The sequence below is a fragment of the Ctenopharyngodon idella genome, chromosome 9 (genome assembly GCF_019924925.1).
Source record: "Ctenopharyngodon idella isolate HZGC_01 chromosome 9, HZGC01, whole genome shotgun sequence".
Classification (NCBI taxonomy): domain Eukaryota; kingdom Metazoa; phylum Chordata; class Actinopteri; order Cypriniformes; family Xenocyprididae; genus Ctenopharyngodon; species Ctenopharyngodon idella.
Genome location: NC_067228.1, coordinates 13493716 through 13737508, shown reverse-complemented (window position 1 = coordinate 13737508; position 243793 = coordinate 13493716). Strand labels below are relative to the sequence as shown.

The 243793-nt window shown below is 37.4% G+C and overlaps 5 protein-coding genes and 2 long non-coding RNA genes across 18 annotated transcripts; 2 read left to right on the top strand and 5 right to left on the bottom strand.

Annotated features, from left to right (window-relative positions):
- Positions 1-1964: 1964 nt before the first annotated feature.
- Positions 1965-20847, bottom strand: efnb2a (ephrin-B2a). The gene is made up of 5 exons (XM_051906023.1): positions 20000-20847; positions 13569-13852; positions 7719-7811; positions 7182-7289; positions 1965-5990 (listed from the first exon to the last, which is right to left on the bottom strand). The coding sequence occupies exons 1-5, from the start codon at positions 20110-20112 to the stop codon at positions 5587-5589; spliced, it is 1002 nt and encodes a 333-aa protein (XP_051761983.1). The 5' UTR covers positions 20113-20847; the 3' UTR covers positions 1965-5586.
- Positions 20848-24375: 3528 nt separating this feature from the next.
- On the bottom strand, positions 24376-31738 carry arglu1a (arginine and glutamate rich 1a). The gene is made up of 4 exons (XM_051906504.1): positions 31262-31738; positions 29314-29539; positions 27111-27194; positions 24376-25532 (listed from the first exon to the last, which is right to left on the bottom strand). The coding sequence occupies exons 1-4, from the start codon at positions 31543-31545 to the stop codon at positions 25368-25370; spliced, it is 759 nt and encodes a 252-aa protein (XP_051762464.1). The 5' UTR covers positions 31546-31738; the 3' UTR covers positions 24376-25367.
- A 105-nt stretch (positions 31739-31843) lies between these two features.
- Positions 31844-121933, top strand: arhgap15 (Rho GTPase activating protein 15). 4 transcript variants are annotated; one of them, XM_051906494.1, is made up of 17 exons: positions 31844-31996; positions 32516-32592; positions 35703-35815; positions 62372-62492; positions 87046-87188; positions 87852-87911; positions 88243-88304; positions 88651-88738; positions 89612-89701; positions 98151-98249; positions 98489-98627; positions 99994-100116; positions 101953-102051; positions 102172-102249; positions 102584-102718; positions 114512-114617; positions 121195-121933. In XM_051906494.1, exons 5-17 carry the CDS (start codon positions 87054-87056, stop codon positions 121376-121378), a joined length of 1398 nt encoding a protein of 465 aa, XP_051762454.1. In that variant the 5' UTR covers positions 31844-31996; positions 32516-32592; positions 35703-35815; positions 62372-62492; positions 87046-87053; the 3' UTR covers positions 121379-121933. The 4 variants fall into 4 exon arrangements, with proteins under 4 accessions (XP_051762454.1, XP_051762456.1, XP_051762453.1 ...); XM_051906496.1 differs by lacking the exon at positions 87852-87911 and having other exon boundaries at positions 31858-31996; XM_051906493.1 differs by lacking the exons at positions 31844-31996; positions 32516-32592; positions 35703-35815; positions 62372-62492 and adding an exon at positions 81048-81210.
- A 3460-nt stretch (positions 121934-125393) lies between these two features.
- Positions 125394-173715, bottom strand: gtdc1 (glycosyltransferase-like domain containing 1). Of its 6 annotated transcripts, none has more exons than XM_051906500.1 (11): positions 173596-173715; positions 164987-165214; positions 160003-160170; positions 158219-158392; positions 142564-142659; positions 142273-142452; positions 134696-134805; positions 133753-133897; positions 129458-129528; positions 129040-129131; positions 125394-127482 (listed from the first exon to the last, which is right to left on the bottom strand). In XM_051906500.1, exons 2-11 carry the CDS (start codon positions 165163-165165, stop codon positions 127378-127380), a joined length of 1320 nt encoding a protein of 439 aa, XP_051762460.1. In that variant the 5' UTR covers positions 165166-165214; positions 173596-173715; the 3' UTR covers positions 125394-127377. The 6 variants fall into 6 exon arrangements, with proteins under 6 accessions (XP_051762460.1, XP_051762457.1, XP_051762459.1 ...); XM_051906497.1 differs by having other exon boundaries at positions 142273-142455; positions 173596-173714; XM_051906499.1 differs by having other exon boundaries at positions 142273-142455; positions 173464-173602.
- A 2142-nt stretch (positions 173716-175857) lies between these two features.
- Positions 175858-225360, bottom strand: zeb2a (zinc finger E-box binding homeobox 2a). Of its 4 annotated transcripts, none has more exons than XM_051906491.1 (10): positions 225144-225360; positions 223722-223852; positions 189169-189387; positions 186070-186138; positions 184872-185060; positions 183894-184108; positions 182323-182431; positions 180001-181952; positions 179400-179502; positions 175858-177808 (listed from the first exon to the last, which is right to left on the bottom strand). In XM_051906491.1, the coding sequence occupies exons 2-10, from the start codon at positions 223843-223845 to the stop codon at positions 177204-177206; spliced, it is 3585 nt and encodes a 1194-aa protein (XP_051762451.1). In that variant the 5' UTR covers positions 223846-223852; positions 225144-225360; the 3' UTR covers positions 175858-177203. The 4 variants fall into 4 exon arrangements, with proteins under 4 accessions (XP_051762451.1, XP_051762449.1, XP_051762450.1 ...); XM_051906489.1 differs by having other exon boundaries at positions 179322-179502; positions 225144-225359; XM_051906490.1 differs by lacking the exon at positions 225144-225360 and having other exon boundaries at positions 179322-179502; positions 223722-225103.
- A 62-nt stretch (positions 225361-225422) lies between these two features.
- Positions 225423-228827, top strand: LOC127519074 (uncharacterized). The gene is made up of 2 exons (XR_007931717.1): positions 225423-225643; positions 228605-228827. It is a non-coding gene; the product is annotated as an uncharacterized LOC127519074 (long non-coding RNA).
- A 1818-nt stretch (positions 228828-230645) lies between these two features.
- LOC127518966 (uncharacterized) lies at positions 230646-237793 on the bottom strand. Its single transcript, XR_007931696.1, has 3 exons — positions 237746-237793; positions 231425-231498; positions 230646-230975 (listed from the first exon to the last, which is right to left on the bottom strand). It is a non-coding gene; the product is annotated as an uncharacterized LOC127518966 (long non-coding RNA).
- Between the last annotated feature and the right edge of the window lie 6000 nt (positions 237794-243793).

Genomic DNA, 243793 nt, shown 5'->3' with positions numbered 1-243793 from the left:
ACAACATTCCAGTCTGAAAATTTAGTCTTAACCCTATTCCTACTCCTAAACCTAATCCTACCCATAACTTATCCCTAAAATTAGAGGGGAAAGATAGGTGAATAACATTGATGTAGAAGCACCTAACCCTGGTTGCAAGCCTAAACTTGACATAAACTTGACATAAACAGTAAACTTGTCCCTCAAATCTGGTTGATTGGAATGTTGTTCCAGAATCAACAAAGATGTTGATCCAGGAACATGTCTTACTTGGCAAAATCACAGTGACCGTGCAGTGCCGCTAAAACACCAAGGCAAAAGAAGATATATTTTACCCGAGTTGGAACTCCAAATTGAATGTGATTACATAAAAATGGCATGTACTGTGCACAATAACTGACTGTATGACTAGTGTAGTCTGATTTACGAACAAATGAACCGGTTCACATCACGCTTCGTCTGATTCATGAACATGACTCATGAACCTATCCTTTGTAGTGAATTAAAATTATAAAGCTTAACCAGTGTGTTCCGATTCCTGGACAAATGACTGTTTTGAACAAGTTTTGTTTTTGTTTTTTTGTGAGTGCCAATGTAGTCAGATTCATAAACACATAATTCATGATCCGATCATTTTTAGTGAATTAGAAATATATAACTTAACCAATGTGGTTTGATTCATGAACTTTTTTTTAACATTTTTTTTTTGTGTGTCTGTGTGATTCAAAAACATACTGTGCAGCCAGTGTAGCTCGATTCATAAACACGACTCATGAGCTGATTGTTTTTTTTTTGTTTTGTTTTTGTGAATTAAAAGTGTATGGCTTAATTGGTGGTCTGAATCAAAAACTTTTTTGATCCGTGTTTTTTAGTGAATCAAAAACATAGTCAGCCAGTGTCATCCGATTCATGAACACCAACTCACGAGTCAACCCTTTTTAGCAAATAAAAATATACAGCTTAAAGGGTTAGTTCACCCAAAAATGAAAATTGTTCCACACCCGTAAGACCTTCGTTCATCTTCAGAACATAAATTAAGATATTTTTGATGAAATCTGAGAGGTATATGACTCGTCCATAGACAGCAATTTAACCACCACTTTCAAGGTCCAGAAAGCTACTAAAGACATTGTTAAAAAAGTCGACGTGACTAGTGGTTCAACCTTAATTTTATGAAGTTACGAGAATACTTTTTGTGTGCAAAAACAAAAAAATAATGACTTTATTCAGCAATATCTTTTCTTCGGTGTCATTCTCATACGCTGTTTACGTCCAGTGCTTCCAGGTTCTACATCAGAACGGCGACTCATATTGATTCATTATAGACTTTTTTAACAATGTCTTTAGTACCTTTCTGGACCTTGAAAGTGGTGGTTAAATTAAAGAGCCAAAGAGCTCTCGGATTTCATCAAAAATATCTTAATTTATGTTCTGAAGATGAATGAAGGTCTTGCGGGTGTGGAATGACATGAGGGTGAGTGATTAATGACAGAATTTTCATTTTTGGGTGAACTAACCCTTTAACCAGTGTCTTGATTCAAGCCAATTGTTTTAATGAATAATTCAAAAAGACTCAAAATCTTTTTATATGCTTTCATTGAAGTTTATAACTGAAATGTTCTTGGGTTCATCCTTTTATAATTTTACACATTTACACAACTGAAATATGCCCAAATGAATTGGAATCAAGTCGATACCCAGCACTAACCTGATATTATTTCTTGAGAAGACTATGAAGCCCTCTGATCTTGTCTATTTAATATGTTCGTGGTTGAGAAGAACGATTAAACGTTGCACCACAATATTGTTAACAGCTTGTGAACCAACCTCAAATGTGTCTGGGCAGGTTTTCATTCATGAATGTCAGACAGAGTTCATTCATTTGAGGAGAGATGGTGAAAAATTAAGTCTAATTGAAAACAAATGAACTCTGCCTGACACAATGTATCAAACCCCATTGAATAAACATAAAAGAGAACTGAAAATTCCATAGGAAAAACATTTTATTGAAAAACATTTTCAGTTTGTAACAGACTGGTGGAATGTGTGCCATTTCATTTCTATGACTTTTATAAGGTTGCACGTCCTGACCAGATCTTACTGCGAGAGAAGGATGGGCGCATGGGCCATCGGGAAACGATAGCAACAGAAAGATAACAGGAAACTGAGAAGTTGGGGGAAAAACTCAAATGATAATACTGAGCTTGTTTACAAACTGGGTAGAAGAATCCAACAGAAAAAAAAAAAGCAAAAACAAAAAACTAATTAAATAAATATCTATGGTACACACGTATGGCACAAATATGCAGCAAGCAGTCAGTTTGGCAATTCTCTATCTCATTTTCATTTTTAAACCAGATCACCATGGGAACAGTGCAAAAGGGTTGAGTGGGAGGGGTCTGACGAGTGCTAGCTAAAATACATAGCAAAAAATTCCAATTCTATACAAAACATCTTACTTAAGAGTTTATAAAAAACGATTTATTGGGTTTGTCGTCAATATTTACACAAGTTATTTACCAAAAAAATTAGTATGCTCTCTTTTAACTGAAGTGATTCATGTTTTTTTTTCTTAACTTTTTTTATTTGCTAGAAATGTGAGAATAAGGCTATTGTAACAACCGGGGATCCATATACAATACAAACAATAACGTATTTACAGCCTCTTACCTACAGATGTACGGTGCAAAAACTAGAGTCCAGTGAACTCAGGGTGACCATACAAGCAAGGCATTTTACAGTGGGCCGAAGACACTTCTCCCAGCATTTCACAAACCTTCCATCAACATCGGTGCAACATCTTACGCTACTAGTTAAGTTCTACTGCTCCTAAAATGTTACAGGAACGTTTGCAACCTGCTTGCTGGGACAGTGTCTTCGGATTCAAAGAAACTAAGGAGATTGTCATATTTAGCCCATATGGGACAGCAACCGAACAGCAACATGTTTGTAGTATGTTTGTGTCTTCTATAGTTTAAAACGACTGCTCAGTCTTCAATATGTACGTGTGTGTGTGTAAGTGTTCATGTTTCACAGTTTACCTCGAACCTACAGCACAAAGTAAAAAAAAAAAAATGAAATAAAAATTATAATAATAATAATAACACACCGGGGTTGTAGTGTTTTCTTATGCTGTATTGTTTCATTTAATTTTCAGTGGTTAAGAACACTTTTCCATAGGTGAACGTATATCATCTTTTTTTCTCAATTGTTATAAAAATAAATAAAAATTGCATATTTGCAGATTTTGTGGCCTCTTACAGAGGCACAAAGCTCCGATCACACAAGGCTTGGCTTCTCGGTGAGATTCAAGAACCTCCATGAACAAGTGAAAACAAAATGGATGAACAGTTAATGTGCGACTATGGCAATCCACAGTCAGTCTGTGGACATTTTCAACTCTCCAAGTCCACCTTTGGTGAACGATTTCAATTTCGATGTAAGAAACAAATGAAGATAACTGTCTGCAGGCTGGCACTGCTCACGAAGGGGTTCGCACAAACGACAACACACACGCAAGGAGTTTCGAAACCCGCTGGGAGCTGCGGGTTATGGGATACGCTGGCCTCTGCTTGGTGACTTCCTCTCTAAAACGCATGCTAAATCCACTTGTGACCTCCATCGATCATAATGTGTTTTTTCCCCTCCAGAAACCTCCCACAATTTGAGCCTGAAAGATCCCATTTCATGCAATTTACTACATTTAGCCTGTGCTCGTTCTCATCTGGTATGCTTGCTAACCCACGTCTACTGCTTTCCTTCCAGATTAAGGGGCCTAATTTCAACCCAGAGCACATCTGAGCTTCATCAACTGAGACAGGCAGGCCGGAGAAGTTGGTTTAGTCAGGACTCTGTTAGACATGCCCTTCCTTTGGTCCGTTTCTGGCCCTTCCCTCTCATTCCTTTCGGCTATTTTAAAACCCAACATGCTGTTTTCCCTGAGGGCTCCTTCCAAAGCCGCCCCTACCCTGGCCATGAGCGCATGTGCTTTTTGTGCGGATATGTGTGTTTGTGGTGAAAAGGCAGCTATTCGTGTAGGGATCGATGGAAAAAAGCTAATAGCGAGATGGAGAAATATCTGTTAACGAAAAGTAAAACTCGAAGCTTGCATAATGTGCAGATTCGCCATAAATTATTCATATTCTTGCTGTTTCACGCCGACCTGTCTGTATGCTATCATAAATAAGTTCTACGTGCGCTCTTTCCAACCGTTTTCATCTACAGCTAAACAAATCCATAAAGAAAGGCTAATTAAATCTTTTGTTTCATTTAAAACTAAATAATTATGATGCAATTTGATGTCCCTGTGCTTTTGAGCAAAAAAGTAGAGCAGCAGTTCCACTTTTCCACGACCTGCACTGGCCACTGGTGAGCGAGAGTGTGTGTTTGTGATGGCAGAAATACTAGAAAAACAGGAAATTTTGCAGCCACATGCCTGGGGAAGGTGGCCATTTTGTGTCAAAAATGACAGATTTTGCTAATAAGCCTTGAGTGATTCGCTCCCTGCGATCTCTCTCTGTTTTAATGTGTTGTTCTTAGGTTTGTACTCCATGTGGGCAAGGTGTTGAGGCTTTCAAAGTGCTGCTAAAGTGTTCATGTGGGTCCTCCACCTTCCCAGCAGGCAACAGGACAGCAACTGTACCAAATATTGACGTTCGCTCATTCATTCCCTTTCTATCTCTCTCATTCATCCCAGGCAGCGGACGTATACAAAATGAAATGTGTATGTGTCTTCCACGCTACTAAACGGCACATAAACCAGCACAAAAGGATCTCTATGACGATACCTATTAGTCTTCTACCAAATGAATCTGCAAGTGGACTTCACTGGGAATGACAGAAAGTAATGCAAGTAAGACGTATGACCATACAAAAGACTTCAAGTAAACATTGTGAGTCATTTTGTAGAGGTGAGCAAATGAGGAGAGCTAACATAAATGAAAACAGTACGAGTGAACGTGCAAAAACAGATGATGTCCATTCAAATGTCCAACAGTACGCTCCGGAGAGCTTCCTGCTTTCTCGTTAAATCCACTTCCTGTAGCTGTGACCAATGGGCTGCATTCACTTCCTGTTTTGCGAAGGATCAGCCAATCAGCCAAGCTAACTAAACAGCTCAAGTTCTTATTTCTTGCTGTGTGATACTGTCATGTCTCTTTTCCATCTCCACGTGTTGTGTCTTTAAGGGAGATGATGTAGTGGAAAAAAGAGGAAGAATCATTTTCTTGACCTCTCTTTTCAAGTCCACCCCCTCAACCCCCCTCTCCCCGCTCGTCTGATTCACACACGCTCCCTCGTACACACACTATAGTATCCAATATAGTGCACGTCAATCCCCTGAAAGGGTTTCCGTTTTCCATTTTGTCATTTTCGATTTGTTTGTTTCGTTTTTGCAGGTGCAAGAGCAGCGAATCAGGAGCGTCACTCCACCATCAGCAACATCTATATTGAGAGTAATAATCAGGAATATTGTAAAATAAACAAGAACAACAAAAAATAAGAGGGGGCAGGACGAGGGTGAGCTTGGGCGTCGATGCCACCTACGGGGGTTTCATCGAGGGGCATGTGAGGGGTTAGAGTTAAAAGGTCCGAAAGAAGCGTGTCTTTTCACACTTTATAATAGATGTTCGCTGGGCTCTGCGGCGGCATTTCCTGTACGATGTAAACGGGGTGTCCGTAATCGCCGCTCACTTTCTCGTAATGTGGGCAGAAGACGCTGTCAGCAGTCCGCAGTGGGATGATGATGTCACTCGGCTCCGAGCCGTTGTTGTTGCCGCCGCCACCGCCCCTCTTGGGCGTGGCTAGCGTGCTGAGCGACAGCGTGGTGGCATGCTGAGGTGAGTGTTTGCGATGGCGTCGTCGATACTTCAGCAGGAGGAAAACCAGCATGATAATTATGATGATGACGATGACGCTGGCTGAAGCAATGCAGGCGAATAGGGCCACCTCTGAGCCGATGACTGATGATGATTTATTTCCATCTCCCTTCTCTTCTCCATGATGAGACGCATCTAAATGGGAACAAAACAAAGTGAACTTAGTAAAAAAGCAATGAGCAACTAGTATTAATGGTTGTTCACACCAAAGACGATAACTATTACTTAATAATCGTTCTAATTCTATGAGAAAAGGTAAGTCCACAGCTATGACAATAACATCTCAGAGGAACGATTTTCCAGAACATTTTTTTTCCAGCTGATGAATGATAAAAACATTGACAGCCAATCAGAATCCACCTGACTTTAACAAGCTCTAGCATTTAAAGTGGCAGGCAACATAACTGCAGCACACGCTTATAATAAACAGAATGCTATGTCATGTCCGTTGGTGTGGACGCAAATATAGTTATCGTTATAGTTATTTTAATAATTATCTTTCTTGGTGTGAATGGGCCTTTAGACAAGCACACTCATAAGCAATTAAAAAGATGCCTTGACACAAAATGAAATGTCTTTTATGTATGGTGAAATAAATTTACATGTATTTATTTAGTAGATGCTTTTATCCAAAGCAACTTCCAAAGGAGCAAAAACACAAGCGATTGATCATAAAAGAGCCAACGGTATTAACAGTGCTGTGAAAACAAATTTCAAGAAGAAACCAGAGTACAAAGCTTGAGTAGAAGCATAAGTGCAGTAGAGAAAAGAAAGATAATTTTTAATAAGAAGTGCCTTTATCTAAATGGCTCAAATGAATTAGTTATGTGCTTGTGGAAGTCGTCAGTTTTCTGAAAGACATTTTGAACTCACTAAAATGCATATTAACGATAGATAACATCTCAGAAACACTCTGTTCATGGAAAGCCGTGGACAGAGTGACCTCGCACGGCTTTGGACTCCAGTGAGTTTGTCTGGGGCGGCCTGAGGCTGGCGGAACAGATGAGCTGCTAACACTCACACTGTTTTACAAGTGGATTATTGTACCTAAGACACTCCACTCAAATGACTTTGATGTCCATATGCTTCTACGTGGAGGGAAAGAAGCTGAATTCTACAAATGAATGTGTTCCAGCACGTCCATCTTGCTCTGTCACATTAACGATTTGCTTGTCAGAAGGATTTTATGAGAACGAATCAGTGTGCATGTCATTGTGACAGAGGACTGGCACTTGCTCAGCAAAAAAAGGATGAAAACGCAGAGAGAATGATGAATCAGTGAGCGTCCCCTTACAGGTGTGTGAGGTGATAAAGTGTGTGACGTACCTTGCTTGTCAAGTACTTCATTCGATTTGGTGCCCTTGCCCCCTGCGTCGGGGTGTTTGGGAGGGTAACTGGTGGGGTACTCTTTGGGGGAAATGGGATCGGAGGGGTCTGCAAAACATAGATAAGAAACACATTCATCACTCTGATATATATATGCATTTTCATGTGGAGAGCTATTACTTTCACGCTGCTCAGCGAAATAAAAGTGTGCATGTGTGGCTGATAGCGGCCATGAGAGTGTGTGTGTGTTTGTGTTCATCATTAAAACACTAGCAGCCATGATTAATCTAGTGACCTTCAGCATGTGTCTGTATGTTTGTGAGAGAGTGAGAAATTCAGTCGCTTGTGTTGTTGGGTGTGGCCTATGGTAATTACCATGGATGTCATTGGTGAGGTGATTTATGAATAATCGTCATTAATTACAGTACAGGGTCTGCAGCAGGTTCGAAGGGCTTTGCTATTGTTCTACACCCTCGTGCCCACAGTAAAACAGTTATTAGACACCCACATACACACAACAATGGAAAGATTACTCACTTTGTCCAACCTTCATGATGATTTTCATCGACTTGGTTTTACACACCCCTCCTTCCTGATTATCCAGCCCTTCCATCGTTCCATTAGATGTAGCTGAAAGATGACGACAAAAACAAAAGCTTTAGCAACATACTATTAACATATGTTGCTATTATATATGCAAATACATCGAGATTGATCAAAGATGGTACAAGATATCTTACATGATGTAACTGCAACATTAACATGACTAATGAATACTCATGAACCTTCATAAATCATGAAACTAAACTTTCAGTAGCCCTAACTGTGCCATTTTGAATTAGATGTTTTTGTACAGGGCTAAATTGTGTTTGTTTTGGTGTTGAAAGATGAAATGGTCAGGACCCCTGCTGAAAGTGTGCCGTTGCTCTTTAACAATTCAATAGGAAATAAGAAGGATTAAAGGAATAATAAAAAGCTGATTTTGTTCACCAGTGAGGCAAAGGCCTCTAGCACCAAGAGCGGTTGTTAATAATTTAACGAATAAGGCACGGAGGGAGAGAGAGTGCTATTAATGAATGTGAGGTTTGGAGCGTGTTTAAGAGTGCGTAACGCTTTAGCCACAGCAGATGTTTGTCAAGAAACTGTGTGAGTGAGAACAAAATATACTAAATAATTAAAAAAAAAAAAAAAAAAAAAAACAGTCCTGGCCTCAAAAACGGGGATGAAAACTAGTTTTCTACATGCAATTCGATGTACATGCAACAAATTTAATTTTACAATTACAATAAGCAGAATTTAAATAAATTTGAACTAAATTAAGCTGTGTTTGACGTCATTCTCTGCCACTAAACAAACTAACAGCAGTATTCTGGCCACTGGTCCCACGTGTCCCATGTGGGCTTTTAACCGAACAATGCAGCTATGCCATGTGCGTGTGTGTGTTGTGTGTGTCCGCGCCCGGCAGGCTTGCGGTCTATTGGGTCAGTAACACAGAGCTAACGAGCTGCCAAGGGCTTAACGTCTGGTCAGCGTCCAGAACAATGTGGCCTGCATTCAGAGAGAGAGAGAGAGAGGGTGAGACAGGGGAGGGCCGTGATGTTGGAGTCTATGAGGCGCCTGTCCCCCCATCATCACTTTTTTTTTTTCCAATGCTGCCACTTTGATGAAGCGTATGGAGTGTAAGTGAGTTTATGTGTGCACCATGTGACGGATCTTTCTGTTCTCTGATTCTACTTTTCTTCTTTATCTGTTTGAAAGGACTGAAGCATGACACCATCTGACTCTCTCTGTCAGTTCTTTGACCTGTGGCTTTTTAGTGTTGAGAAGAACACAAGCTCATTACATGTAAAGCTCCTTAAAAGCTTGCATTCCTTTCAGTGTGTTCATTTCATAAATCTGGCAAATGAGCCTACACACACACACACACACACACACACACACACACACACACACATAATAAAGCAAACACATCACTAAACAATAATCACATGATCAGCTCACATTCCAGGTCAACAGTATATCCATCATCACATGTCATTTAGTTTTAGTTTTAGCGACCATTTGAAAGTTGATTAGGATACAGAGATACTTCTGGAGTACTTCTTCATAGATGAGTTGTAACAAAAAGAGGCCATGCACACAAGACACATATTGTCATATGAAGCTCTTGTAAAAACTTGTCTAATTTCAGTTTAAGTAATCCTAGGAAAAACAGGTTTAATAAATAAGCTTAACAATTTAATGGGGGGGGGGGGGGGGGGGGGGGAAGATAATTAGAGCAGTATAAAAAACTCAAAGTGTTCAATGACAAAAACCTCCATTTGGAGGCATCCTCATTTGGAAAAAAAAAAAAAAAAAACATTAATAAAATATAAAATAAATCGATATTTATTCTAAAACAGAAATGGTTTTCTTTTAGCAGTAGGATTAAGGTTTGAGTTAGTCTGCAAGATGTATATAAGTCTTATATAAAAACAACTTAGTGGAGACTACGTTACATCTCCAGCTAGATAAATGTGCCTGTGTGCTGAAGATAAACCCAATACTGACACCCAAACCTGCTCGGTGAAACCCTATCAAGCTCAAACAGGCTGTGCGGTATGTAAAGTCCTGCCATGACAAAAGGGCAACCAGTGGGACAGGACCAGAGAGTGACACCATGCAATAGGCATTAAATGTGTATTTGTGTAGTATTAAACACAGAGTTATATAAGATATTAACATATTATGTTATATTATAACATAATAATAACAACTATGCAATTAGCTTTAGCAATACAGCTACTCAAATGTGATTGTGAGTTGTGATGAGCTGTAGCTATTGTTGTGGAGTTTGACCTGATCAACATGGCGTCAGGGTCACAGAGTGGTGAACAGCACTCAGGCCAATAATGAGAGCTGACACACAACAATACACACACACAAACATTGCACATCTACTCTAATAAGATATGGCACGGCACCTCGAAAAGCCCTCACTGCCTTTGAACAAAGCCAAACAACATGTCTCTCTCTCTCTCAAAGTCAACAATGCTTTATTGGCATGATTGTTAACATTTATAATATTGCCAAAGCGTATAAAGAGCATAAATTAAAACACTGAAGCACATAAGAATAAAACATGAAACGAAAGGGGAAAAATGCAGGTTAAAAATAGAATTCAATGGAAAATTATTTAAACTCAATAGATGATTTAATGTTATAAATCACTTAACACTTATCAGTAATAAATGCTCATCATCGATAGTGTCTGCTGACATGCTCTCCCTCAGGCAATGTTCCATAACTAGCTGCTAAATTTTTGATTATCTTTCAGTATGGGGAAGTCTGAAAACAAATTCAGAGAATGTGAAATTCTTTCTCTCTGTTTTCTGGCCCATAACCTGCAACTCAAATACCTGCTGAGTGTTTCTGCCAATCGTAGGACACACACAACTTTTCTACTGTTGCATTAGATTAACACACTAGATTGACTTCAAGAATAACCAGTCACAGTGTCTGTCCTAATTGAAACTGATGAAACAGTAATTAAAACTGCAGATGGAAACCTCCATCACAATCAGATTTTTATTCACTAGCTTTTCTGTTACTAATGAACTCTTATTCTTTTTTCAGGGACAAAATTACTGAGTGCACCTTTATGATTTTGATGTCGTTTGTCTCTGCTCCATTCAATTATCACATCTTTCTGCAGATTGTGTTGTTTCTTTTTCATGAAACATTCCTGCTCTCTCTCTCTCTCACTCTCTCTCTCGCCATATTTAGATCATGTATCTCTCTTCTTGCTCCCAGCTCGAGGGAAATCTGTCAGACCAGATCACATCAAGCTCATATTCACACACTCGCACACAATCATATCAGAGTCATCAGCATCAGGCTGCATATGAACAATAGAAGAGCCATTTTAAAGTTTGGTCAGTACACACAAACACACACCAAGGCTCAACAATAAAGCAATAAAAATGTACGATGACCTGGGGTCAGTGCGAGTGAGTTTTATGCCAGCTGACCGACTGCACATTTTTACCATGTATATATTTTGTCATGATGTAGAAGAATGTTTGGAGTCTGAACATTTTTTAAATGTTTTTTAAAGAAGTCTCATGCTCACTAAGGCTTCATTTATTTGATCAAAAATACAGCAAAAATAGTTAAAATGTGGAATATTATAAATAAAATGGAATAATATTATAATTTAAAATAATTTATTGTATGCTGATTTGCTGCTCAAGAAACATTTCTTATTATTATCAATGTTGATAATTTGTTTTGAAACCACAGTAGATTTTTAGGATTTGATGAATATAAAGTAAAAAAAAAAAAAAAAAAAATGTTTTTTATAAAATAATAATAATAATATTAATTATTAAAATTTGTATAACAATGTGAAAGTATTGTTATAAAAATATCTAATGTGTCCTTGCTGAATAAATGTATTAATTTCTTTAATAATAAAAAAAATACTGACCTCAAACTGTTTTACTGTAATATACTGTATTTGTAAAGAAAATCTTTAAAGTTAACAGTAACACTTTACAATAAGGTTCATTGGTTAAACATTAGTTAATGTATTAACTAACATGAACTAACCATTAGAAATACATTTGTTACTGTATTTACTAATCTTCGTTAATGTTAGTTAATGAAAATACAGTTGTTCGTTGTTTGTTCATGTTAGTTCACAGTGCATTAACTAATGTTAACAAGATTTTAATAATGTATTAGTAAATGTTGAAATTAACATTAACAAAGATTAATAAATAATGTATAAGTGCAGTTCATCATTAGTTCGTTAACCAATGCAGTTAACTAACGTTAACTAATGAACCTTATTGTAAAGTGTTACCAAGTTAACACAATAAAATGTGACCTGGGCCACAAAATCAGTAAGGGTTTTTTTTTTTTTTTAAACTGACATTTATACGTCATCTGAAAGCTTAATAAATAAGCTTTCCATTGATGTATGGTTTGTTAGGATATGACAATATTTGGCCGAAAATCTGGAATCTGAGGGTGCAAAAAAATCTAAATATTGAGAAAATTGCCTTAAAAGTTGTCCAAATGAAGTCCACAGCAACACATATCCACTCACAAAAATACATTTTTGATATATTTAAGGCAGGAAATTTACGAAATATCTTCATGTAACATGATCTTTACTTAATATCCTAATGATTTTTGGCATAAAAGAAAAATCAATTAATTTGGCCCATAATTTTGACCAATACAATTGTTGGCTATTGCTACAAATATACCCATGCGACTTATGACTGGTTTTGTGGTCCAGGGTCACAAATATGTTGCTCAAAGATAGCTGTTAATCATATTTATGTGCTCATGACATGTTGTCAGGTCAAGTAAAAATCTAAACTACTGGCCTAAAGTACAATCTTCATTGTTGAGTCCTGCACACACACACACAACACAGACGTTTAGCTTGCTGAACACATTTATAAGGGACTGAAATCATCTGATTGGTTTCTGAGCAGATCCAATTGATAAAGACAGAGTGATTAAACTGAGCTATTAGGATTAAACTTTTTAATTAATGACTTATCGAATAAACCCCCCAACCGCACACAGCAGTCATACGTCTCTGCTCTTCACAACTCCACACACACACACACACACACACACACACCAGCTGTACACCAGGGCAATTATAATCTACAATGCAGCAAAATGAACTCATTTCTCTTTCTCCACCTCTTTTTTCTCCTTTTCACTTTTCTCTCCACAAATTAGAGTCGCTTAAGAGAAACTGAGAGAAAGCAAAATAAAGGAGGAGCAAATTTTCCCAGAACTGCAAAATTGGATTTTCTCCTTATGCTGGAAGTGAACTCTCATTGTGTGAGAGAGTGAGAGAACGGCTCAGGTCTGGGCAATGTGATTGACGCTGTGTATCAAAGCGGCCTCTGTTTATGTGTGTGTGTGCCTTATTCCATTTGCTAGATCCCTGTGCTCCTCTTCCATCTCACCCGCTGTTTATACAGCTTGCTTTGAGCCTGAAGCGTGTTGAGGCCAGGTGAGCAGTTATTGTTCTCGCAAATGTGAAAATTCAACCCACATGCAAAACGATACAAGGCAAATACGAGAAGTCTGTTGTGTTTGTGTACATACGCATTCATGGTCAAATGGCACTCACAAACAGAAACTTGGCGTCTCTGTATCTAACAACCATTCCAACCGACGTAAACAAACACTAGAAAATGTGATATAAACTGTCATTATTTGCACCACTACTCACTAAAACATAACTAATGTACTTTACACCGCAATGTCAACATTTCCCGATACTCAAAACCACATAAACAAACCTAAGCAAATGTAATTGGCCAGAACAGTGCGGCAACGGTGGTGTACAGATATATCTGCTGTCATACTCACAGATAATGTAGTAATCTTTCCCCCTGAAGAACTCCAGGCCCCAAAGGTTTGGGCTGAACTCTTGGAATTTGAGGGTGAATTTGACGTCCTGGTCCGGTTTGACGCAGTTGAGTAAAGGCGTGTCCGCCTTTGTGACTTGACAGGACTTTAGCTGTTCCAGAGGAACCATATAGAGTTTATAATACTCCACTCCTTCCATTGAACCACCCTCCACGCGTGGGCAAACTATGTCCATCTTATCCCCGATCTGTGGATACAGCACCAGACCCTGTCCTGGCACGAACCTTTGAGAAAAACAGACACAAGAGAGAGAGTTAGACACACCACAGATGATAAATCATATTCGCACTGCTCTCAGGATCAAAAATACGCTGGATCATGAAGCATAGTGTTGATCAATAATTAAAAGAGGGCGATCAATTATTTAACAGTGACTATAAAGGATAAAACAGGTTCTGAAAAACTTGCTGGATCATAAATCGTAGGAGACTGAGACGATCTTAAACTGCATGCGCGAGTGTTTTTAAGTTCCTTTATGAGAAACCAGAAAAGAAAATGGAGCAGCTATAAAGACACAAAGGTGTTGACTCATGGCTCATAGTTAAGAATAAAGGTAAATAGTCTCTCTGATGCCAAGCGCTCAAACAGCAGCGCTGTGAAAAGAAAATGATGTCATGAGAAATAAGGAGAAAAAGTGCAGCAGCTCGCATCAGGCGACGCTCCCAGCCATCCGCCTCGAGGGACTAAAGCAGGAGTAGCTGGGAAAACTGCTCCGCTGCGTGTGCGTGTGTTTGACGTGAAACCGGGTAGCTGTCAGGACTATCTGTACGACAGATCTAGCCACGCAAATCCTCTTGAGCCGAACACTGGATTGCTATCGCGCTCATGTCTTATCTCTACGCTAGCTTATTTAAAAAGCCAAGAACAGTTTGCTCGCAGATGTTTGTGGTGTTTGAATATTTGCCTTGGGATCATTCAAAAGAATAGGGCGAGACTCATAAATTCCCCAAGTAAAACATGTTCACACCTTAAAAGTTTACACACACACCTACAAAACCACAAATCTGCACCATTTTCCCAAAAGGAAATTGCTAAACATTTTCGACAGAATCTTTTTCCACTGTTTTTCACAGCGATGGCAACAGGAGAACCATTTTTCTAAGTATGAAGAACATTTTAATAATCTTTTTCCTTTATAAAGAATATTTTGTCCATTACAAACAGTCCATGGATGTTAAAGGTTCTTCATGGAACAAATCGATGCCAATAAAGAACCTTTAAAGAGTGTACATACATATATACCACATGCTAATTCTATTAACTTCTGTTTTATTGCATTTAATGGGCAAACACAATTGAGCAGTGAAACGGAGAGATATAGGCCAAATGCAGCATGCTAGTTGTGATACACATCTTGCAGCCCACAGTCATTATCCTAAACCACAGGGTATACAAGGTCACCCCGCAGCCCATACACACACACATTCCGCTATTAAAAGGGTGTTTTACTTGTCTGTGTTTTACAGGAGCTGCTGTTAAAACACTGTAGTTTTAGTTTTGAGGGAGCAAGTTGTAAAAGTGGGGGGTAGTTGGACAAATAAAGCCAGAGGTCACACTCATGTTTGTAAATGGCTTTAATACTTGTCTAAAAGACACACTTTAACCCCCCAACCTTAGCCTTGGTGATTCTCCCAGCGGTCATAAATATTCTGGGACATGTGAATGTGAAAAAGAAAAGGATGACAGAATAAGGGTTTGCACACGTTTAACACAGACCGCTCATTCTGTTAACAAGACTGCAGCTGCACACAGAGAAGCCATTAAGTCGGAAAAGGCGCGCGTGTGTGTAAGAGCGAACGGTCAGGACATGTGCAGTACATCTAAGAAGACACGGCCGTGCCACTCGAGGATGTTTCTCCGTAATTTAATTTGTGATCCACATTTTTCCCTCATATATCTCTGTTCTTTTTTTTTTTTGTGCACAAGGCATCTGTTTTATCTTTTCTCTTTGTCTTCTTCCCACTGACTCATTCACTCGAACTCCGATTGAAATATTCATTTTTGGCAGCATTTCTAAAAGCACTACAAAATGAAGCCATTTAAATAAAGTTGGCCATAGACATTAAAGGAAAAGAAAAAAACTCACTAACAGCGGCTAATGAGTATAAGACTTTCAGGACTCTCCCTGGCAACTTACACACGATACAAACTATAAAAGTGAAGCTGAGAAACAGGTGGGCTGGATGGACGGCTGAAAGGCGTTAAAGAGTAAAGGATAAGACATCTGCTTTTTTTATTTTCAATTGCCCCTCCCATTTTCCTTTTTTGAAGGACTTCCTAGGGGTCAAAATTCAGATTAATTTGCTAAAACCAACACATATGTTCCTGATAAACTTGGTTCAATACTTTTTTAAACTAATGTTTTCATATATCTCGCTTTCTTTAAATGCTGCTTTTACATATGCATCTTTGTCCATTAGCTTTCCTCTTTCTTTCTTTTCCCATGTTAATCTCTAGCTGTGTGGGCCTAGCTGTGACACAGTGACAGCAGTAGCCTAATCCTGCCCCAATAGGAACACAGCGCTTTAACCCGAAGATCTGAAACAACACAGGGCGACGGTCGCGTATGGGCGGAGGGAACATAAGCTGTTTGACTTCCAATCATCAGACCAATATGGAGGTTCACTGGGCATAGAAAGACGTGGATAGAAAGCGGGGGACAAAAGAAATCAACAGACATCTCACGGCTTTATCGCTCCATCATGCTTTGTAACAGAGTCCTGCGTCGGGTGAGAAGGCAAAGCGACCAGACAGGCGCCTTACTCCTTTGTCACCCTATCCCTTCATTCTTTCCAGTTTTCCTCATCCATTCATCCCGTAATCCCGAAAGACCCCGTCCGCTCTCCTCTCACATTTCAGAGCAACATGAATGCCATTTTAATAATCAACTTTTATTCTCTTTGTTGCAGTGACTAGACGTCGCACTTTTCCCTCATTCCCTTTCCTTTTTCTCTTCTCTCTCTCCCAGCAGCGAAACAATCCCACCCACCCATCAGCTAATATGATGACGACAAATTTGGAAAATGATTAACTCAGCATCTAAATCATAACAGCCTTTTGCTAGCAGTCTATCATGAAGTTCCCCTAAACGCAGAAGGGGGGGAAGGGGGTAGTTATTATTCATGGCCCACTCGCCCCTCGTTCATTCATGCTGTATCTGCATGTGTATGAAGCCATGGATGTGCCCCCGTCAGAACCCTGCTAAGCGATGTAATCTCCTAATGAAGAGAAGGGGGAACCTCCTTTGACTGAAAACGTGTAGAGCAGACTGCTTTTGTTTCTCCACCTCCGACAAAATGGATTACCAGAAGGAACAAGAAAGAGAGGGGGAGAGAGAGAGAGGGGGGAAAGGAGTCTTTACATGCCTGATACATCCAAGGTAAAGTAGTGGAGGGGTAAACAGCAGTGCTCACTAGATTGACACATATTTTTGCAAAGGGAGGAAAGAAAAAACAGCTCAGTGATTCAGTATTGTGGGAGGTGGTGACGGTTGTCTCATGTACATAAGGCCATAGGGAGTAGAGTACAGATTTTAAGCACACTTCTCCCATTATGCAGCACTGATACTTTAGATGAAGGCATGTCCCATAGCGCTGTTTGGTACTCACAAACTTAGTACCTATGGGATTTCTCTATAATCTTCAGCCGGTATGTTGTACTTTGTGTTTATTATGTATTCGTGTTTCTAAAATGAAATCTGAGTCGATACAAGACGAGTGTCAGGTTCTTAGTTCATCTATTATTGAAAAATGAATTCATATCATGAAATACTTTAATGCCAAAAGCAAGGCAGAAAGAAAGAAAGAAAGAAAGAAAGAAAGAAAATGTAACAAGATTCCTGCCATACCCGACCGTTATGCTCTGTTTATCTTGTCTGGTGGTAAAAATACAGCCGCCAATGCTAATAATGCTATCAGTGCCATCACCCTTTAGTCCTGCACTACAAAGAACTTTACATTGAACTACTCCAGCAGAACGGCAGGAATGTGCGCAGTGAGTAATTCCATCGTACTCCAGCTTACCTGGGAGAATGAGGCCTGCATGTTTACAGTGACATACAATAGAGAGACATGCCGTTAGAGGTCACTTCATGGTCACTCAGGGTCTACATCATTAAGATGTCACAATAGATATCAACACAGTGGTGACACTTCAAATTCAGTGTCAGGTTAATATTAAAATATAATGAATTAAACTTATTTGTAATTACAATTACAAACTTTTCCATAAAATGGAATGATTACTCAGTACTTAGATATGTAATCACCCATAAACATAAACACTAACGTGAAATGTAAAGAACAAGGCTAGCTCTATAACAAACTAAAATATCTAAAATCTAAAATGCTGATACTCCCAAACTTTTTGACCACATAATTGCCATGACTGTTCATAATTAGATTTTTTTTTTCATATAAATTGTTGGATGGATTTCCATTTGTATGTTAGGTACTAATCTTTGAATTAATAAAATTTTACTCTACAAGAGGACAGTGAAATATAAATATTTTAAAACACTGTAAGCTATAAAACTGTATATTCACTATAGAGATGTTTACAACATTTACATAACTTTCCATCACTTATTCACTTATATAAATATGGTTAAAACATCAGTCATTTTAACTGTTAAAGTTCCCTATAGAGTATTTTTAAAAAGTCTAAAAGAAGGTCTTGTATAAGAGCAATGTAAAAGTAAGTGGAGTGGGCCAATTGTCACGAGCACATTCAGCAAAATTGAATCTCTCGATGCAACACGTCATCCTCTTCATCCCCTCACGGCAGAGTTTCCTACAAATACAGCAACAAACAGTCGCCTATTCCTTCATCGTGCATCCATACTAACGTATTTTCTCTCTCAAGATCATTTAGACAAAACAATAATTGGAACTGGCTATTTGTATTTATTGTTGGCTAATAAGTTATTTTCGATAGATAGATAGATAGATAGATAGATAGACAGATAGACAGATAGATAGACAGATAGATAGATATGCTCTGTAAAACAGACCTAAGATCCTCTCAACGATGCAATCGCTGCGCATCCTGTGCAGAGCAAAGCCTTTTGGATCAATTACACTCTTATTAATTAACGTACTTAAGGACACTTGCGACACCGCCAGAGGACTAAAGACAGCCGCTCTATTACCTGTTTGTAATAAAGACCTTGATTATCAACACAGGACACCTGTTATGCGGTCTGTCCTTACTGCCCCTTACCCCATACATGCAGGGGTAAAAGAGAGAAGTCTTTCTCTGTTAAAAAACGGGCCGAGAGCGAAAGTTGAATTATTAAACGAGCGTAGAGTTTTCTCCAAGAAGCGCTCGAGACTCCCGCGCGGGGCTCGAGACCCCTTCGGATTTCAGCGTTACTTGATGTTTCCATGTTTTAATGCATGATTCAACGCCGACGTGCTACGCGTGTGTTTTTATCTTGACATTTTCAAATTCACGACTGACTTCGCAGACAATGAGGAAAAAATATACCTCTTTTGAATGCGACTACTTTTACATTTCAGGGAAAAAAAAATAGGCTATTCAAGAGATGAATCAGAACATTTTAGAAAATTGTACACGCAATTACTTTGATAGGCTTATTCATCACGCCTAAGAACTAGAATAAACCATATGGTATATTAAAGTAGCCTAACCCACGATAGCAGAAATCATGAAAGCAATGAAAAAGGGACATTTGCTAAAAACAAGTAATGATAAAAAAAAATAAAATAAAAAAAAACTGTTTGGATGCCTGATTTTCTGTCAGGATTGTGATGGTGGGAATTACACAAACATTTTCTGAGGTAAAGGACTTTGGGCCTACGCCGTTCAATAAAAAATATGCCTCAGTTGGAAATGTAACCAATTTTGTACAATGAACGTTTCATATTTGTCTTTATAAACTTGAAATGCCAGTCCTACGATTTCCTTTAATAGTTTTTGTAGAAATAATTTCGTGCCATAAAATAATTCAGATCACTGTGGGTAAAAATCCTCTCAGAATTATGACCTGAGGTCCTGTGGGGCCATTCAAGAAAAAAAAAAAATCTTCCATTCTCCCTCTAATTTACAAGTTAGCACGAAGAATTATTAATTACTGCGAAACAAGACTCATTTTTTAATATTAATGTACTAAACCCTTGAGTGGAAACAACGCGTCACTCCCCTCAGCTCGATGATCCACATCACCTGCTATTAATTTTCATTTTACAGTAATACCGAATGAAACTGTTAACACCGTACGATGCCATTTATCCTGCTTTAGTGTATATTATTTTACCGACATCACCCACTTTCAGGGTTCGAATGTTGCTCTAAGAGAGTGGGAGAGGGTTAGATGTGACTGAAGGACCTCTACAGCCTCGCGCACTTACTTGGTATTCGTGGTGTTCCAGTATATGGAGTCCAGGATGAGCGCGCGGGACAGGTTCACCTTGCACGCGATGAATAAAACTCCAAAGTAATATCTCCACATAGAGTCGCCCATGGTCCGTTACGACCGTTACGGTCAAATTCCGTTTCGCGGGAATTTCTAATTCGAAAAAAAAGAAAGCGTCTTGTGGAGTGCTGCTTGTGACAATCCAAACTCAATATCCCCGTTCCAGGAGAAAAGTAAAAAAAAAATGCTGAACTGGAGCCCGGTTAGAAGTGAACCATCCCGATGGGAAGAGCTACTCCTCTATTAGTCCTGCTCGAGATAAGAGAGAGCAGCACCGCGGACAGTGGACAGTTTCTCATTCGGTGAAAAATACGACTGAGTGGAGCACTCTCCGATCAACCGGCAGTGGAGAGCACGTACATTCCTCACAGGAAGGCGACCCGTGTCGTCGCCGCCGTAGTGCTGGATGTCCGTAGAGACATGGAAGTTAATCCCCCCGGTGTGGATAACAAGCCAAGCAGGTACCAATTCCAAATACGAGGTATTCCTTTCAGGCAAACGAGGGGAAAAACCACCGGAGTTCCCAAAATGAACGAGGCAGTTTAGAAAAGATGAGCAAGAATGAAATAATTGTAGCCTGTTTGATGAAGCAAAAAATAAGAATGGCTAATGATTTAAAATAAAAATAAAACAAAATGAAACGATGAAGTCAAATGAAAGTTCTCATGGGTCGCCGTGGAACCCGCACAGTAGCAGAGAACAGCTGCGGCTCGAACCCTGCAGGTCCGAATTGAAATGCTGTGCGCGTGAATTGCGGGACTGCTCCGTTCTCTGCGCGAACCTGTACTGCAAGTAGCTGCTAGCGTCTACAACACGGAATATTTGTCAGAGCGAGTTTTTCGCTGACTCCTCCCACCTAGTCTCTCATTGGCCATGGAGAGAAACCTGTCAATCAAGCGGTCGCCCGGCGACTGGTCCAGCAATGAGAGAATATATCGGACTTCAGGTCGCCAACCCAGATTTCATTTCAGGGATTAATGACATTTGAAAGAGAAGTCGTTGTTGAATGTGTGTAATCGCAACTGTTACAATAACTATATAAAAAAACAACAAACCGTACTAATTAACTATTTGGTACTAATAAGTCTACATAATATACTACCTAAATGCATACTAATAATTAGTAGGTACTTGGGCTAATGTTTAATCACTGATTTTATAATGTCATTATGTTTCATTTAAATATTTGATTTTGTTATATGTGTTCCACAGGAATTCAAGTCCCGCATGGCCAATAATCTTAAAATAAAGGCATTTATTTAGGTTGAGGTCGACAGAAACCCGCCTGCTGACTGCGTGAGGGATTGATTCAACAGTCAACAGCGCCCACTAGCGGTCATGAAGAACCAACTGAATTCGTTCAAGTAAGCTGCATTTGACTATTCTTCTTGCATTTATCAATTAAATGACAGGTTCATTACATAAATTTCGCACTATGTTTGTATTTTAAACTGAAGAACAAACAAACAATTAATTCAACTTAATTCAGACTAGTGATATAGCCTACATTACTCATATAGCTTTGTAAAATTAGCTATAGCCTATATGGTTTAGTTTGAATTGTCAGATGCAGTTGTCAAATGCAGTGTGTAATCGCAAAACGCACCAATTTGAAGAAAAATCATTTAAATAAAAACAATAAACTATTATAAGATAAACAGTAGTTAGGCCTATACACAGTATGTAATATACAACTATTTTCAAACGTTTTATATTATAAACTAGCCTATATATTATATTATATTATATTATATTATATTATATTATATTATATTATAAGCCTATATTACGACTGTTTTAAGTAGCCTATAACTATTAAGTTAATAAACAACTTCACGAAATGCATTTTCGCCATGTCCGGTCTTAAGGAAGCACGTCTAAAACTAAATTAGGAAGCAAGTGTGAAGAAGGCCGGTGTGAAAAGCATTCACACTTTCCAAAGGCTGTAATTGAATCAGCGTATATTTACTGTTATCAGTGTGTATTGCTTCCCTGGTTTAAGAGACCATCAAACGAGCAGATTCCACATCGAAGCGATAATTAACACACTGAATACACAGATTGAATGATTGCTGTGCATTGATAAAGCGGCTTATTAACGTGTTTACATCAAAGAAACGCCAATTGCTTGTTTATAACGTCTATTTGTCTAGGCATCTAATGTAGGCCACTTGTGTTATTGTGCTACATAAAGACATATTTTGTCAATATAAGCACAAAATTAAATAGGCACTCTTAAAACTGTGTTTTAAGCACCACTTACAAAGAGCTCCGAAGGTAATAAATTATTTACTTTGTGCAATGGTAGTCTGTTTCTGAGAATGCTCCCACAATACCAAACAAAAGCAAACAATAAGACGAGCTAACACAATTCCAAAAGAAGTCTTCCCAACGGGAAAACACGGAAACGACGATTTCCTGAGCTATCTTAAAAATAACCAACGCAGATGAGCTGTTAAGTGTCTTGGTAAATAAGCAGGCTAATCATGCAATTTCTCGCATATGTTCTTTTCTTGAATTCAGAACACACACGTTAACTAATTTTAACAACATTTACAATTAAATTAATAATAATCTTACTCCACGTGCACTGGAATAACAATTACAAATAAATAACAACTCGAGGGAAACATATTAAACAGTTTCCAATAAAGACTATTTGTTTACAACTATGTATAACTTGTTTTATGTAGGTTTTTTTTTTCCTGACATTTAATTTATTTAAACTCATTTTCACTATCAGTTTAAACATCTCAACCTAAACGTTCCCAAAATGTAATGACACTCCGTAAATGAAAAACAAACAACGCTTCACACCTTAAAGATAAACTCTGAGCAACTTGTCAGCTCTTTGAAATCACAGGGTCAGATCGATGTTTATTCAGTTGCACGCGAATAATCTCACGGTCCGTGGGTCTCTCGGAGTCTATCGTGATCAAACAAAGTACACTTAGGAGAAAACACACCTGCTGCCCTCCCTACACACACAAGCAACAGTCAAGTATGCGCATTCTTGGTCAAACTTTACGCATCGCTTCTGAACACATCATTGCTGTTATAACTTATACTTTGCGGTTACCTATATTCAATAAAGGAACTGTGGAGTTCAGCGCGCAGGGGTCGAGCACAGTTTCGGCGTTACATCAGTAGTTCATCAGCGCTGCATTGTTAAAGCTGACAGTGACTAATACACACGAGACTGATCATGCGGGCTCGTCAAAAAAATCACACGTCTGTGACAGAAGAGTTTGCCAACATTTCCATTAACGTCTCACACAGGCTACCCGAGAACCGTAGGCAGCGAACAGAAGTAACCTCGAGGTGAATTTATGATCAGAGGAATCAGAAATAAACTCAAATGCAGATTAACGTTGGTAGTCACTTCAGTCTAACTCGTAAGAAGGAAAGTTCACAACATGGAATTAAATTAATCACTTGGTCATTCCACGAAAAAGGGTTAGAAAGGGTGATTTTAAAAGTATATTCCTTAAGATTTAAAATTCTGCTAGATCAAAGTGTTATTAAATAACATTGTGCTAAAACTATCAAACTAAATTTAAACATTTAAAAAAAAATATTGGGATATGACTGTGACTTTTAAAAGATCATGACACTACAAAGTGTTCATTAGAAAGATATATTAATGCAGATATTTCTATAAACACGTTTTCAGTAATCATTTGCTTACTGTACAAAATCATGGTAACATACAATTAAATACTGTTCATTACTAACAACTTCAAAATTTAAGATAAAAACAATTTACACTCACTTGTCCTTGAGTTCACAACCTGAATTATTATAATAGTTTTTCATCTTAATTAAAGGGAGTTATAATTGTAACCGGTTTATGCATCTGTTCATGAGAAAGACAAAAGACACCCCTTTTTTCCCGAATGACCCCACTATACCTTTTAATGAGGACTGTTTCTTGGGATTATGGTTTTTTTTTTTTTTTTTTTTTGCTCTACAAATCCTGTGCTGCAGATGTTTTGTAGGACAATTTTAGTATCAATTCATTTGACATTTAATTGGAATCTGCAAAATTGCAATCTGCATGACCTAAAGTAACTATAAATCTACAAACTGGCAGTAGTTTACTTAGTTGCTTTTTTTTTTTTTCTCTCTTCGGAGTTTACATTTTACTGTAATTGTCCATTCAATAAAATAACAAATGGCTGGTGTTGCATAATATATGCAGAATTAAAAAAACGGGTACAATTAAACAAGAGCGCAGTTACAATTTCCCAGAAGAGAACAGAGGGTCTAAACAAACTACTTTGTGGTTTGCAGAGAGCACAAGAGACATGATTTAGGCAATGTTGTATTTATGGGATTTATTGGTCAACACACTAAATGTCCCAGTTCACAAGGGTAATTTACCACAAGACAAGAACACCCTCTAGCATACACTCATACACGCACACAAACTCGCTCACATACACACCCTAACTAGTCTTACCTGTGATTCCCGATTTCCTTAAGGTACCAACAGAGCGCTAGACATTACAAGACTTTGTAACATTGTAACCTTTTTTTTACTGAAATATTTGTATTGTAATTTCTAAACAAGTTCTGGTCACACATATTATGTTCTACGTTTCAAAAAGGAGCAATTTGAATAAAGCGTATCAAAAAGGACAAAAATGATCTAGGTTACAATGCTAAAAACACAGCTCATATCAGGTGATTATGGGATTATGTATTAAGCAGCATTTTAGGAACTCTATGCTTTGAGGTGTTCAGTCTGCAGTCTAAAAAATACAAAAATACTCACACTCCCACACATACGTTCACTAATAAGCATAAAACAAAAAGTCTGCCAATTTACATTTTTTAAAAACATTTGTGCACTTCCCCTCAGACGCTTTGAATGCAAGTACAGTAGTTAAACTGAGGTTGTACTATTCAAGCTCCCAAACCACTGACATATATTGACCAAACAACCAACCAACCACGCACACTCATATACACAAATATTTACACTTCATTCTTATTTGCTTGCAATTGAAAAGGAAAAAATGTTTCTGAAGGTGCATCCAGCATAATGGTGTCAAATATCGATAAAACACACTGAAAAAAAAACAACAACAACAGTCTGTGGTGGTGCCTGCAAGTCCGGTTTTGAAGAGTGAGGATTCCAATTTTTTTTCCTTTCCTGGGTCTATGAAGAGCAATTTATGTGGGCAGAGCACACCTCTCTTTGAGACTCCGATTCACTTCAACATGAAGCACGCATCCAAAGAGATGAGAAGAGAAGAGAAGAGAAGAGAAGAGAAGAGAAGAGAAGAGAAGAGAAGAGGTCACTCTGTAGCTTTGAGAGTGAAGGAGAGGCGAGGTCGGGACTTGCCCTTCCCCAATATCATCCTCTGTTCCTCTTTCTGTTGTCTCTGCCTCTCCTGCTCTAGCTTCATGCGTTCCTCATGGATCTTCCTTTGTTCTTCTACTATACGTAGCTGATCCTCAGCCTGAAACAAACATGAGCAAAAGTGACTTTTTTTTTCTAATCAGCCAAGGCATAAATAGGTTCATTTTAGGTCTTTTGATACACTAATACACGAAAATGTACATTAATTAACATGCATTAATGAAAAACAATGTTTACTGGATTTGATCATACCATTTATACATTATCTGAAAGCTGAATAAATAAGCTTTCCATTGATGTATGGTTTGTTAGGATAGGATATTGGCCGAGATACAACTATTTGAAAATCTGGAATCTGAGGGTGCAAAAAAATCTAAATATTGAGAAAATCGCCTTTAAAGTTGCCCAAATGAAGTTCTTAGCAATGCATATCCACTCACAAAAATACATTTTTGATATATTTACGTTAGGAAATTTACAAAATATCTTCATGGAACATGATCTTTACTTAATATCCTAATGATTTTTGGCATAAAAGGAAAAAAAAAATAATTTTGACCCATACAATGTATTGTTGGCTATTGCTACAAATATACCCGTGTGACTTATGACTGGTTTTGTGGTACATGGTCACATATTAAAAAAAAAAAAAAAAAAGGCATGGTTGGCACTGCCAAGCATCCATTTTTAAAACTGAGACTAAACATTTCAGAAAGGGCAGGTACCACTATGCAAAAACAAAGTGAAACAGTGAAAACCATCTAAACACTTCAAGCTAAAACCATGAGGAAAAACATATTCTGGCCATCTTGAGGGAGAGCTAATTTATGGCCTATAATTGTAATGGCCTTGAAATGTATGTACCCAAAAACTAAAGTATCACAACAAAAGGTATCAAAAATGAGAAATAAAAGCTTCTTCTGAGCTTTTAATTATCAGTGGACATAATATTCAATATTAATCCACTGTTCTCTGCATTAAAGAGCTCATATAAGGGTTCCCACCAAGTTTGACCAATGAATTTCCATGACTATTCCAGATTAGAGCTATCACTGAATAAGGATTTTTAACAATTTAATTTCAAGATTGCGCTCACAAAGAGCTGTTTATAGCTGACTGAATATTTAAGAGATTATTATATTATTCTTCCATATAGAAATTTGCAAGAATTTTCTTTATTTTCAGGCCTGCACATCAACATATCCTGATATTTTCAGGTAGGGGTGTATATCTACAGCAGTATTGATGGTAATCGTGATATTTAAAAAATTAAATATTGATATCATGTTAATCCTACACTAAACATTGTAAATAATTCAACACCTGTCAAACTATCTGTTTGGCGCTCCAAGATAGTAGGTGGCGGCATCGCACCTTAACGTTATTCAATAAACTAAACAAAAAAACATTCAAATTTTTTTTTTCAAAATTTCTACAGAAATTGCAGTAATATTTTATACTTTCATACATAATGAAATTACTTTTGTGTGGACAACCAATTCTAAGAGATAGTGTAAATAAAATACTAATTAACTATTAAATTTAATTATTTTTGTTTCATACACATTTTTCTTTTACGTTTAGTACATTCATATTTGTTTTGTTGTGTTTGGCTTTTGGTTGTCACCTTCTAAAAAAAGTCATATGTTTTGTAAAAATAAAACAAAGAAACAAGTACCAGCTTAGCTTGAGCATCAGCAATCTTTCGGTTGTTTTCTTCCAAAATTCTCTCCAGCTCCTCTCGTTTGGATTTTTCTTCCTCCTAAAGGGGTGACACGGTGACATGTTAGGGCGGGCAGACAAATCCACTGAAACAAGCCCCCATAAACCCAGTTGCACACTCAAACACGTCTACACTCGCACAAACAGGTACCAGTCAGCGACACTCGCACAATCTCTTTCACCTGCTTTCACACACTTTCCACATTTCACATTCTGAACTGCAGCATCAAATGTCTGAAGCTAACCTCTATGTATGCAACAATAAGCAAAAAAAAAAAAAAAAAACCCACCCACGAATGTATTCAGTCACACCTTTAATCCCCACCACGTTTAAATATATATACACATCCAAACATTCATTTATGCATTCATTAAGATCCATACAGAACAGGTATGTAAAAGATAACACATCGACAACTAACGAAGAATCTCATTCGTTTGCAGATGAAAAAAAAAAAAAAAAAAATCAGCTCGTTCTCTCTCTTATTTTTTTTATTTATCAGCATCCATAAGCAAGAAGTTTCAAAAGAAAATGAGAGAGACAAAGAAAGATTAACTTAAATAAAGGAGAGAGTGAATAGTAGTGGCTCACCAATGCTCGTATACCTACGCCTTTCTCCTTTGACTGTGTACTGTACCTACACAACTGATGATTAAAGGGGTGAGTATTTACTGCCTGGTCCCGTGTGTCCCGTCCTGGACAGCGCAGCACCTCCCCTTTAAAAATTTCTGAGCTACCAGCACGAGCTAGTGCTCTTACACAGCAACACCACATGCAGTATATAGCACAGTCCAGGAAAATGAATTATGTTAATCATACAACATTACCGTGTGGGGACGTCAGGCTATTAACGTTAAAGGATGTTAAAGACTGCAAAAACACAAAGGTGGGATCATTCGTTAGATGTGTTTGTTTGAAAACAAAAACAGTGATGTGTTTGCGTCTAAGCTCAATGGCACAGTAACGTTGAGTGTGGATGTAGAAGTGTGTGTGTGTGTGTCTGTGTGTGTGTACCCGCACGCCAGCACTCCTGAGGAAAAGCAAATTGTGAGGACACAGAAGTACATTTAAAACACTGCACTTTTAATGACGTCAAAACGGAAGAGTCAAAGGAATAATGAAGCTAGAAATCTAAAAAAAAAAAAAAAAAAAAAAAAAAAAAAAAATCAGCAATTAATAAATATAACACAGATGACAGAAATGGATCAGCATTGAAGGGAGGGGTGGAGCGTTTTCTGATTGATGGTGCAAATGAAGACCAAATCATGTGCAAACGCTAAATGTACAACAATACAGATTCATTTAATGGTTCAGTACCAAGGCTACAGATGACGGGGACAAATCTAAAATGTACAGAAGGAGGGCACATATCTAACCCTATTAGTGCTAAGCCGCTGAATTTTGTGTGTGCTTGTGGAATGGAATTAGTTTCTCGTTCATAACTCATTGCATCTTTACAATTAGAGCACAGTAACCCTCCTTTTTATGGTATGGGTGGAATTACAAGCTATGGATTTAGCAAATTAACTAGTTTAAGTGTGGTCTAGTGGCCACAAAAGGTCTTATGTGTTTGTAACATCCAAAACCACATTATGTCTTGACCTATCAAAGTGCATTATGGTGGATGTTCACACTGAAAGCTCATGAACAAAAAAAGGCCAGGTTTGAATGCTGAGTGACCTTTATAAGAAAAGCGTTTTATTGAAGACAAACAGTTTCATACATTGGTGACAGTAAAACGATAAAAGATATGAGTAAAGAGAGCAGGGTAGGGGTGAAAAATAAAAGGGGAGAGAAAAGATGGGAAATATAATATTGGTCCCTCACAGCCGTGGCAAAACATTCACTTGAAACCCCTGAGAGTGCACTAGAGGTGTGTGAGATTCAATAAAACGAGGACTCCATCATCCAACATCCTTAAATACTAGCGTTCCCTAGACAGCAGCTCAACTGAACTTCTCTAAGCATCACATCACACCTTGTAAAAGTTGCTTTCTGTAATTAATTTAACTCCCCACCCAATCAATTGAGCTTACTTCCATTGCTAGCCTGCATCTCCTGCTCTGTCTCGGGGGGAAACGAGTGTCAGGTTGTGCAACGGCTGCGAGTTTGCGGTTTGCGGCTGTTCTCCGCTGCGTTCCGAACGACCGAGCGTTACCTCTCTGGCTTTCTGGGCGTTCAGTTCAGCCTGCCTCTGCCTCTCTAGCTCCTGCAAAAGCTGCGCCTCCATGATGCGTTTGGCCTCCTCCACCCTCCGCAAGACCTCATGCTCGATCTCGTCACGCCGCTTCTCAAGCTCTTCCTCCACCCGCCGCGCCACAAGCTCCTCCACGCGCCTTGCAGTCTCCTCCTCGATCAGACGCTCCTCAATTTCTTGCTGACGGCTGTGAAGGATAAAAGAAAGAAAGGATGAAACATGGCAGTTTCATCGTAAACCCTTAACTTATAAACAATGATAAATGTAGACTGAAGAACAACTCATCAAGAACAGAGCTAAGAGTAGTGAATTTATTTGTTTGCACAGTCTGGCCAGTAGTCCCTTGCCCTGAAAACATTTTCACTGGCCCCCCATTTTAGAATTTTTGAATTTTAAATTTATAAGTTCAAAAGAAATTGAGTTTACTTGTATTAATTTAAATTCTCATTTTAAAATATTTTTAAATATTTATATTTAAAATAATAAATAATAATAAAAAAAAATTATTTATTTTTTTACTTAAATTATATATTTTTTATGTATTTGTTAATTATTTTTGCAGAAAAAAAAAGGTTAACAAAAATATATATTTTTGTATTTAGCTTTTTGGGACTTTTAATTTCTTTTTATAATATTATTTTTTAATTTTTTTTCACACACATAAAACATGCATTTTTAACTATTGTTTTCTTTACAAAGACAATTATAGTCATAAATTATACAGTTATTATAATCATAAAAACACCTTTTACTAGAAAAATGATATACAGCAAAACATACTGATTAATTTTCAACCAATTCTTACTGACGCTAAACTATGAATCATTAATGTAATTTCATCAAAGCATAATTTGTGTTAGCCAGTTTGATAACCTTTACCTTGCTGACAAGTTTAAAAAGATAAGCAAATTTCACAACTAAATGAAAAAAACGAAAGAAAGAAAAAAAAATGCATTGCTGAGCCCAGAAGAGGCAGATGATACTGGTAGGCTTGACCTGTCATCTGTATAATTCTGAAATTAAACACATTGTGCACGCTGACATCATAAACCCATAAAGAAAGGTACACCATTCAAAGGGAGGCCATGATTACAAAAGCATGTTTTAAATTTATTTACACTTTAAGCATGACTAAACCATTAGAGGAGAGCAAGCTGTCACACCTGGCCTTAAGAAGGAACACAAAAACACAGACACAATACTGAACCAAGTGACCATAACATTGCCCAAAGCCAAAACATAAATCTAACAACAGCAGCCATCTTTTTATTTGATTTCAGTGTCATGAAACTCGATCCAAGGCCTCTCTTTGAGTTTTAAAACACCCTGAATGTGGTTACAATGTACTCTGGGTGAAGATCAAGCCTGGGGCTGCAGCACTTCTCTTCCTGTTCTTTCACTACATTCCCCCTTCCTTCTCTTCCCCAAACCTCTTAACATTATACTGGTGGTCTCCAATCACAAAAGAGAAATGTCAACAATCTGTGATAGCTACAAAAGCGTATCAGCTAACACGGGCAGCAGATTTCAGTGATGAGATGACCTGATGTGTGACAGCTGCCTATGAGAGTCCATGGAGTGATGAAAGTTCACTGAATACAGATAGGTAACATGAAACGTCACTTTTTTTGCACACTAGCTCAATATATTAAGTTCTTATCAATATTAAACAAAGAGTTGCTACTTGAAACATGAAACAACTGAACTGAAGTGATAGCTCTGTCTTAACAAGTGACACTTCATACATACATGAGTAAAGCCATGTGTGGCATATAGACACACACATACGCGCCGTGCGTGCGCGCGCGCGCGCGTGTGTGTGTGTATATGTATGTATGTGTGTCTACTTATATATATATATATATATATATATATATATATATGAATGAATGAAAGATTGACAACTTACATCTTCCTCTGTCTCTCTATCTCTGTTCTTCTCTCCTCCTCTTCTCTCTTCTGTTTCTCGTCGTTGTTTCTCTTGCTCAGTGTCCGGCCGAACATGTCGGTTCGGTCGGGTGGTGAGCCACCCCTGTCCCTCCTGCTGTCGGATCTCGAGCGGGACCGTCTGCTCCTTTTCAGCTCCTTCGATCTGCTCCTTTTCTTGCTGGATTTGGATCTTGAACGGCTCCGTCTGCGGCTGTGTTTAGAGTGTTTGGACCGGGACGAGCTGCGGCTCCGAGAGCGACCCATATTCTGCACGAATAAATCCGACTGACACCACTAAATGAATGCAGTAATGTCTACAACGACCTCATGTAATATTATATAACGGTTACCTGTATAACTGTTTAATATAAACTCGTTTAATAAGGTTATTTGTTGCTTTCTGCTCCAGTGAATCTGCGGAATCAAACAATATGGCGTCCGCCTCCAGTCTTCCTTTTCCCAGAATGCAACAGCTTCGGCTCTTTTCGGATATCTCCGGGCTCACACCGAGTGAGGAGCACGAGGAGGAGTCTCACTCTCTGGCGTATCTTCACTCAAGAACGCTGCCAGTGACTGCAAAAAGAGCAGCTTTGTGTTTCAAACAACTGCATACTGCAGCAGTGTATTAGTACTGCACAATACATCCCACACGGTACAGGCGGTAGATTGTGGTGGTGGCGGCGGCTACTACATAGTAAATCCAAAGGTCATCCAGGTATACTATGAATACAAAAATGGTAACTGTCCACATTCTGTAACAGAAATAGAGTGCTGCATGGTTGACTATTTTTGTAGGCCAGAACCCTGAAATGAGTTAGCATTTGAGCACTTCCGGTTCCACCGTACTAAATATACTTTTACACTATGATGAACTATGTTCTCAACCGTGTAGTGTATGAATTTAAATGTTCTTTTCGTCATTGAGCATTGGAGTCTGATAGCCCATCTCCCTCTGCTACATAAGGAAAGCTGTGACAGTTCATTTTTAAAGTTCACTTTTCATTTTGGAATTTTCCGTGTGAACACTAGTCACACTATTTACAATAAAACCACATACAATAGCATAAGTATGCAAATTGGGACACATCTAATGAGTTTTTTTAGTGGGTTTTTGGTTAAATGCCGGAAATATGGTTTGTGGTTACACAAGCTCAAAGTATTTTCACATTTTATTCTGTGACATAAAATACATAAGTAAACCCCATGTGATTTATTTAAAGCTTTTACTTTTTAGAAAAATGCTGTTGCCAACAATTGTCTAATGAGACTACTGAGGTTGTCGGGGACATTAAACGTCATGAAGCCAAACAGGTAAACTTATCTATACTATTCTGTGTTTACATCCTCATTTTGTCGATAATTGTGCTCTTGCAAACGATTCTGACTAGTACTGTTCTAACTAATTAGTCTACGTTTATCTGGTGATTGTATTTAGACTTCAAAATTCATAAACGTTGGATTGTGTTTTTGCCGATGAAACCAAGGAAATGCTAACTTCACGGTTGGCCCACAAAAATACGTAATCACTGCAGTTCTCTATAGCAGAGATCTTCAACCCTCCTCCTGGAATCCCATCATCCTGCAAATTCACAAATCCTTTTCCGTGGCCTCATGGGATAGTAAAGTGTCCATTGAATGCACACTTCAGAATCTCACTGGAAGTCGTAGGTCATCCAGTTACTTTTCACCTACTTTTTATGAATCCTGGTGGGTTTCCAGGAGCAGGGTTAAAGACCTCTGCTCTATAGTATTTCTATAAGCCATTGAGTGTAACAATGGCACTGGGCAGTATATTTTGTCCACCTTATTTTAATGTAAGAGTGGGCACAGACATTTGTAAATTGCCTTCCGGTGTCATCCGCTTCCAGTTGTTTTTAGGTGATATTACTAGCAGTTCATCCATAACAGTGGAGATGATAGGTTAAGTCATGCAAATTACTATAGTATACTGCACATTTTGTAAAATGTAGTAAAAGTAATATGGTAGTATGCTATTCTGAACATAGCCACTTTCCAGATGTTAAGGGTTTGAAATTGCAGCAAGCTATTCTCCAATGGGCAGGCCAGAACGAAATCTACAGACCTTTTTGCATTATCTACAATGATTTTTGGGGAGGCTGAGTTAGGGTTGCCAACTTCAGGAAAGGAGAATAAGCGACAATCGTAGTTCTTTATAGGGAAATAAGGGACACACTCAAAATATTTGTACTGTACCACACAGTGCATGTTATTTCAGTATCTGCAGTTAAGTATGTGTATAAAAATTGTAAAGGTTCTCAGACATCAGCACATTTGGATCATTCCGTGTCAAATTTCAGAAACTCTCCCAGCTCAAATTTTTTTTGTTAATATTTTTTTCTGAAGAAAGAAAGACAAACATAAATGAAGAAGAAAGCCATAATATATACCTTTTCACACATAAGTTTGAAATATTCTAGCCGACCCCCCAGCGTGAGTTTAAGGTGACCGTTATTTTAGAACATTTTACCCAGAGCTGTTGAAAAACATTTAATGGCTCTGGTTTAGACTGTTCACCTTATTATTTCTCATGCTTGTCATGTGACACACCGCAGCCACAATAGCGCTGTATGACAGATGTATTGCTTTTATTCCATTTTTCCTTTTTTATTCAAAAAATTCACAAACTTGTTAGCTGTCATCAACTACCTGATATTCCGATTCTCAAATACGTGTAAGTGAATGTGTTTTGTCATTTAAAAAACTTTTTAATGATCACGTTAGCTGATCTATAACACGCAATGGGCGCCGCCATGTTAGTTCGCACGGCAATTCAGGGAATCGTATATGTCAGATTTACAACACGTCAATTCCTCCACTTCTCCCGAAATACATGAAAGTAAGTGGCCGTTAGATCAGTGAGCAGTCAATAAACGGGACAAGGGAGGTCACGTATGGGAAAAATCAATTAGGCCCAATATAAGGGACATCCCAGCTAATACGGGACAGTTGGCATACTTGGCAACCCTAGGCTGAGTGGCTATAAACATTGTAAAATGTGTCAAACGGAGCTGAGAGTTCCACGCTTTTATTGCTAGCTGAAATCATAATAAAATTAGCCATAATATAATAGACAAGCATGCAAGTGGTGTGCAATGTGTGGAACTTTCTGAATGACAGGAAGTTTTTTGGGTGCAGATTCTGTTTGGGCCTGCTAATGGGTGATTTGATTGCTGATCTGTGCACATGAGAACAACAGCTTAGTTGCAACAAACTGGTTAGGTAACAGAGTCTACCATTTGTTCCAGGAAATAAATAATCATTCTCTTGGCCAGTTGTTTTTGACAAAATCTTTCTTGTCCCATTCTGCTGGCCCTTCTTTGTTGGCCTCCTCAAGAGATAAGCTTATCCCAGCTCTATATGAAGACCAATTCATAACTTTATTTTTGTCAGGCCCATTTGCTGACAGAACGGTTATTCTAAGATTAGTTTCAATCCCATTCGAACTCCAGAGGAGCATTGTGACAGGCAGTTGCTTATTCTGAAAAACTACAGGCTAAAAATATTTAGCCAGGGCTATTTTAAAACACATGTGAGCATATAGCCATAGTGACTCTGTTTTAAGATCTGGGAAATTAAGTCCAGATAAGAGCGAGAGAGAGGACTTTCTCTCATATTTTGGCATGCCAAGAATTGAAATTGGGGTTGGAATTTTGAATCGTTCAAACTGTTGTAGCTGAACTTTCACACAAATAAAATAATTCTGTGTATATTTCAGTATTTTATGTCTGTGTTATGTCATCTGACTTACTTCTGTATTCAAAATTAAAGAAGATATTCAAAATTAAAGAAGGTATTTTGAAAGTCAGTAGGGTCGCAAACAACATTGGACCCCACTGACTTTCATTGTGTGGATAAAAAAAAAACAAAAAAAACATGCAGACATTTTTCACGATATGAGTATTTTATTTCACAATAACAATATCATAAACTAAATAGATCACAAAATAATATATAAAAATATGTTATTTTATTTTTGTTATTACAAAATACAGTGCTTTAAGATTTTCAGGTACAGCAGGTCTATTTAGCAGTAGCATTCATGTAAGAAATAATACAGAAATTATTTAATCAAGTCTGTTTTCTCTATATTGTGTTTATTTTTAGAGCTCTAATATATCAGTTTAATGTTTTGACTAATCTTGATTTTTTTTTTTTTTTTAAATGTTGCGCTTGTGTGCTTTTCTTGTGCAAGCCAGAGCAAACTGCTGTGCTTATGAACGTGCCGTCGTGCACAGCAGACCAAAAGTCAGGATTTGTGCTAAATAATAATTAAAATTTTACTTTGTTTTTCATCATACCCTATTGTATGCCCTCAGAACACTTGGGAAATATGGTACAAGTCACATGAGATCATTCTGTGATACTTCTGCATTTTTTTTTTTTTTTTTTTTTTTTTAAAGGCTTGAAGCTGGTCACTATTCACTGCCATTATATGGAGACACGACACAGGACAATTTCTCCTTTTGTAGTCTGACAAAGAAAGAAAGTCATACGCTATTAGAAAAACACCAGGGTGAGTAAATAATTACTGAATTTTCATTTTTAGACTATCCCCTAGTAGTACTGCACAACACAGCTATATTTATGTACAGCAATAGAAAAATATAGCAAAATCTCTATAAATTGAAACTTCACCATCATCACTACGATCTATACAGTGGTGGAACTATGACATCTCTTTGTAGGCCAATCGGCAGTTAGCATCACATTGGTTCCCTCGACAAAAACCCAATAGGGTTTTTCCATAGGCTTTTGGATTATCACAAAAAATAAGCTCTGTGATCAAAAGTTTATGAAACTTACGTTTTGTCCATCAAGATAATTTTCACAGATGAACACAACTTGTATCATGGGTAGGTAAATACTAATGTATTTTATGTTGTAGCGTAAAACGTGAAAGTATCTTGAGCTTGTGTTAACCACGGACCTTATTTCAGCCATTTAACTAAAAATCCATTAAAAACCCATTGACTTTGGGACGATGGAACCGGAAGTGCTAAAATACTAACTCGTTTCTGGGTTTTGGCCTACAAAAATGCATCATAGTTCCACCACTCTATACCACTCAGCCCTTCTTCTTTTGTGTTCCAAAACATGAAGAAAGACAGACAGGTTTGTGTGAACCGACCTTTTAAGATTTAGGCACTTAAGGCCACAGTGATTTTATGGTTGAAGCACATAGCTTTGTGCCTGTAACATATTGGCAATTACCATCAGTAAGATGAGGCAATAGTATTGGCTATATTGGAAAAACCTTGACACTCAGTGTTACCAACATAACCTCAACATACTCATCTTGTATTGAGTGAGTCGCTTGGTCTGTTCAGCATTCAGTGAGGTGTGTTGTTGTAGTCAAAGAGAATTTGTTCAGTGAGAACGAGAGAAAGTTTTCCTGAGTTAGTTCGGTGTTCATGGTCATCGTGTGACAGACTAATGCACAAAGTTGTTTTGATGAATAATCCAGGAAGAGTGGGAGAACGCTGTCAATTTAAGCTGAATTTGAGATGGAGCTGCAGATTTTGGGAAGTTGTTGTTGAAGTGACAGTTTTAGGCATGTAGTTCAGAAAAGCTACCAGAAAGAGAGCATTTTCACTTCCTGAAAAGCAAAATAGTAATAGTGGTAGATGTAAGGGATTTGTTTTTACTTAAGGAAGGAGCCAATTGTTTTTGTGTTAAATTCCTGAACACAAACAAACTGATCTCCGTTGTTTGCCAGAGGAAGTCAACAGTAGTCTATGAGTCTGACATGATCAATGAGTATCAAACTAAATTACTTACTTCCCAGCTGCTACACTAAGGGTACGTTTACATGACAAAGATTTACTAAAAACAGAAAAGTTTTTTGTTTGTACAGATGACAACATTATCAAAACTATTCCTGTTCACACGGATCCACGGAAATGACAAAAAACGCTGTATTATGCATGCCAGACAAGTAGTTGGCGATGTCACTTTGTAAACAAAGACTACGTGCCTGCGCATACACATTCTTTTACAGAGGACTCGCGCCAAACGTGCATGCCTATCCACCTTATTTTTACAGTTTACTGCATTTTGATATTCTTCTTGTTATTTCCCTATAATGGCTAATAAATCGGAAGTCTCGCACATTTACAGAAAACACCTTACTTGCGCGTTGAAAAATAAGGTGGATAGACTAAACACTTAATACGCATGTGCATGCCGTCACTGTTTTCACAGATTCGCATTTTTGCAGTTTACACAGAGAAGATAATGGTATCGTTTTCAAAAACTTGCACTTTGAAAACTGTTTTCAAAAGTTTGCATTTTCAGGCCCACAAAATGCTGTTGTCATGTAAAAAGTTTTCCGTTTTTAGTTAAACTGTGTTTTATATACAGCCCCTAAGAATGACTGCATTTCCTTCCAGTGGAGTCAGATGAGGCAATAATATCGGTTATATTGGAAAAACGTGTACACTCTGTTACAAAAATACCCTTCATGTATTGCGTCACTTGGTCAGTGAGAACAAGAGAAAGGTTTCCTGACTTAGTTTGGTGTCATGGTCACTGTGTCAAAGAATAATGCACAAATTTGCTTAGATCAATAATCCAGAAAGAGTGGGAAAGCGCTGTCAGTTTAGGCTCAATTTGAAAAGGAACTGCAGAGTTTGGGAGAAGTTACTGTTGAAGTGAAAGTTTCAGGTATGTATTTTAGAAAAGCCACTAGAAAGGGAACATTTTCACTTATTGAAAAAGCAACATAGTAATAGTTGTAGATGGTAGGGATTAGTTTTTTTTTTTTACTTGAAGAACGATGTTTTAGCCATTTTTCATGTTAAATTCCTGAACACAAACAAACTGATCTCTGTTGTTTGTCAGAGGAAGTCAACAGTAGTATATATGTCTGACATGATAAATAAGCATCCAACTAAATGACTTACTTCCCAGCTGCTACAATAAGAACCACTGCATTTCCTTCCAGTGGAGTAACGTCACACAAAAGACAGATGTCACTGCTACCTTAGGCCAGATCACTCTCTTTCAATCAAGCTATTTTACAATCCTCAAACATATTAACCTCATCTTTAAATGATTAGTTGAGCAGTATAATACCGCTGCTTTTTCCCGCTCTCCCAACATGAATGGCCTTCATGCTACTCGAGTTAATGAAAAGTCGCTGCGCTCTTTCTTCCCCCTTTTTTATTCGTTTGATCAAAGATGGCCTCTCCTCTCTGGCTAACCTCTCCTCTCAGTTGGCTGTAGCCTCTGTCTCTTGAGGGTGAGGGCACTTAACAAACACAGGATCCCACCGCTGGGGCACATTGTCATGTTGATGTCCCAAGGGCCTCTACACAAAGGGCCATTGAGGAGAGGAAAGGAGAGAAAGACCTGAGACAGAGTGAAAGGGAGAACAAGGCTCTCAGGAGGAGTTTCTTTAACCCATCATGCAGCGTGTGTGTGTGTTGAGCGGGGGAGGGTCATATACCGGCTATAGCTCCAGTGTTGTTGGTCACTGGACTGATCTTGGTCACCGACTTCTTAAAGTCTCCTGGGGTTGGTTCTGCAAAGAGTCACCTTACTGTGTGTCTGTGTGTGTGGTTTCATGGAAATTCAAGAAGCTTTTCAGGCCGACATGCTTCAGTTGTCTCTATATATCTTTCCTTTAGGTGCCATCAAAACTGTATACCTGACATACATTGGATTAACTTTACTATTCCTCATAATTAGGGATTAATGTAAAACACAATTAAAACTTTTGAATGGAATCGTACACATTATTTTTAAATGTATTTTATTAACATTTTTCAGTGCAGAGACAGAGATTTGTAGGTGCGTGATCTTTGGCCAGTATAAGCAGCAACCATCCAACACTCTTAGAACCACATAGGGCCTGTTTACACCTGGTCTCTTCATGCGTTTTTGCTGACCTATCTGATTTATCAAAGCAATTCCATTTACACTTGGCTACATAAATGTGTCTCCACAAAACGGATATAATTGTATCATTGTAATTGTATCATTACAATAATAAATGCACAAAATTTATTGACAAAGACCTCATGTTTAATATGATAGTTTCGTCCTTACATCTACTATAATACAATATGTCATTAGTCTTCAGAGTATTTACATTAGTCAATAAATACTTTGATCCGCTTTTAATATTAGATTGTCCTGATGGACGAGGGGTAGAATTTTTGTTCAGCTTGCCAAAGGTTCTGGGTTCTAATCCGCGCTCATGTAATTTATTTTATTTTTTTCTCATTAAAACCAAAGATGTCAAGAGCAGGGACACATTTATGTGCATTTTGTTTTGTGATTTCACCGGAATGAATGGTCTCCAGCCGCAACAGCGTTAAGCGATAGATTGAAGCGCTCGTTTGTGTGAAGACTGTGCAGTGTGCACGAGGGCCAAGAGAATACTGTTGCGCCATTGATAACAGCAAAGAGCACTCAACATGATTTCAAAAACAACACATCCCAGTGCCAGATCGCCTATTATTTAACACAAACGAACAAATTGCTAATCAACTAGAGATGTTTCTTTTGTATTAGTATTTTTGTATTAGTATTAGTGCCATGAGATGTTTCAAAAAGTGGTGGGGACAATATCGATCCTGGTAAAAAGTGGTGGGGACATGTCCCACCCGCAAATTACGCCTATGGCTATTGATCATAATCATTATTTCAAAATCATGGGGAGAGCGTGGCAACAGCACTGGCAAGATCATTTAGTCTCATTACTTTTAATGAAGATAATTGTATGTTGAACATCTGCGACTTACTTTCAGTTTCATTTGCGGCAGTTTGCTCGTTGGCTTGCTGAAGAGATACTCAGCTGCTCATCTGAGGCCATGCGTGATGCACTAGTGCCGTCATATCTGGCTATAACATGTTATTTAGCCTATACCATGCTCTCTCATGTTTATTTTTCAGCATTTTTGGGAGGAGTAAAATGTACATATGTGGGTTTCAAAAACCAGATGCATTTAGAGTTGTTCAGTTTTGACTGGAATGTCTCTCAGACCATCTTCTGAAGTGGTTTAAGTGATTGGTTTTAAATCCGTCTCGAATGCGTTTCGGAGGGCATTTACACCTGGTCTTTTCATGATCGGATAGCTGTCCGATCAGAGAAAACGCATGAAGTGACCAGACTAAAGCCACTCAGAACATCTTAGCAACCACATAATAACCACACACAACATAATAGCATTGTGGCAGTGAGTTTTGCAAGTACAAGAGCTACAAGTTTCATTAAAAAATTTAATAATCTAGTTAAAGTGTTTCCCAATTACTACCAGCAGCAAACAAGAATGCAGTAAGTCATTTCTTACAATCCCCACATCATCTATTGTTCAGCCAAACAGGGCGTCCTGCCCCTGTCGGTGGTTTAGCGAATGTTATGTTTCAAACAAACAGATTGCAATTCTGTTTGGTGCAGCTAGTGACACACTTCATGTCATAAGTGTTAAAAGTTTAAATGTGGATCCAATCCATTAAATCCATTAGATGTGGACCCAAACCCTCTGTCATTGTAGAAAGAAGAGAGTTAGAGAGCTCTCTGTCAAAGAGCATTGAGCTTTGAGACCCTCTTTCATAATAAATGGCTATATGGATGGAAGGCTGTGACAGGCCAAGCAAAGAGGTGAAAGGTCATTTCTGCAGTATTGGATTGACCTGAAAGGTGATCAGACATAAATGAAATGTACAGGTCTGTTTCAGTCATTCTGTTCCTTTTCTTGTTTCTCTTGGTGAGAAGGAGGAATAGATTTCTCTCTCTCTTTAAAAAAAACAAAAAAACAAAAAACAAGTTATTTAACTTTAGTTTCTTTGCTTTTCCCTTCTTTTTAATCGTTTCATCTCAACGAAGAGATCCTTGAGAAAAGAAAATGGGAGGCAGTGAGACTTTAGCAACACAGGAAAAAGAGCCTGAGAAAGTCCCTGCAGGAAAAGAGCCACATCCATCACGGCTCCAGACCTCCTCTCCTCATCTCACTCTCTGTCCCATTCTCTCTTTACCTGATCTAGAAACAATGGCCATTTCCTGCTACTGAGTCTTGAGACTGGAAGCTGGAATGACAGAATGAATAATCATGAGAGAGAGAGAGCGTGAGAGACTGTTCTGCAAGGAAAGAAACGAGAGGCTCTAAAGCTGACGTCACCTTTGTGTATGTGTGAGCGTGCCCACGTGTGCTTCCATGCATTACATACATCTGTTTTGATGGTCAGAATAATTTATGAACAGAACTGTACAAACATCCTCACGACAGACCACACAATGAAAAGCATGGATAATTTGTAGAATGTTCTGGATAGCTCCTGAACTTTCCACGAACATTAAAGGCTATTGAAATTGTATTTTACACTAAAAGTAATAAAAAAGTAATTGAAGTTTCATTAGTACACTTTTTTAGTTATTCTCTTCTCTAACATATTCTCTTCTCTAACGGCTAGATTTTAGAGTAAATTTGTGATTTGCCTGATTTGTGAGTAAATTGTTCTTTTGAGTCAAGTTGTTTGAATGAATCAATTTAACTGATTCACAAATCTGTTGATTCTGTTGTATGCCAGTTTGAATTAAAATGATTTCTAAAAGTCTTTATCCGGTTATCACAAATGTACAGAGCCCCTAAAGTGAAGTTTGCAGAAAAAAAAGAAAAGAAAAAAATCCTGAAATCTTTAGGAATCAAGTAGTGCGAGAAGTATGTGTAATTGTGTGGAAGTGTGCACAAAAACTTTTACATGTGCATGAAAAACTTTTGCGTTGCCATGGGGAAAAATAGACATACATAAACCAGATAACGGTAACACATGAACACAGAAGTTTATTTTGCATTTGTGAACATTTTCATCTGAGCATATGGAAGTGTCAGTGTTTTTTTTCTGCACAATAGGAGCCCCTCACTTTAGGGGCTCCTTTACAAATGACTGGAAAAATCATATATGTTAATTAATCTTAGCCTTTCAAACAAAAATAGTCTTACTTTTCGTTAGTCGTGTTCCACAAGGAAACCCTGTTTCACAGTAATTATTAGAATGTATTAGAATGTACTTCTACAAATATTAGCTAATAGATACATGCAATAAAGTAGATAGCCATCGCTGAAAGAGTTTGTAAAGGTCTCTGAACACTAGAAAACTGGGTGTGGACAATGAATACTGTGACACAATATCAAGGTCTTTTTAAATGCCTCATTCCCTGCATCCTTAAAGACCCCCTTAGGACCCTGCCACACTCTTTGTACAACAAACACACACGCACAATGAAAGTCCCTCGTGTTTGACTGATGTCCTGCATCACAGTGAGATGTGATTGATACGTTATATCCATCACCTCGGCTGTCCAGTGCACAGTTTGCCATTACCCTCTCAGTCTCCACTCCCTTTTTCATGCGGCGTGTGCGTGTCACTGTCACTAAACCACCCTTTTGTTTCTCACCTCGTCCATCTCACTGACGCTCAATGAATCAGGGTTTTAAAGTGGGCTGGGGTTTGCATTTGCACATGCATGTCTGCTCATGTTAAACACTCATATGAATATTGTTATTATCTGAGATGCAGTTTGAGACTGTGTATCTGTAGGTGTATGTGTGCTGTTGTCTTAAGGTTATAGTGTCATCACAAGCTTTTTATTGTAAAATTTTTATTTTTCTTCTCCAGAGCTTGCAGGTTTTGCTCAGGGAGGAGCGTACTGTAATACTGATAAGAAAATGGTGAAAGATTTGGATCTTATCGTATCGCTTGAAACATGTAAACTAAGTTCTGTTCCCAAACTGTGTTTTATCACATCATATTATCATTTTCCTTTGAGCATTTGAGAAAACCAGGTATCTATATGTACATATTTTATGTTCTCGGGGAAAATAATATGCTCTAGAAATTTATGGCAACGTTTTTTGGCTGTATTAGTTTAGCTTTAAAACTCATGCAAAATTTACACAGAGGATGCATATGATTTTATTTAATTTCTTTAATGTAATATAATTAAATTCACATTTGAAATGGGGTTATCACTGCTTTTAACCTTGGGATATGATGCAGGTTAGCAACAAATTGCAGTGCCAAAGGTTACAGTTTGCAACAATGTGCTGTAATGCTACAATGTGATGGCAAGTTGTTAAGCAACAGATAACAAATCATTATGTATGTGCATAACTTTTTTGTGTTTTGTTTTGTTTTAAGCGTCTTGCGTGTGTGTGTGTGTGTGTGTGTGTGTGTGTGTGTGTGTGTGTTTGTTTACATGCCTATTCCATATTTTTGGGAAGCTAAATCTGACAAACCCTCCCAAAACTTCCTTTTGGGGATGTCCTCATTTATAAAAATGGTACAAAAACAAACAACTAATAACTTAATTGTAAAACTGCAGAAAGTTTTTTGTTAGGGTTAGGTTGTACAGTATATAACTAGCTGTATATAAAATCCAAGTCTATGGAATGTCCCCCATTTAGCTAAGTAAATAACTTAATGTGTGTGTGTGTGTGTGTGTGTGTGTGTGTGTGTGTGTGTGTGTGTTTGTGGGGGTGGGTGGGGGAGCATGTTTCTTATAGATTATAATTTAATTGCGTGATCCTATCATTATTTTGAACACAATTTAATCTTTCTAATGTTTTACATGATTTAAAAAAAAAAAAAAAAAAAACTAATTGTCAAAACTAAACTCGACTGTATTTGTCTGCGTGCAAGCGCAACTGGTCCCCGAGTGAGCTGCTCATGCTGTGGTCTAGTTATTGACCGCTGGGGTCAGGTGTGATTGACAGCTCTATTAAGGCTAAGAGTCCATGTGACACTTACATTCTAAATGGAGGAGTGAGAAGTTTCACCTTCGATCACCTCACAGTGACACAGAGCTGCTTAGCGCTGACACTCACTGTGACACTCTTTTGATCACTTTAAAGGATGCCCTTTAACCCACCGCTCTGACGCCAACTCTGTATTATACACGCTCACAAACAGCAGAGCAGCCATAAGAAATAAATCTATAAAAAGAATCATTAAAAATATAATAAAGCAATCATTCTGAAGAGTGCAATAGTGGACACATTTTTGTCCCACACTATAAAACTCAATAAGTTCAGAATACTCAAAACATTTGAGGAAACTTATTATCTCAAAATATTTAAGTAAACCAACTTATTTTTTAAAGTTAGTAGAACTTAACATTTTTGTGACAAGTGGGGTGGGGCCGAGAGCCGTGGAAGCGGAGCAAGGCCAATGTGGTGCACAGGTGTCTCTCATTAACAATCACGTCACCGGCATCCCTTCGCTTCCACAGTTCTCAGCCTCGCCCAACTCATAATGTTAATTACATAAACATCACATTCAGATCTTGGCTAAATGTTAGATAGCAAATAACACACGCTATTATAACTATCAAAGAGACTGTCATTATATACTTGTATGTATATAATCAAACAACATACAGTATATATGGACTTTTTATGGACTTTTTGCAGCCCATCCTCAACCTAACCACAGGCTCTACTCTTCACCACAATGGTAACCCTGAACCCCTTGTAAATCCCAACATAACACAACATTAAACACTAACTTAATGAAAATAACACTTAATTTCAACATTTATTTATACATTTTGACGCAAAGCATGCTGTGAATTAGAAACCTGCTGCAACTCAATCATATTAAGTTCAGCTTACTACAATAAAATTGAGTTCACACAACTTTTTTCTATTAAGTACAGTGAACTTTCATTATTTGAGTGAAACAAACTCATTTCATTTAATTAATTTCACTGTTCGATTTTACAGTGCATAAGACCACATAAACTGAAGAGCTGACAGATTTGAAAAGCTGAAAAGCAAAAAAAAAAAATGGCATAAAAGTGTGAGCTGAGTGGCTCTTTCAAGTGTACTCATTTAACAGTGATCATGTGAATTATTTTCACAGATTTGTATCATACATCATGGCTTAAAGACATACAGGTCAAAGGACAGTGCCAACATGATGGATGTAGAATGTCTGGGAATTTATTTGTACTACTATACTGCATTACAGAGCTCCGCACATGTCATGAAGGGGGAAAAAAAAATATTGGCCTCAAATTAAGAATTTGTACCTACAACTTATATTGTTTCTTCATTTTAGTTAAATCAACCACAATTGAACTAAATTCAAACAAGGGAATGAATTAGTACTACATAACCAATATATACTTAAATAAAATGAAGCAACAAATTGCGGCGCTCTGTACTGCATACCTTAAGAACATACTTCATCAGCGAGAAGTACTTTTTTCTTTGTGCATACTCTGAAATTACACAATTTCATATGCAAAAACAGTGTTTACAGTCTCACTCTTCAAGAAGTCAACCAAAGAAACTTTCTTGCTTTTGATATGCTTATTAGCTGGATGAAATAGAAAGCAACAGAGGCATTTGGTGAAGACAGCTTGTGTTTGGGGGTTCAAGTTTGGTGTATAAGGAGACGTGAGATACTTTGGCTGATATTTTTAGGTAGTTTCAGTGTGAGCACCCCTGACCTTCCAGACCTTCAGTATGTAGGTGGCAATTCATGGGGTGAGACAGCTGCTGCCGGTGTGTGTGTGTTTGTGTGTTTATTTCTTTCTTGCAAACCTACATATACAACTCTAGCATTCCAGCCCTACCACAGATACACACACATACATGGACAAACACATCCATCTAAACTTGAAGTATGTGGGTGGTAATAATGACTTTATGTTGACCCAAATGTGACCCTCAGTCACTCTCTCCTCCCTAAACTGGGCTCATTTACGTAGAATGCTCACGTTCCCACGTATCTGTAGCAGATAACATTTTTATCTCTTCCAGCGCAACACACACACACTACATCTACACCTGTTCAATCTAATGCACCATGCTAAAATGATACCCCTCCGACAACGAGATTAGACAAATTCACACACAAATTATAGGTAAGAGTGAGAGTTTTTGTGTGTGTTGAATTTATCAGGACCCCCTGTTGCTCTCAGTAACTTAACACCCTCAAACCCTGCGTTTTGTAAATAATTATAATGATAATTATGATTATCATCAATAGATGACATTCCTGTGTTGTTTGTAGCTCAGTCAGTTGCTCACGTTCCCCATCTGCCTGTCACACACTCACACACTCACATCACAGGTGATCTCTGCCATCTGTTGCCACCAGTCAAAGTTGCTAAGATATGCAAAGTACAGAAATGGCAACATACTGACACTCATTTACACACACATATTCAGCAAGAGTGTCTTGAGGACAGACTGAAAGGGTAGTATGCAATTACGTTATACAATATTTGCAGTGTGGCGTGTTAGTTGATTAGAATAAGACCAAATAATAATATAGCCTGCTTGATTGCTATTTCATATGAGAATTTTTTTTTTTTTTTTCCCATTTAAAACCATCATTTAAAAAAAATCAAACACATAATTTTGCAGTACAAAGGCAGCTATAACAGGCTAAATAGACAGGGCTCCAGACTGCGCCTAAAACAGTCGCATTTGCGACTAAAAATATTAATTTGTGAGTGATATTTTTGCTGAAGTCGCCATTGGCAACCATACAAATTCACACGTTATGACTGTAAAATTTGCATGTTATTTGCATGTTCCGTGACCAGTAGCCTATCACATCATATGCTGTCTTGATGTAATTAAATGAGATGCTGCGTGTGAATGTTTCACTGAGTTAGAGCGCCGAAATATGAACAGGTAGGGAAAAATTTCACACGCCAAACAGATGCCAAAGAACTAGAGCTGATGAAAGCCGACTGTGTTGTTGCCTTGCGTCGCCTGCGTCGGTGCAAAACAGCTGCATTTGAACACACCGTTCTGCTCCTGCGTAAAGGAGACAACTGCCTATTTCTTCATATAAATTCGTCTATATTCGTCATTCAAAAGGGGAAGCCGGCTCTGCAGACTGCAGATACACACACAATGCAGCGCGTGCTTACCGTTTTGAATATCAGTCATGCTGATCACTTTCATTATTCCACTCCGCTCATGCTCATCAGATCAATTTAAGGTCATTAAAAGTCTTCAGTGCCTTAAACAGTATAACAAGAGTACAAACGATCATTTTAAGGCGTCTTATATTTTGTGGTTGGAAAACAAATCGCAATACTCCCTAATGTGATTATTTAATTTAATTAATTAAATGTGAGCGCTGCATGTTTTAAGGTCAACAGATGGCGCTGTTGCACGTTCTTCAGAGCAGCTCGCAATCAATGATTAGCGCACATTTGTCAACCGATTGCTTATGAACTAATGCTGATCAATTTTCACAAAGTTTACTTTATATTATTTATATTATATTGTGTTGTAAACAGTTGTAGCAATGTAATTTTTTAATCCTCGTCTGAACTTGAATGAGCAGCAAAAGTAAAGCACAGACATTTCAAAATAAGAGTCCCGCTGCATTTCGAAGTAATCAAAGTCAAGCCGTATGTATATCAATTGCACCTGTTTGTTATTTGGTTACACAAACCAAATTTAATATATTTATATATTTATTTCCATATATTTATATTTATTTTCATTTGATTCAAAGTAAACTGTTGTAGCTTCAGGAAGGAAGGACTAAGAATATTATTTGACACATATTATTCAGTATAAAGATTTTACTAGCATCAGGGTTATTATAGTTAACAAACCATTAAAAACATTTTTAATTGCTTGAAATAAATGTTAATATTAAAATAAAAATCTATACAAACTAAACAGACATGTTTAAAAACAACAAAAAATAAAACAAAAAAAATTAAAACTTAACAAAAAATGAAAGCAGAAAAAATCTAATCGGATTCAAAATATTAACAAAAACTATAATAGTATTAAGTGAAAATAGTGACATTCATTTCCCAGAAAAGTCACAAGATGAAAAAGCTGAAACTGTAAAGGGGACATATATATAAACAACAGGATGACTAAAAGTAAGTGATTCAAGTTCATTGTTGTGTGACTCTTAAAAAAAATTATTTGGTGCCTGTTTTTTCCCCCTATAGGAGCCCTGATAGATGTAAAAAATAAAAATGCAATAACAAATAATTCAAATAAAGAATTTATTTTTACAGTTCTATATGCAAATATCACACTAACATCATTGCCAGTTACATTGTGAACATTCTGAGTTGTTCAAATATAACGCATAACATTTCATAACATAACACCCCTAAGACTAGGACGACCTAAAATGTTACATTCAGGCAGTTCAAGTTGAATTAATTGCAGAAAATGTTGACAAACATTATTAAAAAATGGAATGTTTGAGGAACCTCACAAGCACTGTAGTAAATTGTTTGTTTGAGATCTGCCCAAATTTTAACCTCTGATTTGAGTTAGAAGTGCGATTTGAGACTGTAAAGCTGCAGCCTTGCTGAACTTTACTGACCTGAGGAAACTGTCCAGTCTAAAATGGATGTGTCAGTGCTTTTTAATGAGGTCTTGTAAGCAGTGAACCAGTTGTGCATGTTTACGTTGTGGCAGCAATTCCGGGCTTTCGGCTCGAACGTCACAAGGAAAACCCCTGCACAAAGGTGGCTAACACACACAGACAAATAAACACACATTTGTGAATAATACACACTCTGTAATGACCACGTGTATATTCACATGTGTTTAATTCAGCACAGGTACCAGCCTTCTTTTATAGTGTATGACGTTATGGATTATATCAGTAGTTTTCCATCAAGCCTTCCCATGAGTTATATTATATTATATTATATTACTAAAACGTTGTAATACAATTCAAATGTTTATTTAATTAGAATTTTTATTTTCATTATTAAACATTTTTAAATACTAAGACAATTGTTTTAACAGACTTTATTTTTATACTTTGCAGACAGATTTTTACCTTCCCTTATTTTATGCATCTTTCTAAGTAAGCACATATGCTAAGATGTCTGTTAAAGAGTGCATCATTTCAAAAAGTGTTATTATAAACATCTTATTTCTTTGCATACTCCTAGAGGTACTTTTGTTACTTTTTTCAGATGAAAACATACACATCGAATAGACGCCTAGGTGACTTATGAAGTAGAAACATCAAATATTGCATGCATAAGACAGATCGACCTAAAAGGTTCCTCCAACGATCAAACTGAAGAACCTTTATGAGTGCTAGACACACACACACACACGCACACACACACACACACGCACAAACACATCTCATCTATTGTTTTCTTTTTGCTATTGTTTACAACTGCTTTGTGTCTCATGGTGGGAATCTCTCGTACATAGAATAGAGAGTGGGGAAAAAATGACAGGAAGGGAAAGAGACTTATGTCATTTAGTGTGACCATCATACGGTCCATGTGCTTATTTAATTACTGGATGCAAGCCAGAAAGACAAATGGAGAAAGACAGTTTGATAGAAAGACAGAGGTGTGATGTGATGTGATGATAATAGCATGCACTCAATATTAGACTTACTAATAAAGTGCATGTATGCAAAAGATCTCAGTCAGAAACAAGAGAATACACAATTGCATCACCTGAGACAGCAACACTCTCTCACACACACATACACAAGCAGAACAATAGTCACAAATTTAGAAGGCTGTGGGAAAAAGAATACAAACGCATTGTCTGTCCTGCACACACACGGTACATATCCTCCCCACCCATTACAACACCAACCATCACCACTGTCCTGTCTTCAAAAGACACAGTTTATGCAAAGCTATGAGCTGCAAGTGCAGTCTCCAAAACTAGTTTGCATAATCACAACGACACAGCCGATGGGTATCACAGTCAGCTCTAAAAGAAGTTCATGTTTTGCATATATTTTATAGGGGCATTTGTTTGCTGCATGTCCTGTGTTTCACATCAGTTCATTTATGCAGATTACTGTAATTATCTATATTATAATTGATATTAGGAGTTGGTCTCAATTGATTCTAATGTGTATGTGTTGTACGTTGTGTTTTGAAAGTGTTACGATAGCGAAAACTGGACAGAATCCCCAAAAGTGTTTTTGTCAGACTGTGTTTAGAGGGTCAAGCAGTGTATATGTGATTCAGGAAGGTCGGTGTATGCTAAAATAGCCTGGCCTTTGTGGTTTAAAGGAAGTCATACAAAAGGAGGGACCTGAGAACTGACAGTGAAGTCAGAACAGACAATGACACACACGTAATATTGAACAAAACCTGCAAATCTGCATGGAAATGCTGCATGACAACACTTTTTGTGTAGTCGAGCTACAATCTTCATACGTGTGTCCAAGTATGCATAATTGAATATTGAATATATGATTTTAGTTTAATTAAGTTGCGATTAAATGAAATGTAAAACATGGAAAAAATTGTTTTAGTTTGAGAGAAGCGTACATGTACACTAACATTCAAAAGTTTGGGGCAGGTAAGATTTTTTTTTTTTTTTACATTTTTGGAAAAAGTGTCATGCTGACCAAGGCTGCATTTATTTGATCTAGAATATAGTAAAAACAGTGATATTGTGAAATTACACCAACAAAAAAATTAAATTGTAATTTATTCATGTAATGGCAAAGCTGAATTTTGTGTCACACACAAAAGTCACTATGAGAACGCCCATTTATCAATATATGATGGCAAGTGATTTGGGTAACTTTTTATGGGTAATTAATTTATAAATCAAACCCACATGAGACATTCAACAAAAGTAAAGTCATTTACATGCATTATACAGTGAAATAGAATTACAATTGAAGCTTGACAAGCAAAATCCATCCAAGAATTGTATAGAAAATTGCAGATTTTCATAATAACATCCAGCCTTGCTTGACACCTCGAAGTTAAATTAATTTTATTAACCAGTATTCAAATATAGAAAGATTCAAATACAAACATGGTTCTCAAAACGCTGCCCTCTTCCACTTTCCTTCATTGCGAGGCTTCTGTCATTCACACCCCCACTGTGATGTCACCATCTGTAGCCCTAGACCTGTCTGCCACCAGTGTGTGTGTGAGTGAATGCACCATCTGTCCTCTATGCTCCTCCTTTTGATGCTGTTATATACGCTGCTTGTGAGTATATCACTAGCACATCTCGCACACATGCATCTCACACCATTAACACTCTCCATTTCATTCATATACTCAAGCCATGGGACCCTTGAGGCAGTATTACATTTCTCTAATCATGTACATATGACCCATTAGTAGAGTGCTCATGTTCCTATTGATTCCTTTGAGCATATGTCCATGCAACGTTTCATTGAGTCTTTACAAAATGTCAGTTTGAGTTTACAGTGAGTATAACCATGATTTATTGTGCGTCTTGCTATATTGTAGCTCTATTCGAGCTGCCTACATAGACAGCAATTTTAGATATTGTAGTTTTATCATTATTTAATTTATTTTACTTGAATGCAATTCAGTAGTGCAAAGTAGATCCATCTAAGTAAAAACTATTTCATCCTATGTTTGTGTGTGCTATGTTTTTATGCTTTTAAAGGTGCAGTCACATTAATGAAATTTTGGCAAAATTTTACTGGGGAAAAAGTTTCATTGGCAATAGTGTAGAAATGCATGAAGCACGGCTCACACAGAAGCCTCTTTCAAACCAAGCATCTTTCTGTTGGTCAGCGCACAAATTCATGTGACCAACTTGAACGCGAGTGAAATAATTACTTTCATGTTATGACGGATAACCTAAAAAGCACACACTTCTTTACTATTTTGTCTAATTATAACGTACAGTATGAAAAATGAATATTCATTTTGAGATTTGATAAGGATTACATTTTACAGAGTTATTGACTTATTAATGTTTTAAAGATTAACTTTAAGTGAGTGTTAAATGATGAGAAACAGAATCTAAATAGAAAAGTAGTAGAAACAAGTATGCACAATTAAATATCTAGTATTGACTGACGCAATAAATCTCTAAAAAAAAAAAAAAACTAATATTTACAGATAACCGACATGGTGACGATGTCATGCATCCCTAATTTCATTGTTTGTATTTGTGTGTACTATGTATTTTTACCATATCATTAGTTTAGCAACATGCTACATCAAAGTCTATTGGAATCTACTGTGAAACACTTTTTATGAGGTTTCAGTTCAGTTAGGATGCTGCTTAAGGCAGTTGTCTATGTAGAGGCCACTCACTAGGGTTTTGAACAGATCTCACTTAAATTAAACTTTTTCATAAAGGAAGGAGGACTTAAAATACACAGACACATGGCTGTAACCTCTTAATTAGTTTTCCACACTCTAGTGTACATCAATCACCTCTGCAAGCATTAAGTGTGAAAACAGACACTGTAATAATTGAAAAGTGACATCTGAAGACAGATCAACAAATGGCTGACCAAAGAGCTGCCAGTTGATGGTTGATCAAGAAATGTGTATTTGAGGCGTTGATTTGTTAGTGCTTTCTGTCTGTACTCTTACAGGTTGCCTCGATGTGTTACAGTTAATCTCCTGAAAATACTTGCATTACGATAATAACCCTTAGCAGTGTGTTGGAGTAGGCTACATTGAACCAAGCAGTGAATGATATAATACTCCCACAGCAGGCAATCTTGGCATTAAGTATAAATTTTTTAAATTTTTTGTCCTGTGAACATAAGTGTCAGCCCTGCTTTGGGTTCAGGGACCTAAATTAGCAGTGACACCTGTTGTCGGTTTTATAAACTGCAGCAGGTCTAGACTGGTCTGGAGAGATACACTGGAGAAAAAAAAAATTGTCGAAGAAACAATTTTCACTTAGGAATTACTAGTAAATTCTACAATCAATTACAATAGACACAGCAAAGTATTGAATTAAACATGACATTTTGAAGTAGAAAGACTGAAATATTATCTTCTTGTAAAACATACACCAATAATCGGTTTTATTTACAACTTTGAAAAAATGTTTTTTTTTTTTTTTTTTTTTTTTGTATGCTGGAGCTGTGCCATAGCAAATCTCAAATATAACATTTTCATTACAGAGGATTATTGGGGTGGTTACGCCTTAGTCATCAGAGTTTCTATTGAGTGATTTTTTCTAAATCAAATGGTAATATCCCGTTCCTTTTCCAAAGGCTTAATGAACTCTAAGAACACTGAACAAAAACCATTCCCTTTGAGAACAACATGAGAGAGGATATTAGTGTGGGTGTGTTTCTAACTTTTCCTTTTATTATTCATTTAGCAGATGCTTTATTAAGAGATTTATTTTGATGTAATTTGAGGACACAAAATGTCGCCAGAGGTTAGCTATATCCGAAGGAAGAGTTTTGGGAACATCTCAAATCTTTAAGGGTACTAAATAATGTCTTTTATTTAGTATTCACTCATAAATATGCCAAAAAATCTATAGTAGTCACTGGTATGTCCCTATATAAAGAGGTATATAGTAAGCGTGTGTGGGAAGTGAGCCGTGAGTTTTTCCGTGGTGTTTTCTCAGCTCCAATCATTACCACTGCGGAAATGCTAATGGCTGTTTGAATAAGAGCAGGTTCGAGGGGGCACTGGGGGCTCAAGGCTTTGTTTGACTTGCTGATCCTGTCTGCCCGGCGGCTCTCAGACGCTGTTGTTTTTAAATTACGTAGGGGATATTGCTGGCCAGGCAAAGATATACAAGTGGAAGCCCAATGCTTTTAAAAACCACGGGAAAAATGCTGAACGTTACAAATTATAAACCCTTGTCTTCAGCTCGCCTCTCGCCACAAATGATTTATGTTTGAAATAATATTGCTACAAATCACTTCTGCGAGGCCTCCGATGGGCCAGCCTGTTTTTGGACTTAGGAGTAATGAGGGATTAGACAAAGTCTCGGGTCCTGTTACGCTATAGAAACCTTACATGTGGAGACAAACACTTCAGTGAGAAGTTATACTTTCTATAAGCCTGTACATATGATGTAAAGATATTCATAATGCCTTATCATATACATCGCAATCCCACAATTTAATTACTTTATAAACTTATAAAACCTGTAAACACATGATATCACTGTTGTTGATCATGTGTTTTAAAGGGTTAGTTCACCCAAAAATGAAAATAATGTCATTTATTTCTCACCCTTATGGCGTTCCACACCCGTAAGACCTTCGTTAATCTTCGGAACACAAATTAAGATATTTTTGTTGAAATCTGATGGCTCAGTGAGGCCTCTATAGCCAGCAATGACATTTCCTCTCTCAAGATCCATTAATGTACTAAAAACATATTTAAATCAGTTCATATATGCGTACAGTGGTTCAATATTAATATTATAAAGCGACGAGAATATTTTTGGTGTGCCAAAAAAAACAAAATAACGACTTATATAGTGATGGCTTATTTCAAAACACTGCGTCAGGAAGCTTCGGAGTGTTATGAATCAGCGTGTCGAATCAGCGGTTCGAAGCGCCACAGTCACGTGATTTCAGCAGTTTGGCGGTTTGACACACGCGATCCGAATCATGATTCGATACGCTGATTCATAACGCTCCAAAGCTTCCTGAATTAGCGTTTTGAAATCGGCCATCACTATATAAGTCGTTATTTTGTTTTTTTTTGGCGCACCAAAAATATTCTCGTCGCTTTATAATATTAATATTGAACCACTGTACTCACATGAACTGATTTAAATATGTTTTTAGTACATTAATGGATCTTGAGAGAGGAAATGTCATTGCTGGCTATGAAGGCCTCACTGAGCCATCGGATTTCATCCAAAATATCTTAATTTATGTTCCGAAGATGAACGAAGGTCTTACGGGTGTGGAACGGCATGAGGGTGAGTAATAAATGACATTATTTTCATTTTTGGGTGAACTAACCTTTAATGTTGTTTGAATTTGTTGTTGATCCGGTGTTTTAATACTTTAACATTGTTTTAAAAATTGTAAATATGCATATAACTATGACCATGATTAAAACTGATTATATGGTGTATTAAATGGCATTAATGTGTGGCAATGCTTTAAAGGGATAGTTTAAAGTAAAATAAAATAAAGTGACTTTTATTGTATAGACAAAAAAAAAAAAAAAAAAGTTGAAATATGCATCAAAATATCTTTGTTTGTTTTTTTTGTGTGTGTGTGTTTCGCAGAAGAAAGAAAGAATGAAATAGTTCCAAATTTGGAATGACGTGAGGGTGAACAAATTACAGATTTTTTTTTACTTTTGGGTGAACTAACCCTTTTAGTATAGCTTTGTAATGTATTATATACAGAAAGTGCTACCAAAAGGAATTTTGCCCTCCTGCTTTCTCACAGATTATTATGACCATAAACTTTAATATCTTCTGAAAGGGCGCACAGTATTTCATTAGAGTGGAATGTCCAGCTACTCAATGGAAGAGCGCTCTCACTAACATGATAAAGGATGTGTTTTGGACAAACCGACTCAGCCGAGCAGAACCACATACATCCCTAATTATCTCTCACCGCACCATTACATCCAGGAATCTAAACAATAGAGGTGAAATATGCATCATCCGATGACATGTATGAGCTCTATAGCCCATATAGCCATAGCCTATATGGGAACATAAATAGTTACTTACTCAGCTGTATTGAGTTTTCATACAAATAATGACACAGCTGAGTTGATTAAATCTAAAGCAGTAGCTACTGAAGACCATAGTTAAACTTACCATGTAATACAGATGAGTTTTAGCTAGTAATTATAATGTAATTTGTTAGATAACTATTAGGCTAACAATCTGAGAACTTAAGAAAGGTTGATAAGAACCAATATTCATGCCTCTCTGTATAACTCTCTGCTTTATTTTTGCCTGAACAGTGAAAAATATTCCATTACCATCTAAAAGTCACAAAAGTGCTGTAACACAGCACTGCAAAGAGCTTTAACAGGGATGTAAAATGTGTTTGTGTGTGTGTGTGTTCACAACCCAGTCCCCAAACTAGTGCAAATGGACACTCACACTTTTACTGCAGAGATTTATTGCCCTCTCCTTAATTCTCTTTCTCTGGGTGGGTTGGGAAACATCTGGAGGGTACAATGGCTTCAACAAACACCACCAATCTTTAACCCACAAACACACATGCACTAATTACAGTGAGTGACATCACCAGTGCTGTTGTCAGTTCTTGTTAATGGAGCAGTTGTGTATGTCATGCTTTATAACATCGTCAAAATGGAGCAAGCATGTCAGCAGCAGATGCCCAGCTCAAGACATCAGGGATTAACAGCGCGCTGGATTTGAAGTAGTATGATTTTATTTTTTCTACACACATTACTGTACTAGAGAATTGTGATCCTATTTTAATACAATGTTTTATTTGGTCAAATTCCTGAAACTTTGTGTTTATTTCCAGTTTTGGCATTTATTTGGCATACATTTATGGACCTATTTTAACGATCTAAGTGCATGGTCTAAAGCGCACGGCGCAAGTGCACTTAGGGCGTGTCCGAATACATTTTTGCGAGTTTAAGGACGGGAAAAATGGTCGGCGTGCCTGGCGCATGGTCTACAAGGGTTGTCCCTATTCTCTTAATGAGTAATGGGTGTGTTTTGGCCGTAACGTGCAATAAACCAATGAGAATCTCATCTCCCATTCCCTTTAAAAGTCGGTTGCGCTCGCGCCATGGGGGATTCGCTATTTACGTGGCGGAATTTGCAAGCATAAAAACTGAACGCTTTTCTTTTACATTGTAATCCTTTTATTTATAATATTTGGCATGTTTGTGTGCTGCTGTGCTTCCCTGCGTGTGTAACAAGCATAGTGTACCCGCATATAGGCACATATTACTAACACACTCTTTAAATAACAAAACAAATATTGCACCATTGACTTTAGACCAGGTTTCAGTCGGTCAATGACGCAGTCTATTTCAGTTGCCTCAAAATAGTAATGCGCCAACAATGCGCCTGAACACACCTCGTTTTCAGACCAGGCCATGGGCGCACAAATGGGCGCAAATGCATTTGCTATATAAACAACGTGGCGCAGGACGTGAAGATGATAACTGCGTCGGGCTGAAACTAGCAAAAACACTTGCGCCGCGCCTGGCGCCACATTGCGCTAAGTATATGATAGGACCCTTAAGGTTTCTCACCAAAGGTTACATAAGGGTTTCTCATTATCAAGAATACAATAGTAATTAGTGTTTTTAAATAATTGATGTCTTTATTTTTATCTGATACAATAGGGGAAGTTCACTAAAAATGATTTGCATTTATTTGCATGTACTGTCTGTATTGTTTTAGTGCCTGATTCACTAACTGAATTATACAAATTAGGTAATGCCTAACACACTCGCAAAATCTGTTTTGGTGCGTAGTTGATGCTTAGTGATAGGAACACATTTTTTTTTTTTTGCACTGAAACACTATATGCACAAAAGTGGCACAACTGTTAAATGGCTTTTTTTGTCAGTTTGTTACAGCATAACTTCAGATAATTGAAAGTTGTGATCTACACTCTCACAAATCTGTATTTCTGTTCCTCTCCCTCATTTCTTCTCCAGTCACGTTGACTCTATAAGTGAGATGGATGGTTATGATTATTCACAGACAGCACAGGAAGAACAGAGCTCTCCATTGGTGTGCCGACTGCCAGTGGCTATCCTAAACAGATCTAAATTTTAGAACTGTGGTTTCATTCTGTTCAGACATTGGCCTGGGAGAAAAAGTGAAAAAGACGAAGAGAGAGCAAGATCAGGGTTTGATTGCTGAGAGGTAACATCCACAGGTTAAGCTCCGGCCCTGTAACATAACAGACCAAACCTAATCATGGCGTGATCATCTGTTTTTAAAAGCACAACAGCACCGTTACAGATTTCAATCAGCACTTGGGGACACCAGCAACACAAAACAGCCTTTTTGATTAAGACTGATTCAACAGATTGAGGAAATATGAGGGTTTGGAGTCGTTCTGTTTAAATGAGATTCTCAGCAGAAAATCCTGTTTCATACTAATTTGGAGAACAGTTCCAAAAGTCGTATCGCCACTTCCATCTTTCTCTCTCTCTCTCTCTCTCTCTCTCTCTCTCTCTCTCTCTCTCTCTCTCTCTCCTCTCTCCCTCTCTCACTAGCTCTGAACTGAACTGAACTGTTTTTGCTGTCTTCTATATACTTGCATATACCAAGATTCTAAGCATTCTAACTGAAATAGAACCTCAAAAACAGGCCTATATTTAATCAGGGTTTTTATGTACCGATTCTAAGGTAAATTTGAGGAATTCTGCAAAATGTAGTTAATCATTGTTAAAATAAACTGTGAGTGCTCTTAATGTTAGATGAAAGCATAATCTGATTATCCAAAATATTGAATAATGAAGCACACAAGACTCGGGCTTTCTGTGTATTTCTGAAGGCGCAGATTCAGTGTGGTCCTACTCATAAATTATATATAATATATTATATAATATGCACACACACACAAACACACACACAAATGCACATATATACACTGTCAGAAAAAAAGGTATGGTGCTTGTCACTGGGGCAGTACCCTAAGGTACAAAAGTGAAAAGGTACATCTTTGTACCTTACTTACCCCTAAATGGTGCATATTAGTACCTTAAAGGTACATATTAGTACTTTAAAAGTGCATATTAGTACCTTAAAGGTACATATTAGTACATTTTTACCTTTGTACTGCCCCAGTGACAAGCACCGTACCTTTTTTTCTGACAGTGTATCTTATGAGTCTGCACCCCTCAGAAATTTGTATTTGTAGATATTTATATTTGTAATCAACACTTTTTTCAACTCTGCAATAAATTATTTTACTTGTTGCTGTGGGATTGCCTTTTCTTTGAGAGATGTGATGCTGCCTTGGTCAAAGTTATCTTGGAAGGCAGCATAATTTTATTGCCAACATTTTTGAACAGCCTTTGTGTTGGGAGAACATCTGCGATGTCTTAAACATCTTGTTTTATATCTTGCCAACTAGGTAGGCAGCTCACAAAATTTTAGAACCAAACTTATGTCTTCCTCCTCTTCTCTCTCTTTGTGCCTGTTCAAACACACGCACACACTACTGAACATCCACGTTAACCTTTGACCTCTGAGGTCATCTGATAGAGTTCAGCTTGATCCTCTAATTGTGACACTTGGCATACTCTCTCATGCCTGATCACACTCTTTCTGTCTCAGTCTCTTCCTTTCTCACAAACAAGCACAAACACACACGCTGAGCTCACTGACCTTTTCTGACATACGGTTCCCTATGGGTTCAGTTTATCCTCTAATCTTCGGTTTAGAAAAATCGGATGTGTAATATGGTATAACAGGTCATAGTTAATGGACTGTGTGGATAACATGAACGACCCCAGTGGGCTTCTCAGTTTGCAAAACTACCAGGGTCTTGCAAATTAATGCCAACGCGGTGATGTTGACGTGACATTAATCTTACCCAGTGACCTGAAATAACGTTCATGAAGATCGCTATTCAAACGTCCGGTCCTGCTGTCTACCACGTTTCACACACAAAAAGACACATGGTGTCCAGATTACCCTCAGACAAACACACAATGTTTGATAGGCACAAACAAGCGCTTTACGTTCACAGCATTCAATCATTTCTGTGCTTTATCTTTCTTGTTTTTCTTGCCAGATCATGTTTATTTGCCCGGCTGTGAGGTGAAAGCATGTCTGGTTCTCACTGTGCTGTTGTGTTTTCTTCAGGTCAGCCACATTTTACTGGCGAGAGCTTGAGCTGATGTCCACTCCGCCATGTCGCTTACTATTGTTCTAGTGGGAAAAAGTTAACAGATTTCATAATCTACCGGAATCATCCACTCTGAAACGGGTTACATGAGAACCGGCTGCTGTTTTGGTGCTCACAGTTTACGGTTTGGAGGTATTTGTTGGGTAAATGTTTTCTTTGGCCCAGCTATGAAACATGTTAAAAGACTGTCTGGATGTTTTACTTTGTAGCGATAGGCATCCTCAGCCTTGAGGTGTTAACAATGTCTCGTTGTGTGTGTAGGGAGATTGATTTCTATTAAAGCTTGTTGTGTTAACTGTTGTACGTGGCTGTTTAACACTAAGCCGTTAAGACATTAATGCATCTAAACAACAACAGATTTAGCCAACAGCGAATCCTGGAAGACATTATCCGCATGTTCTCCAAATCAGTGAACTTCCTTGCTGTCTGCTGCCTATATAGGGAGCGTTATAACAGTCATGGAGTTGTAACCTACTTGTTTCAGAGAACATTCAAAAGTATTGTTTGTTTTTTGTTTTTTTTTAAAGCTGCATGAATGCCTGAATGTTTTGTTAGTTTTTTTTTTTTTTTTTTTTAATGGACAGAAGAATAACCAGTCCTCATCAAACTGCAAGCACAATATGGTCAAAAATGCTTCTGACTGCCTCCAGATGTGGAGGAATCTCAGAATGTTGGACCTTTTTACATCTGCTTTTAGTGTTGTCTCGTTTTGAATGGATTGCCCAAATCAGTGGTGTAAACAGGACTTTAGAGTTCTGCTCTGAAGACCCTTTGTCCTAGAGGTTTGTTCTATAATGTGTGTGTGTGTGTGCTTGTGGTCCTGGTAAACCCTACGTTATTGGGACAAAATGTCCCCGCAAAGATGGCTTTATCCAAAATCCTTGTGGGGACATTTTTAGGTCCCCATGAGGAAAACCGCTTATAAATCATACCAAATGATGTTTTTTGAAAATGTAAAAATGCAGAAAGTTTTCTGTGATGGGTAGGTTTAGGGTTAGGGGACAGAATGTACAGTTTGTACAATATAAAAGCCATTGCACCTATGGAGAGTCCCCACAAAGATAGCGAAACTCTGTGTGTGTGTGTGTGTGTGTGTGGACACAGAAAAGCCAACTCACGCATTGCTGCCAGGTGACACACATCTATGTGTTTACGACATCTCCTCAGGAGGTCACAGAGATTAATGAACCTGAAATAACTCCTGTTAGCAGGTGAGAGAGAGGGAAAGGGTTTCCAGGTGTGAAATGGAGGAGGAAAAGAATAGAAGGACAGATGGAGAGATAGGAGAGCGCTTGTCATTGATTAAATGAATTAGTATAGAGCTGCGCTTTCACTCCATATTCTGTGTGTGGGAGTTTAATCTCTCTCATAAGTTAGCTAAGTATGACAAAAACATAATTTTAAATTAAATTTAAGACTATTTACACTACTGTTTAATAGTTTTTTGTTTTTTAATTAAAGAGTGCTCACTAAAGCTGAATTTTGTTTGATCAAAAATACAGTAAAAACAGTAATACTGTGAAATTTTATTACAACTTAAAATGTTTTCTATTTGAATATATTTTAAAATGCAGTTTATTCCTGTGATGGTAAAGCTGAATTTTCAGCATCATTACTCCAGTCTTCAGTGTCACATGACCCTTCAGAAATCAGTCTAATATGCTGATTTGGTGTTCACGAAAAACATTTCTTATTATCATCAATATTGAAAACAGTTGTGCTGCTTAATATTTTTTTGGATTTTTTTTTTTTTTTTTTTCCTTTTTAAAAATGTTTTTTATGACAGCTGTAAAGTAATAATATCAATGCTTTAATTCATATTAATATTACTGCTCATTTCTCCCCATGTTTTTTTTTTTTTTTTTTTTTTTTTTTTTTCAGTGCTGTTTTTAAAAAGTAAATTTCAATTCAGTCCAACAATTTTTAGCTTTACAATTTCTCTTGATTTCACAGCTATTCATGGGATACACATTAAGCTGGGATAGGAGAAAGTCTTTTAACATCCAAAAACTTGCTCACTTCAGCTTTAAATGTTCAATCATTCATCACAGACAGGTTATAGAAGAATTGGCCAAGCCAAATTGAGTTCCCACATGCATTTCTAACATTACAGTGCACAAGGAAATTACACTTTCAAATCCTCTCCTCTCGGTTCACTTTTCATTCTTTCTTCACCCTCTCTCCATCTCTAAAACCCATGACCTGGAGCAGAGCGCAGGGATGAAACAGACTCAAAACACTGGCTGGCTCTCTTGGTGTCAATTAAATACTTGTGTGCTGAAAGAAAGAGAGATAGAAAAACAGAATTGATTGACACTTTGGAGTTAATCCCCATATCAACGACTCCTGGAGAGACGGGATACACTTAGAGCACAGGGGATCACTGACGGGAAAGAGAGAGAGAGAGAGTGAAATGAGGGAAGGAAAGGAGAGTAGACGGGGGAAGGTATCAGAATACATTATGGACATATACAGGCTTAGACTCATCTATCCATCTTATTCCCTCCTTTTTTCTGTCCAGGCTCCAAGGGGGATGGACGCTGCTGTCCGTGCCTGAGGTGAAGGCCCCTCACTGGGCAGAGGATGCAGCAGCAGTGGGGTTGGAGGTCTGGTGCTGTTGCTGGTGTCCTGCTGAACAAAAGGTCTCTATGAGTGAAACACACAACAGCATTTTAATGAGCCACAGTCTGTTAATATTTTAACACTCAGTTAGGACTCTTCCAGACTCAGGGCAGCAGGGAGTGAAAAGGAAGGTGCTTGGAGAGATGGTTAAGTGCAATAAATTGAGCTCTGAACTGCATGAGATGAGTTTTTGAGGTTTAATCAAAGTAGATGTCCTAAAGGGTTCAATCTCTGAGACTAACTAATGTGTGTGTAGTGTCTCATTTGTATTTGTATATTGCTGGTTTCATTGTGGAATGCTCAGAAATAGAAAATACACACATCTACAAAATTAAATTCATCTAGAATTTGCGTGTGGAGGAAAGAAAATGAACTAGATTTAGGCTCAGAATAGGCTAGAATTACAAGTAAATAGAAAGCAAGAAGACAAGGAAGAATAAGAAGAAAGGTAAAATATTTGTTTATGTCTCTAAAGGGATTAGTTGAGGAAGCCATTTACCCATCAGCCCCTGCGTGGTAGAGCGAACGTCCACCGGTGTGGAACGCTGCTCTTGAGACACACCCACCAAAGAGGATCATGGGATACTTATTCAAAGCCATAACAATGATGAATGAAACAGTCAAATTTAAACAAAAGTTTTTTTTTGTTTTTTTTTTAGTGCTGTTTTGCATGGACTGGACAAAGGCTGTGTTTTTAAATTTGATATATTACCAGTTAAAAGTCTTTCTTTCTTTCTTTCCAATATAAATTAACAAAATAAATACCTAATATTCAATAAATAAAATTCTTATTATTATTGGCTTTTTTTATCTTGTTTAGGACAGTGGAGGCAGAAAATTGAGGGAAAGAAAGATGGGAAAGGTCGGGATATCAACCTTTTTCCACAGTGTTGCAAGTACCCAGTTTTCCCATGTAATTGGGCTACTTTTACTTTTACTGTTGCAGCTGGGGTTTTTTTTGTCTGCGGGTTGAAACGACCACCAACCCAGACCCCCCATGCGATTTTTACCTATAGGGACCCCACCCCGGTATGCGATTTGGCTAGTTTTTGCCGTGATTGGGCTAGTTTTGATTAGCAATTGGGCTTTTTTTATGCAGATCTGGCAACCCTGCTTTCCACAGCGCAGACTCATCCTTCAATTTAAATATATTTGAAAAAATTAGATTTAAAATTAAAATAAAGATCTTGAGCAACAATTTTTTGACTGGTACAGCACATCATAAAATGTAAACTTGTTGCATAAATGGCTCGTCGCTGCTCCAGACTTTCTCTTGATTGACAACACACCAGCATTAGCGGTGAAGCTCTTTCAGGAGTGAAATATTTTATCTTGGTCCTGTCTGTAATCCATCCCTCTGGTTTTTGTTGTCTTCAGGTTAAAGTTGAGACACCTCTTTTGTCCTCACATGTCACAACACTGTTAACCAACAGCTGCTGCAGAAAGGTCTTATGGGAATGCCTTCCTTATACCTGTGCTAAAAGCTTTTCCTTCAGGTGTGTGTGCGTTAACCTTTGACAGCACTGGGGTTCAGATGCGTTAACACTGCCTCTCTCACTGTGTTTGAAAATAGTTAAAGTGAAGGAGAAGAAAGGAAAGAAAGGAAGAAAGAAAAAACAGAGGAAATCAAGGGGACAGACCCTTGGGCAGATGCTTTTTTCCCTCGTTCAAAGGAGCCGCCGGATCAGCCGGAGACTTCAAGTGAAACCTGATAATGTTAGTGGTCAGAGAAACATTTACAGGTGGCATACACATTACTCTCTGTTGCCTGTCCTCTCTCCTTTTCCCCCCTTTCTCCTTCTCCGAGACAGAAAATCTCAAACACCTTTTCTTTCCCTTGGGAAGACTTTGTTCTGAAGTGCTCTGGGATCATTGTTGTGGCTCTCCTTCAAGCGTGTTTCATTTTTAAACAGTTTCCTCTCTGTGATGCTCTCAGATATGCTTGTCTCTCTGAGAAGGCCGATAAACAGACAAACTATTTAACCGGCGAAAGACAAGAGATTTTTAGTGTGATCGCAAGTCAAAGCCATATGTTCTCCTCTCTCTTTCTCTCCCCCTCGCTAATGAGTGTATTTCTCAGCTCCTCTGCGGATTAGGCGTGCAAAGAAAGAGTGAAGGAAAGAAAAGATCCAATTGAGAGACGGCGAGGTCCGCCGAGCTCAATGGGAGAGAAAAGCGGGTGAGAAAAAGGGGGCGAGAGGTAGAATGGCATGATCTGCAGGGGGCAGACCCTCACTCCAGGACCTTCCTCTCTTTCTGTCGTCTCTTTTTCCCCCTGTCTTCCTCCGCTATGCCTTTGGGATTCAAATGCCGTCTCATTAGTTTTTATTGGATTGAAATGTTTCGCGAGGTCCGCGTTCACGTAGGGTTTGGTGGTGGGATTCGAGAGGCTAAGAGTGCACCAAATAAGTTGTATCCTTTTGCCTTTCTTTCGCTCGGCTTTTCACAAGCTCATTCCCATCCCTCCTTCTGCGCCTGCTAATTGTGCTGTCGTCTTCACGCTTCAATTTGCGGTGAAACCGCTTAGAAGTTAAAATAAAGGAGCCGTTTTCTTTCTCTACACACTTCAGTCCTCTGTTTGTGCTTTTTTGAGTGCAAATTGATGTGTTTGACTCTCACAAGAGACGAAAGGAATGGGGACACGTTTTAAATATTTATTCATGTCCAGCTTATGAAGACAGTACAAAATACGGTGCTATATGGAATTACATATGCAAAGTCAATTATTTTACTCACCAAAAACAGAACAGCATTCTCCAAACATCAAGTGCCAATAAGTTTGAGATTAAAAATTAAGTTGGATATTTGCTAAAAAAAAAACTGTAGATTGAGCATCTTTACTAAATTTGAAATGGACAAAAATATTACATCCATGTAGTTTTTATTATTTTTAGCCAGTAGATATTCACAAACCTTTATTTTTTTTTTTTACGTAATAATGTCCTTCTCTTAAGGTTCTTTGCTTACAGGGTCTCAGTCTCCTGCTATTGTGTTGTTTCCTGTGCTGGCTCCTGTTATCAGTGGAGATCTGCCTCTGTAGCTTTCTACAGCCTGGGACAAAAACACAAAGAGCCGCTACACACACACACCTACACACTTTCCCAGGCTTACCCCGGTTCAAAGTAAATTATGCATATGAGCATTTGTCTGTGACATCTTATTGTTTCCAAATCTGATTTTCTTACATGGGTGTTTCAGCTATGGCCCCATGGGCCTTTAGGAAATAAACTCTCTTAAAACACTTTTCACACTCTCACTATTTAATTAATAACAGTGTCCAACTGTTAGAACTTTTTTCTGAAACATTTCCACATCGTCAATTCAACCACATCTTAAATGACGTATTGTGTTTACTAACATTATGGATATGAGGGAAATGACTATGATGGAAATTTGTTTCCTTTTCAATTATTCAAAGGTGGCAATTCATACTTTCATGATGGATTTTCATATTATAGGATAATGATAAACTAATAAAATGTGTATATATTGTATATATAATAGAATAATAGCAAATGTTGAAGGCATGATAAAAAAAAAAAAATGGTTTTACACACACACACACACACACACACACACGTCTGGTTCACTATCCTTGTAGGGACTCTCCATAGACGTAATTGTTTTTATACTGTACAAACTGTATGTTCTATCCCCCTACATTAACCCTACCCTTAAACCTACCCATCACAGAAAACTTTTGGCATTTTTACATTTTCAAAAAAAACATAATTTAGTATGTTTATTAATCCATTTCCCCCATGGGGACTGCTGACTGGTCCCCAATGTAGGTGATCTCAGGTTTTACTATGCTTGTGGGGACATTTTGTCCCAACAATATAATAAACCTGTACACACACACATTCTTGAATATGTGGTTTACCGGCACTATTCATAGGCGTAATGATTTTTATACTGTACAAACCATATATTCTATTCCCCTACATTAACCCTATCCTTAAACCTACCCATCACAGAAAACCTTTGGCATTTTTGGAATTAAAAAAAAAAAACAAAACAAAAAAAAAAAAAAACACACACAGTTTAGTATGTTTTTTTTTTTAAGCCATTTGGTTTACGAGGACACAGGATACATTGTAATAGCCACGTCATTACATTGTAATACCCATGTCATTATACACATTTGTGTCCTCATAAACCACATATATCTGTACACACACACACACACACACACACACACACACACATTAAAAAAAAAAAAAAACTGCTAAGATATAAGAAGAAACCCCCATTTGATGGAATACTAATACAGAATGTATTGTACATACTATATTGATCTCTGTAATGTCTTTCCATTATAAATGTCCATATGTGAGCTCCGTGTGGGCACGGGCAAGATATGGACAAAGGCCTTTTTCTTACAAAGATAACAAACACACACACGCATACACACAAAGATAACACCCCTCCCCTGCCAAACTGCCCCTTGACCTCCCCTCTCACTCCCAAATTTACCCTCATTGTCACTAATCCCATCCCAAGATGTTATCAGCTGTGTGTGTGCATGTGTGTGTGTGCACGTTATCTGCTGCATTGGTTATCTTAGAATAGGTCAAAACAGCAGAGTGCTGCTACCGGTAACTTTCACCTCAGGTTAAACTCAAGCGTGCTCGCAAGCGCACAGACACGCGCATTTAACACCCCAGGCAAAGTGTTCAGATTCTTTCCGAAAATTACGCCTGATCTCTGCGGCATTCATCAGACCACCATTATAACGTTACCTCGCACTCGTTCTCTGGGATTAAACCCTGAGAACTGATTACTCTTTTTTTGTTCTGTCGTCCACCCACCCTTGTTTTCTTTTCTTTCTTTCTCTGGCTAATAAGGATGACATGACCTAATCTAGGATCAGCGCTCTTACTGCACAGTTTTCTTGACCCCCTCTCTTCTTTTAGTCTTTCGCCTCATTTTTTTTTCCTTCCCCCAACATCCTCTTAATCAGCTCACTTTCCCTTGTTCTCTCTCTCTTTCTTCTACTCACCCATCCACTTTTCTATATAGTTTGTCTCTTTCAATTCCCTCACTATTCAAACAATATAATTGGTCATATGCTAGGCTAACATGTGAATTAGCTAATTGGCCTTTGCCGTTCTGTCTTGTATGTTCGTTCATCCGTTCTTTTCTCGTTCTTTGTTACATCTCAGTCACCCTGTGTGAGAAACGGAGTGCTTGCTGAAAGCACGTTAACTCTGTTTTGTTTCTGTGTAATAAATTAGCGTATGTCTAGGAGCGACGGTATATCCTGACTCTTGTTATTCAGCTCTCATTTTGTTATTTTTCTCTTGTGTAGCGTGTGATTGAAAGCGCTAGCTTTCCTCTCTCTCATGTGAACGAGGGATGACAGAAAGCTACATGAACCTTGCTGGTGGGAGGAAGGAAAATTAGAAAAATACGGTGGATAAATGCACAAAGCAGGTGTTGAACGAAAACGCTACGTGTTTGATTTGGCTTATGAATATGCGGTTATACTGCCTCAGCATCTTACATCTATATCAAATAGTAGCTGTATAGTTCAAATCATACACAAATATGAGTTAGTCAATGTGTGTGTGAGATTAAACAATAAAACAAATGTGGTGACATTGCATTGGATCATAATTATAAAAGAAAATGTTTCACTTTACTTTGATGATCCATTTAAGACATTCTGTTGACTATAACGTTGCACCTACACGTCTACTAACTCTCATTAGAGTGTTAGTAGAGTATTAGTAGACTGGTAGGGTTATGGTTAGAATAAGTTGACTTGCAAAGTTACTTATAGTCAGTGAAATGTCTGTTGGGGGAGCATTGAAATAAAGAGTTAGCAGATATTAAGCAGACAGTCTACTAATACTCAAATGAGAGTTAGTTGACATGCAGTTGCAAAGTTACTTATAGTCAACAAAATGTTCAAAAGGGACCATCAAAATAAAGTGTAACCAAAGAAAATATAGAAACAATTGCCGGCTCTTTTTTTCTTCTTCATCTTGATTTGTGTTTTTGGCGCTCTTCTTGACATTGAAACATATTTATGTGAATTCTGAATATGTCAAACTCATAAAACATTCATTGTTTATGTCTACATTTGTTTTAAAGTGTAAACTTTACACAAAGAAACAATTCCTGAGATCTTCTGACAAAAGAGAGATTTCTTAATCTTCAGCTCGCATGTTCTGATAGAGCGATATCAGATCAAATGCACATGCAACAGTTGGACTGTATTGTGCTTGTTGTAAATATTTGCAAGGTCGTGACACGAGTATGAGAGAATGTGCAGTTTAATAGTGAAATCAGATTAGGCATAGATCACAATTCACACACACACACAGTTTTCCTGAGGGCTGATGTAGGAGCAGGTAGACTGATATACTTCACTTTGTTGTCATGAAACACAACCCTTCCCCCAGGCCACACAGATAAAGAACCGCACACACAAGCGTTGTTTTAAGATCACCAGATATATTTGTGCTCTAAAACAATTATAGGAAATACAATCATTTAGTCATTACCAAACATTATTTAATGTAACTATTAGTTGATACGCTTTTAAATAGCCTTTTCTACTTAAATTAAAATTTAAACTGCTTTATATTTTACACTCACTATATATCTTGCAATTGCAATGTTTCTCATAATTGTGACCTAATACACTACAGTTCAAAAGTTTTGGGTTTTGGGTCAGTAATATATATATTTGTTTTTGAAAGAAGTCTCTTACCAAGGCTGTATTTATTTGATCAAAAATACAGTAAGAAAAGTAATATTGTGAAATATTGTTACATTTTAAACGATGGCAAAGCTGAATATAGCATTCAGTATAGTCAGATATCATTCTAATATACTGATTTGGTGCTCAAGATATATTTGGTGCTCACAACATTAATACTGCTTAATATTTTTCTGGAAACTGTGATACACTTTTTTCTTTCCTCAATATAAAGTTCAAAAGAACAGCATTTATTTAAAATAGAAACATTTTGTAATTATGTAAATGTCTTTACTGTCACTTGGGATCAATTTAATATAAATTTCTTAAGAAAAACCCTTAAGGAAAATTAAAAGAAAGAAAAACCTTGCTGACCCCAAATTATATTTCAGTGTGTGATTTCATGTCTTGCAATTTGAGACTTTATTTCTCATAGTCTTTATTTCCCAAGTATCTATAATTGCCTGTATTTTTCAGAATTGAAAATGGTGCAACATATGATGTATACATTTTAAATTAAAAACATTGCTGTTCACAGTTCACTGTATTAAAAAAAAAAAAAAAAAAAAAAAAATCCCAACTACTTCAACTTTAAAACTGTAGTTCAGTTGCTGCCTTACATTTTTAAGTATAGCCTAATCAAATTGGCTTGAATTAATTTAAACTCACTTTTAAAAAAAAAAAAATGAGTTGAATTTTGTATGTCTTAAATTATTAAAAACATGTTTTTCCTTTTTTTTTTTTTTTTTTTTTTAACCAAAATACGTTTTCTTCTTGATTTTGTGTCTTTGGCACTCTTCTTGATGCATACACATTCTTGTAACACATATTTATGTGAATTCTGAATGTCAAACTCATCAAACATTTATTGTTTATGTCTATATTTGTTATGTCTATATTTGTTTCAAAGTAAACGTTACACACAGAAAAACAATTCCTGAGATCTTTTGACAAAAGAGAGATTTCTTAATCTTCAGCTCGCATGTTCTGATAGAGCGATATCAGATCAAATGCACATGCAACAGTTGGACTGTATTGTGCTTGATGTAAATATTTGCAAGGTTGTGACACAAGTATGAGAGATATTTGTTTATTCATTTTATTGTGAAATCAGAATAGGCATAGATCACAATTGTGACTTATTGATTTTTTTTTTTTTATACAGTGAGCTGCTTGAAGATGTTCAATAGGCCTATATAATTTAATATTATGTTCAATAGGCCTATATGATTCAATATAATGTTTAATTGATTCATATCATTCTCTAACCAGATGATTATTTCAGGCACACACTCGGATTGCAGATGGAGAATGACACACTGAATTTCACACATACAGGCGGTGCTTGAAGTAGTTCTGGCATATGCATTTTTAGCAGAGTATTCATTGATTGAAGCAGCCCCAGGCTGTATTTGTTATTTGTATTAGTTTAATGTTGGTTTAGTAAAATGTCCATTGATGTTACTGAAATATGTGACTCCAGGTGGTGCTATACAGTCATTTCACATTTATAAAAAAAAAAAAAAAAAAAAAAAAAAAGAAGAAGAAAAAAAGATAATTGTCTTCAGTAATGTCTCTGGAAATGTTATAGGGCAGGTGAATGTGTCATATAGAGTTCATGCTTTAGTGTAGCAAACATTAAGTTAACTTTGACATGGGTTGTCAAATAATGTACAATATGGTTTCAATTGAGATATTTAGATATACTGATGTGTCTGCGGTTCCCTTAGGGTTGCTTGATGGGTCTAAATGAACTGTGGGCTGTGTGGATGTTCTTTTATGTTGAACGGTTCGTCTCATTCCGGTCATTCCTGTGATTAGCAATGCTAGCCAGGAGCCGTGTCGCTACAATGCGTTTCTCACGCGCAGACAAGCGGCCTATTGCTCTGTGCCTCTATTCCTTCTCTCCTTTTCTTTCACACCCTCCTTCGCTTGGCAGGAGGGTCAGAAAAAGGAGATTCACACTTTCATTCTCTCGTTCTTTTCCTTTCCTCCCCCTCGTTCCTGAGCATTTCTGCCGGTGGGACAACATTCCAGGGCTTTGTTTAGGGTCAAGACGGGCTCAGAGATGTTTAATGATGGGGTTAGCCGGACAACATTTCTCCTTTCTTTTATGAGAGACGGGAGAGGGAATCTGAAGTGTGCAATCATGTGTTGTAACTTAAGGACACAGTTTCTGAACGGGAATTGGATTATACACACACACACACACTACTAGCATATATCAGCAGACTTTAACTGAGGTATCGGTGAAAAAGGCAAATATAGTCACACACACTCTATTGCCGGAGGGATGCAGGTGTGAAAAGCAATAAAGCACTGTAAAAAACAGGAAGGTCTGGGTAGTTTGAGGAATGCCTCGGGTTCAGAACTTTGACAGAATTTTGTCATAGTTCTCACCTTATTTGTAATAAATATGCATCTTTTAGACCCAAACAAAATTCACCAGAAACACTTAAATGTATAAGACGTTTCCAAATAACACTGGTTAAGTCAACAAATCTGTTGACTTTCACATGATACATACGGATACCAGAAGCGCCACATTTCAGCATTTAAAGCCTCTAAAATGCTCTTTACTTGCATTGTAAGTGTGTGACAGTGTCACAAATGCTGTTGATAGAACTTAACTTGTATTGAAACTAGGAATATTCCTTTTAAAGGAATAGTTCACCTAAAAATGAGTCAGTGACATTTGGACAAGTTAACCATTCAAGTAGCCCCTAGTGGCTCCTCTGCGGCTAAAGCTGTACATCTTCCTGGGCACCTTGACTGATTGTTTTGCAGGTTTTTACTATAGTAACTGAACAAAATATTTATTATCATTATCATTATAATTTTTTAGTTACTTTATTATAATTATTTTAATATTATTTATTTCTTTACCTCTTTTTTTTTTTTTTTTTTTTTTTGCTTGTGTGGTCCAAGACAGTGTTGTTTGTCTGTTCTGTTTATTTTTGAAGAACCCTTTAAAGTATTAAAAAAAAAAAAAAAAAAAGTCATTGACAAGATTTTATTTAATAATAAAATGTATTTATTTATTTATTTATTTAATAAATAAATCAATACTTTTTTAAAGTTGATCAAAAGGGGCAGTAAATACATTTATAATGTTACAAAAGATTTATATTTAAGACAAAATGCTGTTCTTTTGATCTTTATATTCATCAAAGATGAAAATTTCCATAAAAATATTAAGCAGCACAACTATTTTCAACATTGATAATAGTAAGAAATGTTTCTTGAGCACCAAATCAGCATATTAGAATAATTTCTGAAGGATCATGTGACACTGAAGACTGAGTAATGGTTGATGAAAATTCAACTAATTCACAGGAATAAGTTACATAACAAATACAAATAACAAATAAAGTACAAAACAGTCATATTATATTGTAATAATATTTTTCAATATTACTGTTCTTACTGATCTGAGCATGGGAGACTTCTTTCAAAAACATTAAAAAATCTTACCGACCCCAAACTTTTGAATGGTGGTTAACATTCAGCTAAACATCATCTTAGGTATTCTATCAGTTGGAGAGAATATTCATTTTGGGCTGAACTGTAGCAATTACCAGTATACATCACACACACAGTTATTATACAAGAAAAGTGACATTAGCAACCAACAACATCATCACTTCATGCCTGCATCTGCTCAGTTCCTGTTTTGTGCATTACAGCATTAGTTGGTTCTCATGGCTGACCTTCTTGAGTAAGGCTCAAATGCACGCACACCAGACTTGGCTTGACCTTAAAGTGAAGAGAGTCATTCTCTCCAGGTATTTAGATGCACAATAATAGATTACACACTTAAATACACCTCTCATAGCTTTGCAATTTGTGATAAGGCAGAGAATGTCCTTTAATCTGCAAAAAGTCCATTGAGTGAGTGAGAAAATGCCTGTGTTTTTTTTCTCTCTGCAGTAACTCAAAAGCACGCAGAGTTGCACACAATATCTAACTTCCTGTTGCTGTGGCATTAATGCAGGAGCCCAACGGTGCACCAGCAGGGCCCACAATAACAATCAGGCATGCGAGAGACAGCTCTTCTCAGTTCACATACCACCTGTGTGTGTGTGTGTGACCCTAAAAGCTCTCCACAGAGTCATTATAGGCGCAAAAGATTTCTGTGTTTGCCCACTGTACTCGTAACACATGATAGTGTATCAGCAACCAGTGCTTGACATTCTCCCAGGTCGTTCATTGCAGATCTACAGCATTGTTTTCTTCTCTTGCTTCAAATGGTCAGATAATGATAACGAATGGAGATGTGCTGAGACGAGAATGTGAGTAAGTAGATCAATGGACGGTTGCGACCCTCAAATATGGATGAGACGAGACTCAAAGAGAAATATTTAACATAATCAATAAGCACAGAGTTAATGTTATCTGTATGAACGCTTCTTTGCTGACCTGATTTTGTCGACTGGACCGAACTGAGGAAAAAATATAGATTGTCTGTGCCTTTAAAGTATTGATTTTTAAGATCAAGGCTTTTACATTTAAAAGCGAGAGGTGTTTATCAGATATTTAGGAGCATTTTTTATTAATCTATTTGATGTGTAAAGTGCAATGTCTGATAAATTAGTCTGCAAGATATTGGCCATCACATATCTCACATGTGATCTCAGTAACATCTGCATTGTTTTAAAGTCCTAACACACTTTGTCCAGCTTGTACTTTACTCTATTTTTCACACACACATCCTTGCAGTAGGCTACAAAAAAACTGCCCATAAAATTTAATTCTTTACTATCACTTCTGAGACCTCTTGTACTGGCCCTAAATTATTGTTTAAGGCCGACTTAATAACTCAAATCTACAGGGAAGATTTTTAATGGTGTACTTTGCTGGTCAGCATGAACTTTTCTCCAGTTCACATTTGCTCATTGTGCAGATTTTAGTGAGACACAAATCTACTGGACGACTGACCACTGGTGGTTTATGGGATGCAGGTGGGATAATCAGGTTTAACACCTCCAAAAGCACACTCACACACACCTGGTCAGGTGCTGCCCTACCCTAACACACAGAAACCCTTTTGTAATAGCTGTCTATAGACCTAGTTGTAGTTGTTAAAGTTGTCTATAGACCCAGAGAGAGCAGTTGTCATGTATAGGTATAAAACAGCTGCACATTCTTTTCAACTACACAGTATCATTATTTCTGTGTTACAAATTCAAATGATCACAGAAGTACTGGGATAAAGTTTTATAGTTTGGATACGAACAATGATACAGTGATCAAAATAGAGTTAATCACCTTTTGAAAGTAACTTGAGGCTTCAAATAAAGATTGTATCAATTGCATTGTTACACCAGTAGCTGACAACAAGTAAAATGTATTTGTCATTGAATCGTTAATTCAAGAGATTCTGATCCATCTAGTAATTCAAGTGAAGTCACTGAATAATTCATTCAAACAGAATTTTAATAATAATAATAATAATAATAATTCAAATTAAATATTTTTAAATAGACTGTAACAATTAACATTTTGTCAGAACCTGTAGTAGTAAACTATGTTGTTGTCTATTCAGCATCATGGGAGAATCGGGATCTCTATTTTATTTATTTATTTTTTTAAAGGGGTGATATAAGCAGAATATACACACCTGTCGCTCCAAGAACCACATTCGGCATTCAAGGCAGCCCTGAGGTCAGAGATGTGGCCTGGCAGGTGTTGTTTAAGCTGTAATGCGTAGCATGCTGGTACTTATATGCAGGCACCTCAAGACCTGAGTGGAAGGGGGTCATTTCTCAATCCCACAACCCCATCTTCACTCTATTGTTTGCTGTCACCTCTTGGCTTGTCACTATCAATTCAAAATTGCATAGTAAAATATATATAAGTTGGGTCATTGGACAACTACAGTTTCCCAGCCTTTCTTTTCCATACAATGTTTCCTGAATGTGTCAGGAAAGTGGGGTTGTTTCCGGGCCACTCAGAGGGGTGTCTGCATGAAACTCTTCCATCGTTGCCTTTCCCATGTCCCTTTACTCACATACCAGTTCTCTTTTCTCATCTGTTACATAAAAAAAAACTTCAGCACGTTTTTTGACAGAACATAAAACTGATCTCTGTTTTAGGTTGATCCCCATTTTTTTAATCACTTATTTTTTGTTTATTTTTTTAAACTTATTTAATTTTATTTTAGTTAAAGCTAGGATAGGCAATGTTCAAAAAAGCATTTTGTTATACTGCTTGAAACACTCTTCACATCCTGAAGTGGTCTAAATATATTTACAGTGTGTGTGTATATATATATATATATATATATATATATATATATATATATATATATATATATATATTATATTATATTATATTAAATCAATTTACACAGAACTTCTCCTCATGTTTCATAGATGAGGCCCACTGAGTCTAAATGTGGCTCTAGGTTTGAAAAAAAAAAAAATGTTTCAGTTAGATTGTGTGAGGCCTAACTTTCACCAGCTTTGGCTTTTTGACAAATAATAGATGTGTATACAATTTAATAGAAACAAAAAACATAATAAAACTCCTACAAAAAGTACGGGGCACCATGGTATCAGATGGTGTTTTTTTTTTTGTTTTTTTTTGTCCAATCAGTGTTATTTTTAAAATTAATTTATTTTTGTCTGTAGTCTTTGTTTTAAAAGTGCACTATGAGATCTGGGAAATGCTAACGTTGAAAGCATAGGATCCCACCCTCTCTGCAAATTGCCGTCCAAAGCCACACCTCCTCCAAAACGCATGAGGCAGGCAGGTAGGACATTGTATTTTTTCATTTGGACTGAATATAATAATTGGATGAACATTTTATGGTCCTACGCTATCCACATACGATATATATATATATATATATATATATATATATATATTATATATTTATAAAAATACATTTAGACCGCTTAACATTGCTCTCAGGATATAAGGAGAATTTCAACCAGTATAACAAAAACATTTCTGTAGAGAATCACCTATTGCACCTTTAAGCTGAATAAATGTTTTTTGCATTTTATATGCATTATTTTTAGTCCATTTAACACTGATTAAAATGACAATTTTAGTCAAGTAAAAATTATTTTTTTTAAAACAATTTATAATTTGTTAGAAAATTGTTAGAAAAAAATTATGAATATTTCTTTACTTAAACAATTTAAAGATTGTAAAGATCTATCAACATACATATGTAATATGTGAAAACTGTCCTTTTGTAAAACTGAAGATTGACAAGATTAACTGTTTCAATGATTTCATTGCATAGTAATGCAGGCAACTATACAGTCCACACTTTAGCTCCATGTTTTTGGTCGTATGATAGCTGAATAAAGCCCTTTTAAGTAGATAATAATATCATTCTACCTCCTGTCCTGTCTGTCGGACAATGATTAGAGAACGGCTTTGTTTGCTCGCTTATAATGAAAGAAAAAAAAAGGGAGCTAAAGGGGAGAGAGAGAGTCCTAAGAACATGAGGTCAGAGGCCAAAGCTGTCGGGGGGTCAGAGGCAGCAGTTTGCTTCTGTGACAAGATGAACTGCATTGAGGAGATTTGACCTTTTGTGACCTTGCTGTCACACTGGACTTCTACTAGAGAGAGCGCTGACTTTAATGGACTCCAACCTGCGCACATATATTTGTGTGTGTGTGTGTGTGTATCACACTTTCTCCTTTCATGTTAAAGCGAAGAGAGAGACTCAACAGAGTGACCCCGAGAGAGTAAAAGTGAACCTGACAAGGCAGGATATTAACAAAAAACACATTTATGATCTCTGACATATACATATACAATCCACACATGTATACACATGAAAACACACACACACAAAATATGAATCCATTTCGCCCATCTGTCTGTTTGCGGAAATCGATAGAGAGTAGTAGGGTCATGTGTCAGCAGTGCTGTTCTGGACTTTGCTGCCCTCTAGTGGAAAAACATTATCACTCTGTCTGTCTAATGATGTTTTCACACCTTGAATATTTTTGTAATCTGGTCTATCCACCTTATTTTTCAACGTGGAAGCAAGGTGTTTAATGTGAATGTGCGAGACTTCCGATTTATTGGCCGCTATAGGGAAATACCGAAAAGAATATCAAAGTGCAGTAAACTGTAAAACTGTTTGCGCTACAAACTAGCATGTTTATAATTAAGATACTACATTAAAATAATATGGTAAGAAATACCAATTTGCAATATCAAGCAGCATAACAAGCTGTTTTTTACAGTTAAAAATAACTGGAAGCGAATGACATCGGAAGCCAGACACATTAAATTTACAAATGGCCACGCCCGCTCTTACCTAAATATAAGGTGGATGGTTTTACACATTTTTACACATAGATTTTTGATTACATTGCATGTCTGTGTTTTTTGGAGCAGAACATTATTCAAAATATATTTATGCATTTTAATATTAGCTTTATGCCAATGGGCATCATTAGATGTGTGTTTTGTGAACAGGAGTTTCTCACACCATACCTCATAGTTGTGTTTGTACTCACTGAGGGCTCCACTTCCTGCTATTGAAACAACAGCACTCTTCATTTCTGCGGCCTTATAAGCCCTAAAACACACACACCACTGATGATTCAACCAAACACTCACGCAAATCTCTCAATGTTCGTAGATTTAATGCTTTGACATGATTGATAAAGAAAATATTAAAGACCACTTCAGATGTCCTCACAACTCAGTTTGGACATTTTCAAACTCATTTAAATAACTTTTCTATGTGAATATATTTTAAAATGGAATTTATTCCTTTGATAGCAAAGCTCATTTTTTTCAGAAGACATTACTTCAGTCTTCAGTGTCACATGATCCTTCAGAAATCATTCTTATATGCTAATTTGGTGCTCAAGAAACATTTATTATTATTATTATCAACACTGAAAACAGTTGTGCAACATAATATTTTGATGAACAGACAGTTCAAAAGAACTTGTATGAGAAATAGAAGGGGTTTTTTTTGTACTTTTTTGCTTTGCTGTCACTTGATTAATGCATCCTGGCTGAATAAAAGTATTGATATTGTACAAAATAAGATATGACTGTACAAATAAGATACGACTTGGCTCATATTAAAAGGAACAGCTTCATTTTTTCAAACAAGGTTTCAGTTTAGGATTTGGGTAAGCAGTTGGGCTTTATGCTTAGGTTTGTACAATGACCCTATACACATTGACATTATATTAACATCTTGTACGAATTATTATTACTTGAGCCCTTTATTTTCCAACCCATCCCTCTTTTTCTCTACCCCTTCCTCCACTCAATCTCTTTCTCTTTGTCTGATCAAAGAGCCCCAGTTCTGTCAATGTGAGGTGCTGTTTGGGATTAACACACCTCTGGTTCAAGGTTTAATCTAGACTCAGACATGGGAACTGAGTTTGCTGGCCATATGTCCCGGCGGAGACGAGGAAAGAGGTCGGACCACACCACCGGGCCTCGGCCTTAGACCTAAACACCTCTGAAGATATTCATGATGAAAGGTGTTCTCTGAAGCCTCTCTCTTTTTATTTGCTCACAGCTTTGTCTCAGAAGTTTCTTGTTTATCGACAGGCTTAAAGATTCTGTTCACCTGTCCTCACCATTAAAGAGAAAGAAAAAAACATTTGTCCCTCTTCTCTTTCTCTATCTTATTTAGCCATCCGCTCTCTCTAAGATGAAGTGACAGAGCAAACATACATCACACAGCAGTGGAGTTTGAGTGTGACCGGGCCGGCTATTCACCCTGCGTGTTTCATAAACACTGGATTAACCCCACTCACACACAGCACCTCGTTCACAGGGTGACGCCCCTGCGGCCGTAATACAATCTGACATTGTTTGTGAACTCCAGCACATTCCTGCCACTAATTCTCTTTCTGTCTAACTGTCCCCACCTCCTGCACGCTGAAACATTAGCTCATGTCCACGCTTTCATTCTTTGAAGAGGGAAAGTTTGCCAAAATGATTAATACAGGTCTTGATAGTGATTTAAATTGATTTAGATAAATGGAACAAAAGGATGGAATGAAATCCAGATTAAAAATAAGTGAATATAGGGCAAGCATCACCATACTTCCATACACCATACAAAATAAAATAAATCATTGAGACCAGGCTGTGGGCTCAGTTAGCAACTTTTTCTCCCATCTAAAGCAGGGACTGTCAGCCTTTTTTTTTTTCAACGTATGCTCCATTTGTGTTGCTTATGTTCAGTAGGCCTACTACTTTACTGCACTACGTTTACTGTACATAGTATCATATAACCTCACCTGCTTAGGCTGTTTTAAACAATACAAAAGACCTACCTTACTGCAGTTCTGAATGAGCGAATTTCATGAAGCCTCTTAATATCACATTTCACCCCGAAATCATGTCATGAGTTATCGAATTTCCTTGATAATTTAAGATAATGGCTACTTTATAACTAGCAACATATCATGTAGACTAACTTCCAGAACTCTGAAATATATATTCTTCCCGGCGCACTGTTAAGTGATTACTGTAGATTGTTTTTTAATAATAATAAAATAATAAGATTAACAAACTAACAAAAACTTACATATTATATAGGCTTTGGTTTTTAGTGCTACGCATGAGATCCTCATTCTGTGAGAGTGTTTGTCCATCTAGTGGCTGAATTAAAGTACTGCTCGTGGATGTTGTGGACAGAAAGCTCTAGTAAACGGGTTATAACTTGCTTTAATACATTTATTGGTTGTATATGGGTGCAGAAATACAGATAAATTATGACTTATTGTTAAAAAGGTCGAAGTCGGTTATATTGTAATGTATTTTTTACATTATAAAATGTTTCGTTGTTTTCTCTCTAAAGTTAAGGGTCTCCATCTAGTGGCCTAAGCGGGCTCTGCATTCAGTATACATTTAAACTCCTCAGCTCGTTATTGTAGTTTGATTGTAACCCTTTAGAAATAATTACAGCTTCATAAAAGAACCAGATTATATGTTAAAATATACAAAATATTGCCATTAATAAATAAATAATTAAATAATGGATTATCACCTTTTAAGTTTGATTTAGGTGCTTATATTAATACTACACTGCATCTCTAGAGAAACCGAGAAGAAACTGTGCTGACTTTGACATTAATGCTACAAACATTTCTAGAAACATTTCTGGAAATATATAGAATTCTTCTTATTCTTAATAATAATAAGTAGAAGAAGAAGATTTTGTTTTTTTGTGAAATTTTGTTATCACTATTATTAAGTGACCCAAATCTCCAAGATATTCTTATTTTATTTTTTAGATTTTTTTAATTATTTTATTTTTTAATTATTATTATTTTATTTTACTGTAAAATCACAAAGACTGAGAATGGGTGAGGGGCTTCAAACCACATGCCATTATACTGTTTCCTGTTTGAACTGAGCCAAATAGGGTTATGGTGCACCAAAGATATATTTAAATGTACACCCTCAGACAGTTGAAATGGAAAATAATCTGGTTAGACTTCATAAAAGAGAAAAGAGTGAAAGAAAACAAAGAAAGAATAAAATAAAAATCAGCATTACGTATATATATATTTAGTTTTAAAGAGAACAAAAAATAATGTAGGCAGATGTCACAGTAATGCAAATACAAAAAAAAAAATCTTTAAAATATTATGTATTATGTGAATTAGATGGAAAATCACTACCTTCAACATTTATACAGACCCAAAAACCAAAGTGATTTGACCCCAAAACCAGTTCTAATTTATCCAATCTTCTCCAAAATAAGAGTCAGTCTGATCATCATATCTATCTCTATTGGAGACATTTCAGACTGAAATGGTGCTGATCTCCTTTTATCTGTTCTTGTGAGCTCTAACAGCAGCCATCTTGAATGAAACTGTTGTCACAGGCCTCAGGAAGTGAAGAGTGTGTGATAGCAGAAGCCCCATGTATGCACTAATGCTTGCACATCTTGAGAGACGTAGTGTTTGAGTGTCCCATGTGACTTGTACACTTCCTCCAAACGACACTTTCTCTCTCTGTCTTTGCTGAAACAGGTTTTGAGCAGTATTTTTTGGAACCCGACTGAGAACCAGGTACGAGTGTCCAATTTATACATTTTTAGGATGGCAGCACTGGGGAATGACAGAATATATGAGAAAATGTTTTGTGGTTACTGAAGATTTACTGATGGTTGCTTACATTCTAAGCTAGATGCAAACCTGTTTCTATAAGCTAGATCTTGATCCTAATTTAATATTTCTCTTCTGCATATCAAGTAAATTATGCTTAAAGAAAAGTAGGTCCATATAGGGACAGATATGTGTTATTTTACTTGCATATCTAGAGCTAATTATTATGTATATAAATTTAAATATGTATATATATATATATATATATATATATATATATATATATATATAAAGCATTATCTAATATTAATAGTATTATTGATCTTATTTATACAATATGGCAATTTGTCAGATCAGCTAAAGAAGTTTTGTTTCTTGAACTGAAATGTTTTGATGCCTTGATTATATGTGAACTAAATCTTTGCACGCAAAATTCCCAAAAATTATGCCAAAAATGTCAGAACTGATAAGTTGCTTGTTAAAAATGTATATTTTTCAAATTGTAGCTTCTATTGACAAGTCAGTACCCTTAAACAGGAGACTGCAGACTGTTGCCCACTCTTAAACCACTGTAAGAAAGGCGACTTTTCATGCACGACAGAAAGTGGCACTGTTTCCGCTATGCTATGCTTTTTTTTTTTTTAAAGATTTATTTATTTCCTGTCATGCTACAGTGTGTTATCATAGCAGCAGCGGATTTCATGGTTTACCAGCCAGAGAAACACTTTAAATAACTATACATATAGAAAGAATCTTTGACATGTTTACAAATTATAGTCCAATTGAATTCACAAAAATGAAAGTAGATTAGTGGCTGATAGAATTATCACTATCTAAAACCTGTTAAGAACCGACAAAAATGGCTGTTAGTGTGAAGTGCACTGTAGAGTTTTGCAAGAGCTGGTTGTTTATTTTGACGTAAACCATTTAAAGACAAATTAAGGGAAATTATTAAAACTTTTTATTCTTGTTTAAGTGTATATATAAATATATGTGCATCTAACGTAAAATGTAGTAGTTGAGAAGCTTAGATTCTGTTAAAAAAAAAAGGCATGACAGATCAGTTCCTCCACTCTCTGGCCGATGGTGCAATTACTCTGTTGAAACATTCACAAGAAACATATTATATAAAAAACTGCTAACAGACAGCAAAAGAAATAATGACACAATAGTGAAATATGCTGAAGAAAACATCCAAATGTAGTTTCGATATATGTAGGCCTTAAACATTTAACATTTTATAAACATTTTATAAAAGCTCAAACTTCAAATTGTTATTGTAGCTTAGAAGATTAAATCAATTCAAGAAGTGAATTCAGCCCATAACATTTTAAATATATTGATACATTTTATTTTGATTTTGTCAAAGTGACTGAACTACAATGGAATTGATTGCAATTCTAGTTTGATGCATTCCTTTTTGTAAGCAAAATACATTTAAAATATTAAAGCTGCAAGCAGCGATGAAAGGGCCCTCGCATCCGGGGCCACCGCCACCTGGTGGCCTCAGGAAAACAGTGAATAGTGGGTGACATGCATGAAAGCAAGTAAATACAAATACGGGAGAAATATAACAAAGTCATTTTGACGTGCCACACTTCCTGCTGCCAACAGGTGGCGCTTTGACTATAACTGAATATTGCCATGTAGATGTCCTCAGGTCAGGACTATTATCAAATGTGAAGTTTGGAGCAGATCGGACATTGTATGTCTGAGTTACAACAACTTCCTTTTTCGTGGCGTTAATCACATACATTAGCACCAAGTGTTGCATGATTTAACGTGTTTCTAGCATGTTTGGTACTTCATGGCATATACAAATGTGTTTCTGGGAGTGAATTACAGTGCAAAGCATGCCATTTCCTGTTGCCCTCAGGTGGCGCTATGACTAACTGAATATTGGCATATAGATGTTTTTAGGCCAGGACTCTTATCACACATGTGAAGTTTGGGGCAGATCGGACACTATATGCCTGAGTTACAAAAGCTTCCTGTTTCATGGCGAAACATCAGACTTTGTCAGGCCGCCACAGACACGCCCTTTAGCGAAAACTCAAGACCTTCGCAATTTAACATCACTAAGTCCTTAAGATTAGACTGACCAAATATGATGTTGATCTGGTTAAATCTCTATGAGGAGTTAATCACAGTGTAAAACATGTCATTTCCTGTTGCCCGCAGGTGGCGCTATGACTGTAACTGAATATTGCATTGTAGATGTCTTCAGGCCAGGACTCTAATGAATCATGTTAAGTTTGGGGCAGATCGTATATTGTATGCCCAAGTTACAACAGCTTCCTGTTTCAAGGCGAAACATCAAACTTTGTCAGGCCTCCATGGACACGCCCTTCAGCGAAAACTCAAGATCTTTGCAATTTAACGTCGCAAAGGCCTTTATATTAGACTGACCAAATATGATCTTGATCTGATTAAAGCTCTAGGAGGAGTTTGTTATAGTACAACGTCTGGAAATGGCAAAAACTGCAAAAAGTTTGCAAAGAAAATTCAAAATATCTCACTTCCTGTTGGTTTTCAGATTTTGCACCCAGGGACTTTTTTGTAGGTGTTGGGCTGTTACATGTGTTTGCCAAATTTCATACTTGTCTGTGAAACGTAGCGCGAAGGCCGCTTAATTGAAAGAGGTGGCGCTATCAAGCTATTTTGCCACACCTAATTCTGAAACCCATATCTGACGTAAATTTTCAACACTTCTGATGCGTGTGCAAAGTTTCATGAGTTTTTGAACATGTTTAGGCCCTCAAAAATGCGATTCATTTCGGAGAAGAAGAAGAATTGACCAAGCAATTACAATTTATTTTACTGTGGCATGTGCTACTACAAAGCCAACTAATGGTAGGTAAGACCGGTGCAAGTTGTCACATGGGGAAGTTGTCGCCAGGCCTACACTCTACACAAGGTTCTATATAAGGAAAATATTTACAGCTGAACTAAGTTGACTTCACTGTTTTCTCCAGAGCTACTGTATAGATAAATGAACTTAATTAATAACTAATGATTTTTACAACAAAATGAGTCAATACAAGTACTTATTGTACTTAAGCTGGACAATGACACTATTTTCTTCTAGAGCTGCTCTACAGCCAACACAAACTTTGTTACATTATTTTCCTGCTATTACTGTAAAGCTGCTTTGAAACAATCTGTGTTGTAAAAAGCGTTATATAAATGAAGGTGACTTGACTTGACGTAATTTTTTTTCTACGTTTTAAGTATGTTTACGAGTTGTTTAATTCATAAAACTTAAAGTTAAAAATGAATTCAAACCAAATCAATTAATTAAAACTAAATCCATAAAATGATCCCATGTTAGGAACCCCCCTAAAAGGTTCTATATGAAGCGCCTGATGATGAAATCACCCTTTAAGGTTCTATATAGAACCTATTCTTCTAAAGGCCCACTCACAGCATCCACACCAGTGGATGATATCATTCAGTTTATTCAAGGCTACGTCTACATTAATCCAGATACATTCAAAAATGGTGTTTTCAAATCAAAATGCTCCCTGTCCACACTAACATTTTCAATTGTTTTTCAAACGTTGCTCATCTACACTGAAACTTTTGAAAATACTTAAATCACCTTACTGCACATGCGTAAAACATAATAAAAGCTCATGAGATGATGCTGAGAGAGCAGACATAACGTTCTCACACTTCTGGCATGATCATTTAATTAGCAAAATTCCCATCACTCAGTGTTGCACCCAGGTCACACTCAAAATCGAATGGTCTAAAATGCAATTGTCATCATGTTTTGCTGCAGGACAGCAATTGCAAGGACATTTTCTGTTGCAGGAATACAACATGAAGATTTTACAAAGGAACTTTTGTCCTTAGCAACACTCTGAAAGTAAATAGCAGGCACAACAATGCCGGTATAACCATAGATATTATTGGTACAATATGCATCACATGACTAAACATGTGTCATCGTTTTCGAATACCTCTGTTTTCACAGTCAGCACTACATCACGAAAATGGCATTTTCAAATGTATACACTTGGAAGAGCATTTTCAAAAAGTTCCGTCTTTGATGACAAAAACACTGTCTCAGTGTGGACAGAAGGTCAAAATGGAGAGAAAAACATGCGTTTTCAAACCAAAACGTATTAGTTTGGACAAGGCTTAAGCGCACGCTGCAGTTTTGTCATTTAGGGGCTGTTTACACGACACAGTTTTTAACTAAAAACAGTGGCGTTTTGGGGGCCTGAAAACACAAACTTTTGAAAATGAGTTACAAAGTGCAAGTTTTGAAAATGATACTGTTATTGTCTCAGAGTAAAGCACAAAAATGCGGATTTGTGAAAATGGTGACGTCATGCACATGTGTATTATGTGTTCAGTCTATGGACGCATAGTTTTTCTTTACAAAGTGACATTGCCAACTACTGGCCTGGCATGCATAATACAGCATTTTAATCATTTTTGCAGATCAACGTTGTAGTCTGTATGCGAAAAACGGAAAGGAAAAAAAGTACCATTAAATGCTCGAGCTCCTTAAAGCAGGATGGATTCTGATTGGCTGTGACAGTTGGGTTATGGAAGTAAAAACTCCATTCATTTTCTCCATAAGGAAATAGATTTTGAACAATAACTTATAAACCTTCAAAGACCTATTGTGAGCTATGAGATTGTTAATCCATGGTATTTGCTTCTGCTGAAGCCATCAGCCTGCATTATTTCAACCTATTTCTAAAATAATCGTGTTTAACAATGGAATTCCTGGTAAAAAACTACATTACCCATGATGCTGGACAGAAAATTACACCAATCAGAGAGTCAAGCTCTTTAGCTCTGCCCACTCCCATGAAGCACTACGAATGGCATTATCAAGTTGATCTCCCTACACTCTTAAAATACTGAAATGTTTGTTATATATATGCATATTTTGCAATAAACGTAAAATATATTGTTTTTATACATATAATAAACATTTGTAAATGAGTAGTTTTATATTTCTCCATCATTTTTTAATTTGATGCTGTTCACAATGCTTCATGGGATTGTAGTTCTTTCCCTCACTAAAACGGTTAAGTGCACAGTCTTGTACCTTTTGTCTTTTTGTCCGATTTTCAGGGTTTTTTTGCTTCAAATCAAAGTTTGAAGTGTTGTGATTCACCTCGTATCTGTTTGGCTTGGTTCATTGCTTATAATTCTTTAACAAAGACTATTTTATAATCCCTATGGGAAAAATACATGAAAAAACAAACAACTTCCGGAACCAGCACCGCTGAAAAGGTGGCTTTAAATGCGGCCTCCAAATGTGTCCCAGGAATATTTTTCATAAAATATTGTCACTTTTTTTAATGCTATTTATAAATTGAAATTTTGGTAACACTTTACAATAAGGTTTCATTAGTTAACATTAGTTAACTACATTAGTTCATATGAACTAATAATGAACTGCACTTATACAGCATTTATTAATCTTTGTTAATGTTAATTTCAACATTTACTAATACATTATTAAAATCTTGTTAACATTAAATAATGCACTGTGAACTAACATGAACAAACAATGAACAACTGTATTTTCATTAACTAAAGTTAACAAAGATTAATAAATACAGTAACAAATGTATTGCTCATGGTTAGTTCATGTTAGTTAATACATTCACTGATGTTTAACTATTGAACCTTATTGTAAAGTGTTACCGAAATTTCTGTTGGCCAAAACAATTCTTTAATTATTTTTGTGTCTGACTGATGCATTGTTCATATTTTCAGCCAATCAAAAATGATAAATGACAGATTTTATGTTATTGCTATTTTTTTCAGTGTCAGCAATGCAGAAGCAGCCAGCAATGGTGCTTCCTGGAGCCGTTCAGATGAGGATCAAGAGCTCTCAAAGCAACACTGGCGAGAGACTCAGCCAGACAAAGTCTATGGTCTTACCAGAGCCTGACACACTACAGAAACCTGTGAGCATGAGCGCAATCACACGGTCCAAGACCAATTAAATTATTTTATGCCTCTCTGTCCATCTATGTTGCATGAGTATGTGTAACTACAGGCAACATGTTATTTGCAGCATTTCCTGTTGCATTGGCTGTTTTTTTAGAAACAGACACAGAACAGCAGAGGGCAGGCCAGCACTGCTGCACAGGGCCGGCTGCTTTTACTGCTGGGAAAATTGAGCCGTTTTCATCAACCTAAAACTAACACAAAACATAAAATAAGCTTTATTGTTACTGTAATAATAATTTTATGTGGTAGTTTGTACATTTTTATGATAAGCAAATCTTACACTAAATTGTAGTTTTATTCAGAATTATGATCGAAGATGAAATTAAGTTAAATGTAAGATGTTACATAGAAATATGTAACATGCATATAAAAAAAAAAATAGTGCAGTGACATTACAAAGCAAACCTTTCGCTGTAGGAGAAATCAAATGACCTGATAGGATATAATCTGTAGTTTGATAGAACATTTAAGAAAGATGCATGTATATGTCTCCAAAAAATAATTTTAAAATAAATTACAACATTTTTTGGTCGTATCATGATCCATAATCTCATTCAGGCAAAAGAATATTATTTGGGTGAGAGATATTCACTTAGCAACGCATGCTCTTTGTTTAGATCAACCGCCACCGGAGGAACCAGTCTCAGCATAACATTGATGGTTCTGTTGGGCCGCAGGTATGATCTATCGTACCTCATCCATTATCACCATCGCATAAAATTGGGTTTTTGGATGTGAGAGCCAGAAAAGCCAGCAGTGAATGATTTACGCTCACAAAAGTTAATCATATAATGATTATTTTGAAGAATGGAAATCTGAGCTGTATAAACAGAGTTTAGTGTTTCATTACACAAGAAATGGGATGGTTTCAAAATTAACCAATAAAATAAATTAAAATGCAGCAGCCAACCAGAGTGTTTTTAAGCTTCTGTAATTTTTTTATTTTTTTTATTTATTTATTTTTTATTTTGGAATACTAAATATTTTTGTGTTCCTGTTCTGTAACAGACTGTATTAAAAGGAGAATATTTGAACAAAGCCAAAATTGCTGAAGGAGGAAAGAAATTACGGTTTGTCTGTCTATCTATCTATCTATCTATCTATCTATCTAGAGTGAGTTTAGTCACACTTTAGTTTGGGGAATACATATTCACTATTAACTACGACTTTTGCCACAATAAACTCCTAATTTAATAGTTAGTTGTTGTAGTGGTTAAGTTTAGGTATTGGGTAGGATTAAGGGATGTAGAATATGGTCATGCAGAATAAGACATTAATATGTGCTTTATAAGTAATAAACAGCCAATATTCAAGTAATATGCACGCTAATAAGCAACTAGTTAATAGTGAGAATTGGTCCCCAAACTAAAGTGTTACCATGAGTTTAAAGTGTAATAACCTCAATTATTTTCACAGGAAAAACTGGACTTCAACCTGGGTTGTACTTTGCTCCAATCAACTATTATTCTATAAAGAGAGCAAACAAGAAGCTGTGGCAAATTTGGTAAGACCAGAACACATATTTGCACACATCCAATGAAAAAAAACAATGAACAAATATTTCTGTCAACTGATAAATGTTACCTTTATAATAAAACAAATATATGAATAATGTGTAAAATGAGGAAAATAAAACATAAAAGAATTTAATGAATAGATACAGTTGTGCGTAAAGCAGCATAACTGTTAGCAACTGGGTGGGGAAGCATAATGATTTCCATATTCGTCTCAGTTCTTAACTTTGCTTTGATCCTGACTATTTAAAACACTGCTGAAAAAAGAAATATTCATCATGCATGGGATATCATGCACAGGACTTTACTGCCATATTCTTACTCTGCTGATTTGAGCAGCATGTGGCAGTGATAGAGACATGAGGTAAAGAAGAATAGAGGTTTACTACCTTCACGTACTTGTCATGCTTGTAAATGGTATGTCGAGGCCATCGATGGGGTCAACTTATATTAGTTTCAACATCACTCATGGTCAAGTGGCCATAAAGCCCCCGAGCTCTCTGCCATTTCTTAGGGCAATACGCACAGAGGTTATCAGGATGAAGTTAAGTATTTTTGCCACCTCATTAAAACCGTAGGACTGTATGAAATGCCTCTTTACATAGCTTAAAAACCTGACATGGAACTTTTGTATTATTTCTGCTGAGCACAAACAAAGCAATTTAAATATAAATGTGAAAATCTCCTGACAAAATGTCATCAATTATTATAAAATGTTTGATTTAATAGGCGGCCTGTCCTGTATCAAAACATTGTGTTCGTCAATTGTTTATTATTTCACAGAGTCACGTAAGACATGAGAAACGTGGTGTTTCTATTAGTATCTTGGCAAACATTTTAATGTAATTGTACTTTTTCCACAGAAACCAGGTGGTAAAGCAGATGGCGTGGATCTGTGTGGGGCTGTAATCGAGTGGACAACAGAGAAATCCAGTCGAAAGAACGTGATTCAGGTAGGACAGTCGAACACACTGAGCCAAAGTTCATCCTTTCATCCATTTTATTGTCCGTTAAAACAGGAAAAACTATTCAGAAACTAATAAATGCACTGCAGTCTCAGTAGCTATATAATACAGATGCATATTATCTAGTAAATCTTGATAGTGAAGATTTGCCGGAAGTGCCATCGGTCTTGATCTTGTGTCACAAGGTCTCACTTCTAATAACATCTTGGCCTTCCTGCTTCATCTCTAATAATCTGTCCTTCCTTTTTCAACTCATACTTTTTAAGATCACAGCTTAACCAAACTGCTCAATACATTTATGAAGTCTCAAGGGATTGGAACATCTACAGAGAAACCCAATTGCTTAGTGAGCTTAGCGTCCACTTTCACCAGCCTTGATATTGTCTGTCGAAGATGGTGTCATACCTCTTAAAAACCCTTAAGAGAAAATATACACAGTCTTTCATCTGCATACTAGTGATTGGATGAATCTTTCAGGATGCAAAGTTCTTTAACATCCAAAAGCATCTCCTGACATTTCTGTCCAGTCATTGTTGTGATGAAGACTTTTTATTAGGACTTATCTAAAGAGAGATAATCTTTCGACTGGTGTGCAAAATGCTTATCAATAGATTGATAGCAGAGTTAGCTCTCATAATGAGGCAAAGCGAGGATAAAAAGCCGATTTCTGATCTCATTGCGCACTTATAATATCTTATCACCGCCACTGTACTTGCTGTCCAGTATTTTGCCCAGAAATCTTTTTTTTTTTTTTTCTGCAGGAGAGATTAAAAAGGCATTAAGCAGTAATCTTAAATAATCCCAAACTCTCACACAGAAAAAAGTGCATGTAATGATGGTACCAAGCCATTTCGTAGTCTGCCACCACTGTCAATCAACCTCAACCGGGATTAGAAATTAGTGTGCAGGCTCGTTAATTCAGCAGCGTGGAGAGTTAGATTTGCAATCTGTGAGGCATTCATCCGAGGTCTCGAAGATCTGCTCGGCTTAGGGCAAGACAAAACACTTGTGTCAGATTGAGGGATAGTTGTGATTAAGGAAGTTCACGTTCTTTCATTGGAGGTTTTGATCAGTGTCTTAAGCATCTGGAGTTGACTTTCATTCCTTTTTGTGCTTCTGTCACTGCTGATATTAACCTTAAATGCTGGTGCAGATCCTTATATCTCTGCTAATACCAGGATTACAGCATTTATCAGTTGAAACTTAGCAGCCTTGAACCTCAATCATAACGCTGGAGGTACTTTATTTAGCAATTTTGCAAATTAACTTATTTAAAATGGCCATAAATTTGGAAATTGTGCACCAAGGGCTGGAATATAAGTTTTGCTGAAGACATACACTACCGTTCAAAAGTTTGGGGGTCGGTAAAGAAAGATCTTATGTTCACCAAGGCTATATTTATTTGATCAAACATACAATAAAAACAGTAATATTGTGAAATATTATTACAATTTAATGTTTTCTATGTTAATACATTTTAAGATGTAATTTATTCCTGTGATGGCAAAGCTGAATTTTCAGCATCATTACTCTAGTCTTCAGTGTCACATGATCCTTCAGAAATCAGTCTACCAGTATATGCTGATTTAGTGCTGAAGACAAATTTCTTGTTATTATTATTATTAATGTTGAGAACAGTTGTGCTGTTTAATATTTTTTGTGGCAATCTTGAAACTTTTTTCAGGATTCTCTGATGAATATAAAGTTCAGCATCTGTTTGAAGCAAAAATACTGCCACTCCTTGCTGAATAAAATTAATTTATTTATAAAAAAAATCACCAAACTTTTGAATGGTAGTGTCAGAAATCTTTCATATTACTGTGATATGTGGCAAAGCACATAACATTTATAGCAACTAGTGAGTAAAAATCAAGATGCATTTATTCTGTTCTTGAACCAAGAATCAATAAAAATTCTCATCACAATGTTGTTTAGCAGTTTGACTCTCACAGACTTTCTGGTTCATTTAAAAGGGTTATGAACCCAGAGAGACATGCATTTATCACTTTCAAAGCTCCCAAACTAAATCTGTTTTCCTATGCACAGATGAAACTCTAGAGCTTCTGAGAACACCACGTTTCTTTTAGAGAAAGACCACTGAAACGACTGATTTTAGCATCACATTGAATTCAACACGAAACTAAAAGTATGACTGAATCTGCAAAATTTCTAATTTCACCATTTGTGTAGTCAGATTAACAAATTTCAACCCAAAACTTCATTGTATGGACAGTTAAAACATTGTTCAAAATATCTTCTTTTGTTTTCTGCAGCAGAAAGAAAGTCATACAGGTTTGGAACCAGCATTGTTATTGTTAACTAAAAAAATAGTGACTAAATATTAGCCCTTGCAGTTTTAAAGGGTAGATTAACCCTTTACATCTTACCTGTGTGAGAGAGAGGGAAAAAAAACAAGTACAGAGTATTTTCATTGTACTAAACAACCCACAAAAAAGTATTATCTTCCAAAACATTCATCCTGAACACCAAAGTCCTTTCTTGCACAGCCTATCAGTTTCAGTTCAGCAGGAAACAAAAAACATCAGACAATGGAAATCCAATTCTCATCGCATCCGTGTATGCGTCACCTGCATGTAAAAGACTATCAAATCTAGCAATCCTGTTACACAAAAGCGACTGCACTAAGACCTTACAACCGCCTCATATTATTGACAATAGTTGCCCGGCATGAGTGTTTGAGAATCAAGAGGAAACATCTGAAGTTGATTGAATATCATATGCTGGCATGTGGCGTCAAGCTGGAGAGACAGCAGAGCTAAAACTCAAACTATTGCACTCTCCTTTCACCTGACACATACTTTGAACATGAATTAAAGGGGGAATCCTTGGCTGAGGTCAAGTCAGACAGGGCGAACATAAATGAATAAATAAATCCTTCCTCAAAAAGTGGACAGAGAATAAGCAGCAATTATGAACCAATTTGTACTGTTTGGAACGAGGCCAGTGGAGGCTATTGCAATGTTTATAGGCACTATGATAAATAGCATGTGGTTGATGTCCATACGCCATCTCCTGAACTGTCCGTGGAAGTGAAGATCTTTGGGCAGGCACTGTCAGATCTCGTGTCTCATGCATCCGGCACCTTTCGGGCATGTTTACTGCAGATTATGACAGACTGACAGGCTTACAGTGAGTAGAGATCTGACTCTTCAAATGGCTTGCCTAGAAGGACTGCTAAGTATCGTGCTTTTGAAAGGACACTTTACAGAATTGAGCTAATGAAGTGATGTATTGTCTAATTACAGAATGTTGTTTAGATTGTCACTCACTGTGGTATATGTAAACAGGCTTAACCTGACTGTCACAGCAGTGGGACGCTCAACGCTGGACTTTCTATCCAAATACATTTGATCCAAATGACATAAAATTGCAGGCTAAAGGCGAAGTGTATTTAGCTATTTGTGAGCAATGTTAGCATCCATTTTAAGAAGTACTTTAAATGTTGACATTTTTTCTTTAAAAAAAAAAAAGTATCTCTTCATTTTTCTTCTTCTTCTTCTTCTTCTTCTTCTTATTTATTCCATCACAGTGTCATTTCCACCATATCTCAAATGATGTTTAGTGTTTATTAGACTTAAGTGATGGAAATTACATTTTTGACATTTTTAAATAAAATGGCTAACTCCTTACTAAGGGTAATTCCATTGCTAGGATTTAATGTATCCTAAATACATATAATTAAATAATATATTCACCCTTTTTGGCAATTTGTGGTAATTAAAAGTAAAATTTACGCTAAAAAAACGGCAGCTATGGTTGCCAGAACTTTACCGTAAAAAAAATACGGTAGCAACGTTTTAGGTTTTAGGGGACAGCACTTAGTTTACTGTCTATTTTACAGTTCAAACCGTATAATTTAAAGGTTTATATTGTGATAATTACGGTTCATAACTGTTTATTTTACACACTGTAAAAAAAATTAAGTTAAATTTACGGTAAAAAAAACAACGTATTTCATGAAAGACAGTACTAATATATAGAAGGTGCACACAGTGTCATTAACACAAACACTAAACACCATCATGGTAACACACATGAAATTTTAAAAATGCAATAAACATTAATTATTTCAACGAAAATACATCAAATGTGAAGTGTCACGCAGGGAATGTCAATTTACGTTTTTTCACTGTAAATTATACAATGACTTGTTATTTTTCACTTCCAAAAACTTTAAAACTTAAATTTAATGCTATTTTACTGTAAAATTACATTAAATGTACCGTTAGATCTATTACAGTTATTCGCCATATACTACGGAAACTTTCTGTAAACAACTTAACTGTTTTTCACCGTAGCATTTTTACCGTATTTTACCTTTAAAATCACGATCATTTTTTACAGTGCAGTACAAAAATTTTAATTGAAGTTATTAGAAATAGTTTAGTTTATCTTGGATTTTAAAATGTAATAAATGTATAATATTATCTGAGACAAGGGTAAAATAATAAACTCTACACATAAAAGACATTTGAAAAATAAATAATGAATATATGCCAAAAAGTTGCTAAGAAACTCTTAATGCCACCTTCAAGTTGAAATCTGTTTTAATAAAAAAACACTCCTTTGACATACAGTATAAGATTCTAATAGAAAATAGACATTGTGTAGTTTCAAGCACTAGATATTAAATATATTACTGCACCTCTAAGCTTGCGATCACGCAATCTTTTTCTTAAGACCACTTTGCAAGAGGGTTGAAGGAAAGGTATTTGCTTGCCCTCAAAGCTGCTTACATTGTATCAAGCATTAATTTCAGTATTCATAACAAAACAATATACTTTATATTCTGTAATAATCATGGGGTGAACAAAAGGATTTGAGATTCAGACAATAGATTACAAAGGAGATTAAAGCAGCAAAATGACTCTCTCGTAGCAAGTAACATACGATTTACAACGCCTCAGTACAGATAGTTATTGCCCAGGAAAAATAAAGAATTCACTTTTTGTTTTGTTTTGCTTTTTTTCAATTTAAGAGGGTTTTGAACCCTTAATTCAAACCAACATACAAAACCACTGCTAGAGAAAACACATTGTGTAACAATACTTTTGACATTAAAGCTCTTGTGACATCTTTCCAGTTTGACAGCTAGCCCTGCTCGCTTTTAAGTATCATTATTATGTTATTTCTCACTTTGACTTTCAATTCAACTGTTCAGTTGTGGAACTTTTTGTATTTGCAAATTACAACTCACAATTTTAATCAGATCGATCTGATGGTTCAGTCCTTTACGAGAATAGCTTGCTCATTTAAAACTGCAATCTGGTGAATGTCTGTTACAGAAACAGTATTGCCACTCGTGAAACACTTTACGAAGATTTTGTTTCTGTCATTGTTATTATTAATATTTTGAATGCGGCCTATGCAGTCTAAACCATTGAATTAAACATTGTGCATGAGAAAGCATCAGGGGAATGCAGTGCATCTTCCTCCATTCCCTCTGATTTTGCTTTTGTTTTCTCCGGGAAGCCAGCAGCTCTCTAACCCAGACCCATCTCAGGAGTTGTGGAAAATTGGAGATAATTAACCCTACTATCTAATGCGCTTCAAAGTTGAGTTGTGTCTTTATGTAGCTTTCAAATTAATGTTTAATTTAACAGCAAAACACAAATGTTAAGTCACAAATGGCATTCTGGTCTTTGTACCGCTCTTCATAATTAAAAATTAATGAAGAGTCAAAGTGAGAGCCCAGATATTCAAATTCCTCCTCATTAAACAGCGTGATTAAAAGCGTAGTGCTTTTATATGTTATACTCTTTCTTATTTCCACTCACACAACACAAAACTTTCCACTAGTCCCAGTTTTCCAATCAGCTACTTTTTCCTGACCAATAATATTCTTTCACAACATTTTTTAGCATATATATATTCATGATTTGTTATCACAACACATTTTTCTGTTGTCAAATCAACTTAGATAATTAATGTGGTTCAGGAAATACAATAGTTTAAGTTTCTGTTGATTAAATCAATCACCTTCATTGTATTAACTTTTTTAAGTTCAATGAACTCAGCATTTTAAGGCAACCAGGTAACTTATTTTTTTAAGTTAAAACAACTATTCTTTTTTACAGTGAAGCTATCTGGGGCTATTTTCAATGGCAGTAACAAACACTGAGGATTAAATATGAATTCACCAATGGTTAATACAGGATTGTAATGTTATGTTAGTGTATGTAATATTACACTGTAATGGTCCTATTAAGTCACTTTCACTAATATTTAATGCCCACAATAACAAGTTTAAGTTGAAAGCTTAATATGTCACATACACTGTGATGCAAAGACCGTGAAATGTCTGTGCATTTCTTGTAAAAAGTAAGAAAAAAAAATATGTATAGCTATGTATATACAAAATAAATGAAAGTTAACGGATAGGAGAAGAAAGATTGAGAAACTTTGAGAAGAAAATATATAGCGTTAAGCCCAGTGCAGCAGTAAAATCATAAATAGTGCAGCATAAATAGTACAAGATTTGTTGTGTAAGCTGCCCATAACAGCATTAACTGTCCATAGAAATATGTGCGCATACCGCATACTGCAAATATTGGCATTATATCTATGGGCCCTTCGTTTCCATGGGTAGCACCACATGCAGAGATGAAACATGGCATAAATTATGAGAGCTTGATTCTAGGGAGGTATTGGTGAATATAGCAATGGGTAGTTGTTGTTTTTTTTTTTTTCAGAAACAGAGGGGACAGAACTCATGACTCATCAGCTAACGCTCTCAGATAATCTTCATGAAATCAAAGACCAATGTGATGTTTGGTTTTGAAACAGCTTGATTTACAGGATGAGCTATTTTGAAAGACGTGTAAAATGTGTTTCAGTTTAACTTAATCGAGCTTTGGTGTTGAATTTATTAAGGCTGGTTTGGCTTTGAAATACTATTTGAATTATTTGATACATTGCGTGCTGGGTTGTGAAACATTATCACTGTGCTATCTTCCGAATCAAAGTCGACCGGCAATACGTCAGTGGTTCATTTAATTTTGAATGTCCGAAAAGAATGAGAAAAAAGAATGTTGTGTGTCACATGCATAAAATATCTGTCGAATCTGCATAAAAGGGGATCACTGATACTGCACGAGCTTCACGCATTGCAAATCCAGAAAGAGATGTGAAACTGCCATTGAAAGTTTCTGATGACCTGCAGCACAAATATCCGTCATTAAAGTGGATCTGTTTCACCCGTTCGAACCGCCAATGAGGATTCCAACAAGTCCACCCCACTCCAAACTATTACTGTCATGTCCGCAGGCACCCTCCAGGAAAGAAGGAGCTTCAGAACAAACATGCTCTCTCGGATGTTCCACTCTGAAGAATAGAGGGATCGCAAACACACTCTGACAAGAATTGTGCCCCTAACCATTCCCTCTATATTCACTCCATCCCCAAAGAGACTGCTTGATTCCCCCTGCCACCCTCTCTCAAAGTCAGAAAAGTCTGTTTTAAACGGGGCAAACTTTGGACGTCTATGTGTAGTGACTGTATGGGGGGAGAGGGGTTATGGGGTATTCTGTGATCTGGCCTGGTATTTTTAGAGACTGACCACTCTAAAATGATTTTAGGTTTTAGAAATATGCAGTGTCAGTCCTCTTTAAAATAACAAGTATCTCTTCTGTGCAACGGTATTTGACAATTCTGACCTTAGCGTTGGTGTTTGCTTGCATTATTCTGGGAATGTCACTTATTCTGTGCGACTGTGCCATGTGACGTTATGCCAGTCTCAAGAAATAAGTCCAATGTTTAGTCAGGTATCACACTAATAACTTGTCAAAAGGTTTAGTACATCTGAAATTTCTCATTTCTCATTTTATGGTCCTTTTTATGCGTGTAATTGTGTCACTGAGATTTGCCTTCTTCACACAATGTTTATTATTGATTTTCAATAAATAAATAATTTTATAAATAAATAAATAAGTATACTATTTATTAATATATTGCATATTTTTCTTATACATTACCGTTCAAACGATTGGGGTTGGTAAGTCTCTTATGCTCACCAAATCTGCATTTCTCTCAGAAGTTAAAAATAAAAAAAATAATAAATAAAAATACTGGCCCCAACTTTTGAAATACTCTTTTCTTCCAAAATAAAACCAATATTTCTTTGGTTACAGTTATATAAGAAAAAGCAAGCAATAAAAGATCACACCATTTTTAGATTTTAGCTTAAAATTAAATATGTAAAATCAGTAATAGTGTGCAGAAGGTAGATATCAAAGACACAAATACAAAAATAATTGTTCTATTCAATTCTAGGATTATGATGTAGTACAGTTTGATTACTCTATTTATACACGGGTCTTTAATTGGCAGGGGAGTGTTCACACATAGTTTGCCAGCTGTATTTGTTTGAATTAACTTTTTTTTTTAAACTTTAATTTCAACTCTCTTTTACCAACAGATAACCACCCCAACTGGTCATGAGTTTTTGCTGCAGGCAGATCACTTCCCAACCATCTGTAAATGGCATGATGCCATCAAGAAAGCAGTGGACAGTCTGGTATGTCATTTCTTAAAAGACAAAATAGCTTTTTGCACATTTTTACATTAACATGTACTCATCTCTCATCTATACTTTATATGAAGGACTATATCTTAAAAATTGGAATAGGCAAATAAATGGTTAAATACACTAATGCATTAATAGCTACGCATCTAACACTGGGATAAATAAGCAATATTTTTGGATGTTATTTCTGCATCTATCTGATGAATCTTTTATATGATGTTGTGGTGTAGTCGAGTGGAGCTGGAGGCCAGAGCTGTGGTAGAGCGGCCCTACACAGATCCAACAGTACAGAATGTGTCCCCAGACCAACCTGTGAACCCTCCAAACCTAAACCAAAAGAGACCAAGTCTGAACACAGACGCTCCATCAGTGAGTAACACGTGTGTGTGTGTGTGTGTGTGTGTGTGAGAGAGAGAGAGAGAAAGAGAGAGAGAGTGGGGGTGATAACTGGCAATCAGCACAGAGAGTTCAGAAACAGTGAGTGTGTCGGGGTTGCAGACTTGCTTCTCCACTGTTTAATATCCACATTAATGAGTTAACAGTACAGATGATGTTCTGTTCACAGTTTTATGTAAAATAAACCAAATTAAATGTAGGTCATATTTTACCTCAAAATCAAAAATAAATATATATATATATATATATATATTTTTTTTTTTTTTTAAATGGACACTATTTTAGGATTTTTTGCATTTATTTTCTTGACAATTAAGCAGTTCACAATACTGTAACATAAGAAAGAGTTTTTATCTTTTTTCACTTCTGTTAATTCATACTAAGATAGAGTAAAACATTATAATACAGAAACAAGAAAAATGAGAATAATGGAAATTTTCAACAACAACAAAAAAAAAAAAACAGCAACTCAAAAGCAAAATGAATAAAATGTGCTTAATTGTCAGTAATCAATACTTTGTCATGCTACTATATAAAAATCATAATGGTCCTGAAAATAGGCTTCATTATTTTTAAGCAAAATATATATAATTTCCTATTTTCCTTTGATTTGATTTTCATGTTTGTTTACGATTCATTCTTATGATATCATTTTTCATTGCTTCTTTCTTTGTGCGACTGTGGTCACATTCTGAACAGGAAGCACAGCAGCACCTTGACCACATGCAGTTTGGTTACTGTAATGAGAACATCCGCATCTGCAGTAACATGACAACTATAATAAAATGCAGACACGTTAGCACATCGCATCATTTACCATATGAGACAGAGACCAACAGAAGCTGAATTTCAGACAATATATACGACTGTTGTGAACTCCACTGAGATGTTGAGTAAGACGGAGTCAGTCTGCTCTCTGTCAATCATTATTATAAATTACAAGCTACTTGACACTCTCCAAGCACTTCTGTCATTGGTAATTGCAGCATTTTCTGCCCTGAATGAGTATCAAAGAGAATTCATTTACTACTATACCGAATACTGGGCAGAAGCTCCGAGCTCTCGCTAGTCACATACTAATCACTGGACTTGTCGAGATGGTGTAATATTGACACTAACATTGGCCGGAATCAATAAATAAATGCTGTGAAACAAGATATTCACATACACTGGAGAATATTTTGACAGAAGTAGTTTTTCTGGTGTGCTTTTGAACAATGTGGAGAAAGGAGACAGTCTTATTTGCATGAGGAGGACTTGCACAAAGACAGCCTCAAAAGAATGTGGCGAGTGTTCAGTGACAGCATTGTTCCTGTGTCTCCTCTGATCCCCCGCACAGTGTTCAAGCTGAATTACAGCGCCTCAGACAGCGCGGACAAGAATGGAGTTAAGAACAGACTGAAGAAGTTCATCTCCAGACGGCCCTCCATGAAAACGCTACAGGAAAAAGGCCTTATTAAAGGTGAAAGATTTGCCATGTGCACTCCGTACATTTACGTGATGCTCATTGCCAACTCTCAGTTTCATTTTTTTACCTATTCATTTAACAACTCTTGTAGCCCAGTTAATAGTCATAATTACATGCTACATAATTACAGGTTACATATTACGTGATGACATATGAATGTGCAATCTTAGGACATTAGTTTATTTTGGCTCTGTGTGTTTCCATATTAAACACAACTGTGACCCAGTTAAAAAAAAGGTAGCAAGACATTCTTTTTCATTTACACATTATACCAGTTCAAGAAGCAATCCCTGATGTGGATTCTTAAAGACTGTAACTAATTTATTCCATTCATGGCATACACCAAACCTAACATTAAAGGATATTTTAAGCATGCTTGGAACTCTCGGATGAAGGTAATGATATCTTTAATTTTCTCTGGTGTCAAAAAGACCCTTTAATGTAGTATCTGTAGGGGTAAATGGGAGATCAAAGAGGACAATATTGAGGGAATGAATAAAACTACTGTGGGATTAAGAGAGTAGCGCAGGTGGCCCCTAACACAGCTATCACTGGCAGAGCTCCAAGGCGAGCTAGCCTGCTAAACAACCATCTTGAAATTAGGAACGTTCTGTATTGTACCAATGCTTTTTAATAGTAATTTATTTAGAAATGCCCCTCCTGCCAGATATTTCTCTAGGAAAGTTCTGAATGCACATTTGTATGCAAAGGTGGCTTGCTTGCAGTCATTTATGCATTTAGCACATTGCCACTTCCTCCCCCGTTCCTCGCGGGTGCCGAAATGAGAGCAGGACATCTTTGATGTTCCAGAAGCCTCTGGGACAGCTCGCCCGGTCCTATATGAACTCAAAAAGCCAAATGATGAGGACACTTACACCTCTGCGTTGACGACTGTAGTTTTGCTCATTATGGAGCGTTCTGATCCTTTGTGGACCGTCTTTGAAATATGACTGCCCCAAAACATTTCACTATGCATTTCAGCTGTGAAATTCCTGGGTCACACTTTACATTATGGTGGATTATAGTGATGTATCCTTAAATAAGTAGATCTACTGAGCACCTCGTAATCTGTAATTAGTTGTGAAGCAGCTTGTCATTACTCATTGCTATTATCTGCAGCTGTCAATATATTTTTTTTTAAATTAAATGAATGAATTAATGTTATGCTGATTAATTAATCACAAATATTATTTTTTATATATTTGTTGAAAAAGCCCCGAAATAAAGATAATTACATTATGATAAAGACATTATAAAGATAAAGACATTATGGTAGCAGATGAGTAAATCATTGAATAGACAATACAAAAAGACAATATATTTGAATTTTATTTTCCATATCATTAACATAAGCATAAAAATGTCTTGCACTATGAGCCACACAAATTTAAGATGCTGAGATAAGTTAAATGCATTATTTTTTTCATAATTAATTTTGTACCAAATGAACACATTAAATTGACAGTTCTAATAAAATAATAATTATTGTTATTGTTAATAATAATAAAGATGCGTTGTTGTTATTTTTCACAATTAATAGTACTAAATTCATATGTAGATCTAATGTTATTATAATTAATAATAATAATATTAATTATTATTATTATTATTATAAATTCTGCTGTATTATTAATATGTTTTATTGTATTAGTCTTATTATTATGAATAATAATTACATAATGATATTATTAGTTGTTATGTTATTAATTGTTATTGATAATATTAATGATACTTTTTATATTAATAAATGAACACCTGTGGCAAGTGTTAGCAAATCCTACTTTAGCTTTATACATTTGTAAATATTCTCACTAACATGTTTTTCCATAGACCGAGTGTTTGGATGTCACATGTTGACCCTGTGCGAGAGAGAAAAGACCACTGTGCCCAGATTTGTCAAATTGTGTGTGGAGGAAGTAGAAAAACGAGGTATGGCTTAAAAAAGGATCCTTTTAAAAAAAAAAAAAAAAAAAAAAAAAAAAAATGGATGTAGGTTTTATTACATGCCTGGCTGACTAACAGACAGATGTCTTTACCCCGTCCTCACAGGCCTAGAGGCTGATGGGATATACAGGGTGAGTGGCAATTTGGCCATTATCCAGAAACTACGCTTCCTAGTTGACCAAGGTAAGTTTAATTCAGTAATTATCTATTATAAGTGGTTGGTTTAAGGCCAACAGTTGCATCAGTGTTCATCTGAATGACGTATTATCGTTTTAGTTCTAAAGACTTAACTGAAAGGTATGAAGTGGTTAGTTTGTAATAGGCACCACAAATTGTTTGATAAGGATTTTTATTGTTGTTTGATATGCAGTGAAATGCAGGCAGGACAATGTGCTCGGCTCTCTAGGGGCGTATTAACGTTGACATAATGATTAGCATTTTTTAATTTCCTCATCAAACGACTGTTGTTTTAATTCTCTCTGTTGGCTTCTCTGACTGTGTCTCTCTGTTTCCCCAGAGGAGGAGCTTGACTTGGGCGACAGCCAATGGGAGGACATCCATGTCATCACCGGAGCGCTAAAGATGTTTTTCCGTGAACTGCCAGAGCCCCTGTTTCCTTTTCGCTTTTTTGACTTGTTTGTGGAAGCCACTAGTAAGTACTGAAATCAATACAAGCAAATCAGTGTTATTGCTATGAATATTTGGGATTAGAACCTTAAAATGTATTACAAGTAATGATTAATTACCTTTCCCAGAGATGTTAGACTTCTGAATACTCAAAATGTGTTCAAGTATTCCACGGCAACATCAAGTTATTTCTATTCATGGTTTACAGCGTATGTCCTCCTAACTGTAATTTAAGCCACGGATGGCTAAACCGCTCGCCACTCTTGGGTTGAGTTGTGCTATTTGGGATTGACCCTCTTAGACGCATTCTTGCAGATCTGTCAGCCAAAAGGGGTCGCTCTTTGACAGGGAGGTGCTGAGATTATTCAAACTCCCTGTTTGGGGAATGGGGGAATTTCTCAGGCCAGAGGGCAAAGTCAGGGCCTGTGGTCCAGACAGAAACTGTCACCAGATCGGCCTTAGTGTCACGTGTAACCTCCCTCCAGCAACACAGAGCAAACTCTGGGCCTCATCTCGAGCGTCCAGCTGACGCCAGTGTGTTTCTCTTGGGCAATCTACCTTCTGAAAGGCATGTACCTTCTGAAATATATGTATGTACCTTTGTGCTTAAAACAACATTTTTCCTGCACTTTTGTTTTATGACTTGTTCGATTTCTGACGCCCTGTTAGTTTAAAAACAAACACTTGCAGATTAGTGGCCGTGTGAACTACATAGTGGCGATAAACTATGTACTAAGCTGTATATGGGCATGTAAATAGAGAGTAAGTATAGAGCAAATAGGGAGTGCAGAACATTGTAGGCACAATTGCAGCTTTATGGGCCTAAACACTGTGAACAGGAATGATGGAAGATCAGTGTAGAGAACACCCAAACCCCCATTCTAATATATAAAAACAGCTATATATTTTCAAGTATAAAGACCTACACTACCATTCAATTTGATTTCCACAAAAATATTAAGCAGCACAACCGTTTTCAGCATTGATAATAATAAATTGTAAAAATAATAATTGTTTCTTTAGCAGAGAATTATGTCCCACTGAAGATTGATGCTGAAAATTCAGCTTTGCCATTACAGAAATAAATTACATTTTAAAATATATTTAAATGGAAAGCCATTATTTTAAGTTGTAATAATATTTCACAATATTACTGCTCTTAATATATTCTGGATTAAATAAATGCAGCCTTGGTGAGTATAAAGCCACATATACACTGCAGCTAGTTCGGTTGTCAGTTCACCTTTTAGTGCTCAATCCTGTTCACACACAGTTCAGTAATTTATGGGAGTGAAAACCACATTCTACAATCAAATTAACTCCCGAAAAATACAACTGCATTTACAAAAATTCTACACAGGGTGTACGGAACCGAACTGTACAACTAGTTGTTAATGACGTTGTTTAACGCGCATCAGAAATGTTTCTCTCCTCTTTATGTGCGGTGCAAGAAATCACAGGGAAAGCGGTACAAGCCTTGACTCGTTTGTGTTGCCAGATCAGATCTAGCTAGAAAAACAACAAACAAGAACAAGCCCACAATGAACCAAAATACATCCAAATGATTTATGCTGAAAATAATACCAAAATATCATGAATCCACAACTGCTCACTTTATTAACTCAGTAAACTTGATAGCTTTATGAGCCAAACTTAAAAAACAAGCCTAAAAATGCTTATAATAAATGGACATGGCAACACTACAAGAGCGCGCTCTGTCAAGCAGCCTTTCCAAGCATAAGCAAAACATGATGCCTCCGTCAATTGTGCTTTAGTTAAAATTGCTGAACATGTCTTTTGTCGCTGTAATATTTCTTTGGTCAGAATAGCAGATATCAAACACACGAGACACCAGAATGTTGCTATGGTTACCACGGTGTCAATCATGCAGTTTTGGGAGTGAGTCGTGTTCTGTACGTGGCCAAAAAAATGAAAAAAGTGACAAAAACAAATAAAAATCTTAATGAATGAGAATATAAAGAGTGGGACGTGCTTGATGTTAAAAAAGAGCACAATATATACTGAAAAGGAACTCAGTGCGGTGCTCGTGCTGACTGGCCCACTGCCAAAGTGCGCGCATTGCGAATTCAGTTCTCTTTAATGTCTTATTGCGCTTAAAATGGTCAAATACACATTCAGTTATGTCAAAATGCCCATCGAGTGGAGTATTCGTGTAAACACAGCCAGTTATGTCTGAAGTGTAAGTAAACAGTTGGTGTAAACCGGATGTGTATCAGTATAATGGATCCGTGCTTTTGGTCTTAAAGTGACAGCAGCCTAATATTTTTTACCTGCTGCTCTGTCATTAATGAGAATCAAACAAAAGAGAAAATAACTTACTGCTCTTGACTGAATAACTTTTTTTTTTTAGCTTTAATAAGAATACATTTAAATTTAATTCATACAGTGAAGACTATGCAATATTTTATTTTTACATTTGATAATTACATTTCTGTAATAATTCTAACTATGTTAAATAAACGTATTGTACCTGAAAAACTTAATTTAATTAATATTTTTTTATATTGTATATGTCCTATTTGTAATTTGCTTCTTTTTTCTCATTTTAATGAATTAAAGTTTCTCATATTGTAAAATAAGAATTTGGTCATATCGCCCACCCCTACCTCAAGTTGTTCCAAACCTGTATGAATTTCTTTCTTCTGCTGAACACAAAAGAAGATATTTTGAATAATGTCAGTAACCAAACAGTTAATGGGCTCCACTGATTCCATAGTATTTTTTCCCCCTCCATTTTATGGAAGTCAATGGGGCCTGTCAACTGTTTGCTTACCCATATTCTTCAAAATATCTTCTTTTGTGTTCAGCATTTTTGGGTGAACTATACCTTTAAGTTCCATTGTGGCCCCATGAGGGGAATGGTTTAGGATACACAGTGAATGTAAAGCATTCTTTTTATGAGGTAACCCCTTAAGACCTCACCTCCAAAGTTTTTTTTTTTTTTTTTTTGCATTGTTAGCATGACCATTCGGAATCCCCAAAATCAGGATTGTTTTCTCACAGGTTTCCAGAATTTCCCCCTCAATGTTTTGTTAGTGCTACAGTGTCACTATGTCTACGCTATTTAAATCAACCTACAAATGGCATACTTGTTTTATTTTAGCATTGATAAAAGTACTCACTGCAGTTTTAAGTTGTTTGATTTTCACTAGTTTGTTTAAATTAATGAATGTTTTATAGTCTTTGAATCTTGAACTATGGACCAAAAGGCCAGTGTGCTCACTGTAATAAGTGCAGGGGTATCATTATTAGCACAGCATCTCAGAATATCCCCACTGGAAGGAGAAGTGCGTGAGACAGAATGGGAACAGGCCTGGGGTGATGTTGTAATTTGCTAATAAATATTTACTCGCGCTGCATGTAGGCCAGTGTACCGCAAACTGCTTGTATCCAATTAATCAGTAGATGAGGCTGATCACTTACAGATAGTGTTTAGACAACTAATTATTACGGCAAAAGGCTCCTAATAGCAGGAGGTATAATTAGTTCAACCTGCAACATGTCTCACCAAAACAGAGAGTATGTTGGTAATACCATATACTGTACTACCCGTGCTGTTTTATACAGTATGTTTACTGTGAATAGGACTTCATTGCTGTAACCCAGGTGTTTTCAAAGTCAAAGACAGTGGGCGTCCATACACAATAGCGTCTCCCTACCCCCCAATATTTACTAATTTTCAATAGCGAGCAGTGTGTTGAGAGAGTGCCGCACACAGTTTGTTTGCTCATCAATAATAACCGACTCTCATCTCGTGTGCCTAGTGTACGACTCCTGTATGCCGATGTAATCGTCTTTACCTCGATTACAATCGTCATCCATCAAAACTTTACTAGCGCAACACTGGTTTGCTTTATCCAAGAGAGATGTAGTTTGTGTATCATAGGCTCATGCAGCGTTTGGGTATTTTGAGCCGCCGTTCAGTTTGTATTTCACAGAACGATGAGAAACGGCTTGGACTGTGCTTTGAAGCCAAATACACTATTCTCTGATGAAATCGGTCAGGTTTTCTCTGCATTAGGGCTGTTTCGGACTGACTGTTTGAATACATTCGCATGCTGGATCTTTGGACTGAAAACTTTCCAGGAGTTTATGGTTTAAAATGATCTGATTGAAAACAGAGGGGCGAAAACATAGCAACGTCTCTTGTCCAAAAACCTGCTTCTTTTCATTTTTTTAAGTATTGATTGAAATTAATTAATAATTAATTAATTTAATTTTTTTTTTATTTTTTTTTATTAAAACCGTTCTGCACGCCTCCACTGACATGCTCTGGCGTCCCCCTGGGGAGGCGCAGCCCAAACTTTGAATACCCCTAGTGTAACCTAATTTAAATTATTTTTGACTTGAATACAATAAGTTAATTTATATATTACAATAACTTGACTAAACTTGACCTTCCATTGTTCGTGCTGTATGAGTAAACCAGAATTAACATCGACTTATTGTGATCTCTTTCTTGACTTATTTGATAAGGCTTTCATGATATTTTTACAAAAAATAAAAATAATATATAAATATAATAGAAAAAAAATAATATATTTTATTTGTTTTTATATTTATTTCTGCTATATAATATAATTGAAACTCACATTATGAAATAAATGTTTTATAAATGTCCAATGCATGTTGGCCACAATTATTGGCACCCCTAGAAATTCTTATGAGTAAAATATCTCTGAAGTATATTCCCAATAATATTTACATTTTTTAGCACACCAGGGTGATCATGAACATAAAATTGTCCAGCCATGATGACTTCTTGTTCCACAGGAGTACAAATATGTGTAAACAAAATGGCCAAATTCCCTTAATCATTCATCACAATGAGAAAAACCAAAGAAAATAGTTCTGATGTGCAGCAAAAGATTGTTGAGCTTCACAAAATAGAAAATGGCTATAAGAATAAAGCTAACGCATTGAAAATCCCCATTTCCACTATCAGGGCAATAATTAAGAAGTTCCAATCAACTAAAAATGTTACAAATCTGCCTGGAAGAGGACGTGTCTACATTGTTCTAATGCGCGGTGAGGAGGAAAGTTTGAGTGGCCAAAGACTCGCCAAGGATCACAGATGGAGAATTGCAAAAATTAGGTGAGTCTTGGGGTCAGAAAGCCTAAAAAAAAATTACCAAACAGCACCTACATCACCAAAAGTTGTTTGGGAGGGTTTCAAGAAAAGTCAAGTCAGTTATTTCAAACGTAGCCGCGCGGCAGGCGCGCTCATAATGGAATCGACGCCGTCATGTGACAAGAACCAACCGATCAGCTTCGGCCTTTCCGTAGCAAAACATCAAAAGCTCAGCCGAACAGCTGATCATAGATGTACAGGGTGGTTTTTATATATCATCTCCATAAATATATCTAGTAGTAAAGCTAATGCAAGGGCTAGAAACTTCCTACTCCTCGTGGAGAGCGCAGTTCATGTTTGCATAGCAATGACAGACGTCACGGGAGTGCAAGCGCTTTGGAAAGAAGGAGAACGCTTTCCACTCGTTTTTAGACGTGATATGTGAACGGCCCCTTAGCAACCACTCTTAGCTACATAAACAGCGCTAGTCAAAGCATTTGTTAGTTGCATCTTGTTCCATGTTCACAACAATTCAGTATTTTAAATGTAAAAGACTTTACTACTGACTGACACACTCATAAAGACAGTCTTTGCCGCCATCTAATGGCGTAATAATGTAACTTCTGTTGCTGTTCACTGTCAGGGACTATTTTTTCTGGCAGAAGGACGGCTTTTATTGAAAGTTTACTTCATGAAAGTTGCATTGATACATATTTTTGGCTTTAATTTGTATTGTGTGGTAACCGTTTTATAAAAGCAATAAGGTACTCGAGGCTAGTGCTGTATTGTGAATAAGTCACGGCTGAAGGGGTTGCAGGCACTTTGCTTCGTGTTGTGCCTAACAACGCCTTTCAGCCATGACTTATTCACGATACAGCACAGCCTCTCATACCTTATTGCTTACATATATAATTATTATTATTATTATTATTATTATTATTATTATTACAGGGCAGTAATTTAAGCTGTCTTTTATGCGAGACAAGTCTACTGTAGAACAGGACTATTTACACTGTAGACTTGGGAAATGTAACTTGTTGGCATAAAGTCTTGATTTCTAGTATGTAGGTTACTAAGCTCCTCCCTTGTCTGTAATACTGGAATGGTTTAATGAACCTTGCAGCTCGTCTTACATTTAATTTACTGAAACTGTCCAAGAGCCTGTTTCATTGATCTCACCAGATCACTGACAAGCAATTTCAGTGAATCCTGCTGATATTTGAGTGGCTCAGGTCTTCTAAATTGGTCCATCACTGTCAAAAGAGGACAGCTTCTCTAACCATGGCTGCCCTTTATATGGGTGGTATTAACTAAAGGTCTCTGGAATGGTACTTTGGACAAGGATCCATTCAATTAGGACAGCTGCCCAATCACTGACTGCTTCTGGAAGTCTTTGTGGAACTCAAACTCATTTAGGCTTATTGGACATTTTGGCAAATTATTCATATGTAATCTTCAGGCTTAAGACTTCACCCAACATTTAAACGGCCCCTTCTCTCACGATTTGTGAGAAGCTCTGAGCACATTTTATCTTCTCACTTGCAATGTGTGTTTATGTAAAATATGTGCTCGCTCCCGCAAATCAACATTTGGGCTTCCCAGGGTCCTCAGGTGAACAGTTGGCCTAATTTTCCATTTTTTCACTCAGTGCCTGTTGTGGATGTGGCAGGCACCAGCTCTTGGCTCACGATGGACTAAATCTATTATTCATATTGCCTGGTATCTTAGCGACATTGTCCTGCCACCTGTCCAATAGACAAGCTCGCCTTGTTATACAAAGTGAAGACATACTTGTTGACAAATGGAGGCTTTGTTCTCCGGGCCCACACACACAATCCAACGTTTGTGTAGTAATCTGGAAAGATGGACTGTATCGTTATATCACATTTGAAGATGACCAATTGCATATTTAAAAAAAAAAAAACTAGATGGTAACATTTTCCAGTTTGACTTTTAATGTTATTTCATATGAAACTTGTCACAATGGTAGTGTGAAATGTGCAGAAATAATGCCAATCAGAGCTGCGTCAGACAGTACATCTGTCATAACATAATTGTTTGCCTGTTCTGATGTTATGCTCTTTCAGCTGACAGTTCAAACTGCAGTGTGTGAATCACAAGTCTGTACATTCTATGCAGCTTTCCTCATTTGTGCAATGTGGCCTCATTGCCATGCAAAGCTAGCATGCAGAAATATTTTCAAATGCATAAATCTCTTCCCAGTCTCTATATTTCATCAAGAAGTTTTTCATGTTTAATAAATTACAGCGCCGATCCTCTAAGACTTTGTTATTCATAAAGCAAAGTATTCAATTGGGATACATTTAAAATCTTAATCATAACCTGCAGGACTATTTGCAGTGTGCTAATATTTGCCTTGACGGGGCTTAAAGAAGCCCGCAGACAAAGCTCGCAGATGGGCTTATCCTGAGAAGCAAAGCTGTACTGCAGTAAAGATGGTCTCATTGTTTGTAATTGGATTATATTCACAGATTTTTGTAACCAAAAGTACATCTATTCTTTACTGTACATCAGCTCTTTTCATAAAACAATGATGCTCTCAGTTTGATTTATAGAGTGTACACTGCAATGACACATTTGTGCCGCCATAGGTACATTAAAATGTTTCATCTGAAGTATTATGTCAAAAAGTAACATCATCTTTTGTCATTTAACCACAGAAAAACACATTTAACAGCAATTACTAATGACACCTTAAAAAAAAAAAAAAAAAAAAAAATATTTTGAAAAATAGTACACCAGATTTATCTCGTAATCACTTAGGATCAGGTTTTGTTCTACGGTGAAAACAGCATACAATTGTAAAATCATATAATTTTGAATTATTAAAATACATACTAAATTGTAACTGTATATTAATTTATTATATTACATTATATTATATTATATTATACTATATTATATTTTAAACATAAGTTTGCGTGCCTGTACTTTCACATTAGCTTTATAGAAAATGAAATAAAAAATGCATGCATTATGGATTTGATCTAAGAATGCCCACTGCATGCCTTCATCAAAACATTGCCTTCATTTTGAGAGCAATCCTCTTTGATCAGAGCACTGTAAGTATAATGCTTACCATGGTGAATTCATGCTGATTTAGGGTGTAGGCATTTTGAATGTGTTTTATATTAATGACACTGTCCCACCATCTGTCCAAAATACAGGACAAGGGACCATCTCCAATATGCTAGCCACCAAAGGCAAAGTAATTAATGACAGCAATAATGCCAGCAATAATGACTAGATTAAATATTTTACAGGCCGACTGCCATGCAGTGTCAAAGCCAAAAGAAAGCTAACGGCCTCCACTGAGATAATGCTTGAAGAGAAAGTCATAAAAAAGATATTGCTTGAATAAAGTAATGACTGAATGTTGATGAAAACTGTAGTGAGGATTTTTAGTTCATAACACACATTGTTTCACTAATTATGTGGCCTTGACATTAAAAATGGTGTTAAAACTTTATTTAGATTGGTTTAGGGCATCATTTGCATGATTTCAAGGCCTAACGTTGTAACTAACTCCATTAAAAAGCACAAAACCTTGTTACTCTGCTAGTGGTACCTAGAGGAGCGGGTCAGAGATTCACTCTGTGTCCTAGAACATGGTCTCTGTCTGTGCTCAATTGACAGACCTGGCATCTGACAGGGGCATCTGCTCGCCGAGCCTGTGCCAGCGCGGTGTATACACGGAGACATCTGCTCCATTAGTGCCCAGGGGGCATCCTGGGCAGTACAGTAGACTGGGGGCATAACTACTGCCAGCTCCCTTCCATGGTACATCCCATGAATAGCATGGTGTAGCTGTTAGCCATCCTCAGTAGGAATAACCAGTGATGTTTTCTTAGAGAGACGAAGACAGACAAGATTTTGCTCTGTTAAAAATGTGTAGAATTGATTTACAGCATTGCAAATTTCTTTTATCAATACAGATACACTAGGTATCTTTTGATGGTGCATTTTTTGAGTATCTATAATAAATTGCATGCTATAAAACTTTCTCTCCCATATGAAAATTAGGTAACACTTTACAATAAGGTTCATTTGTTAACATTAGTTAATGTATTAACTAACATTAACTAGCAATGAGCAATACATTTGTTACAGTATTTATTCATCTTTGTTAACATCAGTTAATAAAAATATAACTGTTCATTGTTTGTTCATGTTAGTTCACAGTGCATTAACTAATGTTAACAAATACGGTAACACTTTATTTTAGGGTCTTTTAACTAGTTGCTTATTAGCATGCATATTACTACAATATTGGCTGTTTATTAATACTTATTAAGCACATATTAATGCCTTATTCTGCATGACCTTCTTCTACTTTCTTAATCCTACCCAATACCTAAACTTAACAACTAACTTACTAACTATTAATAAGCAGTAAATTAGGAGCTTATTGAGGGAAAAGTTGTAGTTAATAGTTTATGTGTTCCCTTTACTAAAGTGTTACCACAAATACAACTTTTGATTTCAATAATATATTAGTAAATGCTGATATTAACATTAACTAAGATTATTTAATTCTGTAGAAGTATTGTTAATTCTTAGTCCATGTTATCTAATGTAGTTAACTAATGTTAATAAATGAAACCTTATTGTAAAGTGTTATCGAAAATTATAATGTGAATGTCGATAGCATATTGTAGACCCCTGTATTCATGTTTAAACTGATGGTGTGAGGCAATTTTTGTAAAAACGTAATTCGAAAGATAATTTGTAAGCATTCTATATAAAATGTCTTAAGTATGAAAAAAAATAATTAAAATGTATCACAGAATTGGTGTACTTGATGTACCGTGTACCGATGTAAAGGATTCAGTAGTGTACACAACTATTCAAAAGCTTGGGGTCAGAAAAATATTACTTTTTTAAATAATATGAATAATAATAAATAATAAAGGACACATTAAATTGATCAAACTTGACAGTAAAGACTTTTACATTGTTACAAAATAATTCTATTTCAAATAAATGCTGTTCTTTTGAACTTTCTATTAATCAAAGAATAATGAAAAAATGTTTCTGCAAAAATGTTAAGCAGCATAACTGTTTTGCAATGTTGGTAATAATAAGAAATGTTTTTTGAGCACCAAATCAGCATATTAGAATGATTTCTGAAGGATCGTGTGACACTGAAGACTGGAGTAATGATGCTGAAAATTCAGCTTTGCCATCACAGAAATAAATATATTAAAATAGAAAATATTTATTTTAAATTGTACATTTTTTTACTGCATTTTGTTTTATCAAATAATGATGCTCTCGGTTTTGGATTTATAGAATGTACACTGCAATGGCACCAACACATTTGTGCAGTCATAGGTAAATGTTAAAAATGTATAATGTCAAAAGGTACCATCCTTTTTTGTCATTTAGCCGCAAAAAAAATTATATTTTTTACTGTATTTTTATTAAATAAATGCAGCCTTGGTAATCATAAGAGATTTATTTCAAAAACATAAAAAATCTCAAACTTTTGAATGGTGGTGTATATACAGTATGTGAGGAACTGGTGACTTATAATCTTGGAGGTCCGCTAATACTCTTTTAAACAAATCCGTTACGGTGAAATTTGACCTGAGGGAGTTTGGAGTGCACACAGGTGGCCCCGTAAAAGCTCCATTTCAACATCTGCTCAGGGTACACAGTGATATTGATCAAAAGCATTGATTAAATTATTAAAATACCCTCTAATCTTCCAAATTAAAGTCTTATCAACAATAAATTACCCTTTTACTTATTTTACCATACAATCTTCTTTACACTAGCAGTGTTTGAAATAATACAATCAGCTACATTGCTATATCCATCATAATGGATTTAGAGAACTTCAAAGTGTCAAAGGTCAGGTACTGACACTGATGTAGAACAGTCAGCGCACAGGTTGGTGCCTCTCAGGAGTTTGCCATGAGGTCATCAGCCATCTGACATGTAAAGAGCAGAGGGGTCAGGAGGTCACCGGTTACAGCTTGTGTTACAGCATAACAGCTTTTAATGGACGCTGACGATTAGGGACCATTAGCACCATTCACATGTGCTTTCATGTAGGAAACTTGAAAACCTGACTGCAAAATTACAGCATTATAGGGGTGTATATGCTTTGATTTTACAGATGGACAGGGTTATTTTTCTAGAACATCTTTAATTTCTAGTGGTGAGATACTTTTAAAGTGATTGCATAGAATCAAAATAATATTGCTGAAGAGTGTAATAGTGTCAGATAACCATGCAATTGTACTAAATATATTTACATACTGTAGCTTCATAACTGCATAAAGGTTATAACTGCATGACACAGTAAATGCTGATTGCTCCTTTTTGGCAGCTTAAAAAGGGATTATGTTGTACACAAGTTAGAAAGAAAATTAAAACGATCATAATTAACAATTAAGCATACCGAAAGTAAGAAGAAATCATCTGATAAATGGAGTAATCTATTCGATTACATATTGGCTTTCTGGTAAGTCAGCATTTTGGAATGGGACACATTCTGCATGTGGCCTTCTCAAGCATGTCTATATAATTAATAGAGAGAGGGATAATGGTCCAGTATTAGGGAAAATTTTGATGTTAGATGAGCTATGTTAATGAAAAAGTGATGGAAAAGACATTAACTTCTCTCTGAACCTAGAGGTTCAAATGAAGGAGCAATACTCAAATCAAAACATTTCATCATCTCTTCCCTGCCAACAGAAATTAGGGAGCCCACACAGAAGGTTCAAGCCATGAAGAAACTGATCCATCAACTCCCCAAACCCAACCACAACACCATGAAACTGCTCTTCAACCACCTGAGGAGGTATGTCTTCATCCATACACACAACCAGGGGCGTAACACAAAATACTAGATCCCACAGGACTTTTTGGGAGCGCCTGAATCATTTAGGTGGGCGGATACCATCTACGTTGATAGTTTTCTTGTCAAAAGTCACAAGTAAGACATTTTACACAATAAATTGACCATTTTCAAATTCAGATGTTAGATCTTTGTATTCTCCTCTCAGTGTCTGTTTTAATTATCTGAGCTTCACTGATGTCTGTTGATAGCTTCAGAAAGTTTGTGCAAACTTTTCACAAACTTCTGTGGTGTGAAATCTTGCGCTCCATTCACTAATGATAGTCAAGCTCAATGTAAAAGACCTTTGCATGTCTCAGCATATGAGCTCTCATTAGGCATTTACTTTTCATTTTTGCATGTCTACGTTGTGAAATTGCACAGGACTGACATTTACACTATCTTGCGATCTAACGACCTAGCTAGGCTTTCTGGCTTTACATTTAGCTGTGTATGACTCAGCTTTCTTCATGAAGGAAGTAATGACATTTCTATATGAAGTAAATATTAATAGAATTTTAATTTTTGGGTGAACTATCCCTTTGAGGACTATCTACTAATTACCATTCACAGGTTGTGTATGTTGTGCACCACAAAACCAGACTAGACTGTAAAGGGAACTTCCAATTTATACAAATTTAAAGTTATGATGTATTACTAAGTTTATTTCAGTGAGACCAACAAATAATGCCCAATCTGAAAACCATCTATGAAAGGCCTCAGTAAACAGGATGCAGCATGAACAGAGGACTTAATATGAACCATAATGTGTGTGTGTGTGTGTGTGTGTGTGTGTGTGTGTGTGTGTGTGAGTGTGTGTGTGTCAACGCTCAAGTCCTTGTCCATGATAGCGCTACTGGCACAGCCAGAAGGCCATATGGCTAGTCTCCATCTCCCAGGAGGGGTGTTCTATCCCACTTTACCCTTCTGCACATTTACCACCCTGCACAGGAGGGCCACAGGACTCATCTCAGATTGATGAGCACCCCCTCCTCCCTTCCCCCAATGGAACATGCCCTTTGGCACTAGTGCTAAAGTCTGTTGGGTTGCCCATGCCAGGTCTCCCAATCAGAAAACACTAATGTGTGACTGAGAGAGACACACTCATTGAACGACAGTCGATTTCTAGATGATATTCTGAGAGTCTGAAAATGTGCTGAAGACAACTAGGTCTGCATTCCATGATAAAGCTTGATGATTTTTTTAAATGTATTTCTGGTAAACGCAATGCAACGCAAACCTGCTGCCTCCTCTCCTATAACATAGGTCATGAGTTTTATAAATGCATTTGCCACAGCTAAAGAAATTTAGTATTTTATTTTATTTTATTTTAAACATTATTCTGAATATTTTTTAACATTTAATATTGATTATTATTATTATTATTATTATTGAATGTCATTATTCTAGATTTGTACTGAGATTTTTTTGTTTTACCCCCACAAATCTATCAAGGTTGTTATATATACAGTTCCATATCACTTCGCCAAATGTTTTCAGTTATTTCAAAAGGTCCTTACAGCCTACAACTGCAAAAGAAACAAAACCCACAGCAACACTGACCGAGAAAATAAATATAGTAAACAATAGGATAAAAACGACAAATTATTGTCATGGTTTTTGCCACAAAATACGTTTTATTGTGTCTGAAAAGCACATACTCTTTCCCGCTCTCTCTCACTTTCTCTCTCTCAAACGCACACACATACAATACGGACACACACTCGCACAGAAATGTGTTGCTCTGACGAATTAATCAGTAAAATATTTTAGCAGCTTAAAAGCTACATCTTCGTGTGGTTCTTGAGACAGATAAACTTACAATTTCACAATTAGTAGAGACACTGCTGTCATAAGAAACGCACAGACTCAGGTAGGCTAATTCACATATGCTTATTCTCTCTCTCTCTCTCTCTCTCTCTCTCTCTCTCTCTCTCTCAACTGCGTTAATAACTGTATTTGTCTGCTATCAATGGCTCAAGCCTCCGTTACTAGTTCTGAAATGACGTTTTGGAATTAGCAACAGAGGCTTGGGGTGAAGAGTGTTTAGAGTGTTTTAAGGACAAAAACCTGACAAATGTCTTTAAATACAACATCGGAACAATGTCTTGAGGTGTGGTAACCATAGTATAAGTGGAATAATTGACTCCAGACCATTGAATTATTAGAAAATAATGCACACCTGAGGTGCATTACCACCTCGGGTGTACATTATTTTCTAATAATTCAACGGTCCATCGTCAATTATTCCTTACTTATATTATATTATATTATATTATATTATTATAGTAGTTGTATTATTATATATTTAATTACTGCAGGTTTGTATTGAACTTGCTTTTTTGTTTTTTTGCAATTTGCATTTTTTTTTTTTTTGCAATTTGCATCAACAAAGTGCCCCCATAGTTGGGAATTATTGTTGGTTTTGCACCGTTTCCAAATTTGTAGTCAAATCTACACACAGGCACGAGACTAAAGCATTACCACAAATTCACTGAATGGCGGCATTAGAAAATTCATTCAGCTTTTATTCTGCTTACTAAAAAGCTGTTACAGTGGAACTTGTGGTGACACTGAAAATCCCTGTAGTGCCACCAAGTCTGTTCCTTCTCCACAGCGACGTTCTCGCTGCTCCTTTCTCTCACTATTAGAGCAATAAAGTGCTTCGAATCCAAAGCACAGTGCTTTGCTTTGTGGGTACCACACCCTGGCCAAGTGATGTGGTTCTGTTTATTTTATATTCTCACTTAAGTCATACTTGTTTCTGTCTACTGCTTTCCCTCTCTAAATATCAGGATGACTTTCCCATAAATAAAGTCAAGGAATGTGCGGTCACAGTGAATTAGGTTAAAGTGTGTTGTATATGTTTTGTAAGACAAATGTAGTCATTTTGAAGTCCAGGGTGAGATGAAGAGAGAATAATGAGGTTAGGTGCCATGCAGCTTATGGTACAATGCAAAAAATGGTATTGATAATAATGCATACATAATTGGCTTGTTTTGTCAGGTATGTTGGCAGCTTTTAGCTCCATATCTGCTCAAACGTCACTTTTCGCCTGTACACTTCCTGTCTTTTATCCTCTAAAACAGGTATACTTAACTGAAGAGGCTCTCTGAACTCCTACTGTAATGCCTTTGTAGGTTATATTTTGCGCTGACTTGGCTCATCTAAAAAGTGGTGAAAGTCAAAAGCTCTTTGTTGTGGGCGCTTTCTTTGCCCGCATGGAACCAATGTTCATTTTTTTTTCTTTTGGTTCGTGGAGCCTGGATTCAATAACCAGTTGTGTGCTCGCATTGTGATGATGTGGTCAAGGCAACCAGATTTTCTCAACAGTACACTTGCTCAGTAGTGCTATTTATGTCATTTTTTGTGGGAGGTTTTGTCACCACCGCTCATATTTCCCGTTTACCACAAGTGATTTAAAAGGCCACAGGTTTTGTTTTTTGTTAGTAATTCAAGGTTCCGTTTGCCTTTGTGCTGGAAAAGAAACCTGGAGAAACCTCTGATCAGGAAAGCCAAGAAAAAAAAGAAATTTCTTCTCATCTATGTTTGGTATTTCTTAAATTAGATTGCAGAGAAGTGCTGCTGTGCAAATTTTGATATCCACAACAGTATATGCACAATTTATGACCTGTAGACAGGAAATAATAATAAACAATAAAAAAAAATGAATGCCCAAACTGCAAATATTGTGGAAAATCAAAATCAAGCTCAAGCCCCCCTTGATAATAGCGAGCCTTTCTTTTATTAGTTCAGTCAAGGCCGTCGTCTTATAACACGAAAATGACACAGTTTAAAGCTTGGAGCGATTCTGTAACCCCCACCCCACCTCAATTTATTATTCGTCCCATGATTCTTCAGGAGCCAGTTAGGCTGACCCAATTAGCACTGGCCTCCTAGGCGGGGAATGACGGCATTGTGTGCTATCCTCCATTTCCTGTCATGCCCCGCTTGCAAACGAGATGCTAATTAATAACCATTGGCATCTTGAGCCGTACACGTCGGCTTATGTACGGGATATCAATGATTTGTCAGATTCAACCAAGCATAACGCAGTCACCTCCGGTCAAGCTGCCCACAGCCTGGCCCTTACCCAGACACCAGAGCAACTTCACTGGGCTCAGTCAGCTGATGGTTTAATGAGCGCATTTTGCCATAAATACCCAGATACTGAGGACCAGATTGCATCCTTCCCTTTTCCAAATCAACACATTTCTTTACTGAAAGAGTTAATTTAGATGAGGTGTACAAAAATAAATTTTCTTACAAATCTGGGGATAAGTAGGTGATAGATATTATTTTAACACAAGATTTTGATCAAAAAATGATAATGGATATATTTGTGACCCTGGACCATAATATGGGTCAAAATTTATTTATTTATTTATTTTTTATTTTATGCCAAAAATCATTAGGATAAGTAAAGAACATGTTTCATGAACATATTTTGTAAATTTCCTACCATAAATATATAAAAAATTTATTTTTGTGAGTGGATATGTGTTGCTAAGGACTTCATCTGGACAACTTTAAAGGCGATTTTCTCAATATTTAGATTTTTTTGCACCCTCAGATTTCAGATTTTCAAATAGTTGTATCTCGGCCAAATATTGTCCTATCATAAACCCTACATCAATGGAAAGCTTATTTATTTATTTTCAAAAAATCTCAATTACAAAAAAATGACCCTTATGACTGGTTTTGTGGTCCAGGGTCACGTATTATAAACACACAAACACACAGAAAGAGAGAAACAGAAATACAGAAATATTAAAAAAAATAATCACATTGTATTTTTATATGCATTTTATATATATATATATATATTTATATAAATATTTTTAGGTGCTGCTCAGGACTGTCATTTTTGGTGACAGTCGTTATTTTTATATTTTAAAAATAATATTTTAATATCCAACATTATTTTAGACATTATTTTAATAATAATAATAATAATAATAATAATAATGTTATATAAAATTATAAATATATATATATATATATATATATGTTATATATTATTTTAGAACAAAATAAAAATGAAAAAATATATATGTACACTTACATTTATTTTTTATTTGTATTTTATATTTGAGGGGAAAAAAATAGAAAAAAAATAAAATGAAAAAATATGTATGCTTATTTTTTTTTATGTGCATTTTATATAATTTATATATAAAATATTTAAATATGCTCAAGACTGTCATTTCCTTGGTTTACATGGTTCTCTTTGATGACATAGCATGTGTTTACAGGGTTTTTTTTTTTTTTTTTTTTGCCTCCTAGAAAGCGTCTTCGTATTGCACTTCTTCCCAATATGTGATACTACTGTAATTGAAAATGATAATGACTGTAATTAAGCTTCTATCATGATTTTAATCGATCTCCCATTACTGATAGCAGAGATGAATGTGAAGGTGGGGGGGGGACGTGTGGGGGTCATGTATATAGTGGTGACACAGTGGCATAATTACCAAAAAACACTAAAAGGTTCAACAAAAAGCTTCATATTTAATGTTTTGAAAAATCACTTCGGGAAATGAAGTCTCTCTCCTTAAGATCATTAGCAGACCATTAGCAATGGCAGCCGAGATCCTTACATCATAGTGCGCTAATTAGGTTAAAATGCTCATGGCAGGACAAGCGTCTAGCTGTGATGTACAGGGGAAACGAAATGGCCGAGGTTAATTATACACATTAATGGGGAATTATTGAGAGCGCTTGGCCTGCCTCTTAAGTTGTGTTTCTCAGCTGAAATGGCTTCCCAAAGTCTCAATAACACACGCGAAGGGACGTCACATGTAGCACCATCATTACCTTGTTACAGCTGAATGTGTCTTGCTGAGGAAGCCTGTGCGTGAGTATTTTGACAACAACACAGGGATTATAGATTGTTGAATTGCATTGCATAATTGTAGACCATTATTTTGATAGATGTGACCATAAATGTAGATGGCACAGGACGTCAGTTACACTACGGTACAATATACGTGAATGCAGTAAACCCAACACACTCCTAATCAGTACCTTTCAGAATTGGGCCGCTGTAAAACCGTACAAAGTTTACTTCAAAATGTTAAGCCTGCTTCCCACCTCTTAGTCAGGATCCCGTTGACAACTTGGAAGGCAGCCCTCCACCACAATCCCTCCCTCCCACCCTTTCCAGGCCTCAACCCATAACAGAGCCAGAGGGCTCCAATCTGGCTCCTTCTAAGAGTCCTCCAATACACCAGTATTGATTGTCTCTCCACCACAGCCAAACCTCAGCTCAGAGGCATTCTGCTTAAAGTGCGCTTAGATGCCTCCAAAGACCAGGCACAAGTCCTCAAAAACACCCTGCCGATGGTCCGTCACCGACATTCTAAGTAGGATTTTATGACAGGAAACGTGCACACTTTAAGCTTGGAGGAAATTATTGTACTTGTATGCCGTAGTCAGTTCTTCCATTAAGGATCTTCACGAGATGTTTTCTGAAAAAAAAAAAAACTATATTCATTGCTATCGTATTACATAAATGATCCTGTGTTTTTCTGTTTTACAGAGTCTTGACGAAGTCACAGAAAAACTTAATGTCAACCCAGGGCATCAGCATTGTGTTTGGACCGACTCTCATGTGGCCCGAGTTTGAATTAGGAAACATGGAAGTCAATATGGTGTACCAGAACCAAATAGTGGAGTCCATTCTCATTGGATGTGTGGAGATCTTTGGACCAGACGGCAAGTAAAGTGACCCCAGAGTATTCTGGAAAGAGACTACAAAAAAAAAAAGAAAAAAAAAGTTGGCTGGCTAGATGTAAAATTGTTTCTTGCTCATGATGATATTTTTGCCATTTGAAAAAGATTTTTAACAGTCACATTTATACTTTTTATATATAAATTTATAATTTTATTTTTGTATAATGCAAATTTCACATTGTATCATACCTCAAAACATCATTGACAAAGTTGAAAAGCTGTATATTTGTAATGATAGAAATGGTAGCCTGTCACAAGAAATAAAACATTTTTGTAAATGGGTTTTGTATACTGATTTTAATTTTGGCTGTAAGCAATTTTATTTTATTTTTTATTTTTTTTTGTGAAACTTTTATTTGGCAGAAACCTGAGATGATAAACCACATCTTGTGGTTATTTTTTAGCAGCGAAGACTTGCTGTTGCAACAGGTATTTGCTTTATTGCAAATAATATGCGATGCTGTGTTTTTTTCAATGGTAGATATGTACATGTATTTGGTTGTTTTTAAGTAAAACTATTTTCCATTAAAAAAGTAAAAAATATATATATGCCTTTCAAGAATATTTCATGTTCTCTTACGTGGTTTGCATTATTCTGCATTTTCTGCAGCCTCCTTCTGTCACTCTCTTTGCGTTGTCAGATAACGTGCAGCGTGATCACATCGGTTTCTAATCAAACTGCCAAAGTCCTCTCCAATTCTCGAACAGCAGTCTCTTTTTATTTGCTTCCCGCAGGCCAGTACTGAGACTGTCTGCATGGAATGTGTTTTTAATTCCATCCCAAAGATAAGAGAGAGTCTGTAATTACGGGAAGAGCCATCCATCCTTGTAGCATTTTCCCTGCATCAGATCCTTCATAGTTTGGCATCTCAAGCAGTAATGATAAAGGGGTACTGGAGGAACAGGAGGGCGACATAAACCAGATTTGCGGGTTGTGCGTCTTTCTAAATCTCGACTGAAAATAACGCAGTGAAATGAGATGCAGCTTTTAGTGACCTCTCTGGCACAGCTGCGCCTCACTCAGGGACCTTAACGAGTTCGGCAGGCCACCAAGACCTTCATCTCAGAACCTTTGAAAAGAAACACAGTTCGTTTTTTTTTTCTCCACAAAAAGTTTACAGAAAGCTTGGATCTTGTATTGAACACATTGGCTTGGTTTGTCATTATGCCTCGACACCTAAAAAAGTTTCACATGCCAGGCGTGTTCACTTGCTTCAATGCTTGACGAGAAGGAAAAAGCAAAAGCAAAAAAGATGGCACAAACAGCCATGATTATGATAATGTTATGATAGATGTACACCTAAGTGCTTTATTTCACAGCGTGTGGGTCTTGGTCAAAAGTACAGGCACTGAACATCAGCTGCAGACGCAGCCCAAGCAGAGACGAGAGGGCACGCTGTAGAGTTCATTCTTGCATTAAATGCTTCAAATAACAAGAAATCAAAATGTGTGGGTGGATGGACTGAGGTGGTAAGTAACCCAGGGGAGAATATTGGCAGATATTTGCTGTGTACATGAAGCGAACGCCCAGATTTATTTTGTGCTAGAACCCATGGTCACATGACACTGGGCATTGTGCAATACAGCTCACACTTTGAGAGCCGTCGTACTGCAGGTGGTGCTTTTGCTCATTAATATGTGCAAAATTAACGTCTCTCATCAAATTGGCTTATGAAAGGTGTGGTGCATTTTGAGTGTTTGGAACGTGGTGTGAAGTGACTGAATCTAAAAAAAAAAAAAAAAAAAAAAAATATTTAATCAGTATTTCACACAGATTGTTTGCTGCCAGGATTTTGACCTTGCCAAGTATATATATATATATATATATATATATATATACACACACACACACACACACATATACATATATATATATATATATATATATATATGTATATGTGTGTGTGTGTGTGTATACTGTATAAAGTCGATAAAGTCAGCAAAGTCAATTTTGAGAAAAATCAAGTTAAAAAGTTTTCTGAAGGCTCCAAAACAAAATCATCTAGCAACCATACCTTAAAATCCCTGGTAATACCACCAAATTTGACACAAACCAAGTCAAAACCAAATATCTATAGAAAAAATATATATATATTCAACTTTTTTCCATGATTCCGCAATTGTTTGATTAACATTAATGAAACAGACAGCCTATATATTAAGACCTACTGTAGCCTACCACGTTACTCATCAGATGTTTTTCCCCAACGGTTAACCAAACATTCACTTATGACATAACAGATAATGTTTGTGTGAATACTCCTCAAGACAGATATTTATATTGAGGCGTCTTTGTGAGCGCGCTTCGGATCTGTCAGTCGGCGCGAGTAAGATCGTTTTGTTTATATCAGAATGAGTTTGAAAATAACATTTCATTGGTTCAGACTCATGCCATCGAGAATTCGCTATGAATATTCACAAAGTTGGAATGCTGCGCTTTACAATGATACCAAACTTGTGCTGAGGGAAGCACCAATAGTCCAGAAGCGAGCAGAGAAAAACGGCATGTTTCATTGTCAAAGGAAAGGTACTCTCCGAAAACGTACAAATAAAGATACTTTTAGATGTTTAATTGCCATTTGGAGCATTGGGATCGCTAGACGAGGGCTTAATGAACTATTTTTTCAAAAGTTTGATGTCAGTAAGATTTTAATGTTTTTGAAAGTCTCATGTTTACCAATGCTGCATTTATTTGATCAAAAATACAATAAAAACAGTAATATTGCAAAACATTGCAATTTAAAATAACTGTTTTTATTGTAATATATTATAAATGTAATTTATTCCTGTGATGCAAAACTGAATTTTCAGCATCATTACTCCAGTCTTCAGTGTCACATGATCCTTCAGAAATTAGTCTAATATGCTGATTTGTAGTTCAAGAAACATTTCTTATTTTTTTTTTTTTATCAATGTTTGGAAACAGTTGTGAAGCTGAATTCTGGATACTGCTGGCATTTATATAGACTTATGTCATAATGTTTGGGAACAAATAGCAACAAGTTGATCAAATTATCAGGTCTGCTAACCATTGTGACCAGTGTGAAAGGCTCTATTGACGCCATGCGGTCGGTGGGCGAGGGACGCACAAAGCCGAATGAAACTGCGGCCTTCATGTTTTCTCTACGTAAGCCAAGACGTTCCACGTCTAATGATTTCATGTAATAACTGGAGACCACTGCGCTTTTCCGAACCCCGACAAACTCCCACACACCCCACCCCCACATTTTGTTTTCCCATCCTTCTTGGCAGAGCTTCATGGAAACGAGCGTCTTTGTAAGTCCGCAAAAAACAGAAAAAGAAACTCAAGAAAGGGCCCAAAAGTAAATGAAAGCATAACAATACAGTGTCCCTGTGAGATGCCTGCCATGTTCTAACCACCAGGCCCCATTAAAAAGAGCCTGGGCTCCAAGAGAACATGGCAGCATATTGATAGCATATGACTGAGTCACATGAGGACAACTACATCTCTCTCTCTCTCTTATCCATTTCTCCGGTCTTCCTTTAAGATCATAGATCAGGGCAATGGTATAAAAACTCAAAGTGAAATGATGAGTATTCTACCTGTCACTTCAGCCAGGGCCGCCTCCTCATCTTGTGAGGAGAAACAAACAAATGATATAATCACACAACCGTACTGTACAACCACAAACAGTAGTACACACTTCCCCCTTGGTAATGGGATAATTGGACAGCGTGCCACAACATGAGCCGGTGTGAAAAAAAAAGACTAAAATAAATAAACTGGCATCGAGCAGCACGCAAAGCAAATAAAAGCTTCTTCATGTACAGTCCATCCCTAACAAATCATTTACAAACCTTTACTTACTGTCCTTCCCTTGTTTTAGAAAATAAATTCTTTTAAAATGATCATATGTTATTTATATTATTAGATAGTAACAATGTCATTTGACGAATAAGAACTGTGATCTAATGAAATTCACAAAAATAAGGTGATAGATATTACAGGTGCTAGTCAGTGGGGTTAATTCGAGAGCTGACCTGTTGACCTAGAAGGTTGGAATAATATTCCATTTATTTAGCAAAAATTACAAAAACATATTAAAATAAATACACTTTTAATACATATGAAGAAATAAATCCTTCCTAATTTGGTGACAGCCATGCTCAAACTGTACTGTGACCACTAAATTTTGCCCAATTCAGAACTTGAGGGTTCTCATTAAAGTGCCATTTCCATTTTCCATTTTCCTAAATCCTTTTGCTGGTTTCAGAGGAGGCTGTGATGATTCTGTGCATTTCATTTGCAGCGAGTTGCTGCTCTGAACTCTGTTCCTGTTACAGCAATGATCTCAGAAACGACAGAGAGAATGCTTAAAGTATTCTTCCAAGAATGTAATTGAGATACCATTATCTGATAACGTTCAAAGGTCTGAATATCATAACTAACCTCAAAACTGATGAGTATTTATACCTGATGCTGTATCAGATCAAATTCACTTTAGTGATTCCCCTGTCAGATATTAATATATCTACAAATATAGTCATATAATATGAATGGCAGCTTTCCAAGCTCTGTGCTGCTCCAACGGGACACCAAACGTGAACTGTTGGGGAAATAAGAAGACCGCACAAGTCTTAATACCATTTGTTTTGCCATTGAATTCGGCCGGCATTAAATTAGCTTCCCTAGAACACCATCAGTGAGAAAACAGCAACAAGCCAATGAAATGGTTTAATGTGCACTGGGTTTATAGAGGTTGCTATTAACTTTTTATATGTGGGGTGACATTTTGTGCCGAAACGGCAGGTTATAGGCTTTATGGCGTCATTAGGTCCTGACCTCAGGTCGGCCTGGGGTAGATGGCAAACTCATCTGACAATGCAGGATAAGGTGCAATCACATCCATCTGCTCCTTATAAATAACACAAGTCACAAGTATTCTCTTTGAGATAAACACAAAGAGGCAAATCATATGTGATAATGCAGACTCATTCAAAATATCATACGGGACACAAACTCACTGACTCCCTAAAATATGAAATACGTTACATATGGAGGTAGGATATTAAGACTATTTTTTTCTATGAGCTATAAAGGAAGCATCCTACTTAATGAGGAGTAATGAGACTAATCTCGGCTGTGCGCGAAAAGATGGCGATGTGATTATATTTGAGCCTTTAATTCGAATCCTCCGTCCGGCGCACCTGAAAAATCGATGCATCTGAAATAATAACGCCAGAAAGTCCCCCGCTATATTGAGAGAATGTCTGATAATAAAGGAGGAATCCTTCAATAACTCCTGCAATAAAAGTCAGGCCTTTTTTAATAACACATATGTTGGCAGGCCTGAAGTGGGCCGTGTGATTGTGGCATTGCTGTGATGTGAAAGCAGACACTTATATCTTTATGGAAAATCTGACAGGCCATTGTTAGTTTGCCCAGATTTTACATTTTGCAAACACATATAAATAGCTAGTTACCATGCCCCCTTAATTATGTAGCGGGTTCCCAGCTGCAACGTACAGCCAGATCTCAGATGCAAGGAAAATAAAAGAACCATATTTAGATTCAACCACAGTCCTGGGGAAGCCTTGCATCAACCTTTACTGAGCCTCAGGGGACTTTGTCACAACCTGGCAACCTCAGGTGGAGAAAGAGCCCACAACATTTCAAGCCGCAACTTGGCTGCCGCTCTGTCGGAGTGGGAACCAAAGACTCCAGAATTCCAGGCTGGAGTCCTCCGGCACAAAGGATAAAAATGGATATGAACCGAAATATGAGGTGGGCCCGCCTTTGCGCGACACGAAAGCGGTTTCAGGTTTTTTGATTGTTTATTTTTACTTTGTTCTTTTTTCCATTAACCACAAATATAAAGTTGCTTTTTTCCGGCACACAAAAGACATTAAAATCACATATACATGTTTTTCTTAAGTAATAGCAGAGAGGTAGAGAGGTTTTTTTCAGGGTCATAAACTCTCTTTAACAATGAGGCTGAATTTTAAATCATAATGTATCTCTTGGGGGTCACGTCGTGACGTGCTCCCCTGTTAACATCATGTCGCCGTCTGCTCTCAGGAGAGATCTGAAACCATCCCCCAGAGTATCCCAGGAGAAAGCGCTGAGATTCACCTAGGAAACAGAGAGACAAAGAGAATAATAGGAATGAGATGGAAAAAGCAGAGAACTGTGAAAGTGTTATGACAGAATTGAAATCCGATTGTTTTATGATTAGTTAAGGAGTGGTTCTCAAGTGGTTTAGCTTCAGGATGTAGATTTTAATAATTTCATCCTTTTAAATTCAACTTCAAGTGAGACTCAAGCCAGAACCACGACTGTTTTATGTAACAAAAAAAAAAAAAAGTACGAAATTTTGTATATTTATTATTATTATTAAATGTGTATATTAATAATTCAATAACTTAAATTGTGGATGACATACAAAGCGTAAACGATGTCAAACCATATTTAATGTTCATATTTTCTTTTATCTTGCATTAAAACTTCTACAAGTGGCAAATTCACCTCAAAATACAGTGGATGCATGACCTTTGACCTTAACAACAAAATAAACATGGAGCATTTTCTTTTCCTGTGTAAAATAAGACTTTATTTTTCTCTCCTAACTGTGCACGATTATATAGTATTGCATGTATATTTTGCATATAGCATTGCTTTTTTTCTCCTGCTTTCCACAGGACCTTAGAACAGACTTGTGATCCACCAGTTGATGACTTTTATTAATCTTGTTGTACTTCAATGACAATAAATACCTTGACTTAACTGATTTATAGTACACCTTAAAGGGATTTAGGGCCAAAAAAAAAGGCAAGTTATGAATATGAGCCATTGATTACTGATCACGTTAAAGGGTTAGTTCACCCAAAAATGAAAATTCAGTCATTAATTACTCACCCTCATGTCGTTCAACAACTGTAAGACCTTCGTTCATCTTTAGAACACAAAATAAAATATTTCTGATAAAATCCGATGGCTCAGTGAGGCCTGCATTGCCAGCAAGATAATTAACACTTTCAATGCCTAGAAAGCTACTAAAGATGTATTAAAAAAACAGTTCATGTGACTACAGTGGTTTAACCTTAATATTTCGAAGTGACGAGAATACTTTCTGTGCGCAAAAAAACAAAACAAAAAAAACGACTTTATTCAACAATATGTAGTGATGGGCGATTTCAAAACACTGTGGTTTTGGAGCGTGTATCAAACTGCTGTATCGAACCACTGATTCGAAACAAAAGATTCGTAAAGCTTCATGAAGCAGGGTTTTGAAATCGCCCATCACTAGATATTGTTGAATAAAGTCGTTAGTTTTTTTTTTTTGGCACACAAAAAAGTATTCTCGTCACTTCATAACATTAAGGTTGAAGCACTGTAGTCACATGAACTGTTTTAAATATATCTTGCTGTCATCAGCTTTTATCAAAAATATCTTAATTTGTGTTCTGAAGATGAACAAAGGTCTTACGGGTGTGGAACGACATGAGGGTGAGTAATTAATGACAGAAATTTCATTTTTGGGTGAACTAACCCTTTAACCAACATGTATTAGCCTTGAATGTTTATTCATGTACAAATCACAGTATTTTATGACTAAAAAGCACTAAACATGTTTCTCTGTAGAAGTCTTTATTGTTTTTTATGATTTCCAGTGAAATGAACATTATTTACCTGTATAACATGTTGTCTGACTAATTGTGGACGTTTGCAGAAGTCTTGTAGTCTTTTGCACAGCTGTTCAGGTGTTGAATACAGATATGTTGCTACAAGAGGAAAATACATATTTGATAAGTAAGAAACCTCAAAATGCAGATGAGATCGCAGGCACTTTCCGCATTAAAAATTCAGCTGACACCATGCTGTGTGTGATGCTGTACATTATTGAACTGTGGTTATATTTATTTATTTATATAAAAATGCCAGAATGGTTTATGGCAAATTCTTCGATTGTGCTTTAAGATGAATAAGTCATTATACACAGAAGTTGAACATATCAGCTTTGCCTGTGACAATAAATCTTCTTTTGCATATGAAATTGAGCTAGTCTTCTTATCACTGGCAAATCATGAAAATGAGAGAAGAATTTTACCAGGGAATATTTCAGGATAGACCAAAGCCTTCGGACACAGGGGATAACAACCACAATGGACCGCTTCTAACCTGAAAGAGAAGATTTATGTCATATAAGGTTCGATTCCATACTGCATTAGTATTGTATTGACAAAATCTATTGAAATGACTTGGCTCCATTTCGCAATTAGCAATTTCTGAAACAGCACCAATAAAATTTCAGCAGTATGGGGCTGACAACAAAACCAAAACAGCTGCCAATACTAAACAAAGCCATAATAACTAGCTGGTATCTCGTTATTTTCCCAACTGACCACCCGACAGATGAAGCGCCACCCTGGACTACATCAGTTTCAATTTTTCTATACTTCAAATACCTAATGAACTAAAGCTACCTCATAACTATGGCATAGTTTTGACACTATCTCATGCTTTTAGTTCATCAAATAGTTCAATCTAGGGCAAACTTTGCTCCCAACTGATTCAACTCATTTGAACCCCTATTGCTGGCAGTGGAAATGACCGGCTGTTTAAATATTTTGTAGAATGAGTATTAATATTTAATGAGTCTATCCATCTCTCCCTTCACCATCAGATCCTCATCTCATTTCCCATGCTAAAACCATGCATATTTTAATATCCGATTAGCCCTCTGCCATTCACAGCAGAAATTTCAAGATTCTGATTGAGCAATGGGACAAATCTTCTCAAACAATCCTGTGGATTTGTGAAACGTCTCAGAGTCACAAAGTTGTGTTTGTATTGTTACATATTTAATGGTCACTCATATACTGTTAACAGCAAATCTTCAGATCTGTGAAAAGAAAACAAAGCATACATTTTCTTTTTTTCGCAGTTTCAGGAGTCATAGATCGAGCAGTTAATATATAGAATAAATGAACATGTTCTATTAATTATCAGCTAGAAGATGCATGCTAACATTGTCCAATGCATTTTCTATTCACACCAAAGCAATAAAATATCCATTTTTATTCACATCTCTTTATTCCAACACATTATAGGCCAGTTGGAGGAGGAAAAAAACACATTGCCTAGCTATAATTTCTCTGCAAAGGAAAAGAAAAACAACAGCACAACAGTCACCATCCTTGAGCAAACACCAGACAGTGAAGGTTTAGGGTAGTATTACCTTCTCTGCAACGTCAACATCCCTTTCCCTGATCAAATTCACAGTGAACACAGTAAATCAAAGTTGCTCGGCTGGAGTCTATGACAGCCCGTCGTATGAAACTGATTAAGGTCAGTTCCATGTCAATGCAGTTAATGTGTGAGCGTGCAAATGCTTATCAGGCTTTTCATCTCAAATATAATTAGGCGATCATTCTGCTTGGCTGCCTTACTGTTTTTCTGGAGGGCACGGATGGGCGTCTGCTGACAATTAATCAGATTAGGCTAATTTCCACAATAACGAGGACAGAACACGGTGGAGAAAAGTCCCCTTGCGTGGCGCGGAGCTGACCAATGAGACGCAAGGACTGATCGGCGAAAGCATTTGAGCAGGTGATTCAAGTTCTGAGGCCTTTTTCTCATGTCATCAGTCCTTTGAGGCAAAATTGATTTAGTAAGTGGATGTTTCTTCAATTTCAGGCACTTTTATGTCCCAGGGGTTGATTTTTATTAAAACGAACAATTTTTTTTTTTTTTTTTTTTTATACGGTCACATTGTTCTTTTCAAATGTCTTATGTACAGATTTCATTGTTTTACCCTTTTTCAGATTTTATACCTTAAAGGGGACCTATTATGCAAAACTCACTTTTATACTGTTTTTAAAACATAATTGTGTGTCCGCAATGTGTGTACACAATCACCCTTGTGGTAAAAATCTATCCACTCCATTATTTATTTTCCCCATAAATCTGAAACAGTGCCTCAAAATGAGCCGTTCAGGAGCCATGATGTCACGCTGGAACAGGCCCCGCCCACGACTGGTGACAGAATCTGCCCTATTAGCTTAGCTCCTCCCCTGAGTGAGCTGTACACAGACCACCATGTTTATCTCCTCGCCAGAGCATCTAACAGCAGCATTCAAGTAAGAAATGTACTCCTATTAAAGCTACTAAAATTATTCAGTCAAGAGCAGTGAGTGATTTTCTGTATTTCTTTTGTTGTATTATTCATATTAACAGCATATACAGCAGTAGATACTGTATATTACGCTGCTGTCACTTTAATAAACAGAACTAATATATACATGCTATTTAAAGGCGCTTTCTTTCACTGCGGTTTACGTTCACAGACATAACCCAACTGTTTTTGACATTACCTTGTGTGTATTTGAAAGTTTAAGTGCAGTAAGACGTGAAAGAGAACTTAGTTTAATACTCACAGGGCGCGCCGTCTGACAGCCAGCTTTCTGTGCGCGTGCTTCGGATGTGCGCGCTTAGAAAACCATATATCAGAAGTTTAAACTGTTATGGCTTTAAAACACATGCAAATAATAAACTTTCATGATGACTGCAATGTCACATGAGTATGATAGAGATGATAATCAAAACCAAACAGAGGTTTTGTTAGTTTTTGGCAAAGTATCCGAGGCACGAGGGCGGGGAGCAGCAGCTCATTTGCATTTAAAGATACATGCATGAAAACAGCATGTTTTTGCTTCCACTCAAAAATGGGCATTTACAACATGGTATAATAAATGATCTGTGGGGTATTTTGAGCTGAAACTTCACAGACACATTCTGGGGACACCTGAGACATCTTGTAAAAAGGGGCATAATAGGTCCCCTTTAAAGTATTCAAATATTTCTTAAAATATTATGATATGATTATGATAATCTAAGTGAATAAAAACATGATAAATCTCAGTGTTTGTTTTGTGAAAATGATGCATATCAGTTTTTCCAAAAATAACAACTTGTTGTGGCATAATTTCCATCGCACACAAATGGTTTTTTTTCTTCTAAATTTAGTTCACTTGTTTACAAAGGATTCAACAGTCTCAGTAAAGAGTATGCTTGAGATGAAGTATAAGAAGTGATAAATATTAAAGATAAATATTACTATTATTATTTTAAATATAAAAAAATATATATAATAAATTATTTTATTGTGCTTCATTTCAAATCAAGATGCTATTTTGTTAAATTATGCAATTGTGAATTGTCCAAGTACTTAGGATACATAATATACTAGCTATTAGTTTTAGACATTCACCTTGACAATACAAATGAGTCAAAAAAAAAAAAAAAAACATGCTTTGAGATGTGGTGCAAAATGAAACTGTGGAGGGATTTTTCCTTAAAGAAAAAAAAAAAAAAAAAGAAAATTCTTTAAAAAAAATAAATAAAAAGACAATACTCCCATGGTGTGCTCATAGTTAAAGAAACACCCAGTCATTAATTACCCTTATTCAGCTCAATTCAAAGAGATGTTTTTTGGAAGTTAAACATTATTAAGAAAAGCCGACAGCAGGTGTTTGATCAGTGTTTGAACACACACATCGCCTGAGGACATAAACGTAAAACACACACAGCTGAGGAGTCTCCTTATTCCTCCTCTCCACTGGACTTTGATCTAATGAAATCGAGAACAACCTCAGCCGTATGTAGTAAGAGTCCCAGAGGGAACGCGAGTCTAAACCGTTACCTCGCAAAGCAAAGGATGTTTCCATCCAATCGATATCACAGCCCAGAAAATTTATCAGTGCTGTCATCAAATAGGATGTATACATTTAACATACAGAACAAGGATGACTGAAGTCTCCTGTGTAGAACGAGCCCCTGCTAGCACACTTTGGATGAGTGCTACCTTGGCCCTGGGCATTATCTAACAAACTCTTCAAAAGTCAAGCACAGGTGACTGAAGATATTGATCCGGGCGATACTGAACACATCAAGGCTGGTGCTTTCAAAGGTCGCTCCAAAACCCACGCAGTACCCTCCTGACTCTGAAACACCCCCAGAAGGGGAGGACCGGCCTTTGGGATTAAAAGCAACCTTTCAATTAAGCCATGAACTTTTCTGGGCCTGTGTGGGGTTTGAAGAATTACGCGCTCAAGGTAATCTTCACATTTTGTGTTAAAATGTGGCATGATGGAGCTGTCTTTCTGTATTAGCGTTGATTTTGTATTGTTTCACATAACTTTGGCTGCTAAACAAATGGGAGTTACTATGAATTCTGTGGTATTGTACTAATATGAATGACTAAATAAACTAAAACTGATACATTTTCCTAAATTTCATAAAAGCAGCAAACAACACTTACGCTAATCAACATAAATAAACCACTGTGGTGAATTTATGTTTGGGGAGAACATATTTCTGTGACAGACAGCAGATGAAACTCACATTGCTACTCCGAAAAACTCGTGCTTGGCTGTGGAAACGACGACATCTGCTTGGCACAGCGCTTTGAGGTAATCTTCCTTACTGGGCATGAAACCCCAGTGCTGGATGTGGTCAACCAACTGTTCTTTGGCTTCTGAAAAGATGTCTATAGTGGGAAGGAACAGAGAAAGGGACAGAGGCCTCAATATCGACGTGTAGTAATTAGCGGAGAGAGGGATGTTTAAAGTTTTGGTCATATTTTGCGAGGAGATAAAATGAGCAAGGTCATCATAAATTTGGACATAAAATGGAGAAGGGCACAAATAATCAATAACATGATTCTATTAGCAAAATCAAAATAGATTAAAACCGTTTCAAAGTGATTGCCTTCCGAGCAATCGTAAACATAATTTCATAACATGAGCAACCTTTACGATCTGTTTATTTCTTTTGGTCCCATGGCTGTTTATGCCACGATAAAACTTTGCATCTCAATATAAGAGATTGTGTTTCCTGTAAGTCTCGCTTTGGCAGCACTAGAGTGTGCGGGCACATAAACGAAATGAACACGACGCCATAAATACTTAAGACTGTCCGAAAGATATTAAAACATAATTGTTCGCTAATGAGGAGTGTATTTTGCCAATAAAAATGTTGCCTGTGTGCGATAAACAGACGAACTTTGAACCTTAAGCGATGCACTTAACAAATTTGTTTCAAAGTTAAACATGTAATTACATTTCTGCATGACATCAGAGGTGTCAAACAACTAAATCATTCTATGAAAAGTAAGGAGAGAAAGGGAAATAAATAAATAAATAAATAAATCCAGTTTTGGTGAAGAAAAAATGATATGGCTACTAACTGGAAAATTTTGTCTAAAAGAACTGTTGTGTAAAAGCAATATCACACTATAATTGCTTAATTATATCCCCGTCCCTAATCCCTCCAGCATATGACGTACCTGGAACGTCAGTGAAGGTCTCTCCCAGCACAGAAACTTCAAAGCTCAGCTGTCGCTCTTTGAGTTTCAGTAAGGTCTGGAAGAACAGCTGTGGGTTTTTGTCATGTTCCCTTTAGCCAGAAAGAGAAAAGCAGAAACAAAACATTGACTATTTCACAGTTGGAAACAATAACATAAATACAAATTAATTAATAGCAGGAAAGTAACAAAAATATTACGAAATAGGAATTCAAAAATAAAGTGTAGAAAATAAAAATCAGTACCCATCATATTAACATTAACATTTAATCATATAGCATATTTTGTGTGTGTGTGTGGTCCTGGTATTCCCTACGTTATGGGAACCATATTTGTTTTTAAATTATTTATTATTATTATTATTAATAATAATAATAATAATAATGATAATGATAATGATAATAATAATAACAATAATATATGTAAGCAATAAGGTATGAGAGGCTGTGCTGTATTGTGAATAAGTCACAGCTGAAGGGGTTGCAACACCCTTCAGCCGTGACTTATTCACGATACAGCACTAGCCTCGAGTACCTTATTGCATTTATAAAACGGTTACCACACAATACAAATATTAAAGCCAAAAATATGTATCAATGCAACTTTCATGAAGTAAACTTTCACTAAAGCATTCCTTCCGCTGGAAAAAATAGTCCCTGACCGTGAACAGCAACAGAAGTTACATTATTATGCCATTAGATGGTGGCAAAGACTGTCTTTATCAGTGTGTCAGTCAGTAGTGAAGACTTTTACATTGAAAAAACTGAATTGTTGTGAACACGGAACAAGATGCAACTAACAAATGCTTTGACTAGCGCTGTCAGTCACGGGAAAACCCCTTAACTGTTAAAAGGACAAGATATTGCAGCGGACATTTAAACAGATTTTTTATTATGAACATAGGACTGACCTGAAGGAAAATGCTAAATCTGAATGCAGGTAATAAACTCGCTCACTCGATCTCTTTCTCACAATACTCTTCTACATAATACAGTAAGCTTCAATGAACAATATCAATTGAGAACAAACAGTTTACGTTGCTAAGAGTGGTTGCTAAGGGTGTTGTGTAGTGATACACAGAACTGCTGGGTGAAGCGGTCATAGTCGTGTTTTATCATGAATAAAACACAGCTATTGACCAATCAGAATCAAGGACAGGAACTAACCGTTATATATATATATATATATATATATATATATATATATATATATATATATATTATTATTATTATTATTATTATTATTATTATTATATGTATACGCACTATATATGGGTAAACGACATTTAGATGTCCGCATCAACAGAAATTTACAAAAGTGATTTTATATACATAGAAAGCACATTAAATGCAGGAAAAACATCTACTTTTAAGGTTTCAAATAAGTTTTGGGAGAATAAAATGTCAAAATGTGGGTGAAATAATGTTACATTGTCATTCAGTGTAACACTTATATTCATGTAAAAATTGAAACAACATACTTGTTCTGACCTGTATGTATTAAAATATGTAAAAGAATAAGTGAGCACACTCAATTTTATTGCATTTTAAATGAGTAAAAAGTTCTTGCTGACAAATTGGCAAAACCTGGGATAGTGGCAAAGTTTAAAAATGTAAAATTACAAGTAATTAGCATTTGGGGAAAAGTAATTAGTCTTTAATATGGCATAAATAGATTTTTGTTGTAAATATGCATAAACAAGATTGTTACACTGAATGACATTTTAGTAGGTGTCTTCTGTAAATCATGGTAAAAATGTATATTTAATTTTTGCTCAGAAAAAATAAATAAATAAATAAATAAACAGAACCCATTCTGATATATTGAAAAACAACAATTCAAAGCTGTATTACACTTATCACTTTGATTTTTTTTTAGCATCTTTAACTGATCTTAATTTTTGCAACCACAAAATGTCCATGCAAATTTTGCGACCAAAAGTCCATTTCTGCTTTTCATTATTTTTTTAAAATGACCTTCAACTTTTCTCTGTTTACCCATATGTTCTAATGTTATTCTTGAAATAATAAAAAACATACTGAGAAAAGGTAAAATCTGATTAAACAAACTCTGATGAAATTTCAATGTTTGACATTTTTAATTTTGATTTCGCAGAAACGTGTAAACAAATGGAAATGCTAATACAATTATTTACATTTGAGGTGCGTGGTATGAGTTCTCAAAGTTCCTCTACGAATCACAGCTCGTATACCTTAATTACACATCTGAAGCTGAGGCCACATGTTCTGTCACTGTGATCCAGCCAGGCCGCTGATTGCTGGTGTGCTTCCATTAAAGCTCTGAGCTCAGCCAAGAGATCTGGTGAGCAGCTTCACAGCGATCACTGGCAAGGCTTCATTACCTCAAAAATAGTTCACTCTGAAGTCTAAAGTGTGCCTTTAAATCCAAGACACACTTTACAGGTTCTAAGAAGATTAAACGAGGAGTACTTCAAAGAATATGTTTTATTAAATGCATTTTCAATTTTATTTTGTACTATGAGAAGATCAGTGAGTATTTTGCCTAATCGTATGTACATGTATAGAAATAAAATAAAACAAATCCAAATAAACTAATAAAAAAATTAAAAAAAAATACTGTATATCTTTTATATCTTTGATAATTGAGTCGAATGTTGGTATAAAAAAAGTGTGTCTAAAATGTCAAAGCAGAAATTACACACTTTCCAATAAATAAATAAATAAATAAAAATCAATTGCTTTAAACAATTCTATTATCAAATGACCGCAAACTTGTAAGTCCTCTTTCTCATGGAATTACTTTCTAAGTGCATTTCGGAAGTGCGAGCCCCCGTTTTATTCAACATGCTGACAGCACATCTGATGAAGAAGCTTCCCTCTGAATACAAACACCCTTGACGCACTGGTTTGAAATCCTTCTCTTTGGCCTAAACTGCGCGCCTAAAGTCCTTTCAAAACCCTGACAGTCAAATGATGATCCATGTGGCTCATCCTCTTGATAAAGCAGAGGTACGTTACCGAACAACGGCCTTACAGAGCTCATACACGTTGCACAAAAGAGGCTTTGACAAATCTCTGAGCTCGTCAGCACTGCCGTTCTGTATACTGTCTGAGAAAGAGCTCTCTTCACAAAAATGACGATGTTGAAGGTCAAAAACAATTACCGGGGCAGAAGCGCTTTGACAAAAGACACCTCCCACTTGGGTGGAATCTCCTTAGATGAGGTATTAGTGAGGGCTTATTTCCTCTCATTTCCGGTTCTTTTATGTTGCCTTTTCCCCCATGGCTTGACGTTGATTCCCTCATTAATTTTGCAGCCTCTTTGATTCGCTACATTGTGGATGTGATTGCTACCTCCTCCGGACTAAGACTGGTTGACCTGCGGGGAGGTGACATGGCGACTGCAGGGATGCCTATTACCCGGCCTGTCAGTCTAGTAACTAAAACAGCCTTCATGAGGGTCGTGATGCCTTATTTCCTACTGACAGCATAGCGGAGGGTTAATTAATATGTCAGTTATGTTATGCAGGGATTGTTGGGGCTCAACGTGCCTCTCGCACTAAAACTGGAAGAGTGGAGACCCGCACAAACACAAGTTCACTAAAACGCACTTGCGGCTGCTGCTGGTCTGTGACGTCTGGTCTGGGCATTAATGCAGATTAATAAACGTACAAAACAAGCATATTAGTGATTAATTATTAGAAACTTTCTACAAGCTACACTTAAGGGACATTTTAAATGCAGATGTTAATGATAAGTGGCAAACATGGATGACCCAAATAAAGTTAGAGGCGGAGATTAAACCGCTAGTATGGACACACACTGCAAAAAATCAATCAAGATTGCTCTTAGTTTCTAAGCATTATTCATAATAAATACTTGTATTTATTATTATGATATATTTATTATATATTACATTATGAAATTATTTTAAAAAGTATTTATTTATTTATTTATTTTTAAAACCATTAAATAATTTATTAAATAAATTTAATACAATTACACACACACACACACACACACACACACACACACTCACACACTCACACATTGGGTTTTCATGTTTTATGGGGACCTTCCATAGACATAATGATTTTTATACTGTAAAAACTATATATTCTATCCCTAAAACCTACCCCTAAACTTACCCATCACAGAAAACTTTCTGCATCTTCACACTTTCAAAACACATAATTTAATATGATTTATAAGCTGTTTTTGCTCATGGGGACAAAAAGATGTCCCCACAAGGACAAGGATTTTGAATATTGCCATCTTTTTGAGGACATTTTGTCCCTATAACGTAGGGAATACCTGAACCACACACAAACACAGAGAGAAATATAAATCTTTTGTAACTTTTGATCAATTTAATGTACCCTTGCTGAATAATTTCTTTCAACAACAACAACAAAATTATCTTACTGACCCCAAACTTTTAAACGGTAGTGTAAATGCCCACGTAAATATGTGTGTGTTACTTCCCAATACTAAAATAGGGGGTTTTCTTACCCTTTGACCTTAGAGTGCAATGAGACAGAAACCAAATAAAACAAATACGAAAAAAGGGTTCTGCAGGGACCCGGCGAATCCTCATTAGCAGTCATCCGGTACCACTTAAAAGAATATGATCCTCTCATTTAGACAGCTATGATTAAATATTCCCCTTTAAGTCGCACCCATGAGGTGCATGTTTTAAAATTCAAACTCTATTTACTGCAAAAGCATGACGTTAAAGGATTCAAATCAGAAGGAAGCGAAAGGGCTAATTAATGGGGCTCTTGAAAGCCCAGGATTCAGTTATCTGGGGATTGATTAGGGTCAGCTGAAAATAGCAGAGGCAAAGCCTCCGGTAAAACAAGACAAAACAAACCATGACCGTGTCGATCGTTCTCACTGTTCCTCCACAGGGAGGGGTGCATGCTGGGGTCCTAATAAGGGGGTAACTATACACAAACGGCTGTGAAAATGTATGTGCTGACTTTCTTTCATTACATTTCGACTGTCAGTAAACGATTCGTTTTCCACTTTCTACTGTTATGCGACACTGATTCATTAGTTTTAATTGTGTGCAAACATCAAAAGTAAAAAATTTCCTGGAATTCTGCCTTTGCTTGCAAGTCAGCTTTAAATCCTTTGTGCCGTTTTCAAAATTCCAACATATCATGTCGTTCCAAGCACCATCCCTCTCTAATGGGGGTCTCGGAGGCACGGCTGTGGCAATGAGCAGGGCACAGGAGGAGTTGTGGAACAAGTCACGATCCATGCCAGCACAGTGTGGTGACGTGTCAGTCTTTTTTACTTGGTCATTAGTGCCCACTGCACAGTCTGAGAAGAACGAGAGATACACAAATATGTCTGGATTTCAAGAGAAAAAGAAAAAAAAGCATTGCGTAATTGCCTCCAGAGAATGATCGCCTAAAATACAAAGGTCCAGCAGAGGGAAAGCCCATGCCAGCCCATGTGACTGTCTGATGGTGTACTTTAGTAAATGTCTTCTTCACTGCAGTTTTTTTTTGGTAAGAACATGTGCTTGTTGGTCACCATGAAAAACAAGGTTGCCCTCTTAGGTAAATGGGCTTTTCAGAAGCAAATTTAAGCCCTCATCACATGCACCTGCAAACAGCTGCCCTTTCTGACCATACGCCCCGGTCAGCGCCTGCAATAAGACAGTCCTGTAATCCAACGGATGAAGACCTATCCAGGCCACATGGAGATTAACAATCTGCAACCAGTGATGATGACAAAAAGAGAGGCTGGAAAAAAAGGAAAAAGGATGAAATGGGACACACTGTCAAAGATAATCCAAGCCCCCTCTTATTTTCCAGCAGCTCTCGCCCCGTGTAAATCCCAATTTAACTCGGACCAAAGCCAACGTTTACGAGGCACGGATGTTAACAGCGCTAATCCATCTGTGTTTTGCTCAGTTTTGAAGAGATTACACAATGGGCGCTTTTGTTACTGATACAAGAGTAGGTGAATGACAGATACATAACACAAACAAACATTGCAAAATCCCTGTGCCAGCATCAAACTTCCACACCGGTGGTCTTTTCGGTTGTTAATCTGATTTATGGGTGTTTTTTGGTAAGGAAACATATCATCACTGCCAAGAGATGAGCAAAGAGTCATGGGAGAAATATGTGGCTTGAGCAACAGTTTCTTTTTTTCCTTTTTTTTCTCAGCCCATGGCAGATGAGGTAGAGATACAATGCTGTTTGGTTTCCACTCATGCCAAGAGGAGGTCTAAAATATGGGGAGTGGAAGATATTTAAACTTCAACAAAAACCACAGAGCAATCCTGTGGGCAATAAAATATTTTCTCATCCCTCCCCCATCAGTCCCTGTGAACAAAACTCAACGGCACAGACGTTCTCTTCTGTTGTCGTCTCTGCAATTGAGATTCTGTACAAACTTTTACATGTTTTTTGAGAGGAATGTCACTGATAATATTCTAACGGTGGCTTTCGCCTGCTTTTGAGAAACGATGAGATGATGCTGAAATCCTGCATCGAGGGGGTCGGTGGACACATTACACACGCTTAGAACTGCTTCAAACCAGTGGTCTATCTATACATGTTGTACCAAAACAAGCATGTTATCCATTTTCCATGCCTCTGCCGTACTGTCAAACAATTCCCTGGACAGTCCAAAGCAAATAACTCACAGAATGGTAGTTGTATACAGGTTGATGTTTGAGGCGCTTTCATGTCGCATGTGTTTGAAGTCTGCAGAGAAACAAGGTCCTCGCGTTACAGTGCTTTGTTTAGTGGGAACAGAAAAAGCTATTAATTCAACATAGAATTTTTAATTCTGCAGTTTCCACAATTGTATGGAATACAGGTGTCAGCACTTTCATGTACCATGGGTTGATTTTTATGACAACAATCAAAGATTTTTTTTTCTTAAATGAAGATCACATAAAACTCTTTATTTTAGCATGCCTTGGTTATTTATCTACTTTTCAAACGCATTATGCCTAACATTTTATTGTTGTACCCTTGCCTCAGACAGAAGTTCATGAAATAAATATTATTACATTTTAAACCCTATGATTATATAAACAAAAAGAGAAATAATCATAAACTATTCCAATATTTACAGTGTGAAAAAAGCATTTTTAACAAATTCACAAAAGTCTGAAATATAGTATATGCATTGTGTGTATTTAAGTATACAAAAAAAAATGTCATACATTTTATTCTAAAAAATTTAAAATGTCATCTAACCACATAGTGTTATCAAACACAAATGATGTAAGAATGTGTTTTACTAAAGTATGTATGTATGTATGTGTATATATATATATATATATATATATATATATATATATACACATATTGCAAGCAAGTCTACAAGACCAAACGTGCCCAAAGCTGAAGAAATATCTTTACATACTCTGCATTGAAATTCATTCTAATTATAAATGAAGAATCAGTCAGTTAATGTTGAAAAGTTAATGAAAAGAATAAGTGAAATATTGAAAGTATTTTGTTAAATCCAAATTTCTATAAATAAATGCATGTTAGATGAGCTCTTGATGAATAAATGTTTCTAATGTTTTCATGAACGTCTTACCAGCGATGTGGCCAGACTATGTGGAGTGGCCGAAGTTTCTCTCTCTCATCATCATACGGATGGGACACTGGCTGATTCCCCAACGTCTCCTGATGGGGTGTGAGCTTCAAGGACTGCTGCGGCCCCGCCACATTGAGAATCTTCTCAGGTGGCTCAGAGTCTATCGTGAGGTCTGGACAACTGCTGGAGTTTATTATAAGATCATTAGTTAGGCCCCCAACATTTACTCAAGAAATAACCAGTCTTAGCCATTTTAATGCACAAACAGCCTTCAGTGCTACAGTGTGTTACCTTGGACCTGTTGTTTGAATGTGGCTTTGAGCAGCCTGAGCGTGGATATCATCATACCGCACTGAATGCCTGAGACGTTTGTGTGCAGGGAGGAATCTGAGGACGAGAGGGGAAAAGCCCTATAAAACAACATAAGAGAAAATGGAAAAACTATTTCTTAAAAAAGAGAAAGAAATAAAAACACACTACGACTGTAAACACATTCCTAATTCAAAGATGTTTTTCTCAAACCTTCACTGATTTCTATAATGAAAAACAACATAAGGAGCAAATAATTCATATGCTACACCAGTCAGAACATTACATGTTTGAGCAAAATAAACAAAGAAGGTAACTAAAACCACATTTTAAAAAAGAAAAAGGGGCCCTCATGTGGCACTTCTCTCTCCCCGGCCTTAAAATATGTCGAGCACACAGTCGGACTGATGTATTCTGCAACCGCGATGATTATTACAAGTTAAAGAAGTTAAAACAAGTCACATTTTCACATAATTCTCTGCCAAAAGCAATCCATAAAATGCAGAAAGCACTTTCTCCGTTCTCTGCGACTGCACAGCCCATGCGCTGCCTCTATGGCACTGTGAGTCCTAATTGTAGGTTGTGTGATGGACGCGAGCCAATTAGCTGCTTGAGAGCGAGATTCCCCCATGCTTACTGACGCGCTATTATTTTTTGCAGTGGAGCAAAACCGAAGGCAATGGTAAAATCCAAAAAGAAACAACCTTGTATTGCTTTATGAAATGACAGATATATGGCACTATCTTTAGTCCAGATTGAATAAGTCCAAAACAAGTCAAAACATTTACAAAAGTCATTCAAGATATTCATGACGCAACTTCATTTTCCAAAGATTAATGAGCAGATCACTAACAGCAAACACTTGGCTGCTGATGCAAGCTTTCATTACAGTTACTGTATATCTTCTTTCTTTTTAAAACAAATAATTTAACATTGCCACTCTGCAACAAGGCACATTTTGGAAGGAAAAATGAAATAAAATATAGAAGTAAAAAAATAAAAAATAATAAATGAAATAAAGATAATGCAATAGTACAGTTCATTAAATTGGCTTGAATAAAGAGGATGTCCTAAGTGGCACTTATATATGTATTTCAGTGAGCCAAAGTCTCTGTGGCGGAGGGAAGCAATACAACATGACGAACTACTAACCGATTTAGCACGACTTCCCACAATATGTTTATAATATATGTGGATTCTTCCAAGTGCTGGAGAACTCATCGACTTCAAAACAAAAAGAGGCTGTAAAGGCAGTGGAGTGTAAAGAGAGTTTCTCTCTGAGTTACATACAGATGGTTGCCTCGACTCACCACAATGTTGGGTGTATTTCTACCGCCCACTTTTTCCAAGTTAGTTGTGTACCAGTCATAAATAATTATACGAGAAGAGAAAACAGCATTTTAGTTCCCTTTTCTCATTGGTTCTTTATCCTCTCAACTGTGTTGAAAGCGTTTCCGGGTACAGGACATGTGCATGTGTTTGTGCATTTTGACTGCACTTTCATTTACGTAGATGAAATCAAGCTGGGGAAGCATTAGTCAAATACAGATAGGTAAATTGTGGTGTGTATGGAAGAACCTTCAAAGAAAGCTGTTAAAGCCACAAAATAACTGTCCACAGAGCATTCGCTATTCGCTCTTTTGAAGTTGTCGTTTCAAACGCAATGCTCCAATCCCGTATCCATCTCAGTAAATATGCATTCAGCAGCGATCAATGGCTATCCAAATATGAAACGGTGCCATTATTATTCTCCAAACGTCCCTGAGAAAGACAGAGTATCAATGAGAGCAGTCACTCAACAGTTCACCTCCATTAGATTAGCCATTGATAAAAGTGCCAGGGAAGAGTTTCGCAATGGATGAATTAACTAACAGATGTGGACAGGGGAGCCAGGCTACATAAAGCTGCACTAAAGAGATGACAAGAAGGTGGCTGCGGCAAGGTATGAGGGATGGAGCTGCCTTGCTTGCTGGGAGGAAAATTTCATTTCGAGGGCCATTTTGAAAATTACATGAGGAGGTTTTGACTAGGCAATAAAAACACAGCCGTGTCCACTGACAGGAGAGGGAGAATGCCACCAATTAGCTTATTTATAAATCAGGCGCAATTTCAGAGATGACTTTTACCTTGCATTTGATTAAATGTGAAAGGATGGTTGGGGAAAAGAGGGAGGAAAGAAAATCAAAGTCAAAAATCATTTCATCTAATTTCCTTTATTGGCAATAATCACAAGCGGTCTCTTTTTCCCAGGCTAATGAAAAATTCCATTGATCTTGAGGTTGGCCGTTGTGACGGCTTAGAAGCGGAGAGAGCTACGTGTGAGCCGTGCAAACTTTTTCCGGCAGTTCGGGCAGTTCTTCTGGGTAGCTCAGGACAGCTTAAAGTAACTGGGTTCATTACAAGTTAAAGAGTTAGTTCACCCAAAAATAAAAATTCTGCTATTAAACACTCATCCTCATGTCGTTCCACACCCGTAAGACCTTCGTTCATCTTCGGAACACAAATTAAGATATTTTTGATGAAATCCGAGAGGTATATGACTCCTCCATAGACAGACATATAACCGACACTTTCAAGGTCCAGAAAGGTACTAAAGACATCGTTAAAACAGTCGACGTGACTGCAGTGGTTCAACATTAATGTTATGAAGCGACAAGAATACTTTTTGTGCGCAAAAACAAAACAAAAATAACGACTTTATTCAACAATCTCTTCTCTTCCCTGTCATTAACCTTACGTAGGTAAGCACAGTGAAGGCTTCCGTTTTTATGTCCAAATGCCGGATCAGTATTATCACGTGAGCAGCACGATGCATGCATGTGTTGCTGACGCAGTAACCGGCCAATAATGAGACGTAGAACCTGGAAGTGCTGGACGTGAACAACTTATGAGAATGACACAGAAGAGAAGATATTGTTGAATAAAGTTGTTATTTTTGTTTTGTTTTTGCACACAAAAAGTATTCTCATCACTTCATAAAATTAAGGTTGAACCACTGTAGTCACGTCGACTGTTTTAACGACGTCTTTAGTACCTTTCTGGACCTCGAAAGTGTCGGTTAATTTGCTGTCTATGGACGAATCATATACCTCTCGGATTTCATCTAAAATATCTTAATTTGTGTTCCGAAGATGAACAAAGGTAAGGGGTGTAGAACAACATGAGGGTGAGTAAGTAATGACAGAATTTTCATTTTTGGGTGAACTAACCCTTTAAGCTCAATTGTTGCATAATGTTGATTACCAAAAATATATTTAACTAAAATAAATACATCTATAAATGTTACAAAAGATTTCCAAAAAAATATTAAGCAGCTGATGATAAAAATATATGTTTCTTGATCATCAAATCAGCATATTAGCATGATTTCTGAAAGATCATGTGACACTGAAAATTCAGCATGCCATCACAGGAATAAATAAAATATATTTGAAAAGATAACAGTTTTTTAAATTGTAAAACTATTTCACAATATTACTGTTTTTACTGCATTTCTTATCAAATAAATCCATCCTACTTAGTGAACCTTACAGACCTCAAACTTTTGAATGGCAGGGTACAATATTTAAGTTTTGTGGCTATAAACTGTATGTTATCAGCACTATTTATGATGCTGTAACCGTGATGTTTTCTTTTTTTCTTAAATCATGTTTGGTGGTAACAGACATTATGTCACAAAAACTGTCAATTTAGCTTAACTTACATTGAACCTGAAACATCCCTATAACACTCTCTGCCCACTGAGCTAAAGCGACCGATCACGCAAAGGTTCAATGCGGCCAAGTGTGTCATTTTGAAAGCACGGTGGCCAGCATTAGTCTCATCAGTGTGGGTGCCCTGTAGGGTGGCTTGACAGAGGTCTGGTATGATGGGCACAGGAGACCTGAAGAGAGCCTCTGAGATGTGGACAGAGAAGGTCATTACTGCACATTAACATCTACATTCATTATTACCAACTGACCTCGTAGTCAAACGCCAAACTTCCTGTCCCAACTGTGGCACACATCCTGGACTTTAGTCTACTCTACGTGACACTGAGAATAAAAATATCATACCTCTGAGGGCGTTGGGACGAGGACTCCAAATTTTAATGACAAAGACTGACATGCGGTACAGCTAAAGTAGGTCACAGGAGGTAACCAAACAGAAGGCTAGTAGTGGTTTCCAGCGGCACTACAGCCTTGCCCCATTTCCATTTAACGCAGATGACGGATATGATCGTATCGGGTTATGGAATGCGTTAACAATGACAGACTTTCCATATTATGTAATCTGCATTTGGCTTACCAAATCTGACATAGCTTGTGCAGTTGTGTCAAAATCTGCTCATTCTATGACATCTGTCATGTGAAACAGACACATAACAGCCTGATCACTTCAAACAAAACCTCGACATCTTAGTCACAAGCACAAAGCTGTTCATCACATCTAACAATCTTTTCCTGTAGTAGGATGTTAGATGTTAACAGTGGCAATGTATTGTTTTATTCTAAACAAAGATATTTGTTTGCTTAATGGAAGATAGCAGATTGAAATTAGTTTAAAATGATCATAAGAAAGTTAGAACAATGTGTGTAAAGGTGGTATTTCCATAGAGACAGAACAATATGTTAACATTAAAATGCCCAGTTCTGTTTCAATTATATATGGAACATGAGCCATGATGCCATGTTTCACTGTCTGTACTTTGCTTACATGTTCTCTTCTTTTTGTTAAGAAGCTGAGCAGGTGTTAGCAGGATGAAAAAATGTCTGTATCGAATAGAGAAGTCAAGTATTTGTCTTTCAAGACAACAGTTGAACTCCAAAAGACATTTTTGAACCTTTGCTGGGCACTGCGGTAAAAAAAGTCACCAAATTAATCTAACTTCAGTCTTTTCACAAGGCTGATAGCAAAATATAGGCTACATACGACGGTCACTTCAAACTAGTAAGCCAAAGTTTCTCAAACAGGGGTTCGGACACTGGGCATTTTAATAATAATAATAATTATTATTATTATTCAGTTTGATTGGGTTTCTAAAATGGTCTGAGGTAGGGCTGAGCCATTTTTCAGATTAATTTGAATTTAATGTTTGCCTCGATTTTATTATTTTTAAATCGAGAAATCGCGATTTTGAATAAAAATGTTAGCAAACGTTACAATTAGACATGTTGACAATACAGCAATGATAACCGTTAAGAGAAGAAAATGATCCAACCACATGATGGCGCACCTGATTAACCGCTCTCGTGTGACGCTCTGAGTGTAGACTATCGCCAGAGATTGAGGGTCTGTATCTCTTACCACTGGAGAAAGCATAACAGCTAACTTAATCACGTGCGGCACCACTCAGCCTATCGTGTAACGGCAGTGACATCAGTCACAACATTCCCAAGTCTGCCTTCTCTTAAAAAATACATTTTTATCAAGCTAAAATCTACATATAGTTCCCAACGAAAGTATTGTTTAGTGTAAAACATGCTGAAGATTAGCAAACAGGCTGTCGATTAATTAAATGATTAGCTACTTCCCCACAAAAGCTGTTTAATCAGCATAGTGAAGCCTCTCTTCCATTGACATCCATTCAAAAAACGGCCTCTGGTCTCCTTCCCTGCGTACCGCCAGAGGCGGAGCGTTAGCATTAGCCGTTACTAGGGATGGGCAGATCGATATGAAGTATCGATATATCGATACTGAAGTTGAGTATTGAAAGTATCGATACTCAAATAAAAAAAAAAAAATGTTATTTTTTTTTTAACCAGTTATTTTGTTTATTTAACAATAAATTTAATGCATACAATATACATTGAATTGGACAAATAACCTATGTTAGCGAATAATTTGTAGCAGAAGAATTTTCCTGCTCATCTGAACACGCAAATACTGCAAGTCAGAACCAATCAATCACAGAGTGTTCGCTCACTGCCGACACTACATTCAAACAGGGTTGCGTTTAATTAGCATCGCAAGAAAGTATCGTTTCCCAAAAGCATTGATGCTTTTGGGAAACGCAGCCCAGAACAATGCTTAACAGCAGACAGAAAAATATAATATTATTATTATTAGTTATTTCACAATAAACAAAATGAAATAGTAGCCTACATACTTTGTGCAATTACATTTATTTACATTGAAGGTTAAAAGTTCATATTGATGTTCTGTCAGAATACAAATGTTGCATTAAATGGGTGCAACAGCCTGTCACTGCTAGCTTATGAAAATGAACCATTACTAAAGTGATCATAGTTCAGCTAGGCATATAGTAGGCTTATTTGTAGATTTGGTTTACCAAGTAAACATTTTAACTATGTGGAAACAAAAATGTAATCTAATAAACTGCAATTAAGGCATATTGAATGTTAAAATGCCTTTCAAATAGAATGTTAAGTGGGTATCATAACCCATTTTACTCTTAGAATCTCATTAATTGAATAAATGTTAAAATCTATAAATTTATATTAGAGGTATCGTATCGGTATCGATATCGGCGATATTGGCCTTGAAAGTATCGGTATCGTATCGAAAACAAAATAAGTGGTATCGCCCATCCCCAGCCGTTACGCTTTTTTGGCTAAAGGTTGCCTTCCAGTGGCTTTGCTATCGCTAGTCTAAAGCCCGGAACACACCAAGCTGACGGTCGGCCGTCAGGCAGTTTTTGTTCGTGGACCGACTAAGTTTTCTCAGTGTGTTCCGCACCATCGGCAGAAGTTGGTCCTTGTCTGCTTTTTTCGGCCGATTCGACATGTTGAATCGGCGTCGGAACTCGTCGGTCAGTCGGGCCATCTGATAATTCTGGGGTGCGTTTCCCGAACAACGATGTAACTCGCTGCTGAACTACCACAGTACGATGCATCTTTGAACAAATCAACTAGCTAGTCACGACTGTTTCTCTAAACCGTATTGTCGCAAACCTGTCGTTCAACCACGTTGGTGAATGACGTCACGCAGGTGGTGAGTAATAACTTCTTTAAATGAATCTGTTTGAGATCGAATTAACGCTAGATTTTTTGCTATAAATTACAGACATGGCATTAGAGGACTAATTCTCATTTTCCTCAGTTATTTTGCTTTATTTCCAGATTAAATCAAATGCTTGTTCTGACGTACTAGAGCACGTATGCACATGCGCACTCTCCAAAAACAGTGCTTTAAATCTCTTGACAAACTAAAATATATAAATGACATTTGTATATATTCGAAATAAAAGATATACATTGTACTTAATGTCAGCTTGCTTATTTTGCTCAAAATAATGATTTATTAAGTCCACATGTCATAAAAACAAGAAACTATGCTTCTAACTACAGCTCGAGAGCCGTCGTTCCAACCACACAAGTTTGCGATGCAGTTTGCAAATGTTCGTTTGAACTATGGTTTCGGGAAACACCAAATCGTTGAACTATGTAAGTAACGACGGAACTTGCGATGTTAGTTGGCTAACGATGCTTTTGGGAAACGCACCCCTGATTGACTGTTCAGCTACTGCCACCTGCTGGTACGGAATGCATTTCTTCTTATGCAGGCGCAGAACTACTGCTACTGTGCTACTTGGCTGTCGGGTGTCGAGCGTCGGTTTGGTGTGTCAGGGCAACTTTGGACCCAGACGCTACCGACGTGAGCCAACGCCGCAGTCTGCTTTCATCGCTACTAGTTCGTCGGCGTCGGCGAACTAGCCGCTGTGAACAGCCGCTTAAAGCCCGTGTTCCAGGCTTTAAGCGGCTGTTCACTCAGAAATGCGTTACTGTGTTGAAAGAAAAAAAAAAAACGAGACGCGGGCAGCAGAATGGGGAAAAAAAAGCTAAGTTATTAAACGCAAGTTGAACTTTTTTTTTTACTTGACCGCCGCATTTTTAGAATGCCGTTTCATGGGTGAGACGCTGCAAAAGACGCAAGGCACGAGTTCAACAGCCAAACACATCCGCCAAACATAAAAACAATAGGAAAAATAATGCAATGGAATGCAAAAAAAAAAAAAATAAAGAACTACTACCGTATCTGTATGTTTGATATTTCATGTTTGCATGATGGTGATAGGCTGAAAGGTGTTGTTATTTTCTGATAACAGCCTATTACTGGTGTCATTTATTGCTATTACTTTTTGGCTAAATATTTAGTATTTTTCTTATTTTATATTATTTCTGAGTATAGGATTTAAGATAAGATTGTACAACATTTGCCTTCATATTCCATGCATATTTTCTGCAAAGATATTTAACAAATAAGTAATTTGTTTTACATTTACACCATGTTGATCACTTCAGGTGTGGTGCACTTGGAAACCAGATGGTTAATAAAAAGAATGTTACTTGAATCTTATTGTAGTTACATTTTTAAGTTGACTAGTTAAACATAAAAAACAAACAAAAAAAACATCGGAATCGTGTATCGGTCAATCGTTCTGAGAAAAAAAAAAAAAGAGAGAGATTTTATTTTTTTGCCATATCGCCCAGCCCTAGTCTGAGGTCTTTTGAGACTAGAAAATTCATACCTGGTAATGCACTTGATTACATATTTCCCTTCATCAAGAGCAAACAATCAAAGAAGGCATATTTTTACTTGTGTTTTATAAATACCTGCATGTCCTGATTGCATCATGGCAAAACCTATGGCCACAAGCCAGCTGCTTGGGACAAATTCTCTGAAGACAGGGGCTTTATCCTTGATTCATTCCTATTTATCACGGTTCGCTCCTAGCACTTGAAAGCACCATATGGACTCAATTGTGGTTCGTTCCTGGCACACGTGATCTGGAGATCAGACGCATGCCATACCTTTGGGCTTTACCATTGGATTATTTTCACAGGGCACATACTGAAGAGTCTTCATGCCACAAGGATAGAGATCCCTTTTGAAAATGTCCTCCAAGCACGAGGTGGTGGAATCCGATGTCAAAGAAACAAATGAGAAAAGGTGCCCGCCAGATGTTTCACCGACAAGATTAAACGCTCAGCGATTTGATTAAGAAAGCCCATCTCCTCATCACCCCATCCTGCCCACATTAAGGCTTAAGAGCAATCAAAAAAAAAGAGAGTGCTACGGGATGAGTAGCAAGGCGCATGAGGATTTGAAGCTCGGGTGCCAAGTGATGAGTTTCTGACCGCTGGTGGCTACCGACTCTGAGGGAGTAGAGTGATAATCAAGGCCTCCACGGGGACCTCAGCAAGTATGAAAAGCAGAATTAGCAGAAGTTCAACATCAGCAGATACATCGCAGCTATATCACAAAAGCAGCTTTTATTAGTTATGCGTATTTACAAAACATGCTTGCGCTGGACCAACAGCAAATTTTCCAATACATTGGAATGGTTTCCTCAGCCGTCCAGGGATAAAATCACTGAGTGAAGTCCACAACTCAATGTTCTACACACATTTCTACAAAAACACACCCGCTCGCTTCAATTAAATAATGTAACCCACACAACTATGAAGCCGTGGCACTGTTTTATGTAACAAGGTAATCGGCGTCTTTGATGCGACTTTATTACTTCGATATGGGACCAAGGCGCATAATTTCCACTGCGCTGTTCCCTTTGAACCGTTCTGAGACAATCTCTACAGCAGGATATCCTGCCATCTGCTTCAGTAACAGAATCGCTCCGCCAGTCAGTCATTGGCGGCAGGCCGCCTTACAGAGAGTCACATCCATGCCTTTGAACTGCTTTTTAAAAAGCAGCCAAATACCCTCTTTTCCCCACCAACTTTGAAAAGTAGCTTCAGTTATCTGTGCTGAGTTAAATGGGCTAATGAAAACCTGGTCCGCCTGACAACGAGAGTCTAGCGAGAGATTCCTGTGATGGATTTTCCCTTCGATGAGCTTGATAGCACTGTGGTCCCCGTCTTAGGGGAAACTGTCATTGTTTTAGATCACAGCATTGGGATCAATACAGTGCTGGCCATCAATCTTACCACTCCAATCGGGTGCGTGGGACTTTCTGCAAACATCTGATGCCAGTTAAGTGCTATGGAAACCAAATTCACTCTTCTGCCAGAGCGGAGAACAATGGAAATCAGAGCAGCATTACATTCGAGTCTTTCCAGGAGTGTCTTTGTGATGTGGCGGCTCCGTAGGGCTGAAACTCTTGAAAGGACACCTGATTGTCATGTGACTTTATGCAAACATGCCCAGTTGGCCTGTTGTGTTTTAATACAAAGACTGGCCTTTAATAGGGGCCACCAGCGTTGTGGATTTCGGTGATTGATGATGTGGTATGGCCTCTCTCAGCTGGGCTCCTGCTCACCAGGGTCAATCGAGATTGAATTACGGCTATACGCAGAAAGCCAATTAATAAGTGAGGTCTGATGAAGTTGATCCAAAGGACACTGCGAGGGAATAGAAGCCTTTAAAAGAGAGATTTCTTTGGAATATGCTACATTCAATGAGATATTACAAAAGATGTTTTCATTCTGAGGTTACTTTTACCTTGTTTATTTTTCTCCATCTTTCTCCACTAAATGGGGATGGTGACTGCAGGCTAACCCTGTACTTTATTTACTTTAAAGGGAGTTTCCCTATACTAACCTTTCTGGGCTGTCCTCTCGCAACTATACAGTACGCTCCATATCAGTATTCTTGACATCTTTCAGTCTTTCTTTTGTTTTCAACAGCATCTGTTTGTGAATATGGTATGACACTAGAGCCATATTTTCAGAATTATAAAAATTTTACTACTTTTTGTTGTTTGTTTTGCCAGAAAAAGAACAAAAGAATGAAAGAAATATGCATCACACAAACAAGGGACCAACGGGAGCCCACCTGTGAGATATTTCATATCAAATACTCTGTTTCTTCTCTTGTTTGTCTCTGGGAATATTTTTAAATTCTTAAAAGGCTTGGACAAAGTTGGTTGCTGAGAAAAGAACCCAGGGCATGTTGACGGATGGCTGGCCATGCATATAATCGTTTCCTTACACTCTGTGAGTTTGCTTTGGAAGGGGCGAATTACCATCTGAAAATGAGCTGAGAAACACTGTAGGCGAGAGCCCTGCGTCATCAGTGTCAGCTTACTTACAGCGTCTCTTACCCATGATACGGACACACACACTCACAAACATGCACACACACTAGTGTGGACCAACATTACTAATGTCATCTTAACCCACATTTTACACACAGGGAAAATTTGTCATCCAACCAAGCGTAGGGGCACATCCATCCCCTCATAGAAACAAAACACACAAAAAACAACACACACGTAGACATACAAACACTAAAAGACAGAAGGAGGAATTCAATTAAGAGTGTCCACTGCTAGTGCTGTTTATTTGTACATGCTATTAGGCGTGTAACGGTTTGTGAAAAAAAAAAAAAAAAAAAGAACTGTACCATTCTTCACCCACGGTTCAACTGACAACGGTTAATCTGACGAGGCATCTATAATAATGCATAAAACAGACAGAGTTCCGCTAACGTATGTATCTGGAAATGCTCCGCATGCATTTCACATGAGAGTAGCTGTCCAATCAACTGTTAGTATGTACATCTATTGCTGATGTCACAGTTCCTCACGTATTGGTGTGTTGCAGTTCAGCATGGCAAGCAAAAGAGACAAGCAAAAGATCTCCTATCTGGGAACATTCTGGCTTCCCCAATATGCTGTTTCAATGCAAGTCCCGTATGCGATAGTATGTATAATATAGTGTGTGGAGTGCCACGATGTGACCAAGACAGGACACCACACACTAACAGATTCCATTCACAAACAACCAGATTCCCGACTGTGAACACGGGAAATCTCGCAAAATCTCTCACAGTCAAATGTGACTTTGGAATACACAAACATGATGGATGTTGGGCAAGAAGAAATGGTGATAATAGTGTTTGCACTGCTTTTTACAGAATATTTGTGGGAAAAAAGAAAAAGGGTTGGATGAAGTTGTGTTATGCTTCCGTCTTCCATCAGCTCACTTTCTGATTTGGTATCATTTTGTCCCACGTGACAATCTACAGAGTGTATGAACGTTTGTCCTCGGGGATCCTCCCCACACAACAGGATTTCTGATGGTAAACATTGTTGGATATTTACGATTTGAGATTGGTGCAGCCCTGACATTTTTGCGAGCAGAATCCATCATTCCTAACCATTGTTGGGGTTAACGCATTACAAGTAACTTGAGTTATGTAATTAGTTAACTTTTTTCAAGTAACTAGTAAAGTATATTTATTAACTTAAGAAAATATACTTTATGTATTTAATCTCACTTTATTAACCAATGTCTTTGCTGCTGACCTTTGCTGATCCAAATCAACCTTACCAATAAGCAAAAATGACTTTAGATAAACATCACATTTGTGATCAGCCTGAAGCTTATTCATTTCACTTTTGGTGTGAAAGGGCCTTTTCCAAAAATAGAATGTTTCTTAAAAAGTTGTTATTAAAAAACAAACAAGCAAGCCCAGCCCAGGTGAGAAAAAGTAACACAAAAGTAATGTAATGCATTAATTTCCATAAAAAGTAACTAACGCAATTAGTTACTTTTTTAGGGAGTAACGCAATATTGTAATGCATTACTTTTAAAAGTAACTTTCCCCAACACTGCTCTTAACACACATCACACCACAGAAAAATCTGATAAGATAATCTGTAGAACCATCAAAATAATCAGGACTTTACCTAAGATTGTCAGAAGGGGAGAATTGGGCCCAATATCATTATCTTGTAGTGTGTGGGTGCCTTTAGTCTAGTATTTGTGGTCGAGTCATAGTCAATATGGTCTTAAATAGACTGTGCGCAGCACTACATCTTTTTATAACATGAGATTTTGACCACATGACAGAAAAAAACAGCCACATATTTACAGCTACAATAACCTTCATAACCTGTAAGTTCATGAAAACCTAATGCGATTCACTGCCTCAGATTTCTAGTAACAGAAAAAAAAACAAGAAAAAAAAACACGACATTCGCTGGTCAAAAACTTTGTAACTTAATTTGAGCTGGATTTTCGTGAAATGTTAATAATGTAATGACACATGCAAGTATATGATCATATATAGTGCCACAATATAAACTCTGACAACACAGTGTTTGACTATTTCAAAAATACAGTGTTTTTTTTCATTTCCTAAAAAGTAGCAGTTTTGGTCATATACATATACATAAACTTTTGTAAAAATTGTCAACATATCTGTTTTTGCGAGAATCCTAGCAAACATAGTAGGTTGTCTTAAGTCAACGTAAATAGTTGAGAAAGACAACGCATGTGTACAGTATCAGTATATTGGATCCATACATTGTGTCTTAAAGTGACAACAGCCTAATATTCCTGCTACTATCTTTGTTTTTAATGTTAATCAAAAAACAAAAGACAAAGAAATTGCTCACTGCACTTGACTGGATAACTTTTGTAAATTTAATAAGGATTAATCTTTATTTAATTTATGCAGTGAAGATTATATGCAGAGTTATTTTACATTTGATTACTTTATTCAATTTCTCTACCTGAAAAGTACTGTTAGACATACCTGAAAAACCTGAAAGCACTGTTTACTTCTATCTTTGCTCTATTGTATTTATTTGTGCAACTACATATAGTTTGATCATTTGTTCTTATTTTTTTTTTTCTAAACATAGCACATACCATATCCTAAAACCGTGATACAAACCGAATAATGAATAATTTGAACCGTTAATGCCCCACTATATTGCCTGATTCATTGAGAGAATAATGCAAATCAGGTAAGAACACAAAAGTGCTCACCAATCTGTGCTTAACACAATTTCTGATATTTTATTTATATTAAATAAAATTCAGGAAATAGCTTATTATTATTTTTTTTAATTTGTGAATAAGCTGCAATCAATAGTAAGCATAATTAGCACAGAAGGAAGGAGTGTTTGTGCTTAAAAAATTATAAATTTTAATAGTCAAGATATATTTAGCACCTGGTTAAATTGGATTGCAGATGGTTGGTAAATAGGAGAAAATGGAGAGCTATGTTATCAATATAGGTGCATTAAAAAAAATACAGTAAAGCGTACACAGCTGTTTTAGTGATGACAAACACTGAAACGTGACCTCAGTGGTCTGCGCTGGTCTGGCTCTTCTAAATCACGAAAAACAAACTTGAAAACACAAAGCGGCTGGAAATTTCTTTTAAGTGTGCATTAAAAATCTTGATTTTGTCAACAAAGAACTGACTAATGCAGAAAAAAATCATGCATCAGAGAGATAATGGAAAACATGCCCCGCTCAGACCTGAAGATAAACATTTTAGATATACAGATTGAAAGAACAAAGAGAAGGCAGAAAAGTAATGGACTGCAAACATATAAAACAGAAAGATGTAATAATGATATATGACTTTTATGCTGAGCTAACACATATAGAACACATGATATTCAGATTCAAATGAATAGATTACGCTTTTATAATATTATATTTATAATATTTTAATTCACATATTTGATTGGGCACAAACTGATCTCTTTAGAATAATATAAAGTTTCTATTATGAAACCTACTGACTAATTTTGCAAGCAATCCACAACTTTTCACATATTTCTAATTCAATAGCGACATGCACATCAGAATGACAAAGACTGCTATAAGGCTATGGGAGGATGTGAAATGGTATGCACTACATGCTTACAGCCTCTTTAATCTTTAAACCAGCACACATAAGCCAGCCCAAGAATGCCTTGAATCAAAATGAATTAACAATATTGTTCCACTCGTTTCGGGTCCTGCTTGCTGTTCATTAGGAATGTAATAAGACGCAGACCCCTCCGTGGAGTCGCTTCTAGCCGACTTATTCTTGACATTGCTTTGGAACGGGGCGATGAAAAAAGCACCACCCATGCTTGCTGATCGAAGACGACAGTTCGAGGAAGCAAATTCTGAAGCCAATCTAGACTGCGCAAGTCAAAACGAAGTACACAGCACAGTGAGATTTTAAAGCTGTAGGGGGGAAAATAGAGCAGTGTGCTCAGAGACCCTAAATAAAAGTAAAAAAATCAATTCAGGGACAGGCGAGTGAGACCACAAGGACATCACGCATTTTAAATATTTGCTTTTAATTGGTTTTGTCCTCTTTTCAAGCAATTTCAAAAGGCAGGATTTTATTTTAAATACAAAAATGCAATTTAAGTTATGATAACTAACTAAAAAGCAATATATAATTAATGGACACAGCATGAATAGTCAGTTCACTAAAGTTGTTTGCATCCACATGAGCAAAAAGGTTTCTAAAAAAATTATTTTGGAAACCATGTTGAATTTTAATAACCTGTCCAATAAAATGTAGTTTGTTTTGTTGACATTCAATGCAGATGAAATGCCCTGAGTAAAAATCCTTACTAATTATTATACTGCGGTCGCTCAGTCACACAAAAATCAAACACAAATAACTACAGTCAAACAGACTATAACACAAAAAAATTGCATTCTATCCCAGTGGGCATGTTGTGTACGTCCATGCATGTGCGCCCAAGCACAAGCACGTATCTGTAGCCGGAGCGTGTCAAGTGATCCACACAGGATATTAAAGCTGTCTATTCTAATCACTTTCTTACACAACTTTGCCCACTCGCCATTAACCACGCTTGCATACGCGATCAGCTTTTGGGGGCGGATTAAGAGTGAACTTGCTAGCACATTTTTTAATCAGTGGAGGAGTGATCCCTAGAAGGCTGTGGTGAGGGATATAAAGAACAGACCTTGTGACATCGGGAAAGCGAATCGGGAAGTGGAGGACACGGCACTTGGGCCGGATGAGTCGGTCCAGATCTTTGGGCCGATGGTCGGGCATGGTCTTCATGAAGGTGGAGATGGAGGAGAGGAAGGACTCCATGTTGAACGAGGAGTTGAACGCCACCACATTCGCAACCAGACTGGGAAAACATTGCCATTTCAGATGATGAAGAAAGAAAAACACTGACAAACAAAGCCACAAAATGTCACAATAGCTAGCACAGTAATGCTCCTTAATTAATTCTCGAAAATAAGCGTTATTAAAAACAACATTCGTTTTGAAAAGCAAACTTCACTTGTATATGGAAAGCCGTGCTTAGCAGACGTCTACAGTAAGTAGTCACTTAAAATATCTAATACATGTTGATTAGAATCCACAGACACAAACACACCATGTTTTCAAATGGCACACTGATTAACCCCAATTGCCAGAATCAATCACTGCATTGCGCTCAATTAGAGAGTGAATTAGAGGAGCCGAGCTCTTTTTTGTGTCACTGTTCTGCCACGTTAATAAAGTTGAGCAAGTAAAGGGCCTTTGAATTATTGACATGATACTCTGACAGACAACAATCACAATGTATTCCAATTAGAGCTCTTAAAACCCTTTCTTTCAAGCATCAAGATTGATTATGACATTAGGCTTTAAAACATTGAGTTCTTAAGAATTAGAGCGCCATTATACGATCCCATAATTAACCAATCACATCATGCCAAGTAACGCACATGATAAACTATCCTGTCTCAGACACACTGTCTCTTTTGTGAATCAAAATCCAGTCTGGTACAGAAATGGTACTTGTTATACACAGACTGAACACTCTAAAAAATGATGGGTTAAAAACAACCCAAGTTGGGTTGAAAATGGACAAACCTAGTGATTGGGTTGTTTTAACCCAGCGGTTGGGTTAAATGTTTGCCTGATCTGCTGCATAGTTTTATTTAACCCAACTATTGTTTAAAAATTACTTAATTAAAATGAACCCAAAGTATGTTGGAAATTAACATTTATTAATATGTTTAATAAATGAACATTTATTAATAAGTTTAATTAGTAATAATTAAACAATAAACATTTATTAAATTGCTTATTAATAAATGTTTACCTTTTGATTTTTATTGTTGCCTCTAGTAATTATGTGCCTGATTTCTAATTTCCAACCTATTTTGGGTTAATTTTAAGACAGCCATATAGTCATTTTTAAACAATAGTTGGATTAAATAAAACTGCCCAGCACGTTGGGCAAACATTTAACCCAACCGCTGGGTTTATCCTTTTTTAACCCAACTTGGGTTGTTTTTAACCCAGCATTTTTAGAGTGTACTGATATACTAACATACGATAAGGTGACCAGATTTCTGAAAATCAAAATCTGGGAAATTTCTAGTTCAACCATTTCTAATGTTATAAGCTATGAATAAAAAAAAAAGGCATATATACTCTGCCATATGACTCTAAATTATATTTAGTCATCAGCGCACACCGTAAAAACTATTTAGAGTAACTTTTGTTCTCCTTAAACTAATTTATATAATTTATTATATATACTAATTTCTGCACAAATCTGCATATTCTTTTTTTCTACAGTGGAAAATAATAATGAAATTGAAATTACACACCGTGTGCTATGATTTCTTTTTTTTTTTTTTTTATAAATCTAGCATGTGTAATATCCAGCACATTAGATATGCCTGGTAACCAAAAGGTATGTTTTTCTTCCACAGGTACTTCATCAGACTCTGCCATTACCATGAGAGGATCTGGTTGTAGCCATATTGGAAGTCTCTTTCTTGGCTCTTGCGGACTGGATAGACCAGCTGGTTCTCATGGAAGTAGAGAACCTTCTTAAGATGAGCGAGATCGGGCCGCAGGGCTACAAGCTCAGCGAGATTGAGAACGGAGCTTGTGAACAAAACCCTGCGAGACAGAGAAAGAAAAAAACAGATAAAAGAAGGAACCATTAGTTCACTGTCTGCCATGGTGCTACTTGAATATCAATGTTCCATCACAGACCTAAGCATTGATACTCACTGTAACATAAAAATTGTTCTGACCACAAAGGTCTTCTGCATGGTGAAAAAAATGTCAGCTAATGTCCCCTTTTTCAAGGCATTGCTATTTGAAAAATTATTAAATAATCATGTTGGGAACTAAAGAAAAAAAAAAACCTCCCTGCTTAGATTTGATGCTAAACAGTCTATGCAGTGATCATGTGTGATTTTGGCATGCTGGGAGATTCAAATTGCAAACATTTCCAGTCAAAACTGTCCTTATGTTACTTTTCAGAGTGTGAGTTTCTGGTGTAAGTGGTTTTAACCCATATTTGAGTATTTTGAGATGTATTCAAAATTATTCACGTTATTTTTATTTATTCATGTTAATGCAATGCTGACTTTTAGCCATTTTAGCCACAGTCTTAAGTGTCACTGATTTGACACAAACATTTCTTATTATCAATGTTGTAAAAAGTTGTGCTGCTTAATATTTTTGTGGAATTTTTTTTTTCCCCCAAGTTTTGTTGCATATAAAGTTCAAAAGAACAGCATTTATTTGAAATAGGAATCTTTTGTAACATTGTCTTTACTCTCACATTTGATCAATTTAATGTGTCCTTGCTGAATAAAAGTATTAATTTTAAAAAAAAGAAAATCTTACTGACCCCAAACTTTCAAAAAGTAGTGTAAATATAACCAACATTTAAAAAGTCTTTTTGAAATGCAAAAATGTTTAAAAAGCCTGCGACAGAGGACTCAACTGACTTAAGAGTAAAAAATGAAATCCTAGAACTGCAAAAGTAAAAATGCATCATTTGAAACACAAGAGGACACAGAAATCTCTTCACACTCCATGCTGAGAGAAACATTATTGAGGTTAATGAACACTCCTTTAAGATGTTATATACACAAGTAGGGAACCATTGAAAATTTTACCCTTGTATGTGCTAAGAGCCATGGGACAAGGGCTTTGAAGTTCAGTTCTGGTCTCCCTAAATGAACCCAGCCCCCTCTTCTAAGCCCCCACCGCCTGTCAGTCTAACCCTCCAGCCCGCTCGCCAGTCTCTTTGATGTGGGGAGCCCGCGGCCTCGCGACCGTGACTCTGTCGCTGTCAGAAGTGTCCCTTTTATGCTAATCTACGACCAGCTCCCCCTAACCAATTCCTAATCTTAACTATACGAAAAACCAATCACGCTGCTTTAAGATCAGCGTGAAGGGGCAACTTCTACCACCCCGTGCCCTCGTAACTGTGCTGCAGGATTACGTATCCATTCCTCAACTCCATCAGGACGAGCGCCGAACGGCACCTCCCAAATCCTTGCTTGCACACAACTCTGAAATCAAACCAGATGATGGAAGTTACTATTTTTAGTCTTGATTTCCTCTTGAAATTGTCAAGTAGAGTGCGTCCAATAATAATGAAACAGGAAGGCTTACTTTGGTTCCCTTTGAACTGGAGGTGAGGACAGACACTCAAGTCTAATGCATCGTTTTAGGTCAGTCCGGTTGATGTGGTTGATAAGTAGGCATATGGTAACGGTATTGGTTGTAGAAACCTTAATGAGCGATAGGCCCACCAAAGGCCAAAAGCTACATCTGACTCATCTATTTCAGTGGAAAGAACTTAAAAAAAAAACAGTTTCATCTCACATTATTGCACTCGATAGATATAAACTTCATCCAAGGTGAGTAAACAATCCTTCACAGGAGCCATTATTGGTTTTTATTAAACTGTGACGTAACTGTAACTGTCGCCCACTGACTTTTTCCAGCACAGACTATTAACCGTAACTAAACCAGACGTTTTGGCTTGTGAGAACCTGTAAGATAAGAGACACGGTGGGTGGGCAAGCTGCTCTGTGCTGAGTCAGGTTTGTAACTGCATTATCAAAAGGTGCAAATCTGGAAAAGCCAGCATTGCTTTTGGCGTACTGTAGTTTTGGTAACACTTTACAAACAAGTTTCATATGTTAATGTTAGTTGTGAAATGAAAATACTTATGAAAAATACTTTATCAAAAGTAATCAAAAGTTGTAGCTGTTAATAATGGACCTGACCTAACAATAAACAATTGTATTTTTACACAGATTACTGTCCCAACATACTGTATTGCTCATTGCTAGTTAATGTTAGTTAATGCATTAACTGATGGGATCATATTGTAAAGTGTTAATGTAGCTTTAGCGTCTCTTCATTATTTTGTTTTACAAGCATGAGATGAGTCATTTTGACAATCACTATTCAATGAAACAGACCACTTTCAAATATTTTGTTGCCATGAGGGCAAGTTGCAAATGGCCTGACAGTTTATATATATATTTTTAAAGTGCATTCAGGCGGTTGACACGTGAAGGGTTATCACTGAGCATATATGATACCTGACTTCAGGAATGAAATGTATGTTTCGCCTTCTGCTTAACTTCGAGTGCAGCGAGATGAGATTGCAGCTGAAGGAATGCTCAGGGCTTCCCCCACCCACCTGCGGTTTCTCCGTCCCTTAAAAGGAAGCAAGAAAGTCCCCATCGGATCCTAGTCTCTAAATGTGTTTGTGTCCTTGTTTATGCAGTTTTAGAAAATTTATTTGAACCAACACTTCACAGTTACATTAAGTAATATAAGTGCATAATATGTAGTGTATAATAAGTGTTGTGCACTTTAGGTGCAGGCACACTTACCTGTATTTTAATTTTAAAATATCATCATAGAAATTGAAAATAGCCTGACTCATGTAACTCTTTACAATACATTTTGATTAGTTAGCATTAGTTAAAGCATTAATATCATAATCTAACAATGAACAATACTTTTACAGTACTTATTAATCTAGATTTATGTTCATTCCTACACTTACTAAAACATTTTTTTTTTATATATATATATTATATATTTGTATAAATGAACATTAGGTATATTTTGAATGAACATGAAACACTAGCATATTTATCAATGAATATTAATTTAGATTAATAAATGCTGATTAATTAAAAAAAAAAAGGCAGTTCATGATATCTGATTTATCTGAAGTAATGTTAAAGTCACTATGAAATCAAATCCACAATTTTTGTTTTTTTCCCCTTTTCTTCCCTTTTTCTTTTTTTATGGAATATTGCCATATTTATTCATTCTAAATGATTTATCAACAACATCTCTTCTCTGATGACGTGTTTACTGGCGTGAGGGCGGGACAACCTGTCACTCACATGACATCAAAACAGTAGCAAACCACAACCATCCAAAATCCAATTAATTCCCAATGGATAAAATCAAGTCTTGTCCTACATTTTTTCTTGTTTGAAAAAAAAAAAAAAATCACTCGGATATATTTCACAATAGGGAAGAAAAGACTATTGCAACTTCTGTGTTATGCAGACTTTAATAAATTGAACCTTATTGTAAAGTGTTACACAGGTTCTTATGTTGAAGTTAAAACAGGCAGCTATAATTATACTTCCATCTACCTCAGCGTTGGTGTTCATCTTGCATCAGCTATCTGGAGATCATATGGTGACTTATCAAACTGTGTACCCACATGTACCAGATACATCTTTAACTTGATAAAGCTTGTTTTTGACTTTTAAGAACATCCTAGTATTACGTGTAAAAATGTCAAACCACATTACACTGTTGTTATTATATAAAGCTACTGTGATGTGTTAGTAGACATTTAAAAAAGATGACAATTGCTAGAAAGCTATGTATGTGATTTCAGAAAAAAACAAAAAGCTCTATAATATACTTGCACCAGCAGCACATAAAAAATTAGTATTAGTTAGTAAAAATCTTAGGTCATGAAGTATTGTGTATATACATAACGCAAAATAATAAAAAAAATAATAATATACAAAATAATGTATAAAAAGGTTAGAGTTAGGTTGTGCAGGAAATGCAGAAATGTGTTAGATTCAGACAGAATTTAAAATTCTGAAGTTTTGGTAAATGCGTGCATGTAAAATATTTGCTCCTGCAAGTTCTGTTAGTTGTACAGCTACAATATCCACAGCCATGCTTTGCAGTAAATAGAAAACCACAGCTATGTGGCTTTAATGTATGGGACTTGGGGGAGGACAAGTGTTTGAAGTATGAGGTACAGTAGAACTGAGTAAGTCAGTAAGTGCAGCGCACAACGATTATACATAACCTGACAACATTTAAGGTCATGCAATCGTCTAAAATGGTGTTATTTGATCTGGTAAATGATCATAAATGTTTAAGAGAACTCAATAAGCACATGTAGATTTATTTGCAGATGACACTTCCTTTGACATTCTTTATCTAATGCAATGAAATTAATAATTTGTTATGTCTAATTTTGTGCCAGTAGGCCTATATATTGAAATATCTCTTAAATCCTTAAACCTATCTCTAGGACTTCAGAAGACGCAAACTCTGGATCAACATGCACCATTCCAAATTTTTCTATATATCCTAATCATTGTTAACATATGTTCATTACTTCCATGAGCTCATTGTTTCTACTTTTAATACAACGCTTAAATTAATACATTGTTAGCTAACTGTGTGATTTGTATATGTACATTTCTGAAATTACATAATTTGGATACAGTCACCTCTGATAACAGATTACTCTAAATTGTAATGCATTTTCTGTAAAGCAGCTTTATAACGATATGTATTGTGAAAAGCGCTATACAAATAAATGTGAATTGAGTGGAATTTTTAAAAAAAATCCTATAAAATTACTTTAATGGACACAACCAGATTGATGACCTCTGCTGACCTGTACGAGGAACTTGCTGGAACAGCTTGCATGAAGTACAGAGCAGAAGTTCTGGCCCTCCAGTGCCATTTCTTCGCAGGTAGAGTGAAGCTTACACAGTCTTCAACACTTTGCTTGAGAAGATCAACCAGCTGTTTGTGGGAGCCGCCATAGAACGCCTCCAGCAAGAGCACACTCATGGATACAGGCCCAACCAAACCTGATGTTTATTGTGAATGCACGCTATTACTGTAGAGTTCAAAAGAACGGAAAAAAAAAAAAAAAAAAAACAATCAGAAAAACTACTAAAAACATCACATTACAATGACTCACATAAAAAAATAAGACCATGAACAATAATCATAACGAAAATGATATTTTAATAACCTATGATTAATAACCACGTATTGGAGAGGGTGTTTAATAATTGCACTGGCAAAATTCGCCTACGTACAGTACTTTCCGAGTCACCTAGAATTTCATCATATATGTGTCACGGTTAAGTCATAACTAGAGAGCATAATGAGTTATGCAGCAAAAAAAAATAAAAACTTCAGCTGATCATTTGGAAATTTACCTCGCAATTCGATTATGTTGTTTTGACAACTTAAAGCGAGGAAATTAACTTAAAGCGACGTTACTAATTTAACTCACTTATTCAGTCAAGATGACAACCTCTCTTTTTTTTCTTTTTCTTTTTTTTTTTTCAAAATAGTGTAGGTTTTCCGGTAAAAAGCTTTGTTCAACAGGAAGCATGTAGCTCTATCAAATAAATATATATATTACTACTGAATGCACTAAGGCCATAATCAAAAGCTCTTCCTCGAGTAGCAATGAGAAGTTGGATTCATTTTAGTGAACTGGTTCATTTGGACAAAGAAAAAAATAAGACTCACTGTCCATATTCCTACACAGCATTTTAGGTCTTCTTTTCAGTGGCATAATATTTAGCTAAATGCTGCTGTCACTAAGTTTCCGACTGTTGTATAAATCAGGGTATTTTTTTGTTTTTATATGAGTGAGTCATTCATTCAGAAACCCCTTATTATTTACGTGGCAGATAAATACAGCTAATTTGTGAAAATAAATTGGCATCTCAGTTACGCATAAGGCACAGCTTCAATGTAGTTAGCATCTTGTTGTAGCTAACTATGTTTTAAATAACTTTATGTAGTTAGCTTGTAGCTAATTTCAAGCTTGTAGCTTGAGAAGCTACAGTTTCAAACTTCCTTAACATTAAACAATTTAAACAGATAAGCCGACGCTCTCAAATGATACTCAAGTTTAACTTCAAAATGCCAATAACTTGTACTAATTTTGTACTTAATTAAGTGGTATCTTGCGGTGCATCGACCATGCTTTCTTTACAAGTCTAAACACCCATGTGATAAACACTGCTGAGCAAAGCACTTCATAACAAGCAGAACTGTGAAAACGAATCAAAACTTTGCAACAGGGAACTGGAAATGTAACAACTTAAGTAGGTTTAAACGTCTAACCTGAAAGGCTGGGGTTTTCCAATCGCTCGGATACACAGAGTGGGATTTTCTCACACAGTGATTTACCTCTACCCTTTTACCTCAGAGCCTCCATTTTACACAGGTAAGGCGTGAAAATCATTCAACCTCAAGATGGAGAGGAAAGTGAGGGGTTAATGTTGTCGCATTCAGCCCCCCACACGGTTCATGCGAAAGGGAAACCCCGCAGTGCCCGGCCTCACAACCAAAAAGCATCACCATCATGTCTGTCTATGGATGCTGAGTCATTGCTCAACTGCATTCAAAAGGCTCGCCTGTGTAAGCTTTAACTCCATCAAATCAATGGGACGCCATAACAACACCAGAGCGGGGATTCAATTTCTACTGATTTAGTCAAAATACCTTTGAAGGCGGCATGAAAAATTGCATTTACATGCCTAAGACTATTACAAATAACTAGCTAACCTTTTGCCAAGTCATGACCATATGAAAAATAAAAGCATTAAAACAAGAACAGAATAAATTGGCATATAAAATTGAACTATTTATACTGCATATTACTCATTTAAATACATTTATAAGAAGCTTGATGAAATTAATCTTCACTAACATCGAAGGTGGCATGTTTACCCATATGTTCACCTACAGAATTAACCATAGAAATTCCTTCCTCCTTTCTCGTAGAAAAGCATACACCCCCCTCCCAAGGAGACAGGCCATTATCTAATCTGCATTATTCCAGATGAAATACAGGATTTCCTTTGGCTCTCAAAATTCTGGGGAACGGGCAGTGTTGGAGAGATTCAGCCTCAGAGTACAGAGGAAAAAACCGGGATGCAGCTGATACATCCGCAGGGGCAGTGCACGAAGACGTCATATCAAGTGCCAGTACCAATCCTGACGATTAAACCCATCAGTAAAAGTGACTCTACCAATGGCACCAATAAGTGCCAGTACAGGGGGGCGGATAGCATGGCACTGCCCAATGACAAGCACCCAGAAACATGGCGCATTGGAGCGTGTGAGCCAACTCTCAACACCTCATTTTAACAGCCTCTAGCCATCCGTGGATGTCTTAAGTGTGTATGCGTGTGTGAATGTGTGTGTGTTTGCGTCATCACCCGCAATGGACTCTGACAGGGCAGGAGGAGGCCTTAAAGTGATGTGGTCTTTCTGGAGGGCTAATTCAGCCAGAATGAAACATCCGATTATGTACTCCCACACAGCAGACCAAAGCCACAGCTGATCACTTGAAATTAGACTTGAGCGATACGAGGAACAACATGAGGACGAGCCTTGACCGTGCTGCATCAGGATTGTGTACAAAGTAAAACACCAAACAAAATAAACTGGGCTATTAAAATGATGTACGCTCTTTTCTAATATCTTTTAATTAAATACAATTCATACAATGACTTGAATAAGGGTCAATGATGTGATGGGTCAATTTTTTTTTTTTTTTTTTTTGTCCAAAGGCCTTATTAATAATAAAAAACAAAGATTTGACATCCAAAGTATGTAAGGTAGAACATAGATCTCTTTTATTGAATCCAAAAGGATTTCATTATATTTTGCTACATATAAAGGTATTTTAAAGATTTTTAAGTGTCAAAAAGTCATTCGATTTAACCGTCCAAAGGCCAATACATCCATTTAATTTGTGATTAAAATATCTTAAAATGTAATAAATGTATATATTTTTTATTCTGGCATTATTTTATGACATCATATATCTACACAGTGCAAAATGGTACTAAAATTATATATAGAAGTCGTTGCTTTGTTATGAGAAAGAATGTCCGGAAAAATTAATTTCATTGATGTCATTCGGAGTAACCAAAAAAAAGGGACCATTTTGGATCAAGTCATGCGGTCAGTATCATGTGACAGGATGTGACATCATTTAGACACCTGCAAAAGGACCACATAGTCGTGAAGCAAAGTATTTAACTCTCTTTTAACTATTTGAAAAATTCATGTTTTCACTTGCTTGTACGCATGTCCCGAAACGTCAGGTCATACAACCGCTATAAAACATGGAAAATGTTGTAATATTTTAAAAACTTGTACTAAATATAAAATGTTTGATTGTTCTTTTGTTAGCTAGCTAGCAAGCTAGCTAGATATCATCATGTTAGCATATTGAAAATATCGTCATTCAGGATAACTGAAATTTTTGTTAAACAAAAAAAAATTTTGGTGACAAAAATTTGGTGACAAATTTTGTAAAAAAAAAAAAAAAAAAAAAAAATGACAAAAGCAGTGTTAATTGATTATAAAAACCATATAATCTAATTTTTAACACTTAATAAAATTTCAAAATTAATTATATCTCCACTATGTTTTTTTACACTTTTAAAAAATCTTATTTGTCAATGACCCATAAACCTCATCTATGACAAGCATGTTTTGAATTTCTGAATTAAAATTCATTTGATTTTATGCATAAAGTCAAAAATGGGTTATTCAACTGTCCTGATATCATAATATATGAAAAAAAAAAAAATCCTCATTATATTAGAAAACCTTATTGTGTAATCTTGTATTTATTTATATATTTAGAATTTATTTAGAATCACAATAAATATTTATTTATGATATTGATGATTATGACTATAATGATGAGTATTATTAGTAGTAGTATTAGTATTAGTGTTATTATTAAAAACTATTAAAAAAAAAAAAAAAAACTTTACTACATATTAGCCTATTTATAATCGAAAAACTTTTGTTGGAAAATCAAAGCAATGTGGTGTGAACAACAAGGGTCGCTTGTTGCAGCCAACATGCATAAAAAAAGTCATTAAAATCTGATCTCAGATGTTAAATAGACCCTCATGATTATGTGTCAAGATCAATACGTTTCTTAAAATGTCAGATAATTTGACTAAAACATAACACTAATAATGATTATTATAAGATACACACACATATTCCATAAAGGTGTAAGGGAAAGGAACGAACCTGCATGTGTTTTAAACTATTTTTTTTTTTTATTGTTTAACACTCTTCTTTGTTATTGACCCATGTACCACTGAGCTGCTCATTTTGAAAGTCAAACGAGTCAAGTCACGATTGGTAGGCACGCACAATAAAAGAGCTGCAGTAGACACATATCAATGCACTTTGTTTTCACAAGTTGGTCACTCAAATTAAAAAAGCGAAACCTACACACAGAAGGAAAAAAATATTAGTGCCATCACATATTGTCTGGGTCACGAATGAGTAAACTGTGAAAACTGAGTTAACTGGCAAACTGTGGAGCTGTTTCAATGTTCACTGTGCTCATAAATTCAGACAGTGGGCCGTCTCCATTGCTTGCGTTCAGATCACTTCATATTTGAGCAATATTTTAACACTAATAAATACCGTACCTTGTAAATACCATGGCTATAATTCTACACCGCCTAAGATGTGAAAACTTTTATATTATATGTCCTAACATTTGTTAAAAACCATATCAAATAAAAGAAAAAGCTAATTAATGAAAAATGTTCTAACTATCCAACCTAACTTCCATTCCCAATGTCAATGGATATGAGTAATAAAATTTCATCAGCTCAAGCAGCATGAAATAACTGTGTCAAAAAAGCTTTTCTGCAATGATATTGTTTAACAAACTGGTCTAATGAATGTTGCCAACACAACCTCTTCAACCCCCAGACAGGCTCTGCTGAACTGAGTGGCATCCCAATCACCTAAAACACTATTAAGCCTTGTAAAATGATAGTCATTTGTTCTTGAAACCTTTTAATTCGAAGTGCTTAGACTGACATTGCCACTTTCAGAAGGTTCACCACACGCACCGAGGGCACAAAGTACTATTCATAAATGCCTTTGATCTCACGTTAGAAAAGCGAGAGGAAGTTCACATTTTCCACGAATTAAATTTTCAGACCATCCAAGTGTCTGTTCTGTCTTTTAATAGAGTGAGCCGTGTCCTCATTCACCTCGTCAGAGGCTTTGTGTTAACGGTAATCATTAAAGGAAAGGAAGCTGCTCTGTAATTACATGCTAGCACTTACATGCTAATCACTGCACACTCGGCTGACAGAGATGAAGCGGTGAAACGGCAGGCACGGTAATCATGTGCCATGAATTGAAGAGTTTAACCTGATTCTTTATCATTTATGGGTGACAATTAGGTGACAGACTACAGCATTATGAATTAGACTAGGCTTGATATAATAATACAAAAGCTAAACACTTGATTTCTGTATAGATCGTCTGAAAGAAAATTTCCTTCAGATTTCAGAAAGGGCTAATTTCAAATGTCTAGTGGAAGAAAACTGTGTCTATTACCGGTAAAGATTTGATAAGATGACAGAAAATGTTGAATTTCTCTATTTATCACTAGCATTGAGAGTTACAATTTAGGAAAGTAAAATCAAATTCCTCATCGATATAATTTACTGGAATGGATTAAAAGTAGCAAAAGATTTTACCAAAAGTCCCCACATTTCTAATTAGCTTTCCATGTCTATGTATTTCCATTTGTGGGTAAGAGATCATTTCCTGTTTAAAGTGTAATGCAGCACACAGGTTCTCCTTCATTTATGGGTTATATCACGCATACTATCACAGCGAACAGAAATGACCTGGATATCTCAGTAATAGAATTAAGGAAAACAGACCTACAAAAATAAGAAAATCAATTAAAAAAAATAAATAAATAAAAAATAGTAAAATAAAGGCACAAATTGCTGCCTATTGTTGTCTTCCGAAATTCTGGCACAGAGCAGGTAAATACTGGGTTATTTGTAATAGTCTGAGATTTTTAAAAATACCTTTACGTCCCTTTTATCTTTTCAATATGACAACAGGGATCAAGCACAATGCACATTAAGCTAAATGGGTGATAGCAATCTCAAGACCAACTTTGCGACATTTCGAGGCTACATTCTCCATTTCCTCTCGCTGACTCATTTCAAGCAAAACACAGCTGGTCCAGCTGAAACCAAGTGAATTAAGATCTGAAGAAACTATTCTGCATCATATTGCAGCATTTAGAGTAAAGGATTATCATATTCAGTACCATATTGATGAGCTAAATAAATAAAACCACTACAGGATCTGAATATATATATGATTTTAACTCTCATTTGTCTCACTTATCTGCATGTATTGCATTTGTCCTCTATTATAGCAACTTTGTGACTAATGATTAATTATATAATAGCTATAATAATTCTGAATTAATATTTCATAAAAGCTTTATGTCTTATTTCAGTCATGTCAACCTGACTGCTGTTTAAAAACATTCTATTCAGCAAACATACATTAAAGGGGGGGTATAATACTATTTCATGCATTCTGACTTATTTACACGGTTAAAGAGTTGCATTCTCATCCTAAACATGGCCAACGTTTCAAAACACGAGTTCGATGTATGATGGAGTATTTCTGTGCCAAATACACTACATCCGGTTTCGGAGAGTTTTTTTCGATTATGGCCTGTATGACGTCAAAAGAGAGTGGAATTCTTTGTATAGGCACTTCTCTCTGATAAGCGTGCACACATGCATCACCCAAAGCAAGAGCACGCCCATCAACATGTTTCGTTCGGGATACGGAAGCCGATAGATTTTTCAACAATGGCTGTGTCCCACTTCAGGGGCTGCACCCTTTGAAGGCTGCATACATCATTGAGGCAGTCTCATTTAAGAAAAATAACATTAGATTGCAACGTAAGAAAGAAATGACAGTATTTTACACCTCACAGTGAAAATCAGTCAATTTTATTACGGTTACTTTTCTTAAATATGACATCCTTGATGAAGTATTCAGCCTTCAAATGTGATCTCCGAAGGACGCAGCCTCCGAGTCCGAAATGAGACACAGCTCCTGTCACCGAAGGAGTGTGTTTTTGGTTGTGAGGGAAAGATGACCTTTCTCAGCTTCCCAAAGAACGCAGCGTTAAGGGAACAGTGGATGAAGTTTGTTTTTCCGGGGCAGCAATGGAGTTGTGCACGTATGTTTGTTTGTTCCTGGGATTTCGGTGATGAATACTTTGTAAACAAGTCCCAGTTCAGTGCTGGATTTGCAGATCAGGGGTGGTGAGTAAAGCTGCATCAGGTGTCTGTGTTTTGTTGGCAATCGGCGCAGAAGTACATAAAATGTAAACGCCACAAATGTTTTTGTTCCCTTTGTATTTATAATGTTGTTGCAGCTAGCAGACGATCTCTATGCAAAAGCTGCGTGCGCTCGTGACTCTTTAGCTCCGCCCACGGCACTGACGGCAGGCACGCCTCCAGGAGCTCGGCTTTTTTCGGAAAGACTCGGTTTAGCGTATATATCTTTTATAAATATGATAAAACTAAAGACTTTTCGGGAGATATGAAGGATGCATTGTTACTCTAGATGTACTCAAGATTAAGATGAGACTGGCAGAAACTGTGTGTGATACCCCCCCTTTAAGGTGTAGGAAGCTAAACCCACAATTTATTCATTTCAGTGCAAAGATAATAAAATGTCAGACCAAATGGCATCTAAATAACATGCCAATAAATGATGGCAAAGCCTTTCTCAGAACTAACTTCACGTTTCTAAATAATTTTTGCAATGACTTTTAACCAACTTTTAATCATTTTAGTGAATGTATGAAGTAAGTTATTATGTTCACATAGGTGTCCTCGCTAACAGAATATCCAAACTCATCAAATTAACTATGTGTTCCACTAACGTTTGACAAGCAAAGATTCTCTATTTCTGTCGTTAGTTTGAGCTCTGTATCTATAGTTTAATCATTTCAAACCTAGCAAACTTCTTTGTATTAAATGTTTTGCTTAGAAAAACCCACTTAGTGCTTTAAAAAAAACTCAATTAGTTTTATATGTTGTTATCTAATGCAAAGACATCAAACACAGTCTTCAAATACATTTTGAGCCACTATATGAGACAGTTGTAACGTTGTATTTATACAAAAGACAGCGCTTTTTATTACATTAATTCACATCACAGCAATGAGAACAAATTAACTTTAACATTTGTTTAGAAGACAATAGACACTAAGACACATACCGCTAAAACTGCACAACCTCATATACTCGTTTCTGCCTTTAGTCGATCTATTGATAAGGACTCACTCGTATGTTTTAAACCAGTAAAGAAAGCTGAAATCTCCAAACATTCGCGTGTTTAATTCAGTCTTACCTCTTCCTGATAGGGAAACACCGCATGTGTTTACGTCATGACGTCACTATGCGTGATTACGCTCTCCAGCGTTGTACCGTGAAGTCGTTCGCTGGCGTCAAATGTGCTAGTGTGAACTATGCAGACGTGGGACGTGTCTTTTTTTTTTTCTTTTTTTTTTTGTAAATTCACTACGGAGCAATGATTTTAAAAAGTAAATTTAATTTATAATATAAACATATTTTGTTTAGAGTGACAGAGTTAGAATTTTGTCAAAATAAATTTGTTTTATGCTGGAAATCTCATGTCATATCAGCTTAAGCCGTGTTTTGGAACATGGTAGCTGGTTTGTTTTCCAAGGTGGTCTACTAACCCTAACCAGTTTGATCATGGTCTACAAGGATGATATCTGTCCCACCAGCTGGTAGTCCAGCTGATCCCTCACCTAGATCGGCTTGGGCCAGCTAATGGCCATAAATGACCAACTTGGTTTAGCTAGAATTCATATAAAACCACTTATTTGTTGGTGGATTTTCTTTATTTCTTTTCTTTCTTTCTTTCTTTTTTTTTTTTATGAGAGCAGTTATATGTGGAAACAAAGACAACTGAAAACATCTCTAGAAATGACAGACAATTGTGGCATTTACTATTATCTGCTGGTATTATTATCATATACTGTATATCATATACCCTATATTGCTATAATTTCATCATCTTCTTAATATGTTGTCAGTATACTTACATTTTGCAAATGTTACAACACTGCTCTCACACACACTTAGCCTATCTGTCCATCCTTCAAATGACGTAAAAAGCTTTTAGCATTTTTATTGATTGTTTTATTGATGACAGTGGTGCTAATACTAAGTGACCACAGTTTTACAGTAGTAAATATGTAATTTTTGGTGGAAACTACTGTACAATTATAATGGTAAATGTTGGTAACCAAAAGGGACATAATTATTGTTCATATTTAATTGTGGAGGTTTGTATACTTCATTTTATTTCATGTTTTGATTGTTTTATATTTTGATTATGTACCCCAGCATATCATAACCTTTTTTATTATTATTATTTGGATGTGTGTGTTTAATAAGTGTGTTGTTTGCTGAGGTCAGCGTAGGTGAAGTACAGTGTGGTCAACTGCATTTCCTTCCTTCAGATAATCACCTGAATGGAAAACCACATGAATAGAACAAATACAGCTACAGTCTCAGACCAGATCAATCACACTTTTATATTTCATGTAAAGTATCGCAAATATTATCATTCAGTGTCAGCGTCAGAACATTTAAGTGGTTTTCCCACTCATGCATGATGCATTTATTTATCCCCCCCCCCCCCCCCACCCCCCAAACTATAAGTTACCCCATCAAAATTTGGACAGCAGAAAAAATGTGTATCGCAAAAGAATGTAGCTTATGTATAAGTACTATGCGGTTCAATTTGATAGGGCCATTTATACAGTAACCTTAGCTTCCAAAACGAAATGGACTGTACATCCCTGCAGGGAGAAAAGTGTCTTGAATAGTTCCTTGAAAATTAAACTTGAGATGAGTATGTGAGTTGAGAAAATTAGCAAGGTCATGGTTAATGGAACTCCTTAGAGTTCCAACATCGAGACTTCACAGCCAGTTTAGCAGCCTGCAGCTGACGTTAATTTAGCGCAACCCAACATCATTCAACTTCAAAGAGACTAATAGAAGGCTATCATACTGTGAGAGACTTTGATAAGGTGGATTATATTGCTATGTGTAATCCACATCAAAAGGTAAAGGTTCCAGTAATTAATTAAATGATAGCACAGAAAGTGATACAGGGGAATATTAAAGTCTGATGTTTGATAGCTATTTTTCTCCAATTTATGGAGGTGATATTATAATATGGATGACACTACTTATTACTTGCACACACACACACACACACACACACACACATGCATGCGCACAATGTATCACAGATACTAAATCAGATACTAAATTGCCAAGTATTTGAACACATTTTTTTTCTTGGCTATATGGGAATGATTATTTTGTATTTAAAGCAATAAATTAAATGTGTCAATATTTGTCAACTTGTGAGGAAATTTAAGTGACTTGTTAAGTGAGATGTAACACAGGCTTTCAAAATTAAATTGGGCTACATTTATTCGAGCAAGGTCATTTTCAAGAGAAATTACAAATTAAAAATTAAATTATACTTCAACAGACATTTCAAAAAATCCCAACACCCCCCCCCCCCCCTTATTTCTTTAGCTAAAAAAGGGAAAAAAGGAAAAACAAGTAAGATGAATAAAGTGGATTTTTTTTCCTTTCAGTCAAAAATACAGTGTTTTCACAATATTGTATCAAAAGTTCCCAAATTGTAGATTCTCCTTCATCAGGTAAGTGTAGTATGAAGAGCAATTCACAGCAATCGCTCCAGATACAATAAATGCTCTCTTTACGTAAAATTTGCTCCACTTGTAAGGATCCTTATTTACTAAAATATATCTATATCAAGGAACTATAATACTGTACACTACAGTATGAAATAAATATAATTAGGAAATATAAAATGAGTCACATAAATAAAATGGTAGTTTAAAATAAAAAATGAATTTTGTATTGAACAAAACAAAACAAACCAAGATAATACTGACAGATGATCTTAAAAAAAATACAGAAAATTGCACAAACAATATGTAAACTAAACAACTGCAGTCTAGATATACTAATACTGACGTAGGTATTTCAAACGACAAGGTGAAATATTTCATTTAATACTAAAGCAGGTGCAAAGAGAACACTAGTTGACTTCGCTTTATACTGTACAAGGATGGCACTTGCAGAAAACACAGGTGAAAGGGTTTGCATATAAGGCTTTTCTCGAACGAAAAAAAAACACACAGGGGTTCTGACGTCACCTCATACAATGAGCCTTCGTCATTACAGTTACCCAGACTCTTTCCATCCACCCCTGGCCAACTTTAAGACTTTGTACGTTTAAGAATCATATAGGTATTATTTAGTTAAAGTCGCTTCATAAAAAAAAGCCATGGTGAGACGCCAAAACTTGAATGGCTGGTCAGGAAAAGAAAGGTAAAACAAGGGTATCACAGTAAGTGATAGACGAAATATAACACTTACACACTACTGCGTCTTCAAGCGCAGTATAAGTACATATAGGCAATGCTTTTTTTACCTAAGTGTTTTTTGTTCATTTTATTTTTGTTTTTTATTTTTCCTTTTTTCTAATACTTTTTTTCAGAGTGCAATTTCCAGGCTTGTGCTACGACCACAATGAAACACAGGAGTTATATGGAAATCAGCACCGCACAGCTTTCTGGCTGAAAACTCTGTACATTTTAAAAACCTTTCTTTTATTTTTATTCTGACAATCGTTAACACTTGTATTTTTGCATAATATGGATTCCTTCATGTTCCATCCTAGTTTCTGATGCCTGATTTTGAAGTTCCACTCTTTATATCGATGAGTGCAAGCCTCAGGCGCACGTTCAGATAACCAAGACGTGGCAGTGTGGTACAAATGTGAATCTGGCTCAAAGTCCCTCCAAAAGGGGCGGAAGAAGGGCACGATGCAAGCTTGAGGGAAAAAGGAAACAAGAAGCTTATTCCGAAATGCAGTAGTTAATCAGCATCCTCATTCTCGCCATCAGGATTTCTTTTGCTCGCTAATTTCCCCTCTTCCGAGCTCTCGTCCTCTGTCCCTCCTATTACTTTACTCTCTTTCTCATCTTTTGCTGTCCCTTCAGGGCTCCGAGTTTCAAATCTCCGCCCCTCTACCTCCATTTCCTCTTCCTCCACCAACCCTGTCTCTTTCCTGTCAGTCACTTCCGGATACGCCTCCTCTGCTTCCCTGGCCCGACCCTCAGTGCCATCTCTCAAGATGGTGTTTTCTCGCGTGATGTCCTCGATCTGGTCCTCTGGATCCGAAAAGCCCAGGGGCCCGAGGCCTTGAAGGTAAGCCCGACGCATTAGGAGCTCCGTGGGCTCCAGGGGTCCACCATTGTCGTGGCTATCTTGTTTGGCGGCCTCACGCTCCTCCGCCTCCCGTTTGCAGTAGGAATATCGGTGGTTCATGTGCTGCGAGTAAGAGCCGGAGTGGGAAAAGCGCTTGCCACATTTGTCACACTGGTAGGGTTTCTCGCCCGAGTGTAGGCGTGAGTGCTCGATGAGGTGGTGCTTGTGTTTGAAGGCCTTTTTGCAAATCTGGCACTGGTGAGGCCGCTTTCCTGCAGAGACACAAAGAGAGAGAGGAGCCGACAGGTTAGCAAAGCATCCATAACATCTTAAAGCTATAAAAAGCAATTTGAAAATTTTCTCTGTGGACGATGCACAAACTTGTGTCATATATATTGTTTGCATTACAGTCAAATGTAAGGTAAAACATTACAATTTACTAAGACACACATCCTTGAAGTAACCACACAAGTAATCCCTCCTTACTCACTTGTACCTCATGATGAATTTTACAAAAAAACAAAAACAAAAAAACAAACAAAAAAAAAAAACACAACTCTTGTTTGGGAATAGTTTGGGTTAAAAATTGGAGAAAAAAAAAGTCCTGACTAAAAACCCCTTCCTATCAAACAGCGACAAACCCCACCGGTTTATTTTAGATGTTACCAAAAACAGTGCAGGGAGGTGAGGGGGAAGCCACAGTCCTGAGGTGCTATTCTGAGGTTGTCTGTGACTGTTCTGAATGCAGCCAAGAAGATCAGATGATTATCTCTCCATGCCGCACAAGGTGAAAGTGAGACAGTCAGCATCCCTGACAGAGTTTATGACATCATGACTTGGGATATGAAAATGCTTAGATAAGGCATACACGTGTCTCGTGATGCCTTGTGTAATACAAACGCCAAACGCTTCACCTCCTGCACACCTTCCTCTTTCACCAGCTTGGATCACGTCATCTACTTACACAAACTAGGAAATGAATTCTACTCTAATCAGTGAAGTAGGAGGCACTTGCCATTTGGCATTCAGTAATTCCACCAGTAACATACTTGCCATAAAAACCCACACACTCGCCATCAGCTCCAAGCACATGAACAGATGTACTATATTCTTGGCCATGAATAGCCCTGGCATGCCTGCAACACCTTCCATAGCAGCCATACTTGAGATGGTCCCCTTCCCCACCTCCCCTCATCAAGTTCAAAAATAGACGAGACGGCAGATTCCTCTCTATGAATTCCGACCGAAGAATGTAAGTGAGGATGATGCAAACGTGTGAAAGAGAGGAGTCCCCCAGGAGGGTAGGTCACATTGTGGTGTAGAAATGCCACGCACACATCAGGCTTTCACACACCTGGCACACTGCGCCATGTTGGTATGTGTCTTTATATCGACTAGTGTTCCAAATGCTCAATTTAAAAGCAATGTGAGATTTTTTGCGGTTCATTGAACAAAACGCAAATTGTGTGTGTGCATCTGTCATTTAAAGTGGTAATTATTTTTGTAAATTTTAGCTGGATTATAAGTATTGTCTGTCACGTGCTAAATTAAAAAATTTGCCCTTTGAGCCTGTCAAAAGGAAGAAAACCGTTACACCTTTGTCATGGGTTTGAAATGTACAACAAAAGTATGGCAATGGACAGAAAAAAAAAGTAGGTATGAAAAAAAAATAAAGAAGGAAAGGAATGAAAGAAACAAGAAAAAATACAATGTGGTCAAAGGGAATTACTTGGAGGGGGGATGGACGAGGGTAAAAAAAAAAAGAGTTGTCTAAATGTGATATACCTGTGTGCTCATATTTGTGTCTTAGGAGGGAACTGGTCTTCTGGAATGTTTTGTCGCACAAGTCACACGCGTACATACCACTTTCAGTCTTCTTAATCTTCTTCCGGGCGAGCAGCGACTCGCTGTCTGTCAGGTCCTCTAGCCCTGACAGATAGTCCCCTGCGCTGTCCAGTAGCTCCCCCTGCAAAAGAAACAGATTTTAGACACTTCACACAATCCTAACCTACCTCAAATCCTAATCCTAACCTGCCACCTTGGAAGAGACAGCCCCTGCCCCGTGTTTGATCCCAAGTCTGGACAGAGCTTATCTCTGTAACCTGTATAAGGCCTTTATCGCCTGAAGAGGTCTCAAAAGAAGGACATATGGCTTGATATTAAGGGGACTTTACATGGGCTCTCTCAGTTTAGTACAGAAAGTAGAAGGAATTAATGCTGTAGACAACATATTTTTAGTTACCAATAACCTTTGATAACATCTATAATTTAATGTATAGACATTTGTATTAATTTCTTTATTTTATTTTAGATATTCAAATAAATAAAACTTTGGTTAAGACAAAATGCATGACAAAACATTGAATTTTAATGTGCTTAATCACACTTTTTTGAAAGGTTTAAACAAAAATAGAAGGGAATACACTGGGAATTCTATTTCCCGGTACCATAACATTCAATTTACCTGGAAGCCTGGTTTCCGTTGGTATTTCCGCCGTTGCTGCATCTCAGCAAAAGTGGCTGCCCCTGCTGCGTAAGTGTAAGCCATAGGTGGTAAGAAACTCATGGGATCCAACCCTGGATAAGGCCTGAGTCCCGGGATGCTGGCTTGAGCCGTAGACATAAAAGTAGGTGGAGGGAATGCTCCGTGAGGTGGAAGCGAGGTGTACATATGTCCACCACCGAAGGGGTTTATGCTAAAAATGGGGCTTGAGCTTTTCTCCATCTGATTTTCATTGCCCAAACTATTGGGCCCGTTGAACTCCTTCTTGATGTGGGCCAAATTTAAAGGCTCTGTGCCTGGTTCACGTGCAGAGGAGTTGCTAGTGTGGTCAACAGAGAAACCATTCGGTTTGGGCCTCCGTTCTGCCTTGGAAACTTGTTTTGGCAAAGACAAGTCCAGTGGTTCCCCATGGGCATCCTCAGAGGCGAGGCTGTTAGGGGTGTATGAACTGCTATGTGAGTGTTTGGATGATGATGATGAGAGATTCAAAGGTGAGGGTGTCTCACCTCTTAAGTGGTCCACAGAGTCAAGTGGCTTTTCACTGGTCTGCCTGATGCTTGTAATATGATGAGGTTTGGACAACTTGTGCCCTGAATCCCCATTAGTGATAGCTTGGATCTCCGCTGTTGAGTCGCCATATTGACCCAGAGAGACAGGTGACCGGGCAAAAGTGGACTCCCTGCTCAAGCCATGGTTTAGCTCTCCACTTCGCTCAGGAGGAGGAGATCTTTTCCTTGGGATGCCATGGTGAGATTGAGCTTTCCATTGCACAAACTCAGGAAGACCCACTGCCAATGAGATCTTCCTCAATTCGTCTAAATTGGGCTCAGTGTTCATGGTAAAGGAAGCATTCGGTACTGACATGTGATCCTTGTAGGGGTTGACTGGGCTGGTGGCATTCCTCTCAAAGGATGAGGAGATCACACCATCATGCTGCTCTGAGCCGATAAGCCCCCTGCGGCCGGTTGGTACAGTATCATTAGGTTTGAGGACAGCCTTTATCTCCTCGTTCATCTTGCAGAGATAGCGCTCGTGCTGATGTAATGGAATAGGGCCAGAAAATGTCTCCCTGCAATACTGACAAGAGAATGGTGCGTACTGTGCATCCCTCTCCTGTGCTTTGTCTTCAGATAGACCATCCATGGTGTGGCTGGGTCTTTCTTTTTTTATATCCATCGCCCGTCTCTTAGAATCTTCTGTTAAACTCTGGAGACATGCTTTGGCTTCATTGACCTTTTCCAGTGTGTAGTCAATGATAGTCTTGGTGGGACTGTTGTGTCCAACGCGAGGGAAGCCTTGCTGGGAGGCCAGTAACCGATTCTGCTCCTCCATTTGGGAGCCTAATTCCTTCATGTATGCTCTTAGCTTAGATATCTCTTCAGGGTTGCCATCCATTTTCTGTCGGCAAACTGTGTTGTCCACAATCTGAAGAACCTTCTGAACCTCACTCATGTTGTTAATGAACCCTGGATAGCCCAATGGATGAGAATCTGACCCAATGCCTAGATGTTGCAGGGGGTTCTGAGATGAACTGTGCATCCCTGGAGGACTACCTCCACGGCCACCGCCATTGAGAAAGGCTCCTGACCCACCATATTCTTGTTGAGATGCGATCATAAGACGGTATTCATTGAAGTCCATGGGCTCAGACTTGATGTCTGGGTGGGCAGATGGGTCTTGAAGGCTCATGGACCTGCCATTCTCCAGTTTGTGACGGAGCTGAGCTAAGGCAGGACTGCCAGGGGAGGATGCAGCAGAGTTTGGTGATGAGCCAGGCTTGCTGTTGACTCCATGGCGTACCCGTCCATTAATAGAGATAAGGCCAATGCACTTCTTGCTACTTATGTGGGAGCTATAGGAGCCAGAGTGGGAGAAACGCTTCTTGCAGTTGGAGCACTCATATGGCTTCTCACCTTTAAAAAAAATAAAAATAAATAAAAAATCAAAACATATCTTATTTTTTTATTGCATAAATACATAAATTAAGTGATGTTCCTTTACATATTTTGCACATTAAGTTAGAATTGCATTTTACTTTTCCCCCAGTCCATCATTCAACTTAATGATTGATAGGATGATGGGATCCTACAATAACAAATAATTCTTGCATAATTATACAATTATGGTTTTAAATATTCATCATCTATCCAGACTATTCAAACCACACTGAATTGGCATTAGGCAAATTGGAGACATATGAAAAAGATTATATACATTATTGGCATTCTTTTGACAGCACTTATCAAAGGAGGCTCTCCACATATTATTCAATGAAACACTTACCACTGTGAATGCGGAGGTGCTCCTTTAAATGATGCTTGTATTTGAAGGCTTTTCCACACTCTGTGCATTTGAATTTGCGGTTACCAGCCCCTTCATTTAGCAGTTGAGGCTGCGAGGGAGAGAAAGATTATAGAAATTGACACAGGTAGAAAACGTGAAAGAAAACGTATCACGTCATGATAGAGTTTATAATTCCTTCTGAAGCTTAAATCTGTTTAAATTTAATACATGTATTTATATCAAGAATCATACACAGAAAATAGGTGCATGTGTTTTGCATACTTAACTTCACATGATCAATTGGTGGTCAATTTCTACCTTCTCAGTACATTATCATTAAACTACTATCTACACGCTTTAAACATTTACTGTCTAGGTTTAGTTAAAACAGTGTAGGCTGTATCTCTATTCAACATTTAAAGTTAAACGTAGGTGCTCATCCTCTATTTGAAATTCAAATGTGGGCCCCAGATGCACAACAAAAACAACAGCATTCACCCTGCACCCCACACACAGACACAAAAGGTCTGAGAAAAATATGTGGGAGTTCACGTTTGTTAAATAGTCACTATGTACAGTACGAGGCAGAAGTCTTCAAAAGTTCATACTCGTGCACATAGGCCTGTTTAAGATTTGTATTGGGGTTTCTATTTACTGTAGGAGTGTATGCAAATATATACAAAGAATGCACATTGAAATGTAAAACTAAGCCTAGCAAGGTGAACCAGGAATTGATGTTCAAAGCCTTCAGGAAAATATCCCTTTAGAGCAAATAAACAAACACTTAAAGTCATTTAAGGATTAGGATACTCTAGATCACCAGGAAAAAAAAGCCATCTGGTCGTGTTTAATTCAGTCTGGAGAGGTGTACATATGTGTGTGTGTGTGTGTGTGTGTGTGTGTGTGTGTGTGTGTGTGTGTGTATGTGTGAGTGTGAATCAGCCAGTAAGATGAGAGTGCAAGGCAAGTATTCCAAATTCTTTTTCAACATCCCCAAGTCTGCTTAAGGTTCAAAGTTGAAAGCCTAAATGCGGGATATCCTGTTATAATCCTTCAAACAACCGAGAACCCTTTTACCACATCAAAAACAGACATTTTCCTTCAGTAATAAAGCAATATAGAGTTTCCTCTTCAAAATAAATCCATATCACTGCGTTTTTTCACAGCATGCTCATGTTCAGACCAGCCTAAAAGGCAGAATTAACATCAGCTTTCCTTGCATCTTTTGAGTTGACTCCACTCCAACAGCTGATGCGAGAAGTCGGAGGGCCTATAGGACTCAATGTGCTAGAACAGCCCACACATGGCCGGCTGTGGGCGGACACTCAGGGGAGTATGACAGTGCACAGCTGTGGCTCCGGTGTGAAGAATTCAAGTATTAAGGAGCTTCCGGAGGAGCTTGTACAATGCTGGAGCTATCGACGGGCTAAAACATATTCTCCTCTGACATGTACTTAAGTAAATGCTCGGAATGAGAGATGCAGCATCTTTTACAATGAATTTGTATAATAATCCTAAAAAACATAATAAGGATCTAATGAGTGTACTGACTGAGGTGGGCCTTGTCTCACCTGATCTCTGGCAGGCTTATGTGTAGCCATATGGCGCTCTAGCTGGGTGCGGTAGGCGAAGGTGTCACTGCACAGGGGACAGGGGAAGCTCTCATCGTTTTTCTCATGTCGGTACTTGATGTGCTCCTTTAGAGAGGTCAGCCGCTTGTAGCCCCGGTCACAGTAGGGGCAGGTCAACAGTTGGGCAAAGGCATCTGGTGTCCTCAGTGCCAGATCTGGGCAAAATTGAAAGGAGCAAACAGAGTGAAGGAGGGGGATTGAAGAAAAAAAATAAAAAAATAAAACAGCATATGTAGGACAAACAGTTGCCATATGAGGCCATGGGAGAACGATAGGTAAAGCACTGCATTCAGAAATCTGAAACAGCCAAAAATTACTTTGATTTGTTTTTCAGTTTAAGATATCATAAAGTAAATGTTTGCACTTTGTCCACCCAAACTAATTTGAACATTTTGTAATAAAATGAAGTGAAATGAAATGAAAATAAAATAAAAAATAAATTAAAAAAAATGAAAAAAATAAAAAAATTAAATTAAATTAAATTAAAATAATAAACAATTGTATTGTATTGTACAAAATTAGAAATAAAAATATTTCTTACTGGCCAAAACTGAAACAGATTTTTACATTATTTTTTATTTTATTATTTTATTTCAAATAGCATTAGCAGATTTATTTTTTAAGCAAATATTTGCACTTTGTCCACCCAGACTAATTTGAACATTTTGTAATAAAATAAAATAAAATAAAATAAAATAAAATAAAATAAAATAAAATAAAATAAAATAAAATAAAATAAAATAAAATAAAATAAAATAAAATAAAATAAAATAAAATAAAATAAAATAAAATAAAATAAAATAAAATAAAATAAAACGTATTGTACAAAATTAGAAATAAAAATGTTTCTTACTGGCAAAAAATGGAAACAGATTTTTACACGATTTTTTTATTTTATTATTTTATTTTAATGCCTACCATTTTCATTTTCATCTTGTCCATTGGCCTCTGGTGTTCCCAGTCGCGTACCCTCCTCTGGGTCCTCTGGATAAATGATAACAGTATCCTGCAGGTATTCTGCAATGCTCGCTGCATGTCCCTCACCGTCATCCAGTTTCCTCTTGGCAAAGAAGCTTTCCAGCTCTGAAGAGGCATCAATACCCTTAACTGCACACAGGAAGTGGGGAGAAAAAGCACAATTGAATCCAGTGGTTGATGCTCAGTGTCATTGGAAAGGACCAAGCTGAGTATTAGGACACTGGCCCCTCTAAGTGTGATGTAGTGGAGACCAAACCATTAGAAGGCCTTTCAAGGTGGAAGTATTTATTTAAGTTACAACATAATGGCCACTTCAAAGACTAATAGGAGCCAGCTTGATCATCAAGCACTCTTTAAGCATCCTCTTGCATGTTTGAAAATGCTTTAAACATTTCCAGCATTATGGGTAATTGAGTTATATGGCAATTAGGCGTGCCGGGGTAACTGATCTCACTTTGTATTGCTCATCGTATACATAAAATCGGACCCAATAATCTAATTATGGATCATGTGTTACGTGTAATTGCACAGAACAAGATTTTAAACGTGATTTTCGTAAACAATAGGTTTTTGGATGTTTTATGGAGAACAACTAAAAGATACTGACAGGATGGATAGACAAGAGTGCCTTATAAAAATGTAGATTTATATATATATAAAACATGAGGTAATGTGGGTAGATAACTAATAAAATGAAAGAAGTTATTCCAAATTATACTTTTTCTTTAGATGACTGGACCATTTGGGTAAGCAAATGAAAATGTTATTGTTTCTTTGTAATCAATTTGAAAGTACATGGACTGAACAAATTCGATTTTGGTCTTAAACTCAATTTGGCTGCAAAATGTGATTTGCCATGCACTCGCGCTCAACTAAAAAATGTTTACTTTCCATCTCCCATGGACACACGAGGAAGCATTATCTCAGATGCTCAAGTGTGTGCCACACATGCGTTTACGTATGGTCTTAAGAGACGTTACACACTTAGATAGGAAGCATTTTATGATGAAAATGCTCAAGATTTTATTAAGTATCTTGATTACTACTTAAAATTGTTGACCTAACTCTCTAAATATAGTTATTTTTTGTGTATCTACTGTATGCATGAATATTTCAACATGTTGTGAAGTGATCTCACCTGTACCATTTCCAATTCCATGAAGAGAGATGTCAGGACTCATGGAGTTGTACTCAGCTTTTCTCTCCTCTGTAATAATGCCAGGTAGAAGAGAGAAAACATTTTTTGTTTTAAATGATAATGATAATCACAAACAATGAACTGCCTTATCAGTTTATTTTAATTAACATGTTTAATATATGTTTAAGTGTATTTAAATTAGATAAATATGACACAGCAAATGAAAAAAAAAATCATCCTGATGATGAGAGGACATATTAGGAAGAGATAAATCTCAAACATGTTGACAGCAGCTCAGAGAATGATACGCTTCTCTTAAGTGGGGCATAAGAAATCATGTCAAGGTATTTAGGGAGGAGAGGAGGGTGGTCTGAGAGGAGTTTGCTCATATACTGCAGCTATTGTGTTTGTTCCTCCTCCTCCCCCTCATGTGACCTCGTACCGGCAGTCACAAGTATCATAAGCTTCCCCCACAAAAGGAGGATATACAGCACCTCTTACACCACATCGCAGGGGGAAAACAAGGGTACTCAAGACTCCTGACACACACACACCCGTGCGCCTTCACGGCATAAGTACTGTTTAATTTCAAAACTGCCTTCCACTTCCTTCCTCATTATCTAAGTATGACAACTGAGAGAACTTCTGAAAGTCGGAGAATTCTCTCACTTTTCACCACATTTAAGAGATGTCTTTCAAAGCAGAATTTGAAATCATTGTAAGGGAAACTTCTCAGAGCAACGCTTCTTGAAGGGATGTTTTGAGCATCAAAAGCTTTACTAGACTGGGATGCGTTTCATTGAACAAAGTTTTACAAAACAATTCATTTGCTAATAGGGGGCTTGCCTTTGCGAAACCCCTTCCTGGTGAAATTGTCTCCTTCTGTGCTGTGCAGATAAAAGTGCAAGGCCTGGAGCCAGCGAAAATATTCTCAGCATTGTGTTTTCCTTTGAGGTACATTGGCTTAAAACTTCTTTGGGAGGGTTAGCGATTAGCAGTATTGGCATGTGGATATTTTAAGGTCATACGAAGGACCGAATGCCACACCGAAAACCCAGTTGAAGGGAAGCCAAAGAGGTATCAGAGAATAAGTTCGAGTAAATACATTTCCTCGAGGGACAAAATGGCAACTACATTAGAGTCTCAGTTCTGCTTGTGGTATCTGCAGGCCCCCTGAGGTAATGGTGTGATTTTAACCACTGCAAAACAAGAGAAGTTCCAGATCTCTTTTGGTGCGCAATTAAATGACATTTTGTTTCAATTGGTCAATTTGACATGGACATATTAGGCTTGTAAATATGCTCGCAAACACTGGAGCTATAGTACTGATAAGTTCTGATACTACCAAGTGCTGATACTGCTATACAGTTCTTCCTGTGCATAGTAATATATGCAGTCTGGTCCAAAAGTCTGATACTGCACTGAATTTTGTTTGTTTAAACTTCAAAATAAACAAAGTTTTAGGACTTTAAAAAAAACAATGAAAAGTTATGATGCAAAATGACATCATTTATATATTTATATTTAATATATAAATATATATGCTACCGCTCAAAAGTGTGGGGTCAGTAGCCTACAATTTTTTTTTTTTTTTTTTTTTTAAAGAAATTAATACTTTTATTCAGAAAGGACACATTAAATTGTTAAAAAGTCACAGTAAAAAACATTTACAATGTTAATGTTAAACATATTTATTTTTTAAATAAATGCTGTTCTTTTTAACTTTCTATTTGTTAAAGTATCCTGAATAAAATTATTACGGTTTCCACAAAAATTTGAAGCAGCACAACTGTTTTCAACATTGATAAAAATATGTTTCTTGAGCACCAAATCAACATTTTAGAATGATTTCTGAAGGAAAATGGTGAGCATTAGGGACTTCTTTTTTAAAAAACATAAAAAAACAAATCATATATAAAATCTTTTTGCGTATATATACATGTACATATATATATAAGATTTAGTTGTCTATTCAAATAAACAATTTAATTCAAATGAAACTGGTACTTTTCTGTTCAAATCAACTGCAATTCAAATAAAATTTTGATCATATAATTTTTAATGGGAATTTACCTAAAAAATACTTTTTATATAAATCCGAAAAATGCAAATTAGAAGCATTTCCAAAAGTGACCTGTTGAACCCCACTGTCTCAGCAAAGCATATAAAAGAGACTTGAGGTGCATCTTCTCAAGCAACCACAGCAAAGAGGAAGCACCACACAAGATGATTCATACAGCCTCTTTTAAGATGTTGCATTTACCAGCATATACCACAGTATTGTTTTCCCAGCTAGCGAACTCATCTCTTTGTATTTAATCACTAAGATAAAATAATGCCATGCTGCCAGAGGCGTGGCGTTCGAATAAACTCAGATGACGTTCATTAATCTAGCATATCATGGTGTGAACATCAACTAAACAAAACACTGTTCAAGCGAATGACACATCCCTGAAGACCCTGTTTAGTTCTGTGACTGTGACACTCTCTGAAGTTAAGTGATGCATATGGTTTAGTCATTAGCCGAGACTGATTGCTGGGGGTCGGGGTTTTTTTCGTTCTTTTTTTATTTTTTCAAACTGGGCGACTCGCATGAGTTCTCCCTTCACTCTGTAACTGTCAGCCAGGCCCAGGGAATTGTGGGCCTATTATGTATGTAAATGGCCATCATAATGCTAAAAATTTCATTTAAGGCCTTTAATGAGTCTTCAGCAGGGCAGGCTCCTGCTAAATGATAGCCCTGCGATCCTAATTAAGAGAATTTGTCTTTAAAGCCTCACTAGCTTGGGTCTTGTTCGTGATCTTGATCGCTTTTGGTTTTGGGTGGGTGAGTCAAAACGAAGCCAGAAAAAAAGGGGTGTGGAGTGATGATGCACTAAAGATTAGGTGTAACCTACTTTGTGACAACAGAAAGAAACCAAAGTACAAAAGTGAGCTAATAGTCTAAAAGTTGCCATTACATCAAAAATGCCAGACAGCTGCTAGGTGTTGGCCTAGTAAATAAAGCTGCTCTGTCCTGGTAATATGAAAATTGCAATTTGATAGATTAAAATAAAAAGAACCACAATTCGGTCTTATATTCTCAGCTCTCACTCTTACCTGAACCATTCAGGTCTCCGTGGCGCCAGACATGGGCCCCTGCCCCATCCTGGCTTTCGTTTTCTTCATCCCCCCGGCAGGAGAGCAGGGCATGGGCTACCCGGGGTGAGGCCTCCAGACTCGGCACACCTGCTGGACTGCCTTCGCCCTCAGAACCCAGCAGTCTGTCCTCCTCATCGGACCCTGAACCCGCATCCACCACGTTTTCATAATTCAGCACTGAGGACAGAACAGAGTTCAGATGTTATTATGTGAGTTTACCCACGTCTCAAAAGAAGTTTGTGCAATCTTAGTGGTATGGCTATATGGCTACAATCTTGGCCTGTTACTCCACTTCTTTACATATGCAATAAGCACATGGTAATACAGTCAGAGCAGGACAATTGAGGTTGCCAGTGAAAAGAAAAGAGATGAAAAAAAAAAAAAAAAAAATCAGCAGCTTGCTTAAAGGGATAGTTCACCCAAAAATGAAAATGTTGTCATAATTTACTCACCCTCAAATTATTCCAAACCTGTATATATTTCTTTATTCTGCTGAACACAAAGTAAGATATTTTGAAGAATGTTTGAAACCAATCAGATTTCGCCCCCCCCATTGACTAACATAGTAGGGGAAAAAATACTATGGTAGTCAATGGGGGGAAGATCTGCTTGCATTCTTGCAAATATCTTCCTTTGTGTTCAGCAGAATAAAGAAATATATACAGGTTTGGAACAACTTGAAGGTGGGTAAATGATGACAGAATTTTCATTTTTTGGTGAACTATAAAAGGCATTTGTGTAAAATGTACAATACCTGATAAAAAGTACAAAGCAGGTTTATTAACCTTTTCTGACCCAGGGATAATATAAATAATATAAAAAAATTAATTAAATAGATTATTATAGATGGTAATGGAAAACTCCCAAGACCAGATTGCTTGATATACAATAAAAGAGAGCATGATAAAGCAAACCAAAAACCCACACAACTCTCGTGTGAGAGGTGGCGAGGGTCTAATAAACTATGAAGCTTACATCATGGGAACAACAGTTTAACGTTCAGGTTCATTTGAAGTTCCTTGCCTAACACAGCATACATCTCCCCAGGCTCTCCGAGCACCTTATCTCAGAGGCACGCTGCCAAAGCAGTGAGAACTAGTGGGAAGTTTCTCTAATGGTTAGATTAAAAAACCTAATTGCTGATTTCGGGACAATTTTCTCCCTCTTATGAACACAGAGTTTTAAAAAACAACAAACTTTCCCTTCCATCAGTGCTCTATTTCCCAGTTCGTTGGCGTCAAATGGGCTCAACTGGGCTGTGGAACGCTCCATTCCCTCCTCCGTACCTTAACTACCCCTTAATCTCTCCCTAGGAGCCAATTCACTTAAAAAAAAAAAAAATGCCAATGACGTCTTTTTTTTCACAGGTTCCCATGCAAAAAAGGCTGACCGCTTCCCTTTGCCGTTTCTCGGCAGAGGACGTGAACATTAGCCGCACGTATCTGATCATAATATGATCTTTGTCTGATCCGTGGAGCTGCATTTGCTCCCCCGGACAACTGCGCAACAGGTGCAAATTAAAAGGGGAACCATCTCGGGTACAAGGGATGGTCGAAATGCACTGACCCGGGCTGAATACCAAAGAGTGGGGTGAGGTGGTATGGCGGGGGTGAGGGGCGTGGGACAAAAAGCTTTCTAACTAAGAGGTGTGACCAGCGGGATTATTTAGGAGCGACTTCAGGCCGAGGGTGAAGACCCCCCCTCCTTGAATGAAAAGGAGAAGGCGAGCAAGAGAAAGCAAAAGAGAGACATAAAGGGAGTGGTTGAAAGTAAGACATGAGAGGCTCTTTGTGTGGTCCGAGTATACCTTGGACGTAAAGCAACTTTATCTTGCCTTCTTTCCCTCCTCCCACGTTTCATCCCTTTCGCTCAAACAAATCCATATATTTCTTCATCCTTAGCCAAGTAATAAGTGCACTTCACTTTCTTGCACAGGTGCCGTACAGCCTGAATTTTGGTATCGGAGCTAAAAAGCTGCGGCCAATCATTCAGAGTTTGAATGGTGGGAGTGTTCTGAAGAAAAAGAAAGAAGTGGGAGGACTGGGAAAAGAATCAAGAGGATGAATACAGAGGTCAGAGCTGAATATTAATAATAGTGAACTGCTGAGTGGTTTGACTTCAAGCCCACACAAAACACTAAACTCTTTACATCATATTTTCCTGTTCTTCCTTGTGTTTTTCGACAGCATATGCTAGCCATTCACATTCCTAATGACATAGCTTGAATACTTGAGTGGATACTTCAGATTTTTATTTTTTTTGTTTGTTTGTTTTGTTTTTACAGAAAGTCAGTATAGTTTGTTCTGAAAGTATGTTCTAATTTTACTACAATTGCATAGATTCGCTCATGACACAAATAGAAATAGAAAATGCTGAGGTTTGAAAACCATTTCGGAAAAAGGAACAGGCATGTTTTGAATTCCGACAAGCAGATACTTTGCCTGTGTGTGTGTGTGATAGAAAAGCAAGTGATGGGCACTCAAAGCAATCCATCAAACAATTTCCCTCTAAGGTCACATGGGTCTGACAGATGTGACCGAGATATTGTATGCAGCTGTGCACTTGTGTCAGTGGGAGTAAAAAAAAGAAAAAAAGAAAAGATATCACTGTATAAATGTTTTCATCAGTGTAATACCGGTAAGACGTTTGTTTTCATCCATCTGACTAGTCACAATAATTTATGTCATTTCTATATTGTTTTTGCATTTTCAGGTAATAAAATATGATCCTCATCTTTAATTAAATTCAAACTGATTAAAAAGTGGAATGAACTCCTGCAGGTTTCAATTTTCAATATTTTTATTAATATTATCATTATTATTAATATTATTTTTAATATATTAGTAAAACTAAAGAATAAAAGTATGATTAAAACATACCGATACTTTGTAACTTTATTTTGGATCTACCAATCAAAGGCGCTTCCCCCCCATGTAGACCAGCCCCCATTGTAATTCCATTGGCTGCCATTTTAGTGTGTCATTCCGGCAGCTGTCCTGCTGTATAATTCCTGCAGTGAACGGTCCATTGTGCTCACCCTAGAGACAAAGAGGCCACCTCTCTTCTCTCTCTCGCCCTGACTTCTCCTTTCTCCCCTCCCTTCCTTCTCTCTCTCTCTCTCTCTCTCTCTCTCTCTGTGTGCTATTTCATATTCTCGAACAACCCCACCTATCATTCTGCTAGCTGTCCTCTGAGAATAAGCCATTAATGCATCTCATGATGTTTCTAAAAGTCATCCTTAACAAGAACTCAGCAACAAACTACATAGGCAGAATCTTTTAAATGCTGATGGTGGAATTAGAAAACAAACATTTAATATAATTACAAAAACAATACCTTGTGTCTATCCAGTTTGGACACACTAAGAGTCTCTCCGCTAACTGGGAGAGATTCACACATTCCATAGCCTGGAGTTGTGTGCGCACACACATACACATGTTCTTCTGAGCAGTTTAGCTGTTTAGACAGGTATGTGTGTGCTCTGTCACAATCTCTTACAATCCTCTCATCTCATATGCGGAGTGTGTTCCCAGCGCTCGGGGAAAAACTGCAGACACACCTGCAAACCCAAAGCCACATGTCCATTGGAGCCACTTCACTGGTACGTGGCGAAGGATGATTCAAGCGTTCGATTATTTCAGACAGGAAAGGCTTCTGTTACGGCGAACGCTCAATAATCACATCCATCTGGACTGAACGACACCTCCGCTGGCTCACACACCTTTTCAACATTCCCTGTTCACAGGTAATCCGCCTGCTATCCATCTTTTCCCCTTCCTTTCATCTCCTTTCCGTCTGTTCCTAGCGGCCGAAACAGAAAGGTGAGTGCGTATTCCACATCCATACTGAGAATCAGACAGCCTGCCGCAGGTCTTTCCCAGGTGCCTCTCTGCCACGGTAATGAAACCCGGCGGAACAGACGGTGGAAAATAACTGCTCTGTTCTCTCTCTCTCTCCTGTGCGGTGCGCATCACCTGAGTGAGCAGTGGGGGAGGGGGCGACTAGGTAAGACTTCAAACAGTTGAAAGGAGGTCGCTGCCTAGTGGCTATAGCCTGGAAATGATCCATGTAAATCAAATCAGCCATCTTCCATTCATGCACAAAACGGATGAGGGAGGGCAAACTTTTACCTGTTTCATGCTTCAAAAAACAGCACAGAGGTAAAGAACATCTAAAATGAATGGGAAATAACTGTAATTTCAGAGATTTTTTTTTTTTTTTTAAATGCAAGGGAACTGCCACATTCTGGAAATTGTATGATTTCACCTGTTGGACACAATAACAAGTTGTATTGCATAATGTATCCAATTTTAGGTCTAAAGAGTAAAATATAAAATAAAAAATAAAATAATATACAGGATTTAAGAGTATTTTAGCATAAAAAAAAATAAAATAAAAGATGCAGGACAAGTCTTTTTGGTAAATTTTCTGAGAAGGGAACGAGAGTATTTTCATATGCATATATGCTAAAAAATTAAACTTGTCAATCTCGTCAAGAATACTTTAGCATTTAAATGGCCTCAAAGCTAACACACAGACTAAAAAGTCGCAAAACTTTAATTATGATTATGATGATAGAGTCTTTAAAATCAGTTCTGTAAAAAACTACACACTTTTCAACAATGAATCTGTGACTCCCACGCAAGGCTGCTTATATCAGCAAAGGCCTTGAACCTGACAGATAGTGTCTGGATTGAGTCTATTTTTTCTTGTAGGGTTAGCACGCAGATAACGGCTGGTGAAAGTGCTCTTGTTTACAGTGCATGTGATGGGGGAGAAGGCTCTCCATGTTTGTTTTAAGGCCGGGCAGCCGAAGAGGTCACACTGGTGCTGAGGGAACAAAGGGCCCAGGAAGAGAGGGGCCGCTTTTGTGCTGCGGTGATCCTCAGTGAAAACTCAGCTATGCGTGAACCATTACTGCAAACCTGGAGAGGGTGTGTGTGTGTGTCTGTGTGTGTGTGTGTGTACTGTGTTGGTCTTTGTTTTCCTTGTATTTAAGTATTTCAGTACTTGCCAATATTTGTGAGTGTGAAAAAAGGAGAGCGAGAGAGATGGCTTGTGCGCGCGCACTTATCTACTGTGCACCCATCTGTAAATGGGTGGCGGTGCTCCACAGACCCTGCCGTGAAGCGGCAACAGTAGCCTGGCCCTAATTGAATTAAACTCCCATTTGTCTACTATAGGACCCAACGCAACAGGCAAGAAGGAGAGAAGGGGAAGAGAGGAAGCGAGAGAAAGAGAGAGAGAGCTCTCTGAGGCTTGCTCATGCCGCCAGACGGCCCACCTTTCCCCCTTCCTCCCCCACGCAGACCCACCATCTGTGCCCACCCCATGCACATGTTACCCCTCTCTCTCTCGACAACTGTTCTGGGCCTCTACCAGCCTCAGAGTGCCTGTGTGTGTATGTGTGTGTGTAAGTTCGTAGGGCTGGAGACACACAATAGCTCACTGGGCTACCCTGAGGAGGAGAAAAGACAGGAGGAGAGGAGAACACAATATGCTGCACAGAGGAAGATAAAGAAGTCAACCTCTATCTCAGGCGAACTATCAGTCAGGTTGCACTCTGGGAGAAAAGAACAACCACAAAAAGCCCAAACCGCCTCAGGGCGAGAGAGCTGAAAAGAGACGACGCAAATTACACACGCTAACAAAACCTGCAATTTTAGGTTTTCTTTCCTTTGAGCACAACGTCTTTGTACCATGATACTCTACCATAAAATCGGCAGGTGAGGGTTTAGAAGCACAGGCAGATGAATTTGTTGGCCGACTTCGGAGTCTATCAATTTTTTTGGAAGTTAATATGGGTCAATTAATATGCAAATCTCCCAGCAGATGCTCGGTGGCTCTCAGCATGCGATTGGCCCGTCGGTCACTAGCTGTTCAAACAGTTTCACGAGCAAAACAACACCAGGTTCCCTCTCGGAGAGAAACCAAAGAGACACTTTACATCATTTTTTTTTTTTTTTGTTACATAAGCAATGTTTTTGTCCTTTTTAGAGAGGGAAAAAATAAATCTCAAGTAAGAATGCAAAGCACTCAAACAACAGCTACCATACTTGTTTTTTTTTTTTTTTTTTTTTTTTTTTTTTTTTTAAGATTTATAGAGGTAGTTCACTCAAAAATGAAAATATTCGATTACTATTTACTCACCCCCATGACTTTCCAAACCTATATCACTTTTCTGTGGAACACGAAAGAAGATATTTTTAAGAATGTTGGTAACCAAACAACAGTTTTAGTTACCATTGACTTGACAGTTTAAAAAAAAAAAAAACTAGGACATTTCTTAAAATTTCTTTTATGTTCCACAGAAGAAATAAAGACAGTTTTGGACTGGCATGAGGTTGCATAAATGATGACTGCATTTTCATTTTTGGGTGAACTATCACTTTAAAGCACATATTTATGGTGTAAATACAATTATATCCCCCCACAGGCCATCAATATAAGTCCTACTGCACTGCCTGAAACAGCTTCCAACTTCTCCACTTCAGAAAAATTGATTCCAGTCTTTTGGTTACTTTTATTTAAGGCTGATTTCACGGAACGCAATGATCTTTCCCTAATACCTGTTTACTATCAGACAAAAGGCGAAACTAAAAGGAAACAGCTTGGGTTCTGCTAAGACTCCTTAGTGGCATTGCCAGAGGTGCTTGTTGGGTTTCTGAAAGCTAACAGGTCCAGATGGAGCAAAAAAAAAAAAAGACCTCAAAGGGGGGCTTTAAATGAAGGCTCCAGACCAGCAGACAGGTTGCTAATGAAATATTCATGTAAGGAGTGGCTCTATCTATCTATCCATCCATCCTGCCCACAACCTTCCCACACTTCCTTCTTCTGCCCTCCACCATTTTATGGTGCACTTCATTTGAGAAGAAAAAAGAAAATAAGAAAACAAGCACTCTTTCACTGGCACCACAAAGACGAACTCAATCTCTACCTTATCATAAGAAACCCTCAGAGAATTTAGCGATGCATGGTTTGATTTCAAGCCTTCTTCTCAAAACTTCTCCTTTTTGGACGTTCTTCAGTGTGTCTTGGCAAGTGTTCACAGCATATGACCACTAATTGTACTTTCACAAGTGCTGCCTGCATGGGAAACATTTCGTTTATAACAATTCCCTAAAAATCCCTCACATTCTCTGAGTTGGTAAGTGCTTCAATTATGGATAGAGAGTTGTACGTTTGATTCACAGAGAATAATTCATGCCTAGAGGTGCAGTCACATTTACATTGTTCAGAAAATTTTCACGGGTGAAATCCAGTCATTTCAATAGGAATCAACGCGATCAGGAATTTTGTTTGAAGGTGAAAGATTTCCCCATGCAGATTTCACAACGTTGGTTGCATTGATCGACAGAACGCTGTTTGGTTTGAAACTGACTTCTCTGTGAGCTGTGCTTCATACTCTACACTATTGACAATATTTTTTTGGCGACTTGCTGAAATTTCTGTAATGTGAATGCACCTTAACAGCTGAGACTGGCGTCTTGCTCTCAGGCCATGCATTACCGTACCATTTCACCCATCTCTAGCTCAGCTGAATGCAATTTCCCTCCCTCTATCTCTCCATACATACATAGGCCGCTCGTATCTGCTGCTGAGGGGGCAAATATGGCTTTGTCAAACACGAATGCACGCTGGATGGAAGCTGTGCTCTCCTGTGTTCGGCAGGCCCAGGATCAGCTGGGGTGGTATTAAACATGCACAAGGTTGCCTGTGAACAACTGTCAGCGCATCTGCTGTGTTGTTCTTTAGCCTCTCTCTCTCTCCATCACTCCCACAGCTCCATCAATAACACTCTACTGCAAACAGCTCCTGGCTACCGCCGCGAGCGTGTGTGTACATGCGCCTTGTGTGCTGTGTGTGCCAAAACACGAGTGAAAAACACAGATTATGCCTGCATCCAGTTGTGTGTACGCATGCATGTCCATTTACAGCAGCCTAACCTGTTTTGTGTGTGTGTGTGTGTGTGTATGTGCGCGCAAGAATCCGCTCTCAATATCATAATGAAATAAAGAGCCTGCTTTAAGCACATGCAAATTCAAAAGCGCGTAATCAGGGCAAAATTAATTTTGCTGTTGCTGATTAGAGACATTAATTAATCTGTGTGAGGTGCGGGCCTAATCTGAAGTTGAATTACACCTCCTGTAAGATTAATTAGGACACGATAATAACATACGGCGCTGCCAGTGCAGATTACAGTAAGCCTTATTCCTTTGACTTGAAAAAGAGTCGGGCGAAACCTGAATCGCCATGCAGCTCGCCGCTTAAGTACTTTGTTGACGATTGCGGGAGCCGTGTTCTCAACTAGTTAACAGTTAGCAGGGATTTCGAAGGTATTCAATTTAAAAAGGTTTTTGAAATTGGGTTGTGGCTGATACGTAATATCTCAGAGCTTTAAGATACTTTCGAAATGGATTCAAATGGATCATTTGACCCTGCAGAAACGTTACACTGGGAAGATCATTTGTAGCAAGTGCATGCCTGTGTTCGGCTGCCAACATGTTTATCGGTGTGTGCGATTGAGGTGTTCGGAGAGCTCATGTGCATGGATCTGTGGTGTGGACTGTGGAGACCACAGCAAAACCTAACCAGTTGCCAGCTGGCAGTGTAGGTGGGAGCCTTTTAAAGAGGTCAGTGTGTGTGAGTGTGTGTGAGTGAATGGGGACAGTCCACATCCAATGAGAAATAGAGCCCCCTTGGTCCAGGACCTTCAATCAGAGCAGCTCTTTCTGATGTTAATGAGGGAGTAAAACACATCTGTTCAGCACCCCCTCCCGTATACACATCCTAACACATACACACTTTAGTGAGGAGTTTGGTCACCTGAATAGTTCCCCAGCAGGTAGCACACAAGGGAATGATTCGGCCCTTTATGTGGTCATTCTCTGACCCTTCCAAAACCCTTTCCATGCCCTTTCCCCATAACTACCACCAAAGGTCAGATGACCCATGGGATGCACCAGGGACCCATATTTGTCCCTTCTGTATTGTCAGAATTGTTATAGGAGGCAAGAACAGAATGAATGAACTACAATATCCAATGCTGAAAACAGTGCTGATCAGTCACTCGTATTGGCTTGAGCATTTATAAGATTGCACCGAATTAATTTATATACATAAAAAGAAATACTGACTGATTTATTGATATAGGCATATAAAATAAATATTAAAACAAATATTTAAATATAAAAAATATAAAAAAATATTTTGATATTTACATACATGCATACATTGAAATATCTAATTAAAAATATATTATATATTTTAAATCATTATAAAAAATAATTTAATTAATTTAATTAAATAAAAAAATCTAAACATTCTAAATTCTAATCTATTTAAAATCTAAATCTAATCTGTTTGTGTGTGTAAATATCAAAAAACTTTTTATATATACTTAAAATACAAATATGGAGATTTTTATATAAATTCATAATAAAAAGGATTTAAATTATTTAAGATATATATATATATATATATATATATATATATATATATATACATAACTTGTTCAAAATGATTAATAAAACTAACATTATTTTGCAAACTAGGAAACATGCAAAGGATGGAGATCTCTAGTTTTCTGGGAGGAGGTGCTGGATTAGGAGCACATCAAAGAGTGTGAAAGTGAGCTACTTTGATGATGTTTACAGTAACACACCTGGGGTAACGTAAGGTGCTAATTAGCTCAAGTGGATAATTAGAATGCCGATTACAGGAATCAAAAGGTACTGCAGAGCTTAAAGCTACAGCTTCCCTCTGTAACCACTCCTTTGGGTAAGCTCTCTCTCTCTCTCTCTCTCTCTCTCACACACACACAAACACACACACACACACAAGAGCATACATACAAATAGTCCAGGGGGAAGCCATAAACATCTCCTTGGCTCAGGCGATTATAAGACAGGCTTAGAGTGGAGAACCAGTAAATATTGAGGGGGCCATTGTTCCCTTCACTTCCTCTGTTCAGCGAGGAGGATTCGTCTTTCCCCTTGATGACACCTCCAGGGAGCACACGCGGATCATATTATCGTCTAAAACGGAAGTCGTATTCATTCCGTCGACTGTGTTAAGGCTCTCAGAAGCCACATCATTCGTAATGCTGAGGACCGCAGGGCTTTCACAGAACAGGAAAGACCCATGTTAACTCCTGAGCAGCCAGGGTTTGCCGCTTTGTTAGGGAATCATCTATGATTTAACGCAGGGAGTGGCAAAGCGTTAGGCTAATAAAGCTAGCCGAGGCCATTTACAAACAGGCTGAATTATTGGCGTTAGAGTTACTGTACCCTGGACAGTCACTTCAAGAGCATATGCAGCTCAATGCAGCTTGATTTGTGACCAAATCCCTCATGATAATGGCCATCAGGAGGAACCACCAAAAACAAATGAGCGTGCTGTAAAATATTAATCAAATTATTGCAATTATATTCACTGCAATAGTCTACAAAACTTTACCAGATGGTCACTCATTTTAAGTTATATGGATATCACCATAAAACTCTTTGTTTGTTAAAAATGGCATCAGGTAGTTTGTGCTGAAACCTACAGACTAAAAGGGAGCATATAAATGCCCTATAAGACTGAGTTTCTTATTTCACACCCCAATGTTTATTGTTCTTTTTCATTCACCACAACTCTACTGTATAATTATCCCTATTATGTTCATAAACTTTCAACGCTGGCTCTGCTATTGTTGATTTTAGCTATTGGGTAATACAACCGTGCCTTTAAAAATGCAATACAGCTCAAACCTTTCAGTTAAAAATGGCTAAATAAATACATCAATAAATAACACGATCTTCGCATGGTCACCTCAAAAGAAAGCTGATTTCTGACCTTATCCCAGAGTTCCATGGAAACCAGAGCTAGACAGTGGCCAAAAATACATGTTTTCTTAAAATACAAAAGCCTGTGAAACTGTCTGTTTTGGGGAGTTTTGACTTCAACAGGTGCCAAGAAAAACCTCCACGGTCTCAAAACCTGTTATTTAAACAAGGGTGAAGGACCATAGGTCACATTCTCCCATATACGGCTTCTCATTTTCTGAGCTCTTATAAGACAGTTAACTGTTTGAGCTCCATTGAAATAATATTTCAAGGCATTACGAATGAAAAATAAAGAGTTTAATCACTTCCCTTTTTTTTTCTTAACATCTCTCAAGCATGAGCTGATAAATAGAACATTTGCACGTTAAACCACAACTTTCTTTGGTACACCGAATGTCACAGTGACTTAGTGGCAAAAAAAAAAAAAAAAAAAAAAAAAAAAAAACTATTGCTGCTTTGTTTGTCACGTATTCACTAACATGAGCTCTTTTCTGCCCTTGTGCTGCTCTTATCAGTCATGAGGGGGATAAGGTGTGACCTGGTAAGGGTGGCAAGTTCCACTTTCAGAGGTGTGATCACTGGGGCCCAGCAATTGAGCCAGAGGCGCTTATAGAAGGAACTTAATCAGCCTTTAGCACCTTGAGATGGGCGCTGAGCAGACGTTAACCGAAATGGCAGCTGCACCTCTTTTAAACACGGACTACAGTTTTTATAGTCATGAAGTCTAGAAATTCTTTCCAGCTATAGGTTGTTGGTAAATTAACTGCCATTCAAAAAGATAAAAATAAATAAATAATAAATAAATAAACATTAATTTCTCTGGTTTGTTTATATACATTTATGTAATGTGTATGTCCTCTTGTGATACAGTGAAGTCAGCCCTGAAACAATCTTAGCAGCGTTATTCAGGTTTCTTGGCGTAAACAACCTGGTGAAATTGTGAGTCACTGTAAGCTTCATTTGAACTCAGATAGAGTATCACAAAGCATGTGATATACAGGCCACTGATGTGCGCTACCGTGCCTTCACACACACAGCTACACACACATTTTCCTTGGGTCCTCTGCCTGTTTACCAAATATTTTGTGTTACCATGGATCGCATGGAGAAAGAAGCGAACATCTGACTGAGAGGCTGTGTCACTTGATTGAGCTCAACTTCCTTTCAAATGAAGAAGAGAATCTATAGTTGATAGACAAAGTTGTTATATCAGAATGCCATACCCCTGGGATTTACTTTCATGTCTTTTTCTGAACCAATACCATTTTTCTAAACATACACAATATTAATTAAAACAAACTGTAATATGAACAAGATATTATATAAGATATTATACTTTTATACTATTACTATACTATACTATTATACTTTTATTCAGCAAGGTCACATGAAATTGATCAAAAGTGACAGTAAAGTCTTCTACATGGTTAAATGCTGTTTTTTGAGCTTTCTATTCCTCAAATAATCCTGAAAAAATGTATCACGGTTTCAACAAAGATATTAAGAAGCACAACTATTTTCAACATTGATAAAAATAAGAAATGTTTCTTGAGCAACAAATCATCATATTAGAATGATTTCTGAAGGATCATGTGACACTGAAGACTGGAGTAATGATGCTGAAAATTCAGCTTTGCCATCACAAGAATAAATTAATTTTTAAAATATATTAAAATAGAAAAAAGTTATTTTAAAATGTAACTATAACTGTTTACTGCATTTTTGATCAAATAAATGCAGCTTTGGTGAGAAAAAGAAACTTCTTTCAAAAACATTACTGACCCCAAACTTTTGAACAGTAGTGTGTGTTAACATGTATATTCTAATATTGACATTATAGTCAGACACTTTTTTTCCTTCTGTGGAACACAAATTATGTCCAGGCTGATCTTTTCCATATACAAAGGAAGTGAATAAGTACTGGACCTGAGAAGCTCTAAACATGATAAAAAGTATCCTAAAAGCATCATGAAAGAAGTCCATATAAATCATGCAAGTCTTCTTCTTCTTTTCATCTAAGTCTTTGAAACTATACTATATTATATTTGTGTGAGGAACAGACCACAATCCACAATATAAGCTGTTATTCATTAAAAATCATCGCCTCCGGCAGAGCGCGCAGATTTCATCTAGGTTGTGGTCAAGTAAATAAATCAAAAATTTGGTGAAATTAGCCATTGTTAATGCTGAACATTGTTGGTCATGTTTAAATAAAGGGGGAAGAGGGAAGATTTTCATTAAATTACATACATTCATGCATATACAGCTTGCTCAAAAGATTCTTAATATAACAACAAGGCATTTTTTCTTTTTCTTTTTTTTTTTACATTTCTGGAGCTTGACAACAGTCTCTATTCACTTTTATTGTATGAAAAAAAAAACAGCTTGGACATTCTGCTAAATACTTTCTCTCATGTTCAATAGAAGAAATAAACGCATATAGCTCTAATATAACATGACAGTAAACAATGACAGAATATTAATTTTGGGTGAACTATCCTTTAATATTAGTACAAATATATTGTGGTAAGGTTGGTTAAGGTGAACAAAGCACAGTCATGTAGAAGGAGAAAAGAAAAAAAACAAAAAAAACACTGCACCTCATCATACCGGTAATGTTGCTGCAACAGTGTGTCGTTTATCAAAAGAGAGGGGAAAAAGAAAGCTCTGTAGCTGTTTGTCTCTGATAAGGCCACAACACATGAAGATATGAACTGCTCTGTTTGTGTATGTGAGTATATGTGTGTTTGAGAAAGGTATTCTCCCTTTTTCTCCTAACTGTAACTAATTATACTTTTACACATTTTATATCACATTCATTTGCAAGAAAACCCGCTTTGGGGAATCACCTCGCGCCGTTTCGAAAATCTAGATGTTCTTCAAACCTGAAAATTTGCCTCAGAGAAGATGAGCTCCAGTCTAACGGCATACAGTATGCCCGTGTAAATGCTAGAAATGATGAAGCCATTCCGGCTTCAGCAGCCCGCTAGCCTCTCATGGGGACGCAAGGCCTACTTCCAAAAAGCCTGAATTATTTATTGACCTAGGTGGGAGTGCTCTCTGGAAATGTTCAAACCCTTTTTGACAAAAGAAAGCAACATGTTTAATTCCTAATGTTTCAGATCAAATCAAAAATACACCATCTTCACTTTCTCCATACATCATTTAATAATGACTTTACAGGCAAACAGTGTGCAGTGTTCTTTTACTCTGTTGCTATATTAGAGTTCCTGATTTACAATTGTAGCCCTCAAAACACACATTCACGTTCGCACACACAAACAAAGCATTACGACTTGATCTTTGCCAGGTGGCAAATAGTACCTCAAGGCTCCCTGGCCCACACATCTTAATGTGCAGTATGTCAGATGTGCCGGGTTGACCTTTCACCTCCGAGAGGCTGACTGCAGGGAACCCTTTGTTTCACATCTAACACATTTCAGACCTTACTATGTATTGTAATCTCTGCAACTGGCTTGCATTGGTCCAGGGCATAGAATTCGTTCTGGGTTTTTTTTTTTTTTTTTTTTTTCATTCCCTTGTGAAATATTAACTGGTTTGTATGTGATGTAATTTATGCGTGCTGGCACAGAAGCATGCCCTGTTAGTGGAGTTCATTTTTGGATCTACATTTCTGAGCGCAGACTTCACATCTCACCATGTTTAAAAAGTTAGGAAATATAAATGGATAGACGTTTCTATGATAATATTGTTTGGTATGTTCTTTCCTCTTTTTCCAATTTTTGACTAGTGTAACCGGAGGGGGGGTTGACTTGGAGCTTTGTGTGTGTGTGCGATAGTGCCGTGATGTAAATAAGAAAAACAAATTGTTCCAAAACCTTTCATTCTTGTTTGCTGTGGATATTCTAGTACAAGTGTTGTTCAAGTAGATCAAGGGAACAGTATAATATCTGAGATTAAATGTGTGGGGCATCTGGGGTTCTCTCACTGAACAGGATTTATGCAATTATTCTATGATGAATAACACTACAGATATCACCAGAGCCTCATGAATATTCGAGAAAGTCACTGTATGAAATGATCCCATTCCAGTACATCACACACTTGCATGCACACACACATATATATCGCACACATTCAAGCATGTATGCGTGTATGCGCAAAAAACAGTGTCAAACATCTTTTTGTCCTTCTTAAACAGACAAAATGCAATTTTTAGCCACTCTTAGCATGTCCTTCCACCTATTTGTTGATTTCCTGTTAAAAATTTTTGCAGTAGTGAAACTATATAACTCAGCAGACCTCTGGCCACTGCTGCTCAACGGCCCAGATGAATGTCCACCAATAACACGCAGGCCTCCACCATGTAAATCTGACCTCTAGCCATCATGTTTGACTACCACTGCACGCTAAGCCACACACTTGCGTTTAAAATGGGTCAGTTGCTAAAGGGATGTTTACAGTACATCACCACTGTACAAGCCAGCTGATGGTGGTGATAAACCACAACTAAAGATTCCTCTGCATCACCAAAAACATGTCAAATGTGCCAGATGTCAAATGTGTACTATATGATTATATACAGTGAAATAGATATGTTGCTTCCTAAACAAGATGAAATTTCTAACATAAACTGCCACACTATCAGTGGGTTTTGAGGAGCAACCATGACATTAATAGAATAAAACAACAGTAAAAATAATAATAATAAAAAAAAATCTATATTTACACACAAATATTTAAATAAAATGAATAAAATAAATATAGATAGATAGATCTATACAGATAAATATAGATAGATCTATACTTTTTTTCACTGTCAGTCACTAGCACTAAAGGCAAATGTCTCACAAAACCTGCTTCATTAGAGCCGTCTCATTTTTGCTTAAGATAAACTACACTTGAAAGTGAACAACAAATGAAGATAAACAAGTTTGTTTAGACCAGTGAAACGTAAATTCTGATACTGGTCTCCTAACACCTGTCCTTGAGCTTACAGCTTACAGATATCACTTATGGGAAACGGAACTGAATATAATACTTTTTTTTTTTAAAGGATGACTATTTTCACACTTATTTAACACTTGTTTTTTTCTTTGCAAATATCTTCCTGTCGTCCTCAGCAACCTGTACCCAACCCTTACATGTCTGACTACTGTGTACCAAAAAGATAATGTGAAAAGTCCTATGGGGGAATTAATTCAAGTGTTGAATTAACGGGTCCTCAATGGAACTGCATTATACCTCGTCTAGCTCTACACAGATGATTCGTCATGTTGATAAGTGGACAAAGACCTAGATTACCCTAACAAACCCTGCTTTGTGATCCTGTCCTCCGGTTAAAGAGGGCACAGGGAGTAACGAAGCAAAAGGTACCACCGTCTGTCAATTTGAATCAATTTACACATCAGGGAACGGCAAGCCGTGTGTCCCCCAGTGCTACCTTCACAGTGACAGATGTACGTCTACTACATGTGACCTGAGAAAACGACCCCTAAAAGCCACCTGCCCCCTGGGCACAGTGCGGGTAATTTGTCCCACTGTTCCTATTCGACACTGTCGATGGCGATGGTTGTCTGAGGTAAGAGGAACTGACAACCATGGACTCCCCAGGGCAAAACTTTCCACCCAAGTGAATCGGTAGGATGAAGGTTAAAAAAAAAAATCTAATAAATGACTTCTGAATAGTCATTTGGTCTTCATTACTCCCCCCTCAAAAGAAAAAAAAAAATCTCCTGTTCCACACCCACATGCATTTAACGGGACTATTAAAGAATGTTGCTTCATTGGCACGTCATATTTTGCAAGCAGCATGATAACTTTAAACTTTAAACACCTTTTCTCTTGTGTGAGTTTAAAAATACATACTGTATATCAGAATGGCAAAAGGTTTTAACACTTAACACTCCTTAAAAGTTTAATATTTAAATTAATTTCGGTCAAATATTATAGACTCTGTCCTGGCAACTGAACAACATTAGCATTAGCTCCAACCGTACCCACTGTCTATGTGCAATCCCTAAAGTCCAATACAGCCTTAAAAAGCTAATTGAGCAAGACTAACTAGCTAATCTATCCCATGATAACAAGAACATAGATTAAAAGAGAAGAGTTGGCTGCACAGTAAAATGTATAGCCTATCAAAATTTACAGTGGGTCATAATGTTAATAAAAACACTGAAGAGCTGGTAAAATAGTCTTTTGAGATGGCCCACACAACTGTTTCCCTCAGTCATACTTTACAATAATGATCAATCTCAGTGGAAATAACTTTCACTCCCACTTAACAACAACCCAAATTTCCTCCATGTGGGCCTGTGGCCAACACTGACGATTAGTTCTCAGGCTAGCATGTAGCAGCTGGACTAAGCTAGTGAAAAAATACGCATGCCTCCATCATGGGTGCGGAATGTGACAGCTCATGCTCATAGCATTTTTCCCCATCCTCCTCCTTTTGATTCAACAAATCGCCATAAACTTTTCCTGTCATCGAAGTGCATTGTGGAGTGCAGTGGGTCCCAGTGGGGGAAAAGCCATTCTTGCTAGCTTTTCACACTCGTATTTTATTTCCTTATTGTGTTTGGACTCAAGCCTACAACATCCAGGTGGAGATGATTTCAAGGGCGAGCACCAAAAATGTGCTCTAGCAGCCAGGGATGGACAGGGATAACTAAGCAAGCTCACCTCTTGGCGCTGAGCTGCCATTTTGTGTCCAGCTTTGTATAAACATGTCTTTCTTTGGAACATGTGGAACACAACGAAGAAATTCAGTACAACAAGTACACACTTAACCAACAAACGCACTGTGCTAAATGTAAAATTTAAGTGGATATGCGAGGAAGCAACTCTGATTGTATGAAGCAAGAGTCACTGAATCAGCCTCCCTTTTTTTATCAATAATTAGCCTACCACAGTTGTTTTCTTTGCCACTTCCAGTTTTATCACATGACTGCGCTAAAATACAGAAGTTGATAAGTTGATTTTAATGTGAAAACCTAAAAGACTAATTTGGGGAGGAAATCCCAAGATGTTATGGGAATTAGTTTATATATATATATATATAAAAATAATGTATTATCATTGTCATGAATTATTCATGAAAACCATATGATGCCCAATAAGAAACCATTAACACGCTGTTAAATGCTAATTCACAGAAATTATATTAAAATATCAATCGATTACAACATAATTCTCTGAAAAACAGAGAAATAGTATATAGAAGTGCTCGTATTACAAAGTGACATGCCTTACTGTGATCTTTTACACATTTTGAGCAGTAATCCAATTCACAGAAAACACAAAATGACACATAGTTCTTGAGAACTCGCTATCTACCTGATTATTAGCAAAAGCTACATTTGCTTGATGAAAGCACAGCCAAAAGAAGGCCATCCCCAGGAAAGGAGGGCTGGTCTGGGCTTCCTTTAACACAGCAGGGTCTGGTAATAAACGCTCGGCCTTTTGTTCCCCGCACAGTTGGCAGGAGGTTAGCCAACAATACAGCAGCCATAATGCCCTCTCCCAAGGGATGCTAGAGGCTAACACTGATTCTGTTACATTGAGTCGCAGCCGAAAGAAAGGCTAGGTCATGAACTACTTTTTGAATCACCTCAGCACCAAGCCATTGTTTTGTTCTCACACTAAAAACACCCTTTGAATCCGAAGTTCCTTCTGTCATTTAGCTGGTCACATAATTGTGAACATGCACTACAGTGTAAGGTGTCTTTGATGCATATTGTTTTCCAGACTTACTATTTTTAGGTGTATGTGACTGACAGCTATCTTTGGACCGCTACAGTGGGAGACTGCAAGATCAAAAAGGCTACAGCTGTCTGAACCCCAGCTTGTCTCGCAACCTTAAAGATCACCCGCCGACAAGACCTAAATTGCTGATACAATCTACCCATAGACGGCAGTTCCCTGCTGTAGGAGAGGCCTGTAGGGCTGTAATCCCAGCAGACACTCAAATGCCCTGAAAATTAGGCCAGAACTTTAGTCTAGACTCATGAACACTGTTGGTGTCAGGTTGCCAGGCCACCTGAGTTAGCATGTGGCCCTTTTTCTCCGCACCAGCATGCAATGTGTGCACCTCTGCGGGGAGGTAGGAGAGGAAGGGGTCTCCGGCAAGCGTGCTCAGGTGTTTTAACAGCTGTCGACCCCCTTTAAGCTGTGAGGGTGGTTAAAAGCACTAGGAAGTGACCGCTTGATCAACTCCAGATGTCTGAATAAGGAGTGGGGGGATGACACCTACAGAAGGTAGGACTGAAATGTCAACCCGCCACGTCTCATTCCTGAGTCATGCTGGCATCTTACTGCCTTTAGCCCGGCAGATCACTCCCGGAGATACTTATTACTGAGGGAGTGTCGCAGTACAGAGTAAATCAGGAAATAGGGGGTGGAGCTTGAAGATCGAAGTGCATTTCCAAATAAATCCTTCCATTACCGGCAGATTATGCCTCACGTCTCCCGCCACAGACACCTTTAAGTCATGCAGCTTACCGGCTGCCTTACCGGTGAAGTCTGCAGGGGGATAAACATTTTGAAAATGGAAACCCGAGCGCAACTATCCAAAGCCACAGACTGGGACCTGCGCCACCATCTCTCTGCTCTTTAAATCCCAAAGCACTGAGACACTAGCATACCCACTCAAGGTGCACTCTAAAGCAAGTGCGTGGAGGACCCTTCTCTCTTTCTTTCTCTTCTCCTGTCTTTCTTTCCCAATCAGTCCTCGGTCAAATTGACTATAGGCTCCAATTAGCAATTGCCTGGTTCTATTGTGGGAAAACAATTTGCCACTTAAAACGGGACTTCTCAAAATGCTCGAGCTGTTTTGCTTAGAATAGTTTTAAGAGCACTAGTCGTTTTTAAGAGTCTTGATAGTGCAGCAGAAATAGGGATCGGTGTGAGGACATTATCGTATCTGAAATAGAAGTGTCGCTGAAAAGCAAAATGAGTTGCAGCTTTTATCTGAAAACGCTCTCTGTACCTCACACACCCATCCTCAAGCACACGCTCACTCTCTGCACATTTCCACGTTTTACTCCCCCTAAACACGGGTCTTGTTTTTCTTCAGCCACAATCCTACATGAAGTCTGTTAAACACTCAGCACATGTATGTAGGAAGCACTTGCACACCACTTCTTCACACTGTAAGTTCAGTTGTATCAGTTCAGTAGCGTCACTTTTCAAAATAGCCTTCACTGTCAGCTTCTGTGGTATAGGTGTGGAACAGTCATGCCCTCAAAGAACTGAACCATGTAATAGGTTAAGAAAGGCAGCTTAAAAATGACACAAATGCAAGTTTATATGCGCAGTTATAATCGAGATACAGCAGGTTTTTGCATAGTTGGTCTACAGTTGTCATCTGTCTTTTAAAGTATAAATACAATTGAAAATTTGATATCTCGATATCTCTTCCTCGCTTGTTGCGTTTGACTTTTGAGTTAAATGCACTCTGTCTTCCTTCAGAGGATGTGCATAACACCAAGGCCAATGGTAGCCTGATTAACGTGTATACTTGCTGGACTGAGTCAAGCAACAATAGCATTATCTAGCTCTGTTATTCTAATTTCAAAAATCAGACCATTACAACTGCAGTCTGACTAAAAAAGACAAATTATTATTGTTGTCCAACTGCAGAGAACCTAAATATTGTGTAATAATATAATATAATATAATATAATATAATATAATATAATATAATATAATATAATATAATATAATATAATATAATATAATTAATAACATAACATAAAATAACAATATAATATAACATAACGTAACATAATATAATATAATATAATATAATATAAAAAATACATTAAACATTTTAAAAATAAGATTGGCTTATTTTGTGATGTATTTTTAAAGCCCATTTTCAGCTATTTTTGCTGTGTCATTGGGCGAAATAAAATACATTAATCATATAAAAATAAATAACTATTATATTATATTATATTATATGTCTGATTTTTATCACCCAAGGACAGATAAAATTTATATTTGAGAAATAAAAACAAAAAGCAAAAACAAAAAAAACTACATTACTAAATCAGATGAACTGTTTTAATTATTTTCCCATAACCACTCTGAGTTCTGGGTTATATTTTGCAAATCATTTCCAGCTTCCTTGGGGACACCTTTTCATTGGTTCTGAAGCTTTCTCCCATCTTGGCGAGGGAATGCATTTCTCAGCCAGGCAAAAAGGGAAAAAAAAGAGAGAAGTATCCTAGAATTTTAGTGGGAAGAACACAGGCCCACCCACATGATGCAGGCTAGGCTGTGCTACACATTAAAGAACAGATTTTGCACAGTTGGGAAACGGGATTTATTCATTTCCCCAGGTGGAAAGAGATATTGTTGCCTCACTTAAAGGGGCCTGTGAAACCGTGCAGCTTTTATTAGAACGGTTTAATATTAATCATTCTGTTAGCTGCTGTGAAAAGCAACTTTAGGTTTCACAGTGTCACGTCCCTTATATCCAGGACAGATATTTCCACTTGTGAGATCTCCTTTGACAGAGAGAAAAGCTGTTTCCTACACTCATAACCAAAAGCTAAATGACTAAGACAAGAAATGCTCACAGCGTGTCTGGTAAACACTCAAAGTTTGTTTGTTTAGAGTGTTATTTATTTACATATGTTTGAGGAAGCTTCTATTGGACTCAAAACATTAGTAGTGATTAAAATTTATACTCGAATCAAGAAACGAATGGTTTCCTGAAGACCAGTTGTTGCATTGCCAACCTAGCAGGATAGTAAACTTGTAGCTAGTTAAGATCAAATAATAAACACAGCTCCACACAAGCACAGATAGTCATCACGTATGAACAGCTGGATGTGCAATATAGACTTCACACAGCACTGAAGCACAGTGAGGCTGCTTATCAGGGATGAGTCAAATAATTAGCAAACCGTATTGCAATTGTGACTTTGTTACTAGGCAGAGGAGAGGAAGTACAATAAAGAGGAAGTCTAAAGCTTTCTTTAGGGCGTCTTTGACCAGCAGACAATGAAGAACACAAGCTTTCAGCTTGTGTGAAATATGTGTTTATATGAAGATGTTCTTACCTATGTTGATGAACAGATGAGATGACCATCAGCACCGGGGAAGAGAGAAGAGAGAAAGAGAGAATTAGTCCATACAGATTTAAAATAATGACTAAACACATAAAAGGAATTATTATATGAATAATATAATTTTATGTATATTCGCCATATATTCGATTATATTACAATTTTTAAACACTTATTTTTGCCATTAAAAAAATGCTTGATACTTTATTCTATATGGGATGACCATATTCAAGGCTATACAACATATCACTTATTTTGATCTTAGGTTCACACTCACAGATATATTTTTTAAAACATTTCCAGACAGTTAAGGCTCTTGCTTTAGGGAGTGTTTCGAAAAATAATTACTTTTCCTTCAGTTGGTTTAAATAGTAACTGTAAACATAACCAGATCTTAATGAATGACCTTCTGGTCTAGTGAACGTATACACATCTAACATGTTAATTACTGTCTGGTATTGCTTGAATCAATTTGCATTTAACCTAGATTTCCAGTTGACAAGGATTACACCATGTGATTGGTGTGGTCAATATGAACTAATACAGACTACCTCTACAAACTCAGAACAGACTTCTGCCTAAGTATAAACGATAGGATTTATAGTTTTGTCCTATTTTGCTATGTTTCCTGCATCTAATTACTTATTAGATCAAAAAATAACAAACAAAACAGTAAAAATACACAGATGTTTGAACTTAATTGGTCAAGAGAAGACTTCAAAGTCTAATGCTCTAACAATGTGAAAAGATAAAAATAAAACTGGGAAAAATATTCTTTATTGATAACACCCATCATACTGAGTATATAATTACAAAACTGTTAATCCGTGGGTAATATGCCTTCCCTCAAGCTGTTCATAACAAACCAGGCATAACACACAACACTATGGTCTCACTAATTCCCATGTCTCAGACATGCAAACAAAAGACCCCCTTAGACAAGAGGTATGACCCCCACCCTGGCCTAGTGGGTCACCTATTTGTGCCTCCCCGTCTTCTTTCCCACGCCAACCTCATACTCATTAGGGCCCTGCATAAGGAAGAGTGTCTGCTGGGGCATTAGTTTCAGGTGAACTGGTTGACATGGTGCCCCAGAAGGATTCCCACTCCTTCCACCCTTCCCGTCCTGTCTCATCCCACATTGTTTATTTGTTTGTTTGCTTCTCCCTGCGTACTCGGTTGCCAGACAGAAAGAACTGTTCCCTTCCATTTCAGCAGTGACTGCCATAAACAAACGACTCATCATGTATAGTAACACACACACACACACACACACACACTTATGACAAACTTAGCAGAAAATATGTCTACTTCTACATGATCCTAGGAAGCCAAGCAAATGTAAAGTGTGTAATCTTAAAGGTCACTGATATCTCATCCAATTCACTCCAGTTAATTTCAGATGAGCCCTGTTTCAAAACAGCCTAGTTCAAATCAATGCAACAGGAAGTTCCCCACACACTGTAATGGCTCATGTCAGAGTGCCTAATTTAGGACATGGTTGAATCTCCACCCTTGCTAAAGTGTTTTGGAGAAGACGTCAGCAGACCTTCTCATTCTTCACAGAGAGGTGCAGTTATCACATAACCTGTGGAAAAGGGTGGGCGCCATCCCGGTTCTTTAATTAAAAGGGAGAGACTGTAAGCAAACTCATCCTTTTAAATGTTTACAGATGGCCGTGTGTCAACAGCTCGCTGCTGATTGCCGTCAGTAGAGTAGCAACAGACAGCTGGAGCACACTGTTTCTCTCAAACATTCGACCATAGTTATCTCATGTGGTATGACTGTTTTATGCCACTTCCTATGTTGAGAAACATTATGAGTAACTAATTCAAACATAAAGCTGCAACTTTTGACCAAAAAAGCTGCTTTCCAGCAAATAATTGTAACCGAGCAGCTACAAAAACATATGCTTTCTTCTCACCTTGTACTATTCTGTGTTAGTCAACTCAGAATCACAAGAAAGCCAGTTAAAAGACATTTGCCCCGCAGTCATGGGAAATAAGTGTAGGGCTGGCCTGGGAACTGTTTATTCGACGCAAGCACGCTGTTGACTATATGCTTAGCTGAAAGAAAAGAAAACGAAGGTAAAAAGCAACAACAAGTGAACAAGGGTAAATAGCTTGTGCAGACAAATTTATAGATAACATTCACGGTCAGTTGGGAGGTTCCTGGAACGTTTTCGGCCGATGGTTTTTGTTGGCGCTGCTAATGTAAACTACTCTTCCTTGAATCAGATGAAATGGGAAATTATTGGCTGGTCCCAAAGACATCAGCTACCCTTACATGACATGGGATTGAAATACAAAAATCCAACCAACAGGACTCGGTTCACAGCGCCCACCGCAAAAATGCAGGGATGTACTGTGGTGTATTTTTAGGGAGAACATGGAAAATGAAAATGGTAGTGCTCTCTGTGGCTTCTCAGAGCTCTTCGCCTCCAGGGACAGTAACCACCCATTCTAAGGAAAACAACATGTACAAGTACAAGTACAATGTTTGAAGCAGTGACTCGTCCAAGCTAAAATGAGCTGGCTTTTCAATAACAAATATCTCAGCAAAAAGCAATTCAGTTCCACCTATTTAATTTCTATTCTAATGTGCCGTTCCGTGAAGTGCAGAATTTTTGAGATTGTGGCGAACTGTCTATCAATGTACTGTTTTAGTCATCTCTCTCATCAGACTGTGATAGATATAATGGCCACATACCAATGCAAAAAGAGAAGCCTCACATGGAAAAAAATACCCCACCACACACACACACACACCCTTGACCCTTTAGCATCTGCTCTCTCTAGGGGAGACATACACAAACAGCAAAGGCTGTTTGTCAGAACTGACACCATAAGTTTCTGTTTGACTGTATCATGTCTGAAGAAATAAAATTAACAAATCTTACATTGAGCTCCTGTGCGGTTATTTCAACAGCTCCCTTGGCAAATGAGTCAATCACCGGTCTGAGTAATCTTGTTACCTGTGAAATGCATACATACCACTTCTATTGGTGCAGAACTACTGAAAAGGAGGCTTAGCTCAGGCAAAACAAACTAGGTGATCGAAAGAGCCATAACTGTCTTGCTGGCTATGATGTTGTTTTTGAAGGACCTTAAAGGACCTCACGTTCTGAGGAACCTTTCACATTACAGACACAAGGATGACTAAGCGTCACTGAACGTCTTTTGCCTCTGACTCTGCAGAAAGCACTCTGCAATATGCTAGGTGCTGTTGGGAATTAAAGAGCACCTTCTTTTTATCACCCTGATGCTTTACACCACGTTTGTGGGGAACCATCCGTCTCACGGGAGCTCACAACATTCTGAAGCACCTTGTCAGATGCCGCCTGACCTAGTCGCTCCACACAGCACCCCAGGGGAGAGAAATAAAAAAGAACGAAACAATGACTGAGGGGTTGTGTGCAGCCAAGAGGAGAAATGAGGGGAGGAGGGGAGGTGACAGCGACAGGGAAAGAGAATGGGAACGCTCCGATGCTAAGCCCACCGCTCTACCATTTCCTCCCCCTCTGCATACACACACACACAGCCAGGCCATTGTACACCCAGGGGGCTTTGCAGATAAATGGCCGCATGTTAACCACATTTGACGTGCTGCACAAAAGGGGACACCGCGGGTCCCATGACGCAACCTGCAACAACTGAAACCCACCGCCCCCCTGCTTCCTCACCTCACCTCCTCCTCCTGCTTTGCCCATCCTAACAGGGAGAAAAAAAGACATGAGGTGCAGTGATTGGGTGAGGCTGGGACGTCAAGTGCAGAGAGAGGCAAGACAATTTGTCGCTAGGCTGTAAAGACTCCTCAGCATTATGCCTGACTGGGCTTTTTGACCCAATGCCATGTCGGCGCAGTGACAGGCCCCAAAACTGGAAAAAAAATAAGAAAGTTTTTTGAAAGACTTTCCTTTCTGTAAGTTTCCAAAAAGCATAAATGTATTTGTTGGAAATTTAAAATAATAATTATAAATAATAATGTTAATACATTTTGTTAACCTAGACAAATCTAAAGTGACATTTCAAAGCTGGCAAAATAAAATGTAGCTTAACATGATCACTCGACTTTGGTTAATTAAACACTCCATAGGTATGATGAATTTACTGTCATCTGAAAGATTGATGGGACTTGCAAGACCCCTATGCATCCGACTAAAGCGCATTTGTGATGACAGGCCTGCAAACAGGCCGTTACGGAGCGGAAAACTTTACTTTGAGCATTTGCCATGGACCTCTCTTCCTTTGGAGCCCATTCAGGTACAAAAATTGACCTCTGAACACCAGAGCATGGGAGCCAGCCTTCACTTTCACTCCTGCACCCACTCTCACAAGTACAGAGCCAAAAAAAAAGTATGTGTTTGAGGGGGGAGTGCTCGCTTTGCAGCGCCAGCACTAACCTTTTCAGCCTCGTCACGTCTTTGATGCCTGACGGACTACACAAAAGCACCTGCTCCATCCCCGGAGAGCTTCTTTGGTTCCCCCCGCACCAACCCCTGCTGACCTCACCGGCATTCCATGCCTTTGGGGGGCCCTTCCCATGGCTACCTCTTCCTCAGCTGCCCCCAGACCCTCCCGCAGCCGCCCCCTTCACCCCCCTAATCCCACAGTAAACACGGCAGGGCCGGCCTGTTTGGAGGATGCACGGGACTTCTCACAGAGCTCCAAGGAAAGGTGCACCATGGATAGGGCCTTGTTGCGTGGGAATGAGGGAGGAGAGGGTACGGCACCTCATTGAGATGCAAAGGGGTCACTGGCAAAGTGAAAACCTCATAAAATGACAAAGGCCTCTCCAGGTTGATGTGGAGATGGGTAAAGTCTTTGGTTAATGCAAATTCAATTTGGTGCGATGAAAGAATTTAAATCAATGCTGAAGTCTTGACTGCCATAACAAATAGTGTGTTATATAACTGGAAAGTTCACAGGTAAAAGTTTGATCGGTCGAATAAGCAATTATTCAGTGTTTCCTCCCACTTTTGTCTCCGGTTTAACAAAACAACATTGTCATGGCTATCCGTGTCCATCTGTCTCAATGCGTGAGATATTAGAGAAAGAAAGAAGGAAGAAGAGAAAGAAATATTCTGTGTATGTCTGTGTGTGTGTGTGTGAGAGAGAGAGAGAGAGAGAGAGAGAGAGAGAGAGAGAGAGAGAGAGAGAGAGAGAAAGAAAGATCGACAGCTGTGAGCTTTTTTGAGCTGTGTCCTGTTTTCTAATACAAAGTGGTAAAAAGGAATTTCCAATACTAGAAACATCGCATACAAATGGAAAGCATTGTAAACGGGAGAAAATAAGCTCTGCACAATCATTAAGTACTCCTCACACATAACATGTAATAACTCTCTGTCTCACACCTCAAACCTCTACACAAGTATCACTATCCTTGCCTCCCTGCATGTTTGCACAAAAGCTGGAGTGTGAAGTGAATCAGCAGGCGGTGCCACCCTCGCATTACAAATGGCTTGATTGGTCCTTCCCCTTTTTCCATTTCCTGTGTACCTTCCTAAAGCATCACGTGACCTCTCCAACATCTCTAACACTCCTCTCCCCTCTCCTCCAATCGCTACCCGCCATACCCAGTCAGCGCTGCTAGACAGCGCACTAATTGCAGACATGCCAGGCTACCACCATAATAAAGCTGGGAGTTGCTTTTTTTGTGGGGGGGGGCATGGCTTGCTCATTTGCGAGGATGGCTGAGGAAGGTGCCACACATGAATATTTCATTAGCTTTAATTGCTGAGGAACACTTTCTTTATGGCAGTCTCGCCAAAGAGGCCGCCACTGGTAATAACGAGGCCTGGCCCATTGTAAAACTTGAAAAGCCGATGGCATTAAGACCAGTGATTTTGCCAGCCTGAAAAGGTGGGTTCAGTTGTACCATCTGGATCTGTGGCACACATGGCAATTCAATGCCGCTACTGCCTAGCAATTGGAACACAATTAAGGCCTGACATCATTCAGTTACAGTAGACCCTCAGGGCACCTTGTACATCAATATAAGGAAGTCTAGCATCATTCAGTCAGGCAATTGACAACTTTAGCACTTCACAGCCTAGGTTAAGAAGAAACGGACCAAACCCTGCTTGCTTTTAAATTCTCAAATCAAAAAAAAAAAAAAAAAAACTAAAATTCCACACACTCTGTTAAATAAACTTTACTTTAAACACCTTTGAGCAGCTCGGGTTCCCTATTGTGAATAAACGCACCAGTTAAAGTGAGTGAAAGAGCTAGTGCATGCTAGTGTCTCATTTGTAGCAACCAGAGGCTGCTTTGACGGGGCCATCAGATCCAATCCTCCTGAGTGCTAGCGCTTACACTAAGGAAGAGGATCATTTAGCCCAGGAATGTAAAGCACAGGACATCCTCTCTGATAAGGAGCAGGCATGCCTTGCCCGAGGTTGTGGGCCAGGAGTTATCGACTTGAAAGGCAGCAAGTCAGCACTACACTCAGGCCTTGGCTTCTGTGAGCGGAGAGTCTCCTCATTACTTTAATTGCTAGACCTGCAACCCTCAAAAAAAGTTATGCCCTGTAATCTCAGATGAGAGCCCTGCTGGTGGACAGTAGGAAAAGCAGTAAAACAGAAAAGGCAGAGCTCGGTGACTGCTTTCAAAACCTCACCTCAGATAATGATAAGACACAGCAGATTCGAGGAGTGACGGGGAATGAGGTGCTACAAATGCAGTCTGTCTGTCAAACGGAAGGCATAGAAGGAATGCTGTCAGGAGTAATTCCTCAGTAGTGTTCATTTCCTGAGGTAGCAGGTTGACATTTGCTTATGACAGTGCCCACAGCCCCTATGTACCAGGCAAGTGCTGGGAATAGCACCACACTTTCACACTTTAGAAGCCACATCTGTGTCATAGGAAGATGTCAGAACCCATTGCCAGTCCTTTTACTTTCACTTTTATGTTGCAAATTGATGACTGAACAAGTATGAGTTTAGATAACAAGGCTGATGTAATTACAGCTATTGGCCCTTCTAACATAGACGTGCATGTTTAGTCTGATCTCAGAGCAGTGCCTGTGACTGTGGGTCAGAATGAAAGAGGCCATTACACTCAAGCTAATCTCTGAGAGCAATCTATTCCAATTACTTAACCACTGTATCACAGGCCAACATCTCCACCCTCATCACAGCAAAGGGAAGATATGCGCCGACAGACGCAGCCTGTGTTTTCCTAGCAGCTCAGGGAAGGGAAACCTTCAAACGCAGATGACTGGCAGCAAGGCCGCAGCCCATGGACACCGACTCTTTGGGCCTGTAATATAGATCTGGCATTAGGGCGGGAGCATTGTCAACGGAGTGGGCTTTAAGAGGCATTCACCCATACATGGGAGGTCTGGGCCCACAGATGTCATGACACCTTAATCCACCGATCCGTTATTGATTGTTCCATGTGTCTGTGACCTTGCCGGAGGTGTTCCACTAATCAAACGGGACATGTCCATGTGAGTGCGTACGGTGTACGTGTGGGGTTTGTGAGAGAGCATCCATATGTGTAGGCAAACATAAGTCGGACTTGAGGGAAGAATTAACGGTGATTCCAAACTGTCGAGAAATGGTGAAAAATAGAGGGGTTAAATGCATGAAAAACAACTTAGCTTATCAATTTTTTATATTCACAACAACACAAACACACAGACATCCCAGTCAAGCTCAACCTTAGTTCCATTCATTATCACCGGGACTGTTGTTTCTGCTGCCTGCAGTGACATACCTCATTATTGACCTTGGTAAATCCTCGCTGTTTAGGCTAACGGCAATTCGGCGCCACAAAATGTCACAGCGCTACTCTGCACTCACTCATGAAGAAAATGTGCACATGGTTAGTTAGGGGGAAGACACACAACAAACTCTGTCAGTCACCTTGAACCACAAACATAAACGTCCACGGCCGAGCACCTTGAACAACAACAGATAACTTGTAAAGTACAGCCTCTGACTATGGAAACATCACATGCTATCTTGATCACCATGGCCGACGTGGGTGTTTTTGGCACTCTTAGGCCAACTACCCACACCCAACGTAGCGATGGACTGCATAAAACAAGAGCTGTGGTATTTGAAGCTGTATCATCTAGTAGAGAGTGGGAGAGCAAGAGAAAAGAGGAGGGAACAGACTCACTACTGTGAATTGCCCATTCCGGTTAGTCACAAGTGACACAGGACTAACGAAGCCTCCGGTGGTGTTCTCCTGTCCCTCTTAGCAGTGACAGATGCTAGGAGAACAGAGTCAGATAAAGCTCTCTGCACTAGCTTGGAGAAAGAAAAAAACTGGGGGATGGGCTTAATGTAGCTTAACTTGGAATAAAAACACCATAGTTATGCCACGGTTAGACAGTTTCCTGCCACAAATTATATAGGAATCTAAGCATCTCCTAGCAAATATTCCAAAATATCATAAGCTTCAGCGGGAGCTCTTTGAATCGGCATGTACTCAGACCACAATGCACTTTGTGCAGATGCTCCAGAGACAACTCCTCTACCTAGACCCATCTAATCTCTCACGTCCAGAGAAGAAGTTTGAGGCACACAATGGGGGCACGTCTCTACACTAATGTATGTTCCCTTGTCTTTGGCAGATAGCAGACTGCTTTAGCTTTAACCAGCCTCCCTGGGCCACCAGCATACAGCTTAATGCGATAATACGGCCGCCCGGTGAAGCATTAGGCCTTCTGCACCCCAGCAAACAAAGGACCCCCTCTTTCCAAGCAGGGTCCGTCCCCTCCCCAGTGTCCATAGGTGTTTGCTGAAGTAAATCGGCCTAAATCCTGCACAGCTTGGCCCAGCTGAAAGGGGAGGGGACTTGAATGAAGGTGTACAGATAATCTCCTTTTCTTACAAACAAAAAAAAAGTCGAGGGGGGAGGGAGCGAAACAGATAAAATTAAGAATTCATATCACATGGTGCATTTGAGTATTCTTACGTTCCCTCTCTCTCTCGGTATGCCTGTGGATTTGCATTTGTGATCCCTGACCTATTGAGGTACAGGGGGAAAAGCGAATGAAAGGCTAACACAATAATGGATGTCTTGTCTGTCAGTGAAAAGGCACAGGCGTTTGGCCCCTGACTGGATGTTTTGTCTCACTTCGTGAAAGCGATGGACTGCTAGAAAGTGTCGGTCCTGAGAGTGGCATCTGTCCCGCCACCCATACAAATCCATGAATCTCTAAAGACCGATGTCCCGTTTCTCTTATCTCTATATCTGGGTCGTTGGCTTATCTTGAATATGGCAGATGTATGGTAACTTTATGGTGGTGGTGGTGGTGGGGGCAAAATATTACCAAAATAAAACTAGTCAAAATAAGTCAGCTAAAATTGAGCGTGTGATTTTGCTACCAAGTGACAACATAAACAACTAACACCTAACGTCTGTAACGGCACTTTAAAAATGGATTCCACTTAGTCTCAAGCACTTGTGATATTTCTTTTGGGTCCATAAAACAATCTGTTGCTTGCCCCTCCATTCCCCCCGGCCCCCAGCTACCATCCCATATACACATGCTAACTTGTTTTCTCTCACTCAATTCTTGCTAACCTTATCAGTGTCTCTTTTTTTTGTCTCTCAAAGTCCCTCCCTATTCTTGCTCTCTCTCGTCTGCTATTCGGCCGTTAATAGTTCCAGACTGGCATCCAGTAACATTATCTAGCCATTAGTAAGGACCCCGTCCCTCGCTGGGGCAGTTGACTGGCGTGGGCAGCGTTACCAAGGGAGTTTAACAATTGCAAAGAGGCACCAAAGTTATGTCACTCTACCTCTGTACCTCTAGCTCTAGATCATAGTTTCCACCTTTTCTCTCCTCACTCGCTCGCTCTCCCTTTCTCCTTTCTCTCTTGCGCTCTTTTCATCTCTGGCTTTGGGATGCTGAAAGCGAGAGAGTGGCCTGGCGGCAGTGAAAGGGCTGAATTGTGATTAAGAAGGAGGAGAGGAGCTCCTTTTCTTTGTTCTGCCCTCGGGGGTGTTTACTGAGGGGGTGTGTGGTGGAGGAGGGAGAGAGGGAGTGAGGGAGGGAAAAATAGAGAGAGAGAGAAGGAGAGAGAGAGAAAGAAGGAAAGGGGGTGGCTGAAACATGGCATAGCAGATATGAAAGGCATTCAGGTCAGCACAGATGATGGTACTGCTGGGGAGCTACTTGAGATTGGTGTGTGCACGTATTTTAGAGAGTGAGACTTCTATTTGTAAATGTGCAAATAAATAATTGTAAGAATTTATGTTTTTTTTTTTTTTTTTTTTTTTGAAAAGGCATATTTAGTAGGAAGTGGTTAAAGGAGGGTGAAAGGTATCTGCTGCAGCTGCATTCACAATGGCCCGGTTGTGCGCAATACGTGCCAAAGACAGTACACTAGACACCCTGGTACTGCCGATTATAAGAGCATGCCAATGAGATGCCCCAATGACAAGCCATTGTCTTAGCGCTTTGTCTCGGTGAACCTGCTAGCCTCTTTATGCCACCCGAACAAATATCACACAATGTTCCCTTCATAGAAACAAGTGATTTAATCTGTTAGCTGCAGTGACTCAATACAGTGACTTCTCACAAAGGCTTCTGATCATCTGTATTAGTAGCTCTAGCATCGGTTTCTAAAGGAGCCAAAAAACGAGAATGAATCACAAATAAATTTTAAAGTGACAGCTGTAGTACACATCATAGACAAATTATGCCTAATAAAGAAAAACCTGAGAGAAATTGAAAACCGATGCAGCGGAGCATCACAACAAGCTTACAGCGATCTGTCATTAACGAGAAAGCGACATACAACAACAGAACCATGACAATCTATAGAACGCTGCAACTTTATAGTCTTGCGCCTCTGACAGTTTTGTCAAGCTGGCCCTCACAGCTGGATGTGACGTGCTGTGAAAAAAAGGGGGAGGTTGGGGGTGTGGGAGGGTAAATGACAACCACAACACAACTGCAGCCAGAGAGCGGATCGAGTTTCACATAGGGCCTAATGTGACCTCCCATTGGGCCCTCAAAACAGCGGGGTGGGGCCGTACTGCAAAGAGAAGAGGACCTGAACTACAAACTATAAAAATACATTTGAATTTATTTTTTAACAAATCTGTCATTTTAATATTCAGTATCATATTTAAATTGGATAAAATGTGTTTTCGAGTTAATGAGGCGATAATGTAAACAATTGAATTTATACATTCAATAATAATTTTTAACGGATCATTTAAAATAATAATATAATTTTACGTAATTATATGTAGGCTTAAGAGTGCAGTTGTTCAACAGAAAATATCCAACTAGTCAATAGCTATTATTAATGTGTGTGCATTCTTTCTATTATTTACATGTATAATAACGGCCAGTGAAAACGATTCAAAACATTTTACTCAACTCACTTATCATCATTCAAGACTCGTTAATAGTCATCGCTCGATATGTAGTCTATTATTTATCTACTCCTCAAATGCATTTTCTGTCATTAAGAAGAAGGGGAAAAAGTCAGATTTCCTCAAAAGTGAAATAAAAGAGCAACTAAATGTTTTCCCTAGCAAATGTTTTCAAATAGTTGAAAATAATTATAAACTCAATGTGACGCGTTTCTGTTTCAATCCGAATCACGAGAACTGATTGACCGCTTCACTCATTTTTGCCCCCATTTGAAAATAGTTTCAACCCATCGACTTTATTTAGTGTCATACACTCCGCGACAGACTACATTGACTTTTATAAAATCAATAGATCGCATTTAATAAAGTATCGAGGTCAAACATAGCTTACAGAGTCCGGGAATATGTGTAAATTCGACTCCCAAAATAACCAAAGCAATATTTACATTTATTTACATAAAATACAGCTTGATCAGCATAATAAGAAGTGTTTAAAAAATATTACACTCTGATCCAATTACAATAAATCTTTTCTTTTTACAAAAAAAATACATATTTATCTATAAAAGAAGGACGGAAAAGCATGGGTAATAGTCTGAAGATGTTTGTAGATGAGTTTGTTTTTCTTTGTGTCTAAAATTCTCCTCAGGCCAATAGCATACACCAGGACTTTCTTTTTGTCTTTTTTTCCTTAGGACCCCAACAAAAACAATCGTTACTTCAAATCACGCCAATGATCTCTTAAACACAAATCAAAAGTCATGTGTTTAATAAGTCATAACGGTTGCGACTATTTATAAGTTAAGAAAGTGACGAAAAGTGTCCCAACACATAACCTGTAACAGTACAGCACTACTTCACTCATTTACAACTCCACAGAAGACAGAAGTCCATTATAATTACAAGTGTACAAGTTTGACAAAACAAATACAACACCCAAAACAACTTTCATAAGTATTTTAAGGTATTTTAGAGCCGTATTGTGTCCAGCAGAAGACACGCGTGCGCGCACGCGCTCACACACACATAACGGTTTTGTGCTGTGAGATAATAGACGCTCACATCTGAACTCTCCCTCGAACTCCTACTCTATTACAACTTAAACATTTCCACGGCAATGAAAACAACTCAAAACAGTAGACTTATACCTTAAGCACACAGCAAAATAGTTTACACTGTCGTTGAGTTTTCCGCACTCTTCTGTACAGCGCTTCAGTTGACAACGCACAATCTCACCCAAATCCAACTGTGTTTTAAAGACGCGAGAACAAGTTTTTCGACATAAGACACTTTCTTACCGTTCTTTCTCCTCGGGTTGGCCTGTTTTCTCCTCTTACACCGGGGACCCTCCGCCATGATCTCCTGCTTCATTGATAAGAGTGGGTCAGATGGCAGCAGTCCGCATGGGCTCCGCTCCTTCATCCAAGATCTAGCAACCAACACACACACGGCAACAATTGGACTCTCAGGGCAGGAAGGAGGATGTGTGTCGCTCACAGGAGAGCAAATGATATTTGGGGGGTAGAGTGACTGAGACGTCCGAATGAAGTTATCCAGGAGGGTTTGTTTAGAGGGACCGTGAGCGTCCTGCGCGTCGTCTGATCTTTTGAAGTGTGTGTGTGTGTGTGATCGGACAGCAGCGCGTGAGTGCGCGAATGAAGGGGGACGGACACACCGACACCTTCAAGTCACCATAAAGCATGTGCGTATAGAGCATATCATAGAATGAAAAGCAATGAAAGTTTCCGGCAACTTGTGTTTAGTGGACATGCTTTATGTAGTTTATTTTCTTTTCACTTTTCTCTCTCTTTGCTTTAAGTTGTTATAGACATCAGATCGTGTGAGCTACTTTCTTTTTGAGTCTGATGGATGTAAATATTGGCTTCATAATTTGCCCACTGTCTGACTGTTATAGATTGACCGAATTTAATTAAGCATAATTACTTTTCCTCGGAATTGGCATGAGATTCCAGTTAGTTTATGTTTTAAAGTAACTACTAAGAGATACGGTGTTGATTAAAAATGTTTGCATATAGTTCCCTTTTTTAAATTTATTTATTTTTCTTTAGAAAATATGAAAAGGGTCCAAAACATTACGTGTTGCATTTGTCTTCTAATAATTACTTATAATAAGCTAAATCTTACATTCGAAATCTATAATAGTCAGTTTATTACAATGTAACAAAATGTGCAGCATTGTGCAGGCGAACCCTTAAAATAACACGGAATAAAAGCATGATAAACAAATAAATAAACAAGGTACATTAGCCTCTCGTCACATGCAAGTCTCGAACAATTCGTGAATACTTTTAAAATTTAAATGATTTTTTTTAGCTTATTTACGCAATCAAATATGTTTAAATATTTAACCTAAAACTATAAGTCATGTACCTAAAATCGAAAATAAGATTGAAATGAGATGCAGATAAAAAAAAAAAAAAGAAAAAGTGTTGTGTTGTTTTCTAAAGGGAAAGCATCCGTTTATGAGATCTACGTAAACATGCACTGATAAATTTAACGAGCGACATCATCACCACCATCCCTGCGTGAAGCTGCCGGTGTGTCAGCATCCGTGAGGCGCGCGCACCTTTCCCACCTGAGCCGGCTGAAGCCAAGTTGATTGCAATCTCATATTCGGGAGGGGGTTTAAAAAAAAGTCAAATAGGCTGTATAAAAAGCATCCACAAGGACTCAAGTACACACGAAACAGGCTCACCTACCCGATTCTATATGAAAATTCCCCAAAGAGCCGGTTAGTGGGGAGGAAAACGCCACAGAGATGTTTGGAGCGCTGAGGAGGACTCTGCTCTATAATGAGGGACCGTTATTCCTGATGGACAGGTTTGGACTGATCTCTGTGAGCCACAACACGGAACAAACCTGAGGACGCACTGACGTGTTCCGCCTCTTCAGATGACATTTCTGCGCTCTCTCTTTTACTTTTGCGCTCCGAGACTCTGACACACACGCCACCTATCTTTACAGGGCGGGATAGATGGAGAAACGCCGAGGTCGTCTGATGAACCAGATCAGGTGCTCGCGTCTATCGTTCTGCAACACAGGTGGGGCTTTGGAAAGGTGAGGCTATATGGACATTATATCCTATAAACGGAACAAAGCAAGAATGGTTAGAACTCGAGCATCGACAGCATGATCTTAAGGAAGAGAAGCTGAAAAGATGCATGAGAGGCTGCCGGTGCTGCACTGACTGATCTGACAGGTAGCTCACCTGTGTGTGTGTGTGTGTGTGTGTGTGCGCGCGCGCGCTCTTTCACCTGACATTTCATTGTTACTTCTTGTCTTGCGCAGTGATAAATGTTGCATTTGCAATTTTCACGCATATGTTTTATGTGTGATTCACTGTATAAAATACGGGCTGTTTAATCTCCAGGGTGAACAATGCAATTAAAAGTGATAGTTTAGTGACTCTATGTTGCATATTTCAAGCCAGACCTGATGACTTCGTTGCAGCAGGCGATCAAGAATAATTTATTTCCACCAAAATCTAAGCTATCATATCAAATCTCGATATTTTTTCAAACGTTTTTCCTCAGCCTTCTTCAACCCTCAATATTTCATTTTAATACAGCACTCCGTGATATATTAAAGGCACTCTGATTGGTACAGTGTGAAGAAATTTACCCTCCCTAAATTCAAGCTTTTTTTCCTCTCTCTTGTTTTTTTTTTTTTTTTTTTTTTTTTTTTTGTAGGGACTACTAATTGACCAATAAAATGCCAGTGCTGTTTGATGTACTCATTAAAGACCAATTGGATTTCACTGGAGGCGTTTATATTAATCGATGCATTTTATTTAGACATTGAGCAGTGAGCTCTTATTTGAGAATCCCTCGTTGCGCATGATGCATATAGTAATAATAATAATTTTACATGTATATTAAAATTATTATTATATAATTATTAAATTATTATTGTAATTATTGTTATTGTAATATGAAATACTACCCTTTTTTTCACAAAACATGGGAACACTAGACGCTGCTTTTACTCTTTTTCCCTCTTCATGCATTTTTATTTTTATGAATGTGTGTTTGTGCCGCTGCAGAGTGTGGCGTGAAATTGGATCATAGTCGAGAGAATAAAACCCTAACCTAGAAATTTATTTGTGTCGATTATTATTTTTATTTTTTTTGTATTCTGAGACACTATGACCTATTTTCTGGAGAAGTAAACGAAAGAATCGAGTGCAACCAGGACGGTGCTCAGCTAACCGTTCTGTGTGTGCTGTTGTGTCAATTGGCAGCAGAAGTTCTGCTGTATTACTCATTCACTTTGACTGGAATCAGCTCCCCTCGCGAGATTTCTCACTAATACATTCCGAGGATAAAACGGCATATATTCAATTCCTGATTCTCCAACTGCCATTCGCAATGATAGAAACCAACGTGACCTCATATTCTTACGTTTCACCCACATACTTCTGTTCCCAAATGATGCCTTTGTCTCATTTATAACAAGATTCCTCTGCTCTGGTTTGCCCTGAATTTAGTTTTGTTAAATTGTTAGGATTTAATTATTACTACTGCTTAACTATTTGTTTTGGCATCACTGAAAAAAGGAAGGTAGTTAAAAATAATAATAATAATAATAATAAAACCAGATCTAACAAAATCTATCAACTATTGATCAAGTGTGAAATGGCTGAAAACAGAAACATTAACCACTGATGAACCAAGTGTTGAGAACAAATCAAACTATCACAGCATTTACAGAGAGAAAAATTGTTTGACACTTCCTGTTGCATCATCAGTCTGTGGGAGTTATTGCTTTCAGAAAACATGAGAGCAGAGAATAAAATCCTGTCTTCACTTAGAAGAGGATATCAGAAAGCACAATCATTGATCTTTCAGTCGGAAAAAGTCAAGGCGACAACTGAATGGTCTTTACGTTGTCTTTTATAGTACTGAAGAACTAGTTTGGCCTTATTATACCACAAAAACACAGAACATAGACTGCTGACAAAATACCTGTGGGCGCAAAATGGAAAGAGGGAAGTTCTGCCACATCATCTAAGCACCATTATCCCCTCGTAGACGTGAGTGACAAAGTTTAGTCTAGGCAATGTGAGTTTAAAATCAGCAAATTCTTGGAAATATAAAAGAGAACTGAGAGAATGAGTCAACAAAAACCTGAGGAAAGGTTTACCATACTGTGACCATGTGAGCTCCTAGTCACCTCCCCATCAAACCAACACACACACACGCATACTGTTGCCTAAGTACATCTTGCAACATTGCAAGAGACACAACCTCCGTATGAACTGCCCACCAGGGTGAGACACTGGAAAAACAACCTTTTTCCCCAAAACAATGCATTTTAATACTGCATGCGTGTTGAGGTCTTGTTTGTGACAGTCAATTTTTAACTCAAACTACTTCTGTGACACCTATGATGCTGCTCTGTCCCATATTTTCATTGTCACCACTCTCGCTCCATCAAGTTGCACACGTTCCACCCCCCTCTGTGTCTGGGCCGCTCTATGTCTCAGGACAATGGATGTCTGCGTGGGGCGAGGGTCTTGCCCAACCTATTGTTGGTTTAGCATGGCGAGGCTCTAGGTGCAGGTCAAACGAGACGGGGGCCCTTGATGTGCACGCAGACGGACACAAACATCCCTCCCCTGCGTCCCACAAGCATGACCTAATCCAGCTACAACCGCTGTCAACATAAACACATGACTAATCTGAGTGCATCTATGGCAATAATACCGGTCTAAGTGGAAAAGAGAAGAGTGGGGGAGAGCTGCGGCCTAATCCTGAGGGGGGAAAAGTACAGATTAATAATAGACCTTGGAAATATAACACTATTTTGGGGAGGGGAGGTCAGGGCTTGGTTTCACCTAAAATTGAGTGAGTGATATGCAGGGGCATATGGTTGCTCTATCAGCTTACAAAATAAAGGAGGATTAGTGCTTTTGGACGAGGTTCTGTGACGTGATTACACTCGTGTCTTGGAAAAGACTTTGTGTTAAGGGGCTATTAATTGTGTAACAATCTTCACTGTTTGCTTGTAAAATATTCTAATATCAAGTCTTGTGCTACACAACTTCAGGGTCCCACATTTTTTTTAATGAAAAGGGAGTGAATTAAGGTCTATATGGAATTTTGTATTCTATATGTTGAGACTTGAACATAACGCAGACTCTTCATTCCGAATCTTACAGTGCGTGCAGCAAGACTGTGACCTCCTGACCCTCTCTGAAAGACATCAGGACAGCACAGATGGAAGGCACACCTTAGCCCCTGTATGATTCACTTTCGTTCTGATTACTGCTTTAATATGGTGTAACAGCTCTTTTCCTGCCCAGGTTCCTGTTTAGAGGCCTTCCTGTAAATGTCATGTGTTTCCATGAATAAATCAGACTTTATGACTACACAATTGCAGCATTTCTTTGTACTAGCACTTGTTTTGTGTACTGTCAAATCATTTGCTTTGTTTTATTTCTAAATTATCATAAAAATAGAGGTAATAATAAAATGAGAACAACTTTTTATTGTAGTGGCTTAATGGAAAAAGTATGGAAACATGTTTCCGCCTCAAAGTAAATAATAAAGGATACGAAAAGTCGCACTGTGAGAAATAAAATCGCAATCAGAAAAAAATAAAGGTGCAAAGATATAAAGTCACATCCCGACATAGAAAGTCAAAATGTAAATTTATAAAGCCAATTTAGAGAAACAAGGTCACAATTTTGAAATAAAAAGTCAAACTGCAAGATATAAAATCATAATTGGGAGACACAAAGTCACAATTATGAGAATAACGTCGCAATTGTGATATAAAAAGTCACAAATATATTTTTTTACTCAGAGGCAAAAATGGACTTCCATAGTGGCATCAGCTATTATATTAAAAAATTCCCAAAAATTTTTTTGTCAACAACCTTCATATAAGTATTAATTAATGGTGTAATGTACAGCATCATTCAAACAGCATTATGTCTTTTAGTGCTTGCTGTTTTTACCCATAGAGCCTGAGATTTGGACCCCCCACAGCCAACCGGATTTGGACCCCCCAGCACGCACAGGAGTATGATGTAGCGGGTTAAGCCAAATGATACATTTTACTCACGTATGCCTCACTACGATCGTTGTAATTCCACCCATCCCCAGCCATCCATCTATCCTACCATCCCTCCATCCTTTTCTCTCTGCCCCTCCTCCTCTAATACATCTTCAGATTAAGGTAGACCAAATGTCACCACTAGAGATTACCGTACCTAGTAAGCTATTAACATTTATGGCCCATGGAGGGATTAGAATACCTAGCTGGCTATTAGAGTCAGAGGTCCGGCGAGTGAGTCGGTGACTAATGTGAGTGTCACAAGCAAATGCAGCGCAGTCTGGGCTGAAACCCAAACTTCAACACCTGTCAGGAGTCAAGGGTGTTTGCTGTGCCTCCACACACCTGTTGTGGGTCTATCAAATCGTGGGGCCCGCGTGATTCGTGCCAGGTGGTGACATTCAGATGCACGTTTACATATACACACACACACATGCACACACTCACATGCACAATCATGAGCTCCCTGATAGGATGCCTAACATAAGCTGTATCAGTAAATCCCTGCCACAACACACCTACGCTCAATTTTTCTTGGCAGATGATGTCAGTGGAACAAGAGAACACTTTTCGAGAATGTAGAAATGATCTAATTAAACAAAAACATTGATTTCAATCTGTAAATACAAATTGATCACCTTTTAAGTTATAACAATAAGTTCTAAATAAAAGACATTTAATTATAAATAAATGTTGTAACTAAAAAAACATTGAACAAAATGCTATTAGGTGGGTAAATGTTTTGTTGCCTGTATTAAAATCAAATGTAGTCAACAACAATGTAAAATATGACACCTCAAATATGGATAACGCACAAGGTGCAAGTGACAACAACGAGACGGATATTACAGACCACATGTTGGGCGGGCTAGACACAAGATACCACAAGGTCTTCTGATTGAGATGCATCAGTGGCGGAGTGGCTTAGAGTCGTGAACATTCTTGGGGACTCGAAGGCTGACAATGCTGACATGAATCATCATCAATTTAGCTATGAAGACAGAATAATGATATATATATATATATAGACACACACACACACACACACACACACACACACAGGTTTGTTTCGCTATCAAAGTGAGGACATCCCATAGGCGTAATGGTTTTTATACTGTACTAATTGTACATTCTATCCCCCTACACTACCCCTACCCATAAACCTACCCATCACAGAAAACATTCTGCATTTTTAATAAAACATTGTTTAGTATGTTTTTAAAGCTATTTTAAATATGAGGACTCATGAAATGTCCTCATATTTCATGTTTACGTTGTAATACCAGTGTAATACCCATGTCATTATACAAATTTGTGTCCTCATAAATCACAAAAACGCGCACACGCACACACACACGCACGCACACACACACACACCTTTACTGACCTTTAGTTCTGATGGCAGGAATTCATTCACAATGGGAATTCGGGGATGTATTCACAAAAAATATATGTGAATCTGCCACATTATCCTGAAAAAAAAAAAAATCAAAAGCATAAAAATTAAGGTAGCACTTCACTTAAAGCCTTTATATATAATGTATATAAAAGTATTTAAATGCATTAATTATGCCTTGTAATGCACCTTATGATGCACTGTGTGGTATCATGAATAATTGTATCCACAGTTATAATACATTATAATACTTTTCTATTCACTGAACACACCTTTAGAAAGTATATGCATTAAAACATATGACAAACAACCAATTTCAGATGTAACAAGGATTTTCTAAAAATGAAATTTCTAAATTTTAATTTGATAATCTGTTATCAATGTTATTAATGTCATGGAAATAAAGAAAATATAATAATTTAAACCAGTTTCTGTTTAAAAAATAAATACATAATAATAATTAATAATAATAATACAAATACTTATTGGCATAGTGCCATCCATTAGTGAGATTGGTGTGTTCACCTCAATGAGTCAAACCTTGCTCTGCTCATCATTGTTCTGAAAGAGAGATGGGAGTTTTTTTTGGCCTCTTCATTCTGACAAACAAGAACAGTAATGTGAGGGGGAGCCACACAAGCAGTCTCACACCAACAGTCTGCAAATTCAGCTTCAAAGTTCAAAGTTTTATACTGTACATGACATATAGCATTGGTGCAATGGAAGTAAAAGGTTTAGATTGTTAAAAAAAAGAATTTTATTTTAAGTAAATATGATAAAGAAACTACTTTAAGATAAATGGGAAAAAGTATAAGCCATGCAAAGAGAAAAACACAATTGCGAAAAACAGCAGGAAGTATACGTAGATGAAATATGTGACCTGCAGCGACAGTACTTGAGCAGAGGTAAATGAACTAAAGTGCTGAAGTGTGCATAAAAGGTCATGATTATGTGGAAAAGGTAATGAAACCTCTTACTGGAAAATGTGCAATGGTGTCTGATACGGCTAAACAGACTCTAATTGTAAAAGAAAAAAAAAAATCTGTAACTTTTAATTGCTTTGAAATGTCCATGAGCCTGAGCAGGGGTCAGCAACCTTTTATGACAGTTAGTTTCATTTTTTATTTTTCTTGTTAATCACTGTGCCATTCCAATAATAAAAAGGGATAATCAAAATTTCTAAAATAAACTATTTAATTAATACATTTATCTCCTTTCTTGTGCTAATCACTCACCTACTAATGGTCACCCCTTCATGATGTTGCTCACCACTGAGCTAGTAATTAGATTACTTTTTATTTTACATTTTTCCACATTTATACTGAAATACAAGAAAATTCTGCACATTCTGTACAAGTAAAATACTGTATATTAGTTTTGCTTTCATATTTTGCAAATTGACACCACATAACAAAACTCTAGTGTTCATTGCAAAAGTGAAAAAAGAAGAACATGATTCTCAATTTGCACTCTGAACCATCTTTGAAAAGTTTATACAAATAAAAGTTACAGTAACTTGTTGCCAACCTCAGGGGAAGCCATTATGAATAGGCTGCGAAATCACCATTCATTTCACATTCATATTTGAAAGCAATTTCTCTTTTAAGACGAACTAGCAAATAATTACAAACCAGACAACAAATTTGCCTCTGGCGTGACTGCTAAACCTGTGCTAATGAAGTTTAGCTCATGTTGTTGTCAGTTAAAGGACAGAGGTAAAGACGGTTGAGAGAGGAAATATTCAAGTAATATCACTTCAAGTGACACAGAAGCCACAATGAGCTCGGAATCGTAATCAATGGTGCCCAGAGTGATGTGTCGAGCTCCTGTCAGGCAGACAAAGAGACAGGCTGTCAGGTCAGGGCTAAATTTACTCTTGAGCTGGTCTCTGGTGTTTCCTCAGGCCTGTCATAGCTGCCCTCAGGTTTGCCGATAAAGAAGGCCGGATACTCAAGTGTCTTGACAAGTCTGACAAAGGATAGGAACAGTAGGTTGGAGTGTGTGTGTGTGTGTGTGTGTGTGTGTTTGTGTGGACAGTGTTGATGCACAGTGTCCCTGAGCTCGAGAGAAGAATGATACAGGAAATCTGCACTCTCCAGATGTACTGAAAGAGCATGGAAAGCCATTTTTCCTTCCGAACATATATTTATAAAGTTCACACATTTCCAAGGACCACTGAGACTGTGGGCACCTGTGATCGATATATTGACTCAAGCACACAGCTTGATTATCTCCAGATTTAGTTGTTGTGTTTCTTAAAGGGCTAGTTCACCTAAAAATTCTGTCATCATTTACTCACAACCAAATGAGACATTGTGAAGAATGTCTCAATGGTTTTTTGTCTGAACAAGGAAAGTCAATGGGGTCCAGTGTTGTTTTATGAACCCCATCTTTTAAAATATCTTCTGTGTTCAACAGATGACACAAAAGTCATACAGGCTTGGAACGACATGAGGGTGAGTAAATGATGACTGAATTTTCATTTTTGGGTGAACTAACCCTTTAAGGACACTCTGTGCAAGTATACACTCTAAAAAATGCTGGGTTAATAACATCCCAAGTTTGGTTGAAAATGGACAAACCCAGCGGTTGAGTTAAATGCTTGCCCAACCTGCTGGGTAGTTTTATTTAACTCAACTATTGTTTAAAAATTACTGTATTGCTTGGTTAAAATGAACCCAAATATGTTGGAAATTAACATTTATTAATATGTTTAATAATTGAACATTTATTAATAAGTTAATAATTAAATTTGTTTAATAATTAAACAAGAAACATTTATAAAATTCCTTACTAATAAATGTTTACCTTTTGATTATTATTGTTGCCTCTAGTAATTATGTCAGATTTTTAATTTCCAACCTATTTTGGGTTCATTTTAAGCCAGCCATATAGTAATTTTTAAACAATAGTTGGGATAAATAAAACTTCCCAGCACGTTGGGCAAACACTTAACCCAACTGTTTGGTTAAAACAACCCAATCGCTTGGTTAAAACAACTCAATTGCTGGGTTTGTCCATTTTCAACCCAGCATTTTTTAGACTGTATGATCACAAACGCTTATTGATATATAACATAAAATATGTTGTATTTTCAGTGTTACAAGGGCATTAGTGGACATTAGTGTAGACCCGAGATGCCCAAAACAGAACAATTTGGCCCATGAAGACCTTTGATTTGGCCTGCCATGCCAAAGCACAAGGTGGTTTGAATAGGAGGGGAAAACATGCTATTGAAGCATATCTTCATTTCTAAGTTGTTGTTGTTTTACCATTTTTGTTTTATTTTTACCTTGAAATGTAGAGAATATCACTGAATTTCATTTGTTTGAATGAAAATAATGAAAAAATTATTATATTTTTAATATAATATAGTTGGATATTATAGAGCATTTACTTTCAGCCCTCAGCCCTCAATCAAGTTTGATTTTTGGCCCTTCGTAGTAAAAAGTTTGCGTATGTCTGTCATAAACCATATTCTTTTACAGTCCATTTTCCATATCAGTTCAACTACTGTCATGGCAGGACAACATTTTGATAAATGTCCTGCTGAGAAAGTTAGTTAAAGATGACATGTTTATAGCTAGCCACCTGGATAACACATGTGGCAAAAGCATTTGAAAGTAACCCTATCACTCGCCTTGAGTACATAGGTTTGTAACGGCCTCAGCAAAACCAATAGTCCAAACATAAAGGCCACAAACTTTCTTTCTTTCTGTTCCACATATGCCCAAATATGACCCCATAAGAAGTGTACAACCTTGGTTAGCTTTAGCCCTGTGTTGGACCCTTAATCGGTGCTAAGGAAACAGCAGAACTAATCTTCTAGGGGAAGCAGCGAGGTGAAGCCTGGTGGGCTGAAGAGGGAAGTCTGCAGGAAGTGACCAGCCTCTGATTACTGTACACACGGCTGTCACGGCCGTCATCACCTCCCCCGCTACACTCGGAGAGTGTGTTATACGTGGTTACCTTCTCTCCATCATACCCTCTCTGTGTGCGTTTGTGTGAAAGAAAGTGTTTGAACTATTTTTTTTTTGTACATTCACTGTCAACACCTCACTTGTGTTGTGCGTGTGCTGAATGAGGCGAGGTATGAGGCTCATTATCGGCAGCCTGCTCACAACGGAAGTGCGTTCAGCTATGATAGTCAAACAAAGTGTGCTGGAACAGAGAGTTTATCAGGCTAAACTGATGTTTCTTACACAGACTCTTCTCTACTGATCTCCAAAGGCTTAAACACACACTAAAAAAGGAATTCTGATAAATAGGGAGGAAGGGGTAAGATGTGTCGATGGTTAAGCTGTGTCACCCTATTTAATCTAGCAAGCTGTGCATAATATTTGCCACATTACTATACATTTAGAAAGGACCCATGATATGTAGCTGCTTTTTTTTCACATTTTTGCATGTCAAAGTAAATTTTCTTAAGTTTGTCAGAGCAAACTAAAATAATATATTACATGTTGCTAAACTGTCAACGTAAACCATATCAACTATTTGGCCTACTCACAAATTTTTAAACTAAGCTTGTATTTTTCCTAAAACGGTATATTTGGGGTAAAATGTATCAGATGCTTTGGGGTAAGATGTGTCAGTGGCTCAACTAATAGTGATAGCGAGCTTCCAAAAAGCAGGATGTACTAGATAAATAAAATATAAATAATACAATAGCAATCAGTGCTGGGTAGATTACTTACAAATTGTACTCCAAATACTGAATACAAATTACATGATAAAAATTGTAGTTAGTAACATTTTAGATGATATGACTACTTTTAGATTACTTTTGACCTAATTTGAAAATTTAGAAGATATAAAAGAAGAATTAGGCCATGTGTCCACCAAAGTGTTTTTAGCAATCTGAAAACTGCTGAAAGCGCATATCTGTAGGTGTTTGAGAGGCTTCGGCATCGCAGTGTTTTTTTGCAGTTGAGACGCTTTGTTGCTATGATACTGAATATCCGAGGCACTGTTACTTGTAACTGATTTTGCAGATAATTTGTTTCAGACTAAAAATGACGACACAACGTAGAGTACTTGCTATGTATGTTCGGAAACCAGCAAAATTAATTTCTCATCCATTTTGTTCTGTTCTCTGCTTGTTGATGTCATTGTACAGCGAGGATGTTGTGACAGTTGATCGGTGTTGTATTTATCCCGCCCCTCCACTCTGAATGGACGGCTGGCTAAAAAGTGACAGTGATGAGCGCAGCGTTACACTCAAAGTTGAACGTTCATCAACTCGTGGTGAGCAGTAAGAAAAAAACATCGAGCACTCAGCGATTGAAAACAATTGTAAAAGTACGCTAGCCACTGGAAAAAACGCATTGGTGGACACACTGCCTCAGGGAGAATCAATGAATTCTGAATAATTTACTACCAATTTGTGAATATTATGTAATCATGTAATCGTGTATTTTGATTATGATTATTTAAACATTTTATATTCTAATTACAAGTGTTTAATTTTTGTAATCTGATTACATAATCAAGATTACATATAATCAGTTACTTCCCAGCACTGATAACAATATACAGTCAAACCAAAATTTATTCAGACACCTTGAACATTTTATTCATTATTACAGTTTATTCACTATAGTTTAAAAAATGGTAATAAAATATGACAAGATCTCAGAGTTAAATTGTGTCAGAAAAAAATAATCTTAATTATGTCAGATAACACTTAAGCAAAACATGGTCAGGTCAAAGTGTCTGAATAATTTTTGGTCCCAAATTTGTATTAATTTTACTGGTAGTCCACTGTATGAAGAATTTTTGGGTATAATATGTCACAGTTTACTTTATTTTGCTATCCTCACTTACATAAATGAACTATAGTGTCCTGTACCCACTAGTAAAAAAATAAAAATATATATCTAGTGTCTAAATAATTTTTGGTTTGACTGTATATTGTTATAAACAATATATAAATACAAAAATAAATAATAATAAAATGCAAAATATTGAAAAAAAAAAATTCTGAATATTGGAGATTTAATATGCTTTTTTTTTTTTTTTAAATAAGAGTGCATTTTTTTATTTTTTTTTTATTTTTTTATTTAAAATGTAAATAGTTTCAATATTTCACTAATAGACAACTAATTTTAATGGTAATGTTTCTATAGTTCTATGATACAGATGGATTATTCTAATTTTGGTTGATAGCTAATTATTTCAGGATGTCTTCTAACTCATTTCTCATTGGCCTAGAAGATATCTAAAATAAAAAGTGACACAGCTTATTCCACTCCTCCCTACATGTGCAATGCTGCAATAATGTCTTCCTAATGTGATTTATTCTCTTCAGTAGAATCGCATTATGGGTAATGAATAGCAAAATGTAGTGTAGTAAAGTAACCACATATAGATACTAACCATGTTTAAAAAAAGAGATTAATGCTTTGTGTCTGTGACTTACTTTCTACATTAAGTTTTATGTTAATATTAATATGTGCCTCTATTCTTTCTTAAGAAATCTATTGACATGTTCAGGCTTTAAAACAGAGGATGTTTTAGCTGGTCTTATATTTTTTTACTATCCGCGGCAAATACGGTACATCAGGCCATTTATCTGTTTATTCAGTTGTCATGTTCATGTATTAAATGTAAATATATCTAAGAGTGGTAAAAAAAGATCCTGTCATAACGATTAGAAAAACAACACAACAGAAAAGAAGATTCTGCCTTGATGAAATGTCAGCTCTTTTGTAAAGCACACTGACTGCACCAACAAGGAGAGGATGGATGTTTGATCCCACCCGCTGTTGTGTGAGGCACTACAGACACAGACTGCAAGAGAGAGAGAAAGACAGCGAGAGAGGCCACAGAGAGGATTAAGTTTACCTGTGAGGGGCCTGTCAGGTAGATTTAGCAGCAGAGATGATAAGCGAGGGAGTGTGTAGGAGGACGAAAGCGGGAATGAATGAGCGTTTCACAGCGCTGTCGGGCAGACAGAAGAATAAGACACTATTTCTATCAAAACATCAGGTTAGTCTGTCGGAGAGGAGTTTGACCGAGTTAAACAGGATGTCACGTTATCAGGGACTGCTGAAGGGAGTGAGGGAGAGCGGGAGGGAAGAGAAAAGATAGAATGTAGTTGCACTTGAAACTGACCAGAGCCACAGCCGCTGGCTCAGAGCACCATGGGAAGAGGTTAGAAGTGATAAGCCAATAATGTTCAGTTTACAGCAATGCTCCTAAATATTCTTTAAAAAATGCTACACTATCATGAAAAAAGAGCAACTCAAATTATTATGTGTGAAGTTAATACGTTGGTTGGTTTCATAGGCAATTTATTTATGGGTGCATCAGTCTTCCTGTTTTTCATCTGTGATTTTCCGATTTCTCTTAATGCTTACTAAAAACAGTGACTGCGGTAAGCATTTTTAAAGTAAGCATTTAATTCACTTCCTGATCGCTTGTTAATGAAGTCTGTTGCTTTAAGTATTATTCATCCTAAATTTTCAGCGGACTTTGGAATACACTACATACTGTATTTCTAGAGGAGCTCTTCCACAGCCTGCTCTTCGGTCCAGTAAAATAAAGAATTAAAATGGATAACTTCTGTAAATGTCATTATTTATACAGTACCATTCAAAAGTTTGTGATCGGTATGATCTTTTTTGTGTTTTTAAAAGAAGTCTCTTATATTGACCAAGGCTGCATTTATTTGATCAAAAATACAGTAAAAACAGTAATACTGTGAAATATTATAACAATTTAAAATAACTGTTTTCTATTTTAATATATATTTTAAAATGTAATGTATTACTGTGATGGCAAAGCTGAATTTTTTTCAGCAGCCATTACTCCAGTCTTCAGGGTCACATGATCCTTCAGAATCATCTGATTTGGTATATGCTGTTATAAAACAGTTTTGCTATTTAATATTTTTGTAGAAACTTTGATTTTTTATTATTATTTGATGAATAGAACGTTCAAAAGAACAGCATTTATTTGATTTAGAAATGGTTTTTTTTTTTTAGATTATAAATGTCATTACTGTCACTTTTGATCAATTCAATGTATCCTTGCTGATTAAAAATATTAATTCTTTGGAAAAAAAAAAAACCTTACTGTCCAAAATTTCAGTGGTAGTGTATACGAAAACAAATTATTATTATTTTTTTACTTACCCCCATGTTGTTCCAAATTAATTTTCTTTTCTTTTTTTTTTTCTTGTTTTTTTCCCCCCTGTGGAACACACAAATAAAAAAATAAACATTTAAATATTTAAATATTTTTCTAGCAACCATGGGTTATAAAGCTTCAAAAAGCAACATAAATCCCTATAAGTCTTCTGAAGCCATGAGCTTTGTGTGACGAACAGACCCAAATTGTTAAGTCCATTGTAAGTTACTGTTCTGATACAAAAATTGCTTTTATTACAAATCCTAATCACTTCAGCATGGACTTGACCTTAGGATACAAGTTTTATTAACTGTGCTAATAAAGTAACTACACTTGTTCTTGCTTCAGGTCTGAACTTTGGTCACTGGCAGTCAAAGATTTACTGAAGTTGACAAATACTCAACATTCCATAATTCAACTAATTTTATAAATTGTGGTTTTTCAGTGAAACCACAAAAATGCAGCATTTAGAGATGCTGGCTTGGAGTGAGAGTATTCTGGGTTTATTTCAGCTCTCAAAGGAAACAGAAGTCTTCAGAATTTAAGTGCAAAAAGAAAAAGGAAAAAAAGGGAAGTGTTTCGCTGTCAAATTTAGAGCAATTTTCAAAATTACAGCAAAGATGTTTTCTCAGTGAACATTTTTGTAGTAGTGTGTGTCTTCTTGTATGTGTGTGTTATGTATTTTTTCAGCAGAACAAACCTTAAGACTAGGATGCTGAAGCAGGTCAGGTTAATGCTGTCAGCACTGCTTTGGTTTATGTCCATCTTCCTGGAAGCTCCGCCTCCCATCACCACTTAAGATAGCCCTTCAAATGTCTCTTGTCCTCTGCCGTGTTCCTCTCAGTTGTTTTCCAGAATAGCTACAAACAGCAGTGAAACCTGGGATATAGACATGAGCTCCTGTGGCTCACACATTTAAAATCTATCAGCAGAAATAAAGAAATCACCAGAATGATTCATCAAATTCTGAAAAAACAAAACAAAAACATATTTATGATGTATTTATCATATATTTAAATGTATTAAAATATAGCTGCTGAAAATAGTTAAAACAGTAACATTGCAGAATATAATTTCAACTTAAAATAAAAGTTTTATATTTTAATATATATTTCTTTATAGTCATGTTTTAATTTAAAGTTGCAATAGGATCTTCTCTACAGAAACATTGGTTGAAAGTCTCCTCATATCCTGATAGCAATCACTGTTAAACGGTATAAATGTATTTTTATAAATATATATTGTCTGTGGTAGACGTAGGACCATAAAATGTTCATCCAATCATTATATTTGGTCCGAATGAAATAATACGATGTCTTACCTGCCTGTCAACTAAATGTTTTTTTTACATACCCTCGCGCACACATCTTCCGTCATCAGCGCGTTTCATGCTATGCAGACAGAGTACAGACAGACGTCGGTCACGGAGCACCGCAAACAAACAGCAGCCACCTTTTACAGTTCCTCCAAAACAACAAGCTTATGCTGCGTTCACGCCATAACTACCGTTATTTAAGAGACGGCAACCCGAACCGGAGCTGTTCACGTCCTCAGACTCGGAATTATGCGTTTCCATGTCAACAGTATCAGTACCGAGATGAATCTGCAGCAGTCAGGTACAAGCTCTCTAAATTGTTTATGTTCATTGTTATTGTAATGTCATGTGCTTTGAGACGTGAGGCAGTTTAACGCAGTTTCTTGTGACGCTTTGCCAAGAGCAGTTGTGCGCGAGCACGTTAATCGTGCGTTTTAGAGGAGGCGTGGCCTTTGAGACGCTCTGAAGGGAGGGTGTGATCTTATGATCTTATGATTTGAAAGCTCGCTGATTATGATCTGCGCAGTGTATGAATACTTATCCACTTTTTCATGAGAAATGCTGTCCAAATGTCCTGTTTGTCATGATGACGTCTAAAGTCCCCGCCAAAGGAAGTAGTCCCTTTTAGCAACTTGTTAGCAACCGCCATTTTTAAGACACAATAAAGGTTTAAAAAATCACAAGCGGGTTATAACTGGTGTGTTTTATGTCATAGATCAAAACGTGAAAATATTTGGAGGCTTTGTTAACCACAGACCTTATTTCAGGTCCATTCAAAAAACCCATAGACTTTAGTGCGATGGAACTGGAAGTCCTAAAATGCTAACTCGCTTCCGGGTTTTGCCTACAAAAATACGTCATCCCTGAGGTACGCTATTGCTAGCCTCTCCGAAAATGTCCTATTGAACCTTTAATGTGTCCTTGCTGAATAAAAGTATTAATTTCTTTCTTTCTTTTTTTTTTTTTTTTTTTTAAATCATACTGACACCAAACTTCTAATTAAATATTTGATATATTACAATAATATATATTATAATAATCTTTACTGCAAAATTTGCACAGGTCCAGAACTTCCTCACATTTTTATAGTTACAGTACACCTCTTCATTGGACAAAATGTACATTTACAATGATCTTTTGATATGAGCTACTACAAGCACAGCTAATCCACAACCTTTGCACAACCTCTACACTACTGTTAAATATCCCATGATATCAGTGTTCCTGGCTTAAACTAGAGTCACATTACCAGTCATCCTGGGTCAGGTGTTCCATTTTAACTGTAAACCCCACAGAACGAGCCAAAGTAAACTAGTGCCGCAACTCACAACAGCCAGGGCGGCTTTAAAAGGGACCCCTTTATGGCTGATTTTCTGGATACATATTACTTACCTTTAAAAAGCAGAGCTGTTCTCCAGGGACCCATCCAGAATCCGGCCAAAGTGTTAAGGCTATTGTGTTAACACACAGCTGGAAGCCACAGCTACTTCTGTCATCGGGCCCAGCTACAAATGTGTTTGTGTCTGGAACTGCCTGGCCAATTTCAAAAAAAAAAAAAAAAAAATTAATGCTCATATTGAAGCGGGAGTTGTCTTCTGTTGACCCAGCTCGTTTCATTACAGTAATGAAATTTCACTCCGTGACGTGGCGCCATGGACATCTATAGCTTGTGTGAGCTTTAGAAGCGTAGAATATTGGCATAATGCTACATGTCTGAATGATTGAATGCCCTAGGTTACAGGTTTTTAATGATACATAAGATGAAGCCTCTTCTCTAATAACACAAGCCTCCATTTTGATGCCAACACAATGGGCAATAGACACAAAAAAACAAGCAAGTGAGTAATATGCAAATGGAAGATGTTATAAAATGTGAAAGTTTTGACACTGCAGCTCGGGATGCACACCCATTATGACTAAACACTTGTTGAACAATAGCTCCACTAAAAATTGGTCAAATGACGAGGGCTGTGCCACTCTATTAGAGAACTGCACACTGGATATCGTCACTCAGATTGTTTGTCTAGAAATCTAAGTTGGTCTTGGGGCATCATATCAGGGTTGTGTTTTCAGCCTCCTGTTGTTCTTGGATTTTATCCTGAAAAGATCTTTTTCAAAGTCACTTCGTTGCCTGTTTGACTGTAAGGGTATCCTATACTAGACACTTAGAAGTTTATAAGACACATGGAAAGGTGTGAGTTCACATTAATGATGTACTACTAAAATGTGCAACTGACTTAACTCTCTCTGATATGAAAAAATATAACACCTCCATGCACAAAAGAAAGTAGAGGTATGCAAAGTTGACTGTTTTTGCTAGAAAAATGCTTTAAACACATACTTTAAATATTTTTTATCATTTGGCTTATTTGGGGGTTTTCCAAATTATTTGAAAAGATAAAAGAGATTACTAAAGAGAGCAGAAGAGATTTTGTAAATGCATTGAACTCCTTTGAGCCTACCTTTTGACTTTTGTGTCATGGAAACCTTAATGTCAGCATTCTCTGTAATTTCTTTGTTCTGAAAAAAGGGAACTGGTTAATAATTAAAAATATAACAGTTAGTTGACCCAGCACTTTGTCAAGAAAATGTCACAATGGCTTAAAAAAAATAAAAAAAATAAAATAAAATAATAATATATATTAAATTATTTATTTATTTATTTATTTATTGTGCATGCAGTTAAATCTGTTCCTAATTTTTTTGGTTTATTTACATTTCTATGGCTGAATTCTTTAAGAACTTCTTTCATTTCTCCAAAAGAAGAAGTAAAAATGGAAATCTCTAGATTTCCGATAGCTGGCATGGCAGAGAGGGTGTATAATGGGAGGTTTTGGAGAATGTTGGGAACAGCAGCTTGTCAAATGATTATGGTTTTTGTCGGCGAAGGGGATCAAAAAAGGAGTCTGGTGTGTTGGCTTGGAGGTGCCAGGTTGCTGGGACAACAAATCAAAGATGAAGCGTCTGGTATGTCTGACTGGGTACTCATCACTCACGGCCAGAGCCTTTAGTGAGGGGGAAACTGAGCCCTGCCTGAGTACACAGCTCCCTAACCTCCCACCGTAGTCTCTTGTTATAACAGACAATGTTGACAGAGCGTTCAGCCGCAGTTTGGAAACGCTACACCATGTATCTGCAGAAAAGGTAGAGGCTTTCAGTTATGACAAAATGTGTTTAGATTGGGACAGAGCCCTGGAGCGGAGGTTTTCATGGCCATGCGTGATAGCGGAAAAAAGTTCTTCATGTTATTCTTCTTCCCATACGAGAGACACTGTCACCACTGGTGGCTAATGGAGTTATACGCAGAACACACGCCCATAGCATAGAATGACAGTTTTGATTTAGTACATAGGTTTGGGAAGGAAAGTATTATAGAGACAGGGAGGATATCTTTGAAGGGTGAAATACGATCAGAATTTTTTTTTTTTAAATGGGTAGGAACTGTT

Excerpts from the sequence above, each read along its gene's own strand:
- gtdc1 (XM_051906497.1), bottom strand. The coding sequence starts at position 165,165 with ATGAGTGTGCTCTTGCTGGAGGCGTTCTATGGCGGCTCCCACAAACAG. Across the intron at positions 160,171-164,986 it reads CCAGCAAGTTCCTCGTACAG|GGTTTTGTTCACAAGCTCCG; the intron begins GTCAGCAGAGGT and ends TCTGTCTCGCAG. Across the intron at positions 127,483-129,039 it reads TCAGACAACATGTTATACAG|GTGAATCTCAGCGCTTTCTC; the intron begins GTAAATAATGTT and ends TCTGTTTCCTAG.
- efnb2a (XM_051906023.1), bottom strand. The coding sequence starts at position 20,112 with ATGGGCGACTCTATGTGGAGATATTACTTTGGAGTTTTATTCATCGCG. Across the intron at positions 7,812-13,568 it reads GAAAGATTACTACATTATCT|CTACATCTAATGGAACGATG; the intron begins GTGAGTATGACA and ends GTCATCTTTCAG. Across the intron at positions 7,290-7,718 it reads CATCATGAAGGTTGGACAAA|ACCCCTCCGATCCCATTTCC; the intron begins GTGAGTAATCTT and ends TATGTTTTGCAG.
- zeb2a (XM_051906489.1), bottom strand. The coding sequence starts at position 223,845 with ATGAAGGAGCGGAGCCCATGCGGACTGCTGCCATCTGACCCACTCTTA. Across the intron at positions 184,109-184,871 it reads ACAAGATGAAAATGAAAATG|ATCTGGCACTGAGGACACCA; the intron begins GTAGGCATTAAA and ends AATTTTGCCCAG. Across the intron at positions 177,809-179,321 it reads ACACAAATATGAGCACACAG|GAAAGCGGCCTCACCAGTGC; the intron begins GTATATCACATT and ends GTGTCTCTGCAG.
- arglu1a (XM_051906504.1), bottom strand. The coding sequence starts at position 31,545 with ATGGGTCGCTCTCGGAGCCGCAGCTCGTCCCGGTCCAAACACTCTAAA. Across the intron at positions 29,540-31,261 it reads ATAGAGAGACAGAGGAAGAT|CCGTCAGCAAGAAATTGAGG; the intron begins GTAAGTTGTCAA and ends TATCCTTCACAG. Across the intron at positions 25,533-27,110 it reads CTGATGCTCAAGCTAAGCTG|GCTGAGGATCAGCTACGTAT; the intron begins GTACTTGTTTCT and ends TGTTTGTTTCAG.
- arhgap15 (XM_051906494.1), top strand. The coding sequence starts at position 87,054 with ATGCAGAAGCAGCCAGCAATGGTGCTTCCTGGAGCCGTTCAGATGAGG. Across the intron at positions 88,739-89,611 it reads AAGAAGCTGTGGCAAATTTG|AAACCAGGTGGTAAAGCAGA; the intron begins GTAAGACCAGAA and ends CTTTTTCCACAG. Across the intron at positions 102,719-114,511 it reads CTTGTTTGTGGAAGCCACTA|AAATTAGGGAGCCCACACAG; the intron begins GTAAGTACTGAA and ends CCCTGCCAACAG.